General features: G+C 42.5%; 3 protein-coding genes and 1 pseudogene across 6 annotated transcripts; 2 read left to right on the top strand and 2 right to left on the bottom strand.

Moving 5' to 3' along the window:
* Positions 1 to 7,715: 7,715 nt before the first annotated feature.
* On the bottom strand, positions 7,716 to 8,285 carry LOC112661857 (60S ribosomal protein L35a-like). The gene is made up of 2 exons (XM_025449962.3): positions 8,175 to 8,285; positions 7,716 to 7,991 (listed from the first exon to the last, which is right to left on the bottom strand). Exons 1-2 carry the CDS (start codon positions 8,268 to 8,270, stop codon positions 7,746 to 7,748), a joined length of 342 nt encoding a protein of 113 aa, XP_025305747.3. The 5' UTR covers positions 8,271 to 8,285; the 3' UTR covers positions 7,716 to 7,745.
* A 9,918-nt stretch (positions 8,286 to 18,203) lies between these two features.
* Positions 18,204 to 18,316, bottom strand: LOC112661936 (U4 spliceosomal RNA; annotated as a pseudogene).
* A 14,929-nt stretch (positions 18,317 to 33,245) lies between these two features.
* BRWD1 (bromodomain and WD repeat domain containing 1) lies at positions 33,246 to 154,265 on the top strand. Of its 2 annotated transcripts, none has more exons than XM_035709422.2 (42): positions 33,246 to 33,407; positions 33,525 to 33,583; positions 33,744 to 33,773; positions 33,925 to 33,984; positions 53,106 to 53,256; positions 55,311 to 55,409; positions 55,777 to 55,937; positions 57,047 to 57,268; positions 68,307 to 68,407; positions 69,991 to 70,061; positions 71,645 to 71,745; positions 72,676 to 72,716; positions 73,845 to 73,943; positions 76,087 to 76,237; positions 76,493 to 76,627; positions 80,948 to 81,076; positions 81,544 to 81,769; positions 86,938 to 87,123; positions 88,405 to 88,588; positions 92,497 to 92,590; positions 97,080 to 97,184; positions 105,573 to 105,664; positions 107,309 to 107,498; positions 109,318 to 109,443; positions 109,541 to 109,648; positions 111,673 to 111,797; positions 112,438 to 112,520; positions 116,334 to 116,445; positions 117,095 to 117,156; positions 117,858 to 118,013; positions 118,239 to 118,359; positions 119,293 to 119,418; positions 120,874 to 120,946; positions 122,071 to 122,112; positions 124,334 to 124,480; positions 125,089 to 125,241; positions 128,154 to 128,320; positions 132,922 to 133,151; positions 135,464 to 135,628; positions 137,949 to 138,860; positions 139,847 to 140,767; positions 150,786 to 154,265. In XM_035709422.2, the coding sequence occupies exons 1-42, from the start codon at positions 33,359 to 33,361 to the stop codon at positions 151,172 to 151,174; spliced, it is 6,954 nt and encodes a 2,317-aa protein (XP_035565315.1). In that variant the 5' UTR covers positions 33,246 to 33,358; the 3' UTR covers positions 151,175 to 154,265. The 2 variants fall into 2 exon arrangements, with proteins under 2 accessions (XP_035565315.1, XP_025305556.1); XM_025449771.3 differs by having other exon boundaries at positions 33,247 to 33,407; positions 97,053 to 97,184.
* Positions 154,266 to 154,535: 270 nt separating this feature from the next.
* On the top strand, positions 154,536 to 166,041 carry PSMG1 (proteasome assembly chaperone 1). Of its 3 annotated transcripts, none has more exons than XM_025449772.3 (7): positions 154,536 to 154,728; positions 156,210 to 156,316; positions 157,720 to 157,871; positions 159,831 to 159,893; positions 162,168 to 162,366; positions 163,575 to 163,711; positions 165,827 to 166,041. In XM_025449772.3, the coding sequence occupies exons 1-7, from the start codon at positions 154,595 to 154,597 to the stop codon at positions 165,899 to 165,901; spliced, it is 867 nt and encodes a 288-aa protein (XP_025305557.1). In that variant the 5' UTR covers positions 154,536 to 154,594; the 3' UTR covers positions 165,902 to 166,041. The 3 variants fall into 3 exon arrangements, with proteins under 3 accessions (XP_025305557.1, XP_025305558.1, XP_025305559.1); XM_025449773.3 differs by having other exon boundaries at positions 154,598 to 154,738; XM_025449774.3 differs by lacking the exon at positions 154,536 to 154,728 and adding an exon at positions 154,919 to 155,059.
* Positions 166,042 to 237,914: the final 71,873 nt, after the last annotated feature.

The raw sequence follows: 237,914 nt of genomic DNA, 5'->3' as shown, positions 1-237,914 counted from the left end.
AGCACCCTGTGGCATATTTTCTAAGCTCATTACCTACAAAAAGTGAATCTCTAAACTGGTTCTGAGCAATAAGAACTGAATGATAATGCTTGAATGGACATCAATTTAGACAAAAGGACAGGGAAGATAGCTTTTTAATAATGATGCAAGCAAATAAGTTTTCAATTTGTTAACTTTACGTAAAACCAGTGCAGAACCTTTCACTCCCTTGGCTTATCAGAGGTTGAGTCTGACCTTTCAAATGTGGGTTAATCAGAGGGCTAACAGTCCTAGAACCTGGTGCCTAGTACCAAGACTCCTGCTAATCATGAAGGCCCTGGAGAAAATCTGTTGTAGTCTTGTTTGGGAAGTGTGTGTAAAAATATTTGTGGGGGACGCCTGGGTGGCTCAGTGGTTGAGGGTCTGCCTTTGGCTCAGGGCGTGATCCTGGAGTCCCAGGATCGAGTCCCATGTCGGACTCCCTGCATGGAGCCTGCTTCTCCCTCTGCCTGTGTCTCTGCCTCTCTCTCTCTCTCTCTCTCTCTCTCTCTGTTACTATCATAAATAAATAAAAACTTTAGGGATCCCTGGGTGGCGCAGCGGTTTGGCGCCTGCCTTTGGCTCAGGGCGCGATCCTGGAGACCCGGGATCGAGTCCCACGTCGGGCTCCCTGCATGGACCCTGCTTCTCCCTCTGCCTGTGTCTCTGCCTCTCTCTCTCTCTCTCTCTCTCTCTCTCTCTCTCTCTGTGTGTGTGTAACTATCATAAATTTAAAAAATAAAAAATAAAAAAAATAAAAACTTAAAAAAAAATAAAAATGTTTGTGGGCATAGGGACGAAAATTAGGGGGACTGAGCTGGTACAGGGAGGAGAAATGTGTATTATGTATGTAATTGAAGTAGAGCAATTCATACTCGCTGGGGGAAAAAATTCGGGAAATACAAAGCCAAAGACATCCATAATTCATTTACTAGACAACCAGCTGAGCCACCCAGGCATCCCTAGAAGTAGTTATTTTAGTTATGTTGAAATTTTCATGTGTCCTTGGGTTTTCTTTATTTGTAAAATGGTTTAATACTTGCTAAATAATTCATGTGGCTATGCCATAATTTGAACATTACAGGTGGAGTTTTTTCCCCTTAGGGATAACTTTACCTATACTCGAAAGCAGTACAGTATTCTGAACCCCCATGTACCAGTCAACCTATCCCAACAGCCATCAAACCATTGCCAATCCTTCCTGCTCAGCTGGGAGCCTGCTTTTCACTCCCCCTCTGCACGTTTGTGCGCTCACTCGTGCCCTCTCTGTCTCATATAAGTAAATAAAATCTAAAAAACAAAAAACCATTGCCAATTTTGGCCGTCCATATTATTTTGAAGCAAATAAGGATGGATAGTTTTAAAAATAATATCTATAAATAGGAAAACAAAATACACGGGAAGCAAAAATCTACATCACTTAATAAAAGCTCCAAAAAGTTTATATTTGAAGTTTACATATTGTCAGGGTTGGATGCAGATTGATTTGAACCAGAAGCTACTTAAAAAAAATCTAGTGTGGCCAGTTCCTCCTTTAGAATCAACACATTACTTTCCAGTTGCTGATTCCACATTGATTTTTTTTTTAAAGTAGGTGTTTTGTGGTTCCCTGAGGGTGTGGAAATGTAAAGTGATGTGATTAGTGATGGGCACTGGGGAGGAAGGAAAGCACAGCACAGGGATGCAAAAGATAGTCCCTACGTGGTACAAATGCAGACTCAAGTTAGGGACTGTAACAGCAGACCTGAGTTAAGGACCTCACAGCACACCTGAGTTAGGGACCATCACAGCAGACCTTAGTTAGGGACTCAGAGCAGACCCGAGTTAGGGACCATCACAGCAGACCTGAGTTAGGGACCGTCGCAGCATCTGCTGTTCCCACTCAGCACGTCCTTTTGCGGATGAATGTAATCCCAAAAAGGAAGATCTGGAAATAGGACTTTCCTGAAGTGCTACTAATGCCTTTCTCGGAAGTGAGGAGCTACAGCAGTGTCTAGCACATGGTGCCCAATAAATGGCTGATGCTCTTCCTCAGTGATTTTCCCGGGTTGCGATAACTAGATTCCTGGTGGATTTTTCCCCCTTTACAACAACATAGGTTGTTGAGTAAAGCCTTAGAAAATACACTTAAGGAGCGCTTGGGCGGCTCAGTGGGTTAAACATCTGCCTTTGACCCAGGTGTGATCCCAGGGTCCTGGGATCGAGCTCCATGTGGGGCTCCCTGCTGCAGGTGGAGTCCGCTTCTCCCTCTCCCTCTGTCTGCCACTCCCCCTGCTTGTATTATCTCAAATAAATAAAATCTTAAAAAAAAACATTTGATTAACTTTTGAGCATTGAACATGAGCGCTCCTTCTGTGGTCTGGCTGTGTTATCCTACTAGAATATGGCTGTGAGTCCATCCATGTGTCTTAAATTTTTTTTTAATTTTTATTTATTTATGATAGTCACAGAGAGAGAGAGAGAGAGAGAGAGAGAGGCAGAGACACAGGCAGAGGGAGAAGCAGGCTCCATGCACCGGGAGCCCGACGTGGGATTCGATCCCGGGTCTTCAGGATCGCGCCCTGGGCCAAAGGCAGGCGCCAAACCGCTGCGCCACCCAGGGATCCCATCCATGTGTCTTTATACCCTTAACTGTAAGGATTACTGCTGCAGTTCAGGTGTAATTTATAACTCAGTTATGTTAATATTAAATTTTACCTCTGAAAGGACTTTACGTTAAATGCAGAAAATTCAAGTTGAAAAATGTATAGAGACTAATGATAAATTCAAGTAACGTATGAAGAATTTTAAATACACTAATCTGTTATGCATGAGTCAGAGAGAGGAAGCGTTGCAAAGCTTGCATGCTTGGATGTGTCTGTAAGGATGTGGCTGCATATTAAAATGTGCAAGATGATCAAATGTGCTGATTTGGGTTTTCACACAGAAAAATATTTTTAAAGGAATCTTAACTGTTGTAGCATAATTTCTCACTCTTGGCTTCACTTCTGCTTATCTCACTTATCTTTGAAACCAAAGTGAACTAAATATTAAGTTCAACAAATTTAATTGAACTCATACAAGTAAAGTGGCCTCTTAGAAATCAGAGTAAATGGATTCTGGGTGCTTGGAGCACACTGATCTTCCGAATTTCTGAGACTCAAAATGGGTCTTGAGTCAGTATGAAAATGAGCATTTTTCTCATAAAGGACAATATAAGATTTGACTGTAGGACGTAAAGATCTGAATAAATAAGAAAGCAGACTTCCTAAGAAAAGTCAATGCTTAAGGGTGTCAGTTCTTTTTACCTAAATAAATGTAATGCAATTCTAATCAGAATCCCAGTAGAATTTTCATCAGGAATTGGAAAACTGATTTTAAAGACCATCAGGGGTGGGGAGGCCCCCCGGGCGGCTCAGTGGTTGAGCATCTGTCTTCGGCTCGGGTCGTGATCCAGAGTTCTGGGATCGAGTCCTGCATCAGCTTCTCCACAGGGAGCTTGCTTCTCCCTCTATGTCTCTGCCTCCCTCTCTCTGTCTCTCATGAATGAGTAAATAAAATCTTTAAAAAGAATAAATAAAGACCATCAGGGGCATACCTGGCTGGCTCAGTCAGTAGAGCATGCAATTCTTCATCTTGGGGTTGTAAATTCAAGTGCCATGTTGGGTGCAGAGATTACTTAAAAATAAAATCTTTTTTTTTTTTTAAGAAACTTTTAAAAACAATGAAGACCATCAGAAAAATTATGAGACTAGATAATAATTTTTTAATAAAAGAATATAAGAGAAGCCTTGTCCCACCAGGTGTCAAAGTTCCTATAAAACTATGGTAATAAAAAAAAGTATTGTAATAAAAACAATATGAGTTTGGAACAGAAACAGACACAAAGAACAATGGAACAGAATACACAAAATAGATTTAATACGGTAGAGTGGCATTCTAAATCACTCTAAATCAATGGAAAAGACCATTCAAAAAAGAGTCTCAGGGATCCCTGGGTGGCGCAGCGGTTTAGCACCTGCCTTTGGTCCAGGGCGCGATCCTGGAGACCCGGGATCGAATCCCACGTCGGGCTCCCAGTGCATGGAGCCTGCTTCTCCCTCTGCCTGTGTCTCTGCCTCTCTCTCTCTCTATGTGTGACTATCATTAAAAAAAAAAAAAAAAAAAAAGTCTCAGCCCAATCAGGTATCCATTTAGGAAAATATAAATTAGATCTCTACCTTGTACCACACGTGGAGATACATTCCAATAGATTTAAAAGACCCAATACAGAAAAATTCTGAAAGTACTAGAAGGAAGTATAGAAGTGTTGTATAATTATGAAACAGAGCTTCCATTCTCTGCAAGTAATAAATCCAGAACTCACAAAGGAAAAGGCTGAATGAATATTTGATCTCATAACATTTTTAGGTTGTTTTTTTTTTTTTTTAGTTTTTTTATTTAAACAAATACCTGAGAAATATTCAGATTGGGAGAAAATATTTGCAATGCATCTAACAAAGAATGAACATCCAAATCCTAGTCAATATTCAATAGAAGTCGGAGCAAATGGCATGAAGAGACAATTCAGAAGAAATATATATTTTTAAAATAGCTATAAAATGTACCATTTCGGCCATTTTTAAGCATACAAGTCAGTGGCAGTAAGTACATCCCCATTGCTGTGTGAACATCACCACCATCTCTCCAGAACATACTCACTTTCCTAAATTGAAACTGTGTCCCCCACTTGACGGGATGAGCACTGGGTGTTATTCTGTATGTTGGTAAATTGAACACCAATAAAAAAATTAATTAAAAAATTTAAAAAAAAAGAAACTCTGTCCCCATGAAACACTGACTCGCCATCCTCTCCTCCCGGAGCCCCTGGCACCCACCATACTACCCTCCATCTCTATGCACCTGACTGCTCTAGGGACCTCGTATAAGTGGAATGACAATATCTGTCCTTTTGTGACTGGCTGAGTGCACTGAGTACATCTCCAGATTTCACCCACGTCGTAGCAGGTGTCAGAATGTCTTTCCTTTTCAAGGCTGAATGATATCCCGCTGCATGTGTAGGTGGACACTTGGGTTGTTCCCATCTCTCGTCCACTGTGAATTACTCTGCTATGAACACGAGTGTAAAACTACGTGTTTCTGTCCCTGCTTTCAATTCTTTTTTTTTTTTTTTTTTTTTTTTTTTTATGATAGTCACAGAGAGAGAGAGAGGCAGAGACACAGGCAGAGGGAGAAGCAGGCTCCATGCACCGGGAGCCTGACGTGGGATTCGATCCCGGGTCTCCAGGATCGCGCCCTGGGCCAAAGGCAGGCGCCAAACCGCTGCGCCACCCAGGGATCCCCCCTGCTTTCAATTCTTTTAGGCACATACCCAACGGTGGAATTGCTGGATCATATAGTAATTCTATGTTTAGTTTTTTGAGGCGTTGTCATACATTTCTGCAGTGGCTGCACCATTTTACATTTTACATTCCCACCAGCTGTGTCCCAGGGGTTCCAATTTCTCTACACTTCTGTCAACATCGGTTATTTTCTTTAAAAAAAAAAATAGTTTTGGGATCCCTGGGTGGCTCAGCGGTTTGGTGCTTGCCTTTGACCCAGGGCGCGATCCTGGAGTCCCGGGATTGAGTCCCGCATCGGGCTCCCGGCATGGAGCCTGCTTCTCCCTCTGCCTGTGTCTCTGCCTCTCTCTCTCTCTCTCTGTGTGTGTCTATCATAAATAAAAATCTTTTAAAACATTAAAAAATAAAATAAAAATTTTTAAAATAGTTTTAACTGCATTTGAGAGGAGTGCAAATAAAAAGAGGTGCCATTTCTGCCTATTGGATTGGTAAAAATGTAAAGAAATGATAATATTTCATGTCGGTAAGGACGAGGATTAAAAGGCATGCTTATCCATTTGCTGCGTGGACATGTCAACTGGAAATGACCTTTTTAGAGGGCAATTTGGTAGTACTTATCAAAAATTTAAGTGAACATATCCTTTGTGATAGTTAATTTTACATGCTAATGTGGCTGGTTCATGGTGACATCTGTTGTCAAGCATTATTTATCCCAGATATTTCTGTGAAGGTGTTTGGGATAAGATGAACATTTAAATTTGTGGACTTAGAGTAAAGCGACTTGTCCCCCATAATGTGGGTGGGCCTCATCCAATCAGTTGAAGACTTGGATTGAACAAAGAGACTGACCTTTCTGAAGCAAAGAGGGAATTCCATAGCAGACGGCCTTCAGACTTGAACTGCAGGTTTCGGACCCACCAGCCTCCATAAATCACATGAGCCAATTTCTTAAAATAAACCTCTATATATTACATATCCTATTCTCTTTCCCTGGAAAACCCTGATCAATACATGCTTTGACCTAATAATTTATTTTCTAAGAGTCTATGCATTAGAAGATTACAATTGTGTAAGGATGTATGTGCAAGCATATTCCATGTAATATAATTTGTAAGTGCCCCATGTCCAACAATAGATTATATTACATCATCATCGACCCTTACTACCAAACAGCACTAAAAAGACGCTGGACTTGTATATGTTTCCATGGAAGAAAACCCAGAACACATGGGTAAGTAAGAAATGCTGGTTGCAGAACAACATGCACAACATAATTCCGTTGTCTTGATGTATTTGCTGAGCTCGAGAGAAGGGCACTTGGAAAATGTTGACCGTGGCTCCCCCGAGGGATTGCGATTCAAAGAGAAGAGCCACAGTTCAAGAGGGCATTTGACTTTTAATTATGTCTGTATGATCTGAAATTGTTAAAATAAGCATATCGTAATTTCGTTTAAAAAAATTGCAACCAAGGAGAGGAAAAGAAGTCCAGGTCAGGGTTTTTCAGTTCAGGGCTGAGCTAAAAATTGTCCAAAAAAATGGTTAAGCGACCGAGGTTCCCATTTGGGGGCAAATCAGACACATCCGTCCTGGGATCTGGAGGTCCTGACCCGAATTGGAGCTTTTTAGGACCTTCTCTGGGGTGTTTTCAACTCCCAGCCTTTCCCCCACTCCGCGATGGCCAAGAATGAGAGTAGCCAGGTTGAAGGCAGCAGAGTCCCGGGCCCAGGACGGGCCCTGCGCCCCCGGTGATGGGAGATCCCGTGTTCCAGCAACAGCCCCGACACCCCGCTACGCTGAGGAAGTTTCTGAAAAAGATCTTACCGTCAGCTCTTGACGGGCCGGGCCTGCGGGGGGAAGGGGACCAGCGTGCTGCAGAAGGGTTTGCAGGACAACCAAACGTGCCACGTTGTGGACATCTGAGCCCTCAGCTCCGTCCCGGTTCCGTTGGGATGGCAGGTCTGGGTAGAAGTCCCCAAGTATCTGTGACCACGTTGAGGACGATGAGCTGGGGAGAATTCAAGGAGAAGGGGCTTGACCAGAATCCATCCCAGGCCCTTCCAGTCCCGAGCTCTCCCTCTCTCCTCCACCCTGGTCTGAATCCCACCCCACTCCCCAAGAAAAACCCCTTTCACAGAGAACGACAGCCTCCATTTATTTATTTTTTTTCAAGAGAACAAATCTGGGGGATCCCTGGGTGGCTCAGTGGTTGAGCGCCTGCCTTCAGCCCAGGGTGTGATCCTGGAGTCCTGGGATCGAGTCCCGCATCGGGCTCCCTGCATGGAGCCTGCTTCTCCCTCTGCCTGTGGCTCTGCCTCTGTGTGTGTCTCTCATGAATAAATAAATAAAATCTTTAAAAAAAGGAGAGAGAACAAATGTACACTTTTATTTATTTGCTTTTCACTAAGTTTAAATCCTTGAGGGGTACAGCATCACACGGATTCTGTGGCCAATGGCTTTCGCAGGGAGGTCACTTCGGAATTTGGCACGAACCACGCCACTGTTTCCATGAGCACGAGTTACTTTTCCCCAGATCACTCTGGTTTTGCTTGGTTTGCCACCAGGAGTTTCTGTGTTGTTCTTTGCTTTGTACACACAAGCACATCGCTTGCCGAGATAGAATTCAGTTTCATCTCGAGCATAAACACCTTCGATCTTTTTTTTTTTTTTTAAGATTTTATTTTATTCATTCATGAGAGACACAGGGAGAGAGAGAAGCAGAGGGAGAAGCAGGCTCCATGCAGGGAGCCCGATGTGGGACTCGATCCCAGGACTCCAGGATCACACCCTGGGCTGAAGGCAGGTGCTCAACCGCTGAGCCACCTGGGGATCCCCAACCCCTTCGATCTTAAGTAGAGCTGTGAGCTCCTTTTGATTCCGGAGACTCCGTTTACAGCTGGCAAGAATGGCCTTGGACCAAAGCCTTCCAGACATAATCAGTCGTTTTAGGAGTCCTGTTCCCAGCAGGCCTCCACAAGACACCCCCCATTTGGATGGCTCTAACCGTGTGAAAGGGCTTGATGAGGATAAGGTGAGGCATTTGAATCTCCAAAGATAATTTAGAAAACAAAACAAAACTCCAGCCGGTGCTGTAGGGGAGATACTTTAGAACAGAGGTCCGTTTTCACTTAGTTTGTGACCGGTTTGGGAACTTTTAGCTGATTTATTCCCAACTGTGCCAGGAAGCAGGCATGGAAACCGATGCATCAGTGGGAGGGTCGTTGATAGGACAACAGTGTGGGATCAGTGTGGGAAGGGAGAGTCTGTACATTTGTTCTTTCGCGTGTAGGTACCAGGACGGTCTGTGTGCGTGGCCCAGGCACTAGAGATACTGCAGGGAACAAACATCCTGCCCCCTCGGACCTTACATCCTACTCTGGAGGCAACCAAGAGACAAATTAAAATATGCACGGATATAATTTCAGGAAGTTGTGTTATGAAGATATGAAGAAAGCTTAAAAAAAAGAAAGGTGAGAAACTGGAGCAGTATTATCTCGGAGAGTGTGTTTAGGGAACACTGTTTTGGGGCAGTGTCATTTCAGAACAGGAAAAGGAGCCAACCTTACAAAACACTGCAGGGAGAGCGTTCTGATCAGAGGAAGTGGCAAGTGCAAAGGCCCTGCGGTAGAAGTGAGCTGGGGTTTGGTCAAGGAAGTGAGACAGACTAAACAGGGTTAGGGAGAGAAGTAGGGGTCAAGGAGAAAGATGGGGGTAGGAACCAGGCTGTAAAGAGTTTGGATTTTATTCTGGATGTGATGGGAAGGCATTGGAGGGTTTTCAACAGGGGATCAATGTGCCCTGGTTTACGTTGTTAAAAGCTAACCCTACCTGCTAGAACAAATTGCCACAGCTTTGAGGGCTTACAACAACACACGCTTATTATCTTAATCTGATGGTCGTGGGGTGGGCATTAGTCTGGAGGTCAGATGTCCAAGATGAACGTCACTGGGCTGAAGTCAGAGTTGGGCCTTTCCTTCTGGGTTCCTGCTGAGTCTCCGCTAGGGCCTCCACCTCCGGGCACCTCCGGAGCAGGGAGCCCCACGCAGGGCTCGATCCTGAGACCCTGAGATCATGACCTGAGCCGAAGGCAGATGCTTCAGCGACAGAGCTACCCAGGTGCTCCAAAAGTTGAGAAATTTTAGGGAGAACCTAATACCCACCATGCAGATTTTACAATTTATATTTTCACTAAATTTGCTTTACTCCATATTGTTCTGTCCCTCTTCCCACTCCATCTATCCATCAGTTCGTCTTCCTTTTTTCATTTATTGCAAAGGAACTTGCAGACATCAGTACACTTCCCCCTAATGCTACAGCATGGACGTTAATAGTTAGAGCTCAATATTTGCTTATGGTTCTATTTTTTTCTTTTGAGGTAAAATTTGCATCTGATGAAATTTACAGATCGCAAGTGTACTGTTTGATGAGCCACACCTGCGTAACCCATGCCCCATCAAGACTTGGAGACTCATCGTCACCCCATAGATGCCTTCGTGCCCCTTCTTCTCCTTTCCTGCCCCCACCCATAGCCTTGCCTTTTCCACCGTGGCTCAGTTGCGCCTATTCTAGAACTTCCTAAAAATGGAATCACATGATATTTACTCTGGAATCAGGCTTCTTTCACTCCAAATCATGTTTTTGAGATTCATCCATGTTATTGTGTGATCAGTTGTTCATTCCTTGGTATTGCTGAGTAGGAATCGAACGTCTGAATATACCATGATTTGTTTATCCATTCTCCTATTGGTGGGAAGCTGGGATGGTCCTATTTTTGGCATTATGAATAAAGCTGCCATGAACATTCTGGTACAAAGGGGTTTTTTATGTGTATGTGTTTTCATCTCTTTTGGATAAACATAGCACAATTTTGAGTTTCTGTAGCACTGGACAAAATTGGAGATGATATATTTTTAGAAAGGTAAAAATTTGGCTCTTATTAGTAGGAAAACTGTATGTTTCAGTCAGATAGATAATCAAGAAAAGTTATCTTGTTCAAAGCCAGACCAGCATGAACACACATGTATTGAGTTATGGATCAGGGATTGTCCAGAGCTTTCTAACAAACTCTTAGCGGTGAGAATACCCACCTCCTGACTGAAAGAAACACGTCTTGTTTTCAACTTCTTTATCCTCTGAGGTTAGAACAGCACCAGCACATAATGGACACTCAACAAATACTTGCTAAATGAATCAAATGAAAGATTTGTGCACTGGTTACTCAAGCAGTTTTGGGAGAGACATGACCTAAATTGCGTATTTTAGGGACACCTGCCCAAACATGCTTTTCAATCTCCAAGGCCCCGGAGAATGACTACAATATTATAGTATGCCGCTGATCTAACCATTCTAGACATTTTAAGAAACAACTGAGGAATTCAGCAGTACCTATTAAATTAAAATGTAGTATTTCCCATGTCCTAGCAATGCCATTTTTAGTGCTTACCCCAGAGAAACTCAAGAGAGCACCAAGAGGAAAAGATGAAGGTGATCCTAGCAGAATTGTTTGCAATGGTGCAAATTGGTAAGAGCCCAGTGTCTCCCAGTAGGGGATTGGTTAAATCAACTACGTCAAATCCTGCTTTGTAGGCCCAAGACCTCCTTTACATGGACCTTTATTTTTTTATTTTTTAAAAGATTTATTTATTTATTCATGAGAGACAGAGAGAGAGAGGCAGAGACACAGGCAGAGGGAGAAGCAGGCAACCCTCAGGGAGCCCAGTGTGGGACTCGATCCCAGGACCCTGGGATCATGACCCAAGTCAAAGGTAGACACTCAACCACCAAGCCACCCAGGTGGCCCAACATGGACCTTTAATATATATATATATATATATATATTTTTATGATAGTCACACAGAGAGAGAGAGAGAGAGAGAGGCAGAGACACAGGCAGAGGGAGAAGCAGGCTCCATGCACCCAGAGCCCGACATGGGATTCGATCCCGGGTCTCCAGGATCGCGCCCTGGGCCAAAGGCAGGCGCCAAACTGCTGCACCACCCAGGGATCCCATGGACCTTTAATATTAACATGAAAATAAAAACCTTTGTGAGGGAAGGAGGGATGAACAGTCAGAGCACAGAGGATTGTTAGGGCAGTGAAACTAGTCTATGATGGGTAGTATATGTCATAATATATAAATATTTGTGGAAACCCACAGATTGTGAAACACCAAGGGAGACCCCTAATATCAACCACGGACTTTGGGTGACTGTGATGTGTCAATGAAGACTCATGGGCTATAATAAAAGTGCCACTCTGGTGGGGGATGCTGATAGTAGGGGAGGCTGTAGCTTTCTGGGAAAGGGGAGATATGGGAAATCTCTACCACTTCTGCTTAATTTTGCTGTGAACAGAAAACCGCTCTAAAAAATTGAAATCTTTTAAGAGAGATTTTTTTCTTAACCTCAAAAATTGTCTTCTCATACTCAAGTAAATTCCACCAAGAACTGTGTGTGCCTTTCTCATAAATATATCAAGAGATTGTGACAAATGGAACATATTATATATGTAAAGTTTGTGGAAGAAATCTTGACTTAAAAATTATGCAACTAGCTGTTTAGTTTCACAAATATGCAATAATTTTCCTTGTGAATGCACATAATGCCACTGAACTGCACACCCAAAATAGTTAAGATGGTAAACTTTGTGTTAGGTGAGTTTGACCACCATGAAAAACAAAACAAGTTGCTCTGGAGTGAGATGGGGCAACCTGACTGGGTCACTTGTTCCCCAGGAAAGCTAATAAAAAACACATGATACTTCCCACTTTGGTGAAGTTCACCCTCCACACTTTATCACAGAAATCTTCACAGCAGCATTCCTTGTTCATAGCAGTAAAAACTAGAAGCAGATGTCCATCCACAAGAGAATGGACTACTTTATGGATATCTATCCAAGGGCATATTAAACAGTACTTAAAAATGAGTGAGAGGGGCGCCTGGGTGCCTTTGCCTCAGGTTGTGATCCTGGGATCGAGTCCCGCACTGAGCTTCCCTCAGGGAACCTGCTTCTCCCTCTGCCTATGGCTCTGCCTCTCTCTGTGTGTCTCTCATGAATAAATAAATAAAATCTTTTTTAAAAAAATGAGTGAGCCACAGCCATTACAACAACAGGGATGCACCTAAGACAGTACTGTAATGAGTGAAAAAATGTTGACAAAGATAGTTGAGCTTTCCTTTATTTGCTTCCAACCGCCTACCCAGACCATTACCTGTGCTTCTTTGCTCTGCCCTGTGTCCACAAATTCTCAGTCTGTGGATTATAGCATAGGTGCCTTTTCTGCAGCTGGATTTCCGCTAGCTTCCTCCAATGGGACTGGCAGCAGGACATCACAGGGCACGAAGAGAGACAGTTGGAGTATTTCTCTCAGTGCTTCTGGCAGTGGCTGTGATAACTTCTACAGCTCCAGCTCCTCATCCAGTTGTCTGGCTCTCACTGGATCTGGTGAGAGGTTTGCTCCCTTGCCCCAAAAGATCTAGAGGGTAATGGCTTTCCACTGATGCTGGTCTCTGGGAGCCCCAATATCCTTTGTTGGTTCCTTCAGTTTTGCTCACAACTTGGAGTTCCTTCAATACAATCTCCTCATTTGAACCACAGAGTGGACTTTAGTTTTCTGGAGAGATCCAAGCTGATATAATAAATACATGGGTATGATCCCATTTTTACAAAATTCAAGACCAAGGAAATTAAACTGTATTTTATTGAAGGAATCCTATATGTCTAGTAAACCTATATATAAAGAACAAAGCAAGTGTCTGATAAACATATGGTTCAGGTCAATGAGTCCTCCTGGGGGCCAATCCAGGAATAAGACATTGTATACAAAGTGTACAATGTTCTAATTCTTTGGAAGGTGTGTTCAGAGGAGTTGATTTTAATATGGGGCTTCATAACTTACATCTATATTACATATATTCTTTTATGCAAATCAAATTTAAAAGTCAGGAAAGTATAGTGGAACAAATCTGCTAAAACATAAGAAAAAGAAAAAAATCTCACAAACAGAAGACTGAAATCGACATTATAACCTAATGTCATGCAGTAAAGTGTCACAGTCCAGAGGCAGGAGAAAAATCCTTTGGCTAATCTCTAGGCTATTAAATTTCCCCAAATTTCCAACTCCTTACTATTTTTTAAAAACCATGTTTACTGTATCATTTTCATACAATAAAATTCACTTATTTTTAGCAATTGGTTTGATGAGTTTTGACGAACACATGCAGTCAGATAATCACTGAAGACACGGAATATTTCAAAAAGTCCCCTCATGCTACTTTGTAGATGACCGCTCCTCCCACCCTCAGCTCCTGGAAACCTCTGATCTGTTCTCTGTCTCTATAGTTCTGCCTTTGTAAAAAAGTCATATTCTATATATGGAATCATTAAATATGTAGCCTGTTGAGTTTGGCTTCTTTCACTTTGTGTTCTTGAGGCTCATCCAAGTTGTTGAGTGTCTCACCTATTCATTCCTTTTTTTTTAAAGAGTTATTTATTCATTTATTTGAGAGAGAGAGAGAGAGAGAATGAACAAGAGGAGGAGCAGAGGGAGAGGAGGAGAGAGAGAATCTCAAGCAGACTCCCCACCGAGCAGAGAGCCCAACAGGGGCTCGATCCCAGGACCCCGAGGTCATGACCTGAGCTAAAACCAAGAGTAAGATGCTCAACTACTGAGCCACCCAGGAGCCCCTCACCAGTTTGTTCCTCTTTACCACTGAGTACATTATATGGCTGTACTCCATTCACAAGTTGAAGGGCCTTTTTGTTGGTTGTTTCCAGTTTTTAAAGATTTCATCACTAAGACTCTTATAAATACTCACACATAGGTTTTTGAGAGAAGATACATTTTCATGTTTTCAAACTAAGCATGACAAAGATGGGCCAATGGTCCCCAAGACATTGGTGGTACCCAATATGACCCTCAAGCTTGATGACTCACTGGAAGGACCCACAGGATTCAGAAAAGCTGCTATACTCATGGTTGGATTTTATTACAGCAAAACATGGATGAAAACCAGCAACAGAAAAGGCATATGGGGCAGAGTCTGGGGGAAACCAGGCTCCAGCTTCCAGTTGTCCTTTCCCAGACTCTCCAGGGGAGTCTCACAGGTAGCCCTTAATTCTTCCAGCACTGCTGTGTGACAACATGTGCAAAGTATTGCCAACCAGGGAAGCTCACTTAAGCCTGGATGTCCAGGGTATTTTATTGGGGGTCAATCATGTAGACATGTGGTGCCCATGTGACTCTCCTCAGCCTCTCAGACCCTAGTCTCCCAGAAGTCAAACTAATACAATTTGGCTAAAGCCTGAAGCACACAAGAGAGAGTGTTCATCATAAATCACATTATTAGCATAAACTCTCTGGTGTGGTCCACAGCCAACACACACAAAGACATTATTATCAAGCAGGATATTCCAAAGACTCAGAGGTTATCTCCCAAGAGCTGGAACAAGGTGTTCTAAACACCTTGGAATATGCTAATATTGAGCAGCTCAGGCCTGAATTGACCCCTTTCTGAATATAATGCATATTTGTGTGAGAAATTGCCAAGTTGTATTTCACAATGGCTGTATCATTTGGTATTCCCACCATCAATATATGAGAATTCCAGTTGTTCTACACACTTGCTGTCATTTTCTATAATTAGTTTTTTTTTTTAATTCAGTCCTACTACTTATGAGTGTAGTGGTATCCCCCTGTGGTTTTAGTTTGAATTTTCTTTTTCTTTTCTTTTTTTTTTTAGTTTGAATTTTCTTTTTTTTTTAATTTTTTTAATTTATTATTTATGATAGTCACACAGAGAGAGAGAGAGAGAGAGAGGCAGAGAGAGACACAGGGAGAAGCAGGCTCCATGCACCGGGAGCTCGACGTGGGATTCGATCCCGGGGCTCCAAGATCGCGCCCTGGGCCAAAGGTAGGCGCCAAACCGCTGCGCCACCCAGGGATCCCTAGTTTGAATTTTCTTAATGATCAGTGATGTTGAACATCTCTTTATATGTACTTCTTTGTCATTCTTGGTGAAGTATCGAATTACCCTTTCATCTATTTAAACAATTGGTTATTTGTTTACTTATCATTGAGTTTCAGGTGTTCTTTATATATTCAGGATACAAGTCCTGTATCAGACATGTGTTTCACAAGTATTTCATCTCAGTCTGTGGCTTGTCTTTTCATTTGATTAACAGTGTATTTCAAAGAGCAGAGATTTTAAATTTTTTGTAAAATCTGGGGTGGGCAGACATTGAGATGGCCCCAGTGATCACAGTCATGCTGTTGTGCAATCCTCCGTCCCTGAGGGTGGGCAGGATCTGTTACTTGTTTCTATTTTTAAGATTTATTTATTTATTTGAGAGAGAGAGAAAGAGAGAGTGAGCAGGGAAGGAGTGAAGAGAGAGAGACAAGCAGACTCCCCTGCTGAGTGGGAAATCCAATGCAGGGCTTGATCCCAAGACCCTGAGATTAAGACCTGAGCTGAAACCCAAGAGTTGGGTGCTTAACCAACTGAGCCACCCAGGAGCCCCCTGTTACTTATTTCTGACCAATAAAATGCAGCAAAGAGATGGGATAGCACTTTGGGATTATGTTACAAAGATTGTCATTTCTGTCTTGCTAGTAGAACTTATTGCCTTCTTGGCATGTACAATTTGGTGAAGCAAGCAGCTGTGCTGAAGACCCACATGTGAAGAAACTGAGGACAGCCTTGGGCCAAGAGCAGCTAGGGACTGAAACTCTCAGTCAAAGAGCCCTCCAGGAACCGACTCTGCCAGAAAACCACATGGGCCTGGAATGGATTCTTCCCCAGTTATTCCTTCAGATGAGACTTCAGCCCTGGCCAATACTTTGATTGGAGCCTTGAAAGAGAGAATGACTCTGAGACAGGATCTAGCTAAGCCAGAGCTGGGTTTCTGATGTACAGACACTGGTGTCTCACTGGTGAGATAATAAATATGCATTGTTTTAAGCCACTAAGTTTTGGATAATTTGTTATGTAGCAATAAATAATAAAAAGCTTGATGTATCAGCTTCTTTTTATGGATAATACTTTTTGTTTTGTATTTATGAAATATTTGCCTAACTGTAGAATATAAAGATTTCCTCTCAGAAGATTTATAGGTTTAGGTTTCTATACAGGTCTTATTTCCATTCTGTGTTAGTTTTTATTTATGATACGAGGTATTTTAATATAGTGATATCCAACTGCTGAAGCACTGTTTTTTTTTTTTGTTTTTTTAATAAGAAGGTTTTTTTTTTTTTTAATTTTTATGATAGTCACAGAGAGAGAGAGAGAGAGGCAGAGACATAGGCAGAGGGAGAAGCAGGCTCCATACACCGGGAGCCCGATGTGGGATTCGATCCTGGGTCTCCAGGATCACGCCCTGGGCCAAAGGCAGGCGCCAAACCGCTACGCCACCCAGGGATCCCTGAAGCACTGGTTTTGAAGACTATCCTTGCTCCATTGAATTTCTTTTGCATCTTTGTCAAAAGCCATTTGGCTATATTTGTAATGCATGTTTCTAGACTCTACTGTTTCATTGATCTCTGTGTCTATTCTTTCACCAGTACCAGACTCTCTCAATTACTACAATTTATTTCGAGTTTTGAAATCAGGTGATATAAATCCTCCATCTTCCTTTTCTTCCTTCTTTTTTAAGATTTTATTTTGAAGTAATTTTTACATCCAACGTGGGGCTGGAATTTACAACCTTGAGATTGAGAGTCTAATGCTCCACCACCTGAGCCAGCCAGGAGCCCCCAACTTATTTCTTTTTTCAAAATTGTTTTGGTTATTTTAGTTCCCTTGCTTTTACATATACATTTTAGAATCAATTTGTCAGTATCTACAAAAAAGCCCACTGGATTATTGTAAAATATGCGTAACATAAATTTTACTATTTAAGCCATTTTCAAGTGTACAGCTCAGTGGTGTTAAATGCTTTCCTAATGTTGTACAACCACCAACAGAGTCCATCTCCATAATTTTTTAATTAAAAAATCCCAAAACTTTATACCTATTAAACAGTAACTTCCCTTCCCCCTTACTCCCAGCCCCTGACAACCATCATTCTACTTTCTGTCTCTGTGATTTTGACTACTCTAAGTGCCTTACATAATTGAAGTCATGCAGTTTGTCCTTCTGCACCTGGCTTATTTCACTTAGCACAATGTCTGCAAGATTCATCCCTATTGTAGCATGTGTCAGAAATTTCCTTTCATTTTAAGGCTGAATAGTATTCCACATTTGGTTTATCCCTTCATCTGCTCATGGACACTGAGGTTGCTTTCATTTTTTCACTATTGTAAATAGTGCTGCTAGGAACATCAGTGCACAAATATCTTTTCAAATCCCTGCTTTCAATTATTTGGGGTATATACCTAGTAGTGGAGTTGCTGGATCATATGGCAATGCTATGTTTAATTTTTTGAGGACCCTACTACTGTTTTCCACAGCTGCACCAATTTACATTCCCACCAACAATCGCAAGGGTTCTAATTTCTCCCCATCCTCATAAATACTTGATATTTATGATTTTTTTAATAGTAGACATCCTAATGGATACGGGGTAGTTATTTTACATAGTTTTTTTAAAGTAGGCTCTGCACCCAACATGGGGCTTGAACTCATGACCCTGAGATCAAGGGTCTCATGCTCTACAGACTGAGCCAGCCAGATGCCCCAATTTCATTGTTTTGGTTTGTGTTTCCCCAATGATCACTGATGTCGAGTGATCTTTTCATGTGTTCATTGACCATTTGTGTATCTTCTTTGGGAAAATGTCTAAGTCCTTTGCCCATTTTTGAATGGGGTTGTTTGTTGTTTATTGTTGAGTTCTAGGAATTCTCTCTACTGTATTTTGGATATTAATCCTTTATCAGATATATGATTTTCAAAACTTTCTCCCATTCTCCCACCGGGATTTTCAATTAGCAATAATCGCGCCTCGGATAAACCTCATTGGCTACGATACTGCCACTGCGCAAAGCTCCCACTGGGATTTTGATTAAGCAAAATGTGGGCCAGGCTGGGAGAAGATTGTTGTCTCAGTCCATTTAGGTGGCTATAACAAAAATATCATAGACTGGGTGGCTTATGCACACACACACACACACATACACACACATATATATACACACACAAATATATCTATATATCTATATATATTATATATATATGGCATCTGGGGTTTTGTCAGTTAAGTGTCTGCATGATCCCAGGGTCCTGGAATGGAGCCCGAGACCCTCATCAGGCTCCCTGCTCAGCAGGAAGCCTGCTTCTCCCTCTGCCTGCTGCTCCCCCTGCTTGTACTCTCGTGCTCTCTCAAATAGATAAATAAAAATACATGTATATATATGCTATACTGCGGCTCCTGCCTGGCTCAGTTGGTAGAGCATGTGACTCTTGATCTCAGGGTTGTGAGTTTGAACCCCATGTTGAGTGTAAAGATTACTTAAAAATAAAATCTTTAAATATATATAAATATATAAATATATATATGTATGTATGTATGTATTTAGGCTATACATGACAATTTAAGGCAATTGGAGAAATTTGAATATACCCTGCTTGGTAGATAGCCTTGAAAGGTTGTTTGTTTTCCTGGGTGTGGTCATGGTATTGTGATTATGTAGGACAATGTCCTTATCCTTTATCAGTACATATTGGATTATTTGTGGTGTTAAATCATAATGTGTGTGATTTAATCTCAAATGGTTCAGTAAAATAAATGCATAAAATATGCAAATGCAGCAAAAAAGCTAACAATTGATGAACTACATGAAGGATATATCAGATTTTTTTGTACTGTTCTTTCAACTTTTCTGTAGGCTTGAGAATGTTCAAAATAAAAAGTTGTGAGGGGAAAAAAAAATCAATACAGAAGAAGAGGAGGAGCATCTGGGTGGCTCAGTGGTTGAACGTCTGTCTGCCTTCGGCTCAGGGCGTGATCCCGGGGTCCTGGGATTGAGTCCTGCTTCAGGGCTTCCCGCAGGGAGTCTGCTTATCCCTCTGTCTGTGTCTCTGCCTCTCTCTCTGCATCTCTCATGAATAAATAAATAAATAATCTTTTTTTAAAAAAGAAAAAAAGAGAAGAGAAACATTACTTGGTTAATAAAACACAGTTATTCTTGTGCTTTGGCACTGCTATATTTGGCACTGCATTTATATGGAATCTTGAAATAAATATTTTTAAAATGTGGATAATTTTGCTGAGGCATCTAAATTTAGATTACAGGGTAGCCACGGAGAAATATTTGCCCCTTGAATCAGACGTTGAAAAGGTAGAGTTTTGTTTGGCAGGGCGTGCCTTACCTACTACTGGCCAGAAGAAAATGTTTTTCCTACGCTAATCATATTTGAATCTTACAGTACAACTATCCAAGATACCCTCCTTGCTTACAGAACAGGAGTTAGGACGAAGTTGTCACTTTCTGGGAATGTTGGAAGAGGCAGAGGCCATATAGACAGTGAGAGGCTAGCTTGGTCCTGGGGACACGGAAAGGATCTAACTTGTATATACTTAGTTGTATGTGGAGAAGCAGAATGTGGAATGGGGAGTATGAACGGAGTCAAAAGAAAGGGCTTCGAAGAGACACAAAACGTTTTATGGCTGAGAGGGGTTCAAAAATAACATGTCCACTTATCAAAAAAAAAAAAAAAAAAAAAAAAAAAAAAACATGTCCACTTATCGTTGAGGATTCTGAAGACAGAAAAGTTCAAAGAAGAAAACAAATGACCCTAGGGGCGCCTTGGGTGACTCAGTCGGTTGAATGCTGGACTCTTGATTTCAGCTCAGATCATGATCTCAGGGTTGTGAGTTCCAGCCCTGTGCTGGGCTCTGTGCTGGGTGTGGAGACTATTAAAAACAAAAAACAAAAAACAGGGGCACCTGGGTGGCTCAATGGGTTAAGCATCTGCCTTTGGCCCAGGTTGTGATCCCAGAATCCTGGGATGGAGCCCTGCATCAGAGTCCCTGCTCAGAGGGGAGCCTGCCCCTCCCTCCGCTCTGCCATTCCCAGTTCATTCTCTCTCTCTCTCTCTCTCTCTGTCAAATAAATAAATAAAATCTTGAATAAAAGAAAAAAAAAAGAAAAATGAAATATCCTGCCGCACGGGTTAGCATGTGGGTCTTTATATGCCTCCCAGCTGTTTTTTGTGCATTAATAACAGTGATGATGACGTCGAACAAACGTGTCTGGTGCACTTGCTGTGTGCCAGGTACTGTTTTAAGCAGTAACCCACGTTTTCTTGGTTGCTGCTCATGGAGACTGGGAGAACCTAAGAACGATCGCTCTCCTCTCTTACCTACAACCAGTCACGGGTTCACCTGACTTGCCCAAACGACTCCCATGAGGTGGGGTCACAGTCAAGTCCCTGTCCTCTGACCACACAGACATTTGTGTAGAAAATCTTCTGAATGTTTTGTAAAAGGGAAACATCCATTGAATATTGTTTTATAAGATTTTTTTTTTAAAGTCAACGTAAGGGAAGATGAAATTTAAGTACAGTCAGTGTATTTATGCTGTAGGGCTTTTTGTTCTACAGAAATGGATACAAAATTTATGACGTTATCACCTCAAGTTTGCATGTAACAATCCTTTTATCATTTCAAAGAGCTAATTATCTTTATGAGTAACCCAATTAAACCAAAAGCACATTCTCTGAACATCTCAGTTTGTAATGGGATCAATGAACAAATTCAACAAAAAAAATTTAAGGTCTTATATTCTAGGCATGCTGCCTAGGACATGTATTATTTCCCTTAATTCTTATGCAAATCCATGTGTAATTATTATCATTTTAATTTTTTAGATGAAGTGAACTGATTTTCCTCAAGGTACCCCAGCTAATAAGGGTACAGTCATGTGGTAGCTTTGTAATGTGCCAACTTGCTGAGCTGAATTGCATTTTCTAGAATTCTCCTCCTGTGCGTATCAGTTAGACCGGGCTACAAAAGACATTTTGTACCAGGTTGCTTTCTTCTTATAAGAACCTTTGTGATTCCATTGGGCCTACGTGAATGGTCAGGAAAGACTCCTCATCTCGAGATCTTTAACTAGAGCACATCTGCAACATCCCTTTCGTCAGGTAACATGATAGATTCACTAATTCTGAGGGCTAGGATGTGGCGAGATATTATTCTAACACATACCACAAGCACCATGAAGTTTTTTTCTTTTGTCTCTTTCTTCTTAATATAAGCTTTTAAAAAAAGATTTTATTTATTTATTCATGAGACAGAGAGAGAGACAGAGACAGAGACACAGGCAGAGGGAGAAGCAGGCTCCCTGCAGGGAGCCCGACGTGGGACTCGATCCCAGGTCTCTAGGATCACACCCTGGGCTGAAGGCGGCGCTAAACCGCTGAGCCATCCAGGCATCCCCTTAATATAAGCTTTTTATTGAAGTATATGCCATAAGCATATGGCTCAATGAATTTTTCACCAAGTGAATACATCTCAGATTAAGAAAGAGAACATACCCGAATTCCAGAAGCATCCCCCAGTCACTATCCCCGCCCTAAGGGTAACTAACCACTATCCTAACTTTTTTTTTTTTTTTAAGATTTTATTTGCTTATTTGAGAGAGAGAGAAAGCATAAGCAGGAGGGGTGGGGGAAGAGGGAGAGGGAGAAGCAGACTCCCTGCTGAGCAGGGAGACTTATGTGGGGCTGGATCCCAGGACCCTGGGATCATGACCTGAGCTGAAGGCAGACTCTTAACCAACTGAGCCACCCAGGTGCCCCTAACCACTACCCTAACTTCTAATGCCACAGGCTGTTTGCCTGGTTTTGAACTGCATGTCAATGAAACAATACAGTACGCGCCCTTTTGTGTCTGACTTCTTTGCTCAATCCTTATGTTTATGAGTCACTTATGTTGTACCTTCATTCCTATTCCCTATAGTTTACCATTATTATGAGTGAATTTCAATTCACTTAATCATTCTGCAGTTGATGGGCATTTGGTTGTTTCCAGTTTGAGGCTATCATGGGTAGTTCTGCTATGGTCGTACTTGCTCGTGTCTTTTGATGAACACATGTATTCATGTTTGTGGTGTTCAACTGAGAAGGGTGACGGCTTGCTCACTGGGCACATACACGTTCAGCTTTGGCAGGAAGTTTGGAAGCCACAGTCCTGCTCCACACAAATCCCTTCCACTTTCTCTCTCTTTTTTTAAGATTTTATTTTTAAGTAATCTCTATACCCAGCATGGGGCTCGAACTCACAACCCCAAGGTCCAGAGTCGTGTACTCTACTGAGTGAGCCAGCCAGGTGCCCCATGGATGCCTCCCATTCTTAAGCCATTCCTGAGCCTGGCCCTCATTCCCAGCCTCTCTGTTACTCTGTACCACCCCCTACCCCCCCTTTTGTATGTGTGTATTGTATGTAGCAATACACACATACCCCAGGAGCAGGTGACTAGGTGAAGTCCGGTACTGGGATGAGGCTGAGGATCAGAAGAATACGTCTGCCTCATACATGCCTTGGTTGAATTTTAAGACGATGTACTTGTTTTTTTTTTTTTTTTTTTTTTTTAAATTTTTATTTACTTATGATAGGCACACAGTGAGAGAGAGAGGCAGAGACACAGGCAGAGGGAGAAGCAGGCTCCATGCACCGGGAGCCCGACGTGGGATTCGATCCTGAATCTTCAGGATCGCGCCCTGGGCCAAAGGCAGGCGCCAAACCGCTGCGCCACCCAGGGATCCCAAGACGATGTACTTGTAATGACCCTTGGGTCAAAATGAAGTGTTAAATAAAGGCCTGTACCAAAACGTCTGCATCACAGGAGGTATTCAGAAAATTACTGTGGTGCTTTGTATTTGGTGGCAGGACAATAAAGCCTCTAGAAATGTCAGGTGGAAGAGAGGACCAGGAAAGTTAAAAAAAACAAAAAACAAAAAACAAAAAACCCAGGAGACTGGCAAACAAAACAAAACAAAACAACGCTTCTTCCATCCAGTGAAGATTTTGCTTCACTGGTGGTAGGTTGTATATTCTGCAACCACAGGTTCTTGTGGGAGTGAAGAAAGCTCTGGAAAGCCATGCTTGACTGGGCTCAAACAGGCAGGTTATGTGTCTCCTGCTTTATGCACCTGTCAGTTTATTTCTGGGTTCTTTGTTGTTGGGTAAACTTTTTACCTACAGGTCAAACCATCTCCATCTTTTTTTTTTTTTTTTTGTTTATGATAGTCACAGAGAGAGAGAGAGAGAGAGAGGCAGAGAGAGAAGCAGGCTCCATGCACCGGGAGCCCGACGTGGGATTCGATGCCGGGTCTCCAGGATCGTGCCCTGGGCCAAAGGCAGGCGCCAAACCACTGCGCCACCCAGGGATCCCAAACCATTTCCATCTTAATGAGACTACCATGCAGTTACAGTACTTAGGGAGTTACAAGATTTTGAGAGAATTCTAAGTAGTGGGCTGGTCATTAGTCTTTTTTTTTCTTTTCTTTAAATAAAGATAAAAGAGAAAGCTATAGAATGTATATCCCAGCAAGTCCAAAGTTACTGATTAGAAAGCATTAGCCATTTGGGACCAAGATCTGGTTCAAGGGAAACTACATATTTTATTTATCTTGTCATCATGAAATCGAATTCCTGGATTATTTACTGCAAAGTGCAAGATGTTCTCCTGTCATATTCTGCTCTCTGCAAAGCCTTTATAATTAAATTCTGTGGAGTGTGTGACCTTTGCGAAGTTAGATTTTGGCATAGCTTGTTTTATGGGCTTTGCTGCAGGAAATTGTATCTTTAGCCGCTGTTGTCATGGAAAATGAAGCTACTCACAAAAGCTGTAACGAACATATATCCACTTTGGGATCATTCTTGCACTATCTGTGATTGCGTTGATTTTGTGTGATGTCCTCTGTGTAAGTCGTATGAATACGTGACCTGGTCAGGGTGCTGGTTCCTGCTGTCTTAAAGGCCAGTAGGGAACTAACCCATGTCTAACTCACTCAAAGCCCAGTACTTCCAGAGTCCAGGCTGGGTCCTATAAGAAGGAAGGTTCATCACGTCTTCTGCTCTCTTGTAGCTGGGAAGATCTGCTGGGAGCAGGAGCCAGGGCTCTGGGAGTCCCAGGCTTGGCAGGGATGGGTCTCTCCAAGGTTCGAGTACACATTCTTGCTGTTGCAACTCCTTTCCCCAGCTTTGCGTAGGCACTTCTGGGTGGCTTTGTGTTAGTCTTCCAAGACTGGCGGCCCATACTAATAGACCATCAGGGGATGAGGTCAGGGTCAATCAAGTATCGCTTGCACCCAATGTCCTCCTTCCCTGGAGACCTCGAGGGAGGAAGTGGCTGGCTCAAGGCAAGATCTGGGATTCTGGGTTCTTAAACATCATCTGAACTTCATCTCATTACCGATATCCATATCTTAAACCTTTGGTGGCTTTTTTTTATTCTTTTAAACATTTTTTAAAATTTTTTATTTATTTATGATAGTCACAGAGAGAGAGAGAGAGGCAGAGACATAGGCAGAGGGAGAAGCAGGCTCCATGCACCGGGAGCCCGATGTGGGATTTGATCCCGGGTCTCCAGGATCGCGCCCTGGGCCAAAGGCAGGCGCCAAACCGCTGCACCACCCAGGGATCCCGGTGGCTTTTATTTTTTAAATTGATTGTGTTAAATTGTGCGCTGGTGTACTTTTCTTTTTTTTCCCTGCTCTAGGTCAGACTTGCCCATAAATAAAAAAAGAGCGGGATCCCTGGGTGGCGCAGCGGTTTGGCGCCTGCCTTTGGCCCAGGGCGCGATCCTGGAGACCCGGGATCAAATCCCACATCGGGCTCCCGGTGCATGGAGCCTGCTTCTCCCTCTGCCTGTGTCTCTGCCTCTCTCTCTCTCTGTAACTATCATAAATAAATAAAAAAAAAAAAAAATAAAAAAATAAAAATAAAAAAATAAAAATTAAAAAATAAATAAATAAAAAAAGAGGGACCAGGAAGCTCTGTCAGCTTGCAAACAGGGGAGTTACTTCTGCAAAGAGGTGTCAAATGTCATGTCAGAAAATGGGAAGGCCTTGAGGTGGCACTTAGCTATTGCGTAACCGTAACCGGTCACCGGGGAATATTCCCCAGTGAGATGACCCAGTGACCTTGGAGCCCTACCTTTTTCCCCAGCCCCACCCTCTTGGACTTTCCTTCCATCCTTTGTTCTGTCTTGTAGACTTCCTCTTGGGCCTGCTGGGTTTCCCCCCTAATCCCAGCAGCTCCCAAGACTCACCTCCCCATCAGGCAAGGCCAGTTTTCTTTGCCTCCTCCTCTTTGTGATCAAGGCTGTTTGCTGGAGGGGGAGGTGAGAGAGCCAGGGAAGTAAGCTCTCCCCTGCGGGGGGCTTGGGCGGGCCACCCAGGGCCTGGGGTCACTGTGTGGCCAGGGTGGAGGCAGAGGCCGCTGCAGGTCCATGGGAAAGGCTCAACAGGATGTCCCACCCCCATAGCGGTCTGGCAGTCTCCCTAAAGCAGCCTCCTTTCCTGCTCCAGAACGCGCTCTTTCCACCCGCCCTTCCTCTCTCCAGGCTCTGATTACTTAGCTCTGCCTTTGAGAGGATGCAGGAGGCCCTTCTTCCGTGGGGCCACTGTGGGGAGTGGGAGGAGGTTGTGGAGAGGAAGAAAGCATTCCTGGTCTTGCAAGCTCTTGTTTCGGCTGGCCCCATCTCCAGGTATGTCATGAGCCAGCAGGTTGTTGTGGGCTCTCCTCGGACTAAATCACCACGCCATCAAAAAAATGTATAAGTGAAGATTGAGAGCATAACCGTCTCGTATTTGAGGGACTGTTTAGTTGATCAATTAAAAAAAAAATCCTACAAATGTTTAGCATTCACCTACCATACATTAGGCTTCGGTGTAGCTCAGAGAGCAAAACAGACAACAAATCTCTGCCTGCCTTCATAAAGTGGGAGGAGACAGGCAATAAACACACATGACGAGCACATTTTACAGCTGGTTAGAAGGTCAAAAGTGCTGTGGAGAAAAAGGAAGCAGGCAGGACAGAAGGGAAGTGAGTGCACAGGGTGAGGGTAAGTTGTAACGCATTTAGGGTAGTCAGGGAAGGTCTCACTGAAAATGTAACATTTGAGCCAAGACTTGTCCGAGGTGAGGAACTGAGCTGTGTAGTGTTCTGGGGGAAGAATGTTCCTGGCAGAAAGAACAGCAAGTACAAAGGCCCTGAGGCAGTGTGACGTGCCTGGAATGTCTGAGGACGGACCTTCAGGGCGGCCAACGTGGCTGGAGCCGAGTGAGAAGAGGGAACAGTAGTGGGACGAGGAGTCACAGAAGCACCAGACAGGCCAGATCATGGAGGCCTTGTAGGATTCCGGCTTCTCCCCTGGGTCAGATGGGGGCCATCAGAAGGTTTTGAGAAAGGAGGACAGATCTGCTTTAAGTTTTAACAGGACCCCGCGGGCTGCCTGTTGAAAATCGGCTTTTCTGGGACAGACAGAGAAGCAGAAAGACACTTGGGAGGTTGTTGGGCTCATCTAGGTGAGAAGGGCTTTATATCCTAGCTAGATTTTGAAGGTGGTCTCATCAGGGCTCACTGGTGGGTTGCGTGTGTGATTAAGAGGTAATTCTAGGACTTTGGAAAAGACTATTAACAAGGACCATAGGGCAGCCCGGGTGGCTCAGCGGTTTAGCGCCTGCCTTCAGCCCAGGGCGTGATCCTGGAGATCCAGGATCGAGTCCCACGTCGGGCTCCCTGCAGGGAGCCTGCTTCTCCCTCTGCCTGTGTCTCTGCCTCTCTCTCTCTCTCTGTCTCTCATGAACAAATAAATAAATAAAAATTAAAAAAAATAAAAAATAAAATAACAAGGACCATAATGACTTGGGAAAGGTTTTGTGAAGCAAAGAGTTAGGGATCTAGGTCGATCCTCCCAAGCTGGAGGACCAAGGTGTACAGAGACAAGGAAGAAATAGGGGAGCAGAGGGAGAGAGAACTGGAGGGGATGCTTCAGACAGTTCCACTGCAGGCACCGTCACGGAGAGCGCAGGTACCTACCAGAGGTCTGGAAGGCAAGAGAACGCGTAATCCGTGGGGGGAAAGGGAGGAGAGTTAATGAAGCTGCTGTTTACAAGGGGGTGGGCACGCCGGGCTCCCTCCCACGGCTCCCATCTGACTCGGAAGAGATAGAGGTCCTAAAACCCAGAGGGGTTTCCTGTAAGGAGAGAGGGCTGTCCCAGACGAGCTGTGGCTTTGGTTAGAGAACCCACAGCCACCACCGACCTGCGGCTTGGCAGGAAAGGCACCGGGAAGATAGAGACCCACCCTTACCTCCCCTCCGCCCACTCCTCGGTCTCCCATGGGGGCCTCCTACTGCCTGAGCCGGAGGACAGGAGAGCTCCACGCCTGGAGCAGTCACCTTTCCCGCAGATGCCCCCGGGGGTAAAAGGGTGGAAAGCAGAGCATCCCACACAGCTTTAAAAGGGAGCCTGGAGTTTGGGCTTAGGGGATAGGGAACGAGATGGGCTCGAATGGAGAATATGTTAAGCTGTATTTAAGGAAGTGTAAAAGTAGTGATAGGATTCGTTGGGTAGGGAGTCAAGGAGACCTTGGAGGAGACTCGTTGGTGGCTGAGGGAATGGAGGAAAAAAAATTTTTTTCTTACGTCATAGTATCATGTTGAGAGCTGGGCGTCATTCCAAGAGCTTTGTAGGCATTTTCTCGGAAATGTTCACAAACGACTCGGATCCTAGCTATCTTGTGGCATTAAATAATATATGCAAATGGGCTCGTGCAGGGGGCAGGAGATGGAAACACCACATGTTACCTACTGTTGTTAATCCCTATTTTAAAGATGATCAAACCTCAAACACGAACACTGAGCCAGGGTGTTTGCTCAGCTAGTAAGTGGCTTTCAAAGACGGACACGTTCTGATCCCAGCTCCCACGTGCCCAAGGTCCCTCTCGTCCAATCACACCGTGTTCTCTCCAACACCCTGAGAAACATTTCAAAAGAACTGGCAAGACTTGGACACAGACACGGGCCAATGCCTGCAACGTGGGAGCACGTAGGGATGGAAGCCAGGGACCAGGGAGAGGCAGATGCCAGGGAGGGGAGGGATGAATGTGGAAGCAATTTGCTGAAGGAGGCAGGGACAAGTAGCATTCTGGGGGACAGCTGGTTGGTTTGGATTTAAAGGGAAGAAGAGGTCCCGAGGGAAAGATGACCCTGGAGGAAGTGGAGGAGGAACCTCAGGAATCACATGCAAGGTCTACTCGTTGACTGAGGGCTTATCCACACCCAGATACCTTCTTTGTTTTAGCTAGTTTTTTTGTTTGTTTGTTCCCCCCCCCCCTCCCCAAGTCTTCTGGAGACCTCTCAAGATATTAACTCCTTCACTTCCAGGGGATTTAGCTCCCAGAAGCCCAGAAAACAGTGTTTACCCCATCTGCCTGTCTGAGAGAAGGCCTTCGATACAATTTTTGTCGAATGGAAGAAATGATGCAGGTTTTTGCGTGCACTTGACTTCACCTCCTTGTCCTGATTTAGTTTGGTGGTATCACTCTTCTGTAGGTCCGACACCCTCTACTTTATTATGCTGCTATGGTGTGTGTACTAACAGTGCCTGCTGGCTGAAAGGAAATTCGGTCAAGGTATATTTGCACCAACGCACTGAGACTAGGACTGGAATTATGTATACAGTTTTCTTTGCAGTGTCTAGGGCTCACACGTTTCACGGTTTCACTCTTTCAATCTTGCCCCTAAGTCTAGTTTGCTCCCCATTTTCCAGCTGTGCTTTTCACACTTAATGCTTTGGGGGGCTCCTAAGTGGTAACTGGGAAGGTCCACTGGATTATTATTTTTTTCCCCTTTTTTAAGAGTTTACATCCATAGGCAAGTTCTGGAAATTTTCTAAACCTGTTTCCTCCTGCTTAAAATGAGGACAAGAGAGTTCATCAGAGTTGCCTGTGATAAAGGAGATGGTGCACATAGTTGTGCATTTCCAATCTCCGCTCTGCCGCACCCTCTGTGTGGTGTTGTGTGAGTCCCCTCCTCTTCAGGCTCTGATTCCTCCTTTGTGAAATGTGGCAAGGGGAGAAAGAGTTCTGCCGAGCGTGGGTTGGGTCTAAGGTAGCTGGGTCCCAGGCGGGCTTGCAGCCTTGGCTATGGGTCCTCAGGCCCTTCTGTCTCCCTCAGCTGGGAAGTGAGTATATATATATTTTAAAGATTTTTATTTATTCATGAGAGACACACACACACACACACAGAGAGAGAGAGAGAGAGAGAGAGAGAGAGAGACAGGCAGAGGGAGAAGCAGGCTCCATGCAGGAAGCCTGATGTGGGACTCGATCCCAGGACTCGATCCCGGGACTCCAGGATCACACCCCGGGCTGAAGGCGGTGCTAAACCACTGAACCATCTGGGCTGCCCAGGAAGTGAGTATATTAATGGCATCTGACTAAGATCAGTGATGCTTATCCAGGAGGGGGGTTGCCTGCCAAGGACTAACAACACATCCTAGTTCTCTCATACTGGAAATAGGTGACAACATTACAGATGACGTCATCAGCCATTAAGCTCTTCTGGCCTTTGCTTATCTATCAACTTTTCTAGAATTTAGCTTTCCATATAGCTTTCCCGTGATGCGACTCCAGTTATTTCCATTTACCCAAGAGCAAATCTTAGTGTTTGCGTTTGGAATGGTTTGGGTTCAGCATGGGGTGAATGTATACATAATTTATGCTTTGCTTGGAGACTCTTGGCAGGTCCTCCACTGTGGACCTGCTGATGGAGAGTATATTCTCTTTTCCAGGTGGCAGAAGTGGGATCAAATCTGGGTCTCTGTCACTTGAGAGTTGAATGGGGAAGATATTCCACCTCTTGTCAGAATCTTTGTGTCTCTTTCAAATCCACAAGCAGTACTTGTCAGGGACATCAGAGGAGGTTGCAAAGGGATTAATTAGCAGGGCTTTTGCAAAGGAAAACTGTCCTCAACCCTGATGCCTCATGATGGTTACCAGGCTGCTCACAGGGGAATTATAGTCTTGGACGATGACCAGTACTTGAGAGATGAATTCTTATGTTTTGGGGGCTTTTACTTTTATGACGTTGTAACAAAGTAAAATATGCCGGGCACCTGACAGGCTCAGTCAGCGGATTGTAGGGCTCTTGATCCCGGGCTTCTGAGTCCTGGGGTTGTCTGCCCACATTGGGTGCAGAGATTGCTTAAAGAGAAAATCTTTCAAAAACAAAACCAAAACCAACCAACCAAAAAAACCTCCAAAGTGAAGTATGCAACTCTTGGGTCTGTCTCTGAGAATGTTAGTCTTCCTTTCATGTCTTTTTTTTTTTTTTAAGACTTTATTTATTTGAGTGAGTGAGAGCATGAGTGGTGGGGAGGGGCAGAGGGAGAGGGAGAAGCACACTCTCTGCTGATGCAGGGCTTGATCCCAGGACCTTGAGATAACCAGCTGAGCTGAAGGCAGACACTGATTGAGCTGCCCTGATGCCTTTTTTTTTTTTTAAGAGTTATTTATGAGAGAGAGAGAGAGAGAGCGCGTGCCACAGGTAGAGGGAGAAGCCGGCTGCATGCAGGGAGCCCAACGTGATATTCGATCCCAAGTCTCCAGGACCACACCCTGGGTTAAAGGCAGCGCTAAACCGCTGAGCCACCCAGGCTGCCCCACCCTTCTTCATGTCTTTATCACTTACTAACTCGAGTAATCTTGTAGCATAGATCATACTGTCCCACAGGAATACACGCACCGTAACTTCAAATAATCAAGTTGTGCCAAGTAGTTACTCATTTTAACAAAGGAGTTACAGCCTGAATGTCCTATCTTAGTTGGTGGCACAACCTTGACCCACTCAGCCCCACGCTTGACTTTTTTTGACTCTTCTCATCCCACTTCAACCTCATTGTGCTGACCTAACCTCCAACCATTTCTTTTTTTATTTTTTTAAGGATTTTATTTATTCATGAGAGACACAGAGGCAGAGACATAGACAGAGGGAGTAACAGGCTCCCTGCGGGGAACCCAATGTGTGCTCCATCCTAGGACCCCAGGATCATGCCCTGGGCCCAAGGCAGATGCTCAACCGCTGAGCCACCCAGGTGTCCCCCTCCAACTATTTCTGATCCTGTCTTTGCCTCTTTGTCCTTATGTCCACTGCCTTAATGCATCTTCATTTCTTTCCTATTTAAAGGGTCATCTAAATGGTTTTCCTGCCTCCTGGTCCTAGTACTCTCAAATCAATCCTAAAATTAAAACAAGACTCTTCTCTGGGCTTATAGAACCTCTCATTTTTTTTTTTTTCCTTCTCAATTTTAACTCCTGACTTCATGGGTCTCCTCCACACCTCCAAAGTCACCTTAAGCAGTCATACGAAACTTGAGCTCCTTAAACTTGCAGTGTTACTCATGTCTTGGCCCTGGTTGTTCAGATGCCCGGAATCTCGTTCCACACAGAAGCTGGGAAGGCTCTTAACTCTCTTAACTCCCCCTCCCACAGGCAGGTTGATGTCCTTTCTGCCCTAAATTTTGTCACGATCTGCTTACATCTGTTTCTCCCAAAAGACACTGAAGTCCTTGATGGCAAGGATGTGGCTTGTTCTTTGTGTGTGTGTGTGGTTTTTTTTTTTTTTTTTTTTTTTTGGTCTCACTTGATAATGCGCTGGATTAACAGATGTAAGAATACATTACTGATGCACCTGTCTGAACACGTTTGGGTTGTTCATTGACAGACACGCAGAAGAACCTTTGCTATCTGGTGTAGATAATCATAAAAACTGGCACGGGGCGCAGTGCTTATCACTATACGCTGGGCACGCATTAACCCACGGGGCTGTAAATGCTCACAACGCTACGAAAGCAGGCACACACGCACAAAATTAAAAAAAAAAAAAAAAAAAGTAAAAGAAAGCAGACACACACAGGCATCTACGGTTTACAGGTGAGGGGACGCTTGGGCTCAGGCCCAGCGCCACAGGACCCAGGGTCGGGCCCACCTGAGCCCGCCCCGAAGCACCACGTTTGAGCTCCACCTGCAGCGGGGGCGATCCCACGGAGCAGGAGCTGGAAGGACCCCGGGGGGGGGGGGGCTTTGCTCTGCTCACTGCTGCTCTTTCAGGCTCAGGGTGGGATGCCCCTGCACGTGCAGGGGGTCAGCGGCCCAGCACAGCCGATCCGGAGGGGCCAGAAATCCTCGCCCGCCGCTCGGAGCGCTCCAGCACGGGGCGCCCCCTTCAGGGCTCCCCCAGGTTTGCAGCCTGTCCTCCCGGGAACGGGCTGCCCGCCCGCCCGCCCGCTGCCTGCAGGAGGTGCCCGCTCGCCCCCCACCCCCACCCCCACCCCCGTTTCCCGATCCGGCTACGCCGTCGCCGCTTCCAGGCTGCGTTGCATCCTCCCGGTCCCCTCTGCTGCTGCACGGCCGGGCTCCGGCGGGGGCTGCGGCGCGGTGTGCCTGCTCCGTCCTTCGGGGCGGCGGACGTCGGCCGTGCCCTCGGGGGCGCGGGGGCATCGGAGTGTCCGCGGGGGGCCGGCGAGCTGCTCCTCCGAGCGGGGGGCGACCCCGCCGCCCCGGCCGCGCGTCCCGGGCTGCCCCCGCCGGGCTCCGAACGAGGGGTGCGCGCGCGTGTGTTGGGGCGTCCCGGCCGCCCCCGCGCCCCGGGCCGCCCCCGCCCCCGCCCCCGCGCCCGCCGCCGCCGCCGCCGCACAATGGCCGGAGCCGCCTCACCGCGCGCAGGGATCCCGGCCACGCGCGCTCCCCGCCCCCCCCCGCCGCCGGCCCGGGCCTCGCCCCGCGCCCCGCGCCCCCCCGCCCCGCCGCGGCGCCCCTGACCCGGGCTCGGGGGACGCGCGGCCCCGCCGTGGGGGCGCCGGGGGCGCCGGGCGGCCGCCGCGCGGGGACTACTTTCGGGGCCGCGGAGGGACTACTTGGCGGAGGCGTCGGCGTGGCGGCGCGCACGGCATGGCGGCGGCGGCGGCGCGCCAGAGGTAGAGGGACGCCGGCCCGCTCAGGCCCCGGCGCGGCCTACACGCTCCGCTCGCCGCGCCCGCCCGCGCCCCCGCGCCCCCGCGCCCCCGCGCCCCGCCATGGCGGAGCCCCCGCCCGCCCGACGCCCGGTGCCCCTCATCGAGTCGGGTAAGCCGCGCCGCCCGCGCCCTCCCCGCGGCGCCCCCGGCCCGGCCCGGCCCGGCCCCGCCGCGCGCCCTCCCCGCCGCCGCGCCCGCTCCTCACCCGACCCCCGTCTCCCCGCAGAGCTCTACTTCCTCATCGCCCGGTACCTCTCGGCCGGCCCGTGTCGCAGAGCCGCCCAGGTGAGTGCGGGCCGTGCGGGCCCCGGGGCGGCGTCCAGGGCCCGGCCCCGCCGCCGCCGCCGCCGCCGCCGCCGCCGGGGGTCGCGGGGTGCAGGGCGCCGCCGGGGGGGGGGACCCGGGCGCCCCCCGCCCCCCTAACTGCGCGTCTCGTCGGCTGCAGGTGCTGGTGCAGGAGCTGGAGCAGTACCAGGTCTGTGCTTGGCGGCGCCGCCGTGCCCGCCGTGCCCCCTCCTCCCCACCCTGCCGGGGCCGCTCGCCCGGCCCCCCCCGCGCCCCCCACCCCCGCGCCCCCCGCCCGGCCCCGCGCGGTGGTCACTCGTGTGCGTCCCGTGCCTTTGCAGTTGCTGCCGAAGAGGTTGGACTGGGAGGGCAACGAGCACAACAGGAGCTACGAGGAATTGGTGAGATGTTTGACATTTGGCGTCCCCGCGCCCCCGCCCCCCCGCCCCCTTATCGGGGCTCCCGCTCGCGGGGCGTAGTGACCGACCGGTGCTCGGGGCGGGGTACGGCGGGTGGGAAGGGTGGGGGGTTGCGTCTGGCGACAGCAGGACGTCCGTCCGCGTTGGGGTTTGTTTTGTTTTGGGGCGGCCGGGTTTGTTTTGGGAGGAAACGGCCCGGGGCAGGGGGTAGGGGCAGGGGCTGGGGCGCGGGGCGCGGGGCGGGGGGCGGGGGCGACCCTGCGCCGCGGTTTGCGGTGGGGCGGGTCCCCAGGTGCGGCTGCCTAGGGTGAGAGCGGGCAGCGCGCGTGCGCGCGGGCGCGCGGGCGGGGGGGCGGCGCGCCAGCCACTCAGCGAGCCGCTCTCATCCTACTGTTGTCGTGCCCGACTTGTAACTCGACCTCTGATTGGTCCTCTCTGCCTCGCCCCGCCCAGCCCCTCTAACCACTTGTTCCCTAGGAATAGAATCGCTGGTGTCTGAAAGGTGGAGAAATACGTGAGCGTGTGTTGAGCGTGTTTTTTTTCTTTCTCCTGAGCAGCGAGCGTCCTAGAAACCTTGCTGCCGCGACCCTGTGCCGCTCCTCCAGGACTTTTGCCTCTCAAAGCTGCACAGCACTTGCGGAATGCCTTGCAAAGCTTAGCGTGATGGATCACTGTGTTGACCTTGCTTGTCCGTAGGGTAACACAGGCCCCAACCATGCGGTGTGTCTCACGTTAGAGCCCCGTCGGCGTAGATGGCAGGTCTCTTTTCGTGGCACTTTGTCAGCTTTCTGAGTCGCTCTCCGTGCACAATTCGGTTTCATCCACTGCTTTGCCCTATGATGTCAAACATTGTTTTAGGGAACTGTTTTTTTTTTGCCAGTTTGTGTTCCAGGAGGAAGGATTTTGGTTTTGCCGGGGGCTGTATCAGCATCTCGTAGAGCAAGACCACCGAGGACGGAACGAAACAAAAACTCGGTGATCTTTTACCACAGTTCTAATACCTGTAACAGAATTTGGTAGAAGGATAGGATCACCGCTCTTGAATTAAACGAAAGGACGGAAAGGAAACAAAGGGGATTTGTTCATCTGTATGTGAACAGTTAGGTATTATTGACAGAACCGGGGAGGGTTAGAGGATGCTGTTTTAGTCAAATTTAGTGTTTACTGATGTAGAGTTTTTGGAAGCAGACACTTAAACTGAATAGTATTTCCGATAAAGTGAGTTCTAGAAATCCTGCATCGCGGCAGAGTTGAATTTATTTTGATATTTGAGTCTAGGGAACGTTTGAAGGACTACTTGCTTTACTGCTGCTGTCGGTGAGAGAAAATAGTGTTCTCGGGGAAGCAGAAGAGCATTATTGACAATGCAGTTGTGCTGTGGAAGAGAAAATTGTGCAAATTTTGAGATGCTATAATTACTGGAAAACTTTGAACGTTACGTTTTTGGCTTTTCCGTTAGAATTGCTAAAACCTTATTTAAAAATTGTTTACGATTACCCCAAATCTCTGTGATACATTCCTGTGATGTGGCTGTGAGCGAGGTCCTTGCTCATCACTTGGCTCATTGGGTCTGGTGGGTATCCTCTTTGTCCTTTGCCCTCTCCCACCTGCACTCTCTCCTAGCAGGGAGTGACAGAGGATGAGCTTCTTGTTTACAGAGTTACTCTTTTGTCAGAGTATGCTGGTAGCTTCTAGTTCTCCAAACCCGATCTGCTTTTCTGTTTATTAAGTATTTCAGATATACACAAATGACGATACTGTAATGAAGCCTGTTGCCAATTTGCTAGCTTTACTTTGGCTTCTATTTGAAGTTTTTTTTTTTTTTTTAAATAAATTACCAGTGGAAATCTTCAAACCTAGAAAGATAGAGTAGTCATGAACCATTTACTAGGTACTCCTTATCAGCCTCAGTGATTGGCAAAGAATGTTGCATTTGTTAGCTCTCTCCCCTAAGCTGTATTGTTTTAAAGCAAATTCCAGACATTCCTTTATTATTGGTTAATATGCTGAAGTATTTTAAAGTAAGTCCTAGATGCTACATTTCCTCTAAATTCTGCAAAGTGCATCTCGAAAAGATGGAGCTATTTCTTGGGCCACCACAGTGCCAGGGTCACACTTAAAATCCAAAGAATAATATTCTTTGATATATATGTAGATTTACTTTTGTATATGTAGTCCATTCTCAGATTTTCATCTTGTTCCTTGGATTTCTTTAAATCTTTTTTTTTTTTTTAATTTTTATTTATTTATGATAGTCACACAGAGAGAGAGAGAGAGGCAGAGACCTAGGCAGAGGGAGAAGCAGGCTCCATGCACCGGGAGCCCAATGTGGGATTTGATCCCAGGTCTCCCGGATCGCGCCCTGGGCCAAAGGCAGGTGCTAAACCACTGCGCCACCCAGGGATCCCCGTTCCTTGGATTTCTTTTTATATTTAGTTTGAATTAGGCTTTAGGCACCATCCATGTGTTGTACTGAATTTATTTTCCTTTTTCTTTTTTTTTTTTTTAATCTTCTATAGTTTTTTCTCCTGTACCATTGATTTCCTAAAGACGCTTGAGTTGGTCAGCCTGTAGGGTGTTTCACGTTTGGGTTTTATCTGATAGTTTCCTTATGCTGTTTTCTTGTGATGTTTAATTTACTCCTTTTTCTCAATAGTCCTCATTCTTTGGATCAGAGCCATCTGGGGAGCTTTATAAAATCTGGATGCCTAGGCCATAACCCACACCAGTTAAATCAGAATTTCGGTGTTAGGATTGGACATTGCTATTTTTTGAAATCTTTCAGGTGATTCCAGTCTCACTGCTCACAAAGTTAGAGTTTATCTTAGACTTGGGACCCTGTTGTCATTCCAGCGTGTACTTTGGAAGTAAGAGTATTTTTGATACTTCTTAAAAGAATTGGGACTACTTATCTCTTAAGACCTAACCGTGCATTAGTAGTTGGACCTGTGAATTTGTAAAATGTAATTGGGGTGTTCATGGGGAGTGAGGAAGGACCTCACTTTTAAAGGAAGGACATGTTTAAATAAGGTGAATGTGATTGAGTACACTTAGTAATTGAGTAACACGCAATTTTGTAGGCCACAGTCTTTCTGAACCAGTAAATCAGGAAATCCTTACACTGGAGTTTGTTGTTAGTGGATTTAGTGTCATTATGCTTTTTCTTTAAATAATGTTTATTAGGGGGATCTCTGGGTGGCTCAGCGGTTTAGCGCCTGCCTTTGGCCCAGGGTGCGATCCCGGAGTCCCAGGATTGAGTCCCACGTCAGGCTCCCGGCATGGAACCTGCTTCTCCCTCCTCCTGTGTGTGTGTGTCTCTCTCTCTCTCTTTCTCTTTCTATCATAAATAAATAAATAAATCTTAAAAAAAATGTTTATTAGGCCTTTAAGGAAAAGGCTTAAAAGTTGTTTGTATTGAAATACAGTATGAGTTGTAAGTAGCCATTTTTCTTAAATCTTTAAGTTCAGTTATAAATCTTATAAATTCAGTAATATATCTAGAAACAAGTATATTTTATTTTTATTAGTGTTTAATTTGTAATGAAAATTTATTCTTTTAAAAAATTTTTAAAAAATTATTTATGAGACACACACACACACACACACAGAGGTAGAGACACCCGGCAGAGGGAGAAGCAGGCCTCATGTAGGGAACCTGATGCAGGACTGGATCCCTGGATCCCAGGATCACACCCTGGGCCAAAGGCAGGTGCCAAACTGCTGAGCCACCCAGGCGTCCTGAGAATTTAATCTTAAGGTATTTAACACCAAGTTAATTGTCTTAAATTTCCTTGAGCATTTCTACACCATAGTATTTTAGTATATGTGCTGTTGAAGTGAGCACCACACTATACTACAAATACGTGATTATTTCAGCTACCTCAATATTGCAAACTCTGTCAAATCTAAGTGTAATCTTTCTAAATTTAATACTTGCAAGTATATTTTAAATTTATTGTAATTATTTTTTACTCTTCTAAATATTAAAAGTAGTTTAGTCATTACAAAACCTGTTACTGTATCAGAATAACTGATTTGCACAAAGGTATCAATACATTTTTCTTTTCATCTCATTTGTCCGTCTCTTTCAGTTATGGATTAACTCTCCAAATCAAGGGGCTTGGGGCAGGGAGCTTCCTGCTGGATTAAGGAATCAGGTTATGGTAGAGTATACACCAAGACTTAGAATTTGGGTGTACTGTTAGACTCTACTTGAGGGCTGAGTTGAGCTTTTTTTATAGCAAGGCTACTTATGTACCTTTTTAAAACAAAAAACAACTTTGTACTGGATAATTGTATTGCGACTGACTCCACTGTTTTATTTACCTCGTGGGATCCTGACACAGCTAATCTCTTTCCTGTCTGGATTCTGGATTTCCTTTGTGGTTGACTATGGAGATGTATCATTCTATAGGCCTTTCATTGATAATTTGGGAACACTTAATGATTAAGGCAGTCTGATGACAAGTTACAGTCTAGCAATACAGTGGTAGAAAAATTAAAAACTTGGGTTTTTGTGCCAAGTATCTGGGCTATAATCCTGATTTGCGCTGCTTCTAGATGTTCTGATCTTTACCTGAGTTTCTTGATCTGTGTAACAAAGATAATAGTTGTATCAAAGGGTTGTTGTCAGCGCGGGGCGGCGGTGGGGGGGGGGGGATGGCTTACAGTACCTGGCACACAGTAATAATCAGCACTTAAAAGTAACAAAATGTTGGTAGGATGAAGAGTCCTAATTGCGTAGACTTTCCCTTCACTTAATTTGTATTTGTAGGGTTTAAATGAGAAAACAGAATGGTTTCTGTGAGCTTTTATGTCTGAGTATGATACCTGGTATTTACCCATTTACGGATGAACACAACATGGGATGGGGAACTAATGGTACCCTATAGCTGGGTGCTGAATAATGGTGGTGGTGGTCTATCTAGGAGTCACTCAGCCTTGACTGTGCTACTTTATTTAAGCTCTCCGTCCACCGTGGGGCTTGAACTGAGTATCCTGGATCAAGAGTATGCTTTATTTTTTATTTTTATTATTATTTTATTTATTTATTTATTTATTTATTTATTTTTATTTATTTATACATATATATATATATATATATATATATATATATATATATATATATATGCTTTAATGACTGAACCTGTCAGGCACCCCAACCATGCTGCTTTGAAAAGAGGATAGTTACTAAGTACTTTGCTTTCCGAGGTTCACCTAATCATAACAGTCGTTTGGATCTATGGGACAGAAGTCACATAGCTTTTTTCCTTTCACATTGTTTAAATCCTTAATTGATTTTTGCTGTTCTGTTGGTGTCTGAGAAAGATTGTTCTAATCTCCATCTGTGATGATAGTTAGCTTTTTTTCCCCCAGTTCTTTTTTTTTAATGTTAGTAGGTACGTTCAAATTGATAATTGTTATCCTATTGAATTGACTTTTTTTTTAAATGAAGACTTTTTTTTTTTTAATTTTTATTTATTTATGATAGTCACACACACAGAGAGAGAGGCAGAGACATAGGCAGAGGGAGAAGCAGGCTCCATGCACCGGGAGCCCGACGTGGGATTCGATCCCTGGTCTCCAGGATCGCGCCCTGGGCCAAAGGCAGGCGCTAAACCGCTGCGCCACCCAGGGATCCCTAATGAAGACTTTTTTAGAGCAGCTTTCGGTTCACAGCAAAATTGAGCAGAGGATAGAGATTTCCTATCTCCCCCTGTCCCTTGTAAGTGCACAGCCTCCCTCATTATCTCATCCCCCAGAATGGTACGTTTGCTGTGGTTGATGAACCTATATTGACCCAACATAATCACCCAAGTCCATAGTTTACGTTAAGGTCCTCTTATATTTACAGTGGGTACTCTTGGTATTGTGTATTTTGTGGTTTTAGACAAATGACACACATCTACTAATACAGTATTGTACAGAATAAGTTTATTGCCCTAAAAATCCTTTGTGCTCTGCCTAATTATGCTTCCCACGCTCTTTCCTAATCACTGATATTTTTACAGTTTCCATTGTTCTTGCCTTTTCCAGAAGTTGACCTTTTTTAAAAAAATTAGGAAATGTTCTTTCTCTCATAATAGCGTTTTGCCTCAAAGTCTGACTTGGCCTTCGTACAGCCAGCCCTGTTTTCTCTCTCAGTGATGGCAGAGTGTGTCTTTTTCTGTCCTTCTACTTTTATTAAAGCAAACATTTTCCGTGTTCTCACTTTCTAAGTATGTCTCCTGTAAACAGCATATAGTTTTATTATTCAGTCTTCTATTTGGAGTCTTTAAACTATTTATTTATTTATTTATTTATTTATTTTTTAATTTTTTTTATTTATTTATGATAGTCACAGAGAGAGAGAGAGAGGCAGAGACATAGGCAGAGGGAGAAGCAGGCTCCATGCACCGGGAGCCTGATGTGGGATTCGATCCCGGGTCTCCAGGATCGCGCCCTGGGCCAAAGGCAGGCGCCAAACCGCTGCGCCACCCAGGGATCCCTAAACTATTTATAATTTAAGTAAATTAATTAAATTGTGTAAAGTCTACCAGAAATCTTTTATATATGTTCCCATCTCTATTTCTTCTCTGTTTTGGATATTATACTATTTGTTCTTTATTGCTTTTTAGCTATATATCCTTTTATTTTTATTTTAGAGGTTATCTTAGAGGTTAAAATATGTTGACCATGTAACTTTACCATTTCCTAAATAAATAAAAACTGTTGTCACCCTCCTGTTCCTTGGGCTATTATCATATTTTACTTTTACATATGTTAAAATTTTTCCTGACATTACTGCTATTTTTTTTTACTGCTATTGTTTTAAAGTTAATTCTCATTTGCTTACCCACCGTCTGCCTTGTCTGGTATCTTCAGCTCCTTCCTGTCTTCCCATGTGTCTTATCTGTGATTATTTTTCTTCAGTCTGCACAACTTTGTTAATTCTTTTAATGAAGGTTTGTTGGCAATGACTTCGGTTTTCCTTTTTCTTGCTTTTTTTGGTTTAAAAACATTTTTGTTTTGTCTTTATATTTAAACATTGTTTTAAAGGTGAAATTTGGTTGGTGCTTTTTCCTTTCAGCGCATTAATATTGAAAAATTGGCAGTTTTATTATTTCTCCTTTCAAAATAATGTTTTTTTCTGGCTGCTGCTTAAGATTTTCATTTTGTCTTTGATTTTCAGCAGTTTTAACTGTGATGTAGTGTAGTAGTTACCTATTGCTGCATGACAGGTTACCCCAAACTTAGTGGGTAGAAACAATGCAGCTTTATTATTATCTCAAAGTTACTGTGAATCAGAAGTCCAGGCACAGCTGAACTGAGTTGTTTCAGTCTCTAGGCCAAATCTGGGGGTTTCATCTGAAGACTAGACTATAGAAGAGTCTGCAAGCTCACCTAATTTTTATTTTTAAAGTTAGAGAGAGAAAGAGAGACAGCACAAGTGGGGGGAGGAGGGTAGAAAGAGAAGCAGACTTCTTTCTGAGCAGGGAGCTCGATGTGGGAGTTGATCCCAGGACCCTGAGATTATGACCTTAGCCGAAGGCAGACGCTTAACCTACTGAGCCAGCCAGGCGCCCTTGCCTGGTTTTTTGGCTGGATTCAGTTCTCAGGGTTGTTGGACTTAGGAGTCTCAGTTCCTAGTTGTCTGTGGGCTGCGCTTTGTCTGTTCCTTGCCGCTTGTCCAGTTCAACAAGGCAGCTTGCATCATCAAAAGGTGAAAGCTGACTAGGCAGTAATTGTCTGCTGGTAAGACAGAAGTCAGTCTTTTTTTTTTTTTTTTTAAAGATTTAAAAAATTATTCATGAGAGACAGAGAGAGAGAGGGAGAGAGGCAGAGACACAGGCAGAAGGAGAAGCAGGCTCCATGCAGGGAGCCTGACATGGGACTAGATCCCGTGTGTCCAGGGTCATGCCCCGGGCTGAACGTGGCACTAAACCCGCTGGGCCACCGGGGCTGCCCCGTATCTATTTTTTTTAGGTAGGCTTTAGCATGGAGCCCAACATGGGGCCTGAATTCCTAGAGAGGTCTATATTTTATAGCCAAGTTGTCAGCTTCCCAAATCTTGACAGAGCTTCCTCTGTTTTATAGCCCAGTTGCCTGCTTTTGGGTTGCTGAGGAGATCTCTTTGCTCTTTAGTTGAGCCCTGGGCTTTCTATTCTTGGCCTTCAGAGGGCCTCTGGAGTGCACTTGAAATGGACTGGGTCTTCCCCAGCTGCTTTGCATCCTCCCATCCAAGTACTAACCAGGCCCGACCCTGCTTAGCTTCCGAGATCAGGCGCGTTCAGGGTGGTATGGCCATAGACAGCTGCTCTGTATCCTGTTTTTGGCCCTGTGCAGTTGGTGAAGGTCTGTGGGAAGAATTGGGGTGGTGTAGACTCTCTGACTGGGCCCTCAGGATTTGCATCAGGCATCAGACATGCCAGCCCACGGGTAGACTATGAAGTTTAAAAGTTTGACAGATTTTTCCTTATTCTCATCGGTGGTCAGTTTTTCCTCCCTCTCTGCTAGGGATGAAAGCAACTGTGAATCTTTCTCTGGTCACAGAAGGGCTTACCAGTTTCTGGGGTGTAGTTGATGTAGACTTGTTTTCTCAGCTCTGTGATGGGATTAAAAATTATTTTTAAGCTAGACCAACCTGTTCTCATTGTTAAAGTGAAGGCAGTAGCTTAACAGGTTATCTCCTTTTAATAGTTGAAATAAATGACTGCTTTCAGCTTTACAAAATTACGTGGAACATGTAACTGTCTGCAGTCCTGTGTGGGTACACTTAATTGTCTTTCCTGGCATATAGTGTTCATTGTCTTTCCTGGCTCTCAGTGTTCATTGAAAGAATTTATGTGGCTTAATGCTTAGTATATTTTCTGTTGAGAACCAATCACCAGCAGGTTGGTTATTAAATGATTTTTTTTCTGTGCTCTTTGATTTTTTAAAATCTCTCTGGGACATGTGTTTTATATGTAGGTCAGAGTAATGTTCTACACTGGAATGGCTGTGAGATACATGGAAGTTGTACACCCTCTCCCCTTTTTTTAAGTTCCACCATTTCATTAGGAGGGTATGAATTGTATGTGCAGTATTCAGAATTTGGCAGGGACTTTGACTTTGCTTATTATTTGTAATGGGATAGATGAGTGAGATTTGGATGTGAGACCTTAGCTGCTTAGAAAAAGTTCTTTGTTGATTTTAATCAGTCTGCATATATATATATTTAGTTTTAAAAACTTCTAGGAGCCATTTTGGCTCTAAACCTCTTCAGATACTCCTTGATTATTTTGTTACTTGCCATGTTAATTAGGATGCACTATAGCCAGGTGCAAGGATCCAGTGATGCTGGAGAGTTGTGAACTAGATATCCAGGGTTCTTATTTTTAGCTTTGCCGTTTATTAGCTCTTTAGTTCTGGGCAGGTTATTTTTAATGCCTGTGCCTGTGTTTTCTCATCTGTAAAATGCAGATGAATAGTTTGGGGGATATAGTAAGTTAGTGTTCTTAGAAGTTCTTAGAACAGTATCCGGTAGTAAGTAAGCACTGTGTGTTAGGTATTATCATTAATGTAGTGAAGAGTTAAATTAGTCAAAACCTTACAATAGTTAGAAGTGTAACTTGTACATTGTAACGGTGCAGTATTACCTATTCTTTTTGCAAACATGGAGTCTGAAGTCTTAGAATCTTGTCCAAGGTCCTGTAACTAGTTAGGTAGGGCTAACTGGACTGCTAAGCCACATTGCCTGGATGGCAATGGATCAGGTGACTCCACTGCCCCCTTCCTCTAGTATCTGTTAAACTATCATTGATGTATTTCGGGCTGGATTCCACATTGAGAAACTTTTGCTGGAGAAAGACCTTGTGGTAAAACCTTAATTTAAAGCTTTAAATTTTGACTGTATTAGGGCAGCCCTGCTGGTGCAGTGGTTTAGCGCCGCCTGCAGCCCGGGGTATGATCCTGGGGACCCTGGATTGAGTCCCACGTTGGGCTCCCTGCGTGGAGCCTGCTTCTCCCTCTGCCTATGCCTCTGCCTCCCTCTCTCTCCATGTCTCTATGAATAAATAAATCTTAAAAAAATTTTTTTTGACTGTATTAAATTTGTCTACATATGTATGTAAATGTTTGAGGATGTTGGTAGTGGTCTTTATGTGGGGGTGTAACTGAAGAGTGATGTAAAGGAGAGGCTCTGACTTGACAAAAGGTCGGAACTAGAACAGACCTGGCTGCTGTCCGCACCATCTGTAGTCGTGTACAGAAGGTGACCGAGGGCATTACACTGGGCTTCCAGTACGAGATGAGGTCTGTGTATGCTTGCTTCCCCATCAGTGCTGTTATTCTGGAGAATAGTTCTCCTGTTGAAATCTGAAATTTCTTGGGTGAAAAACATATCCACAGGGTTTGGGTGAGGCCAGGGGTTGCTTGTTCTGTATCTCAATCCCGGGAAGATGAAATGACACTGAACTTGTATCAAATTCAGCTGCTTCAATTCAGCAAGTCACAACTGATAAAAACAAGGATATCAGAAAATTTTGGGATAGCATTCAGGTTTCTGAAAAAGGAACAGTTCAGCAGGCTGATGGATAAGATTTATGTTCTCCAGCTACAGAAACAGCAAGATGCCAGATGATTTTTCAGTTATTTGTGATATTTTAAAGATGCAATAAAAACTGTACTGATTTGGGGCTTTTTCTTAAACCAGTAATCCTTTCCAACTGTCTGGCAATTAAACCATTCAGAAGTAAAGAAACCTAAGAAACCGAAAACCCTCACCCAGTAATTATATGCTTAAGACTTTTTTTATGGCTGTCAATAATGCATCTTTTCTGAATTGCCTTTTTACATCTCTTACCTGCTTTTTTACTACTGTCTTATTCTGTAAGAATTTTTTACATTTCTTTAGGTTGTTCTTTAGTTGGCCATGTGTTCTAGGTTCCTGTCCCAGCTTGCAGGCTGCTTTTTAGTTTTGTTGGGAGCTTTTGTTTTTTACAAAGGTTTAAGGTTTTTTCTTTGGTTATATTTGTTAATCTCCATTTTGTCTTTAAAGTTGTCCTTAAAGCCCTTTTGCACTCAAAGATTAGTATTATAAAGGTAGTATTATGTATCTATTCATCATTATTTTTTCCAGTCCATTTGTAGTTTCTTTGTAATATCTTCATGTTCCTTTGAGCACATGGTTGGTGTGAGGTACAAATCTTGCCTTTTCCAAATTGTCAGTTTGCAAGTACCATTTGAATCTTCTTTCTCTACAGGGACAGTGATCATCATCATGTACTACATTCTTGCTGACTTTTGTCTCCATTCCTGTAACATTCTTTACTACTTTAGTGATTAGGTTTTATAATAAATTTCTTACTAAAATGCTTTATCAAATTCCCTTTGCTCAGGATTTTAGCTCAGAAAGAAGGTGGTCCTTAAATACACAGTGTTAAACTTTTAGCCAATTAGAAAGGAGTTGATTCTGAACTATATACCTTGAATGAATTAGCTGTGCAACTATAGATGCTTTCTGGCTCTTTTTTCATTTGGGGGAATAATATTTTTATTCTGAATGATATAATCGTATTTCCTTAAGAATTATTTCGTATATTTCAGGACTCTGACTGAGAATCTGCATCAAGTGCAGGGCTTTTTGACTCTATGTAAGCTCTTATTTTGTTTGTATTCAGTTTTATGAATTTATTTTAAAGACATAGCTGATATGAATAGGTTTTATTCCGATAGGTCATTTATTTATTTATTTACTTTTAAAGATTTTATTTATTTATTCATGAGAGACAGAGAGAGAGGCAGAGACACAGGCAGAGGGAGAAGCAGGCTCCATGCAGGGAGCCCGACGATGGGACTCAATTCCGGGTCTCCAGGATCACCTCCTGGGCCAAAGACAGTGCGAAACTCCTGAGCCACCTGGGCTGCTCCGGGTTGGTGATTTAGAATATGGCATACTGGTTGATGAAATGATAAACTAAGGGGCTCCTGGGTGGCTCAGTTGGTTAAGCATCTGCCTTTGGGCAGAGTCCTGGGATCGAGCCCCAGGTGAGTCATCTGTGTTGGGCTCTCTGTTCAGCAGGGAGCTTGCTTCTCACTCTCCCTCTGCCTATTTGTGCATGTTCTCTCTCTCTCAAATAAAATCTTAAAAAAAAAAAAAAAAAAAAGGATAAACTAAGTCTGGCTAAAAGATGTTTTGCATTAGTACTGAAAGCTTTGATCTTTGCTATGTTCATGTGGCTAAAATTGTTACTTGACCTGTACTTTGCAACTTCATATATTCTGTAGGGGGTAGCATATTTAAAATTCATTTAAAAATTTAAGTGTCCTGTCTCTTCTCTTTATTTTAAAGATTTTATTTATTTATTTGACAGAGCGAGCACAAGCAGGGGGAGTGGCAGGCAGAGGGAGAAGGAGAAGCAGGCTTCTCACTGAGTGGGGAGCCTGATGGGAGCTCCATCCCAGGACCCTGGGATCATGACCTGAGCCAAAGGCAGACATTTCACCAACTGAGCCACCCAGTCACCCTGTCTCTTCTGTTTTAATATATATTGTGAAATATTAAAAAAACAACAACAGGTTTGACTTTTTGGGAAATATTTGTCTCTTCATTAAGTTCCATGTAGGATCCAGACTTTAATTAGTCTTCATATAGGTTTATTTTAATTATGTTCTGCTTAGAAAATTCAGTTACTTTCAGATGTTATAAGAAAATAATCTCAAGTTTAGTGGTTTCTTTTCAGAAGTCAGCCTACTTATGGGTAGCCCTTGAGTATTTTTTGCATTTTGTATTTTATTCCTTTCAGATGATCTTACTCCCTGTTGTGATGCTTAGTCAGAATTGCCTATCTAGAATATCAGAATCTTAGATTTTTCTTCTTCTGAGTAATTTGGAAAAGCTTTTACAATCTAAAATAGGATTCGTTGTTTTGCTAAGGGAAGAAGAAAATGATATTAATAGATTACATAGAAATACTAAGGATATGTGCTCATTTAGTATTGGCTTAGGCATTAATAGCATTTTCTAGGTAAGCTTCATTTTATGAGATGGCTAATGGATGACTTTGCTTCAGATTTTCAGATTGGTGGACAGTGCTTTAAAATTTGTGTGATTGTGTGGTACATGATAATAGAATTATGGGATACGTTTTTTACTTAGAAGCAGTCGCCTAAATAATAAAGATATATAATGATGTCTTTTAAGTCTGTAGGTGGAACTGATACAGTGATTTAATGGTATCATTAAGGACTTAATCTTTGTCTTTTTGATTGAGCCAAGATTGACATTTTGACTTTTTCCCCCTCAAAACGCTTAGTTTTATGGTTGCCATCATATTCTAGAAATGATGGGAGGGAAGGGTTCTTTTATTAGGGAGGAGAAATTTTTTTTTTAAAATATTCTATTTATTTATTCATGAGAGATAGAGAGAGAGAGAGAGGCAGAGACACAGGCAGAGGGAGAAGCAGGCTCCATGCAGGGAGCCCGACTTGGGACTCGATCCCAGGTCTCCAGGATCACACCCTGGGCTGAAGGTGGCACTAAACCGCTGAGCCACCTGGGCTTGCCCAGGGAGGAGAATTTTTCAGGAATGTTCCCCTGCTCCAGGAGATTCTTCTCTGTTTCATTGGCCAGGACTACATCACGTGGCCATCTAGTTATGAAGGAGTCTAGAGAAGTGAGGTGGTGTGAAGTAGGGGAGATAGTGGCTGTAGGGGAAGCTATAAAACTAGTTATCTTTCCTGAATTACAATCAGTGCTTTTGAATGAAGGGTCTTTGTGCCAATACTAGATCATTTCTCTCCTTAAGTCCTTTTGTATAAACTGAGAGTTAAGCTGTTTTCCCTTCTCACATCTTTAGCGATATTTTTATTGTGCCATTGATTACTAAATTTGAATTTATTTATAAAGCTTAGAAAAGAGGTCAAGAACTTCTGTGGCATCAGAGGCTGAGGGGAATTACTTAAGACACTAGTTTTTAAATTTTGTATCAAAGACCATGCTCTCTGTCACTTCTTGTTTCATTGTGCTGTGTACTCTAGGAGTTGTGATCTGTGGTAGTTTATGTGTTTTCCTTTGTAAGGTTTCTAGATGGAGTTTCATTGAGGGAAAGCTAAAAGTCAGATAGGTATGTATTTTTTTTTTTTTCAAAGATTTTATTTATTTATTCATGAGAGACACACACACAGAGAGGCAGAGGGAGAAGCGGGCTCCATGCAGGGAACCTGACTTGGGACTCAATCCCAGGACTCCAGGATCACGCCCTGGGACGGAGGGAGGCGCTAAACTGCTGAGCCACCCTGGGGCCCCCCAGATAGGTATGTATTAAAGATACTAAACATTTGTTCTAGATCCTGATTAGATTATAGGATCCCAAACTTTACAGAAAAACCTACTTTCTCCCATAACCTTCCAATTAGACACATTATCTAGACCCTACTACTACTTTGTACAGCTGCTACCCTAGTCTTGAAGAACCTCATACTCACAGTAGTATTTGGTGATAGAGTAATATAATGATCCTAGGATTGTGGCTGATAAACTTTCAGAGACTGACTGTGGCTTACAAAAAATAAGATGGTAGAGAGATTGGCTATGTGGTGTTGGAAGGGACTTATTAGTTCTGGCCTGATTCCTGAGGACATTGTATAACTTCCTTACTGAAGTTGTTGGTAGAGACCCTTACCAGTCTGTGTAGGACTTAAAAATACTGAAGGAACATTTTTTTATCATTAATTTGGTCAATATGGTACTAATTTTTAACAATAATATAAGAATTGGCTGCTTAACAGACCAAGCTTCCCAAGTACCTCTTGTTTTTGTTTAAGATTTTCTTTTAAAGCAATCTCTATACCCAGTGTTGGAGCTCAAATTCATAACTACTTTCTGTTCATTATTTTTGTTCCCTATATTGGGAGTAGAACCGTATTACTTTCAGAAATGCCTTGTTTTATACAAGATTAGGTTAACACCCCTTCCCCCCTTCCATCTTTTATGGTTGTGCTAGAATCCTCAGAAATGCAGTGAATCTGTAATTATCTTTACGGGATTATAGCTGCTGCATGGAATCCATGTTCCTACAACACCTGGACTTTGCCTAACTACACCTGCCTATGTTGAAGCCTGTTATTTTAGTAATCGGTTTTATTGCTTCTTTAAGTCAGGCAGCAAATAGAATCTATAAAGTTCCCCTTGTAGATCATTTAAGAGAGAAAATAAGACCATGTCTAGCACTGGGAAGCACTCTATTTAAAAATTTCTGTCTGTACCCTTTCTATCTAGAGAAGTTGTTTTTAGCTATGTCTGGTTAGCTTGTTTTCAGGAACAAGTCTTCACTGAGGAGACAGGCTTGGTTGTGTATCTCAAAACTTAAAGCCATTAAATATTATCTATCCATCTACCTGAATAGTAGAAATCTTAAAACTGTTAGAGTGATTTTCTGCCTTATAGAAGCCATGTTGCCATTGCCCAAAGTAATTTTCTCTTTCTTAAGCCTTTTAGATAACATTATTTAGGTCGATCAGTGTGAGTCCTTCAGTGGGGGTTTTGTTTTCAGATTTGCATTACTGACAAGTTCTTAGATCTGTGATTTTCTTGACCCTGTTGGAATTACCTTCTAGTTCCTTCTATCTTTCTCTTCCCTCCGATGATGAGCTAATTATCTACAACAGTTTTTGGACTTTTACATGCTGATACTTTGAAGCACAGAGTGCTAATTAGTATTAAAAAAAAAAAACCACTTTGATATCTTCCTGAGCTTTGATAGAGCCGTGGGCTTTCTGTCAGGGTAGGAAACAAAAGTTAGGTTGAAAAGTTGAAGATATTTTATTTAGCCCCTTCTGTCACTAGAACTTATGAACAAAAACTTAAACGTCCTATTTATTTGAAACAGAAAGAGAGAGCAGGGGGAAGGGAAAGGGGGGAAAATCTCAAGCTGACTCTGAGCTGAGCAGAGTCCTCCGGGGCGGGGGTGGGGGTGGGGTGGGGTGCTCATTCGGACTCTGAGATCACCTGAGCCAAAACCAAGAGTCAGACACTCAGCTGACTGAGCCACCTGGGTACCCATAACTTTATATTGAATCCAGGCTTATTTTATATTTGAATTGACGTATAAGAACCAAAAGTGTGATCTTGAACTATGTTTCAGATTTTCTTTGGAGCAGCTCTTTCTCAGGGAGCTTGAAAGTGTTTGGGGCATTGCTGGTGTCACGGCACAGGGAATACTCTTGGCATTGCTGGAAAGGAGCCAGCGGTACCATATGTCCTGCACATGCAGACAGTCTTGCACAGTGATGTTTTTTGTCTCAAATGTTGGTAGCATCATGATTGAGAGACCTTAATGCAGCATTAAAGTTTATGACATACATTCAAATCAGGTTAACATTAGGCATCTTTATGAGTTAAACTTACACAGTGTGTTGGGACACCTGGGTGGCTCAGCGGTTTAGCGCCTGCCTTCAGCCCAGGGTGTGATCCCGGGATCCCGGGACTCCAGGATCACACCCTAGGGGCTTGATTGAAGGCAGGGGCTAAACCGCTGAGTCATCCAGGCATCCCTACTTTTGGGATTTTAAAAAGAAAGATGTTTTAGAACATTTATATGCAAACATTTTTTAGGAAAGAGAGCTTTTTATTACTTTTACATATAGATAATTCAATAGTGGACACTTAACCCAGTTTGGTGGCCAGTTGTTTAGCCCTTTACCTTTTCCAGCTTGGCAATACAAGCCTCTGATTTTGGATCCAGCACATTGCCTCCCCAGTCATGGCAGATCTCATTAAATCTGTCATTGTCATTGGTCCTGATAGCTTCTACCAGCTTAGCCAGAGCTCCTTTGTCTTCTGAGTTAACCTATATGATGGTAACAGTGGAGCAGATCTTCCTGTGGACGCTATGCCCCAGCCTGGCCTTCCCCTTGATAATGCAGTAGAGACCCCCCCCACCCCCCAATCTTACGACACAGGACTGGAAAGAAGACAGCTTGCTCCGTGGGATCCATATCATGTGTAATCACTACCAGCAGAACCTTCTTGTTTTCCACCAAGGTGGTGACTTAACCCCAGCTCAGAGGACAGACAGCTCCACAGTGGGACATCCCCTTTGCTGGCAGCTTTCTTCTCAGACTGGGCCAACAATCTCTGCTTCTTCTCTTGCTTTGTCTCTGATCTGTATTTGTGGGCCAGCTTAAGCATTTGAGTAGGTGTTAGGTGGTTCAAGGCTGGGGAGAACTGGTTAATTGCAGGAGGCACTTGTAGGCATTTATAGAGAATAGCCTTTTGCTTCTGCAGCCAGATGTAGTGGGGCATGTGCATGTACAAACTTTTTATAGGAACTTGTGCTTTTGGTTTTCTTGAGTTCATACCTAGGAATAGAGTACCTGGATAATATGGTAGGTATATGTGTTGTTATTAAAGAAGCTGCCCAAATATGTTTTTCTTTTTTTTTTACTTTTATTCGTTTTTTATTTTTTATTTTTTTATTTTATTTTATTTTATTTTATTTTATTTTATTTTATTTTATTTTATTTTATTTTATTTTATTTTATTTTATTTTATTTTATTTTATTTTATTTATTTATTTATTTATTTATTTATTTATGATAGTCACACAGAGAGAGAGAGAGAGGCAGAGACATAGGCAGAGGGAGAAGCAGGCTCCATGCACTGGGAGCCTGACGTGGGATTTGATCCCGGGTCTCCAGGATCGCGCCCTGGGCCAAAGGCAGGCGCCAAACCGCTGCGCCACCCAGGGATCCCTACTTTTATTCGTTTTTTAAAGATTTTATTTATTTGCGGGAGTGCATGTGCACACACAAGCGCACAAGCTGGAGGGGGCAGAGGGAGAGGATGAAAAGCAGATTCCCCACTGAGCCCGACTTGATCCCAGTCCCCTTAGATCATGACCTGAGAAAGTCAGATGCTTTAACCGACTGAGCCACCCAGGGGGCCCTGCATTTATTCTATATAGAATTGACCCCTGGACCATAAGTTTTTGTTTCTTCATTTTCTTCTGGGATATCCTTTTGCTCTGTACAACTTCTTCTGGCTTAGGAACCATCAGGTCTTTTGCAGTAAGGATCTCTCATTGTGCCAGGGAGAGCTCACGTGGGTGAATCTGAGCACGAGCCCTATAAGTTCTGCACCACATCTTGGGGGTTTTGTTCACCTGGATCTGCTCAGTGACCAGAGAATCTGTATCTAGACTCTTCAGTTCAGCATTACCCTCTGCATTTTTAATCACATGCAGTAAAAATTCAGCACTCTTTTGGGGTCACTGATCCTTGTCCAGCTGCATTGTTTGGCCTCAGCATACCTACCATCTCCACTATTAGAGGTAGGGAATGGCAGACACGGCTTCTGATAAGCGACAGCCTGCAGATACATGATGGCTTTTCAGATATGTGTACCCTTGATGGTCTGGGCCATCAAGGTGTTTGATGTGTATTTTTATTTTTAAAAATTTTTATTTATTCATGAGAGACACAGAGATACAGAGACATATGCAGAGGGAGAAGCAGGCTGCCTCTGGGGAACTCAATCTGGGGCTTTATCTCAGGACTCTGGGATCACGATCTGAGCCAAAGGCAGGTTGGCTCAACTGCCAACAGTTGATGTTGGAGCATCAAGATGTTGAGCAGTTGATGCTCAACTACTGGGCCACCCAGGTGTCCCATCTGTGATCTGTCTTGAGAAAAATTTTTGTTCGTGGTTTGATGTATGGATCAAAGTTAATTAAAAGTTTTTTGACAATTAGATATCCAGTTCCAGCTCTGTTTTTTTTGAAAAGATTATTTTTTGTCCTTTGTGCATTTGTCAGAAATTGATTATCCTTGTTATATAATGATTCCTGAAGTCTGGTATTATTTTCATACCTCAACTTTATATTTTTTTAAAGGTGCTTTGTAGGCCACTTGCATTTAAATATGAATTCTAGAATAAAATTGTCAGTTTCTGCTTGGATTTTGATTGGGATGGCTTTGAACCTAAAGATCAGTTTGCTGTTTATTTAGATTTTCTTTAAATTATCTCAGCAGTAATTTGTAGTTTTCACTGTACATATTTTTACATGTTTTGTCAGACTTATTCGTGTTTAATATTTTTTGATACTATCGTGAATAATATTTTTAAAACTTGCTCTCCAATTTAGGTCTTGTCCAATAAACATGTGGCTCCTGATCATCTGTTGCAAATCTGCCAACGCATTGGTCCCATGTTGGATAAAGAAATTCCACCCAGTATTTCAAGAGTCACTTCTTTACTTGGTGCAGGAAGGCAGTCTTTGCTACGTACAGCAAAAGGTACCTTAATTTGAAGAAGTGTTCTGCTTTGTAGCTTAATAATAATTATAATTGTGAAGTAATGTAAGCATTGTGAAAGAAAGGCGATTTGTAACTATAAACCATGATGTGGACTATAAAATTCTCTGCATTTAGCATAGACATTGAATTTTACTACATAAGTGTTTAATGGGTCCTTCTGCATTAAAAAAATGATAAAGGTATAGTTGTTAAGCAAAAAAGCTTGGATTTATTCTGAGATGTGTTTGAGGTTTTATCGATGTGAGTTCTTAATTTTCCATTTTGTAGCTCACTTATAACTTCATTGAATGTAATTGTATGTGTCTAATAAACTCTTTAAATGATAGAAGTATTTTATTTGGTATTTAGATTCTGAAAGCCCTTTGTAATAAGGGGAAGTGATTTTCTAAATTTGGTAGCAGTTTGAAATCAAGCACCAAAAATGTACAATTGCATGGTTCTCTTTCATCAATTTAATTTTTTTGCAAAGTTATGTGGTAGCAAAATGTTTGGAATTGCTGTTCTTTTTCTGTTAGCTTGGTATAAATCACTTAGATTAAGTACATGTATGTGATATGATCTATGTATACAACGTGGCTTAACTGCTAATGGGCAAGAATGTTGGCTCTTCTGATCCTGAGTATACGTCAAGTTCATCCCCTGTGATTATCTTTACGATCTGTCGCTGAGGTGGTGCTGCCTCGTAGATGCACCACCAGCTGTAAAGCTTGACTGAGAAAGAACAACCCTCCTTCTTGGTTCTGTGCCAGACTGGTTTGTCAGCTTTAGTTATTTCTTAGTGCTCTGTGGCCCTGCCACATGGTGGCTTGGGTCAGGAAACTGTTCTTACTCTCCCTTCTCTGTGTCCCTATTCACCTTGTAATTATCCTATTTTAGGTTGTTATGTAGTAGTTGCCTGTGTGGCCTGTTTCCTCTGTTTTTCTTACTTGTGTCAAGCTCTGTGTCGTTTTGTGATGAGCACTGCTTTAGAACTGGCAGACCTTAGAAGAGACTTGAGCCAGCTGCCCTAGGGTAGGGGCCCATATTTCTGTTTTGTACTGGTGTCAAGAGAGGATGCCTTGTAACTGCTCTTTGGTCATGATAGTGGTAATGAATCCGTTCATGTAAAAAGTAATATGCGTGTTAGGTTGGGGCACCCGAGGCTCAGTAGAGGTTTATATGATGCCTTCCTTCCCTTCTTTCATTTGCGAAGAAGCTAATTTCTGGCACAGCATAATCTGTGTTCTGCTGCTATCTCCTATAGAGGGGGCAGATGTTTCTTCCTAGTGTATTTGCTGATAGGTCAAAGAGGGACGGGACGCTAGAATTAGAATTAGTGTTCACACTCACAGATCCTACGTATGTGCTCAGGGTATAAAGGCTTATCCGTGATCCTAAAACAAGAGGAAAGCCACTTAATTTTGTCAGTATTTCCTAAGGAGATTAAAGTCATGGTAATATTGGCCAAAATTAATTTTAAAACTCCGTTAACATTTTAAGGATTTTCATAGAAGTCAAATAAAATATTTCTTAAAAAATTTCCATTTTGGGAAAGTTGGATCCGTTGTGATTAAGCTCTCTTACCATTCATATTGTGTGGTGTAATTCTGCATTGACAAATAAAAACTTACTCGGCATTGACTAGGACTTGGGAGTCAAAAGATCTGGTTTTATGGTCCATCCGGACTTGGTCATTGGCAGTGGGTCTCTTGAAAGGTCCCAGAACCTTTGAGCCTCAGTTACCTCACTTGTGCGTTGGCGATCACACCTACCTCACAGGGTTGTTGTGAGGATTCAATGAGATGATGTACGTGGAAAGCACTTTGTACATTGTAAAGTGCTATACTCATGTTAGCTGTTGTTGTATCTGAGATGTCGTAATTTTTTTTCCCCTTCAGAAATAGTCTAATAAACCTCTAGGGCTTTTCTGTTAAAGTATATTAGTTGGTAAAACTTTGAATAAACAGTTTGTTACAATATACGTAAGTATTCTATAAAATCTTTCTTGGGGTTAACTTTCAAGATTTTATGTGTATCTAAAATTCGTTTTAAAGACTGCAGGCACACAGTTTGGAAGGGCTCTGCCTTTGCTGCTCTTCACAGAGGAAGACCTCCAGAAATGCCGGTGAATTACGGTTCCCCACCCAGTCTTGGTGAGTGAGTGTGGCTTGGCAGGTGACCGAAACTATGTTTTTAATTTCTTGACCCACTTTGTAATGGTTGTGTTAAAATTTAAAAGGAAATACTGGTAGTGTTGTTTCAATAGTAGTAAGTGTCAATTTCCAGATTTATTGTTTTCCTAAAGTTATTACTAAACGTAATAAAAATTAATGAAATTTAATCTTACCGTAATAAGAGGCCCATAGTGGTGATTATACTAGAACAGAGTTGGGGAGAAAAACTTGTGTCCTTAGGATTTCTTGAACATAGATTCTATGACCCTCTAGAAATTGTGGAGTTTTTCTTCGTTTTTCACACATTGACTCTTCCTTAACCATTTTCATTGTTTTTATTTCCTAGTGGAGATACATCGAGGAAAACAACTCACAGGGTGTTCCACTTTTAGCACAGCATTTCCAGGAACTATGTATCAGCATATAAAAATGCACAGAAGGATTCTCGGACATCTATCTGCTGTTTACTGTGTAGCATTTGATAGGACAGGACATAGAATCTTTACCGTGAGTTAACGTTTTAAACTAAATTTGGTATCATTTGGAGCACTTCAGTGTGTGTTCGAATCATTTAGGAGATCTCATAAAACATGGATTCTGTGGTTCCCATTCTTGGAGTTTTTGACTCCATAGATCTGGTGTGGGGCCCGTGAATTTGCATTTTTATTAAGTGGCCCAAGACATTCAGATGCAGATAGCCAGGTCTTGTGTGGTGTTTGTGAGACATTGACCTAGAGCAAAGGTTTGTGGGCATGAGCATCAAGTATCTAAAAATATACACACCTAAAAAAAAAAAAAAAAAAATACACACACCTAATACTTGCCTTCTAGCCCATTCTAGACTTCTTGATGAGGATAGTTTCTAGTATGTCTAGTAACCAAAGCTTCCATAAAAATCCAAATCCCTTTAGGTGATTCATATTCATATTGATTACTCATTGATTCAGGGAAATTAATTATTTGAATAGTGGAAGATTATAATTATTATAAAACATATTTGTAATCTAACATTTTAATTTTTTAAGGGAAAATTACCATGGGTCAGAAGTTTAATAAATTTCCTTTTTCAGGTGTGAGATTCAGAGCAGGTACTCACAAATTTGCCGAGTTAGATGGGTGCTGACTGGTGCTACAAATCTGAGGCTGTGTTTGGTTATTTAAAATTAGAGTGCTAGTCCTATTATTTTTTTAGTTTTTGAGATTACCACTTAACTCAGTCGGTGAACCATAGATCTGTCCTAATGCATATCAAATTATTTAGCTTGATGTGAGCTAAACTGACATTTAACCATTGTTAGTTGAAATAAGTGAGTCATAAACTTTCAGTTGGACTCATTACTTGGTGGGGAATTTTGGAAAAATAGTATTTTATGTCTGAGCCACAGAAATGAAAATTTCATAGTATCTTTATATAGATGTTATTTGATTTGAAGAAAAAAGCTATTGTTCCATAAGTGTTCTGACCATAAGAGTCCTAGTTTACAGTGTATTGTACAGTTGGAAAGAGAAGAGGAGTTATAGTTCCTTCATTTGAGTGACACATGAAATAGTATTTTTAAAAATGCTAGGAAAAACTTGCTGTGTTAACATTTGTTTTTGGGTGTATTTTTTCTCAGGGTTCAGATGATTGTTTGGTGAAGATTTGGTCAACACACAATGGCCGCCTATTATCCACACTAAGAGGTCATTCTGCAGAAATTTCAGATATGGCAGTAAACTATGAGAATACAATGATTGCTGCAGGGAGCTGTGATAAGATAATTAGAGTGTGGTGCTTGAGAACTTGTGCCCCAGTTGCTGTGCTCCAAGGACACACGGGGTCAATCACATCTTTACAGGTAAAATAGCCTTAGTGTGCGCATTTGTGTATGATCTCCTTTTCCTTTAAAACTTTCTCCTAAAAAAAAAAAAAAAGTAAAAATAAAAAAAAAATAAAACTCTTTCTCCTTAGAGATGAGAAATAATAAAATGCTTAGGAATTGTGTGATCTGTTTTAACCAAGAGAAGATGTAATTATTTATACCTCCATGAATCTTGGAAGGGTGAGGTAATGTTGTCCAGTGCAGTTAGGGCTTTACATGAAGACATGATGGATGACTTATTGCCTCCATTAGGCTTACAGTTGAGCCCCGGATAGTGTCAGTTATGAACAGGATAGGTTAATGATTTTTCTACTTTGTTTTAAAGTGGATTTCAGTAAGTTGGTTAAATTTGCTGAAGTATATTTAAAGAATCTTTTCACTTTATCATGGAGGATAATTTTGGCCCTACACAGAGTAGAAAAGTATAGTGAACCCTCAGGTGCCCATCAACCTGTGGCCAGTTTTTTGCTCCAACCTCTTTACTTTGTACCTAAAGCAAATTCTAGATTTCATATCATTTCTTTTGTAAGTATTTCAGTATATCTTTCTAAAAGATAAGATTTCTTTTTTTATTTTTATTTTTTAATTTTTATTTATTTTTTTATTTATGATAGTCACACACAGAGAGAGAGAGAGAGAGAGGCGCAGAGACACAGGCAGAGGGAGAAGCAGGCTCCATGCACCAGGAGCCCGATATGGGATTCGATCCCGGGTCTCCAGGATCGCGCCCTGGGCCAAAGGCAGGCGCTAAACCGCTGCGCCACCCAGGGATCCCTCTTTTTTTATTTTTTAAGATTTTATTTATTTGAGAGAAAGAGTTTGCTCGTGCATGCGTGAGCAGAGGGAGGAGCAGAAGGAGAGGGAAGCAGAGTCTCTACTGAGCAGGTAGCCTTATGCTGGGCTGGGTCCCAAGCCCCTGAGATCATGACCTGAGCTGAAGGCAGACGCTTAACTTGACTGAACGACCCAGGCGCCCCAAAGATTTCTTTTTAAAAAATACAACCAAAATGTTACCATCATACTTATCTTTTTTTCATGTTCAAATTTCCAGTTGTCTCTCATAAATAGCATTATTTTGTTTGAGGGACCAGAGAAAACTTACACTTTACAATCGGTTACTAAAAGAAGCTTAAAGCAAATTGTGTTCCCTTGTCCTTTTTTTTTTTAAAAAAGCTCCTTACAGGTTTTTTGTTAAAAGAATTGGGTGGTTTGTGTGTGGTGTTCCCATAGTTTGGATGTCACCGTTTGCATCCTTGTAGAGTGGATCACCACGTTCCTCTGTGTTTCCCGTAACTTAGTTGTTGGATCCAGAGCAGCAGTTGTGCTTAATGTGTATGTGAATCACTTGGAGGCCTTGTTTAAAATACAGATTGCTAGGCCCCACCACCAAAGATTCTGAAATGTCATAGGTAGGGCCCAAGAATTTGCATTTATAATAATTTTCCAGGTGCTGCTGCTACTCCAGGGACTGCACTTTCAGGATCATTGATCTAAAGGCTTGATCACCTTGAGACGTATTCTCTTCTAGGCATGAAATGTCTGGTGGTTTCTCTGTAGCAGTAACCGATGATACTGTCTTAGAGCCATTGGTTCATTCAGAACTGAAAATGGTGCTATTTGGTCAATTTTTAAAAAATTAACAGTTTGTTAGGAGATACTGATTTGTAAGGCCTTTTAAGACACCTTGCTGCCTCTGATTTGAATTTGGATAAAACTGTGGGGGCGGTTCCACTTTCAGGTGCTGATTGACCCAGGCAGGCTTCTATGTTAAGTGGTCCCTAGATTTGGTGGGAAGTTCTGTGACTAGAAACTTTTTGGGTCCATTTTGTTGAAGAGCAAAAACAATATAGTTTTGAATGAAAACACCATAATTGGGATGGTGTTTTATTTTGAAATTTTAAGTAAGATTTTGATGTGCCTGTTTATTTTTTGGCGAGGAGTTTTCTCAAAAGTTTTCATAGTTTGAACATTAATTCGAATCCTACTTGTGTGTACCACAGTTGACATTGTGTTATTTAATACGAATTTCTAGGCCAGTTTATTTTGTAGCAGAGGAGAAAACTTCTGACTTTGTGCTGGTGTCTGTCTTAAAACCGTTATGGAATCCCTCAGTGTGAAAGTGGAGCTCTAGTCTTTCCTGAAACCCATTCCTTTGGTAATGGGGCCCACCCAGTTGTACTTACTGAAAATATCTGAAAAGTCTCTTTGGGTAGTAGTAAGTTTTTAATAACATCAGAAAGTTAATCTGTGCTTGCCAATGATTACCAAAGTTCAAAGTCAAACAAGTACACAATTTTAGTTACTAATCTTTTTTATGTTCTTTGACCTGTTACTGGCATATAGAAACCATTTTTAATTTTAGTAAAGATTTTTCTTCCAGTTTCTATGAAGATATATAAGTAATATTGTTTACAGAAAAATTAGACAGTAGTTAATAGCAAGTAAGAAAATAAGCATCCGTGATCCTACCATTTAGGAATAGTCACTGTGAATATTTTTGTGTATACCTTTTTAAGGTGTAGCATTATACAGTGTCATTTGATATAATTTACATTCTCAAAAATGTTAGTATTATTACCACTGGAGGTAGAACCTTTTGTTTGAAAGAATAGCAATTGAGGATTCCATAGGAAGGAAAGATACTGTATAGCTGGCTTGGACTAGCTTTCCTTTTTAAAAACAACTCGAAAGCTGAACAAAGGTGAAAAAACACCTGAGGTACATATAATGAGAAATTAGGGTACTAAGATATGGTGGATAAGGAAAGCCTAGAGTGAGGAGCTGTGAATTGGAAGGCATTTGCCAATTCCAGAGGAGGTGGCCAAAAAGCTTAGTGGAATTTTTGACACACTTGTAGGGGTAGAGAGGGTATATCTTGGAAGTACCTACACATAAATTCAACTAATAGAGTAGAACAGAAAAATTTGCAGCAGAGAATTAACTGGAAGTTAGTAGAAAGGAAATTCTGGAGTTAAAATATAAAGCTGAATTTTAGAATTGAGTGGATGATTTTAACAGCAGATTAGAGATGACTAAAGACATTGGAGATATAATGAACTGGAAGTGAGGTCAGAAGAAAATAAATTAATTGAAAGCACAGCGGGAAGAGGTTGGACTCTCAGGCTCCTGCTGAAAAGATACTGCATGTCTGTACATACATATGTGCCACATGTGTGATTGTGTTTCCTGAACAAGAGGAGAGAATGAAGCAGAGATGTACTTGAAGTGGTAACAGTTGAGAGTTTTGCAAAATGTGCTAGAGAAATAGAGTCACCGATTGCAGAAACATCGAGGACCCTGAGCAGAATGAAGAAGAATACAGAAGACTGCAGCTGTTAAATATCACCCTACAGAGGAATCTTAAAGTAACCAGAAAAAAAAAAAAAAAAAAGCAATAAGACAGATGATTAGCTTCTCAGTAGGACAGTGGAAGTTAATAGACAAATATTCCTTCTAAGGTACTATAGGGCACCTGGCTGGCTCAGTCAGTAGAGCATGCAACTTATTCTTGGGGTTGTGTGATCAAGCCCCACATTGGGCATAGAGCTTACTTGATAAATATATTAAAAAACTAAAAATAATCTTATATTTGGGGTTATTTAAACAAAGTGCTAATAGAAAATGACTGTCAAGAATTCTGAACCTATTGAAAATATCAAAGTGCTTTAAACGTATTTTCAGACAATTCCCTAGCAATAGAACAGCCCCAAGGGGGAGTTCTAAATAGTATTCTTAAAGCTGAGATGGAAATTTGATCCCAGGCTTGGAGATACAAGAAAGAATGAAGAGTTAAAGACAAAAAAGTAGGTGGGCAAATGATAAAAAGCATTGATTGTATACAAGTATATAATAGCTATGGGTTTAAAAATACATAGAGAATCAAACTAACAAATAATAGTAACGAAAGCTTGTATATCAGAAGGTGGTAACTTCAGTATTTTAACATCTTTGCATTGTTTGAGAAGTGAAGTAGACTTTTATTTTTTTTTTATTTTTTTATTTTTTAAAATTAAAAAAAAATTTATTTATGATAGTCACACACAGAGAGAGGCAGAGACATAGGCAGAGGGAGAAGCAGGCTCCATGCACCGGGAGCCTGACGTGGGATTTGATCCTGGGTCTCCAGGATCGCGCCCTGGGCCAAAGGCAGGCGCCAAACCGCTGCGCCACCCAGGGATCCCCTGAAGTAGACTTTTAATAAGATGAAGATGCATTTTGTAATCTCCAAATTAACAACTAAGAGAAAAGCTACCAAGCTAATAGGGAAATACAGAAAAATTAAAAAAAAAAAAAAAAAAGGCAAGAGAAAGGTGGGAAGTCCTAGGATGCTACGAGGCTGTTACCAGATAACAGTATGTTTATGAACACTGTATTTCTAAGTGTGTTAGGTGGTTCTAGTGAGAGACAGATTTCAGACGACTAAGAAATGAAACCCCACCTTCACTGTAAGGCTATAGGGAGGCTGGAAGTAAAGGATGGAAGGCTTTTGCCAACATTAATCATAAGAAGACTGGTGTTGCATGCTAATACTAGATAATAGGGCCTCAAGGCAATTAATATTTTTAGAGGCAAAGCTGGACAATTTATAATAAAAGGTTTCATGAGACAGAAGAGTTCTAAATGTAGGAGTGTGGCATCAGTTTACATAAAGCAACAATAGAGTTTATGGGGGAAAAATGGGTCTCCATAATCACAGTGAAAGATGAACATACCTCTGTCTCCATAATTGAAAGAAGAATCTAAGCTCTTAAGAAATCTCGATTTGAACTACATCAATAATTTGACCTGGATGCTGGATTGAAATGTTGCATATAATATCTGCATTTTATTTCTTTATGACCATAAGTGGGGTGTTTATTATATATAACCACTGTCCCATTCTGACCCTTAAAGCAAGTTCTCAACAAATTTTAAAAGATTGAAATAATCCTAAGTATATATTTTCTGACAGTAGTGCAGTTAAGCCAGAGACTACAAACAGCCAGATTTAATAGGAAAATAATTCTCAAATTAATCATTATACTTTTAAATAAGCAATGTATCATAGGAGAAATCACAACAAAAATTTGAGAATACTTGAACTGATTAATAATGAAAATATTGGGTATTATATACTGTGGGATGTAGAGTTTGGTTGGCAGCCACCAGGATGGCACTCAGTGATTCTTGCCCCCTGGACTCACGTCCCCATATTGAATAGGGTTGACCTGTCTTATTCTCTTGACTCATTCATCTTGAGAGAAACCAGCTGTCATGCTGATAGGATCATCAAACAGTCCTATGGACTGTTTCATGGCATTCATAACAATTAACTGAAGTTTCCTGCCATTTTTGGAAGTAGGTCCTCCATCCCCCAGGTAAGTCCAGGCTGACATCTACTGCATCCTCATAAGACCCTGAGCCAGAACCAACCTAAATTGCTCCTGAATTCTTGACCTTTAGTGACTGGGGTATGAATATATATTATTTCTAGTAGCTACATTTTGGGGTAATATGTTACATGGCATTAGATTACCAAAGGGAGGGACTCCTGGGTGGCTTAGTGGTTGAGCATCTGCCTCTGTCTCAGGGTGTGATCCTAGGGACCCACATCGGACTCCCTACATGAAGCCTGCTTCTCACTTTGCCTGTGTCTGCCTCTCTCTCTCTGTCTCTCATGAATAAATAAAATCTAAAAAAAATTAAAAATAAATTAAAAAAAGATCACCAAAGTGCATGTATATTCGTCAGGAAGTTAGAAAAAAACAGGAAACTGTAGAGGATGAGGACCTTAGGAAGATATACAGAAATGAAGGCTTGAAAAAGTAAGCATAACAGTAGAGAGGATTAGCAAAGCCAAAATTTCTTTGAAAGAATAAAATGTTGGTTTAAGACAGATTGATCAAGGAAGAAAAAAATGTCAAAAATAACCATTATCAGCTTTGAAAAAGAGGCATTTCTATAGACCCTTTAGATATAAAAAGAGGATATTTTATTTATTTCTTTAAAAAGTTTTTTTGATGTCATCTCTACCCTCTGTGTGGGGCTCAAACTTGTGACCATGAGACTGAGAGTTGCTTGCTCTTCTGACTGAGCCAACCATTGGCAGGCTGGGTGGCTTAGCGGTTTAGCACCGCCTTTGGCCCAGGTCCTGATCCTGGAGCCCTGGGATCGAGTCCCGCGTTGGGCTCCCTGCGTGGAGCCTGCTTCTCCCTCTGCCTGTACCTTTGCCTCTCTCTCTCTCTCTGTGTCTCTCATGAATAAATAAATAAATAAATAAGATCTTAAAAAAAAAAAAAAAAGACTGAGCCAACCAGGCATTCCTAAAAAGAGGATATTTTAGATGGCTATGTAGGAAATTTGAAAATTAAGATGCTACAGATAAATATTCAAAACCCTTTCAAGACTGCCACAGAAAGGAAAATCTGAATAGATCTATATAATTATAAAGCTGTGTGGTTAAATTTTTTTATCCACCTATCAGTATTTCTGTAAAAAAATTTTAACTTGAATCTCATGAGGAAGCATGTCAGATAAATTCAAATTAAGAAACTGAAATAAGTCTCATATCCTTCAAAACTTTAGTTTCAAGAAAGGCAAAAAGAAAATGATATAAGGTAACTAAGAAAATGGTAGAAGTATAAATGCAACGTGAGAGCCTTGATTTTTGCCCTGGCTTTAGGAGTGAAGAAAACCTATAAAGCAAATTTGAGAAATGAGAAATTTCATTATGAACTATGTATTACATACTAGTATTATATTGATACTAAATTTCTTGAGTGTTGACAAGCTTGTTATAGTTCAGGAGTAGAAAGTGACTGTTCTTAGGAGACTCATGGTAAGGCTCTTAGGGCTGAAGTGTCATGATTCAGGTCCATGTGGTTCATGTCTATCCATTTATGCCAAGAAACAGGTGTGACACCATATTACATGTATGATATACTTTAAAAAGCCATGGGAATCCACTGAAAATACTTGGACAGGTTACAGTTTTTCTTCTAAAATAGTAACTCTGGGACCAGATAGTGGCAGTGGCTGCACTGCATGTAAATGTGCTAAATGCAACTGAATTGTACATGTTATTTATTTATTTATTTTTGGAGAGAAGGGGAGAGAGAATGAAAAGGGCAGAAGGAAACGGGAGAGAGAATTTTTTTTTTTACTTTTTTTTTTTTTAAGATTTTATTTATTTATTCATGAGAGACACAGAGAAAGAAGTAGAGACATAGAGGGGAAAAGCAGGCTCCTCACAGGGAGCCTGATGTGGGACTTGATCTAGGGACTGAAATCAATCCCTGAGCCAAAGGCAGACACCTACCTGCTGAGCCATCCAGGCATCCTGCGGAGAGGGAATCTTAAGCAGACTCCATGCTCCGTAGAGAGACTGATGTGTGGCTCCATCTCATGACACTGAGATCATGACTTTACCTGAAATCAAGTCAGATGCTTAACCAGCTGAGCCACCCAGGTGCCCTGTGAATTGTACGTTTTAAAATCGCTAAAATGATGAGTTTTATATTATACAAATTCCACCCCCCCGCTCTGTCTAGAATGCACATGTAATAAACACACAGGAAAGATTGCTAAATGCATTTTAGCAGTTAATAGGGCAGCTGTCTTTTTTTTTTTTTTTTAAAAGATTTTACTTGTTTACTCATGAGAGACACAGAGAGAGAAAGAGAGGCAGAGAGACAGGCAGAGGGAGAAGCAGGCTCCATGCAGGGAGCCCGACGTGGGCCTGGATCTTGGGACTTCAGGATCACGCCCGGGACTGAAGGCGGCGCTAAACCGCTGAGCCACCTGGGCTGCCCAGGCAGCTGTCTTTGAATAATGTATTCTTTAATAGCAAAAATAGAGGATAGCATACATTAGAAACTCCTTGTTTTGCCAGCAAACAAGTTATAAAAGTAGAAATTATGCTCCCAGGCATATGTTATATACTGAACAGTTACTCAAAATGTGTAGATTTCAAGAAAACTATTTTGACTTTGGAAGTAGCTATGTGAGCTTGTAGTACAGAATCATAAAGCCACCAGGGACTTTGAGGAAATATACTTCTTACTGTTTCCTTTATGCAGGACTTTCCTAACCCATCTTGGAAAAGTGAGACTCATATTTTATTATCCAGAAATACAGATATATGGTTACTGATCAGTAGTTTTGAGGATGATTAATGAAACATGGCTGGCTGTCAGTGACACTGCATTTGAGGAATGTTGCTGCTTAGAAACAGAGGGAAGGCTTGAAAGGTTAGAAACACCTGTTGGATGCCAAAAAAAAAAAGGAAAACTCAAGCTCGGAGGTCTCACTTGTGAATTCTATTAAACTTACTAGAACTGCTGAGATCTTAGTAAACTGAATAAAAATAGGACCTGTGTCTTTTTTTTTTTTTTTTTAAGATTTTATTTATTTATTCATGAGAGACACAGAGAGCGAGGCAGAGATACAGGCAGAGAGAGAAGCAGGCTCCATGCAGGGAGCCCGACGTGGGACTCGATCAGGATCATACACCGTGGGCTGAAGGTGGCGCTAAACCGCTGAGCCACCCAGGCTGCCCGGACATATGTCTTAAACCAGAACTTCACTATAAACCACCAATAATTGATTAGCAAATATAATGGATTAAGAAGAACATAATCCACAATAGCAACAGAAGCCTTCAAACACACTGGGAAATGGGAAAAGTCTATATGAAGAAAGGTCTTAGAAATAATGACAGAACCTGAAAATGTCTAGTATACTCCAGAATCAGAAGATTCAGGGCTGTAAAGATATTATATCTCTCCAAATCTTGGTATAAAGTTAGTGTGTCTATGTTTGAAATCTCAGGTGCTTTGTTTTAATGGACTTTAGCATGCCATTAAGTTCACTTAGAAGAAAATAAGCACAAATCTCCCGTGCCCCCATCCTAAACAAAACAAGCCTCATAACTTTTGCCATGCTAGATACTTAATAATACTTTAGAGGTGTTACAGAGAAAACAGTATGGTGTTGAGCTAGGGACAAAATAGAGAGCAGCACCACTTATATCTAAGAATTGGATTTAGTTAGAACATAGGTGACTTAAAGTGGTTACTTTTCCGCAGAAATTCAGGTTTAGAATTCTTAAAGTATTCTATGCAAATTTATAAATTTTACTGTGATGTTTTAATTAATGAGAATATTCGATTCTTAATATACCTTCACTTACTGCTTTTAATGGAATATTCTCCAAAACTCAGTTTTAGTCTGTATTCTGGAACATATCTGCTTAGATGTAAATGATCACTGTTAACGTGTTGGGAAAAAACGCCCCTTTTTTCCTGGGCTTGAGAAGAAGGAACCTGGAAGAAGCTTCTTTGAAGAAGTATTAGGTTCAAATCCTACCTCCCTTTCAGAGTGTATAATCTTGGGAAAAAGTCATAAAACAGATAATAAACTATATGTCTCTGGGACGTTTTAATGATAAATAATTATGTAAATAACCTGAAAAAAATTCTTCGCAGCTCTTTCCTTTCTGTTAGTGGCACTGGTCTTTGTTTGCTGAGCTCCTTTGTCTTGAATGCCTTATGAGTCAGAGAGTTGTGGTGTTGCTCATAGCTTTCCTCCCCATTCTGGGGGAAGGAAGGGACTACTTCCTTCCAGTTAAGGTTTTTAGATTAACTGGATGGATTCTTAGTTATTGTTCTTATCTGTTTCCTTTCAGTAACTATTGTATACTACTGTGTGACCGACACATTTGGGGTTTAGTTGAGAACTGCAGTTACTTCTTGCTCTCTACCCATTTAACCCATTCCTCCACCACTTCCAAAAATGAGCACTTGAGTCATCTAGATATTTCTGTTGATACCATATACCATATTCCCTCTCACTTTGGTACTTTTGTTCATATTCTTTTGCCTAGTTTGTTTTCTTTGTATTTTTCTCTTCATCCTTTAAGTCCTGTTAGATTCTGGTCCAAATTGGCCTTCTGTTTAGCTTGTTTATGTAACACAGTTGAACTTTGTTAAACATAGCCCTTCTGAAGTTACAGTTTATTTCTTGTGTTTTCTTAGAATACTTTTATAGTTTTCTTTTTATTTTATTTATTTATTTATTTTATTTATTTATTTATTTTAATATTTTATTTATTTATGACAGATACAGAGAGAGAGAGAGAGGCAGAGACACAGGCAGAGGGAGAAGCAGGCTCCATGCACCGGGAACCCGATGTGGGATTCGATCCCGGGTCTCCAGGATCACGCCCTGGGCCAAAGGCAGGCGCCAAACCGCTGTGCCACCCAGGGATCCCATAGTTTTCTTTTTAAAATAGTTTGTTGATGCACTTGAAATTTATCCTGGTGTACAGTCTGAAGAATAGCTTCCAGATTGCTGCATAGTTGGTAAAGCATTTATGTAGTGATCTATTGCTTCCCCAACCGATTTGAGATGGCACCTTTATCTTAACTCTCACATTAAAGTCTGTTTTGGACTTTATGATTTATTTTTCCATTGGTCACTGTATTAGTGTACCTACCATGTCCTATAATTTTAATTATTGAGGTTTTGTGACAGCTTTCATTTTAATAGGACCAAGTCTTCACTTTATTTTTTATTTTTTTATTTTTTATTTTATTTTATTTTTAAAATTTTTATTTACTTATGATAGTCACACAGAGAGACAGAGAGAGGCAGAGACATAGGCAGAGGGAGAAGCAGGCTCCATGCACCGGGAGCCCAACGAGGGATTCGATCCCGGGTCTCCAGGATCGCACCCTGGGCCAAAGGCAGGCGCTAAACCGCTGCGCCACCCAGGGTTCCCTTCACTTTATTTTTGTAGAAGTTTTTCTGGCTATTCTTGTTTATTAGTTTTGAAAGTAATCTTTTATTGAGATCACATTGCGTATATAAATTAGAGATAGACTAAAGATTATGATTTTCCAGTGTAATATAGTCATTTGTATTTTGTAATTCTTACGTTTTACTTGTGTCAGTTGAAATTAACTTTGAAAAACCATTAAACTACGACTTAATTAGAAGCCCAGGAACCTGAATTGTCTGTGTTATTGCTTTTTAGTTTAGCCCAATGGCCAAAGGCTCCCAAAGATACATGGTCTCTACTGGTGCTGATGGGACAGTTTGTTTCTGGCAGTGGGATTTAGAATCCCTGAAATTCAGGTAAGTGGCTGTAATTGTGTGATAAGTTTTCTTTCTTTAATGTTTAATTTAGTCTAATGAGATGAAATCTGATTATAAAGGGAAGTTTGGTAAAGTAGTTGCCTTTTTACTTTTTTAGTGTATAAGGCATTAATGTTTTATTCACTTTACAATATAATATTTATTATTTTTTTTTTCAATTTTTATTTATTTATGATAGAGAGAGAGAGAGAGGCAGAGACATAGGCAGAGGGATAAGCAGGCTCCATGCACCGGGATGCCCGATGTGGGATTCGATCCCAGGTCTCCAGGATCGTGCCCTGGGCCAAAGGCAGGCGCCAAACCGCTGCGCCACCCAGGGATCCCTAATATAATATTTATTTTTAAAGATTTATGTATTTTAGAGAGAGAATGTACAGGGGGAGGGGCAAAGGGAGAAGGAGAGAGAGAATCTCAACCAGACTCCCTGCTTAGTGCCGAGCCCAACTTGGGGCTTGATTTCACAACCTTGAGATCATGACCTGAGCTGAAATCAAGAGTTGGATGCTTAACCAACTGTGCTACCCAGGAGCCCCTACAATGTACTATTTAGAGGGGTATGTAAAAGAAGCATAGCAATTCTTAGTGTGTACATTTTGTGGAAAAATAAGGGAGATTGTATGTATGTGAAACATTTTAAAAAATGTTAGAAATGTATAATTAGATGCATACTCAAAAATTTAGGCCGGATTCCTTAAGAATCTGAAGACCGGTTATAGATCTGTGCTGTCCAGAATGGTACCCCCCAGCTCTGTGTGACGGTCGAGCACTGTACTGGGGGTAGTACAGTTGAGGAACTGCACTTCAGGTGTGGGTAGTACAGTTGAGGAACTGAATTATTAGTTTCATCTTAAAAACTGATACTTGATTCAGGTATCACAAAACCGTTAAGCATGTTTGATATAACTTGACTGTGTTGAATTTAGTTTTTCAACTGTGAGTTTTATGAAACCTGAATACAGATCAAGTATCTTTGATGAAAACTGTTCAAATTGAAATGTAGTATGTATCTTGTATATTCTATTCTGGAAGATTTCAAAGATATAATATGAAAAGAATCTAAAGTTCTCAATATTTTATTTTTATGTGGTATTTTGGATATATTAGCTTGAATGAAATAAAACTGATTTTATCTTTTTTACATTTAATGTGGCTACTATAAAAATTTGAGGTTACATGTGTGGCTCGCATTGTTTCTGTTGAGTAGTGCTGTTCCCTGGTGGTTGTGTACCCCGCCCTCGAGCCTGGATGGCAGATTTACTTGCATGAGCTTTAGTCTCCTCAGTAACAAGATATGGGAGTCAGTAGGTCTGCTCTGGCTGTGGGATAGGAGTCTTGTGGACACACAGATTGGACAGTGCCTTCCAGAGTCCATCCAGCTATAATACCATATGCACAAATACTTGTGGGGTACTTTATAAATAAGGTACTTTAATAAGGTACTTTATAAGGTATAATAATGTACTTTATAAAAAATATTTGAATATGCTAGATTAAAACCAACATTGTAAACTCTGTTAGTGTGGAACAAATGAGTTATAAAATAACATCTTCTTCTTTTAAAGCCCACGTCCCCTGAAGTTCACTGAAAAGCCTAGACCAGGTGTTCAGATGCTTTGTTCTTCTTTTAGTGTTGGTAAGATAACTTTAGTAATTTTTTTTCTTAGTTTTATGTAGCATTTGTTGAATGACCGCATTATTGCTAACAGTGTTTATCAGATGGATGGTAGATGACTTATGCCCATTTCATTAGGTTTAATCCAAGATGTTTATTTAATTAGTTTTTTCCTTGTCTTTTACTCCCCCATGCTACCATTCTCTGATTTTAATGGTAAACAGAGTCAGCTGGTGAAAGGAGGCTTAAGGTGTCCCAATGGGTCCCCTGTGTGAGATATACCAAAACCGTGGTTTTCTTGAACAGGCTGAACTGCAGATTTTTATAGTTTAAGTTTGTTTTCCACTCATTTTTGTGAAATTATTGTACATTTTCTTTTCTTGTATAGTGAACTTGTAATCTTTTTTAGGAGAAGTCCAGGACTTTCTCCCATAAAAGCCTGAAAACTTGAATAAGTCAATTTTGTATTCTGAAGCTAGTATATGAAGTTTAGAAAGCAGAGCCCCTTTTGTCAAACACCTTTGAGTAGCAGAACATATGGTTGCCACAATTAATAAAGTAGTAGGAGATAGTAGTGAACATGTCCAGATTGAATATTTTTTTAATTAAAGTCCCATCTGATGTATGTATTTTTTTTTTTTTTGTATGTTCTGTTCTGTTTTTTTTTTTTTTTTTTCCCTCCAAACACCATCAAACAGTTCTCCAGCACTGGCAGGGTGTCCTGCTGTTCATTTCTATTCTGATATCTACCTAAAGAACACCGTGAGATCCCACAGGTTAAGGGCTCAGATCCCTAAATGGGATCTAAAAGATCCCATTTCCCCCCTTCAGACCAGGTTGTCAACCGGGGTTCTGACTACCTGGCTAAAGATCAGAGGTCCCTACAACCTCCTTTGTGGGTTTGATTATTTTGCTAGAACAGCTCAACAGAACTTAAACATTTTACTAGATTTCCAGCTTATTATAAAAGTATATCATTGAGTAACAGCCACACGGATGTTAAAGTGTATGGGCGCTCTCTAGGCATGCTTCTCTTTCCAAATCTTTCTAGGTTCACCAACTTGGAAGCCCTGTCCTTTAAGGTTTTTATGGAGGCTCTGTTACATAGCAACAGTTGATTAAGTCACTGGTGATTGATTCCCCTCCCCTTTTCCCTCCAGAGGTCAGGGGAGCTGGACAGAAAGTGCCAATCTTCTGATCACGTGGTTGGTACTTCTGGCAGTCAGCATTCCCATTCTTAGGTGCACTCTCCAAGAGTCACTTCATTAATATAAACTCTGGTTTGGGCAAAATGGATTTGTGATGAATATCAAGATACTTGGATCAGTATTATTGTTTAGGAAGTCCCAAGGGTTTCAGGAGCTCTGTGCCAAAAAGGGATGAAGACCAAATACATATATTTTTTATTGTAAATTACAACACCACTTTGCATTATATTTATTTTAAAAGGTCTTTCTTTATACAATGAGTTAGAAAGTGGATCTTTTGAGATAAACTTAATTTTGGGATAAGAGATCTTGCTTAGTAAGTTGACATAGAAATTTGGTTTGTTTGGATATTGGTTAACAAACTGAGTTTTTAAATCTTAACATTTTTTATTTCAGGTGGTATGTTTTTAGCCACTGGTAGTACTGATCATGTTATCAGAATGTATTTTTTGGGTTTTGAAGCACCTGAAAAAATTGCAGAACTTGAAAGCCACACTGTAAGTATTTATGTTATAAAATTCTGCAGATTCCTATTGGTACATAGTTAAATATCGCTAACAAAATTGTTACTTAATCCGATTTTAAATGTAGGAGGGATTGCATATAAAGGTAAGGATATTGGGATCCCTGGGTGGCACAGTGGTTTAGTGCCTGCCTTTGGTCCAGGGCGCGATCCTGGAGTCCCGGGATCGAATCCCACGTTGGGCTCCCGGTGCATGGAGCCTGCTTCTCCCTCTGCCTGTGTCTCTGCCTCTCTCTCTCTCTGTGTGACTATCATAAAAAAAAATTAAATTAAATTAAATTAAAAAAAAAGGTAAGGATATTATTGACAACTAAGTATGTGACTGTGCTAATATTTTGTGGTTATTTCAGCCTTACTGTTGAAAGTCTTGATTATGACAGTTTATCTGGGTGGGTTTAGTTTCAAGGGGCCTATTCCCCTTAATCATGCTCATGAAATAAGAATGTTGTTTTATTAATGTATAGTAAGATAGATAACTCAGGATTTCTGGTCAGTGGTCAGGTCATCATTTTTCCTATAGGAAGTTCTATGAAGTTCTTTGATAAACAGATCCAGATCACTTTAAAAGAAAAAAAAATTTTCTATACCTAATCAGTCATCAAAGTGATGCCTTGTTTTCAGCTGCTTTGTTTTCATCACTTTCCACATTTGAATTCTCCTAGAGATGTAATTCATTTTAAGTATAGTTGTAAATTTAGAAGGAGGGTTTCCTTGTAGTCTCGTTGGGGTCCTTGGTTTTTTTGCTCTTAATGTAGGATACGCATGTGAGCGAAGGGGCTCAACACGAGTATGCATTCTTGTTTTAAACGAAATGTGCTTCTAGTTCTAAAATGTTTTCTTTTTGTTGTTTTGTTTATGAACAAGAGTGTGATCACTTTTGTGTTTGTTTTCTGTCCCCTTTTAGGATAAAGTTGATAGTATCCAATTTTGTAACAATGGTGATCGGTAAGTGTGTCTGTGAGTGTGTTTTTAGGCAAATACACTGTGCTTCATATTAGTGCAGCTGATATATCACTTTGTATATTGCAGGCAGTTAGTGCTAAGTGTTATCTGTATGAACGTGTCTGTAGCAGGGAGGGAAACACATGAAGCACATAGGTTTTTAGAATTGTAGCTTCCACTGGCTCCTGTGGCCAAAAGGAGCTCCTCTATTAGGTGTAAAGATGATGAAATTCCTAATGTTAGAATAATTAAAAAAAAAAAAAAATCTCTTCTAATAAACCACTGTGATGGGTCATGCAACAAAATTGTCACTTAAATTACTCCCTCCTGGTCCCTAATTTCAGGTGCCTTTCCTAAACTGCATTTTTTAAAAAATAAATTTATTTTTTATTGGTGTTCAATTTGCCAACATATAGAATAACACCCAGTGCTCATCCCATCAAGTGCCCCCATCAGTGTCCGTCACCCAGTCACCCCCACTCCGTGCCCACCTCCCCTTCCACCACCCCTCATTCGTTTCCCAGAGTTAGGAGTCTCTCATGTTCTGTCTCCCTTTCTGATATTTCCCACTCATTTTTTTCTCCTTTTCCCTTTATTCCCTTTCACTATTTTTTATATTCCCCAAATGAATGAGGCCATATCATGTTTGTCCTTCTCCGATTGACTTATTTCACTCAGCATAATACCCTCCTAAACTGCAGTTTTTAACATTTTCCTTTGTTAAAAGATGGATTTATTTTTACATGGTGGCCAACATGAATTAGAGTTTAAATTGAAGCAGCTTACAATGGAGTTTTTGCTCTAACTGATCTTCCTGCACATCTTTGATCCTTCCTATTTTTTTTCCCCCTCCAGATACTACTTGTACATTGTCTTCTTAAAACTCAATTTGTTTGATAAGCTGTCGATTGAGTTTGAAATGTGCTTTAACTCCATAGGACCAGGCAAATGAGAGCAAACTAGATTTTTTTCCCATTCAGATTTGTTCTAAATCCCTGTCTTTTGAATTAGCACCTATACATTTACTGGCAGTCAAGATAGCTACATGAGAAATGCTTTTGCTTGTGATTTTAACTGTAGTTCTTGGTGTCCTGTACATGAGTATAAGATCTTTCTCTGAATTTTTTTAAGGTTCTTAAGTGGTAGCAGAGATGGAACAGCAAGAATTTGGAGATTTGAGCAGTTGGAATGGAGAAGTATTTTATTGGATATGGCAACCAGAGTCTCAGGGTAAGTGGAGATGGTTTGTTGGAAGCAGGTGCATCATAATTACTTGGTTCTTCTCTTGGTTGACTGCTTTGTCAGGGGATTGGAGCCACCTTCTATTATGAAGAGCAGTGATCTAAATGAATGGCTACTTCCTGCATATCTGATACATAGATACATAAATCTCATATCCCTAGGAATTTTTCCTTACTGCCTGTCTAGGGTAGTGCCATATCAAAGCTCTTAACAGTTTTTTCTAAGAAATGTTTCACATTCAGTTGTTTGGAAATCCACATGTCTAGTTTATTTTTAATAATTATAGGGGAAATTAACTCCTATTCTCTGCTGTGACTCAAAGAGCTTTATTTGGCTTTAAAATAAATTTGATCTGCACATTTTTGTGAAATGATCTGTGGTTAGGGAAGTGAGAGAAGAGTGTATACTGGAAATCAGATAATCCTTGCTCACAAACAAATCATCTCTACGATTACTTGAAAATGTTCTGTCTGGATATTCAAAACCATCTTAATGTAAGAGTGAATACTCTCAGTCCTTGATTGGTTATAATAATAAAGGTTGTTTTCATTAGGATAATTCGAAATCTCACATTTACCTGTGAACAATTATTAAGCAAAATAGGAACATCATTGTAACAACTTCAGTACAAAAAAAATTCTTTTAAAGATTTTATTTATTTATTCATGAGAGACATAGAGGCAGAGACACAGGTGGAGGGAGAAGCAGGCTCCTTACAGGGAACCTGACATGGGACTTGATCCCTGAACTGGGATTACGCCCTGAGCCAAAGGCTCAACTGCTGAGCCACTCCACCCAGGTGTCCAAATACAAAAATTTTTAATGAGACTGGAAACTGCTCAGTTTTCTTGCTGCCATGGAGCGTGCTCTGCCTGTAATTTCCCCCAATGATGGGAATATTCTTTTCTCATTTAAAATTCTACATCTTTCTAATCTTGAGAACCACAGTTTTCTGTATGTAAGAATTGATGGGTGTATTTGTTTTAGGTTTCTAATCTTGAGTGATCAACTTGATGAAATGTAGTATGTCTATTGCTTCAAGGTTATTACACAGATTTTTAGTTTAAAGAGAAGCATGGAGGCTTAGCCTTTACTCTTTTTGCCTCTTTTGTTACGCTTTTCCCTGACCAGTCTGGTTAGAATTATTCTCTTGTTGGTGTTCCATTGTGCTTATATAGATAGGTATTACATGGCACTTATTCCATATTCTTACAGCTGTTTTCTTTAATTAAAATAGGTGTTTATTAGATGTTTATAATTTCTTAAGATGTATTATCTGACTGCAAAAGCAGCTAGGTTTTACCTTCTCTCTGTTACTGACTATATTTTACAGAGATACTTTCCCTATCTTGTTAATTAAGGCTGCAGAATATTGCAGACATTTGTATTCAAGGCCATTCTTGCCAAGAGACCCATAGTAACCATCTATAGGGAAGTGTAAAGAGATGAGTGCAGTTTTATTTATAGTTCAACAGATTGAATATCTGTGTGCTAGGCACTTTTCTAGACATTGGAGATGTGAAAATGCATTACCTTCTTTCTGTTGTCTTAAAATTTTCTTGTCATCTTCTCTGGAGAGAGAGATAACAAAATTATTGTTCTTAGGGCTTGGGGTCACGGGAAGGGAATAATAGAAAAGGAGTAGAGAGAAAAAGCTTTGCTTTTATGATCAGAAGTGGTGTCCTAACATCTGCTTTCATTTAGACTGAACAGTGTTTTCTCTTTCCTTTCCTTTTTTTTTTTTTTTTTTTTTAAGATTTTACTTATTTATTTAGAGCATATACAAGCAGGAGAAGGGGCGGGGGGCGGGGGCAGATAGCATCTCGAGCAGACTCCATGTTCAGTGCAGAGCTTGACACGGTGCTTGATCCCAGGACCGTGAGATTATGACCTGAGCCAAAATCAACAGCCAGATACTTAACCAGCTGAGCCACCCAGGTGCCCCTGAACTGTTTCTTACTCATCCCCTTCTCGTCCCAGTTGTGTCATAATCTGTTCATAGATAATCTGTTATGGGTCAGATGTACATTAGATATATGATTATGTATGGACATGAACTGGATCACTTCAGTTATTTTTGTACTGATTGTACTTTTCAAATGAATTTACACATTGTGTATGTTTTCCTTAGGGACTTATCTTTGGAAGAGGAAAGGTTTATGAAACCCAAAGTCACAATGATTGCTTGGAATCAGAATGATAGCATTGTCGTCACAGCTGTGAATGATCACGTCCTTAAAGTGTGGAATTCTTACACAGGACAACTGCTTCATAACTTACTGGTAGGTTTGTTTTTATATAATGTAACAAATCAATATTTTTTTGGAACTGTAATTTGATTTTTGAAGCTATAAAATATGTTAAAAGTTTTGTCCACTGATTATCAAATGAGTAGAAATTTATAGATATGCTGATGTTCAAATCACTATCATTAGTATATTTTTAAAAGTCCTTACACGCTATGACAATATGGGTTTTTAATTTTAAACTTAATGGCTTGCAAACCCTCTTTAACTATATGACTTTGTTGAATAAAGGGACATGCTGATGAAGTATTTGTTTTGGAGACACATCCCTTTGATTCCAGAATTATGTTATCTGCAGGACATGATGGCAGCATATTTATATGGGATATTACAAAAGGCACCAAGGTGAAACATTATTTTAATATGGTAAGTGAAGTGTATCTTAATGTACGCTTGCATTGGTTTCAAGTATTCGGATTATGAAGTTTAGCCAGAACCTAATCTGTATGTTTTGGCAGTTTATATAGGAATCAGGATACGTGAAGCCTAATAAATATCTGCCAGACATACATGTATAGATACTCATGAAATTCTCTCTGTAACTGAGTCACACTAGGGAAGGAATTTCAAATGATTTATTTAGCCCTCTGTATATATGTGAATGTGTTTGAATTTGTTTAAATTAGCAAAATCATGGTTATTATACATATTTTCACTAAATTTATTGAAATATTTGGTAATAAAACAATACTGAATGAAATTGTCTGGGAATCAAAAACATCATTGGGTTTTTCCAGCCAAACACATGTAATACTTTTTTTAAACACATGTAATACTCTAAAACTGAATTAGGATCCTATTGCATATTTTAAAAAATTTCTCATATATAATCACAAGCTTGTCACCAAAATCAGCAAATTTAACATTGTTAAAATAGCATTATATTATCCAGCTTTATATTCAAATTTTGTCAATTGTTCTCGTAATGTCCTTTTAGTTATATTTGGCCCTTTGAGCAGTATTTAATTAAGGATTATGCATTGTATTCGTTGGCATTATATTTCTAGGTTTCTTTAATCTTCAGAAATCCTTTTTTTTCTATTTCTCACTTTCTAACTTTTTTGAGGAGTGCAGACAAATAATGTTACAGAATACATATCTGTATTTTGTCTGCTGTTTTTTTTTTTTGTCTGCTGTTTTTTCATGATTTGATTGTTACACCTTTTTTTGCTGCTGATTATTTTAATTTTTTATAACTACTTACTTTTAGAGAGTGTGAGTAGGGTGGGGAGGGCCAGAGAGAAAGAGAATCTCAAGTAGGCTCCATGCCCACTGCAGAGCCAGACTCGGGGCTGGGTCTACATGACATCATGATCTGAGCTGAAATCAAGAGTCGAACACTTAACTGACTGAGCCACCCAGGGTGCCCTGATGGTGATAATTTTAAATATTTGGTAAGGTGGTATTTGCCAGGTTTCCTCACAATAAAATAGTTGTTTTCCCTCTTTGCAACTTTTTTGCCCCCTCTTTGTAACTATTAATTTTTTCATGAGGTATTTTGAGCTCTGTAAATGTCCTATTCCTCATTCAACTTTCACAGTATCCACTGAAGATTTTTAATGGCATCATTCTTTCCATATTTATTATTGGCATTCTCACATAGTTTTGTAATCTTTTTTTCATTTTTTTTTTTTTTTTAATTTTTATTTATTTATGATAGTCACAGAGAGAGAGAGAGAGGCAGAGACACAGGCAGAGGGAGAAGCAAGCTCCATGCACTGGGAGCCCGATGTGGGATTCGATCCCGGGTCTCCAGGATCGCGCCCTGGGCCAAAGGCAGGCGCCAAACCGCTGCGCCACCCAGGGATCCCTCTTTTTTTCATTTTATGTGAAGAATATTTTCCAGAATCTGAAATATATTTTTAAAAAATTGCAATTACATTTTTGACTGAAAATTCATCCTTTCTCAGGTTATATGGTTAACCTACTGTTGAGTGTTTAAATGGTTTCTGAAGTATGCACAGTGACATCACTTTGAATATCCAGGTACATGGATGGCTATTTATGTAGGTCTGTGATTATTTCCTTAAGTTAAATTCTGAGGGGAGTTACTGTATAAAAGAGTTTTTGTGTTGTCAAGACTATTGCTTGATATACATATGAGATGTTTTGTAAAATTACTGTAAAGTTTATTTTGTTCCAGTTCAAAGTGTAATTCATTTTAGAGGAAGTCTAATAGTAGGGTGTAGAGATGAATGTGGTTCTTAGACCTTTGATTGAAGGCCCTCTGAGTCCATGTGTTCCATGTTTTTTTTTTTTTTTTAAACCTTAAATTTTTTATTGCAGCATGCTTATTTTGGACAATTCTTGACAAACAGTTCAAAATGCAGTATTTATTACCATAAAATGCACTAAAATAACAAAAAACATTGCTGAATTGCACATGTGTAATTAGGCATCTCAGAAAGTTGCATCTCTGGGTTTAAATTATTGGAAAAATAAGTCTTTTTCAGCAATTTTTCTATGGTTTTAAATTTTATAGGTATCTCCATTTTCTTTTTTTTTTCCCATTTTCTTATTTGTTCTTTAAAACTCTTTAAGAACATTACATCCTCAATTTAACTTATCAAAACAGAAAACTACATTAATTCAGGCTTTCAGCAGAATATAACCTAAACAACTTCTGAACCAAAGCAGATTCAAGTGGACAATGGTGATCTTACTTCCAGTGAGACATACAAACTTTGCTGCATATACTGGGTTCTTTTTCAACTTCTTTTATTTTTAAAAAAGATTTTAAAATTTATTTGAGAGAGCATGTGAGCAGAGGCAAGGGGAAGAGAGAGAAGGAGAACCTTAAGCAGATTCCCACTGAATGCAGAGCCACATGTGAGGCTTGATGTAAGGCTCGATCTCATGACCCTGAGATCATGACCTGAACTGAAATCAGGAGTTGGAAGTGCCACACAGGCACCTGGACTGAGTTCTTCTTACCTTTATGGCTCAGCTGAGAGACTCCCAGTTTTCTGTTAGACAGATTTACATAGGGTTATAAATTACCACCATTATGTTATTATATTAAATACATAATAACCTTCAATGTGACATTGAATTGTTGTACAAGCACAGTTGTACATTGCATTTTGTCAGGAATCACTGTGGAGGACTCTTTAAACTATAGGGAGAAACCCAAGTCTGGCTTGCTCTGCAAGATCCTACTCAGGAAAACTTCCTTCTCTGCAGGTACCTTAGCAGAACTTTTGGTGCACTTAGGTGCACATGTATGACAGGAAATTAGCTGCCACCATCTTTGACTTGCCAGAGAAGGGCGGTTGCCTCTACTTTACCTGGACTGGAGGTTCCAGGCCAGGGGTGTGAAGTGGTGCCAGGGTACAAGTAGGGTTGTAGTGAAGGTCGCTTCTCAAAGGACTGTGTAGGTGAATTGGTGTTCCTTTGTTTTAAAAAAAATTGGAAGAAAATTATTCCGTTTATTCCTTTTTATGTTATGAGAGAATACAAATTTGTATACATATTATGTGTACGTGTAATAGGGTAGTGCCTTAATTATCCCAGTAACTAAATTTTCATGTATGTTAATCAGTACACATTTATGTGTGGTATAGTGGTAGTGGAGTGTTGATTTTTTTTTTTTTTAATTTTTATTTATGATAGTCACAGAGAGAGAGAGAGAGAGAGAGAGGCAGAGACATAGGCAGAGGGAGAAGCAGGCTCCATGTACCGGGAGCCCGACGTGGGACTCGATCCCGGGTCTCCAGGATTGTGCCCTGGGCCAAAGGCAGGCGCTAAACCGCTGCGCCACCCAGGGATCCCCTGGAGTGTTGATTTTTAAGCAATATTTGGGCATGGGATGAGTTTGTTTTGGCAGTTAGTGAGTTGGGTGATTGATTTTCCATCACTGATCAGACTTGCCCTAAAGTTCAGTTATTGGAGAGTTACAGGCTTAGACAACAAGCTGTTAATGAAACAATTCATTTATCTATAAATTGGTAGTGCTAAACTAATGTAATTTCAGTTGAAGAACAAGAATAAAAGTTGAAAAGCAGTCTATTAAGGCAACATTCATGCTGTAATTGGAGCATCCTTCCTAAACCTGTGGTAGTTTGAAATAAGGTAGGTGCAGGCATTTCCATGTGCTCTCTTGTGACTTGGCAGCATTCCTACTTTTGCATGGTGGTCAGTCATCTTAGTGGAAAGTTTATTTTTTTTTTATTTATTTTTTTAAAACATTTAAAAAAATTATTTATTTATTTATGATAGTCACAGAGAGAGAGAGGCGCAGAGACACAGGCAGAGGGAGAAGCAGGCTCCATGCACCGAGAGCCCGATGTGGGATTCGATCCCGGGTCTCCAGGATCGCACCCTGGGTCAAAGGCAGGCGCTAACCTGCTGCGCCACCCAGGGATCCCCCGGAAAGTTTAAATTCTAGAAAAGTACTGATTTTCACTCACGAATACCACACTTTGTTGATCTTGAGTCATTTATCTTGTTTATGAAATTGTCATTCATTTCTAAGAAGTAAAGGAAGACTTTACTTTGGATTGGCTTATGATCTTTCCTTCTATGATTTTGAGAAATCATTCTTAGACTAGCTATCAAGCCCCGCATTGAACATCTTGGGAAAAAAAAAGTGACGTAGCTGTAGCAGGTAATTGACATGAAAACGGTTGATAAAGCAAATGCACTTGTGTAGAATTGGTTATAACTTTTTTCCTCTGTGTTTCCTAGATTGAAGGGCAAGGACATGGAGCTGTCTTTGACTGTAAGTTTTCACAGGATGGACAGCATTTTGCCTGTACAGATTCTCATGGACACCTTCTGATATTTGGTTTTGGATGCAGCAAGCCATATGAAAAGGTCTTTTTTTTTTTCTTTTGTAATATTTTAACCACTTTAAAAAAATTGTAATTCTAGTGTAGTCAACATACAGTGTTATGTTAGCTTCATGTGTACAATATAGTGATTCTACAATTCTGTATATTACTCAGTGCTCGTCAAGAGAAGTGTACTCTTAATTCCATTCACCTATTTCACCCATCTCCCTGCCCACCTCCCCTCTGGTAACCATCTATTTTCTATATTAAAAGTTTGTTTTTTGGTTTGTCTGTAAAAGGTTATCTTTAGTGTTTTTTTTTATAAGTAGTTATTGTAAGTAGTTATTTATAAGTAGTTATTAAGGATGTTTTGGGGGAAAAAAGAGGTTTTGAAAATATGTTAGGTGTATTGAATTAGTTTCTTTTTCAAATTATACATAGCTACTTAATATTTGTATTCTTTAACTTTTATAAACCTCAAAATGTCTATCTGTAAACTTCTTTTTTCAGATTCCTGATCAGATGTTCTTCCATACTGACTATCGACCACTGATTAGAGATTCTAATAATTATGTCTTAGATGAGCAAACTCAGCAGGCTCCTCACCTTATGCCTCCACCATTCTTGGTAGATGTAGATGGAAATCCTCATCCAACTAAATATCAGAGATTAGTACCAGGCCGAGAAAATTCTGCAGATGAACATTTGGTTCCACAGCTAGGCTATGTGGCAACAAGTAAGTGTAAATTTTTTTTTTTTAATTTTTATTTGAAAAATGTAAAATATACAGAACTCACGAACTTCTAGATCACCAGTAATAGTTTGCAGTATTTGTTTTGTCATTCTATCTCTAGATACATACAGTTATTTTTAAGCACCTAAGTTCTGGACTGCATGTGTGTTCATTTATCCCTAGATAACTTCAATATGTATTTTCTAAGAACAAAGGTATTCTCTTATGTAACCATAAACAGTTACCAAATATGGCATTTAACACTGATGTAATACTGTTATGAAATCTATAGTCTGCAATCAAATGTTGTCTGTTATTCTAATGCCTGTTAAAACTTTTATTGTTCTCCCCTATGTGGATCTCAATTTGGGACTGCACATTAAAGTTAATTGTCATTGGTGAAGTTCAGGTTGTACTTTTTTTTTTTTTTTTTTTTTAAGTTTATTTTTAAGTAATCTCTACACTCAATGTGGGGCTCAAACTTATTACTCTTAAGATGAAGAATCTGACTGAGCCCCCAGGTGCCCCCAGGTTGTACATTTTTTGATAGAATACAGTGTGTAAATGATGATGTAGCTTACCTGCAGCATCACATCAGGATGCTTATGATTGTGTTTTATACAAATATTGATGATGTTATTGAAAAAATTTGGTTAAGGTGGTGCCTGCCAAGTTTCTGCACCATAGTTATTTTTCTCTTTGTAATTAGTAAAACATTTGTGGGGAGATACAACTTTACCTAAAAGTTTTAGAGTCCACTGATGATTTTTGCTTGATTCAGTTGTTCCAAAGATTGCAGCAAAATGGTTGTTTTCTAATTCTGTCATCATTGCATTTGCATTTTATTAGTCTGCCTTTTATATGTTTAGACAGTTCATTAAATTTTAATATGGACTTCGGGGTTGTTATATAATGGGTTATAATCCATAATGGTTATTATTTTGTTGCTAACACTGTTTTTAGATTTGAGTGTGAGAATCTTTTCAGGCTGAGTGTTCTCTTTACTGCATCCCTTGAACATTTCCTTACTTTCTGGCACAAGATGTTTGAGTCCTGTCTTGTACTTTGCCTGCCCTAGTCAAGGGCAGAGGTTTGGTTTTGTTTTGTTTTTGTATTTGTTCCTAGTAGTGCAGTGTTTCTCTGTACAGATGTTATTAAGCAAAGAAAAAAAATGCTTCTGTTTTGTTTGGATGAGGTTTGTTTTACTAAAAGTAAAATCACTGGGCAGCCCGGGTGGCTCAGTGGTTTAGGCCGCCTCCAGCCCAGGGCATGATCCTGGAGACCCAGGATCGAGTCCTGCTTTGGGCTCCCTGCATGGAGCCTGCTTCTCCCTCTGCCTGTGTCTCTGCCCCTCTCTCTCTTTGTCTCTCATGAATAAATAAAATCTTAAAAAAAAAAAAAAAAAAGTTAATCACCAGTTATATTTGAGGCTAAAACTTGATGTGTAAATCACTATATGTTTACTGTTTCAATTACATATTTTCTATTAGTTTAAGGTATAGTTTACATAAAACAAAATTCACCAAATTTAAGTTTTACAAGTCAAATTAGTTTGGCAGATGTTGAACAGTCATGTAACTACCACAATCCAGGTACAAAATGTTTCTAATACCCTCAAAAGTTCTTCTGGCTTTCTTGGAATGACTGTTCTATTTTGTCACTTTAATTTTGTATTTTTGAGGAACTTTGTATAAGTCGAATTGTACAATACTAAATCTTCTGTCTGGCTTCTTTAACTTAGCATGCTGCTTTTGAGATTCATTTTTGTTCTTGCACAGATCAGCTATTTGTTCCTGTTTGTTAATAGAGTAGTGTTGTATGCATATACTGTCATTTATTCATTCAGTAACAGTTGAAGGGCATTTGGCTTTTTTCCATTTTGGGGTTCCTCTTGGGAGTGCTGAAGTACCAAACTAACAACTGGGTTTATCTTAGGTCTTTCTTTGATTTTATTAATTTTTGCTTTATGTATTTTAAAGTTCTGTTATTAGGTGCAGACACATTTCAGATTGTTCTCTTGGTGAATTCTTTTATCGTTATGAATTGTTCCTTTTTTCCCCTAGTAGCATTTCTTCTTTTGAAGACTATTATTTTGTTTTCATATTAAAATACTAATCCAGCCAATTTTCTTTAGTATTGTCATGGTGTATCTTTTCAGTTTTTTTTTTTTTTTTCTTTTAAGATTTTATTTATTGATGAGAGACGGAGGCAGAGGGGAGAAGCAGGCTCCATGCAGGAAGCCTGATGTGGGACTTGATCCCGGGACTCCGGGATCACACCCTGGGCCGAAGGCAGGCGCTAAACTGCTGAGCCACCCAGGGATCCCCTCTTTTCAGTTTTTTTTTTTTTTTTTTAATTTTTATTTATTTACGATAGTTACACAGAGAGAGAGCTAGAGAGAGGCAGAGACATAGGCAGAGGGAGAAGCAGGCTCCATGCACTGGGAGCCCGACGTGGGATTCGATCCCGGGTCTCCAGGATCGCGCCCTGAGCCAAAAGCAGGTGCTAAACTGCTGCGCCACCCAGGGATCCCCTCTTTTCAGTTTTTATAACCAATTTATGTCTTTATATTCAAACAGATTTCTTGGGACACCTGGGTGACTCAATGGTAGAGTGTCTGCCTTCAGCTCAGAGCGTGATCTGGGGTCCTGGGATTGAGTCTCATGTTGGGTTCTCCACGGAGAGCCTGCTTCTCCCTCTACTTGTGTCTTTCCCTATCTCTGTATGTCTCATGAATAAATAAACAAAATCTTTTAAAAATCAAAAAAACAGATTTCTTATAGGCACCAATCCAATTTGAACCTGTTAATTGGAAAATGTAGGCCTTTTACATTTAATAAAATTATTAGTATGGTCAGGGTTAATTTTCTACCATTTTGCTATTCTTTTCTCTTTATCCTTTCTATTCTTTGTGCCTTTTCTTTTTTTCCTGCCTTGTTTGAAATTGATTACTTTTTAGTATCTCATACTATCTCCACTAATATCTTACTAAAGATACCTGTTTATCTTAGTTACTTTTAATGGTTGCTGTAGGACAGGAATTGTTGAGTGTGGTTTGCAGACCTGTGGTTTTATCCATGATCTTTTTTATGAGGCCTTCAAAGTTGCAACTATTTCGTAATAATATTTACCTTTTTGTGTTGACAATTGCACTGATGGTATGGAATCAGCAGTGGGTAAAACTTCTGGCACCAGACCATGAACAGTCATTGTACTTTTCATTGCCTTAAACACACATTTTTAACTCTTCTGAGTTTAAGATTGGAAGTATGCATAGAACAAATCTTCTATATATTCTGAAGTATCTCTTTCTGGCTGGTGGGAACATGGACTATTTTTAGCTCTGTGAGAGCTCTGGGAATTTTTTGGGATACTGCCTTTTCATGTTTTTTCCACCTGCAGGGTGGAGTTTTACCCAGTGTGTGCATTGTATCATTATTTAGTCAAAGGATCAGTTCAGCATTACTGTGTATCTCTGAGCTTTCCATGCAATTCACTCTTCTCTGATGTTCAGCCCTGCATATTCTAGGCTTCCCTGCTGCTCCCAAGCTCTGACCTCTGTCTCCTCAACTCATTGAAACCTCTGGATGCTCTTTGGGTTTCCTCTCCTTATTTTGCAGCCTGGAAAGTGCCTCCAGCTGTTACCTGGGGCAATCAGAAGGCTAGACTCCGTTATTGGTCTTCCCTCAGGGATTACAGTGCTCTGTATCTGTTGTCCAGTGTCTGAAAACCAGGGTTATATATATATTTTATGCATGTATATAATTTTTCCAGGGTTGTGGTAGTTTATGGTGGGGAGGGCAGTTCCTATAGTACTTAAATCTTCATGGGTAGAACCCCACTTTATTTTTATTTTAACATTTTATTTCCGAGGCAGAATGAGAGAGAAAAGACTCCCGGTTGAGCAGGGAGCCCAACTTGGACCCATCTCAGGACCCTGGGATCATGATGTGAGCCAAAGGGCAGATGCTTAACTGACTGAGCCACTTGGGAACCCATAGAACCCAAGTTTAATATTTCAGTATTTGAATAGCATTATGCCAACTCGTTCTGATGATATTTGCCATGTTACATTAAGTGTTTTGTGCTATGAATGAAAAGTTCTATGTTCTGTAGACCTCGGGTTTTTACAGGGAGAGGGAGAGGACCAGGAGTCATCTTTTCTGTTGTTTTCCCTTTCATTCCATGTGGTGGTCTTAGGAATCTTTTACCATTCCCTGTTCTAATTAAAATCTTTTTATCATTTTAGATTAGGGCTCCACTTTTTGCTTTCTTAGCTCATTTTTTGAAAATATAGAAACAGTGATTTTAAGATACAGAATTAGGACATTTAGCTCATGTAAGTTCTTCATTGATGGTCATGGTGAAATGGAGATGTTATCCATGAGATACAAGGGAATTTAATTCAGATAGTAGGATGCAAGTATTTTTTTTTTTTCCTGAAATAGTATATGACATTTTTTAGTTTCTGGATCTGTTACTGTAGAGACTAGGTTATATTTTTCATTCTTTTTGCAAATACCCTATTAATTTCAATCTGTTAGGGTTCTACTTATAAGTGGGTGGGGGCTTGGTCTGTATTCTGTTCAAAGAAGATTGATTTTATGTGGGAGGATATGTTAGTGTTTAGATAAATTTCCAGACCCCACAACCATCTAACACTTTCTATCCATTAATACTAACTGAACCTGTTAGTTGAAAAATAAGGAAGCAAAGTGACTTTTTAAAAATTCTGATTTTGTACTTGAAGAATTATGGGTACTGGCTATGCTAAAAGCATACCTAAGGGATAGAGGAACTTAAGCTTAGTGGGCGAGGCACGTGTAGCTTCTCCCTCCCTCCCTCTACTGCACCTGCTTTCAGGAGCTACAGCCATAGTTTGTTGAAGAGTATTACTCTCTTAAGAAATTAAAAAAAAAAAAAAAGAGAGCAGAGAAGAAATGCCACTCTTTTTCTGTACGTCAGAAATAACACATTGTTACTCTGGTCTTGTCTGGAGACCTCAGGAAATCAGAGTTGAATGAAGTATGTCTTGTATAAGTTTGAGGGGACTGTTAGTGTGTAACAATAAAATGAAGCTTCCGCTGTCCGCGTGTTTCTACATGCTTACTTCAGGGGTTTAGGGTTCGAGAGTTTTCCTATTTGTGTTTATTATGATTTTGAATGTACAGGTGACGGAGAGGTGATTGAACAGATTATAAGCCTACAAACCAATGATAATGGTGAACGAAGCCCAGAGTCCAGTGTTCTTGATGGAATGATAAGACAGTTGCAGCAGCAGCAGGATCAGAGAATGGGAGCAGATCAGGATACTCTTCCCAGTGGACTTCCAAGTGGAGAAGAAACACCTCGAAGAGGTAAGATGTATGAGAAATATCTTGTCTTAATAAGGCTGAACTGAGAGTAAATGAAGTCACTGTCAGTTACGTGCAGTGTGAAAAATATGAAGTGTATTTTTACCACTTCAGTAGTCTGAGGGTGATTTCATTAGGTGTGAAGTTGGTGTGCTAGTAAACGAATGTTTGATTTTCAAGTACCTAGAGAGGCTGTTAAAACCTTTTTTGCTCTAAGATAAGAGTATTTATAAAATTGTATTAAATGAGTAAAGAACAAAGTGTGTTTGAATGTTTAAGGAAAACTACAGTTCTAGGTTTCCCTTTAAACATTTTTAATTAAAAAATATTAGTTGGTTAGAGCGCTAAATGTTTCTTATGGAATCAGAAGGCTTGAATGAATTTTCAGGATGAAGTTCCTGATCCTGGAATGTAGTATTCATTACATTAGTAGTGGAGATAATGTAGAGGAGCAGACAGTGGTTAAACAGATGGAAACTCAACGGGGGAAGATGAATGCCGTGGAAGGTTAGGGAAGCCGTGCTCCCTGCCATGTCATGCTGCACTGGTACTCCCAGAATTTTTTGTCATCCTACAAGCATGGATATAGCCCATAGTTTCTGTTTACACTAATAGGAGGAGCCCCTTTATCCAATGTTTTAAGAAAACAAGCACTTTACCTGGGATATCTGCTGCCACTTTGGGCTCCATAATTCATCCTGCTGACTTGCAGTCATGGGAGGCTGCCCTGCCTCCTTTGCCCCCCAGATCAGCTCTGCACAGGCTGGGTTCCTGGGGTCTGCGTTGCCCTGTCCTTCACTCTCTCAGCTCCAATTCAGGAGCTTGCCAGCATTTCCCTATCGCATTTTGTGAAGTTTTAATATCCACTTTGGGAGCTTGCCTGCCCCAGTGGCACAGATTATCTCTTAAAGTCACAAGTAATGTTGGTGTTTTAGCTCTTATTATGAAGCCACCATAGTTTGAAGAGACTATCTGCAATGCTAATTTTTCCAAAAAGAGGTGTTTTTAGTGTGCAGTTTTGAGGAAGGCAAGACCTTTAGGATTGCAAATAATAGCAGTATAATAGAAAATATCTGTACATTAAAAGATTTCAGGAAGTCTAGTAAAAATGGAAGTTGAAGTTAAAAGGTGTCCTGTATTTTGATCTCAGTTACATTATGATTCTTTTTTACAGAGTTGTTTTGATTGGTATTTTTGTTTTTTGTAGCTTATTAGGAATGTATATTCCTATTATATGTTCAATGCATATTTGTTTTGGAATCAATTTTGACAATTTTTCTTTAGGTTTTAGAAGGCTGAGCTTAGACATCCAGTCCCCTCCAAACATTGGTCTGCGTCGCAGTGGACAAGTTGAAGGTGTTCGTCAGATGCATCAAAATGCTCCACGTAGTCAGATTGCTACAGAACGTGACCTGCAGGCTTGGAAACGAAGAGTGGTTGTACCAGAGGTACCACTAGGCATATTTAGGTTTGTTTTAGGATATCTATTAATATTGTTTCTTTTTACAAAAATATATCTATATGGTTATTTTATGCATTTTTTACTCCCATTAGTGATATAAATAATCATATAAATATATTTTAGTAATGGGTTGGAATCTTTTAATTGTAGGAAAATGTCGAAATTGTTCTTTAAGTTTTTACTATGGTAAATTTTTGCTTAACCATTCTTGTTCCATCTTTACAAATACCTGCTTTTCTCCCTTCAGTGTTATTTTGAAGTAAATCCCAGGTGTATCATTTTGTTCATAAATATGTCTGTGTAATTCTAAAAGATAAGAAATTTTCAATATTACAAGCAGTCCTAATTTTATCATAACCTTAAAAAAATAATTCAGTAGAATCAAATACTCAGTCTGTGTTTAAATTTCCAATTGTTTCATGGCGTGTTTTCAGTTCTTTGCAAGACCATTTAAGTTACTTTGTGAAAAGGCACATAATATGTGTTGTCTCTTCATGAGGGAAGCAGGCGTTGGTGCTCACTGGCTGGGTCCATTAACTCATTAGGAGCCATGAAACAGTGATTGCTCAACTCTGAAGTCTTCATTTGTTACAGTGGGTGCTTCTAAAAAATTTACCCAAATGTACTCTTCACCTAGTGGTAAAGTTTGTATCAAAAAGACAAGATAGATGCTTATCTTGCTTTTATTCACCTTCAAAATGAAGATTTACTCCCTTTCACCCCCAGTAACGACCAGTTTGTGTTTGTGTTCTTCACTGTGTAAATCACACTGCCATGATTTAGCTTCTTTCTAATATCCTTACTGATTTTTAAGTTTTTCCGTCTCTGACCGGGAAGAGCCACTTGGAGGTGCCTCCTGAATCCTTTTGAAATGACAGGTAGTATCCTTCTATAGCGTCCCTGTTATCAAGCATGGCAAGGAGTTACAAGTTTATCTTCTAAATTTCTCATCCTGGATGTGGAATCATTCTTTTCTTTTAAGCAGCCTGGTTTTTCTTAAAGTGGGACATATTTCACAGTTATAGTCTGGGCAGTAGGGTCTTCTTGCTACTGAGTTGTAACCTGCTGATTTTTGAGGTAATGAAAGACAGGTAGCAAATGTTGTTTTTCATTGATATCTGAAATGTTCAGTATTCTATTAATGTCGCAATTAATTCTTTGAAGGTAATTTTGTAAAGGTATGTCCTTCATGTGTTGATGCAGAAGAGTTTCAGTAATTGGTGGAGGAATGTAGTACTTACATACTATGCAGTGAATTTAAGAATGTTTATAAATACACAAAGTAATGAAAAGCAAAATCTGGTATTGGGATGAGAAATACAGGAAATCACCATCCTATAGTGCTATGCTATGACTAAGCCTTAAAATTATGTCTGAGTTGCCTAGGCGTCAGAACTCAAAAGTGTCATTTTGGGATACTTTTTGTTGTTAAAACCAGGAGAAGTGGGACGCCTGGGTGGCTCAGCGGTTGAGTGTCTGCTCTTGGCCCAGGGCGTGATCCTGGAGTCCTGGAATCTAGTCTCACATTGGGCTCCCTGCATGGAGCCTGCTTCTTCCTCTGCCTATGTGTCTGCCTCTCTCTCTCTCTGTCTCTCATGAATAAATAAATAAAATCTTAAAAAAAAAAACAACCCAAAAAACAAGAGAAGCATACAAATAGCAGGAGTGAAAGACCTGGTGAATAGTTCCTTAAAGAAGTATTTATTCTCTTAACGTGGAAGAATGGAGATAGTTTTAGGCTGGAATCATGGTTCCCGGTTAATCACCAACTCTGGCTCCTCTGTTTCTGATCTCCATCTTAGAGTGTGGCTTCCAATCTTAAAGTCACCTCAAAGTCCAAGATTAGTTGGACTTGATACAGTGGCAATCATATATCTTCATTTGTGATGGAGGTTGAGATTTAGGCCAGAAAAAGGAAGAGAAACAGACAATAAGGACATTTCTTGTTGAGGGACTTCACTTAAGCAGCCTTAATGGTTGCATTTGACATTTTCTGCTCATAACTCATGGACCAGAATGTTGTTATATGGCCATACTTAGCTTGGTGATAGATTGTATTTAGAGCAGCAGAGAGCCTAGATAGAAACTGAGATTCTGTTTCAAAGGAAGAAAAGGAGAATGGAATTTTTGTGTCAACTAGCTGTCCGCTGTAATTTTTCCCAAAGAAGAGTGTAACTCTTTGCAGTACTGTATTCTAAAATACATATGGGATTTTGTAAAGGAGATGCTGAATGATCTGGTAACAATCAGTGCTCGCTCTCTCTCTCTCTCTCTCTCTTTTTTTTTAAGATTTTATTTATTTATTCGTGAGAGAGACAGAGAGAGAGAGGCAGAGACATAGGCAGAGGGAGAAGCAGGCTCCCTGCAGGGAACCCGATGCGGGACTCGATCCCCAGCCCCCAGGATCATGCCCTGAGCCAAAGGCAACCAACCGCTCAACCACTGAGCCACCCAGGGGTCCCTCAATCAGTGCTCTTGATGACAGTCCTTTAGTGGGAGCATTTGACATAACTGTTTACTTAAGCTGGTATTCGATGTGGATCAAGAGAAAATTAAAGTTTTCCAACTATGAAAGTAATATGTGTCCATTGTGAGAAATTTAGGTAATAAATGAAAGTGTGAGATGACCCCAAAGGACAGAATGCTAAATATACAGCACTGCTTCCCAGTAGACACAGTTCTGGTTGGGGCCGGATTTCAGGCATTTAGTTTGTCTTAATTCGGTTATAGTAGAGACTCTCTTCATTCTGTTCATGCTGATTCTTTATATTCTTCATATTATTTTATGTGATCTTTATAATATCCCTTAATTGACGGTCTCATTTAGCCATGGAATTGCAGAGTTGAAGATGATACTCATGAAGGCCTAGAATGTTCCTTTGCTTTATTATTGGTTGAGAATGAAGTGTATGTAGTGTTTCATTTTCAAAACAAAGAGAAGCGTACAGCTATGGGATAGAATTTCATCTGGCTACAAGTGAAAAACCTTATATAGTTCCTTAAATACACATAAAATTGGTGAAACTGACAACTCGTGAAGGGTTGAGTCTGATTTAGAGCTGCTCTGTGGATACAGTATTGCTCCACTGTATTCTGAGTGTGGGCTGGAGATGTACCGAGAGAAAAATGCAATTTCTGTAGAAATCCGTTTTTATCTCAGATGAAAGATAAAAGATATCTTAGGGCATTTGTGTGCATACTCTTTTGAGCATCCGTTTGTATCTTGAAGCATGGCCAATATGTCAGTTTTGAAAGTGGCCCAAGTGGGATTTTAAAGTGAACACAGAACACAAAGCTGTATGTTTTCAACAATGTTCAAATTGTAGAAAAAGGACAGTCACATGAATTTTCTAACCATAGAGAAGGAAAATTAACTTCAGTATCTTCCTCTTGGTGGAAGGTCCCTTGTGTTGAATGAAGTCAGTCACAATAACAATCTTTCTTTTGTATCATGTTAGTTGGAGATGTAAGTGATTAGAAGTATGAGTAACACTGCTATTCTGATTTTCTAAAAATTATAAAACATGAAGTTTGAATAAATTTAGAGGAGGATTCTCTTTTATTTCTTTAGAGAAAGGAATTACAATATTGGAAAATACATAGGGAGATTTTGAGTAGCCATTATGAAAGATCCTGTTTGCATTGGCTGTATTGGGTCAATGAAAATACAAACAAACAAATATTTCTGTATTAAATATGAAAAAAGGACCTCCTGTCTCTGAGATTATATTAAATTTCTAACATAAAACTAGAGCTTGACTTATTTTGTTATAACTTCAGGAACTTTCTGTATTAATTTAAAAAATATATAATTTTATTTTGCCCTAAGTCAAAATGATTAGTTTTTCCTCTTTATATTCTTCACTTTATGCATCAGTTCATTAACTCCTATAACTGGATACTTTTATTTGTAGGAAGTTGGAAGACTTCAGAATAGAGAAAGGTGAAGAGGAAAGAAATCTTTATATAATAGGAAGAAAAAGGAAGACTCTCCAGTTCACACAAAAGGTAACCTAAATTCTATTTGCTTAGGAATAATTAGAAATTAAACTGAATTTATGCTTCTTTTTGGTTCAGTAAGAATATTAGTAACTTTTGCCTGAGGTAGAATATTTCTTGCTCACAGTCTTCTGTTTGGGATTTAAAAGAAGAGTAGACATGAGGTTGTACAGCTGTTAGGAAAGAGTGGTCTGAAGCTTGAGGGAAGGAAGTAGCCCAATGCCTAACAATGCCAAAGGATTCTGGAAAATTACTGTCTGATGACCACTCAGGTCAAGAACTGGAATGTTACAGGCCCATCACAGGCATTTTAGGTGCATTTCCACTCACTGACTTCCACAACTAGCCAACCCTTTGACTTCTAAAACTGCTGGTTAGCTTTGTCTGTTTCAAGTTTATCCAGATATTCACATAAAAGAAAAATCTTAGGGGATCCCTGGGTGGCGCAGCGGTTTAGCGCCTGCCTTTGGTCCAGGGCGCGATCCTGGAGACCCGGGATCGAATCCCACGTCAGGCTCCCGGTGCATGGAGCCTGCTTCTCCCTCTGCCTGTGTCTCTGCCTCTCCTTCTGCCTGTGTCTCTGCCTCTCTCTCTCTCTGTGTGACTATCATAAATAAATTAAAAAAAAAAAATTAAAAAAAAAAAGAAAAATCTTAGACTTAAAATGGTTTGTGACCCTCCAAAGCTTCATCCTGCCAAAGGAAATCTTACTCCTTAATATTTAGTTTCTCTTTTGATTTTCATGAACATAACATGAACAGCATTAATTTGTGGAAGATGAGCAAAATGTTTCAAGATCACTGCTACAAAACTTGGTTGTAAAGTGATTGTGTTTCCAGGACTTGCTTTCAGTTGACCACTCAGTGTTGAAGGCATGTCCTGACAGATGGCCTGTGTGTGCTGGGCTGTCATGTGCCTTGTTTAAGCTTGATACTTGGTAATTTTGTATGTGATTTGGGCATTGAGAATGAAGTAAAAATAATTTTTATCTTTAGTTTAAAAGTGATTCAACTCATTTTGTCAAGTATTGAGAAGAAGAATATTGAGTATCTTTGCCCCGAGTTAGGATGTTTTCTCATGAAAAAAATTTGAAAGTTAAATTCACTAAAATAATTTTTAAGAAACGAATACATTTTTTCAATTAAGCTTTACTTTTGCTGGAATAATAAGTTTTGCAAGATTTTAAAAATTTGATTATATTGCTGTTCTTATGTATTCATAGTTCTAATTTGGGTATGTTTTTTGGTATGTTACAGTCTATATAAATTAAAATTCAAGGAATAGTTAGAAAGTTAAATGTGAAGTGCTTTAAAATTTTCAATTTAATCTTTAACTCAGAAATTATGATTCTTAATCCTATATTGAGTAAAAAGTCTAAGCTTTATACTTAACCTTCTCATGTGCAAAGCACAAGCACAGTAATACATGGTGTGTAAACAGTGGCAGTGTAGATCTATGGCATTATATTTTGTAGAGGAGCAAATCAGAAAAAAAGTTCAGAGTTTCCTGTAGGGTAGTGATGTTACAAAAACATCAAGAAACACTGATCTAAGTGGCATCCTGAAGTATGCAAATCTTTTTTATCTGGCTTAGTCGTTTGACTACATGAGATTTATCTGTGTTGCTGTGAGTAGGTGAAGTCCATCTGTTTGCATTGCTTGATGAACATGCCGCTATTCAGTCTGTTCTTGAAGGACATTTGGGTTGTTTTTATGTTTGATTATTAGTCATAATTCTGCTTTCGACATTTTGTATATATCTCTCGGCATCTGTGTGCATATTTCTTTTAAGTATATGCTTTGGAGTACAGTTTTTGGATCATTGGATATGTGTATATTCTGCTTGGTAGTTAATGCCTTGTGCCATTTCAGAATGATTGCACTTCTACCTATAGTGAGATAGGTGTTAAAATTTCATTATGTTTGTGGATTTCTATTTTTATGTGGTTTGCAGCTATATTATTTGGTACACATGCATTTAGAATTTCCTTTTTCCCTACTGAATTGAACCTTTTTTCAGTATGAATTTTCACTCATTTCTAGTAATGTTTTATTCTCTAAAATCTTCATATGGCTATGCTAGCTTTCCTTTGGCTAGCATTTGCATACTATATGTTTCCCTCCTCATGACACTGCAGTTACACATATATTAGATTTTTACTGCTGATTCCCTTTTGTTAGGCTGCTGTCCACTCTGAATTTTTTTTTTCTGACCTCTATTCCACTTCGTTAGTTCTGTTTAGCTGTGTGTAATCTGGTGTTAAATCTATTGTGTTCTTAGTTATTCTCTTTCTCAGTTCAGAATTTTTATTTAGTCCTTTTCTTTCGAGCTTCAAGTTGTCTGCCGAAGTTCTCATTATTTTAATTTCTTAAAAACCAGCCATACTTACTTTAAAAATCTGTGTCTGATAATGTCATTATTTGAATATCTTGTTCCCGTTTCCGTTGCTTATTGATTTTTTTCTCATTTTTTAGCATCACATTTTCTTTTTTAAAGATTTTATTTATTCATGAGAGAGAGAGAGAATGAGACACACAAACACAGACACAGGCAGAGGGAGAAGCAGGCTCCTCCATACAGGGAGCCCGACTCAGGACTTGATCCCAGGTCTGCAGGATCAGGCTCTGGGCTGAAGGCAGCGCTAAACCGCTGAGTCACCAGGCTGCCCTAGCTTCACATTTTCTTTGTTGCCTGTGGTTTTGACTGTGAATGTTAAATGTTAGAAATAACTTGAAGCCTAGGATGATATTTCTTCCCCTAGAGAGGATTTGCTTCTGGTAAACTCCTAAGGGCCACTGTCAAGCCTATGTTGCCTTAATCCAAACAGGATTTGTAGTTTCTTTGAATTAGTGTTCATCTGTAGTTTACCCAGAGGTCTAGGCAGTAGTACCCTTAGATCGAACAGCCAAAGCCTGGCGTGTTCTCCCACACATAGGAGGTTCTGAATTACAAGTTTCTATTAGCCTAACTCATGAATTTAGTCTGTCACTGTTTTGCTTACATCCTGAACCCTTCAGCTTCATCTTCCAGAGTGAAATTCTAGGGTTTTCTTTTATTGTTTGCACTCTTTTTACTATCTTGTGCCTGCATTTCTTAACTGACTGAGCCACTCAGGTGCCCTCAGTCCTACAGTTCTTTATAGGCTTCTTACGTAGAGAATGCCCTCAAACTTATTTTAAAACAATATGTATTTTGAGAGATTTTTCTTCTTCTTAAGGGTAGTTTGTCCATCTGTGTTTACAAATTAAGTCATGGAACTTATTAATAGGAGTTTTTGTTTTAACAAAAATCAGTGCTGACAAACTAAGGAAAGCATAAATCATTTTAAGATCAGCCAGTTGTGTATCAAAATAAGAGACCAGTGATTATCAAACATAAGACACAAAGGTGAAAATTAATTTGTGTATCAGTTCAAGGAATATGTACTTTTTTTTTTTAAATTTTTATTTATTTACTTATGATAGTCACAGAGAGAGAGAGAGGCAGAGACACAGGCAGAGGGAGAAGCAGGCTCCATGCACCGGGAGCCTGACGTGGGATTCGATCCCGGGTTTCCAGGATCGCGCCCTGGGCCAAAGGCAGGCGCCGAACCGCTGCGCCACCCAGGGATCCCGAATATGTACTTTCATTGAGTGATTTCACATACAGCTTCAGTGTTTGAGGAATAGCATGCTTCCCTCCACCCTTTATATAAATGCAGTCTAATTTATTTGGATGATTTTTAAAGATTATTTAATTATTTTGTTTTGATAAAATATATTTTAAAAATTAAAGTCAAGCTGAAAAATATTGAAAACAAATCCTCTAAAAATTTATAATCTGGAAGCAAGTGGGGTTAATATTTGAGGATTATTTTAGATATTTCTTGATACCTGTGTACACAAACAGTGATATGTTTCTAATGTTGGTAACAGCATCATAATATATGAATATATATTTTCACCTCTAAATTATATAATTACAAGCTATCCCTTTTTGGGGTTGTTGCTGTTATAGTATGAATGGCAAAACTACTGACAATTTAGTTTGGAAAATGCTGATATAATATGCCTCATTAGCCATGTCTTCTAAGTACCTTTTTTTTTTTTTTAAAGATTTTATTTATTTATTCATGAGACATGGTGGGAGAGAGAGAGAGAGTGAGAGAGTGAAAGAGAGAGAGGCTGAGACATAGGCAGAGGGAGAAGGAGTTTCCATGCAGGGAGCCTGATGTGGGAATTGATCCTGGGACTCTAGGATCACGCCCCGGGCAGAAGGCAGGAGCTAAACCCCTGAGCCACCCAGGGATCCCTTCTAAGTACCTTAAAAGTAAAAATACCAAGTTTATTTTAACTATAGGTGTGTATATATATTTGAATTATTGTTTTTTTATTTTTGACTTAAATGCCTTTTAGAATTTGAAAGAATGCCCATCTTGCTGACGATTGTACTTATTTGGGTGTTGATTTTCATTTGTATGTTTATGTTTCAGTCTGATTCGGTGGTTTTGCTGTCACAGTCTAGGCAGAGGTCATGCAGGCGCAAATACCCAAATTATGGAAGAAGAAATCTTGGCCGGCTTGAGTTATCTTCTGGAAATGAATCTTCAAGCTCTATAAGACATGTGAGTTTTATAACTATAAATGATATAAGGTAATGTTAAATAGCTTGTCTTAATTCTTTCCTTTGAATCTACCAAGAGACTAGAATGACTTTTAGCAGCTTTTTTGAGATACTTACAAGTATATAATCCAGTAGCTCTAGTATATTAACAGAATTGTGCCATCATCACTGCTATTTAATTTCAAAATATTTTTGTTGCCTTTAAAATGAAATCTAAACTCATTTGCAATTACTTCCTAGCCCACCTCACTCAGCTCCTGACAACCATTAATCCTTCTGTCTCTGTGGATTGATTGGCCTGTCCTGGGCATTTTATATAAATGGAATCATATGATTTTATGACTGGTTTCTTTTTGCTTGACACGTCTCCAAGCTTGATCATGTGTAGCATGTATCCAAACTTCTTTTTGACTATTAGGAATAATGCCGCTTACATACAGTGTTTTTTTTTTGAACATAAGCTTTTGTTTCATTTGGGCATCTATCTAGGAGTCAGTTTGCTGGGTCATGTGGTAACTCTGTTTAACCTTTGGTGGAATTGCTAAAATACTTTACAAAGCAGCTGCGTTATTTTATATTCCCTTCAGTATTGTTTGAGGATTCCAGTTGCACCACATCCTTGGCAGGACTTGGCATTGTCTGTACTTTTGATTTTAGCTGTCCCAGCAGCTGTGAAGGAGTAGCTCATTGGTTTCGACTTGCATTTTCCTAATGAATAATGCAAGTAATTAATAATGTGGAACATGTGCTTATTTCCTGTCTATCCTTGGAAAAATGTCTTTGCAAATCTGTTGCTCATTTTTCAATTTGGTTGTTTTTTGTTTTTTTTTATTACTGTGAGAATTCTTTATTCTGGATGCAAGTCCTTTGCAGATAGAAAATACGCATGTATTTTCTCCCATGCAGGGGGGCGGCATTTCATTTTGATGGTTTGTTTCCTTTGAAGCACAAAAGTTTTATAGTTTGATGAAGTCCAGTTGATTTCTTTTTTTTTTTTTTAAACTAAGTTGCTTCTGCTTTTGCTAGCAAATTTAAGCCTTTCTCTAACCCCTTTGCATGACCTTGAATAATCACACACAATTACTGGTCTTCATTTTGATTTTTGGGGGAAGCCAATATTTTTAAATTTTATTTATTTATCATGAGAGACACACACAGAGAAAGAGAGGTAGAGACATAGGCAGAGGGAGAAGCAGGCTCCATACAAGGAGCCTGATGTGCGACTCGATCCCGGGACTCCAGGACTACGCCCTAGACTGAAGGCAAGCGCTAAACCGCTGAGCCACCTGGGCATCTTTGAAGCCAGTATTTTTGTAAGGAGTCATTAATATTTAATAATAGAATGTTAATATTTTCTAATCAGTAATGTTTTGAGGTTTGAAATGTTCCATGTGGATGGACCGAGAATTCATTTAATTCTGTTACAAAGCATTAAAGTAGTAGCTGACATAGGGTTTGAGATTAAATCTAAATTTTTGCACTTGGACAAGTTGTTTAACCTTTTTGTGTCTCTGGCCAGATCTGTGAAAGCAGTCAGTGGTATAGCATATATTCCTCAGAGATGTGAGAACTCACTTGATTATAAATATAGTGTTTAAAACAATGCCTAATATCCAGTGATGCTAGCTGCTATTATCACTAGCTTTAGTGTAACTGATTTTATGTAATAAGACTGTTTTTGCATAATTTTCTTCTTAGAGTGAATTGAGCATATTTTAACCTTTTTTTAATAGTAGGGTAATTATGATAAGTGTTCCCACCCATCCTCAATGGTTTCTGGTTTATGCTTCCTGTGTTTTTTCTTTATACTTTCATCAGATACTTGTATATATTTTATTGTTTTTCCTTTTGTACACAAGATAAGAGCATACTATAGATGCTCTTTTGCCCTTTTTTCACTTGAAATATTCTTGAACTCACTCCCTATCAGTTCTTAAATATCTTCTCTGTGGTTTTTAAAGAGTTGCATCATATGTAATTGTGGGCTTGTAACAGTTTATTTAACCTCTTACTTACGGGTGTTTAGGACATTTCCAGGGTTGTCATTATAAGTAACGCCACAGGGTTTTGTCTGTGTATGTAGTTTTGTGCTGTCGGAGATGTAATTTGGGAGTCTGTTCCTGGGAGTGGGATTGCAGGGTCCAAAGTTAGATACCCATAAGTTGTATGACATAGTGATAAAAGAATTCCTGCTGAAGGAGGATTCCAACTTGGCATTCCTCCCAGTGGTGCCTGGGAGTGCGTATTTCTCTACTATTAGCCAACAGTGTGTGTTACACTTGATAATTTTTGCCAATTTAATGGGTGAGAGATGGTGTCTGTAGTATATATATATATATTTTTATATATATTTTGGCTGTTCTTTTAGTGTGATAAAGTATATACAACAAGATCTATCATTTTGACTGTTTTTCTGCATATGGTTCATTGGCATTAACTATACCTACAATGTGTGTAGCCGTCACCACTGTATGTTTCTGGCACTCTCTCTTCATCCCCAACAGACAGTCTGTACTCATCAAACACTGGCTCCCTAATCCCCTCTCCATCCCTCTTCTACTTTCTATCTCTGTAACTTTGCTATTCTAGGGACTCCTGGAAGTGAAGTCATGCGATATTTATCCTTTTGGTTTTGGTTTATTTCACGGAGTAGTTTTATTTTTACTTTCTCATATGTGTGAAATTGTTGAACATCTTTTCATGTATTCAGTGTTTTTTTTTTCTTCCATCTTTATGGACTGTGTATGTTTTTTGGTCATTTCTCTGTCATGTTTTTGGCCTCATCCCCCATATCCCTGCCTTAATTTTTTTCTTTTTTTGTGGGGGAGGGGCAGAAGGAGAGGGAGAGAGCGAATCTTAAGCAGGTTCCTTGCCCAGGGTTGAACCTGATGCGAGGCTCAATCTCACAACTCTGAGACTGTGACCTAAGAATCAAGAGTCAAGAGTTGAACTCTTAACTGACTGAGCCACCCAGGCACACCCCCCTGCCTTAATTTTTAAAAGTTCTTTATATACTAGGGATACGAGTTATTTATCTGTAGTTTATAAGGTGCTGAGTGTTTTCTGCCATTATGGCCTCTAAGTGGATATTACTTGGCATGGATGAAGGCTACTGATTTCAGTAGATTTAATTTTTTACACCTCCTGCTACGTTACTGAATTTTTGAGTTAATTTTATCATTGAATTCTCTCAGATTTTTTGAATACTTTCTCCTTATTCAGATACTTAGTTTTACTCCTAATTTTTGTACCTCTCATTGATATATCACATTGCATCACTCTGTGCTTCCCGCACAGTGTTGAATAGTAATGGAGGTGGTGGTCCATATTCCTTTTGGTGGACATGTGTCACCATTTTCACATTAAGTAATATGCTTTATTTTAGGTGTCTATAGTATACATCTTTTGCCAAGGGGTTATCAACTAATGCTTATGTTCTTTTTGAAATATCAGGATTGATTATAGATTTTTTTCCTTTTTAAATCCTCACTGGTTTCAATCATATGATTTTTCTCTTTGTATCTGTTAATTTGGTATGTTTTTAAGTAATGGGGTACTTTTTAAACTAATGCAAACCTAGATAAGGTAGAATGATAAATCCATTTGATCTTTAAAAATAAATCATAATTTTGTGGTTTGGTAATTGGTTTTATCTCCAGTGGTATGAATTCATTCACCTGTGTTGTTGCAGTAAGGGAGGGTGTGGGTGGAGATGGTGTGTGTGCGTGGTTGGGGGGGGGGTGCAGCAGGATAGAGATAGGGGTGTTGTGTATATGCATGTTGGTTCCATTCCATTTTGATTTGGAAAGCAGTAATGGTAGAAAAATCTTAAGGGCTTCCTAGTTAACCAGATTTCTAATTCTGGTTCCTGCACTTACCTTCCTGTGACCTCAAGCATGTTACTTTACTTTTCTTAACCTTGGGTGTCCCTATAGATGAAGAGCTAGTAATGTATAGGTAGGAATTTGGGAGACAATACAAAACTCATAGGCAGGGTGGATCTGAGTTTTGTGGAGTTTGAAGCTTGTGTAATTTTAGGGACTTTAAAAAAAATTTTTTTTTTTACAGAAAAGTGGCTCAAAGGGACACCTGGGTGGCTCAGTGGTTGAATGTCTGCCTTCGGCTTAGGGCATGATCCTGGGATCTGGGATTGAATCCCACATCGGGCTCTCCAAGGGGAGCTTGTTTCTCCCTCTGCCAATGTCTTTGCCTCTCTCTGTCTCTCTCTCACGAATGAATAAATAAAATGTTTTAAAAAAAAAAAAGGGTAGCTCAAAGTTTCAAGTAGATGCATGCTACTTGAAAGTAGCAAGTTAGAGATAGGCAAGTTAAAGCAGAAGTCTCTGGGGATCCCTGGGTGGCGCAGTGGTTTAGCGCCTGCCTTTGGCCCAGGGCGTGATCCTGGAGACCCGGGATCGAATCCCACGTTGGGCTCCCGGTGCATGGAGCCTGCTTCTCCCTCTGCCTATGTCTCTGCCTCTCTCTCTTTCTCTCTCAATCTGTGACTATGATAAATTAAAAAAAAAAAAAAAATTAAAAAAAAAAAAGCAGAAATCTCTGAAACTTAGTGTCATTAGTTTTGTTTTCTACCTCTGTTAGCAGAGATGTTTGGAGAATTGGGATAATACATATAAGACATTCATAGGGTGCAAGGCTTCTAGGTAGTAGCTTTTAAGAGTTTATTATTGTAATTTAAAAAAGTATTGAGTGAGAGAAGCAGACACCTATTTAGTAGTTCTGTTATTCTAGACCTAGGAATCTATACTCCTGGAAGAGCATTGGGCTCACATTTTGAGAAATGGTTTTTAGAATTTTTTTTTTTAAGATTTTATTTATTCATGAGAGACACACAGAGAGAGGCAGAGACAATAGGCAGAGGGAGAAGCAGGCTCCATACAAGGAGCCCGACGTGGGACTCGATCCCAGGACTTGATCCCGGGACTCCAGGACCACGGCCGAGACCAAAGGCAGGCACCAAACTGCTGAGCCACCAAAGGATCCCCCCGCCCCCCTTTAAAAAATTTTTATTTATTCACGAGAGACACAGAGGGAGAGAGAGGGGCAGAGACACAGGCAGAGGGAGAAACAGGCTCCATATAGGGAGCCCGATGTGGGACTCGATCCCGGGACTCCAGGATCACACCCTAGACTGAAGGCAGGTGCTAAACCGCTGAGCCAACCAGGGATCCCCAGTTTTTAGAATATGTTGACTTTACATTTTGCCTGTTCAAATAAAGTAAACAAAAGTAGATTTTTAAAAAAAGATTTTACTTATTTATTTGAGGTGGGGAGGGAGAGTGAGAGAGAGAAGCAGTCTCCCTGCTGAGCAGAGAACCTGAGACAGTGCTCAATCCCAGGACCCTGAGCTGAAGGTAGACGCTTAACTGACTGAGTCACCCACATACCCCCAAAAGTAGATATTAATTTGAAATTTTGTCTTTCTGAGTTTGGGTTCTCACTGATATTTTCATTATCCATTATCAAACCTCCTTATGTATGTATGTATTTTAAAGATTATTTGTTTATTATGAATGAATGAATGAGAGACAGAGGCAGAGGGAGAGGGAGAAGCAGGCTCCTTGGAGGGAGCCCAGTGTGGAACTTGATCCCAGGACCTCGGGATCATGGCCTGAGCTAAAGGCAGACGCTCAGCCACTGAGCCACCCAGGCATCCCTTCAAACCTCCTAATGTAAATACTGTTAAAGGAAATGGTCTTGTCTCAGTTTAAAAGTACCTGTCTGGGATCCGTGACCAGAACTTAAATAGATTGCAACCATTAGCGCTATGGAAATAAAAGAGTTGTTTGTTTCCTTCTCTTTCCTTTATTGGCCTCAAACAAAACAAAACAAAAAACCAAAAGATTGTTTTGGAGCAGTTTTAGGTTTACAGTGAATACAGAGAATTCCCATATACTCTATTCCCTATTGGTAACATCTTCTGTATATATTCTTTTCTCCTATTAGTAACACCTTGAATTAGTGTGGTACATTTGCTGCTGCTGGTGAACTGTATTGTCTAGTTTACATTAGGGATCACTGTGTGTTGTATAATTCCGTGGGTTTTGACATAAGCATGATCTACAGTAAGAGTCCCAGACAGGACAGTTTCACTGCCCTAAACCCCCACTGGGCTATATTTAATCATTTTTCTCTCCTTCCTCCTAAGTCACTGGCAACTACTGATCTTTTTTACTGTTTCCATAGACTTTTCCAGAGTGCCATATGTTGGATTATACAGTATGTAGCCTTTTCAGATTGGCTACTTTATAGTAATACTTAGGTTTCCTACAACTTTTTATGGCTTGATGTTTTCATGTAGTTTTAGAACTGAATATTCCATTGTCTGTATTTACCACATGTTATTCATTCACCTACTGAATGACATGTTGACTGCTTTTAAGTTTTGAGAGTTTTATGAATAAAGCTGAATAAACTTCCATGTGCAGGTTTTGTGTAGACATTATTTTTTTTAATGCATTTGGGTAAATACCAAGGAGCATATTTATTGGATCATATGATAAAGCTATGTACAGCTTTGTAAGAAACTTCCAGACTCATCCCAAGTGGCCATATTATATTTTGCATTTCCATAAACAATGAATGAGAGAGCTCTGTTTCTGTATGTTGTTAAGATGTCAGTTTTTCCCAGCTTCATCTGTAGATTCAACACCATTGCAGTCAAAATCCCAAGTTAATTCTGTGGCTGTTGGCAGAGTGATTCTAAAGTTTATTTGGAGAGGAAAAAGACCCAGAATAGCTAACAGGATACTGAAGAATGTAGTTGGAGTACTGACACTATCTGACATTAAGAATTAGTATAAATCTGTAGTTTTTAAGACAGTATGGTTTTGGTGAAAGCCTGGACAATAGATCAATGGAACAGAATAGGGAAATCAAGAAATAGACCAAGACATACACAGTCAAGTAGTGTTTGACAAAAGAATAAAGACAACTCAATGGATAAAGCATAGTTTTTTCCAACAAATGGTGTTGGAGTGACTAGATATCCCCATGTTAAAAAAAAAAAAATCTAGACACAGATTTTTTTTTTTTTACAAAAATTAACTCAAAATGGATCATAAACTTAATATAAAACACAAAACTAGGGCAGCCCAGGTGGCTCAGCGGTCTAGCGCTGCCTTCAGCCCAGGGCGTGATCCTGGAGACCTGGATCGAGTCCCACACCAGGCTCCCTGCATGGGGCCTGCTTCTCCCTCTGCCTGAGTCTCTGCCTCCCTCTGTCTCTCTGTCTCTCTCTCTCTCTGTCTCTGTCTCTTATGAATAAATAAAATCTTAAAAAATATATAAAAACACAAAACTAAAATTTCCGGAAGAAATTAAAATATAGGGGACCTTGGGTATGGCAGTGACTTTTTAGATAGAATACCAAAAGCACGAAAAACGTGCTTAAAGGAAAATGTGACAAGCTAGACTTTTTTTTTTAAATTTTTAAAAAATTTTTATTTATTTATGATAGTCACACAGAGAGAGAGAGAAGCAGAGACATAGGCAGAGGGAGAAGCAGGCTCCATGCACCGGGAGCCCGACGTGGGATTCGATCCCGGGTCTCCAGGATCACGCCCTGGGCCAAAGGCAGGCGCTAAACCACTGCACCACCCAGGGATCCCGACAAGCTAGACTTAATTGAAGTTAAAATCTACTCTGGGAAAGATATTGCTAAGAGAAAGGAAAGGCAAACGTATAGACGGAAAAAATATTTGTAGAGCTTCTATCTGATAAAGGACTTGTATTTAAAACATACCATGAATTCTTAAAAAAATACTCATGAGAGGGATCCCTGGGTGGCGCAGCGGTTTGGCGCCTGCCTTTGGCCCAGGGCGCAATCCTGGAGACCCGGGATCGAATCCCACATCGGGCTCCCAGTGCATGGAGCCTGCTTCTCCCTCTGCCTGTGTCTCTGTGCCTCTCTCTCTCTCTCTGTGGCTATCATAAATAAATAAAAATTAAAAAAAAAATACTCATGAGAAAACAAAAAATCCAGTTTAAAAATCAGGTGTGATCATATGGTGGAAAGATGTGCAACATCAGTCATGGGGTGTGAGAGTAGAATGTTGAGATCCCACTGCAGGCTTATTAATACGATGGCCTAAGTCCAAGAAAACACTGAGAACATTTACATTGACTTTTTATGAGCTTCACTCAGACAAGAACCGGCTGTATTAACAGTAGTAGTGTTAAGTCGTAGACTGTGGTGCCTTAACGCCTTGATAAGAAAAAATATAGTAAAGACATTCACTTTTTAAGTCCATCTAATTCTTTTTCTTGCCCGATGACCTAAGATGATTAGGACAAAGTGGAATTTTCTTGACTTGTGCTGCTTAATCTCCCAGATCAGGATTTTAATTTTATTTCCTTCTCTAACAAATAGACTTCCTGTGATCAGAGTGAAGGCTCTTGTTCCTCTGAAGAAGAAGAGTGGAGGAGTGATAGAAGAAGTGAGAGTGACAGCGAGAGTTCAAGGTATCTTCTTTTCCTTGTTCTCAGCTTCTCTGGGGTTCAGTCGTAGGCTTGGATGGAGTGGGACATGAATGACATTCAAGTTGTAAAAGCTCACATCTATGGGATCAACTGAGTTTTTAATAAATTTAAAAGGAGAAGAAAACTGGTTTAACAGCTATTTCTATTTAAAATAATTTGAATATTTTTGACTGTAAACATTTGAACCAGCAGGACATCAGGTGTGTGTATGCAAAATACCAGTCTAGTCTTGGGCTGCATTTATAGAGTAGTATTCAAAGTATCTGTCATAAGACAGTCATTATATTTATTATTTATTAGTTACTGCATCTTCTGACCTTTTGTTTAACTTTGGTATCCAAATATCATGGGACCAAGATGTTAACATCCATTCTTCCTCTTGGTAAATCAATGTCAACTTCACTTTGGCAGATGCTCAGGCCAGAAACCTGGACATATTTCTCTCTTTTTCTAACATAACTTTCACCATAGGAAGGTGCCTCTGCCAAATACGACTCAGAGTATTTTATTTGTTCCCATTGGTCCTGTGTTTGTCTAGACCACTGTACTATACTCTCTATTTCCTTTCTTGACCTTTTTTATTCCATTTTGATTAGGAGCTGGAGTGATTTTTTTAGAGCACTTGTTTATTATTTTAAAAGTTCATTTTTAATTGTGAAATAGACATAATAAAACTGTCTTAACCACTGTTAACTATATATTTCAGTAGTGTTAAGCACATTCATATTGTCGCACACCCAGTGTCCTGTGCTCGATGCAAAGCTGAAACTGTATACCCATTAAACAGTAATTGTCCACTTCACATTCCCGTCCCCTGGCAACCACTGTTCTGCTTTCTATCTCTATAATTACTGTCTTTTAATTCAGCTTCTCTTGAATTTTATTATACAAAATGGGTGCTCTTACAATTTTTCTAAAGAGCTCTTTTTATAATAAACAGCTCTTGGGAATGTGTGTGTTACTGTTTGTTTTTTTGAGCCTGAGAGGTATGCGGTTGGCCATTGATGACCCAGTAGAGCCCTTTGTCATCCTTTCCTGTATTTGCTAGTAGTGAGGAGGGGGCTTGTTTTCTGGATGTAGTTTTCTGTGGTTGGGCTAGGACCAGTTCCTCTCTTAGGTCTTCTATTGTATCGGGGACAGTCTCCCCCCTTGGCAAGAAGCTCTGGCCACTCAGTTTTCTATTTGTTGTGGCTGTTTTCCTTGGGCTTCTGTGTATTCATGGAAGGCTTTTCATTCCAGTTAACATTTCTAGTCTGTTCCTGAGCCACCTCTCACTTGGGGTGGGAAGAAGGGCCTACTCTTATGGTTCTGCGTGATCTCTCCTGTTTTCATAGCTACACTACCTCTTCTAAAAGGGAATCATGGTTGGCTCTAAATGTTGTCTTCCACGAGGTCTCCTCTATATTATATTTAAATTCTTCAGGCTCACATTCTCTCTTAATATCCATTGTCTTTCTCATGATCTCTGGTCTTCAGTATTCACTGATGTTGAAGGCAGATTGTTCAATTTAAGTCTTCCCAGGATCCGTCCTTCTCTCCTCTTACTCTCTTCTTAAAGGTTGTGTGAGATTTGCTATCAGGGCTTAGATTCTGGTTCCTTACACTTACACTGTTTTCTTTTCCCAGTGACTCATCATCTAGATACTCTGATTGGACTGCTGATGCAGGCATCAATCTGCAGCCGCCTTTACGGACATCTTCGCGTCGGCGAGTTACTCGCTTTTGCAGTAGTTCAGAGGATGAGATGTCTACTGAGAATTTATCTCCTCCAAAAAGGAGGCGAAAGAGAAAAAAAGAAAATAAGCCTAAAAAAGAGGTAAGAGAAGTATATTTTTAAAAACATCTATTTACAGGGCACCTGGTTGACTCCTTGGTTGAGCTGCTGCCTTCAGTTCAGGGTGTGACCCTGTGGTCCTGGGATCGAGTCCCACAAAAGGCTGCTTCTCCCTCTGCCTGTGTCTCTGCCTCTCTTTATTTACTTATAAATAAAGAAAATCTTTTAAAAAAAACAACAAAACATCTATTTACACTTTTTTTAAAATATATTTCTTAAAATTTTATTTATTTATTTATTTATTTATTTATTTATTTATTTATTTATTAATGATAGTCACACACAGAGAGAGAGAGAGGCAGAGACACAGGCAGAGGGAGAAGCAGGCTCCATGCACTGGGAGCCCGACGTGGGATTCGATCCCGGGTCTCCAGGATCACGCCCTGGGCCAAAGGCAGGCGCCAAACTGCTGCGCCACCCAGGGATCCCTATTTACACTTTTTATAAAGGTGTTTCTGTTAATATTTAGAAATTAAAAATCTTTGGGAAATTTGAGCTTTTATATTGTTAACACTGTTAAGTCATCAGGATTCAAATATAAAATGTGAATTTATGTTTCAAAAAACTGTATTATAAAGGCTTCTCTGTCAAGGCTGTCCCACAGTGGCCTTGTCACCAACTCCTTCCCCAGTTTGACACTTAAAGGGGAAGCTCTGTTTTGCTCGGAATCCCCCCATAACTCTTTATTTTCTCCTGTTAATTTCAACAGCAGAAATATGCCTTAAGGCATTTCAGGGCACTTCTTGTTCCATCTGTTACTACCATGTTTTCTAGATCCATCTGACATGTTCTGTTTCATTTGGCACATTCACACACTTGTAATTGTGCTGTCCCTATTCCTTATCATGTCGTGCAGGTGGTGGCCATGATTTAAAGAGGCCACGTCTTCGTACTTGTTATCTATTGCTGTGTAACAGATGACGCTGAAACTTTTAGCTGCTTAAAACAACAAACATGTATTCCTGTTTTGATTGATTGGGAATTTGAGGACTAATTCGTTAGGTGATTTTTGGCTCATAGGGTTGCAGTTAATCACAGTGGCTGGAGTTGGCAGTTGTCTGAGGTTTGACTGGAGCTGGCTGATACTCTTTGAAGCTTATTCATTGGGCAGTTGGCTGGTGGACTCAGTTCCTTACCAAATGGGCCCCTCTGTAGGGCTGCTTGGGTGTCTGAATGACAATGGTGGCTGATTTTCCATGGAACAAGTGGTCCAGACGTGTAAGCAAGGGGTGAGCCCTAATGCGTGTGACAGCCCAGTCTTCAAGCCTCTCATTGTCCCTTTGCTTTTATTCTATTTGTTAGAAGCAATTCCAGAACCACACTCAAATTGGAGGAGATGTGGGCTCCTACACCTCTTGAAGAGGAGAGGAAGAGGATCAGAGAGTTTGTGGTCATGTTTTAAAATCACCACTCTTAAAACTTCAAATCAAGAGGAGATTCCTTGTGAAAATTAGTCCATGGTGATATTCAGAATGGTGTCTCGGTAGAGCAGTCAGTCTGTTGAGGAGGATTTAGGTTGGAACTTAACTCCTTCCTATAGAATGTAAAGTGTTACAAAGAATCTATTAGAAATTCAGGAGATGCTAGAAAAGTGCTAGGTAAATCTACAATACTTTCACAAGTGATACATGTTACTGTGTATGTTAAGGAACAACATATGTATGCTGTTTAAAAACAAATCATTAGGTGATATTGCCCGTAAATAGTCATTCTCATCGGTGAAATTTCTTTTGCTTTTCAATTAAACAGTGTGTGCATGCCCTTTCTGTTGTATTAAATTTTGTTCTCTTCTCCTTGGCAGAACTTGCGGAGGATGACTCCAATGGAGCTTGCAAATATGGAACATTTATATGAATTTCATCCTCCAGTTTGGATAACTGACACCACCCTTCGGAAGTCTCCTTTTGTTCCTCAAATGGGTGATGAGGTGAGAGTAATAAAATTTAAAAACACAAATATGGACCATAAGACGAAATGTTTTATTCATAGGTTTTAATTTATTTTTAAATGTATACATTTTGCAGGTAATATATTTTCGACAGGGTCATGAAGCTTATATTGAGGCTGTCAGAAGAAATAACATTTATGAACTGAACCCTAACAAAGAGCCATGGAGAAAAATGGACCTTAGGGTAAGATGATAGTATTATTAAATCATTCAACATTTAGCACATGTATAAATATTTATAAATCCATTAAAAATAAACTACTGGAGACATTTCATTACTATCTTTCCATTGATTTCCTACTTTAAAACATTTCTGGTGTCACCTTCTAAGCCTTAAGATCCAGCAGGATGACGTTTGTCAGTGGGCAGTCTTTGTGTGCTGCTGACTGGCACATAAAATTGTAAGAGTGTAAGAGTCTTTTAGGAAGGCAGCTTGGCAGTTTATATCTTAATCTTAAAATGTGTATATCTAGGATACATTTTCAAAAGAAGTGCAGCTTTTCAGGAGAGGAAATACAAATTGGAAAAATGGTTGGACCCATACATAATAGACTAGATTGCTGAGAACGCTTGAGCTCTTCTGTACTTAACCAGTTTTATAAACTTTTTTTTAAAATAACATTGAAAGAAAGAAACTGCCACATTTCAGCAAGTAGCACAGGTTTTGGTTTGTTACCAGTTAATCACGGTGGTGACAGGGTACGCAAACAGCCCAGGCTTTCTGGAGGCTATCTTCATAATTGGAGCTGAAACTAAAAAATATTTATATGTTTTAATTCAGTGATTTTACTTCTAGTAATTTAGGAAATAATTGAAATGCATGTGAATTTATGAGTGATGCAATTTCATATCATTATGAAATTTAGTTTATAAAATTTAGTTTATAAAAACCAAAAATGAGAAAAAATCCAAATATCCTACTATATTGAGTGAATCAAATCATGGTACATTCGCAGAATTGACTGTGTAGAGCCCATTGTGTAATTGAGGCTTTTAGAATATTTGTTGAATGAATGACTATTAAATTTTTATAACTTAATTATGAAGAGGAAAAATGGGATGTGAGATGTTGTTGTTTGTGGTTATGAGAATAAAAATTTACAGACCTATGTAGTCAACCAAAATAAATATATCAAAATGTGGAATAGCATTGCAGTTGATTTTTTATTTTATTTTTTATACCTTTTTTTGATACTTTGAGTAACTGTTAGAAGATGAAAAATAGCTATGCTAGCAACTCCCCTTCGATTTAATGGCTCTTCTTGAACTTTTTCTTGAGATTGCTCTGATTTACGGACATCTCTCTCACTACAGAGTCTCTGGGTACATTTGATCCTTATTACTTGCAGATGCTCTGCTTGTGAATTTTCCTACAAGCTGTATGAATACAGTCGATCCTCATTATTTACAGATTCCCTATTTGTGAATTTTCCTACTTGGAAAATGAATCAATGCTCAGGATGCTTTCTGGTCATTTGCAAACATGCACAGAGTAGCAAAAAATTTGATTTGCTTGACCAGCATGTTTCCAGCTGAGATTGAGCAAGGTGATGCCTTCTTGTTTGAGTCCTTGAGGATCTCATAACTGAGGGTCCTTTTTGCCGACTGCCGATTGCAACAATAAAGAATTTTCACATCTCTACTTTTTTTTTGTTGGTGACTTGCTGTTTAAAAATAGCTGTCAAGTTTAGTGCTCAAAGTCCTCTGTTGTACTTCTCAGCACAAGGTGATGATATGCTTTACGGAGAAACTATGTGCCTTAGATAAACTTGTTTAGGCATGAGTTACACTGCTTTTGGCTGGGAGTTCAGAGCACTAATCAATCCATATATTAGATGAGATGTCCTTACACAGAAACACGCAATACAGGATTGTGTTTCTCTAGGAAGAGCACAGAGCCAGGAAGAAATTCGGGTTATTCACATAATTGTCTTTAGATTTGAGCTGGTTGATGACCTATATGTTCCTTCTTAACACTTGTGGTGTATTTTCTAAAGTGAGTATATTCCGTACGTTAGAAGCAGTATTAAATGGCTATCCTAAAAAAGACATGAAGATTAATGTTAACAAAAGTGATTGTAATTAATGTCAAATTGGAAGCCTAAATTTTGAGTTGACTTAAATGTAGCAATATAGAGAATTATAATTTTGAGGAATTGGTCTACTCTGACCATTTTAAACACATATTCTTTTAAAATATCGTTAAAGGATCAAGAATTGGTCAAAATAGTTGGAATACGATATGAGGTTGGGCCCCCTACACTCTGTTGCCTCAAACTAGCATTTATAGATCCTGCGACTGGAAGACTAATGGACAAATCGTTCTCTATTAGGTATGTGTTACTATTTTTTTGTGGAATTATTTAAATTTAAATTTTTCCTCTTGCTGGTGAGCATGACTTTTTCATAGCTGCAGCGTCCATAGTAGAGCATTGGGGACAGCATGCAGTGTGAGTTGAGGTTCTGGTAGATGGGCGCCCACTAGAAGTAAAAATCATGTGTTGTAGCAACAATTAAGCATTGGCCTATTTTATACCTTCCTCTATGCCACTTACATGTGTGGAGACCTGTTTTTGAGAAAATATTAAAATGAATAACTTGTTAAACCCGTGTTGTATATTATGGTAGCCCTTAGTCACATGTGGCTCTTGAGTGCTTGAAATGTGGTGGGTTTCAGTTGAGTGTGCTGTTAAATGTAACACTAGGTTTGGAAGCCTTGGTATGAAGAAAAAGAATGTGTAAAATATCTCATTATTATTTTGTATTGATAACATGGTGAAACAGTGTTTAGGGTACAAAAGGCTAAATGAAATACACTCTTAAAATTAATTTTACTAGTTTCTTTTTCCATTTTTTTAAGTATGGCTGGTTGAAAAATGAGGATTACAAATGCAGCTGTTTCTTTTGAACATTGCTGCTCTAGACTATAACCTGCTACTCAGGGCGTTTTAACAATCTTTTATTTCTTTTTAGATATCATGATATGCCAGATGTTATTGACTTTCTTGTATTGCGTCAATTTTATGATGAAGCAAGACAGAGGAATTGGCAGTCTTGTAAGTCCATCCTTCCTGAGTTTTATATGCCCTTAGAAAATCTTATCTCTCATATTGGTCTATTTTTCTGGTTTTGGTGCTGCTTATTATGGTAGATGGAAACATGCAAATTCTAGAAAGAAATGTAAGTGACCAAAAAGTGTATTTTGTTTAAGGCCTGGTACTTGTTTCTACTTAATAACCTCTTTAGCCAAGCAGTATTTCTTGTGTTCTTATAGTAGCTGACGTTTTGAAGGGATTCTTACTCATTGACTATATGCTAGAGTTGACTTTTTATTTCCTGTCAGACTTCCCTGTACTGCATTTTTTTCTATCTTTAATGTGACTAGTATAATTCACAAAATTATTCTAATGATATAAGACAATCAGAAAGTTGAAAAATAATGCAGATTTCACGCTGATAATATTCTGGTATACCAGAATATTTTACTTTAGTGTCGTATCAACCCAGACTTAAATACATTGACTTGAGGAAACCATTCTTCTAAAAAATAAAAGAAATTCATAGTACATTTCTACTTTATAACTCTGAGACATCTGACTGGACAGAAAAAATAAAATGACCTCAACATATGTGCTAGCTGAATGTGTTTTTTGTGGTGACCATTTGGGGTGGGTTGGTGGGCTCCCTTGCTTATTAAACTTTCATAGGCCAGTAATCTCCACAGGACAAAATTGATGACTGTAACCAGGCTAGGTAATACTAGTCAGCAACCGTAGAATCCCTTTCACAGGTATACATGTATTACTTTCAGTGTGGAATGCTATCTGGGGGGCTCATGTGTTGAGTTTGACTTGAATCACTGAGGATAGCTCATTCTCCTTTTATCAGTTTTGGCCTCTTATTAGAGATACTAAGTTTTATATCTGATGAATACATTGTAAATGATGTTAGGACCTCATTAATTTTCCTAGTTTTTGCTGCCTTTTTCTACATGTACTACAAATAGATAAATTATAGATAGAATTACCTGAGCCATCCCTATTTGAAACGAAAGATGGTCGGAGAGAGTGGCTACTCTTAGTGGACGATTTTTAGCGGTTAATGTCCACTCAAGTAGTCAGGATTATTTTGGGACTAGAGGTAAAGGAAATTTTTCTTGAAGAAAAACATCTAGCCAGACACAGAAACAATAGAAACCAAACTCAAGGCATCTGGAATGGTGGGAGTTAACAGGTCCTATAGCCAGATTCTGAAGAACATTCAGGTTTCCCATCTTTATGCCTGGGATCCTGAGATCAAGATCAAGCCTCACATGTAGATCCCTGCTCAGCAGGGAGCCTGCTTCTCTCTCTCCTTCTGCCCGTGATTTCTCTCTTTGTCAAATAAATAAAATATTAAAAAATAAAAAGTTTCCCATCTCTTGTTTATCCAGCCCCATGATGTATGAGTTGGAAGCTCTCTTTTTGTTCTACCAATATGTACATCCAAAAATTGTTTTAAAGTCAGTTCTTTGTAGCTCAGCTTTAGAGGTGGATTCCCACTTGACTCTTGTAATTTAGTGGTTTTGTTTTATTTTTGTGGTTGAGAAATTAATGTACCAGACCTTCTGATTCAGTTTTGTTCCCCTCTAAAATTTTACCTGTTTTCTTGAGGTTTGAGCAGTGTTATTAAAAGAAGTTGCTAAAAAAAAAAAAAAGTTGCTTGATTCTGATTTTTCTATGTTGAAAACTTTATTAAAGTTCTGTCCTACTCTTAAGTTTATCCTACTGTTATATGGGCAAAAACAGGGTTTTTTTTTTTTTTTTAATTCTTAAAAGTCGGGTTTTACTTTCTGAAAAGGTTTTTTTTTTTTTTTTTTTTTAAGATTTTTATTTATTCATGAGAGAGAGACAGAAAGAGAGGCAGAGACACAGGCAGAGGGAGAAGCAGATTCCTCACAGGGAGTCCAGTGTGGGACTGAATCCCTGAACCCCAGGATCATGACCTGAGCCAAAGGCAGACGCTTGACCACTGAGCCACTCAGGCGTCCCAAAGTGTTTTCTTTTTTAAAAATTTTATTTAAGTAATCTCTGTACCAAACATCGGACTCTAATTCACGACCCTGAGATCAAGAGTTGTGTGCTCCTCTGACTGAGCCAGCCACGTACTCCCAGAAAAGTGATTTCTTAAGGTTCCTTTTAATTAAAAGTGTTAACACTGAAGAAATGTTTTTATTTAAACTAAAAGCATCTTCTAGTTTTAGGTAAATAAGGAAGAAAAGTATTATAAAGTTAATTCCTGGTATCAAAGACTGGCTTTTTTATGTTAAATTAGGTGTTTTACTTATATAATGAGACAAAAACCAGAGTGTTACATCAGATTTTTAATATATGCCTTTCATTTAAAAAGTTAGAACTTTGATAGGATTTTTTTTCTAAAGTTGAAGTTCTGTTTTAGAATATTTATATTAATGAAATACTATCAAAAGTGGAAATTTATTTAGAGAGAGGGATTAGGGGGCTTATGGGTTTCTAGTGATTTTGGAAAATATGAAATATACATAAAAGTCATGTTTCCATGAATTTGAAAATATATTAAGAACCTCAAAACATGTTGCTCCAGGAGTTATGATACTCCTGGTTTTTTTAATTTTATTTTTTTTTATTTTTCAGTTTTACAGAATTCAGTATAAGCATACTTTAAGTTAATACTATTTGTGGGTATTTTATGGCATAAATATTCTCTTTCTTGGAGGTGAGATGTAGCTTTAATTTTGATTGATAACATTTCTGTAAAACTTTTCCTTGAAAAAAGAATTGCAAATCTACCAAGAAATTACTAATTCTGGATAAGGGACTTTTTTTGTTAGTGATTTTGTTTTGAGAATGGTGGAATGGATGGGAAGGAAAACATGGGCTTATTACAGCAGTCTGTGTTTCTTTTCTGTAACGGACCCCACATATACTGTATTCCTCTAGAAGAGTTCTTATTGTTAAAATACATTCAGAAAATGACTGAAGTTAGTTGGAGTACTCTTTACAGTTATTTTGGTTTGTTGAGGAGCCCTCCTAAGATCTACTTCCCCACTTCATATACCCTGCTGAGATAAAGAGCTATGCAGATGTTTCCTTTTTTTTTTTTTTTTTAAGGGAGGTGGGAGAGGCAGAAGGAGAGAACCGGGGGCTGGGGGGAGGGATGGAGTCCTAAGATGGCTCCATGTTCGATGTGGGACTTGATTTCACAACCCTGAGATTAATGACCTAAGCCAAAACCAAGAATCAGATGCCTAACCAACTGAGCCACCTGGGTGCCCCTAATGGTTTTAAATAACATGTAAGCAGTTTGAAGGATACCTCTTGAACTGATTTTTAATGTGAAGTCCTAAGATGTGACAATACTTATATAGGAACAACTTTAGAATAATCACGGATTAAATTCTAATCATATTTTTAATCATATTTTTATAATTTGTTTTATTCAGGAAACATTGCAGAGCTGTATGTATTTAATATACTTATTAAATATTAAACTATTGACAGTACATATAGTTATAAAAGGTTTTTGAGTTTTGTTAAACTTTTTTCTTTCATGTCGTATAATGTAATAGAACTTATTTTGGGGTAGGTGTTTGGATCCACCAGACAAGGTCGTCTAGTCATAACCATTTTAGTCTGTTACACTATATGGTTATATGCCTTCAGGAAATTGCTCAGTGTGACATTATATCTTTATACGTTTATCTCATCCCTGAAGATTGCTGGAAAGTGGGGAATGGTGGCTAAGTTTAAGATAAAGATGTAATTTCTCTTTTATCCAAATCAGTGGTATTTTATAAATTAAAAGTGTTAATTTTGGCAAATTGGTGTCTCAGTCTTGGTCATCTCTTACAGGTGACAGGTTTCGTTCTATCATTGATGATGCCTGGTGGTTTGGGACGGTGCTGAGTCAAGAGCCATATCAGCCACAGTACCCAGATAGTCATTTCCAGTGCTACATCGTTAGGTCTGTATGCAGTTGAAAATGAAGCCTCTACAAACATTGATTCATTGTGGTGGGTGGTTTTATGACCATGGTTAAGGACCATGATTTAGTCTGTCATTGAGTCCTGTCAGTCTTCCCCCTTACAGTGTCTCTAGTATGTCTCTGCTGCTTCCTATTTACTGGTACCCCTTAGGACAGACTCTGCTTGCTTCCCGGGACCATTTCTGTAGCCACCCAATATAGCAGTGTAATACTGCAGGATCCTTGTTCAGGGGCACACATTGTATCATTTCCTTTGTTTATAGAAGGCTTTGCTGCTTTTCTATTGGCTGTGGAATAAAGTCACATTCTAAACTGGTATTCAAAACTCTGCTGTGTCTTTGAGTTGTTTTTTTGCTTTTGTTTTCGTTTTTTAAATGCCTACCCTGGCTATAAGCCACAGAGGATTTCTGGTTTAATATATTTTCCTAAAAATCTTATTAGTAATATTTAAACTTTGATTGCTACAGTAAAATTTTCACATTTTATTTTTCTTTACTCTTGTAGTTGGTTACCTAGTTGTCAGCCACAAGTCGTGGTTTTTTTTTTTTTTTTTTTTTTTTTTTTTTTTTTTTTTTTTTTTGCCACAAGTCGTTTTTATGAGAGCTAACTAGACTTTGTTTTTTAACAGGTGGGACAATACTGAAATTGAAAAACTTAGCCCATGGGACATGGAACCAATTCCTGATAATGGTATATAATTTTTAAATAATATTTTACCTATGTTTTCTGTTTGAGAAATGTTTTCGAATTATTATGGTAATTGTGAGCTTTACTAAAACTCAAAAAAGAATTTTTTTTTTTAAAGATTTTTATTTACTCATGAGAGACAGAAGGCAGAGACATTAGCAAAGGGAGAAGCAGGCTTCCCGCAGGGCACCTGATGTGGGACTCGATCCTGGAACTCCAGGATCACGCCTTGAGCCAAAGGCCGGTTGTTGCTCAACTGCTGAGCCACCTAGGCGTCTCTCAAAAAAGAATTAATGGGTATCTGGCTCATTAATTATTATCGTAGGCTTCCAGCTTGATGCTGACTGCATCTTAGTAGCCCACTGTCGTTTCCCATGTAATCCTGGCTATTTCGTAGAATTTCTCTCAGTTTGGGCTTGACTTGTAATTTCATCCATATCCAGGGTTTGCATTTTTGGCACTAGTGTTAGAGAAGTGATATGTATACGTGGTCCTCCGTGCTTCCTGTCAGGAGCCACATGATACCCATATGTTCTATTCCTGAAGACATTAACTTTCATTCTGTGATTTAGGTGGTGTCTGCAGGTTTCTCCACTATAAAAGAGCTACTTTTTCCTTTGTAGTGTTTTTTTAATGAGTTTCGACAACTTAAATATGGTATATTTGTTTGATAATTTTTCTGTTCTTTTTAATGGAATTCATAGTTGATCCACCTGAAGAATTAGGAGCTAGTATTTCTGTCACTTCAGATGAGCTAGAGAAATTGCTCTACAAACCACAAGATGGTGAATGGGGTCAGAAATCGAGAGATGAAGAGTGTGAACGAATTATTAGTGGCATAGATCAACTTTTGAATCTTGGTAAGTTTTTGAGTGTGAATTTTCATGTTTAAGCTTTCCACTCCACATAAGTATTTTAAAATAGTGGCAAACTGGGGTTGTGTTCTTCACTACAATTTTTATTTGCTACCTTTTGGGTGGGCTTGCAGTGTTAATTGTAGCTCTATTTTTGAATCATTTGTAGAGAAATAATCTCTTAAAGGTAATGAATTGATTGATCAAAAATTCTTTTCTCTCCCTCCACAGACATAGCAGCAGCTTTTGCAGGTCCAGTTGATCTGTGTACATATCCGAAGTACTGTACTGTAGTAGCTTATCCAACTGATCTTTACACAATCCGAATGAGACTTGTTAATAGATTTTACAGGTCAGTAGAAACCTCTTTTAAAAATAGTTTGAAAAGGTATTTGATCGTCCTGACCAGAGTAAATGGAGGTGGTGGTTGATGGTGACAGGGGTGAAGTAGGGGGGCTGATGAGCATTATTTTCGGTTTCATTCTCTTTCATTATGGTAATTTGTGGTCTTATATATAAGACACTTAGATGTTGAAGAGAAAGCAAATTAAAAAAAAATGCCATGTTTCATTCTTCAATCTTTAGTAGTCTGTTTTTTTTTTTAAATGAATTTGTTAAGTAGTTAGATATCATATTTGTTTTTATTTGGGTGTTAACATTCTTACTTCCCTTGATTTAAAGATATAATTGGTTAAACATTGGCCTTTGAAAGATTAATTCCCCAGAGTCATCAGCTTTTTATCTTTGGCTTCTGGAGAACTGGTAATTATAAAATTTCCTATTCTCAGTGATTTTTTTTTTTTAAGTAATTGATGGTATTTTATTTTTTATAATTCATCTATTTCAAGAAATTACCAGTACAAAAAACTGGCTTCTTATATAGTTGGTGTAATATATCTCCATAGCCAAACCTGGGAATGTGCATTTGTTCAGAAATCACTTTGCCCGGTTACTCTCTCAGGATTAATGGTATTTAACACATGTTCTTAAATGTGTCTCAGTAGCTTCAATAGTATCTCTAGAGAAGGTAAAAGGGTGGGTTACTTTGTTAGTTTTCTGGATGTTATGATAAAATGAACTGTTAAGATTTTTGGTCTTTACATTCTCTGTGGTTTAGCTTCTGTGACATGATTGCTTATGACTATGACAGGTTGACAGCATTAGAAAGTGGTTTAGCTTGAGGGCTTATGATTTAATATATTAATATATGCTGGCTTAATTTTTAAAATTTGATTTCTGTCTTTTCATTTTCTAACGTGTAAAATGCCTACTTTTTATTTTGAAGGAGGCTATCCGCATTAGTTTGGGAAGTCAGATATATAGAACATAATGCCAGGACATTTAATGAACCTGAGAGTGTAATTGCAAGATCAGCTAAGAAGATAACTGACCAACTTTTAAAATTTATAAAGTAAGTTACCTCCTGTTACAGATGTGGTGGAAAAGTGACTTTGCATATTGCACCTCTTGCAACGAACCATTTTTTAATTTTTGCTCTCTGAATTATACCCTTTTAACATGCGTTAAGTGGCATTTCTTTTTTTTAAGTGGCATTTATTTACACACATATTGTAATCATAATTTTAGTAAAGGCATGAGAAATCAAGAATCTAGTTTTTTTCTGTTTTTTAAAACTTTGAACTAATTTTATACTACAGAAAGTTGCCCTGTATATACCCTTCACCGGTTTCCCCTTAGGTTAACTTTTTTCATACCTGTGGTATCCTCATGAAATGTTAAGAAATTATTCTTGGTGTCATACTAATGCCTGCAGTGGATTTCCTCAGTTCTTATGGCAGCATCCCTGCTGTATCTCAGGACCTAGTCCAGACCCCTGCTGCTTTCACTCATCTGGTGTCTTTGTGTCCTTTTATCTGTTATGTAGCCTTTCCCTTCGCTCCTGACCTCATCATTATTTCTCACCACTTATTTTGTGGAGAATATTGAGTTTGGGTTTGTGTGAGGTTTTGTCATGACTAGATTGGTTTTCGTCTCTTTGGGATTGTATCCCATGAGAGTGGTTGTATAAGGGTGACTCAGCATATGCTTCTTGCACTGGGAGATCAGTTTGCAGGAGTAGAATGGAAACTGACTTGGAAAGTGAGACTTGAGTTTTAACCTCATTTGTTTGATTGAACATTCTTTGTCACTTTGGACAACTTACTCAGCCTGTTTCTTTTAAACTTAGTATTTTGCTGCATGATCCTTTTTTTGTTTGTTTGTTTTCCAACGTTGCTGTATGATCCTAATGCCCTTCTACCATAGTCACACAAATTGTTGGAAAGAATTGTCTATTGGAGAAGATGGTTTATAAACTGTGCCATAATTTTCACCATCAGGCCACACACTGGGAAGTAACTGGTTCCAAGTTTTTCAACTGGGTTGAATCTGCTCCTGGCCCACAATTTTCATTTTTTCCACTTCAGAAAAATCACACACCCATTTTGATCTTCCTTATGCCTAGACATTCCTAAATTAGCATGCTTTCTTTTTTGGGTGCAGGGAAGATATAATTTGCTTTAATTTGTACTTTTCCCCTCTATTTTATCTCCATCAGCCATGTTCTTGGTACTAACTGTATGACTATGACTAGTGATGATGTGTAGGAAAACTCATCCCCGAGTTCACCCAATTGAGCTTATGCATGTATTATTTCTGGATTACCAGCTTAGTTTTATACATACTTAGTTGGGGGGGGGCGGCTTTCAGTATTCTAAGATGGTCAGTTGTTTCCACAGAGGGTAGATTAAAAAACCCTGGTATTCCTCTACTTGGAGAACCATCTATATCTTAACTTGCAGTTTGAATTTTTTACAACAGTAACTACATCTGCATACTCTTAAAAATATGAAAAATTGTTTTTTAGGAATCAAGACTGTACAAATATCTCAGAACTTTCCAACACTTCTGAAAATGATGAGCAAAATGCCGAGGATTTGGTATGAAGTTTGCCAATTTTATAATGATTTTTGTTAATTTTAAATAATAACTTAAAAATATTGAGTGAATTAGAAATACCAATTCTCACTATATTCCAGTGAACTATGAAAACTATTTTGATAAAAATATATTTCTTAATTGTCTAGACATTCAGTGAGGTAATTTGTTTTAACCAATAATTGATACCAAATAAAATACGTCTTTGCGAATAACATAGCTGCAGAATGTTCTCTACTTTTGCAAAAACCAACATCTGAGAGTTGGATTTAATCGTAATTAAAAAAAATTTTTTTTAAAGATTTTATTTACTCATGAGAGAGGCAGAGAGAGAGAGAGGCAGAGACACTCTGGCAGAGGGAGAAGCAGGCTCCATGTGGGGACCCCAATGTGGGACTCGGTCCCCAGACCTGGGATCACGCCCTGAGCTGAAGGCAGATGCTCAACCACTGAGCCACCCAGGCGCCCCTAACTGTAATTAAAAATTAATGAACTTTACCATGCTCCCAGTGCCTACAAGTTCTTCACTCAAGATTATTTTGAAGTTTAAGGCAAATATCAATGGTATAAATAATTTCACTTCATACAGAATCAGGCACTAAGTTGTAGGAGTTTTAGGAAGGATACTCTTTAAAAACACTAACCATTATCAGTGTAATTAATATCAATTTCTACAAGACCCCTAACTGTAATACACTGATTTTCAAGCTACTTTATATTGGAATAAAAATGGGTACACAAATATTTGATTTAGGGAATAAGAAAATGTATAGAGTAGGAAATTGAGGAAATGTAGGAGATGGTTTCTAGGGTTTTATGGATAGAAGTAAAACACAAATTTAAAGTCGCTTATGCATGTACTATATTTAAGTCATGTACAAAGCATTTTTTTATCACTATCTTTTGGAATTAATGCATGTTCTTAAGGAATGCAAAGGGTTATTAAGAATGGTTGGTTTGTTGGAGGCTGGGTTCCACAAAAATCATTTGATAGGGTCTGCCTTTTGAGATTTTTGTAAAATAAGTTAAAAACCCTGGTAAGACCTAATGTCTTTGATATGCATTTAGATTATTATATTTCTAATGAGAATGTTAACACTTAAGCTGCTCTGATTTTTATTCCTAGGATGATAGTGATCTTCCTAAAACATCTTCGGGAAGAAGGAGAGTAAGTTAATCTGCCTGATTAACCTTTGTCTTTTACTTATTATGTGTTTTGAAAGCAACCTAAAGGGGGTCCTGGGGTGGTGCATTTGGTTAAGTGTATGATTCTTGATTTTGGCTCACGTCATCTCATCAGGGTTGTAAGGTTGAGCCCTGCATTGAGCCCCCCTACGTCAGGCTTCGCTCTCAGTAAGGAGTCTGCTTGTCCCTCCCCCCTCCCCATATGGTATAATTAATAAATAAAGTCTTTAAAAAAAATAAAAGCAACCTAAGATCTTAGATGTTTCTCTGAAAAGTTATATTAGAATTGGGTATTGAGTGTTTTGTGAGAGAAATGGCAAATCACTAAAAGGTGGGTAGTTAGGGAAGGTTTAGTGGAAGAATTGGGACTTGAACTGAGTTCTCACAGGGAGCTGAGTAGGAAGGGGACATTCAGAAAGTAAGGAGCTATTAGGACCCAGGTCAGAAAGTAGGCATGTGTGGCATGTCCCCACACTAGTGATAGAGCATTGGCCTGGCTGGTTTAGGGGTGGAGTATGGGAGTGAGCAGAGTAGCAGCATCTGGCTGTTTGTTACTTTGGGAGCAGATGATGATGGTATTGAAAACCAAGGATTTCATTTAAATTTAGAGGATCAATTGTACAACCAAAATAGTTGAATAGATTTTGAAAGTTAACAGGATCAGTATTAAAGGAAGTGATTTAGGAGTCTGTTGCAAGAAGTAGGAGTATAGGATGTGGGAGCCTGGTCAAGGACAGTGCTTGTATGGAATGGAGAGGCAGGGAGAGGATAAGCTGTTATAAGGGGAACTTTGTAGGATTTGATGACTAAACCTTTTTTTTTTTTAATATTTATTTATTTATTTATTTATTTATTTATTTATTTATTTATTAATTAATTAATTATAGTCACAGAGAGAGAGAGAGAGGCAGAGACACAGGCAGAGGGAGAAGCAGGCTCCAGGCACCGGGAGCCCAATGTGGGATTCGATCCAGGGTCTCCAGGATCGCGCCCTGGGCCAAAGGCAGGCGCCAAACTGCTGCGCCACCCAGGGATCCCATGACTAAACCTTTTTAAAAAATGACTTGTTGAAAGGATGGAGTTAAAGAGAACAGTGTATGGATATGTGGTTAGAATTTTATCAGCAGGTCTTTTAAGTTCTAGTAATAAAAGTAAAGATTGTTGATGCTTAACATTTTGGGGTGCCTGAGTGGCTCAGTCGGTTAAGCATCCGACTCTTGATTTCGGCCCAGGTCTTGATCTCAGGGTCATGTGATTGAGCTCTGTGGCAGGCTCTGCCCTGAGCTGCAGATCCTGCTTAAAGATTCTCTCTCTACACTCCCCACCCCTGATCCACATGCATGCACATGCTCTCTCAAAAAAGAAAGGAATGCTTTACATTTTAAACGTCCAAATGCTGCTTAAATTTAAGCTTAATATGTTAATTTTCCAAATATGCTTGCCCCAAATAACATTGAAAAGTTAGACTTGAATTATTGTCATCCGATTGTCTCATGTCCCCTCTTCTCTCTTCAGGCCAGCAGCTTGAACCCTCTGTTGCTGACTCTTCTTCCTCATTCTTTTTTTTTTTTTTTTTTTAAGATTTATTTATTTATTTTAGAGAGAGAGCGTGATCACGAGTGGGAGGGATACAGGGAGAAAGAGAATCCCAAACAGACTCCACATACAGGGCTCAATCTCACAACCGTGAGATCACTAACTGAGCTAAAATCAAGAGTTGGGACGCTTAATCGACTGAGCCACCCAGGTGCCCCCTCTTCTTTCTCACTCTTAAAAGGACCTTTGTGATTAAATTGGGCCCATCCTGATAATCTAGAACAGTCTTCCCATGTCAAGATTCATGCCTTTAGTCAAGTCTGCCGTGTAAAGTGACAGTCATGAGTTCTTGGATTGGGATGCATGTATCTTTGGGGCCATTATTTAGCTTACCAAATTATTCCAGGTGATACTTCATATGTTGTGAACATTCTCTACACTTGAATGTAAAGTGATGGGGTCAACAATATTTCCAGAGTAATGGAAGTGGTGCTATTGGGTTTTTATAGAAAAGTGGGTTCCTTCCAAGTAGGTAGAAAATAAGAGTAGCCACATTGTTATAGTACAGAAGACAAGAACTCACTTGCATTTTTACCACTCTAATACGCCATACCACAGTGTTAAATTTCCAAGAATGAAAAAACTTAATATTATAAATGTGTTTTTAGGTCCGCGATTGGAAAAAAAGGAGCATCAAAGCAACCAACTATGTTGAAAGTAACTGGAAGAAACAGTGTAAGGAACTAGTGAACTTAATTTTTCAGTGTGAAGATTCTGAACCATTTAGACAACCTGTTGATTTGGTTGAATATCCAGTAAGTTGCCATTGTTTGAATGTTTGGGCCTTTTCTTATTTTGTATAGAGATTGGGGTGGAAGTATTTAAAGTAAGCTTTAATGAGTAAGATGTCTTAGCTTCATGTTAACTTTGTCTCTTACCACTAAGTGAAAGAGTTGTATTGCATATACATTTTCTTGAACTTACAGACACTCCTGTAACTTGGGCTGAGACTTAATCACTGCTACATCATAGTGGCAGGATCCTACAGGTTATCTATTATGTTGTAAGGCCAGTCCTAGGAAAACTGTAAATTGGATAAAAGCATCTGTATTCATTCTTCTAATATGAGAATGGAAAATTACCTTAAAAAAAGATTATAAAGCACAAATTTACTGTAGAAAGTTTGGAAATTACATAAAGAGTGTAAAGAAGGAAATAAAAACCATTCCATATCCCATGAAGTATATCATTTTGGTATATTAGGTTTTTATGTCTGGGTCTCTTTTTAAAAATTATTGATGAGTCTTCAGGTCTTCTAACCTTTTTCTCCTCTCTCATTTTGAATATTTTAGAGAACTGATGCACTTACATTTCTAAAAGTTGCAATTGTATCTTTGAGCTAATTATTGTTTTTAAAACCTAGGACTACCGAGATATTATAGATACTCCAATGGATTTTGGAACAGTAAGGGAAACTTTAGAAGCAGGAAATTATGACAGCCCTTTGGAATTTTGCAAAGACATCCGGTTGATATTTAGCAATGCAAAAGCATATACACCAAACAAAAGATCAAAGGTAATTTTAAAAGTTGTTGTCAAAGAAAAGTGTGCATAGTCTTTGTTGATGATCATTTTCCACTTGCTGATAAATGTTGGAACATTGCAGACAGGTGAGGATAGCGAAGCCACTGGTAAGAGCACTCTGCCACTGCCCAAATGTCTGCTGTTTGATACCATACAGCAATTAATGTTTTCCTTTCCTGAAGGCAACAAATGGGAATTGTTGGGACTGAGGCAGCCAGTGAACTTGATACACAGATGTAGAAATCTTGAAAAGTGGATTAGAAATTTACTGATAGAGGCTGGAAGAATATTAAAAGTGAGGAAAGGAAGATCTGAAGTGGGAGTAGGACTACTGACACCATACTCCATACTGCTATTTCGGATCCAAAGAGGAAACACAGGAGCTGTCTGATTTTTTGAGAACACTAGTAGAAAGTACATCCCTGAAGTATTGTTAAAATGTTAACACATTAGATAACTTTTTAGAACTTGTTGAAGCATAATAAGTATACGAAAGTGTACATTTTCACAAATATCACAAATCCTTGTAGCCAGTAGGTGTTGGGTAATTTAAAAAAAAAAATCAATGATTTGAGAAGATTTAAAGCAAAACGTATTATATACGTTTAGTATTATAGTACCTTGTCTATGATTATTGATTATCACTGTTTATTAACCATTTTGCCTTAATTTCACTCTTTATTATTTATTTCCAGACACTCCCGTGTTATTCTTACTTTGAGGACTCTTACTTTGCATTCAGTATGCAAAATTAACATCTATTTAAACATCAGTTTAACATCAAGTCTGACTTTTTTTTTTTTTAAGATTTTATATATTTATTTATGAGAGACACAGCGCAAGAGGCAGAGACATAGGCAGAGGGAGAAGTAGGCTCCATACAGGGAGCCTGATATGGGACTCGATCCTGGGACTCCAGGATCAGGCCCTGAGCTGAAGGCAGGTGCTTAACTGCTGAGCCACCCAGGCATCCCAAGTCTGACATTTTTCTAAGCTTGTGTTACTGTCAGTATTCATCATTAGTGAGACCCTTTCTTTCCAGAGAGAAAATAAATCTCAATCATACCTTTTCCCCCTTTATTTAAAATACATATTTGAGGATATTTTACAACTCACCCAATTAATTTATTGGAGTTTTGTGTATTATCAGAATTTCAAAGTCTTGGTTAAACATACGTAACATAAACTTTATTATTTTAACTACTTTTAAGGGTATAATTGATTGGCGTTAATTATATTCACAGTGTTATTCAACCATCGCTGCTGTTGCCAAAACTCTTTTGTCACCCCAGGCAGAAACAATAACCATTAAGCAGTGACTCCACACTCTCTCACTCCCCTCAGCCCCTGACAGTGTCTCCTCTCCTTAGTCTGAGTATATGTCTGTCTATTCTAGATATTTCATGTAAGTGGAGTCACAACATTTGTCCTTTTGTGTCTGGCTTCTTTTACTCAGCAGAATGTCTGAAAGGTTCATCCATGTTGTAATATCCATGAGAATTTTATTCCTTTTTATGCCTGAATGATATTCCATTGTGTGGGTGTATGACATTTTGTTTATCTGTTCATCTCCTGGCAGACAGTTGAATTGTTTCTGCTTTTTGGCTATTAGGAGTGATGCTGCCATGAATATGGATCCTGTCATCATCTGTGAATAGTGATAGTTTCACTTACAGCCTTACAGTCTGAATGATTTTAGCTTCTCATTTTGTTAAATTGTTCCAGCTAGAATTTAGAGTATAGTGGTGAAACCAGGCAATCTTGTCTCATTCCTGATCTCAGGGGAACTGATTTTCAGTCTCTCACCATTGTGTATGATGTTAATTGTGGGTTATTTTCATACATGCCCTTTTTTCATTTTAAGGAGCTATTCGTTTTAGCCCCCGTTTTTGTTAAATGTTTATGTTCAATTCAGATGTATTACTGGATTTTACATAAAACCCAGTGAGAAGGGCAGCCCCGGTGGTGCAGCGGTTTGGTGATAGATAGATCAGAGCTTTGAACATTAAACTTTTCACTTATTTTCCAAGAATGATTGTGAATGAGTTGAGAGTACTTCTTGTAAATACGTAGCTGTACCAAAGTTATTTACAGTAGCATTTAACATCACATTGCTGAATTCTCTGAAAGCTTTGCCACTATTTAATTATAAAAACTGTTAAAACACAATCTTAACATCTGTTAAAGTTCTAGGGTCTATTTCCTTCCTCTGGATGAAGATAGCTTTTGGTCTGTAAGTCATGTATAGATCCAGGTGGCGGGCAGCCCGGGTGGCTCAGCGGTTTGGTGCCGCCTTTCAGCCCAGGGCCAGATCCTGGAGACCTGGGATCGAGTCCCACATCGGGCTCCCTGCATGGAGCCTGCTTCTCCCTCTGCCTGTGTCTCTGCCTTTCTCTCTCCCTCTCTGTGTGTCTGTCATGAATTAAAAAAAAAAAAAAAAAGATCCAGGTGGCATACAAACTGCAAGTTGGAGACAAAGGCGAAAGCACCTTTTGTTTCTGCACCCCAACAAGACATGGTCTTTGCTGCCTAGATGGCAATCCTAAAACCAGCCAACTTCACATCCAACTTTAGGAGAAGGGGATATTCTTTTGGATTTGTACATGTAAATGTGAAAATGGGAAAAGCCAAATGAGAACATTTACATGTATATGTAAGTCTTAGCCTTCAGAGAGTGCTTGATTTAAAACTGCTTTCTTTTTGCCTGAGAGGTATATGTTGCTGCCTGTTCTTGCAGATGTTGCTGAAGGAAGGTGGGGGCAATGGATAAAATCTGTAACAGCTAGTGTCTGTAACACTGATGGAACAGATTACAAGTAGCCTACTTTATACATTTTTTTGTGTGTATGTGAAGTGTTTTAAAAGATACGTTGTAACTCTGCTTTTGTTTTCATATCCTTGCAGATTTACAGTATGACCTTGAGATTGTCTGCCTTATTTGAAGAAAAAATGAAGAAAATCTCCTCTGATTTTAAAATTGGCCAAAAATTCAATGAGAAACTCCGAAGAAGCCAGAGGTTCAAGAGACGACAGAATTGTAACCGTGTCAATCAGGCTAACAAAAGTATCAGGTGAATTAGTAGTTACTGCAGGCTTTGTATGCAGTTAGAAAAATTTCAGGTTGTGTTACTTCCTTAATTTTATTCTAAAACAATTAGGAGTACAGTATGTTCAGAAAGATTTTTTTTTTTTATGACTTGAAAGCACTGTGTACATATAGAGCTATTGTATACTTTATAATTGGGTAAATTTTAAAGCATTTAATGAAAATTAGAGATTTTCAAAATCTTAGGAATACAGTATTATTTATTACACAAGAAGCTCTTTTTTATTTTTATTTTTATTTTTTTAAGAAGCTCTTTTTTAATGCAGAGAGTAAAGTGGCCACTTTGGGCAACCACTGAGCATTTGATTACGTAAAGGAAATACCGATTCAACATTATGTACCCTATTTTTTCTGAGGACTAGTAAAAAAAATACAACATGCAGGGCTTATTTATCCTCTGTCAGGAGTTTAATATTTATGTTGTGTCTTCCTTGACTATGTAGCTTACATTAATATCAGATTTCGGGTATTTTAAAAAAGTGTTGGAGTGTGAAAATGGAGTAATCAATTTAGTCTGTGTCCAGGCTTGTTTTGAACCTGCACTGCACCCGTGCTGGGTGTCTTCCTGCCAGTTCGGGGATTCCACTCTGTATCTCCTTTCAAAACTATCTTCTTCAGATTACTGCTATTGAATTCTCACACAAAGTTTGTTCTTTTTTTTTTTTTTTTTTTATGATAGGCACACAGTGAGAGAGAGAGAGGCAGAGACACAGGCAGAGGGAGAAGCAGGCTCCATGCACCGGGAGCCTGACGTGGGATTCGATCCCGGGTCTCCAGGATCGCGCCCTGGGCCAAAGGCAGGCGCTAAACCTCTGCGCCACCCAGGGATCCCACAAAGTTTGTTCTTATTGAGCTCCCTCTCTTCCTTTTTTGTGCTGCTGCTCTTGTTGTCAGAGTACATCTTTATATGTTATGGTTTATCTGATTTTCTTTATAATTGGTTAAGAAAATAATTTAAAAAATCATTTATACTGTTAATTATATTTACCTATGTGATTACCTTTCCCAGTGGTTTTATTTTTTGTGTGGAGTGAGTTACCCTCTGGTGTCCTTTTTTTTCCAGCCTGACGCCCTTGGGGGTTTCTTGTTTCTCGTAAGGCGGGTGTGCTAGCAATTCATTCTGGTCGATTTTTGTGTGAGACTAGTTTTGCTGGGTTGTAGAACTACCCCTCCACCCCCACATTTTGAGTATTGCCTCCCACTGCCTGCCTGCTCACCTCCCGCTGTTTCCGATGAGAAGTTGGTGAGTTGTATTGCTGACATTCTCTCCCTTGTACATACAGAATGGCTTTTTCTCCTGCTTTCAAAATTCTCTGTCTGCGTTTTGCAACCGACTACGATGTGTGTAGGAATTTTTCCAACTCTGTAGAGGAATGTTTTTCATCAAATCTGGGTGGTTTTTAGCCATTACTCAAATATTTTCTGCTCCTTCCCTCTCATTTGGGGACTCCTGCTATACATCTGAAGCTTCCTTCATTTTTCCTTCTTTTTCTGTTCTTCAGCTGGGGTAATGCTTATTGACTGGTCAGGTCACAGCTTCCTGTACCAGCACACATCTGCTGCTGGACCAGTCTTCTGAATGTCTGTTTAAGCTACTGTACTTTTCAACTCCAGAATCTTTTTTTTTTTTTTTTTTTTTAATAATTTGTGTCTTCATTGATGTTCTCTGTCATCGTGCTTTCCTTTAATTCTGTAAACATCATTTGTTCTTCCAAATGGGTTTATAATAATTGATTTAAATATCCTTAGTTCAACATCTGTGTCCTTTCAGAGACATTTTCTGTTGCCTGCATTTTTACTTGTATATGGGTGGACTTCTTTAACTCTTGGTAGGTCTTCTATTATTTTGTTGGAAACAGGACGTACTTGCTAATACAACATGGCCATTTTGGACATACCATCTCTTCAGGTTTTCTCGCTGTTTGTTGACCTATTGTAGAAACTCTGGATTCTGATCCTTCTCCCTGTGATGGTGCTTGCTGCTGCTGGCTTTGTTTAGTGAGTCTCCTAAACCACTTTAGTAGTCTGTGTTTCCTACAGTGCTAAGCCACAGAAGTCTGCTTTTAAAAAATTTAAAATTTTTTTTGGCTTGTCTTCCCAGCTGTTTTCCCTGACTTAGCATAGCTCAGTGGTCAGAAGTTTGTGCTTAAACATTTTCAGTAAGCCTTCCACACTTTTTGAAGGTTTGTGTGGAGTGAGGCAGACTTCACTTTCCACTTACATTTTTCAGGCATGAGTCTCAAGGTCATCCTTGGATGACTAGATAACAGGACTCTCTCCACTCTTTGTTGAGTATGTGTAGAACCTTCCACATCCCCAGGAAGACACTGGAGCTTTTCAGAGACTCCTGTGACTGTCTCTCATTCTCTAGATGCCTTTAAATTTTTGACTGAACTCTGTTACTTTCACCGGTGTGGCAGCTTAGGCAGCTCTAGGATGGGCCTGGCTGGATTGCCAGCAGTGAGTGTAGTGCCCTTCGACAGGGCATGTCCCTATTTGGTGAAGCTCCCAAATCAGGCACCGGCTCCCTCCACTTCCTCATCCTGATACTCAAGGCTGGGCCACAGGTTTGGGGTGTGCGTGACTAGGAGGAGTCCAAAGGTAAAATGCCAAAAACTCTAAGTTTTTTCTTAGATTCAGAAGGTTTTCTTGAATAAACACTTTTTAATTTGTTAAGTGCCTGTGATTGTTTTCCACAGTTGTGAAATGACTTTTTTGGATGATTTTGCCAGTTTTATCTTTGCTTTTTTGGGTGAGAGGATCTGCCAAAGTCCTCCTTGCATCTTCATCTCCTTGTTTAGAATAACAGAGTTGCCCTGAAGCAAGTAAACATGTGCTCCTTGGGTAACTGAATTTGTCCTGTTTAGCTGCTTTATAGCCTGTAATTCAGGGACATATGTTACGAAGTACTATGTGAGTCCTCCCTCCCTCTTTTTTTTCAACTTTGAATTTTGAAATAATTTCAGAATTATAGATAACGTTGAATAATAGTCAGAAGAACTCCTTTATACTCCTTATCTGGACTCACCAATTTTTCATAGTATGTCACATTTGCTTTATCATTGCTTTATCTTTTTGCTAGGTGTTTTTCTTCTAAATCATTCAAAAGAATATTTCTGAGAAAACCTTTACAGATCCTAAATACTTAGTGTGGGTTTGCTTTTTAGGTTAGTAGGATTCTAACTACACCTTACTTACTGTATTACTATTATTTGACCCAATAATGTTCTTAGGACAAATTTTTTTTTTTCTAATCTAGACTCAAATGAGGATTTGACATTGCATATAGTTATTGTCTCTTTAGTCTGTTGTTAAAAAAAAATTAACTCATTTAATCATCACATAGTCCAATTTTCATTTTTTTAAGTAATCTCTATGCCATTGTGGGGTTCGAATTCACAGTGCTGAGATCAAAAGTGATAGGCTCCACCGGCTGAGCCAGCCAGGCGCCCACTCTTTAGACTTAAGACTTTTATTTTCAACTTTTGTCTTCTTAATTGACATTTTTGGAGAGTATGGGCCATTTATTTTATAAAATGGCCCTCAGTTTGGTTTTTCTGTTATCATACGAGTTTTTTCATTTAATTATTTTAAAAAACTCTTTCTTTGAACCAATGAAGAGTAACACTTCAGAAAGACCTAGGATAAAAAGGGAACATTCTTACTCTGGTGGTGTTTACCACTTTGTCTTCTGTTTGAAATGAAATATGATGAATATAAGCATGTAATTCTTTCTTCTTGTATTTATTGGTCTGCCCTCCAATTGTTAGTAATGGAAGTTAATATTTTGACATAATAAGCTTTGAAATTTCTTGATGATGATAAATAGTTACTGCTTTCAAGAATCTTGTGGTTATCTTTAAGCTCAGATGCCTTGGATACTCTTTAAAAGCTCCTTTATCTTGTTTTATTTATTTATTTATTTATTTATTTATCTATCTATCTATCTATCTATCTATCTATCTATCTATCTATCTTGTTTTAAATGAAAATACTCAACATGAATATTACCCAGATCTGTAATTTAAAACCTAAGACTGTCTTGTCCCAAACTTCTACTTTTTCTTCACGATCCATGGCTTTTGAGACCCAGCATGGTGAACTAGTTGGTACCTAGAAGTATACAGATTGGTCTTAATAAAAACTACTTTGTTGTGATCTCTTTTTTGCCTCTGTTCTTACTGTTTAGGTTTTATTGATATTTCCTCTTAATTTTATACTGTCTTTCGGAACATATAAATAGACCAGAGAGAAAATTGTGTCTTATTGAGACTCAGTTTTGTAATATAAATGAATGCCTATATATATGTTGGCTCCTTTTAGCATTTAATCCAGAGAACTTATTTTGTAACTTTACTACTTGGATAATTTGTTCATTACTCCAGTTTGGGGTAAAATTATGTCAGATTTAGAGTAAGAATATTAGTAGTAATCCATGTCAGAATAAGATGTTAACAACGAATGTTTTAATGTTTTGATCATAAAATTCTTGGGTTAAGTAATAGTATACTTAGGCATTCTCTGTTTAATTAAATTTTGTTTCCTTTGTTCATGTCTTTTGACCAGAAATATCAAGCAGAAGCGGTTAAAATCTCAGACAAAAGTAATTCCTGAATTGGTAGGTTCTCCTACTCAGTCTACCTCCAGTAGGGCTGCTTATTCTGCAAGCCACAAGACCAGTGCTAGTGTCTCTTCAGGTATGACGTCTGGGGACTCCTCAGATTCAGCAGGATCAGGATCATCAGAAAGAATGAGAAGTAGGCCTGTCACTCTAAACAATGGCTCTACATTATCTGGTGAGATGGGAACATTGTTATTTAACTGTGTAGCATTGCTAGTTACTGTGGGTTTAGAGGAGAAAGGAAATAAGACTAGCCCTGACAGCAATTTACAGTTCATTGGAAAAATCAAAAGTAACAAATAGGAGCAGTTACAGCATGTTTGATAAATGCTGGTCTTTGCAAATGGTACAGCCACATTCTCTGCATACTTGAATCTTCTATATTTTATTTTATTTGTAAAAGATTTTATTTATTTGGGGATCCCTGGGTGGCGCAGTGGTTTGGCGCCTGCCTTTGGCCCAGGGCGCCATCCTGGAGACCCGGAATCAAATCCCACATCGGGCTCCCAGTGCATGGAGCCTGCTTCTCCCTCTGCCTGTTTCTCTGCCTCTCTCTCTCTCTCTCTCTCTCTCTCTCTCTCTCTGTGACTGTCATTAAAAAAAAAAAAAAAAAAAAAAAAGATTTTATTTATTTGAGAGAGAGAACGAGAGAGCATAAGCAGGGGAAGCAGCAGAGGGAGAAGAAGAAACAAGTTTCCTGCTCAGCAGGGAGCCCAATGCAGGGCTCCATCCCAGGACCATGAGATCATGACCTGAGCCAAAAAGGTAGATAGATACTTAACTGACTAAGCCAACCAAGCGCCCCTAATCTTCTGCATTTTAAATAATGGGATAGAAATATCACACTTTGTATCCAAAATAGATGCTTTTGTTTTTCTTTTTTCTTTTAAAGATTTTATTTATTTATTCATGATAGACGTAGAGAGAGAGGCAGAGGGAGAATCAGGCTCCATGCCGGGAGCCTGATGCAGGACTGGATCCTGGGACTCCAGGATCACGCCCTGGGCTAAAGACAGGCGCTAAACCGCTGAGCCACCCAGGGATCCCGCATTTGTTTTTCTTTAAATTAAAAAAAAAAAAAAAAAAAAGGGCATGGTAATCATGTGAGCTTAAAACTGGATGGCCTAGTGAATTCTAAACTGTTTATTGTCTTGGCTATTTGGTAGTATAACTAAAGCTGATCCTAACCCTTTGTTAGCATTGTAGGAATGAGGCTGTGGTGTATATTTACTTCTCTGTTACTCAAGAGTGATTTTGGCGACTTGTGATGATAGTGTAAAAATTACTATAATTTAAAATAATAGAATCAGGGACATCTGGGTGGGCTCAGTGGTTGAGCGTCTGCCTTCAGCTCAGGGTGTGATCCTGGGGTCACAGGAATAAGTCCCACATCGGCCTCCCTGCTCCATGGGAGCCTGCTTCTCTCTCTGCCTATGTCTCTGCCTCTCTCTCTCTGTGTCTCTCATGAATAAATAAATAAACTATTTAATAAAAAACTAAAATAATAGGACCAGAGAGTTAGAGTGCAGCCACATATTAGAGTGGCAAGCCTTGCAGAAGAGTTTGGGTTACTTAATTGGGTCCCTTGATGAGTAAGGGAATCACATGATGAATTCTATTTCTAGAGGCTCAGTCACTTTGGCAATAATATGCAGGGAAGGGGAAGAATCTGGAAACTGGATCAACCTGCTGGGGAGTAGAGTGGAATAGTAGAATAGGAGCAGTCAAAGTGACAAATGGCAGAGCCGTTTCAGGAAGAAACACAACTTGGTGATTGGTGTCCTAATGCAGCCACTCTCTTTAATGTGGAGTTGGGTTGTATTTGTGGAGTAAAATTTTATCTTTAACAGCATGCTCCCACTCACTTTTATGAAACTCTCTGTGATACGTGTAAGAATGCAGTAGACAAAAGAGCAGGAAACATTCCTGTGCAGTGTTCACGCTGGAGCATGCGCTCATTCAGTGAAGGTAGTAGGGAGAAGTGACCTGTACTATTTAAATTATTTATCTTGTTTTTTTCTATCCCTCCCCTGTCCCCCCTTCTGGTGGAACATGCCAAAATGACCTCTTGAGCTGAAAACGTGTGTGGTACTACTACTGTGCTGTTATAGGCATTACTAGCAAAAGGCCTGAAAGCCTGTCTGCTGACATGGGACTCAGCGGCTGTCTATCCTACAGGAAATACCAATCTCATAGGATAGAAGTGGATGGGGAAGCTAGTTACATTTTTAAATAGAAGTTTATGAAATATATAAACTATTTTCTGAATCCAATATAGGATTAATATGTTACTTTCAGAAAGAAGAGAGCAAGCTTGATTTGGAGTGCTGATTTGGTACTTTTTAATGCCACAATTTTATGAGCTATTCTTTGAAACACTTTTTTTTAAAATATCACTTCTGAGTATTTTGAGAATCTGCTTGTAGTCAGTTGTGTGTGTAAAGACAAAATATGTGTGATGAACTGTTGATGCTTTATTTTTCTTAGAAAGTGAAATGGAAGATTCCTTAGGTACCTCTTCATCATCAGCTTCAAATAGTTCAGAGGAAAGCAAAGAGAGTTCAAGACCTCGTGAATCTTCTTTACGTAGTGGGCTGGCCAGAAGCAGCAATCTCAGGGTGACCAGAACCAGAGCTGCTCAAAGAAAAACTGGTAAGAGACTCAGTGGTTGGTACTTTGGAGGAATGTGTATCAAGGGAATCCATAAGCTAAGCATGGAATGGTTTATTGTTTTAGTACATCTACTATGTATGGTTAAATGTTCTTTTTAGTTTTTATAAAAATAGATATAATTGACATATATTTCAGGGGTAGAACAAAACGATTTGATATTTGTATACAGTGCAAAATGATAACAATAAGTACAGTTACCATCAGTTACTATATATAAAGTTTTTCTTTGTTTCTTGTGATTAGGACTTTTAAGATTTACCCCTAGCAACTTTCAAATATGCTTAACTACAGTCATCATGCTATACCTTACATCCCTGTGACTTATAACTAGAAATTTGTACCTTTTGACCCTCTTTACCTCCCCTTCCCCCACCAGTCTGTTCTATCAGTGAACTTGGTTTTTTTGTGTGGTAGGTTCCACATGTAAGTGAAAATCCTACAGTATTTGTCTTTCTCTGTTGACTCATTTCGCTCACCATAACACCTTCAAGGTCCATCCATGTTGTCACAAATAACAAGGTTCCATTCCTTTTTATGGCTAATATTCCATTGTATGTGTATACTGCATCTTCTTTTCCATTCATTCATCGATGGACATTTAGGGTATTTTCATGTCTTGGCTTTTGTAAATGATGTTGCAATGAAATTGGGGTGCAGATATCTTTTTAAATTAGTGAGTGCTTAGGGGCAGCCTGGGTGGCTCAGCGGTTTAGTGCTGCCTTTGGCCCAGGACCTGATCCTGGAGACGCAGGATTAAGTCCCACATTGGGCTCCCTGCATGGAGCCTGCTTCTTTCTCGGCCTGTGTCTCTGCCCCTCTCTCTCTCTCTCTCTCTCTCTCTCTCTGTTTCTCTCTCTCTGTCTCTCATAAATAAATGAATAAAATCTTAAAAAAAAATTAGTGCTTAATTTTCTTTGGGTAAATACCCAGAAGTGCAGTTGCTGGATTGATCGTAGGATAGCTCTATTTTTAACTTTTTGCGGAACCTCCATACTGTTTTCCACAGTGGCTGCACCAGCTTGCATTCCCACCCACAGTGCATGAGGGTTCCCCTTTCTCTACATCTTCGCCAACATTTCTTCTTGTCTTTTTGATGACAGCCATTCTAACAGGTGTGAGGTGGTATCACACCGTATCACACTGTGGTTTTTGATCTGCATTTCCCTTATTGATGATGTTGAACATCCTTTCACATTCTTGTTGACCATTTGTGTGCCGTATTTTGAAAAATGTCTCCTGAGATCCTCTGCATTTTTAAATCTGATTATTTTTCCTAGTGAATTGTATGAGTTCTTTATTTTGACTAATTAACCCCTTATCACATATATGATTTGTGCATATCAGTAGGTTGCCTTTTTATTTTGTTGATGATTTCTTTTGCTGTGCCGAAGCTTTTAGTTTGATGTAGTCCCACTTGTTTGTTTATTTTTCGTTTTATTGCCTTTACTTTTGTCCCAAAAAAAAAAAAAAAAAAAAAAAAAAACATTGGCAAGATAATGCGTTTCATCTAGGAGGTTTCTGGTTTTAGATCTTACATTCAAGTTTTAAATCCATTTTGTGTTAATTTTTGTGTATGTGAATGATAGTACTCTCTTTTCATTCTTTTGCATGTTGGCTGTCTGGTTTTCCCAGCACTGTTTATTGAAGAGACTATACTTTCTCCATTGTATATTCTTGCTTTTTCTGTTGTAAATTAATTGACCATATATGTGTGGGTTTGTTCTGAGAGCTCTCTTTTCTTCCATCCTTTCCATCCTTTGGGCTTTCTTTTTCTTTTCTTTCCTTTTTTTTAAAATTTTTTTTTTTTGAAAAAGAGAACGCTTGAGCTATGGTAGGGAGAAGGGGAGAGAGAATCTTACGTAGGCTCCACGCCCAGCACACAACAGGGCTTGATCTCACAACCTTGAGATCATGACCTCAGCCAAAATCAAGAATCGGATACTTAACTTGAAACACCCAGAACACCCCCATCCTTAGGGCTTTTTAGATTTAGAAGGGAAATCTGTTTTGGCATTAAGAGAGAGAGAGGGATCCCTGGGTGGCGCAGCGGTTTGGCGCCTGCCTTTGGCCCAGGGCGCGATCCTGGAGACCCGGGATCGAATCCCACGTCGGGCTCCCAGTGCATGGAGCCTGCTTCTCCCTCTGCCTATGTCTCTGCCTCTCTCTCTCTCTGTGACTATCATAAAAAAAAAATAAAAAAAAAATAAGAGAGAGAGAAAAACAGTTCTAAAAGAATCAATTAATTAAACATGTTGAAATAAGGAAGAGCTTTTTAATCTTATTGCTACTTTATTTCTAGGTCCAGTTTCTTTAGAAAATGGTTGTGGCAAAAAAGCCACTCGAAAGAGAGTCTATTTAAGTGACTCGGATAACAATTCATTGGAGACTGGTGAAAGTCTGAAAGCCAGGGCTGGAAATAACCGGAAAGTGCTCCGGAAGTGTGCTGCTGTGGCTGCCAATAAGATAAAACTAATGAGTGATGTGGAAGAGAACTCCAGCTCTGAAAGTGTCTGTTCTGGACGTAAGCTGCCTCACCGTAATGCTTCTGCTGTGGCTAGAAAAAAGTTATTACACAATTCTGAAGATGATCAGAGCTTAAAGTCAGAGATTGAAGAAGAGGATCTGAAAGATGGAAATCAGCCATCACCACTGGCTGGTTCTCATGCTGCCCAGAATACTGTGAATGAGTCTGAAAATGGGGATTCAGAGTCAGAAAGTGATTTGCGAGTAGCCCGCAAAAATTGGCATGCCAATGGTTATAAGTCACATACTCCAGCAACTTCTAAAACAAAATTTCTTAAAATAGAGTCCTCTGAGGAAGATTCTAAAAGTCATGATTCAGATAATGTACATAACAGAACTGCTGGTCCATCCACATCTGGGCAGAAACTTAAGGCTGAGAGTGCCTCAGAGGAAGAAGAGGAAGCAGATTCTGAACCAAGAAAGTATGCCGGTAGGAAATACAACACAGGCCGCAAGAATCTTGCTTTCCTTAAAAAAGCAAAGATTTTCAGTGACTCGGAGGACTCCGAATCTGAAGAGCAAGATAGAGAAGATGGCAGCTGTCACAGAATGGAAGCGACCTTGATTAGAGGGGGTTCGAAGTGTGAACCCACTGCTGGGTCCCATTGCTTCTCAGATCACGTATCTGAGACTGATTTGGATTCAGATGATGACAAAACAAAAGAAAAACCAAACAATTTTATGAAAGGTAATTCAAAACATGTAACCTTGGTTCACTGACATGTTCTCACTGTTTTTCTCTCCTCATAGCATACACTGTTTTTCCCCATGAAACTTTTGTTTGCCAGTTTTCTGTCCACCCTGTGCATTCTCAGTCTTTTCTGTGCATCCTTGATCTGTGTGCATGTGTACCTGGTTGTTAAGTATGTTTAGTTTTATTCACATAACAGGCAATCTTGGCCAAACAGCTCTTATCTAGTAAGATCTCACGTCTTGTAGCAGGTGTGGGTTTCAGAAAAGCAGAGGCAAAGTACCTTTACAAGCTGTGGTGGTACCAGTTTCGGAAGAGGAAAGAAAAGGGTAGGACTGTCTGCCTGAGAGGGATGTCTGAGTAAGAATAGCAGCTCGCCAGCAGAGTGGCCACCGAGCTGCTCTGTAGGGCAGGAAGCTGTTCCCCGTGCTTGCACATACTAGCTAGTTCAGTCTTCATATCTTTTCTGAGATAGGTGTTAGGTTAGTATTATTGTCCACTTTACTCATCATAACTCTGGGGCAGAGGAGTGAAGATCACTTGATTATTTAAGACTGTGTCTTGGTAGGTGAAGCTGATGAAAACTATGGAAGAGCAGGAGGCAGCTGAAACTAAGATTAAAGGTGTTGGTGCGATTGGAACTTGAGAAGTGAACACAAGTTTCAGAGAGGTGGAGAGTGATTAGTTAGCATACCTTACTGCCTAGGTGAAGAGAGTTTAGTCTGTATTCATGTTATTCATATAGATATTTGTTCAAGTGTCCTGTGTGTGTCAATAGCAGGACCTGGGCGGGGGGGTTACTGATGGGCAGTGACTGGTGCTGAGGTGGCACAGAGTTCACTGCTCTGAGGCATTATGAGCCCCAGCATTCACTGCCATCCTCCTTCCAGGAAGAATTCTGGACTGTTTAACATGTTGAGCGTTTAATTCCTTTACACATACTCTTGGAGATTAAAGAAATACTTCTAATTTTTAATTTCTAGATTCTACATCACAGGACCATGGTCAGAGCAGAAAAGTTTCCAGGAAAAGGGTCTGTTCCAGTGACTCAGACAGCAACTCAAAGGTGGTTAAGAGGTCATCAAAAGCCAGAATGGGTCTCCTCAGGACTCCTCGAAGATGTGCAACTACTGCTGCCAGTAAGATTAAGCTCATGAGTGACGTGGAAGATGGCTGCTTAGAAAGCATGTGTACTAGAAGCAAAAATGGAAGGAAAAAACCCCTCCATTCTGCAGGTGCCACAGCAAAGAAGACGGTGAGTGATTCTGAGGGAGACGTAAACTGTGAAGTGCCAAATGAGAAGTGTGCCTGCGAAGGGAGGCCACCTGAAGCGGACTCGGAAGGCAGTGCGAAGAGTATTCGTCCGTCTGTAAATGGAGACTCGGACTCCGAAGGTCTGCTGAGCCCCGACCATAAGAAGAGGCACAGCAAGAGTCTCAGAACAAATGTTGGACCTTCTGACACAAAGAATTCCTCGATTGGGTCTTCAGAGGAAGAGTCAAAAAGCCATATTCCAGGGGGTGAGATGGATAGAAAATGTCCTTCAGAATCTGCTTTGGTGCAGAAAGCTACCGCAGAGAATACGTTCGAGGAGGACCTGAATTACGGGCTGCGCAGGTGGAACGGCAGGAGGCTCAGGACCTACGGGAAGGCCCCGTTCAGCAAGACCAAAGTGCTGCGGGCGTCGCAGGCCGCTGAGGCGGAGGTGAGGAGGAAGCGGCTGCATCCTGAGCCCGAGGAGGGCGTGCGGGCTGAAACAGCAGGTGCTTCCCAGCTTGGGCCTGACCCTGGCCCCAAATCCGACTCTGAGTTGGTGTCTGTGACTGAATCAGACGTGGACTGTGCCAAGGATGCGAAAACCAAAAAGAGGAAAACGAGAGGAAAAGCAAAAGCGGTGAGAAAAGGTAAAGCTTGTACAACCGCAGCATCTAGAGGTGCGAGGCGACAGAGACAGAGCAAACGGCCTAGGCTAAGTGTGGACGATAACGACTGGGAGGACTTGGACTATGCAAAATCAAAAAGAGGTCTTCGACGTTCAAAAATAAAAACGAGAAATCAGGGCAGAAGGACCGTGAGATACCATGATGGGGATGACGACAGAAGCTTAGAAAATGTGTTAGATTTTGATGATTGCACCTTATGACCTTGAGAGAAAACCAGTTCATTGAAAGAGGAAATGGACTGGAATTTATGGTGAAAGTGGGCTGTTGAAATTATTTTTTGTCCTACAATTCAGGGAATATATTTATATTTTTCTATGAAAAGTTATGAATGTGACTAAATCATGACTGTTATTTTTATTTGCACTTGCTTGCCTTTGTAGCAGCGCTCAGCACAGGTGCCAAAATATGCTTCATTTTGGGGGCAGATCTACTTTGACAGTATTTAACTACAGATAGCAAGAATTTGAAATCTGTTCAACACTAGACATCCTGGTTATCAAAACCGATAAGCATTACTTTCATGGTAGCAAGTGTCATGCAGTTACTTTCTGAATGCTTCAAGAGGTGGTAGTTTCTAACCCCTGTCCTGTTGTAGTAAAACAATTTCACGTGACCTATGTTTACAGATTCTTCATGAATATTATGTGCATACTGACATTACAATCATGGGAGGTGTAACCATGATTAGTAGGCGAGGTACCTACCACTTTTTTTTTCCTTTTTCTTTTTTTCTTTCCCTGGCTACTTGAGCAGAATGCATTATACCAGATTTGGTCATTTTCATTGAAATGGTTTCTTTCCAAATGCTGTTGGGTCTTTTCTCTCTTTTTCTTTATTTTTAAGGAAAATATCATCACTTTTATTTTATAAACTTGAATTTATAAAGTGCTGGTAAATTATTTTTTAAAATGTTTTGATTGTATATTTTAAACCTGTAAGGCCCCGACCATAGTCCTAGCATTTTCTTTTAAATTGTGCACTAACAGAATACTATATAATTTGTCTTTCCAAGATCTCCTGGTTTCTATGTAAGGGATTTAACCAAAATCTTGGTCTTCCATAGTCTTACTCTGTGAAATAGAGGAGTTTGTGTGCCTTAGATTTAGGAAAAGTGTGTTCTTTAATAGAGTGTGCAGGGCCAAGAGAGTATTTAAATTATATGTAGTTTCCCCCCATTTCCATTGAGATTAGAGTTGAGTTCTGTTAAGAGTGCAATCGCAAATCTCCTCTATATAGGAAAATAGTTCAATGTCATTCTCCGTCTCTTTGTTTTAGCTTACTGCTGCCATGTGCAATCCCAGGCATTCTTTGCGGGGGCAACTAAGTGTATCTTTACTAGTGACCTCTAGTTTAAATCTTAAGAAACTGTCATGTGTTGTGGGAAAATAATTTTGGAATCCATTTAAAATGAAACTTCTATCACATCAAATAAGTACACTTATTTTCGAGCCAAATATTTTTGCGTGATAGGTTGTGCTACTCCATACAGTGTAGGTGGCCATTCCTAGCTTGTTTGTGCCTGAAGATGGACTTGATTCAAATGGTTTACATATTTTGTAGCTGAGGAGTATGTTACAGTACTCCCACCTTTGTTATTTATTGGCCCTGTGTTTGGTTTCAGACAAAATTAACCCTTTTCTCCTGTGTATCCTGAAGGTGTCAGGTATGGAAAAGCATCAGACTCTGGTGTCAGTGTTAGAGAATGTTCTCAAGTGTTGTTACTTTGCAGTTATCTATTCCATTCTACATGGCAGGAGGTACTTCTGTACTTCAATGTAAGGGGAAGGCTGTTTTTGGACATAACCAATTGAGATAGATGGGAGAGACCTACCCTTCCCTTGGTTGTTTAGAGAGCTATCACCACTTCAAAACTATGATGCTCTTCTTATAAAGCTCGTGTTAAGTGTATAGTAAAAAGAGTGATTCAGGAGAATTGTCCTTGACTATTGACCTGAAAACATTAATGGAATGTTCTTTACTTCCCTAGTTTTAAGCAATGGTGATAGATAGCCTATCCATTAATTTATTTAAACTCTTCTAAAGCTTCTCTGTTTTATATCTATTCTCAGGGTTATAACTCCATGTTTACCATCATCTGCAAAAAGGTACCAAAAAAATCCATAAATAAAATGTAGAATATGTTCATAAATACATAAATTCTTTAGGTAAAATGAGACTTTGATCATTTAGGCTTCATCAGTAGAACTATTCTTATCTTTTGGACTGAATTAACTGGTCATAGATTGGCCAGTCAGCCAATTATTAATTTTTCTTTTTGTCCAAAATGGTTAGACCGTTGTGTACAGAAGGCTGTATTTTGGGTTTCATCTGGGTAAAAAAAACAAGAATTTGGCCTCGTGAGTTTGAAGGCATGGTTGGCAATGGTAGCTTCTCATGTTCTGAAGTAAAACTAAGGGATTATAGTGAGAATCATTTTTATGGGTTTTTTTGGTCATGGTGCTATTCCTAAGGTTAACTTTGAATATGTGACACACACTCCTAAGTACTTTAAGGAAAATTAATAAATAATTAATAGTTCAAAAATGTTTACATTGAGCACTAGAACATGTTTGACTTTTTTTCTACTTCTCTTTATGCGAAATGCGCAGGGATTTAATGCACGGATGTACTTTAATGTGTTTGGGATCAGTTTGTATTTTCTTGTGAAAAGAGACAAAAGCTTGCAGATTGAATGTGAACTGATCTGGAAGTAAGTGCTATAGCTTTTCATTGCACTTGAAGTCACTTGATGGTATATATGAACAACAAGAAAAAACTGCTGTGGTTATGTATGTCCAAAGTCCTATGATTTTATTCATTTATGGTTGAAAAAAGGGCTGAGGTGTTTAGATTTGAGTTTTGATTCCTTTGAAAGACTATTAAGAAAAAAAGGTGTCAAACATTTAAAAAATAGGTGAGGTTTAAAAGAGCTTTTTTTTTTTTTTTTTTTTCCATATCAGACTTAACTTTGAAAGGGCATACCCGCAATGTATAGTAACTTCTGAATAAAAGTGAAGGTATACCATTTTCACATCATTGTTAGGGTGGTCATTCTCCCTTTTTTATTTTAGGGGAAAATCTCTGATTAAATCCTTTCTCAGTGTAATGATTTCTTGGAAAGAATGATAAAGCATTTACTCACAGCTTCTATGTTACAACACAGAAGTTTCATCTAAGTGGTAGAGTGTTGTATCTAAAATGCAAATTAATTTTATAGCATGAAAATTGGGAGAAAGAACTTAGATTTGGGGAAAAGGCACTTCAAAACCTAGAATTGCAAATAAAAAAGGAGGTATGAAACAAGCCAGTAAAAATGCCACCTTGCAGGTATTGCTGTCCAAAAATAATAAAACATGTCACTAAATCTTCACACTATTGGTTGATGACATCTTAGGTAAAAATTCTTAGAACAGCATTGGGTTCATACTACATTCCCTGTCCCTCTTCTAGCCTTTTTTTCTTTAGAATAATCAGAATGTAGAATTTATTAACTTTAGTGTTTTGTTTTAAAAACTACATTGAAAGGACTTCAGTCTCTTGTCAGACACATTGAATTTGTGCCACCTGGAAAAAAAAATGAGAGGTTTGTGTATTAGTAGAATGTGAGAACATTGCTCAAGGTGCTTACAGTATTTTTGGTTTTCCTTTTTACTCAAACTGTATTGATTTTGTTTTTTTTTTTTGAGTAACTTTTAAATGGCTAGAAAAGGTCTGTTTGCCTTGCCCTTTATAGCTGAAATACCAGCTCCATCCTTTTCATCCATGTTAAGTCAGCATATTTCCTTTATTCGGCATCTTGGAGTTGTCTACAAACACTTAAGTGTCTTATGTTGTATGGAAATTGTGGTTGAGTTGTCTTCTGGTATGATGTAGTGCGACACAGCACCCTCCCTGCAGAAGAACTTTCCATTAATGATTCTGTAAGTCCATCTCAACTTCTGCTGTGGATAACAGGATGTAATAAAGCAGAAACCATAAGAAATTTGCAATGTCACTGTTTAAAGACTGTCTCTGATTGTAGTATTTGGGAACAAAGACCAAACCAAGTAAGACATGTCAACGCTAGGGAGAAAATGGAATATTGTGGAAAAATCTAGTCCAACTAGATTAGTAAGTGCTAATGCCACTTGGTAGCTCAAAAATTGTGAATTAATGGAGAGGATTAAAATGTAAAGACTATAATGGTGAGGGCTGTGTTGTCTTTTCTCACTTTTTAAATGAGATTGTAGCTTTTTTCTTAAATTATAGATGTTGCCTGAGAGTATGTGGGAATTCTCAAAGTTGGGAGATTTTCACTAGTCTCTAATAATGTGCCAACCTGTTTCCTTACTACACTGTGAATATGGTAGAAAAATACCAATTCTTTACTTGGTGTCTCCTCAAGGACCACTTGTACGGATCTGATGTAGGGAGGTTGGATGGGGGCAGTTAAAACACTTGGGTCTTACAAATCTGCAGGCTCGTCTTTAGCAGCATGTAAGTAACTGTGGGATATATATTTGTCATAGATATCTATAGTTTCATTGAATTTAATTATCAGTGTTTCAGCATGTTTTCTGGTCACGCTTTAGTTTTTAAGTTAATTTTAAGGTAAGTTTTGTCATTCATTAAACCTTTCATGGGAATCTGGACTCCTAAAGAGGCGTTCTGACTTCCCTAAGTGAAACGAGACAACCAGTTACAGTTTGCATGGACGGCAGCAGCCTGGTCTACAGGAATGTTCTTTAGAAGTTATTACCTCTTTTTTTTTTTTACCTCTTTTGATCAGTGGTTAAACAGTCTCATTTTTAATATATTGAAGGTAATTTTCTAGGTGTTGATTTAGTCTTAGTCGTCAGCCTTTGCACACATTCAGTTCACCTGTGAAATTCTGTTTCACTGGCGCGGGACAAAAAGGCAAATCTTTGATTCCCCACTTCTGCACAAGATCTCTCAAACTTTTCTAAATTAACTCATTGCCACGTCTGACTCTCTGTTGTCATCTACGGATCAATTTTATTTTTAAAGTCAATTACTAACTAAAATAGAGTATAATAAATTTAGTTTTGTTACCCTAACATTTTTTTAAAACTATTTCAAGCCTTCTAGCTGATTAATTCTATAAAGTCTGCAATAGGCAAATCGATTTCCTTTGCAACTCCTCTTTACTCTTAAACAGCTCTATCTTACCTCAAGCCTTTGTCCATTTGTGATTTCTTTATCATGCACGCAGAATGTAGGGCCACACTGTGTCATATGGGCGAAGGGGACTGAAGGGAGTTGAAAGATGGGCCTGAAAGGGGGTTGTCCTTGGATTACCTGTGCCCTGATGCTTTTCATTAGGGAAGTAATAAAGTAGATTGATAACCAGTGTTTATTCTGATACCTTATTCTGCCCAATGGTTTGAAATGCTCTGAGATCTCTCAGAAACTTCATTAAACTCAGAAACCAATATTGCACTGTATTTTAACTAAAATTTAAATTTAGAAAGTTTATTAAACAGATACAAGATTACTGGATTCACACTTCATAAAGGTTTTATCAGATTTTTAGAAAAAAAAATTGCAGTGGCCATCACAAGTCTCTGAGAATAAGAATGGCCATTAACAACTTTCCTGGAGATGAGCGACGGCTGTAGAGTGATGAGCTATTAGCTGTTGAAGCAAAGCACAAGTTCTATGGTGCCCATCACTGAGTGTGTGGGAAGACTTAATGGATGAATTTAAGTTCATCCATTCAGCCATAAAAGTGACCAAGCTAGTGAGGAACAAGTCTTGATTATGGAATTATTTCAGACCATCTCCTGACCTGAGGTGGCTATTACTGTAGAAGCTGACTTCTCAGTGTTAACTCCAGTGTTCAACTCCCCCAGAAAAGAGAAAAGCATCGGGGAATTAACAGAAAACCTGTTAGCCTACAGTTACCCTCTAAAGAGACTTCCTAGCGTATGGAATCTTTTTGGAAACTTGTGCTTTTGGAGGGATGAATATCAGTGATAATGCTGTTTACTTCCTGAGTTTTGATCATTTCATTGCTTATCAGTGAAGGGCAGAGAAGGAAGAAGTTATCTTAAACCAGCTCCGAAAAGCCTTACTTGAGAGAGGGCACTATGATTTGCAACTAAAAGGTTTCCCCTCTGTGGATTTATCACCAACCACAGCAGCCAGTGATGTCAGTATTTCAAAAGTATGTGAAATAGGCCAGTACATTTTCATTTTGATTCAGACATGCTTTCACCTTTTGCCATTCTCAGATTTGTTTTTAATATGCCAATGGAAAAAAATAATATGCCAGTGAAAATTCTGATGAGATTAAAAATTCTCATGCTCCTACAGCAATGATGGGAAGTTTATTTTGGATTTAGGAGAACAATTTTGTATTAAGTGTAATTGGAATATGATAAGTCCTTAAAATATAAAAACTAAAGATAATTGCTCTGAGTCAAAACTGTAATGTCTGCATCCAAGTTTCTCTTCACCACAGACTGTCTTAGAACACACAGTGATACAATTTAAAGTGGTCATCTAGGTAAACTGTGATGGAGTACTACGACCCATGCAAAGTTTTACTCTGTGAAGGAGGTTGCCACCATACCCAAGTAGGGAATTATTTATAGGGAAGCAGCAATGCCTCAAGCTCTCGTTGCTCCCAACCCCGTGACTGACCAAGACCATCTGGGACAGTAGGACTTGGGGGATTGTACTGACTTGTTAGTATTAAGTGACGCTATCACAAATGTATTGTTAGAGCAGTATCCTCCAGAAGTTTTAAGCTTGTGCCCTAACACATAAATTGGACTTCTCTCTAACCCTGAATGATCCTGTATATATTTCTAAAAACTGTAGTTTGCTCAAGAGGAATAAAGGCACTTTATAATTTACCAAGTTCTCAGTAATAAAATTAACGCTGACTTATATGTATGCATTATTATTATTTTTTTTAATTTCCCACACTGTCACTCTTCTGTCTTCCTCAGATTGCTTTTGTCCTTATCCTGTGACATTCCCATTTGAGGTCTGAGCCTAGACTTAGAGCTTCATCAGGTTGCGTGGCTGTGCACAACAGAATTGACTCGCCTATCTCCCCGCCCTTGACCTAGTTCAGATATTTGAAGTTCAGATTTTCTTAAAGGACTTTAAAAAGCCTACTTAGATTTTCTTCTGTAGAATCTTAACTGTTTTCCCTTATTTTGGATTACAAATAAGCATTTATTAAAATGAGTTAGGGTTAGTATTTACTGGGTTCCTAAATTGTGTTAGTACATCAAAAAGGAGTTAGTTGCTGCCACTTACGTCCTTTTGATCCACAGAAGTGTTTACTTGTGATAGGATTTTATCTCTAACTGGGTATGTTGTTGGGAATGAACTTGGTTATCTACTTCTAGTGTGGTTGCAGCATGCAAGTGGATGTAGTTGAGAGATGCTGGTGTATCCTCGTCCTTCGTAAGTCACATTTCACTTTAATTTTGTTATGTATTTACAAGAACTTTTGTCTGTCATAGCATATTATTTCACATTCCAGTATTTGCCTAACATTGATTTAATGTGCTAAACTGTCGCTTTGGATCTAGAGTTACTTTGCAGAGACCTTAGTTCGTGATTTAAACATTCCTGAGCAAAGGCCCTTCGAGGTAAAACTCCGTGGGCTGCTGTACTCATGGTCTCTGCTGCTTGTGCAAGTGACCGCGCGGAGCCCAGCCAGGCGGGGGAGGCTGTGCTGCCCAGCAGTGTGTGATGATGAGCTTAGCCTGTGAAAATGCCATTTTTGCAGTGCCTGATGACCTACGTTGAACAAGACGTGTTCCCCTTAGAAATAGAATTTCACTGGAGAAGTATAGAAGTCACTTAATTGGCAGAAGGGATTGATGTGCTTGTGGGGGGTTGCTTTTAGTACTTAGTTCCTGACCTCCTTTGGGAGAACTCTTAACAGGTCTTGGAGAAAGCAGAGGCACATCTTTGAAGTACGTTTCATAGACTTAAAAAATCTGAAGGGCTTTCCCTTTCGAGAGCAGAAGACTTTTTCTCAAGTCTCAATTAATGAACATGTCAATTGACGGAAGCCCATTTTCACCTGTACTCATTTGTGCTTGCTTGGTGGCAGAAGGGCAAACCTCTCTGTTCTTAAAGGAAAAACTAGGAAGGTTGGTGGTGGTTGGGAGCTTCACTGCGATAGAATAATAGCATCACTTGAGAGCTGACACAAAGGGTCCTTATTTTCTCATCCTTAGTGGTGAAAGGGCACAAGTGGCAGAGTCCAGATGTGGAGTGTGGGTATCTGAGAGGTCTTATCCTTAGCCTGTTTTTACCAATGGCTGAATGTCTACAAACGAGGTGGGGTCCCACAGACCCACCTCCCACCCCTCCCAACCCTCAGCTTGTGTACCTTTAAAACCATTTTACATAGTTTGACTTAATGTCCCCAAGGCTAGGTTGCCAACAGATAAAGGTGCATTTTTATCAAGAAATACAGGTTTTGCCTGCTACCTAGAAGTAGGGCATTCCTGTGAAACTTCATAAGCCAAAATGGCATAAAGCAAAGATGCAACTACCATTAATGTATATGGAAAAAAAAATTGGAAGGCATTTGCAGACCCTGAAAAATCACCTCTCTGGTTGCTCTGATACCTTAGGACACATCTTCACTAACGGATGCACAAAATCAGAGTGGAGGAAGCCCAGATGCTCAGATAGTTCAAGAGCTCTGGTGGCAGGGGGAGGAGCTTGGTGGGCTGCTCTTTGTTCAGGTGTGTGCTGCCTCTGTAGAGGCTCCCTGAAAAACGAACACCAAATGCCATATTGCCCCCACCTTTTTTTTTTTTTTTTAATGGAAAAGCTCTTCAATTTCTTTTGTGGCTAGCAAAACCAAGTAGGTCTTTTGTAAAAGCGAAGAGCTTAATGTGAACTTTCAAAAAGCAGAGAACACCCGCACTTTTGCCCTAGAAGCGTATTAATTGATCCTGTATTTGAAGTTTGAAAATCTGGCTTTGAGACATTGGCAGAAATAAAAATGATTCGAGCCCACCTAAGCTGTTAAACGTGGAGGGGTGGGCGCATCGTCATGTGGCACATCATGTGGCTCCTCACTCAGCACAGCTAGCGTGGATCCCAAGCCACACTTGGGAAAATTGCCTCTCCTTAGTGGCTTTCGTCCTGTCCTTTGTCTGGTGGATCCCTCCAAGGTTCCTAGCTCAGCAACAATAACACTTCTCAATGGAAGCTTTCTTGCCCCATGACTGTTCGGTTTTTGAAGTGCGTTTCTCAAGCTCCATACCGCCCTCCCCCCCCCCCCCTTTTAGTTTTTACAGCAAGTAAAGTTAATATGTGTGGACTTTGTTTTAGAATCTTTATCCTGATCCCTCGATGCCTGGCATATACCCAGCTCAGAAAATATTTGAATAGTAAGGAAACCAGGATTTAATAATTTGTTTTGAACAATGGATCTAGGACTAAAACCGTATTTTAGATAAACTAATAGGCAGTTCCTTTTTATCTACTGCTTCATGTGTGTTTTGACTAAAGGCTGATGGAATGAAAACTTCAGGGACCTTCTTGAAGCAGAGCTGATGCCGCGTCCGCATAGTCATAATGGCATTGCCTTCTCTTTGAGGTTCTAGGAAAATTATCTCAGAACTCCTGTTGAATATCCTAAAGTAGTTCAACAGAGAATATCTGAAATGATACCAAGAATTTAGTGCTTTATGATTCTCAAGGAACATTCTCACAAACCTGATACTGTTGAGACAGTTGTCCTTCCAGATTAGAAAGTATACCAGGTGGCATAACTACCCGAGACTTCCTTTTGTTGATCAGGAAATAGGAGGTTCAATGTCAAGAACATGTAGTATCACTCACTGATGAGAATCACTTGAGTTTTTTTACTTATTTAGCAATGTGAGTAGTTTTAAAATTTACCATTTAGGAATGTGTTATTGAGGAATTGTAGTAAAATCTTGTGTTAACAAGGTTTTTGCATTTACATGAACTTTCACTCATTTTTCAGAATCTGTTCCTAGAGACAGAGAACCCAATACAAAAATGAGAACATGCATGCATAATCAGAAGGCTGCAGTGCAAATGCCTAGTGAGACTCTGAAAGCAAACATGGTGCCTGAGAAAGTTCTCCGCAGATGTGCCGCTGTGGCTGCAAATAAAATAAAAATAATGAGTAATCTAAAGGAAACGATTTCAGGACCAGAAAATGTCTGGATTAGGAAGAGCAGCAGAAAGCTGCCCCATCGAAATGCTTCTGCTGCGGCTAAGAAAAAATTACTGAGTGTTTATAAAGAGGATGATACAACCAGAAATTCTGACAGTGAAAAAGAGCTAGAAGACACTAATAGCAAAATGCCTTTTTTAAGGCGGTTCAGATCCTGGAAAGAAACCGCATAATAGTGACCATGGAAATGTGGAAGTGGGATTTGAAAGCAATCGGGCCACAAGAAAACTGGCGGTTGCATTCTGCTCTGAGCGCCAAAGTTAATCCCTGGTTGGCACCTTTTCCAGGGATTTTCTAAAAGCCATAACCCAGCAGGTCACAGTGGGAGGAAGCCTTCCTTCCAGGGAGCCTTTGTACAGGAACCCACTACAGAGAATCTGAGGGGGGAACAGATGTTGAAGCCTGTAGTGCAGAGGTGGAAAGAAGAGACAAGTGGCCTGTCCTAAGGCTGTTCCTTTCCAGAAAGGAAGGGCGTTGAGGAAAGCTCTTGATTCCTTAGAGGAAGAAAATAATGGGAAATGCACAGGGTCTGTAGCAAAAACTTCAAGGACTGAAAAAAAATGTCAACATCACAACCTAATGCTAATTTTGAGGGTTCTGCATCAGAGAATAAAAATTCAGACCAGCATGGCTACGGTGTCATTACTGAGAAGTAAGAGGGAAAACTCTAAGTAGGCACATTTCCAGAGGAAGTGCCATTGAGCCTATTTGACCAAGCAAACACTTTAAATATTAAAGACCCAATCCCTATAGTTCACAACTTCAAAAGCCAAAAAGCAAACTAGAAGGACCCGGGGATTCATTGATGGGGATGGTGATAAGTGAGCTCTGAAGTAGAGTGGGAAACAGGCAATTAGTGAAAACCCATTAATGTCTTATTTTGTCTATAATATTGGAATTCATACTGAATGGTGACCTCTTGATACGAGTAATTCAGGGAATATATATTTTTCTATGAAGGCAATGAATGTGACTATCACAACTTCTTTTCCTCATTTTTACTTGCACATAACAGCATTTACGGAGATGCCGAAACGTGCCTCATGATAGGCAAGGTCTTAGGTTTAATCAGTTAGAAAAGGTACAGATGAAGATCAAAACAGTCATATTTTTGGATGATAACAGTGACATCCTCTTACATTTCTCTATAGCACCTTAAAAATTAGTACTTTATGAACACTTTTAGCAAATTAATTACAGTCTCATCACAACAAACTTATGGCAGCATGTATTGGCTCTTCCATTGTGGCCTTTGCTAGGATTAGAAAATCTGATCTTGATACTGTAAAGAATTCTTTGCAATGAGGTTTAATTTGTTAACAGGTATTTGTTGAAGTTAAGATCGCCAGATTAAATGAATGCACTGTTAAATCTTTTTTTAACACAGTAACATGCTATTGAAAAAGTGAATTGTTAGAAGCAAGTTGTTTTCCCATTTAAAATTATCTGTGAATATTAATATATGATTTGCATGTGTAAATCAAAAAAGTAAAATATAGAAACCTAAGAGTTTCTATTCTTTTTTCATTAAAAGACTAATGTAATGCATATATTTTGGTTATACAGATAGACCCAAGTGTCTAGATTACTTGAGAAATTTGTGGTTGCATGTCTGCTTAAAAAAAGGCATTTTGTCGTTTTCGTTTTTTTTTTTCTTCCCCTTAGCATAAGCCGGAATATTTCTAACCTACAGAGTCTGTGTCCTTTGCTCTGTTAATATATACTTTCATCTGAAATACCGATACCAGTATCTTGTTACTACAGGTGAGGAAAGGAAGAATTCCTAATAAACTAATATTTTTAGGCGCATGGGGTTTGATTTTTGATTGCTAATGAAATGTTTAAATCGATTTCCTCTCCCATATTTACCCTTAATTTTACAGAAATTTCTCACTGGGGATGTTCTATCCTCAACAAATACCATAAAATGAATATATTTAAATATCAGCTAAGACTCTTTTATGCAAAATTTTGTCAGTTTCTGTGTAATCAAATAATTTATTTTGAATTTACAGTGTTCTGTGATGGGGTTAATTTCCAGAAGATGTCACCAGCCTTCTTTCATAACAGAATCTCTGCTGGTATAGTGTTTAAATTGAACATCACTTTGCCTTTTTTTTTTCCTTAAGTGCTTTGCCTAAACTTACTGTAACTGCATGAAATAGCATTTGTTGAAAACTTAACATTATTGTAAAACTCTGAAGTGTACACAAAGTTCAAATCACGGCCAAATGTATTATGATTACCCTGCTCATAATTTTAATCAGCTTTCTAGAAATGATTTCTTCATAATGTAATTGTGAAATCAAATCGCGGTAAATTTTACTGATAAATATGACAAGTTAGTTACTCGACAAAAGGACTAAGACAACGTGATAGCCAAACATCCTTTTTATTCTGCAATTCAGGCATCCTATAAAATAGAAAATAACCCAGGAGTCTCCATGCAGCTTAGAAACATCACCCTGGTAATCTTGCTAACAGCTAGCTACACACCAGGTTTCCTAAGCTCTCACCGGATAGCAATTTGGTCATGTACTGTTGATGCTTACATGTTCAAATTCTGCTTCAAAACCCGAATCTTTATTTTGCAGTAATATGTAAAATCGCTAAGGCGGATTTAATGTAAATGTTCTTGTTGATACTATTTCTCCACGTCTCAAAGCAAGGTACTTGTAGCAGCTTTCGGAGATTCTTCTGAATACCTCAAGCAGCCCTGCCTGACCCCAGACGAGCACTCGGCAGGTCGGGGCAGTGCTGCACAGTTTTGCGCAGTGATGCAGTGTTGCACAGTGTTGCACGGTGCTGCGCAGTGCTGCACGGTGTTTGCACGGTGCTCCGCAGTGCTGCACGGTGTTGCACGGTGCTGCACAGTGTTGCACGGTGCTGCGCGGTGCTGCCCTGTGTGGCGCAGTGCTGCACAGTGTCCTCTGTTTTCGGTGCAAAGCCAACGGGAAGGGATTTTTACGTTTCACGGCCAGAAGTTCTGGACGCGGCCCTTGGCTCGGGCGGGCGCGGCCGCCGCCCCGCACACTCCGCCTCCCAGCGCGCTCTAAAGAACAGGCCGATTCGAGAACTGCATTCTTTGCTCATTAACGAGGAGAAGGCGGAAATAAATTTTGTATCGAAACGGCCACGTTTTAAAAAAAAAAAAAACAACTATTTTTGCATTCTCACGAACTCTTCCGGATCGGCTTGACAATCATCCGCTTTTGAAATGTGAAATTCTTATTGCCGCAGTAAAAGTCGCATTTTATACCACCACGAAGCGCTGTGTTTCTTCCCGCCCTCGCACCCCCCGCCCCCCCGGCATCCCGCAACGTAGAAGGGGCGCGGACACCAGCTGGAGGCCGGGAGGGGCGGGAGGGGCCGCGCGCCGAGGCACCTGCGGGGTTAGGGACGCCCCGCCCCCCATCCCCCCCCCCACCCGCTCGCCTCTCTAGCCCGTAGTCATCCCACCTCTCGGTGTCCCCGCGGGCTTACGGCCCGGTGCGCGTGCGCGCCCGGGGGGGCGTGGCGAGGCCCGGCCGGGGGGCGGGGCGCATGCGCCGTGCTGGGGCGCCGCGGCCCGGCCGGCAGGCGGTGAGGGAGGCATGGCGGCCACGTTCTTCGGCGAGGTGGTGAAGGCGCCGTGCCGAGCCGGGACTGAGGACCAGGAGGAGGAAGAGGAGGGCAGGAGGGAGACGGCGGAGGACAGGGAGGTCCGGCGGCAGCTGGCGCGGAAGCGGTGAGGCCGGGTCGGTGGCTCGGAGCCGCGGGCCCCCCCTTCCCGGGCGGCCGTCGCGGGCGTGGCCGTCGGCCTCGTAGCGTCCGCGTCGGGATCCGTAGCAGGTGGACCCGCTCTCTGAGGCGGTGGGAGAGGACCGTAGGTGACCCCTGACCCCGGCCGGGTCACGTGCGTCGGGCAGGTGTGGCAGAACGCGCCGCCCGGGACGCTGCAGGCATCTTGGTGCGAATGTGCTCTTAGGACCCCGGACACTCACGTCTTAGACCCCGTGGCCGGGGGTGTCCACCGGGACGTTGGACAGCGACTTCGTGGAAGTCGGAGGCCTGACCTGGTGCGCGCATCGCGGGGAGAGCAGCGCCTCCTCCTCACCCCGGCTGAGGCTCCTGGACCCCAATGGAAGGCGTTCCACGCTCTGCATGGCTCTCACTTAACCCGGGTGCCCATTACCTGCGCTCTGCAGATGCATCTTCCTTTATTTTATTTTTCAAAGATTTTACTTATTTATTCATGAGAGACACAGGCAGAGGGAGAAGCAGGCTCCACGCAGGGAGCCTGACGTGGGACTCGATCCAGGGTCCCCAGGATCACGCCCTGGGCTGAAGGCAGGTGCTCAACTGCTGAGCCACCTGGGCGTCCCGATGGATGTTCTTTTAGAGGCACCGTCAGGTGCAAGTTCAGTATTTGGCTGTTAGAAAGGAGGCGCTTGCTCTTTCTTTCTTTCTTTTTTTTTTTTTTAAGATTTTATTTACTTATTCATGAGAGACACAGAGAGAGAGGCAGAGACACAGGCAGAGGGAGAAGCAGGCTCCACGCAGGGAGCCCAAAGTGGGACTCGATCCCGGGGTCTCCAGGATCACACCCTGGGCCCAAGGCAGGTGCTCAACCACTGAGCCACCTGGACGTCCCGATGGATGTTCTTTTAGAGGTGCGGTCAGGTGCAAGCAAGTTCAGTATTTGGCTGGTAGAAAGGAGGTGTTTGCTCTTTCTTTCTTTCTTTTTTTTTTTTTTTTAAGATTTTATTTACTTATTCATGAGAGACACAGAGAGAGAGAGGCAGCGACACAGGGAGAAGCAGGCTCCAAGCAGGGAGCCCGACGTGGACTCCATCCCGGGTCTCTAGGATCAGGCCCTGGGCTGAAGGCGGCGCTAAACCGCTGAGCCCCACCCGGGCTGCCCCGCACTTGCTGTTGCTTACTGCCCGCTGTACCCACCTGTCCCGCCTTTCGGGGATGCTAAGATGGTTCAGTGAGTCGTGTGGACCTCGTTTGTGGAGTCCTCCATGAACTTTGCATTCAGACGGGAATAGCGTTGCCCGAATCTGTTGTTTCCTTAGGTGATAATTACATTCTTTCTGAAATTAAAGGCTGCTTATTGTTTATTACAAAGTCATGCCTCTAGTGTCCTTTCTCTCATAATAGAGCACTAATTGGATCTAAGTTGCTTTGTTTTTTTTTTTTTTTGTCTTTTGTTTCTTGTGTTAGGGAGGTGCGGCTCTTTCGAAGACAGACAAAAACATCTTTGGAAGTTTCTCTGCTGGAAAAATATCCTTGCTCCAAGTTCATCATTGCTATAGGAAATAATGCAGTAGGTGAGTAGACGTGTGTTAGATTGGACTTCTGTTGAAAGAACAAAAGCTGTGAGAGGTGGGTGGGAGGGATGGGGTGACTGGGTGGTGAGCATTAAGGAGGATGCTTGATGTGATGAGCACTGCGTGTTCTGTGCTGCTGATGAATCACTGACCTCTACCCCTGAAACTAATAATACAGTATATGTTAACTAAATTGAATTTATTTTATTTATTTTTTAAAAAAGATTTTATTTATTCATGATAGAGAGAGAGAGGCAGAGACACAAGCAGAGGGAGAAGGAGGCTCCATGCGGGGAGCCCGAAGTGGGACTCAACCCTGGGTCTCCAGGATCATGCCCTGGGCTGCAGGCGGTGCTAAACCGCTGAGCCACCCAGGGATTCCCCAACTAAATTGAATTTAAATAAAAAACTTAAAAAGGAAAAAAAAAGAACACAATCCAAAGTTACTTATTTCTTTACATCATAAAATATTTCAAATGTCTGTTACTTTTTTTAGAAAAAGTTAAAGCAGAAAATTGACTTAGAAAAGGCTACAGTTTTTGAGTAAACTTTGAGTAATATCTGTGCCTCCTCATGTGATACCATCTTTTTAATAAACCTAAAAAATAAGATTTAAAGAAAGTGTTCTTTGGTTCAGGAAGTTGTAAATCCTGGGAACTGGGTTTACGGTTTGTTCCCGTATCCACGTTTCCTCCGGCTTCTGGGCCTGTTTGGGCCAGACTTCAAGGGACAGAGGGGGGGTGTGTGTACATGGCCCCCTTCGAGCCATGGTTCTTAAATGGTCTTGAATTAACAGGCTCCTTTGAGAACATGATGAGAGCTCTAAAAATAACAGTGATGGTTTCTAACGTTTTTGAACACTTCAGTGTGAAGGTCTGCACATACATGACTGACTCCATTTGATAGATTAATGTCAGAATAGTGCAGAGCTCAGCTGAACAGTGTACACGTGCAAGTGCACAAACCTTTGTCATTTTACAGCTAAAATGTACAGCCTGTCATTTCACAGGCTCTGGGGGTGGGCATTTGGGATCTCTGGTGAAGTAGATCTCTTCCCCGGTCAGGTAGCCCTAGTGCTTGCAGGACATAGTAAGTACCTGGTAAGTAACTACTGACTCGTTTATATGAAGTTCTACCTCCTAAAATTTTCCAGCCCAGTGTAAACTTCATGAAACTGTGGTAAAGCATGTCAGTAAATCTGTGTTGTCAGGTCCTCCTCTGAAACCATCTGTACTTAGGGCATGGCCTTTAATTTCTTGAGACCTCAGTTTCCTTTTCTGCTAAGTGGTGCTGTAAGGTCAGTGGTCTTACAGACTCTCCTAGAATAACTTGAAATTATTTTTGGTTATAGAGCATGCAACTTGCAGAACCAGGCACTAACTTATGTGAATTGTTTTTCACAGCATTTTTGTCATCCTTTGTTATGAACTCAGGAGCCTGGGAAGAAGTTGGTTGTGCTAAACTCTGGAATGAATGGTGTAGAACAACAGACACTACACATCTGTCCCCTGCAAAGTCCTTCTGTATGTTTTATCATCTAAAATCGAATCCCTCGGTATGTGGGACTTGGATGCTTCAGGGGGAGCCATTTAGGCGTCATTCATGTGTTCGTTTGAATTTCATGTTCCTGTATATCTGCTTTTGGGCTGAGGAATTCTGCCTGTAGGCAGTGCTAGTGCCCTGTATTATTTGTATAAATATTAACATGGCATACACAGTGTTGGTAAAGCTCCTAGGAAGTTCTGATAGAACTTTGTTAGAAAAAAGCCATAGATTGTGGACATTCAAATTTTGCTGTCATTCAAAAAATTATTTCACGTGGTAACTCTGACTGTGCAAAAATGTGTTCACTCTGTGAAAGCTGGAAGTTTGGTATGCCCAGTATTTAGCAAATGCCTGGTACGTCCTAGAAACTCAGTTAATGTTTGTTGAACAAAAGAATGCTCTGTGCATTCTAAGCATAATTCTCTTGACAGTTGAGCTTTTACCCTACCTCATTTGTCCTGATTTTTAAGTCCTAAGAGTCATTCCATAGCCAGTGCTGAGTGATTTCCTTGTGTCCTGTGCATTCGAATCTTAATCTTGGGTCCATTCAGAGAACACAACATAGTGGGTGATGTGAGAGTCAGGCAGATGAGGTGACCTGGCAGGTGACGTGTCTCTCCATCTGCTTGTCTGACAGAGAACTATTCTGTACTTGCTGAGCACTTGAACAAGGGCCAGGGCAGGGGTTCAAACGATGGAAGAAGCCACTAATTCCCTAATGTTATAATTTGGCTTATTTTAACTAGGTAAGGACCAAATATTAGCCTTGTAAACTCTACGGTCTTATTTTGTAATACTTACAGATTTTATTTTTTATTTTATTTTATTTTATTTTTTTCAGTTTGTTTTTTTAACATGTAATCCAAAGTTATTTAACTTTCCATAAGGATTTTTATGTACATCCAGCATTTATAGGAAATAATAATGAAACTAAGCATGTTTTTGATCTGGTCTTTTTTTTTTTTTTTTTTAATTTTTATTCATGATAGTCACAGAGAGAGAGAGAGAGAGAGGCAGAGACATAGGCAGAGGGAGAAGCAGGCTCCATGCACCGGGAGCCCGACGTGGGATTCGATCCTGGGTCTCCAGGATTGCGCCCTGGGCCAAAGGCAGGCGCCAAACCGCTGCGCCACCCAGGGATCCCTGATCTGGTCTTTAATTGGAAAGGTTGCACTTTAGAATAGATTGTGAAGGTCCAGTAAGGAATTTTGGTCACCTCGTCTAGTACCATTTATTAGGTATGTTTTGATTATGCAGAACCTGCTTGTGTAGTCTTTACATATCTAGTCTTTTTCTTTTCCCCCCACACCCGTGTACCTTTTTTCCCTTCTGTGATCCCCTTGGGTAATTGTTAGCATTTCTGGCAGTGTTTTAGTAGAAGACATTGAGTTCTCTGGGTAGTATCATTCCAGGAGCATTGATAATCAGGAATCCATCCTTTAATGGCATTGTGGCATTACAGATTATTTCATTTTGAGCATATAGGTTGGAACTTGGTTTCTAAAATAATACTATCTTCACAGGCATCAGTACCATTTTAGAATGCCATTTAGACTGAGTTGCTGTCAGATTGGCATTCACTAGCATTTGTGTAATACTTAGTTTTACAGTATTTATGTTTATTTTGCATTTGGTCTTCACAGTGTATGACACCCAGAAGGGCAGCAGGCCTGGTATGATTCCTGTGTCATAAAGAAGACTCTGGTAGCTTTTACTGGTAGTATCTTAAGTGCCTCCTCTGCAAACTCTTGTGGTCACTCCATTCCTGTGTACTTCGTTCTGCTGTTAACTGCCAGTAGTGGCTTCATTTTTAAATTTTAAAAATAAAGAAATAAGCCAATAGCAAATTCAGAAAACAAATGTTATCTAAAGGTTATTTTAGAATTCAAATGATATGTATATGGTGGTAACGTGGAGTATGTATAAAATTCATTTGACCTGACAAAAAACTTGGAATATGATTTTCTAGGTTGTCCTCTGTCAGTGCAATTGCTACGTTGCTGAAGATCAGCAGTATCAGTGGCTAGAAAAGGTAAGAAGGGAATGAAGACTGGTGGGCTGCTTTTTTTTAAGGGTTTGGTATCTTAACACTTGAGCCTACACAGTCAAATATGGAAGCAGGAAAGTCTTTGTTTTTTTCTTAAAAATATTGTAGTAATTTGTTACAGAATATCAAGAATAGAAACAGATTTAACAAATTAATCAATGTGCTAAAGACTTAGGTCATAGAAGCCTAAAACAGTTGAATTCTTCCTATCTCCCGTATTGTTACATTTGAAAGAAAAACAGGCTACTCACATGAAACAGAACAAGGGCATGGCTAGTGGTGCAAAATGGCCTGACAATGTGGACTGGTGGCTTGACCATGCAGTCTGGTGGGAAATGTGGACTGGAGAGATGCTGGCTGGGGATGTGTGCTGGGGATACAAACTGGAGAGATGGGCACTGGGGGTACAGGCTGGAGAGATGCAGGCTGGGGATGGAGGCTGGAGAGATGCAGGCTGGAAAGATGTGGGCTGGGGATGTGGGCTGGGGATATAGGCTGGAGAGATGCGCACTGGGAGTATAGGCTAGAGAGATGTGGGCTGGAGAGATGTGGGCTGGGGATGACTCTGGGCTTTGAGGCAGGAAACAGACGGGAGCTGGATTCAGAGGGTTGGCACAGAGCTGCTACTTGTTCCAAATTCCAAAATATTACATCAGTTTGTCTTAGGATGGTTTAATTGAGTCTTCATTTTATGGGAAAACTGTGCATGTTACATGCCCAATAAAACATACTTTTCAGTGAAGAATTTAGGAGTTTTAGAGAATAATCATAATTTTGGCAGGTGCGTATTATTTATAAATGAAGTAGGTCTTATATATGTATATCTCAGCAACATTTCAGCTTAAATTTTAGGTATATTTCTTAGGTATTAAAATTAAATTCACTGGAAATAAAAAATTTGGCGTACACTTGTTTTAAACCAGATTGGCATACTTGAAAACATTTTTAAAAAGTTACTAAATACGCTTTATTAAATGAGGAATTATTCAAGAAGGTCTGTGATCCTTTTCACAATCACATGTGATTTTGTGTTATGTAGTGGTGTCTATTTTTCTGAGGAGAGTCCGTAGCTTTCCTGAGTTCTCAGAAGAGGAGGAAACTGCTTTGTTAATTTGTGTTTTTTATTTTAAGTAGGATGACTGTTCCATCAAAACTGTTATTTTTGTACTCTGGGACAAGTTTTCTCTTCCAGACTTTAAAAACTTTTTAATCAGTATTTTTTTTTCCTTAGGGACACTCTTTGTTTCCCTTGATGTTTGGTTTCTATCAGCCACAAAATCCTCAATACCACATACAGTCTAACGGAATGGTCAAGTGTGGATTCAGACTATAGGTGTTGTAGGGAGAATGATAAATTAGGGCTTGTGAGTAATGTTGTATTTTTTAGATGGGATGTACCTGCTGAAGTTAACTATTTTGTGTTTATTTACAAAGCTGTGAGCTAATGAAATTAGTCTTACAAATCATTAATGATGTGTAAAATCTTTAGTTCTGTTGTTACTGGAAACAGCCCTTCTTTTCTTCTTTTTCTTCTTTTTCTTCTTTTCATAAAATACTTCCCAACAAGGTGGAATGGCCTAAAGTCTACTTTTTTCTTAAAAAAAAAAAAAAGAAAAAAAAAAGCTTTTTTTTGTTTACATCACCATAGATTTTAAAAGCTGAAAAGGGTCCTTGGAACTTCATGAAATACACACTTAGGAGGAAATAAAGGTCTAGAGTGATTGAAACTTGCCTATAAGTGAAATAACTTTAAAAGTGCATTTAAGAATTAAGGCACTGATACAACACCATTATGAATATACTTTGCGGCTTAGAAGCATCTTCATTAAAGTGTTCTTGAACACATGAGTACATGGATTAGGGAAGGGGGGATCACTTCATTTTGCCAATACACTGCTGGTCTGAATGTGCTTGAGAGTGAAGCAGTGTTCTAAGAAATAATCTGTACTAGAATAGGTCTCTTCATCAAGCAGCTGGTTTACCCTAGAAGCCAGTCCTGGTGTTATCACAGGACTACTGCTTAGGTGGGTAGTATTGTCCTCAGCTGAGGAATGTGACTTAGAAAGGTCACCATACTGGAAGGTGACAAAACCAAGATCAAACCCCGGTGAGGGGACAGCAAAGCCTGTGTTCTGTTTTTCATTGGACACCTCCACCTGGATACTGCTGTGAATGGTGTTAGGTAAAGAGCTAGAGGAATGTTTCTATTCTGTAACAGAATTATGTGTATGTTTTAATTTGAGGTCAATTTTGCCTTAGGTCTTTGGTTCTTGTCCAAAGAAGAATATGCAAGTAATTATTCTCACGTGTCGACATGTTACTGACTATAAAACTTCAGAATCTACCAGCAGCCTTCATTCTCCTTTCCTGAAAGCCCTAAAAACACAGAATTTCAAAGAGCCTCCATGCTGTCCACTGCTTGAACAACCAAATATTGTACATGATCTTCCTGCAGCAGGTGGTATCAAAATTTGCAACATTTACATTATATCTTGTTGCTTTGTTGGTTATTGGTTATTACTTTGACTATTAAGGTCTTTTTAAGGTAGTTCATTCATGATGATTGATACCAGTGTATTGCTATTAATCTTTAATGTCTATTGTTCCTAGTATGTTGTGTTTGGTTTGAGGTTTTTTTTTTGTTTTTTTAAAAGATTTTATTTATTTATTCATGAGAGAGACAGAGAGAGACTGAGACACAGGCAGAGGGAGAAGGAGGTTCCCTGTGGGGAGCCCGATGTGGGACTCGATTCTGGGATCCCAGGATCAGGACCTGAGCCAAAGGCCGATTCTCAACCACTGAGCCACCCAGGTGCCTCTGGTTTGAGTTTTAACATTGTTCAGACACACAGTTATGATGTGAGAGTAGGTCAGGGTTCTTTTTTTTTTTTTAGATTTTTATTTATTTATTCATGAGAGACACAGAGAGGCAGAGACACAGGCAGAGGGAGGAGCAGGCTCCATGGAGGGAGCCCAATGCAGGACTTAATCCTTGGACCAGGATCACGCCCTGAGTCAAGGCAGGCATTTAACCACTTAACCGCTGAGCCACCTGGGCTGCCCTAGGGCAGAGTTCTTAACGGTTAGGTTGGAGAGTTGCACTGGTTCTTTTTGATTTGTGATAACTAATCATGTGAGCCAATGTTAAATGTAAATCATTGGTGCATGAAAAGTGGATAAAATATGTTTTCATTGTCAAAATAAGTTACTGAATCTTGATAGTTTCTTTACTATTTTTTTATTCCTGTTGCTAATTATCCTCTAGCATCACATCGAAATGAAATTGTCACTTACTTTTTGATAGCTAATATGTTATATAATTGTTATTTGTTAATAAGTATTTTTTCCCCTTAAATGTTGTTTATTGGAATAAATGGCTAATTTATATTATTATATTCAGTAAAGTTTTAATCTTGTACTTACTTAAGCTGTGTCTCAGTATATTCAGGAAATGCAAAATAATATTTTCAGAGCGAGAAATTACTTAGGGAAAATAAATTGGCTTTGAAAGAAAATACGCATTTATAAATGGTTTGATATATCAGGGAACACTTTGAAGGAGGCAACAGAGACAACTGATTTTAAAAGTATCCTTTATTGTTTAGAGGTGTTTAGTTTAAAATCACCTAGTAAAGACTGAAGTGGGCTTTTCTTTGTGTTACTTAGTTCTGAGTTACTGCCAAGTGTGGAAGATCCCTGCAGTTCTGTACTTGTGTTACACTGATGTGATGAAGTTAGACCTGATCACAGTGGAAGCTTTCAGGCCTATCCTTTCTTCCAGAAGCTTGAAAGGTTTGGTTAAGGTAAGGTTTCAGCTCATTGACTAACAGCTGAGTTAGAATGAATTTAATAACAAATGGTAAATTTATGGTACCGATTTAAAAGTTAAGCAACACTTAGAGATCTTTTTTTCTTAAAGCGTTCTGGTCTGGCACTTTGAATTAGATTGTCACCCTCTCTTTTATATATACTTCTGTAACTGGAGAAATGTTTTGTTCATGCTTTTTCATGGTAGATCAGTGCAGTGCATTGATATAAATCCCAGACGGCTCTGTAGAAAGATGCTTTGACTGTTTAGGAAGTTTCTGTAACTAATTCATTTGGAAGGTTGTAATACTTAAGAAGGCATTTTTGAGCACAGCATGGATCAAATTATGAACAATTATTCACTTAATTTTGCATGGGACTGGCTGTGTGAAGGCGAGATAAACCTGTTTCCTTCTGTCCATTTGTATGTGTCCGTGAGCTCTTTCCCCAGAAAAATTCATATTGAGACATGTACACAAGAAGTTTTGCCTGTACTTCCAGATAGTTAGGAACTCCCGTCCTTTCCCTAAGAGACTTTCTGAAAGTGCATGGATCCTGGGTGAGAACTTGTCTTGTACAGGGAAGAGACTACACCAGCGTTCCCCAGAGGGAGTCCTCTTTTAGTCTGGAATGGCCATTGGTGTTAAGACACCTTTTCTGGCAAGGTCTGTTGGACTTAGCTTATTTCACAGACCTCATTAAATTTGTTTGCTTGCTAGATGATCAGCTCCGGGGGATGGAACCGCCTTTTTCCATTTTGGTATCCCCAGGTCATCATGTACCTGGCATATAGGGGAATGCATGCCCAGCCATTTGTTGAATTAGTAAAAATTAAAACTAAGGTTGTATAATTCAAGCATAATTTCAAATTAGCTGGAGTCATGGATAATCTTTCTGACAAATTGAGTTATTTTATAGTTAGCGTTGCTTTCAGAGTATGTTTGGTTTGCTAATAGTTTGGTTTGCTTCTGTGGCTCACGGTCTGGCTCTTCCCACTGCATCGTGAGAGCAGGGCCTGTGGCTGTTTTGTTCTTGGTGTGGCGCGGTGCTCCGCACGCAGGTGCCCCAGAAGCACTGGCACTTGTTGGGAGAATTGTAAATCATCATGTGGAGTTTAAGTCCACTTTAGTCTTTTAGGAGTATTCCTTTTATTTATTTTTCTTTTTTTAAAAATATCATTCATTCGTGAGAGGCAGAGAGGCAGGTAGAGGGAGAGGCAGGCTCCCTGCGGGGAGCCCAATGCAGGACTTGATCCCTGGGCCCGGGATCACGCCCTGAGCTGAAGGCAGATGCTCAACTGCTGAGCCACCCAGTCCCTAGGAGTATTGTTTGAAGAGGGCTTAGAGATAACTCCTTTTAATCTATTCATTTCTCCCTGGAAACAATTATTTGCGGAGGGTGCAGTGGCCATTTGAAGAGTGCAGTTGTCTCTCAAACGTGAGCAGACACGGTCGTCCTGAGTTCACTCCTAGTCTCTTGATCTGAGGGTGGCATGCAGTCAGTGACATGGAATTTTCTTGAGTGCCTCCAGAGCCATTTTAGTACCGCAGCCTGGAGGTGGTGCAGGCCACTTACTGTGCCTGCCAGATGGAGGAGAGCACGCAGTTGCATGCCTGCCAGAGCAGGGTGAGGTTCATATGAGGAGAGGTGGCAGTTGAGCTGGATCTGAAAGATGGATCCTCATGGGCAGAAGTGGGCAGAGGGGAGGGAGCGGGGAGTGCAGGAATGGGCAGGGGCAGAGCGCCTCTGAGGAGAGCGAGTGCGGAACTGGGTTCAGAGGGGCTCAGAGGGGCGGGAGGGCTCCTGTGGGAGAGAGGCTGGGCTGGAGTGTCGCTTCCCGCCAGAGGTCTGGGACCTCTGGGACGGCGGCGTGGAGGCTGTGAGACACCACCAGAGAGTTTTGGGCAAGGGGAGGACAGGCTTTGATGTTTCATCTACTTCAACACTTTGGGGTGCTGAGATGCTCAGATGTGTTACCTCCTGAAAGAGGAGAATCAGGGCAGGGCCTGGTCCCTTTTCCGGTGCCATTCTTTGTTTACGTCCCGACAGGGTAGGGATTCTGACTGAATTCTCCATCTCACTGTACTGACGATTTTTTTCTTTTCTTCCAGAATATTCCCCAGAGCACAGAAATATTGAAGAAATTGATGACAACAAATGAGATTCAGAGTAACATTTACACATGATTCCAAAGATTGCTTTGTATCAAGTGTGTTATTACCTATGCATTCCTTCAAGGGAAGCAGCAGTATGGTTTTGTTGGTTACTTTTTTTTCAGGGGGGTACTTTGGAGGTGTTCAAACAGAATAAACTTATTTTAAATTCATTGTAGTTTTAGTTCCTTTTTTATGGTGGTGCCCTGGACAACTGGAATAATCCAGATGCTTTTCTTTATCCACTAGGTGGGAGTATTGTTTAATTTGAATATTTTACACTAATGTAGTTAAATTTTTACGAAGCTGCAGATAACAGGTTTTGGTAATATGTACGTGTAGTTTCTTTAGTGATAGTTTTGTGTTATCTGAAAATAGACTTGGTGATTCTTTTTTTTTTTTTTTTTTTTTTTATTTATGATAGTCACAGAGGGAGAGAGAGAGAGAGAGAGGCAGAGACACAGGCAGAGGGAGAAGCAGGCTCCATGCACCGGGAGCCTGATGTGGGATTCGATCCCGGGTCTCCAGGATCGCGCCCTGGGCCAAAGGCAGGCGCTAAACTGCTGCGCCACCCAGGGATCCCGACTTGGTGATTCTTAATATGTGAAAAGTTCTGATTTTATGGATTTTTCAGGGTTTTTTTATGGGTAAAATTGATCAGGTAACAAAGTTCTATATTTGCTCAACCTGAAACAAAAAGAAATGTGTATTTCATTGGTTTTCAATAATATCTGCCAGGCAGGCTCTTTGCACAGACTTTTCTGGGCCCTGGTGCCGGGTTAACTGTATTGGTGGTACCAGCTGGGCTGTGGCGGGCTGTGGTCTCTAGAATGATGTGAATCATGGGTCTGAGGTAGCCTCACTACCACAGAAAAACACACACTGAAAAGTATCAGTGAAAATAAATCTTACAGTGGTGAAGTTGAAAAATGCTGCTTGTGTCTTTTTCTTTTATTAAAATTATGGGATCCTTTGTATATTACAGATTTTTATTGTTTTTATTTTATTTTTATTTAAATTCCAGCTAGTTGACATACAACATACTCAGTAATGGTCTCAGGGGCTGAGTTGAGTGCTTCATCACATCACAAGGGCCCTCCTTACTGCCCATCCCCCATCCAGCCCATCCCCCGCCCACCTGTATATTACAGATGTGGACAACGTACTGGTATCTTCTAGATTCAGTCTACTTACTGTTCTTGACGGTGTTTGGAGGTGGGGTAACGACACCCTGCCCTCCCTTTGCTGAGTGCCAGAAGCCTTGTGCACGGTGCATGTGAAACATGTGAAACACATGCCCTGATGATAGAAATTGAAGCCGTCTTTTTTTATATATATAAATTTATTTTTATTGGTGTTCAGTTTGCCAACATATAGAATAACACCCAGTGCTCATCCCATCAAGTGCCCCCCTCAGTGCCCGTCACCCAGTCACCCCCACCCCCCGCCCACCTCCCCTTCCACCACTCCTAGTTTGTTTCCCAGTTAGGAGTCTCTCATGTTCTGCCTCCCTTTCTGATATTTCCCACTCATTTTTTCTCCTTTCCCCTTTATTCCCTTTCACTATTTTTTATATCCTCAAATGAATGAGGCCATATAATGTTTGTCCTTCTCCGATTGACTTATTTCACTCAGCATAAGACCCTCTAGTTCCATCCATGTTGAAGCAAATGGTGGGTATTTGTCATTTCTAATGGAAATTGAAGCATTCTTGTTGCAGAAGTGTTTGCGTCCGTTCAGAAAATGTGTTTGCAGAGCCCTGTGTGACTTCGGGCTCCAATCTGGAGCTAGAGTCTTGTGCTAAGGGTTCATGTGGCCCAGAGAAAGAGCAACCTTGGAAGTGAGCAAATGTCAGGCCGACCCGTACAGGCTGGGTGGCTGTGGGGTCCCAGTCTCATCTGTAAACTGCAGGTAGGAAAAGGAAAATTAACGAATTACTATTAAGCGTGCAGTAAATGTTTCTTCCCCTCAGGTTCTGTTTCTCATCTGCTTAGTGAGGAAGAATCTGTCTGCTTATGTTGTTGGGGGTGTTAAGTATAAAGCCGTACAAATGCTTTTGATGAGTGGGAGAGCTGTCCTTCCGCGTACACACCCCCGTGTCCACCCACCCCAAAGATCCCACCTTCACAGTGTAGCCAGAAAGGAGTGAGGGGCAGACACTGCCCTCTGTTGCTTCTCAACAGTCCACACTAAATTCAGGAACCACGGTTCTTGGCAATATCAAGGCCAGGAGTGGAGTCGGGGGGAGATAGTTAGTGGTTGGTTTATCAGTGTGGCGGGTTGGTTGAGTGTGTTACATGTCCCTTTGCCCTGAGATTCTTGTAGAGTAACATCAGTCATTACTTAGCGGTATAGAATCTCATTACATTCATGCAAATAAGTCACTAATTTGAACAATGGTGGTTTCTGGAGACAAGTCATCGGGATGGACACAAATGGCTACGAACAATGCTGACTTCTCTCTTTAATGTCAGTAAACACTCCTTTGTGAACTGTACTCAGGTCTGGAGATCTTAAATTTGGGCCGGGAAGAGGGGAAGACAGGAGGAGGATGTGTCAGAGGGACGGCAAGACAGTTCCCTGAGGTTGCCTGGAGTCCCGATGCTTCAGGGAGGAGGGATGGGGCGGTCGGCACAGGTGCCACCATGCTGGGGCTCTCTAGAAGAGCTCAGGTGAGGCCTGGGCAGGAGCCTATAGTAATGGGAGGACCTGGTGGCTTGCCCTACCCGCCCCTTCTGTGTAGCTTCTCGATTTAATTACCTGACTTTAGACTCTTGGTGCCGGGTATCCAGTCTGTGGTCCACCCCTCACTTTAAACACCCCCCCCCCCCGCCCCGGGACCTCTCTGAAGGTGACAAATAGCAGCAGCCCCTTTCTGGTGGCCTGCTTAAAGAGCTCTAATGCTGCTTGATGGCCACACAGGGAAGCCTTGTCTCCCTGTTCTCTGCAAATTCTCTTTTGTCTCATGAAATCCCAGGCAATATCACTCTTCATTAGTGTTTGGACAAAGGAAAGGAGGGGATGAAGCTCAGATCATTTTGACTGTTGTTAATGCATCTCTCAAAGATGAGTCCGAGTTGCCTACCAGTGTACCTGTGCCGTCTGGTTTCGCTATAACGTGTGAATGTCAGTTTCACATATTCAGGAAAAGGGACAGAAGTGTGAACTAGCCCCCACTGTCCCTCTCCAGCCTTGTTGCCGTTTGGAGATGCTGTTTGTCCCCTTCAACCCAGACCGCATCCTGGAAACGAGGTCCTGCAGTTGACCACAGAGAAGGAGCCTGCACTGTGCTTGACGTTGCCTAGACAGGTTTACGGTTGTCATTTCACACCATCCTTGAAACAGGCTGAGGAAGAGCCTGTTTTACAAACGAGGGCATTAAGGCCCACGGAACTTGACTCCTACAGGGTCAGACCCCGGTGAGGGGTGGATTTCAGCCCAGCTCTGCTGTACCATCCTCAGCATTCCCTACAAAACTGCCCACCTGAGGCTGCAGATGTAGGGTTCCAGGACCTCACCATCTGGCTGGAACCATCCACAAGATGGGAAACCCTGTGACCAAAGATGGCTCAGTCTCCCAGGGACAGGCCTGATCTGAGACAAGCAAGTTCCCCACCTCAGTAGCTCCACATCTCAAGTCCCAGCTGGTGGTCCTGGGCATAGAACAGCAGCCTTTGGCCAGAGCAGACTGAGGTTGGGTGTTGCTGCTGAGCTGGGGTCTCTCCCATCACAGGCTCCTGGGGACAGTGTGCACCTGGCTCCAGACCTGGCTCTCCTGATGCTCGTTCCCCTGGTCCGAGTTCAAAAGGCTCTGTCTAGAACCAGTTTCCTGCTGTGACAGTTGGGAGAGCTGTGTGCAGGACTCTAGGCAGACCAGGGTCTACCTGGTAGAAGTCCTGCTGGAAAGGAAGTCACAGGGCGTATGGGCCATTGCACAGAAATATGCCAGGCAAAGGATCTCTGCGGGCATTTCGTTAAGGGTCACATACCAGAAACCCGAGAACTGGCAGCAGAATTGTGCTCTAGATGCAGAATGGTATTTGGAAGTGTCTTCTGGGAGTGTCAACTTCTCTGGCTGAGCCTGCTGAGGCCCGGCCAGGAGCTGCTGAAGCGCCAGGGCGGCCGTCCCAGGGCATGTCCACCCGCCACACGGAGTCAGAATCCAGACAGCATTACCCACTAGGCCTGGCCCACAGACCCGACAGCGGACGCTTGATGCCAGCCGGCCCAGCCAAGACAAGCCTGGTCCCAGCTGGTTTCTGGGCTTGTCCCAGAAGAGGCTAGGTTTCTCTCTCCAGTCCCAGAATGCCTCCAGCTTCAAGAGATAGGGGCCTGGGCAGAGGCCCCAGGACGAACGGATGCCCCAGCCTGTCCGTGAGCTGCAGGCCTGTGGCAGGGTCCACAGGCACCCCCAAGGCCTCGTGGCTGGACTCAGTTCCACATGGTAGCGTTGCTCTGTGAGGGCTCTGAACCCTGGGGGTCTCCTTTGGGTCAAACGTGGGGCCTTTGATGTTTATAACAAAACAACCTGTATTCTGGATTGCCATGTGGCTGCCAGACTGTGAGCATTGCTGGCGATTACTCAGAAATTCCGCCTCATGTGCTCAAAAGGCCAGAGTGCTGGATTTAAACCACATATTAATAACTTGGCCGTCTGCTCAATCTCATAATATTAAATGTGAGATTGTTCGTGTATTCATGTCTACACATTGTGAAACCATTATTAAACATGACCCATACCAAAATAGCTTGGAGTGTATTTATTTCAAAGGGAACAGAGTGATTTACGTTGAATCCTCATAGCTGCAGTGAACTTTAAAGGTATCTTGAGGAAGGGATAAAAGGCCATGTAATTATTACTGCAAGTTCACAGAAATCTTTGGACTTTTAAGATACGAAGTCTTTCTTATTTAAAATTTTTTAGATGTTATAATCACAAAAGCATTTCTGCTTTTGACTCATGATCTGCTTAGGTTCTTGATGAAATCTTTATTCTGTTTCCCTCCCTAGGATACTGTGTTTCCAGCAAGAGACATGCTTGCTTCTGCCCTGTTCTAGAACCTTCTTTCAGTGCTGCTGTGCAAGGAGCTGGAGCCCAGCTTCCCATCTCTGATGCCCTGGCCTCCGGCAGTCCTGGAACGACAGTCTGGGTGGGTCCAGTTGCTCCTAGGTGCCCGCTCATCTGTTCTCATGTCTGCAGAAGGCTTGGTTTCAGGGCCACACTGGTTGTCTCGTTAACCTCGGCGCCCCCTGTGTCCCCCCTCCGCCTTCCTCTCCCCACACCGCCAAAGGACACTCACCACATGACCAGGGAATCCTGCCATTCCTGGTTGTCAGATAAACTCCAACCATCTGACCCCCATTCAGGCTCCCGTTGGGGCCAGATTAATTCATCATTCCCACTTTCCCAATCTTACCTCCCTACTTTCCCATCTTTCCCAATCTTACCTCCCCACTTTTTCAAAAATTCGGCCACGTGCTGCCTTTCCCAAAAGCTGTTCCCACCTGCTCAGCCAGTGGCCGTCTGTTGTGCCTCTGGACCCACATGGAGCCGGATGGCCCATGTGCCTGCCCCTCTGGCAGCTGAGCCGTCTGTGAGGATGGGCTCTAAGGGTCGGGACAATGCTCTGTCAGGATTTTCCGTACCCCGCACAGCTACGAATTCTTGGCCCCGAAGCCAGAAGCCAGCATCATAGTGGAGACAGGACAAAAGTGAGGGTGTTCCCACTACTGGGAAGTGGAATCTTAGTCACAGCAGTTCAGGATTATCCTGAGTTTCTCAGTGAGTAGCAATTCGAGCAAAATACCAGAACACACACCACGGAGGAAGAGGAAGGTTATTACATATATATCTGGGTATATATATATGTGAGTAGTGAGTGCAGCCCATGCCCAAGCCTCAGTGGCCATACAGAGCTTTTCTTTTCTGTAGTGGGACTTCCATTTCTTTTTCTTTTCTTTTCTTTTTTTTTTCCTTCCTTCCTTCCTTCCTTCCTTCCTTCCTTCCTTCCTTCCTTCCTTCCTTCCTTCCTTCCTTCCTTCCTTTCCCTTCCTTCCTTTTCCTTCCTTCCTTCCTTCCTTCCTTCCTTCCTTCCTTCCTTCCTTCCTTCCTTCCTTCCTTCCTTCCTTCCTTCCTTCCTCTTTCTTTTAAAGATCTTATTAATTTATTCATGAGGGAGACACAGAGAGTGGCAGAGATACAGAGGGAGAAGTAGGCTCCCTGTGGGGAGCCCGATGAGGGACTTGATCCCGGGACCCCAGGATCACACCCTGGGCTGAAGGCAGATGCCCATCCACTGAGCCACCCAGGTGTCCCTAGGACTTCCATTTCTCCTGAGGGTCCACATTCCCCCAGTGACAGGAACTAGATCTTCCTCAGTTCAGAGAGAGCCCTTTCCTGGGTGCGACTCCACATCGAGCACCAACCCCGGTCTCAGGGGAGGCGTCACCCTGAACAGGCCTGTCCCAGCTTCTGCTGGCGTCTGTGGACCTGGCTGCTTCTTGACCCATGTTCCCTATTCTCTGGGGTAACCCCAAAGATGTGCCCTGCTTCAGGGGTTCCCGGGGACAGTGAGCTGTTTCAGGGCAGCTTCCCGACACCACAGAGGGGCATCTCTTCTGCCCCCACATTGAGGGGCCCACTGTTTCTTCTGTGGTTTGTGTCTGGTACAATTCAGGGGCTGGCCATTTTGCTGGGCCCTACCTGGGGAAGGCTCCAGGTACCCCGTGACCCAGGCATTCTGCGGCGCCAGCCTCTGCCCGCCACTGGCTGGGGAAGTCCCACACATGCAGAGACCCCCAACAATATCTACACTTCCCTACCGTCCTCATCCAGTTCCCCACAGTCTCATCTTTGGGGCCCAGAAGGAGCAGCTCCAGACAGATCTTATATCCCCACTTTTCTCTTTAGGCCAACACCTCACATTCTGAGACTGGAAAAGTGCAGAGTTTGGTTCCAGGACTCTGAGCTCTGCAGGGTCATCCACTCCCTGTGGCGTGAAGCACGGGGTGCAGGGACCATAAGGAAACAGACTCTAGTCACACTGCAAAAACCCAGACAAAAAGACGCTGGAAGAGTATTTGCCCAAATTTTAGGCATGATTGTTTTTAGATGGTGGGGGTTTGGTGGTTTTCTGCTTTTTACTTAAAAAAAATTTTTTTTCCCAACACTGAACATGAGTCACTTTTATAACTTGGGGGAAAATAACCCCCAAACCAGTGAATTTTAAAAAGGATCTGCACTGTTTTACTTTTCACTATGTCATTTCAGAGTGTGCCTTCAGGTATGCCCATCAAATCTTTTGTTTAATCTTCACAAGGACCCATGTTAAAACACGAATTCTCAGCCTGACTATTCATCCCCCTCCGAAAGCCATTCAGCACACTGCTTATTTCCCAGTAGTGGGGACGGGGTGATGGGCAGGGTAGACACAGTGTCTGTTGTTGCAGAGTTTGTGTTTGGCGAGGAACCCGCCTGAGGGCTACCTGGATCCAACCCCCACAGTCCCAGACAAGGGACACGATGACAGCCCCATTTACAGATGCCATCCCCATGAGGCTGGTTTTGTCCAGGCTGTTCCTGTCACAGTGGCAGAAAGGTACAGCCAGTCCTCATTATTTGCAGATTCCGTGTTCACAAATTCTATTCACTAAGATTTATTTGTAAGTCCCAAGAGTGACTGGAGACATGTGTTTTCAGCTGAGGTTGAACAAAGCCATACCTTGCCTTCTTGTCTTCATACAGAGATGATGGGAGGATGGAGACAGGAGCAGACAGTACAGTTGTATCCAGAAAGCTCTGGCTCTTGGGCTGGTTGGCTGGTGTTGAAGCCCAGATCTGGTGTGTGGAAGTGGTTTGGCCTCAGACAAGTCACTTAGCACTTCCAAATCTTGGTTGTCTCTCCTAAAGTAGAGAAAATAGAATCTACCTGGATGCGTTGTTTTTAGAGTTGAAGATTATAATCTCCGTGAGACATGTGTATGCTGTGCATATGTTCCTATCTTCCCTAGGAGCAGTACCTGTGAAATCAGTGTTCATGGAGACTTTATAACTACCACGAATAATGAGAATCAACTCCATTTGGCTTGAGGTCTCCAGCCAAACAGGGTCCTCTTGGCTAGACATCTTTCAAGGTGACTCTTCTGTCCCCTGAGGACTGGAACAGATCGTGTGGGGCAGGAGGAGGAGAGGTGTTGAGTATCTTTGTTGGCTCAGACTGCTGTAACAAAATACCATAGCCTGGGTGGCTTAAACAACAGAAATTTATTCTTACAGTCCTGGGGACTGGGAAATCCAAGGTCAAGATGCCACCTGATTCAGTTTCTGGTGAGGACTCTTTCTGGCTTGTAGATGGCCATTTCTCCTTGTATCCTCAAATGGTAGAGAGAGAAAGGAAGCAAGCTCTTTCATGTCTCTTCTTATAGAGGACACCAATCTCATCAAGAGGGCTCCACCTTCATGACCTTGTGACCTTATTGCCCCTCAAAGACCCCATCTGCAAATACCATCACACTGAGGAGCAGGGCTTTAAAGTATGAATTTGGGGTGGTGGTCGTGGTTGGAAGAACAGTATTCAGTTGATAGCAAACACAGAACAATTGCTCTGTGGGACAGGCCTGAATAAGGAATTATATAGAGAAATCTGGGTGGTCAGGGAAGGATAATTCTGTGCTCTGCACTGGTGGAGGGCGTGGGGAGGGCGTGGGGTAGATGGGAAGAAAATGCTGAGGGAGGCGGGAGGCTGCTGAGGATGCCTGTTTCCATGGGGTGGAGAGCATTCCTTAGCCTACCAAGCCAGCAACACATCGCATGAGGGTAGATCTAATTATATTTCTAACTTCTTCCCTGGTTTAAAAATTAACTTATTTTTTTTAGACATTGTTTTATTTTTCATTTTTATTACCATTTCCCCCTCTGACTTGTGGATGATTTAGAGCTTACAAGTACAGTTCTTGGGATGTGGCCTTTGCATTTGCGTCACAGCTGACAACCACTATCTTAATCCCTTCATTCCCTTTTTTCTTTTTTTTTTTTTAAGATTGTATTTATTATGGGAGACACAGAGAGAGGCAGAGACACAGGCAGAGGAAGAAGCAGGCTCCTTGCAGGGAGCCTGATATGGGACCTGATCCCTGGACCCAGGATCATGCCCTGAGCTAAAGGCAGATGTTCAACTGCTGAGCCACCCAGGCTCCCCTTAATCCCTTCATTTCCAATGAGAGATATGTTTTCTCATCTTCAATCTTAGCTGAGTGGATTATTTAATAGATTTCTTTCTCTCTCTCTCTCTCTCTCTCTCTCTCTCTCTCCCTCCCTACTTCCCTCTCCCTCTCCCTCTCCTCTCCTCTCCTCTTCTCTTTTCTTTTTTTTCCTTTCCTTTTCTTTTTCTCTCCCTTCTTCCTTTCCCTACCAGGCTGGTCTGGGAGTCCACTGCAAAATATCCAGGCTGATCTGCAGCTATGCTGGCCACAACAGAGGAGACCTAAATCCATGTCCCTTCTTTGGTGTTATGGGCTGTATTGGATCTGCCCCCCCACCCCCCCACCCCCCACCCCCGCCTCCTCAAATTCATTCTTTGAAGATGCCAATATGATTGTGTTTGGAAATTGGGCTTTCAAGGACAATTAAGGTTAAATGAGTGGGTAAGGGTGGAACCCAAATCCACTAAGATTAGTGTCCTTATAAGAAGAAGAGAAGACAACAGAACTTTTTTCTCTACACATGGGCACAAGAGAAAAGGCCAGGTAAGGATGCAGGGAGGAAGTCTTACCAGAAACTCATTCTACAAACACCTTGATCTTGGATTTTTAGTCTCCTGAACTCTGAGAAAATACATGTCTGTTGTTTAAGCCTCACAGCCTGTGGTATTTCATAATGACAGCCCAGGCTGACTAACATAACTGGTAATGAGCAATGGAATCAGGGTCACTCCACTCTTGTGCCCTGGAACAGCCTTGTGTCCTATCTCTTCAGCCTCCTCTTAGCCCTTACAATTGTTGTTTTATTTTATTTTATTATTTTTTTAGATTTTATTTATCTATTCATGAGAGACACAGAGACACAGGCAGAGGGAAAAGCAGGCTCCCTGTGGGGAGCCTCAATGTGGGCCTGGGGCCATGATGTGAGCGAAAGGCAGACTCTCAACCACTGGGCCACCCAGATGTCCCACCCTAATGCCTTTCTAATGGGACCCAGAGATACCAACTTGAGAAGAATTCACCCATGAAAACTGCTACTACATTGGGTAGAATGGTGAGTGTGTGCCTTCTTGCCCATCACCCACCTTGGGTGGGGAACATCTGAAACCTTAACAATTATACACAACAGATTTGATTCAGGGAGTTGACAGAGCAACTAGAAATTTAAGGATGAGGTTTTGGAAGTGAAAGAAGAACATGCATGATAAATTCTCCATATGTTTTCTTGGTTGATGGCTAAACTTTGTAGGCACATGAGAATCAAAGGAAATGGAGCAAAAATAGCATGAGAGACTGGTAAATTTACTGTGCTTTTGAAAATATCCCTCCATCTACACACAGCTTAGCCAGTAGAGGTGGAAGACTTATTGGCTTGAAGTATCTTAGCATAATCTCTGCCTAAATCATTGCCTGACTGCAAAATTATGCAGGTGAAAGGAAAACCCCTAAAAGCCAGAATTAAAAAAATAAAAATAATAAGCAGAGATATCAGTGGTTATCCATTGAAAGTGAGAGAGATTTACAGGTTGAGTCATGGCAAGTTAATTGTCTATTAAAACCAACAACTCTCAGAATGAAGCAGAATCCAGAATTGCTACAACATATTGCCTACCATGTCTGATTTTAAATAAAAGACTGGCAAACATGCAAAGAAAAGATAAAGTATTTCCTAAACTGAGAGAGGGGAGGTGAAGGGAAGTCAGTCAAAATAACTGACTCTGAAGGTTTCAGACATTACACCAAGCAGATAAAGATTTCAAAGTAGCTATTAAAAATACTTGCAAAGAGTTAAAGGAAAATATACTAACAATGAATAAAATAGGAATCTCAACAGAAATGGAAAAAATCAAATGGAAATTCTAGAGCTTAAAAGTACACTAACTGAAATAAAACATTAATGGCATGACTCAGATGTCAGAAGAAAGAATAACTGAATTTTTAAAAATATTTTTATTTTTTTGCAAGAGAGAGAACACAAACAGAGGAGCGGGAGAGGGAGAAGCAGATTCCCTGTGGATCAAGGAGCCCAATGTGGGGCTCTATCCCAGCACCCTGAGATCATGACCTGAGTTGAAGGCAGAGGCTTAACCAACTAAGTCACCCAGGTAACCCAGAATAATTGAATTTGATAGAATAATAGCAATTATCTAAAGAACAAAGAGAAAAACACCTCATAGTCAAACTGCTGAAAGCCAAAGTTAAAGAAAACATTTTTAAAGGAAGAAAAGAAAAATGTTATATCATATACAGGAAACAGTGAACAATATGAGTTATTGCTTACTTTTCACAGAAACATTAGAAGCCAAAAGACATCGAAAGCCCAAGAGACTTTGTGAATTTACTGCAGTTTCTGTAAAAGAACAGTGGCTTCCTATTCTGTTTAATGGCTTCCTGTTCCATTTAATGACATATTCAAAGTGCTGAAAGGGGGGAAAAACTATAACCAGTGAAGGTCTCCTTCAAAACTGAGGACAAAAACAAAAACAAAACAAAACAAAAAACAAAACTGAGGACAAAAATAGGGCAGCCCAGGTGGCTCAGCGGCCTAGTGCCGCCTTCAGCCCAGGGCATGATCCTGGAGACCCAGGATTGAGTCCCACATCGGGCTCCCTGCATGGAGCCTGCTCCTCCCTCTGCCTGTGTCTCTGCCCCTTCTCTCTCTCTCTCTCCCTGTGTCTCTCACGAATAAATAAAATCTTTAAAAAAAAATGAGAACAAAAATAAAGCCACTTTTAGATTTTTTTTAAAAGGGAAAACAAAATAATTTGTCGCTAGCAGACCTGTTCTAAAAGAACTGCTAAGGAGAAATGATATCAGATAGTAGCTTGGATAATAATTAAGATACATAAGAAGGATTGAAGAAAACCCTAAATGGAATCATATGAAGATATAAGGAATATATATATGTATAATATATATTATATATAAACATATATGTATATAAATATATAAGATATGTATAAATATATATGTAAAATTTATATATACACATAATTTTTTTTTCTGCTATACTACTAATTTTTTTAAAGATTATATTTTTTTTTATTTTTTTATTTTATTATTTTATTTTATTTTTTATTTTTTTTAATTTATTTTTTATTGGTGTTCAATTTACTAACATACAGAATAACACCCAGTGCCCGTCACCCATTCACTCCCACCCCCCGCCCTCCTCCCCTTCTACCACCCCCAGTTCGTTTCCCAGAGTCAGCAGTCTTTACGTTCTGTCTCCCTTTCTGATATTTCCCACACATTTCTTCTCCCTTCCCTTATATTCCCTTTCACTATTATTTATATTCCCCAAATGAATGAGAACATATAATGTTTGTCCTTCTCTGACTGACTTACTTCACTCAGCATAATACCCTCCAGTTCCATCCACGTTGAAGCAAATGGTGGGTATTTGTCATTTCTAATAGCTGAGTAATATTCCATTGTATACATAAACCACATCTTCTTTATCCATTCATCTTTCGTTGGACACCGAGGCTCCTTCCACAGTTTGGCTATCGTGGCCATTGCTGCTATAAACATCGGGGTGCAGGTGTCCCGGCGTTTCATTGCATTTGTATCTTTGGGGTAAATCCCCAACAGTGCAATTGCTGGGTCGTAGGGCAGGTATATTTTTAACTGTTTGAGGAACCTCCATACAGTTTTCCAGAGTGGCTGCACCAGTTCACATTCCCACCAACAGTGTAAGAGGGTTCCCTTTTCTCCGCATCCTCTCCAACATTTGTTGTTTCCTGCCTTGTTAATTTTCCCCATTCTCACTGGTGTGAGGTGGTATCTCATTGTAGTTTTGATTTGTATTTCCCTGATGGCAAGTGATGCAGAACATTTTCTCATATGCATGTTGGCCATGTCTATGTCTTCCTCTGTGAGATTTCTGTTCATGTCTTTTGCCCATTTCATGATTGGATTGTTTGTTTCTTTGGTGTTGAGTTTAATAAGTTCTTTATAGATCTTGGAAACTAGCCCTTTATCTGATACGTCATTTGCAAATATCTTCTCCCATTCTGTAGGTTGTCTTTGAGTTTTGTTGACTGTATCCTTTGCTGTGCAAAAGCTTCTTATCTTGATGAAGTCCCAATAGTTCATTTTTGCTTTTGTTTCTTTTGCTTTTGTGGATGTATCTTGCAAGAAGTTACTATGGCCGAGTTCAAAAAGGGTGTTGCCTGTGTTCTTCTCTAGGATTTTGATGGAATCTTGTCTCACATTTAGATCTTTCATCCATTTTGAGTTTATCTTTGTGTATGGTGAAAGAGAGTGGTCTAGTTTCATTCTTCTGCATGTGGATGTCCAATTTTCCCAGCACCATTTATTGAAGAGACTGTCTTTCTTCCAATGGATAGTCTTTCCTCCTTTATCGAATATTAGTTGACCATAAAGTTCAGGGTCCACTTCTGGATTCTCTATTCTGTTCCACTGATCTATGTGTCTGTTTTTGTGCCAGTACCACACTGTCTTGATGACCACAGCTTTGTAGTACAACCTGAAATCTGGCATTGTGATGCCCCCAGATATGGTTTTCTTTTTTAAAATTCCCCTGGCTATTCGGGGTCTTTTCTGATTCCACACAAATCTTAAAATAATTTGTTCTAACTCTCTGAAGAAAGTCCATGGTATTTTGATAGGGATTGCATTAAACGTGTATATTGCCCTGGGTAACATTGACATTTTCACAATATTAATTCTGCCAATCCATGAGCATGGAATATTTTTCCATCTCTTTGTATACACATAATTTTTAATAAAAATACATTAATCTATAAAGTTAAAATTATACTTCTGTATTGTTTGGCTTTAATGTATAGAGATTATATATATGACAACAATAGCACCAAAAATAGCACAAAAGAATGGAGTTAGACAAATACAAAGTTCCAATATTTTATTGGAAGTAAGTCAGTGTTAATTTAAAATAGATTGTGGTTAATAAAAGATGTACACTGTAATACTTAGGTAAAATACTAAAAATAATGTAAATAAATATAGTTTAAAAGTCAATACAGGAATTAAGATGAAATACTAAAACATTCATTAACATGAAAGTACAAGGATAACAGATTAAAATAATAGAAAATGGGACAAATAGGAAAAGTTAGCAAAATGGTAGACTTATATTAAGGGGAATGAACTAAAAATTCCAATCAAAATTCCAGCAAACCGTTTGGACAAAAGTGAGATACGTTGTCTATAAGAGATCAGTTTAAGTTCAAAGTACAGATAGATTAAAGTAAAAAGATGGGAAAATAGGTATGATGCCAACATATAGACAGTAATCAGGAAGGAGCTGGGATGATTTTTATTAATATCAGACAAAATAGACTTTAAAAAATACATACTACTAGAGACAAAGTTTCATAATAAAAGGGTCAATACAACAGAAATAAGTTAAATTTTATAAAATTTATTATTTGTACCTAATGAGAGAGCTCCAAAATGAAGTAAAAACATACATAATGAGGAATATAGTTGAAGATTTCAATATCTTTCTCTCAGTAATTGCTAGAACAAGTAGGCATAAGTTGAGCAAAAATATAGAAAACTTGAACAGCACTACCAACCCACTTGACCTAATTGACATCGATAGAATACTGCACTTGACAACAGCAGGATATTTATTCTTTTCAGATGTCTGAGAAATGTTCATGAAATAAGCCATCTACTGAATGATAAAACAGGTGTCAATACATTAAAAAATATTTCTACCACACATAGAATGCTATTAGATGACAATGAAAATAACTTAGAAATTTCTAACAGACAAAAGCTGAGAAATTCTAAAATATGGAGAAATTAACACATTTCTAAATAAGTCATGACTCAAAAAGAAAATCACAAGGGAAATTAGAATATATATCAGGTGTAGTGAAAATGAGAACACAACATATTCAAATTTGTGGGATGTTGCTGAAGAAGTGATTAGAAAGAAATTTATAGATTTAAACACGTATGTTAATACAAGAAGACAGGTCTAAAGTCAGTGAACTGAACTAAGCTTCCAATTTAGGAAGCTAAAGAAGGGGAGGAACTTAAATTCAAAGTTAGTAGAAAGAAGGCAATACTATGAGTGTGGAAATCAATAAAATAGAAAAGAAAATGAATGGAACTAAAAGCTAGTCCTTTGCAAAGATCAATAAAATTGATAAACCATCTAGATTGAAAAAAGACACAAATTACCAGTTAGAAAAGAAAGAGGGGACATCACTACAGATCTTACAAACACTAAGTGGATAATAAAGATATATTACTAGCAACCTGCTCTCAAGTTTAAAACATGTTAATGAAAGAAAACCTAAATAAAATGGAGAGGGCTGAAATACCCAGTATTATTAAGATGGCAGTTAACCCCAAATTTGTCTATAGACTCAACACAAGTCCAATAAAAATCCCAGCAGGATTTAAAAAATTTTTCTTATTGGAGTTCAATTTGCCAACATATAAGACCCAATGGTTGGGATCCCTGGGTGGCTCAGTGGTTGAGCATCTGCCTTCAGCCCAGGGAGTGATCCTGGAGTCCCGGGGTCGAGTGCCACGTCGGGCTCCCTGCATGGAGCCTGCTTCTCCCTCTGCTTTTCTCTCTCTCTATTATTCATGAATAAATAATAAATAAAATCTTTAAAAAAAAGACCCAATGGTCATCCCGCCAACTACCCCCCCTCAGTGCCCGTCACCCAGTCACCCCATCCCTCCCACCCAACTCCCCTTCCACTACCCCTTGTTCATTTCCCAGAGTTAGGAGTCTCTCATGTTCTGTCTCCCTCTCTGATATTTCCCACTTGTTTTCTCTCCTTCCCCCTATATTCCCTTTCACTATTTTTTATATTCCCCGAATGAATGAGACCATATAATGTTTGTCCTTCTCTGATTGACTTATTTCACTCAGCATAATACTCTCCAGTTCTATCCATGTTGAAGCAAATGGTGGGTATTCGTTGTTTCTAATGGCTGAGGAATATTCCATTGTATACATAGACCACATCTTCTTTATCCATTCATTTTTCGATGGACACCGAGGCTCCTTCCACAGTTGACTATTGTGGCCATTGCTGCTAGAAACATTGGGGTGCAGGTGTCCTGCCGTTTCACTGCATCAGTATCTTTGGGGTAAATCCCCAGCAGTGCAATTGCTGGGTCGTAGGGCAGGTCTATTTTTAACTCTTTGAGGAACCTCCACACAGTTTTCCAGAGTGGCTGCACCAGTTCACATTCCCACCAACAGTGTAAGAGGGTTCCCCTTTCTCTGCATCCTCTCCAACATTTGTGGTTTCCTGCCTTGTTAATTTTCCCCATTCTCACTGGTGTGAGGTGGGATCTCATTGTGGTTTTGATTTGTATTTCCCTGATGGCAAGTGATGCGGAACATTTTCTCACGTGCATGTTGGCCATGTCTATGTCTTCCTCTGTGAGATTTCTCTTCATGTCTTTTGCCCATTTCATGATTGGATTGTTTGTTTCTTTGGTGTTGAGTTTAATAAGTTCTTTATAGATCTTGGAAACTAGCCCTTTATCTGATACGTCATTTGCAAATATCTTCTTCCCATTCTGTAGGTTGTCTTTGAGTTTTGTTGACTGTATCCTTTGCTGTGCAGAAGCTTCTTATCTTGATGAAGTCCCAATAGTTCATTTTATCTTTTGTTTCTTTTGCCTTCGTGGATGTATCTTGCAAGAAGTTATTGTGGCCAAGTTCAAAAAGGGTGTTGCCTGTGTTCTCCTCTAGGATTTTGATGGACTCTTGTCTCACATTTAGATCTTTCATCCATTTTGAGTTTATCTTTGTGTATGGTGAAAGAGAGTGGTCTAGTTTCATTCTTCTGCATGTGGATGTCCTATTTTCCCAGCACCATCTATTGAAGAGACTGTCTTTCTTCCAATGGATAGTCTTTCCTCCTTTATCGAATATTAGTTGACCATAAAGTTCAGGGTCCACTTCTGGGTTCTCTATTCTGTTCCATTGATCTATGTGTCTGTTTTTGTGCCAGTACCACACTGTCTTGATGACCACAGCTTTGTAGTACAACCTGAAATCTGGCATTGTGATGCCCCCAGATATGGTTTTCTTTTTTAAAATTCCCCTGGCTATTCGGGGTCTTTTCTGATTCCACACAAATCTTAAAATAATTTGTTCTAACTCTCTGAAGAAAGTCCATGGTATTTTGATAGGGATTGCATTTAACGTATACATTGCCCTGGGTAACATTGACATTTTCACAATATTAATCCTGCCAATCCATGAGCATGGAATATTTTTCCATCTCTTGTGTCTTCCTCAATTTCTTTCAGAAGTGTTCTATAGTTTTTAGGGTATAGATCCTTTACCTCTTTGGTTAGGTTTATTCCTAGGTATTTTATGCTTTTGGGTGCAATTGTAAATGAGATTGACTCCTTAATTTCTCTTTCTTCAGTATCATTGTTAGTGTATAGAAATGCCATTGATTTCTGGGCATTGATTTTGTATCCTGCCACGCTACCAAATTGCTGTATGAGTTCTAGCAATCTTGGGGTGGAGGCTTTTGGGTTTTCTATGTACAGTATCATGTCATCTGCGAAGAGGGAGAGTTTGACTTCTTCTTTGCCAATTTGAATGCCTTTTATTTCTTTTTGTTGCCTGATTGCTGGGGCGAGCACTTCTAGTACTATGTTGAATAGCAGTGGTGAGAGTGGACATCCCTGTTGTGTTCCTGATCTTAGGGGAAAGGCTCCCAGTGCTTCCCCATTGAGAATGATATTTGCTGTGGGCTTTTCGTAGATGGCTTTTAAGATACTGAGGAATGTTCCCTCTATCCCTACACTCTGAAGAGTTTTGATCAGGAATGGATGCTGTGTTTCGTCAAATGCTTTCTCTGCATCTATGGAGAGGATCACATGGTTCTTGTTTTTTCTCTTGTTGATATGATCTATCACGCTGATTGCTTTACGAGTGTTGAACCAGCCTTGCATCCCGGGGATAAATCCCACTTGGTCATGGTGAATAATCTTCTTAATGTACTGTTGGATCCTATTGGCTAGTATCTTGTTGAGAATTTTTGCATCTGTGCTCATCAGGGATATTGGTCTCTACTTCTCCTTTTTGGTGGGGTCTTTGTCTGGTTTTGGAATTAAGGTGATGCTGGCCTCATAGAACGAGTTTGAGAATATTCCATCCCTTTCTATCTTTTGGAACAGCTTTAGTAGAATAGATATTGTTTCTTCTTTAAACGTTTGATAGAATTCCCCTGGGAAGCCATGTGGTCCTGGACTTTTGTGTCTTGGGAGGTTTTTGATGACTGCTTCAATTTCCTCCCTGGTTATTGGCCTGTTCAGGTTTTCTATTTCTTCCTGTTCCAGTTTTGGTAGTTTGTGGTTTCCCAGAAATGCCTAATTGCCTAGACTAGATTGCCTAATTTATTGGCATATATAGCTGCTCATAATAGGTTTTTAAATCATTTGTATTTCCTTGGTATTGATTGTGATCTCTCCTTTTTCATTCATGATTTTGTTAATTTGAGTCTTTTCTCTTTTCTTTTTAATAAGGCTGGCTAGGCAGCCCCGGTGGCGCAGCGGTTTAGCGCCGCCTGCAGCCCAGGGCGTGATCCTGGAGACCCTGGATCGAGTCCCACATCAGGCTCTCTGTATGATGCCTGCTTCTCCCTCTGCCTGTGTCTCTGCCTCTCTCTCTCTGTCTCTATGAATAAATAATTAAATTAAAAAAATAAGGCTGGCTAATGGTTTATCTATCTTATTAATTCTTTCAAAGAACCAACTCCTGGCTTTGTTGATCTGTTCTGCAATTCTTCTGGTCTCTATTTCATTGAATTCTGCTTGCATCTTTATTAACTCTCTTCTTCTGCTTGGTGTAGGTTTTATTTGTTGTTCTTTATCCAGTTCCTTTAGATGCGAGGTTAGCTTGTGTATTTGAGTTTTTTCCAATTTTTGAGGGATGCTTGTATTGCTATGTATTTCCCTCTTAGGACAGCTTTTGCTGTATCCCAAATATTTTGAACAGTTGTATCTTCATTCTCATTAGTTTCCATGAATCTTTTTAATTCTTCTCTAATTTCCTAGTTGACCCTTTCATCTTTTAGCAGGATGGTCATTTACCTCCACGTCTTTGAGTTTCTTCCAAATCTCTTCTTGTGATTGAGTTCTAGTTTCAAAGCATTATGGTCTGAAAATATGCAGGGGACAATCCAAATCTTTTGGTATTGGTTGAGACCTGATTTGTGACCCAGTATGTGGTCTATTCTGGAGAAAGTTCCATGTGCACTTGAGAAGAATGTGTATTCAGTTCAGTTTGGATGGAAAGTTCTGTGTATATCTGTGAAATCCATTTGGTTCACTGTATCATTTAAAGCTCTCATTTTGGGATGCCTGGGTAGCTCAGGAGTTTGGATGCCTGCCTTCAGCTCAGGTTGTGATCCCGGGATCCGGGATCAAGTCCTGCATCAGGCTCCCTGCGAGGAGCCTGTTTTTCCCTCTGCCTATGTTTCTGCCTCTCAGTCTTTGTCTCTCATGAATAAATAAATAAATCTTAAAAAAAGCTCTTGTTTCTTTGGTGATGTTGTGCTTAGAAGATCTGTCATTTGCAGAAAGTGCTGTTTTGCAGTCTCCTCCTATTAGTGTATTATTATCTAAGTATGTCTTTACTAGGGTTATTAATTGATTGATATACTTGGCAGCTCCCACATTAGAGGCATAAATATTCATGATTGTTAGGTCCTCTTGTTGGATAGATCCTTTAAGTATGATATAGTGTCCCTCTTCATCTCCCTACAGTCTTTGGGATACACTTTATCTGAAATGAGGATTGCTACACCAGCTTTCTTTTGAGGACCATTTGAATGGTAAATTGTTCTTCAACCTTTCATTTTCAGGCTGGAGGTGTCCTTAGGTCTCAAATGAGTCTCTTGTAGACAGCAAATAGATGGGTCTTGCTTTTTTATCCAGTCTGAAACCCTGCATCTTTTGATGGGATCATTTAGCCCATTCACGTTCAGAGTTACTATTGAAAGATATGAATTTAGTGTTCTTGTAATACCTAATCAGTCCCTGTTTTTGTGGGTTATTTCTTTGGGCTTCCTTTCTTTTAGAGGGTCCCCCTTAATATTTCTTGCAGAGCCAGTTTGGTGGTCACCTATTCTTTCAGTTTCTGCCTATCTTGGAAGCTCTTTATCTCTCCTTCTATTCTGAATGAGAGCCTTGCTGGATAAAGTATTCTTGACTGCATGTTCTTCTCATTTAGGACCCTTTCTGGTCTGCCAGGTCTCTGTGGAGAGGTCTACTAAGAAATCTAATATTTCTCCCTATATAAGTTAGGGATCTCTTGTCTCTCACTGCTTTAAGGATTTTCTCCTTATCTTTGGAATTTTCAAGTTTCACTATTAAATGTCAAGGTGTGGAACGGTTTTTATTGATTTTTTTTTGGGGGGGGAACCTCTGTCTCCTGGATCTAACTGCCTGTTTCCCTCCCCTAATTAGGGAAGTTCTCAGTTATGATTTGTTCAAATATGCTTTCTGGTCCTCTGTCCCTCTTGGCACTTTCTGGAACCCCAATTATATATAGATTTTTCCTTCTGAGGCTATCATTTATTTCCCTTAACCTTTCCTCATGGTATTTTAATTGTTTTTCTCTTTTTTCCTCAGCTTCCTTCCTTGCCATCAACTTGTCTTCTATGTTGCTCACTCTTTCTTCCACCTCGTTAACCCTGGTCATTAGGACCTCAAGTTTGGATTGCACCTCTTTTAATTGATTTTTAATTTTGGCCTGATTAGATCTAAATTCTGCAGTCATGAAATCTCTTGAATCCTTTATGCTTTTTTTCCAGAGCTACCAGTAGCTTTATCATTGTGCTTCTGAATTGGCTTTCTGACATCGAATTGTAATCCAAATTCTTTAACTCTGTGGCAGAGAGTACTGTTTCTGTTTCTGTTTCTTTCTTTTGTGGTGAGTTCTTCTTTCTAGTCATTTTTCTCAGTGCAAAATGGCTGTATGAGCAGGCTGAGTCAAGAATATCAACTATGACCTAAGTAAATTTCACCCTAGATGATTCTGATGAGGTCAGAGATCAGAAATTGAAAACAAAGATCAGAACGAAATAAAACAAAAGGACCACTAAAGTGAAAAGCAAATTTTAAAACAAAGTAGTAAAAAATAAAAGGTCAAGAATCCCAAAGAAGAAGAAAAAAAAAGAGAGAAAAAAAAAGAAGAGAAAAAAGCAAAAATAAAGGGAGAAAAAAGAAAAAAAAAAAGGAGAAGAAAAAAACGTGTGTGTGTGTGTGGGAGGACTAGGGGATGGTGGTGGTGATGAGCTTGTAGTGGAGGGAGAATGTAGTCTACCGGAGGGGTTCTAGAGGGTGATCCTCTTGGTTCTGAGTATATTAAGTTCTGTATGTTAGAAAATGCTCAGTCCCAAATTTATATAAACCAGACATACTTGTAGAAGACCCCACTATTGACCACCAAAACATAAATGAGATAAAAGAGGAGGGCAGAATGGGAATGAGGAGTCTCACAGAATGAACCAGCACGGCATACCACTTGGTTCTGGGTGCATGCGGTCATGTTTTAGAAGGTATTAACTTCCACCATTGTAGAACAAATTGAGGCAGAGAAAACAAAAAACACAAAACAAAATAAAACAAAAAAAAAACCGTATCTTGTATATCTCCCAAAATTAAGTTGAGTATGTTGAAGGGAATCTAGAAGTGGAAAATATATCTACGACCTGTAATTATAGAAATATGAAAGTAAAAAGGCAAGAATCTTAAAAATGAAGAGGTGGTAAAATATTGTATTTAAGTTGGGAAAAGAGAAAATAATTGGAAATTTAGTCTGATATAAAAAAGAGTTGTACTGGAAAAAGGAAAAAAAATAGGAGGGGTGCCTTCTGGTTCTATGCACTGTAAGACCCTCGACTTCCCTGGAGCTTTCCAGCGCTGCTACCCCCAGAACTTGCTCTTCCCCTGTCCTTCCAGCTGGTCTCTGGGGGGAGGGGCTCCTGTGCTGACTCCCAGGTGTGTGCACCTGGGGGAGCTGCCCATCCCCCCGTAGGGTGCCGGGCTCAGTGGGAGCTGTTGACCCCCGGCAGCCCCGCCCCTCCCAGGCACAGGGTGACACCAGGAGGGACAACAGCACTGGCGGCGGCCAGGTCCCCAGGCCTGGAGCCAGCTCCCCCAGTAACCACCTGCAGCTCCCAGTTCGCACTGGCCTGGATGCTCCGGGGGCGGGGGCGCTGACCTGCACAGCTTGGGGGCACCTGGCGGCAGGAGCGTCCTCGCTGTCCTGTGCTCTCCCTGCCTCTGCCCGTCCTGGGGGGACCACAGGATGGGGGGCCGTGTCCCCGGCCTCTGGGATCCGGGGCCTGCGCTGCTGGACTCGCGCTCCAGAAGGCAGCAGGGTGCAGCCCCCTCCCCCGAGCCCCGCTGACCCACTGGCTTCTCCCCAAGGCCCCGTGGGGTGCGCGCTCCAGCCCTTTCCCGAGATTGGCCGCGGTGTGGGTGCGCTCTCCCCTGCGCGCCCCTCCTCTCCTGGTGATCCCGGGAGCCTGGGGGCTCCACCATCCCCCTGTGATCCTGCCCGAGTTCCCTGCGCCTTTCCCTAGGGAAGAATCCGGGGCGGATTGTTAAAGTTCCTGCTTCTCCGGGGCGGGGCTCTCCTGTCCTGAGGCTCCCAATGCCCCCCTTAGCCCGGCTCCTCGCGGGGGCCCCTTCCCCACTGGATTCTTTTTTATTTTATTTTATTTTTTCTGCCTTCCTACCTTGTTAGAAGCAAAAACCCTTCCTCTGTAGCGTTCTGGCTGTCCTCTCTTTAAATCTCAGGTCAAATTCATGGGTGTTCAGGATGGTTTGAAAGTTATCCAGGTGAGTTAGTGGGGCCAGGTGAGGTGAGGCCCCCACTCCTCTGCCTTCTTGCTGCGCCTCAACCCAGTAGAATTTTATGTAGAGGACACAACCTGATTCTAAAGTTTACATGGAGAAGCAAAGAATAACCAAAACAATCATGAAAGAGAAGAAAGAAATTTGGAAGACTTAAGTGACCTGATTTCAAAATTTAGTATAAAGCTGTGGTAATTAAGAAAGCATGGGATCAGCATAAGGATAAACATTTAGCTCAAAGGAACAGAATAGAAAGTTTGAAACTAGAGACCAAAGGTGCCAAGGTAATTCACAGAATTATATGAAGGATTTTTACAACTTAATAAGAAAAATAACTCAATAAAAAAAAAGGACAAGTGTAATCAGAGATGTTCACAAAAGAAGATGTATGAATGGCCAATAAATACATGGGAGGATGGGCAACATTACTGGTCTTTGGGAAAATGCAAAATAAGGCCACAAATGAGAAACTACCATAAACCTAGTAAAATAACAAATTTTTAAAAATGAATTAAAATACTAAGTGTTTACATACTAAATGAATACTAAAAATGAATTAAAATACTAAGGCAGGAATGTGGAGCAATTGAAACCCTCAAACACTGCTGGTGGGAATGCAAAATGGTTGGATAAACAGTTTTTCACTTTCTTTCTTTTTTTTTAATTGTATTTATTTATTCACGAGAGACACACACACAGAGAGAGGGAGATCAGCAGAGACACAGGCAGAGGGAGAAGCAGGCTCCATGCAGGAAGCTGGTCATGGGACTCAATCCCGGGACTCCAGGATCATGCCCTGGGCCGAAGGCAGGCGCTAAACAGCTGAGCCACCCAGGGATCCCCCAGTTGTTTTTACTTTCTTATGTAGTTAAATATGCCAAAAACATTAAACTTATCATATGACCCTACAGTTCCACTACTGAGTATCTCCCCAAGAGTAGGGAAAATACACATCCGCAAAAAGACTTGTATGTGAATGTTCATTATTCATAACAGCTGAAAAGTGAAAACACCCCAAATGTCCCCTGGCTGGTGCATGAACAAAAAAATGTCACTATAATGTGTAATATTATAACATGTGGTCATAACGTATCCATAGATGGAATTATACTGAACAATTGAAAGAGAATAAATTGTTGATACATGCAGCAATATGAATGAATCTAGAAAGTATGATGCTGGGGCACCTGGGTGGCTCAATCAGTGAAGCATTTGATTCTTGATTTTGACTCAGGTCATAATCTGAAGGCTGTGAGATCGAGCCCAGAGTTGGTCTCTGTGCTCAGTGTGGAGTCTCCTTGAGATTCTCTCTCCTTCTCCCACTGCCCCACCCGCCCCTGCTCAACTTCGTGTGCTCTCTTTTTCTCTCTCAAATAAATAAATAAATCTTAAAGAAGGTAAAAAACTAAAAAGGATGATACTGAGTGAAAGAAACCGTACATAAAAGGTTACACATTGTCCAAATAGATCTGTATTAAATTCTAGAAAGGCAAAAAAAAAAAAAAAAAAAAATTCTAGAAAGGCCAAACTTTGGAAGTGGAAGGCAGAGCAGTGGTTACCTGGGGCAGATTAGGGATCTGGACCTAAGTCAAAAGCACATGAAAGAAATGTTTAGGGTAATAAAAGTGTTCTAAAACTTGATTGTGTTAATTATTTGACAGTAAGGTGTATGCTTATGGAACTATATGCTTAAAGTGGGTAATTTTTCTTAGTATGTAAATTATACTTCAAAAAAGCCATTAAAAAATAATGCATCCTGACCTGTCATGATTTATGTAACAGATCCTGTACTTTTCTGGCCATCTTACCTCGGAGTTTTAACACAAGACAGGTTTATGTCTCGCTCACATTTCATCCTGTGTGGGTTCGGGCGGGGAGGGAGTACTCTGCTCCATGCAGTCACTCAGGGATCAGGCTCCTTCCATTTTCTGCCTCCTCCTTTCTCTGGATCCTCAGGGTCCCTAGCTAAGATACTGTCTCGAACCCTGCTATGTGCTGAACTGTGTCCTTCCAAAACTCATGTGTTGAAGACTTGACCCCCAGTACTTTAGAATGTGACTGTATTTGGAGATAACGTCTATAACGAGGTGGTAAAGTTAAAACAGGGTCACTAGGGTGGCCCTGATCCAATCTGGCCAGTGTCCTTAAGAGAAGACATCAGGACACACACAGAGGGACGGTCATGTGAGGACATGGGGAGAAGATGGTGCCTGCATGCCACGGAGAGAAGCCTTAGAAGAAACCAGCCCTGCTGACTCTTTGACCTTGGACCTCTTTGCTGCAGAACTGGAGAACACAGACTTTTGTTGTTCAAGCCACCAGCCTGCAGTGTTTTGTGACAGCAGCCTGAGCAGAGCAAGACCCCACCCACCCTCTCATTCTCTACCACACTTTCTTTTCCTTGATGACTCCATCGGTACCTTGCATTGTCTGTTTACTTGTTTGTTGCCAGCTCCCTTCCCCACCCACTCTGCCCTGAAGAAGGTTCTGGAAGAGAGGAGACAATGCTCCCACCCCCCTCAGCCTCTGCACACTCAGCTAGGTTTGCAACATGCATTGATAAGTGGGAAGGGAGCCTGTTGCTTTGTGACTGATAACTAGATTCTTCCAAAACAAATGAAATCTTATAATTACTCTGCCCCAGAGCCAGTCCCAGAAGGCCGAACGGGCTCTGGGGGTGAAGTAGGAGGCAGGCTAGCAGGCTCTCCCTGGAGGCTGTTACAGTGAGTGCAGTTGTCTTCAGTAATACCAAGCTTGTGTGCTCTTACAGACCATGGCCACAAGCTGAAGAGCAGATGGTGGCAGTTGGAACATCAAAGTTCTAAGTGTGTGAGGGTGTGTGTGTGTGTGTGTGTGTGGTGGGCATATGAGATGTGAAACCAGGAAGAGAGAAACAAAAAACTGTTTAGGCGTGCTTACCAACGAATCAAAAAAAGGCTCTACTGTACCTTGGGTTTTTGTCCAATCAGGATTGCTTGATTTATAAAAGTCTAAAAGTAAATATTTTGGGATGTCTGGGTGGCTCAGTGGTTGAGCGTCTGTCTTTGGCTCACGGCACGATACCAGGATCCTGGGATCGAGTCCCACATCAGGCTCCCCGCATGGAGGCTGTTTCTCCCTCTGCCTGTGTCTCTGCCTCTCTCTCTGTGAGTCTCATGAGTAAATAAATAAAATCTTAAAAATAAATAAATAAAAATAAAAGTAAATATTTTGTCCTAACTCTAATCCCAGCCACAGAAGCCAGGATTTCATGGGGATGCTGCCCTGCATGAGCTGCCTAAAGTAATGGATGTGGGGCTCTTGCTTGGAATTAGGCCGACCTTCCCGATGAACCATGTGGATCTAAGCAGAGGTCTCAAAGGCAAAGACAACCTACAAGAATGGGAGAAGGTATTTGCAAATGATATATCAGATAAAGGGCTAGTTTCCAAGATCTATAAAGAGCTTATGAAACTCAACAACAAAGAAACAAACAATCCAATCATGAAATGGGCAAAAGACATGAAGAGAAATCTCACAGAGGAAGACATAGACATGGCCAACAGGCACATGAGAAAATGCTCCGCATCACTGGCCATCAGCGAAATACAAATCAAAACCACAATGAGATACCACTTCACACCAGTGAGAATGGGGAAAATTAACAAGACAGGAAACCACAAATGTTGGAGAGGATGTGGAGAAAGGGGAGCCCTCCTGCACTGTTGGTGGGAGTGTGAACTGGTGCAGCCACTCTGGAAAACTGTGTGGAGGTTCCTCAAAGAGTTAAAAATAGACCTGCCCTACGACCCAGCAATTGTACTGCTGGGGATTTACCCCAAAGATACAGATGCAGTGAAATGCCGGGACACCTGCACCCCAATGTTTCTAGCAGCAATGGCCACAATAGCCAAACTGTGGAAGGAGCCTCGGTGTCCATCGACAGATGATGGATAGAGAAGCTGTGGTCTGTGTACACAATGGAATATTCCTCAGCCATTAGAAACAACGAATACCCACCATTTGCTTCGACGTGGATGGAACTGAGGGTATCATGCTGAGTGAAGTAAGTCAGTCAGAGAAGGACAAATATTATATGGTCTCATTCATTTGGGGAATATAGAAAATAGTGAAAGGGATTAAAGGGGAAAGGAGAAAATGAGTGGGAAATATCAGAGAGGGAGACAGAACATGAGAGACTCCTAACCCTGGGAAACGAACAAGGGGTAGTGGAAAGGGAGGTGGGCGGGGGGTTGGGGTGACTGGGTGACAAGCACTGAGGGGGGCACTTGATGAGATGAGCACTGGGTATTATACTATATGTTGGCAAATTGAACTCCAATAAAAAAATATACAAAAAAAAAAAGAGGCCTCAAAGGCTGAGCTCTCCACCATGGTGGTAGCTGCCAGTCCCATGGGGCTCTTTGCACTTAAATTACCTAGAATGGAGTTCAAGGTTCAGTTCCTCAGTTGCTCTGGCCACATTTCAAGGGCTCAGGAGCCTCGCGTGGCTATTGGACAGTGGAAATACAGAGCACTTCTAGGATTAGAGAAAGTTCTATTGGCTTCAGGATAGAGAACAGGCAGGGCTGGGAGAAATCACTCTGGGGCCATGGAAAGGGTTGGGGGGGGGGCGGTCTTGGGCCTCGAAAGATCCCCAACGGGGTTGCCGGGCATTCAGGAATGTTGGTTGGTTGCTTACTTTGCCCTCAGCCAGGAGGGAAAGGTTTGCTTTAGCTGAGCTCTAGGTGTTTCAGACATATTTCCTCATTTTTGGGATTGAGAAAGCTGCAGAGTAGAGAAGTAGCTTCCCCATCACAGCTGATAAGGGACAGAGTCCAGATTTGAACTTGGATGTAGTTAGTCTCAAGCAGAAACTTTTTTTTCCCTCTGTGTCTTTCTGCCTTCTCAGCTACCTGGGCTCTGGGGAGATGCAGAGGAGAAGGGGATGATGGCCCTCACCCTCTGCACTTACTTCCCTCTCTCAGGGTACCCAACAGACTCCTGAGGCTCCTTCCTAAGGTCGAGGGGTCCATGCTGCTCTCCAAGGGTCCTCACTGTGAAGACTGAGTGCACCCATGCTTCTCCAGGCAGGTGCCTAGAGGCAAAGTGCCGATAACACAATTAGACACGTTGATGTTGGTATTAACTAAACATGTTGGTATCGCAGCTCCTCTGGAGGAAGGACGGTGCCCCCTGAACCCGGGATTACCCAAGTGCCTCTCGTGGGCCCTGGGGGGTTAGTGTTTGGGGCCAACAGATGAGGCTTTGATGTCACGGAATTGCAGGGAGAGCTTAGGTCCCGGTTTTTCTGCCCATGAAATGAGAACAGAACCAAGTCATGAAGCGGTCCAATTGACAAATTATTTGTGAAGTTGTCTTATGTTTTAATCACCGTATAAATTCAGTGTGTTAGGGTATTTGTTATATGAATATTTATTTACAAAGCACCCTCTTTTTTACATAAGTAGGGATTTTAAATCTAGCTTTTATTATTATTATTTAAAGATTTTATTTATTTTATTTATTCATGAGAGAATAAATCGCCAAATCCCAAAACTGGATTTTAAAAAGCCAATTTTTTACCTTTTAAGTGAGGTATTTATTCCATTTACACTTAGTGTAATTGTTATATTTGTATTATTTCTACCATCTTATTGTATGCCATCAATGTTCCACTTTTTGCTTTTTGGGGGAATCTAATGAGTTTTTCCTTACATGGTCCTATTCTCCCCCTCCATTCTCTGGTTTGTAAATTATACTATTTGTTCTTTTTCTATTAGTGGTTACTTAAGAATCTACAACATGCAAAGTTAAGTTATTGTTTAAAGTTAATGAAAACCTTTATTCCTCTCCTAGATGATACATGAATCTTAGAAAATATTCAGTCTGTCCATTCTCTACCGGACTTACATGATTAATCGACTGGGATTTTAGGTGCAGATCTGTACAGATGAAAAAACCCAGCGGTCATTGTTAAGATTAGCATTTTCTGTAACTGTTGTTCACCGAAATCCGTACACTCATTTACCACCTTCTTTGTCCTTCCTTCCTGGCCATATTGTTTAGACTCTTTTTCTGAAGTCACATTCCTTCTGTGTGAAGTATTTTCCTAAGAATTCCATTTCATAAAGACGTACTAGGGAAGGAAAACTGTTCTAATCAGCTCTGTTCCTGCCAAGAAGGGTTTCAGCTTCATGTGGGGAAAGGTTTCTGTGTAACTCCCTCCTCTCTGCTTTTATGGGCTTATTGCTTTTGGATATCCTTTGTTTTCATTTTAATGGGTTCTTGAAAGGGAGGAAAATAAGCACATGCCCAATTGACCATCTTGTTCTGTACAGAACTGCCTGTTTTAGTTTCCCATAAATATTTTGAATGTTACTGTCATAGGGAGATTTACATCCAATAAAAGACACACCACTTCAGTTGACACATAGATGTCATTCAATAAAATTTTGTCGAATGAAGAAATCAATGAAGCAAAGTCTCCTAATAACCTTCTGGAAAAAACCTTGCCATTGAACAATTTCCCCAAAATTCCCTTCTGAATTTTAAGAAGAAAATGATTAAGATAATATGCAGTGTTGGCTGTAATTTCGCACTATTTTTATTTATTTATTTGTTGTTGGTCTTCTTCTTTTTTTTTTTTTCTTTGATAGAGAGAGGGTGTGAGCTGGTGGGAGAGGTGCAGAGGGAGAGGGAGAAAGAAAATCCTAAGCAGGCTCCATGCCCAGCACAGAGCCAGACACGGGGCTCCATCTCATGACCCTGGGATCGTGACTGGAGCGGAAATCACGAGACGGATGCTTAACCGACTGAGCCACCCAGGTGTCCCCTGTGATTTCCCGCTATTTTTAATTAAAATTTATCAAACAGCTGTCTTTCATGTGCTGTAATGTCTATTTTACTTAAGTGTCTGTGTATAGTAAGAAAATACTTTATTGGGGCTACGTAACTCACAGAGTGTTTCCACACACGGCTTCCACATGCTTTCCGCAACAGCCTAGCGAGACAGCAGCGGCTCGTAATTCTACCTACAGGTGATTCACAGAGCCAGGCCTTTCGATTTCCAGCCCAAAGCCTTTGCACGGTGTTGCTGTTCCCTGGTCCAGTGTCCTTATGTCCCTCTATCAGGACTATGGGCTAATTTCGCTGTATAAGTGATGTCGGACGGTCTCTATTGCTGAGTATCTTCTGCTGTGACGTTGCCCTGGTCACGTCTGTTCATTGGTTGCAGGGGTCCTGGTCACGAACGCAAACCTGTTCCATTGTGCCATGGCTCCAGAAAGGAGGCTGTACCGATCTAGGTGATGATTCATTTTCCAAGAACACACCGGCAAAGGCTGAGAGCCACCCGTCCTTCGCCTGTACAACATCTGCCACCTTGAAAAGGCGAGGACCACGGCTGATATTTGGAAGCAAGAAAGTTCAGAGGAATGGTTTTAGGGGTAGTTTCCATGAAATGGACATGGCTCTTGCGCATGGCTTTTCTCAGCATGCTCTCTGCCCTAGGACATCCTTCTCCGTGTGAAGCTCGGGTGACCTGACTGTCCCCGTCTCTCCCTCCTGCTCCCCTGGGCAGACTGCCCTCTGGTGCCAACACCTTCTTTTGTCCTGCGTTCTCTCTCAAAGAGGATATATGTAGGCTTCTGGAGAACACTTACCATACTTTCATCAAAATATTTTCATCAGACAATCACGTGACTTAGTGAGATGGGGTGACAAAGGACTTCTGATTTCTCCCCTTTCACCCCTCGGAGCAGTGAGGTTCTCAATCTTTGCTGCCTGTGAGCATCCTCCAGGGAACTTTTCAAATGCTCAGTGTCCAAGCCACACCGTTTCATGGGGGCCGGTGGTGTCGACACCTCCCAGGTAGCGCCAGCATGCAGCCAAGTTTGAGAGCCCGTGGCCCTCAGGCCTGCATCGCCGGGGAACTCGTTAGACAAACACATTCTCGGGCTCACCTGGACCCACTGAGTCAGACCCCCAGGGCGGGGCCCAGCAGTGTGTTTTAACGCGCTCTCCAGATGATGCTCATCCTCGCTCTTGGTCTGGAAACCACTGCAGAGCGTCTCAAACCCTAATGCAAACCACATGGGGATCTTGGCAAAACACACATGCAGACTCAGTGGGTCAGGGTGGGTCGGGGTGGGTCAGGACGGGCGGTGATCCTGCGTCTCTCACACGCTCCCAGGCGACGAGGCTGCTACTTTTGGGAGGACCGAGGGCACAGGGTTCCTGCAATTCTTGGCTTATAGTAGATGCTCAATAAGACCAGTCGAATTGGATAAATATTTAGTGAACGTGGGATTACAGGAAGCATGGGACCGTGCCCGTGATTGCACGTCGTAATCAGGGTAAAAAACACCTACGGTGAACTTGCCTTGATAGAAAGTCGTAAGAATCATCGGAAATGTTTGGAACAGCTGTCTCTCATTGCTACAAAAAGACATAAAAAAATTGTAGCAGGTAAGTTACGTGGGTTGGAAGGAATGAACACTTTCTCTCTCTTGGGCATTTGCAGTTCACTGATTCTTGGAGAGAACGTTAAAAAAATTGTTGTGGAAGTGAGGCCTTCTGGACAGCATCGGCTGTTCTTACTGTCCTTACTGTCCTTACTCCTAAGACCCCTTGGGGACCCCGCCGTGAAAGTTGGAGGCTGTTCTTGGGTCAACTTTCTCCTCGCTGAGAAGTGGCCCCGGATCTGGGTGCTTCCTTCCAGAGTGCCCGGGAGTTAGAGGCGGCCTAGAGCGCGGGGTCCTATCTTGATGCTCCGGGGTCCCCGGGGGGAGGGGGGGCAGGTTGTCCTTATCCAGATGTCAACTTACAGAAATAGGTCAGTGAAGATCTGTCACTAGGGGGCAGTATTGCCCCATGAAGACTCTTGGCTGCGGCCTGTGACCCTGGCTCCCAACCTGCGCTTTCTAAATAAACCTGTATCCTTCGATGATCCTCCGTGTTATTCCTCCTCCCAGGGCCTGTGGGCGATTTAAAACATTCCCGAGAAATCTGCAAGCGTCAGACCTTCTAACATGTCTGCTGGGCTGTTTGGAAATACAGGTTTTAAGGAATTTATTTCTCTTGCCCTTTTTTAGGCAACCCTCGCTGGTTGTCAGCGGGGAGAAGCCCCGACCCTCCGGCCCAGTGCTGGTGGCGCACATCGTGTCTGACCACAGGCCCCAGCGTCACAGGCCCCACCGGGGAGTGCACGCGGCCAGCGCCCTGCGCTCGGCCTCTTCATCCCCCCCCCCCAAGGTTGTTGCCGCCTCCACAGACTTGTCTCCAGAATAACATACAGTTGCAATCAGGTCTTTTCACATTGGCCTCTTCCACTTTGTGATACTCATTTAAGGTTTTCAAGGTTTATAGCTGCCTCCTTTTGTGCTGAATAACGAGTTGTCATATTTATCTGGAAGTCTGGAGTGGGGTGGTTGGAGGCTCAGGGGCTCAGAGGCTCAGGGGTCAGGGGTTTGAGGACTCGGGCTCAGGGGGTTGGGGGCTCAGGGGCTGGGGGGTTCAGAGGGTCGAGGGCTCACAGGCTCAGGGGGCCGGGGGCTCAGGGGGTCAGGGGGCCAGGGGCTCAGAGGGTTGGGGGTTCAGGGGCTTAGAGGGTCAGGGGCTCAGAGGCTCAGGGTGTCGGGGGCTTGGGGGCTCACGGGTTCGGGGTATCAGGGGCTCAGGGGCTGGAGGTTCAGGGGCTCAGTTTCAGGGACTCAGGGGGTCAGGGGGCTGGGGCCTCAGGGGGTCTAGGGCTCAGGGCGTCAGGGGGTCGGAGGCTCAGGGGCTCAGGGGGTCCGGGGGTTGGGGGCTCGGGGGTCAGGGGCTCAGGGGGTTGGGGGCTCAGGGGGTCAGGGGGTCGGGGGCTCAGGGGCCACCTGCCTCAGCCTCTGGGACCTGCCGAGGCAGCTGTCTGGGCCCCGGGAAGCACCCCCAGCCCGAGGCAGGGGCAGAGGGACGGGGAGGGGGGCCGGGTGCCGCCGGCCAGGGCTGTCCCCCTTTGTGCAGGAAAGCAGAGGGGCTTGTAGAAGACCCCGGGCCGTGGGGCACGCTGGGTGGCACGGGGACAGTCAGCCTGGCAGTGGAGTGAAGCGCGGGAGAGGCGAGCTCCCTGGGAGGCGGCCACCGGGCTGGGTGCTGCGGGGGGCTCAGGGCGAAGGCCACCTGCGCGGGGCGGAGAGGCGGGGGCGCCGCTGGGACAGGGACCTGGCCAGCGGGGAGGGTTTGGCGTAGGCCTGGAAGGGTGGGGAGGGTTCTTTGGAAGTAGCCGTTTTACACTGAATTCTACCCCTGAAACTAATAACAAAATTATAACACAGTAAAAAAGGATAAAGCAGCCGTTTGGTTTATCAGCGCGGCCAGGGGTCGTGTTCCACGGCCGCCCCGTCTGGGTGACGCAGGCTTCCCTCGCAGCTAGGCGCGGAGGGCCCCAGGGTGGCTTCCCAGTTGTGTCCTCTGGGGGATCGGGCCCCGTCCTGTTTTCCTCTCCCAGGCAGGTGGCAGGTGGAGGGTGGCAGGTGGCCAGGGCGGTGCTGATGTCCTCGGAGCCAAGGGGCCCGCGATAGGGAGAGATGGTTTGGGTGACGGTGGACGCGGCACCCCTACGGTTTCTGGAGAGGAAAGGAAGCCTTTCTTGTTTCAGCAGGTGCTCGAGCCGCTACAGCTCTGCGAAAGCCCCGAGCCTCTCTTGTAATTAATAATCAAGTTTTTAGTGTCTCCCGAAAGGTACTTTAATCATACTTACCTAAATCAATGTGTGCACAGCCTTGCGTTGCTAAAGAACCATTTATAGCTCCCTTTTTTCTTTTTTTTTAATATTTTATTTATTCATGAGACACAGAGAGAGAGAGAGAGGCAGAGACACAGGCAGAGGGAGAAGCAGGCTCCATGCAGGGGGCCCGACAGGGGACTCGATCCCGGGACCCCAGGATCACGCCCTGGGCTGAAGGCGGCGCTAAGCCGCTGAGCCCCCGGGGCTGCCCTATAGCTCCCTTTTAAAAAAGAGGGTCTTCTGCATTGTGACTGGGTGCTGGTCGGTGTGGGGAGTCAGCCTGTCGGGCAGGTGTGGCGGCAGGTGAGGGGATGCTCTCCCCTGGGACCCTTCCCCCAGGTAGGCTTCGGCGTCCCTGGGAGGGGATGCTACGGCAGAGAGAGAAAACCTGGGCTCAGGTCTGGGCTTTTGGTTTTCTAGAGGCCGACCTCGGTGGCTCTGAGAGAGCGGGACGGCGAGTGGGGATGCAGGTGGGAGGGAGGCACCTGCCGAGGGCCGAGGGGGCCGAGGGGGCCGAGGGAGCCAGGGTGAGGTCCCCGCCGTACCGCGCGGCAGCAGGGACAGATGACCTTGGGCTCCTCCCCAACACCTAGGAGCAGGTCCCCTGGGAGCCATTGGCACCCCGGGGGCAGCGAGGGGGCCCGGGTTTGACTGGGTTCCAGTTTCTGCCGTTGCCAGGGTGACGGCTCCCGGTGGAAATCGTGCGGAGCAGCGAAGGGTCTCACGGCCCACGCGTGTGATCGCTGGGCGGCGAGTTGTCTCCGCTACACGACTACACCAGCATTTAGGGTCCGTTCTGGGCCTGGCCATGCACCGGGCACCACAGGTTCAGAAAATGCTGCAGATACAGCAATGCGGACACACCTGTCTCTTCTTCTCAGGTTTCTGTTCCCTGCCCTAGACGCCGGGCCGAGGAGGCCACGTTGGAGGGCCCCAGTGCGACGTGGTGGTTCTGAGAAATACCGGTGTATTTATTATATTATCACAGGTGCAGCATCTTTAGGACCAAAGGATGGAGTTCCTTTGCTGGTGGCGATTTTCCAAAGCATCTTTTTTTTTTTTCTTTTTTTTTGCTAGCAACTACTCACTTTGCATAGGGTGCTTGGTCCAGGGTGGCCGGTGCCCTGACTATCTGCCGAAGCAAAAAGCCTCCCTGCATGTCTTTGGGATTTCCCAAAGATTTAGCTTCTGTGTGAGAGGGAGGTGACTTTGAGCGAATGGATCCTACTGACACGATCACAATTTTCTGTTTGGAAGCAACCACACAGCAGCAAAGTGACCTCTGAGGGCAGACCTCCGACGCCACAAAAAGTCGTGCCCTGTACGAGAGAGGCGGAAACGGAGTGGGATACGCTGTATCATTGCCTACACGCGGATGAGGCTAATGTTGCACCAAAAAAGGAGCTTTCCGTGAGATTTTATTGCTTATCTTAGAGCCATAATAAGAATCGTATATTAAGGGGTGAAAACAATTTGCTGAAATCCCACTTCTTCCCCTTAAAAAGCCACTGATTAGCAAAACTGTGAACACATAGCTTTTCGAGCCAGTCAGCAGCAAAATAGTTTATATAAACCAAGTCACCATGACCGTGAAGAAAACATTGCCCCCGGATGGGATGCTTGGCCATCATAACGTGAGCTATCTTAGGAGACACTTGGATGGGATTTTGCTTGGGGAAGGTCTCTTGTGACCCGGCATAAGTCCTGACACCACTCAGAAGCTGTAAAGGGAAATACTGATCCATTTCACTTCACACAAATGGAAAGCTTCTGCATGTCAAGAATGCCATAAACAAATTTAAAATCTTGACCGCAAAATAACCATCCAATTAAAATATGCAGCCAATCTTCAACCTAGCAATTTCCCACTGCTAAGAAAAATATTTGCAGTCGCGGTGGAAGCTGGTAGCTAGTTGCCCTCTGAATCTACGTCCTTTCTCTTACTCTCATGGAATTCTTTAAAAAAATTTTCTTTTTGCTTTTTATTTTTTAGGATTTTATTTGTTTATTCATGAGAGACAGAGGCAAAGACACAGGCAGAGGGAGAGGCAGGCTCCCTGCGGAGAGCCCGACACAGGACTCGATCCCAGGACCCCAGGATCACACCCTGGGCCTAAGGCAGATGCTCAACCACTGAGCCACCCAGGCGTCCCCTGTCATGGAATTTTTTTTTTTTTTAAGATTTTATTTATTTATTCACGAGAGAGACACACAGAGAGAGAGGCAGAGACATAGGCAGAGGGAGAAGCAGGCTCCATGCAGGGAGCCCGACACGGGACTTGATCCTGGGACTCCAGGATCACAGCCTGGGCCGAAGGCGGTGCTAAACCACTGGGCCACCCAGCTGCCCCTGTCATGGAATTCTAAGGGTCCCCCCTGACAGCACCCTGGGTGGTGCCCCGCTCTTGGTTCCTGCTGTTACGTAGCCTCCTTCCCTGGGGTGTGGGCAAATGCACACCCAAACACAATGAGATACCACCCCATTCCCCTTAAAATAGTTACCATTAAAAAAAACCCATAGTAATAAATGTTGGTGAAGATGTGGGGAAATTGGATCCATCCTGAACTGTTGGTGGGAACATAAAGTAGCGCAGCCACCGTGAAGACAATATGGCAGTTGCTCAAAAAAATAAAAAAATGAACATAGAGTTACCATATGATCCAGCCATTCCACTTCTGAGAATATACCCAAAAGGATTAAAAAGAGGGTGTTAGGAGCACCTGGGTGGCTCAGTGGTTGAGCGTCTGCCTTTGGCCCAGGGTGTGATCCCGGAGTCCTGGGATCGAGTCCCACATAGGGCTCCCTGCATGGAGCCTGCTTCTCCCTCTGCCTGTGTCTCTGCCTCTGTGTGTGTGTGTGTCTCATGAATAAATAAATAAATCTTTTTTTTAAAGGTGGGTGTTATTTATTTTTAAAATTATGTATACTTTTTTTTAAATTTATTTTTTATTGGTGTTCAATTTGCCAACATATAGCATAACCCCCAGTGCTCATCCCGTCAAGTGCCCCCCTCAGTGCCCGTCACCCAGTCTCCCCCACCCCCCGCCCACATCCCCTTCCACCACCCCTAGTTCGTTTCCCAGAGTTAGGAGTCTCTCATGTTCTGTCTTCCTGATATTTCCCACTCATTTTTTCTCCTTTCCCCTTTATTCCCTTTCACTATTTTTTATATTCCCCAAATGAATGAGACCATATAATGTTTGCTAAAGGTGGGTATTAAAGAGAGATTTGTCAACCCAGGTTCATAGGAGTGTTAGTCCTAATAGTTAAAAGGTGGAAGCCATCCAAGTGTTGACCAGCAGATGAGTGGATAAGTAAAGTGTAGACTGTGCAGAAAACGGACTAGTATTCAGCCATAAAAAAGGACATTGTAACTGCTGCTACCGCACGGATGAACCTCGAGGACATTGCGCTCGGTGCAATCAGCCCGTCAAAAGGACCGACGCTGTCCGATCCCACTCACATGAGGTCCCCGGAGGAGTCAGCTTCCGAGACACACGATGGGCCAGGGGCAGGGGGAGGGGAGTCAGGGTTGCCTGGGACAGAGTTTCAGTTTTGAAGGACGAAGAGTCCTGGAGACGGATGGAGGTGGCGGCTGCGCAACAGTGGGAATGTACACGAGAAATGGTCAGGATGGTGAATTTTGCTATGTGTATTTTTTTTATTAAAGATTTTATTTATTTATTCATGAGAGACACAGAGACCCAGAGAGGGAGGCAGAGACCCAGGCAGAGGGAGAAGCAGGCTCCCTGCGGGGAGCCCGACGCGGGACTCGATCCCGGGACCCCGGGGTCATGCCCTGAGCCAAAGGGAGACACTCAACCTCTGAGCCACCCAGGTGTCCTGGTTTTGTTTTCTGCTCTAAAGCTTTTTGTCCCCCTCCCCAAAGGATAATATTAAATCCTTCCAAAGCAGAACAGCCAAGGTAAATTTTGAAATTTAGTTGGACTGTATTTGAACGATTCGGATCTCAGTAAGTAACACAGTTCTTAAAAGAGCCTTTGGGGTTTCCGAAACACCAAACAGAGCCACAATCTAGAAGGCGTTTGGCAAACAGAATTCCTCATCTGTAGAGACGGCGTCTTCTACGTTTTTTGTGCCCCCCCAACTCCCCCCCCCCCGCATCCTGGAGTCTATGCTTACTCCGTCCACGGTGGGCAGAAACCGATCGTGGCTAAACGTCGACGTTAACAGATCATGTGATCAATTCATTTCGGCTGTGGTGCCCTTTTAATCATCAACCTCACAGCTGAACGTGATTAAATTACCCAATTACGCAAAAGGAATGTTGAACAAGACATCAGCCTCAGGGGGAAAAGGAATATGCAGAAATGCCTTTTCATCTCCGCGAATAGCCCCACAGAAAAAGATCTGGATGCGGATGCCCTTAGAAATCCCAACAGGTGGCGGGGTAGGTGAAGGAGACCCGGGTCAGCTGGGGAACAGGGCGGCTCCCCCCGGGGGTGAGGGACCTGTCAAACGGGGGGGGGGGGGGTTTGAGGGTCAAAGGATGCATTTAAGCCCCAGGAAAACGCAGGCTCTCCTTTGGCAAGTGCGTCGTGCGGTTTTGCTCCCTTCAATGCAGGCAAAATGCACTTATGTCATAACAGAGTTCCTAGGATTTTTCATTCTAAATTAAAAAAAAAAATATATTTTATTTATTTATTCATGAGAGACACAGAGAGAGAGGCAGAGACACAGGCAGAGGGAGAAGCAGACTCCCTGCGGGGACCCTGATGCAGGACTCGATCCAGGGACCCCGGGGTCATGCCCTGGGCCGAAGGCAGACACCCAACCACTGAGCCACCCAGACGCCCCTTTATTCTAAATTTTTAGCTAACACATCATTTATTTAAAAGCAGCACTAATTTGCCCCACAGCTGAACACTTAAGGCGGGGTTCCTCAGCCTCACGCTGCTGACATTGTGGCCCCATAATCCTTCACTGTGAGGGGTCGCCCTGCGCCCTGGAGGCCTGGCCTCCACCCACGGGGTGCCCGCACCCCAGTTATGCCAACCCCAGAATGCCTCCGGACATTGCCACATGTCCTCCGGGGGCCAGATCTTCCCCGGTTGAGAACCATGGCCTAGAGGGCGAGGCTGGAGTGGGGGGCAGGGTGGAGGGCCCCTTGCACACCTGGGAGCCCCCCTCCCTGGCCCCAGTGGTGGTGACGTTCCTCCAACCCGCCCCCCCCCCCCCGGGGCTCTGACCTTCCCCTGCAAGGGTCGGTCCCCCCCAGGGCGGGCAGGGGGTCCATGTGTCTGGGCATGTAGCAGGGACAGGCCACGGAGCCATCGAGGTGCTGAGGGCTGCAGAGGCCCGCTGAGCAGACTGTGGATTGCATCTCGGGGGCCCCGGGACGGGGGTCCGGGGGCGCCAGGCGCGCCAGCACGCAGAACAGCAGTCTGCTGGGCGGGTCTGACTTCAGCTTGCAGTTTCTGACCGCCGATGAAGTTTAGCATATTTTCAGATGTTTTACTCCTATGATTAGACGAAAATTAAGGACAGTTGCACATGTACGTGCGTGCACGGGTGTAAAGGAGGTGTTGTATAAAAAGCGGGGAGTAGCAACAGCCCCGGGGGCAGAGAGCTCCCAGCCTGCAGGTGGCCCGGCCGCTCCCTCCAGCTCCAGGTCCTGGAGGAGGACGCGGCCCTTCCTCCCGCACCTCCTCCTCTCCGGGGGCCCTGCGTGATGCCAACCACTGGCGGGTGTCCCCCACCCCCCCAACCTGAGCTTGGGAAATCGTGCCACCGAGGAGCCTCTAGGTGGCAGTGGGTCCCAGAGATTTGGAAAGCGAGGCAGGCCCAGGCCCAGCAGCCCGGGGGTGACCGGACTTTGACCTGCTTTGCAAACAGAGTCCCGCCCTGCACCTGGTTCAGAAATGCTTCGGGAGGGTTCTGCGGGCAGGGGTGGTGAGAGACTCCTCCCTGACACATGCACGTGTGTGTGTGTGTGTGTGTGTGTGTGTGTCTGTCTGTCGGAGGGGACGAGAGCATGGTGTGCTCCCCATGAGAGGAGGTCCTTGCTAGAGATTAAGAAGTTGTGTCCACAATCTCTTAGAAGACAACAGTTGACCCGCAGGACACACACACACACACACACACACACACACACACACGTTTTCAAGTACAAAATTCAGAAGTCACAAAGAGACACACAGTGTAAAGCAAGGGTCCCTTTCACTTTGTCTCCAGCTTCTACTTGTCCCTTTGCTGCAGTGGAGGTAATTTAAGCACAGTGACAGGGGGATGACTGTAGTGCGTGTGCACACGTGTGTATGTGTGTGCGTGTTTGTTAGCCTGTGAGGCTTCCCCTCGGGGCCCGACCGCCACTCCCACACCTGCTCACTCTCATGAACACTCCCAGCTGCTGCCTCCCAGGCTCCCTTCGGGGCTATGGGCTCCTGGCACTATAGATGGTTTCCCGCTTCCACAGCAGGGTGGGGAACTTTCTGGAAGGTTCCTCCCTGCCCGGCACTGAGGCACATACATTGGTTGCCTTGGCATCGATTCTAGGTTGGCTATTTCCAGATTTGGGCGGGGTGGGGGGCTGTCCAGAAGGGGTTCCCCCTCCCTCGAAAATGCAATTGTTGTTTCTTTGCACTATTGTTTCCTTTTCCTTTGTGGAAGCTTTTTTTTTTTTCTTTAAATGGGGGAAGAGCATACTCAGAAAAAGAATCAGCATCTATTTTTACTCCTAAATTATTTGAGAAACAAAAGGTGGAATGTCTTTAATTAGAGCTCCATTGTATCATTTTCAGTGTTTCCCAGCAGGATGAGGGCGGCCTGTGGGGGCAGGGCTCTGGGCTCCCAGCTCGGGTGTGGACCAGCAGACCTTGGGGTTGGGCACACTCTTCCTGGAACGCAGATCGTCTGCGTGCGTGTGTGTGCATACGGGTGTGCATGTGCGTGCAGGCGTATTTTGGGGGGAATGACTGGGAAAGCGGTCATGGCCAGTGAGGTCGGGGAAGAGGCTTCACCCATCCTGCAGCCTCCCCCACGTGCACTTCTGTACATCGCGAGCCGGGAAGCCAGGCCTGTTGAACCTTCCACGCAGTTCTGGGGTTACCTGGCATCTTTTGGCTAAATTTGGGCGAGTCTTCTGTGCCTCTGATCTTTAATTTTGACGGGTTGGCTGCCTGGAGTTCATGGAGAAATGTTAGCAGGTGCTCCTTTTGCCAGAAATAAGCTGGTTCCACTTTCCTAGGGTGAGACATGCAAGGGTCCCCGAGGATGACTGCGTCTTGGCACCAGTGAGACCCACTGCATGGGAGGGAGGGCTGGGCCCCGGCTCTTCTCAGGCCTCACGTCATGGTCTCTGACAAGACTGATGGCTCCTGATGGCCTCTGAGCATCTCTGCGTGGCCCGAGTAACCCCCTGAACTGCCCCGCACCTCCGAGGCCTCTTCTTTGTTATATACAACTGATGGATAACTGAACACTGCATCTGAAACCAGTGATGAACTGTGTGTCACTAATTGAATTTAAATAAAAAAAATGCAAAAAAAACCCCCCAAAATAAATAACTGAATCAATCAATCAACCAATCAATCAAATGAGGATGATGGTGACCCTCGGGGATTGCTCGTTTCCACCTGTCCTGCTACTGCGTGGAGGAGGGGGGCGGTGGCCGGACCCAGCCACGTGGCCGTTGCCAGGAGCCACACACCCTCAGCTCCTTTGCCCTGCGGGGTCCCCCTGGGGGAGCCCCGCTCTGGCCTTCCATGGAAATCCGAGGTGACCCGCGCTGGCGAGCCAGGCCTGTCTGAGTCACGAGGCAGCTTCCCCCACTGGGTACTGAGTCATTTTTAACGAGCCCTCCTCCTGCCTGGCAAACTCTGGTCATCATCCCGCGTTCATGGGAGTGAGCAGGTCGGGAGTGGGGGCCGGGCCCGGAGGGGAGGCCCACAGGCTAACTCAACCCGACAGCAGATATTCAACCCATTTTTTTCCAGAAAGTTTTCCACTTTTATTGAGACATGTCTGACATGTTACATTTTATAAGTCTTAGCCTTTTGATCGCATATATTTGTTATTTTTTATTTCAATTCAATTAATTAACATACAGTGTATCATGAGCTTCAGAGGTAGAGTTCAGTGAAAAATATTAAACTCTTTTAAAAAAAATTTAAATTCAAGTAATTAACATAGAAGTATCGCTGGTTTCAGAGGTGGAGGTCTGTGATTCATCCGTATTATATAACACCCAGTGCTCATCACATCATGTGCCCTCCTTCATGCCCGTCACCCAGTTACCCCCTTCCCACACCCACCTCCCCTCCAGCCACCCTCAGTTTGTTTCCTATGATTTTTCTTAAGATTTTATTTATTTATTCATGAGAGACACAGAGAGGCAGAGACACAGGTAGAGGGAGAAGCAGGCTCCCTGTGAGGAACCCGATGTGGGACTGGAACCTGGGACCCCGGGGTCACGCCCTGAGCTGAAGGCAGATGCTCAACCACTGAGCCGCCCAGGCATCCCTGTTTCCTATGATTAAGAGTCTCCTAGGGTTTGTCTCCCTCTCTGATTTCATCTTCTTTTAAAATATTCAATTCTTATCAATCACTCTCTGACTTCAGAATCTCTCCCTGTGTTGGTTTGATTTTTCTCCTCGAATCCTCATTTATTGACCTCTCCTGCTCCATCGTCCAGCAGTAGCTTGCTTCCCGTTGGGGCAGCACAGGCTTCTTCAGGTCACCTTCTCGTATCACATGATGTGCTGGAACAAGCTCCCAGACTTGGAGCCAGGTCTCCGGATCTGAGCTCTGAGCCTTCAGGGACTGGCAGGGATCCTTCCCCCCTCCACCCCTTTCAGGGGTTTGGAAGCAAAACTAAAATCAGTCGAGTCTGCCCAAGACTGAGAAGACCGGCCACGTTTCCTGCGAAGCCAACATTGCTATTCCGTCTCAGCCGTGAGCTCATGGTTTCTCTGCTGCTAGATTCTCAAGATGTTTCCAGCTGGCCTTGCTTCTAAACGGCGCTGTAGCTTACAACTTCTTGGTTGTCCTTAACTAACGTTAGTTTTTAAGATTTTATTTATTTATTCATGAGAGAGAGAGAGAGAGAGGCAGAGACACAGGCAGAGGGAGAAGCAGGCCCCTGCAGGGAGCCCGATGTGGGACCGGATCCTGGGTCTCCAGGGTCAGGCCCTGGGCTGAAGGCGGCGCTAAACCGCTGAGCCACCTGGGCTGCCCCTAACGTTAGTTTTTAGAGTGGTTTCAGCTTTGCAGAAAAGTGAGCAGAACTTGCAGACAGAGTTTCCAATGCCTTTTCGCTCCGCCCAACCGTGACCCTTTTGCTAACATCTAGTCCACGTGTGCTGCACCTGCTACAACTGATGAGCCAATGTCAGTAGACACGGGATCATTAGCCCACGTTCCCCACGTTCATTAGGGTCTGCTCTTTGGGTTGAACTTTCTATGTTTTTTTTTTTTTTTTTTTTATTTATTTATGATAGTCACAGAGAGAGAGAGGCAGAGACATAGGCAGAGGGAGAAGCAGGCTCCATGCACCGGGAGCCCGACGTGGGATTCGATCCCGGGTCTCCAGGATCGTGCCCTGGGCCAAAGGCAGGCGCCAAACCACTGCGCCACCCAGGGTTCCCTTTCTATGGGTTTTGAAAAGCATGCCTTGACGTATGTCCGCCTTGATGGTTCACCGCCCTACGGAGCTGCTGCACTAGCGTTTTCCACCCACTTCGCTTCTCCTTACCCGTGACTTCGCTGGATCCTCGCAAAGGGTGTGAAGACCTTTACAATCGTCACTACACGCTGCCAGCCTGCTTGACATGCCCGGTTCTTTTGTAGCACCACACAGAATGTCGAACTCTCTCCGTTTCCCTAACCCCTTAATATTGGGTTTTATTGTTTTGATTTTTGTTCCTAGCTTGAGATAAAACACTTTACTTCGGAATCGCTCCTTATCATCAAAGCAATTAGTGCTTATTTAAAAATCCCAGCAATCCTTGCCCTTTATTCATTGAACACCTGTTTCTTAAGTGCCTGTGGGGCTGCAGGGGAGAAGCAGGTGGACATGGCTCGTTGCCTCTGAGGACTTCGCAGGTGGGTGGGGAGGACAGACAATGAACAAGTAAGCCCTTGAGGGGAAGCTAAGGAAGCCAGTGATAGATGCCCACAGGTGTGAGCTGAGGGGATGGACCTGGATTTGCAAAAGTCTGAATTGGAAGCTCCTCTGGAGCTTCAGAAACACCTGGGTGTTTTGGGTGGGGGCATTTGGGACCAGCTGAATGAAGGCCGAGGCCTGGGGCTGGTGAAAGCTCCCTGACAGCTCAGTTTCTCCAGAGCCGGGAATCTCTGGGTGGACAGGTAAGACCTGGGGGGTGACTTCGGTTTCAGATAGGGCAGCAGGGAAGTCCTCTCCAATAACAGGCACCAGCTCAAGAACCTGAGTGCAGCAGGGAGGGAGCCAACGGGACACCGGGGAAGGGCTCCGCAGGCCGGAGGAACAGCCTCTGCAAAGCTCTGAGGCAGGGGTGTCTTTCTCCGTCTCTGAGTCTTGGGAGCCCTCCCTGTCCACGCTGGTGGCCCCCCTCCGGATGTGGGCTGCCGAGTTCAGGCCACTGGTGGGCAGAGGAAATGGTAAGCTCCCCACCTGTTCGTGGGCCACTGAACGCAGACCTTCCTCTCTGGTCGCACACGTGTGCACAGCTGGTCCGGGCATCCTGCCCAGGCTGCACCTCACGAGAGCAGGAGCCCTGGAGCAGGGTGGTTTGGGGTTTTGTCTCTAGTTTACAGGTGAGGGCCCTCACGGGGCTGTAGGAGGGGGTCCTGCTGGACTCTGAGCCAGGATGGACTTTGGAGGCCAGGCTGCCCCCAGTCCCCACCCCCTCCCCGCCACAGGCTCCACTGCAACTGATTTCCGCAAGCTCCTGCTTTTGGATATAAAGCTGGTTCCATTTTCAAATTCTAAACACTGTGATGATGAAATTCTGTACACAGAGAACACGTCTGTTTCTGGAAGTGGAAGTTTTGGAAGGGGAATTGGCACATCTAAGAGTACGGATACTCCTTTTTTTTTTTTTTTTTGAGTATGGATACTCCTAAGGCTCGGATTAAAACACAATCACGAAAAAACAAAACAAACAAACAAAAAAAACACAATCACGTCTTAGGAGGTGCTCAAGGGGACGACTTTGCCATCCTCCAGTGCCCGTGGTGAACTGTCCCTTGGGGGGTGGTCCCCTGGGGTGAGGAAGCAGGTGGCCCTGGGGATTGGCCTGACCACTGCGGACCATGCCAGCCCCGCGTCCACGGTCCTCAGCCGTCCCCCAGGAGGGGGCCGCCCCCTGCCCTGATAAAGGTTTAAGAGGTCCCCCCCAGGGCTCCAGACCATTGGCTCACAGCCTTCTACATGCAGCTGGGGCAAAAGCTCTGCATCCTAATTTGACCCCTTTGCCTGTCACCCCACGCTTATCAAGTCTGCTCCTGGGCATCATCTCACCCCACCCCAGCCCCCCGTGGTCTCACTGTCCCCTTCTGCTGCCACCCCCCTCCCTGTTTCATCTGCAGATCATTTTCAGTTTTTTTTTTAAGTTTTATTTACTTTATTTTGTTTTTGTTTTTATTGAAGTTCGATTTGCCAGCATATAGTATAACTCCTCGGCGTCCATCACCCAGTTACGACATGGACGGAACTGGAGGGTGTCATGCTGGGTGAAGTAAGTCAATCGGAGAAGGACAATCATCATGTGGTCTCACTCATACGGGGAATATAAGAAATAGTGAAAAGGATTATAGGGGAAAGGAGGGGAACTGAGTGGGGAAAATCAGAGAGGGTGATAAACCATGAGCAACTACTAACTCTGGGAAACAAAGGGCTGTGGAAGGGGAGGGGGGTGGGGGGATGGGGTAAATGGGTGCAAGTCATTTTCAAAATAGGTGCTGCTGGCACTCCACCAAATCTCTTTAGTGGGCTGAGAAGACATCCTGCTGACAGCAACCTGGTCCCTGTCATCGTCTGTCATCTGTCTCCATCCCAGGCCGCCTTTAGCCAGGGATGCACCACCAGGGAGCCGGTTGGAGCTGGATCCCAGCTGCCCACGGCCTCCCCTGCCTGGTCCTCCTCCCTCCTGCTCCCTCCCCTGCACACAGCCTCTACGAGAACCCCTGTCTCAGGCTCTGCTTCTGGGAACTTCACTCGAGGCGCTGAGACACTAGTATTTTGGACTCACTGCTAAATCTGACAACAGGTTTTTTTTTTGTTGTTGTTTTTTCTTTTGCTTAGCTTCTCTACTGATCTCTACGTATTCGATCTTTCTGCTTTCCTCTGGATTCATTTTTTTTTTCTTCTTGCCAGAGTAAACCCTGCAAGAATTTTCTCAAAGAAGGCTTTGTGAAATACATTCTTTGAACCCGTGTTTATGCAAGAATAGTGTCACTTTCTTCTGTTGAGCCGGTGATTTAATTAGATACACGGTTTTCAGGTTAAGCACGCGTTCCCTTCACAGGGGTTAAGCTGTTCCCCCACTGTTTTCTTCCCCCCATTACCCTCGAGAGGCCCCATTAAAGTCTCATCTTTGCCCTTTCGTAGGTGTTGTGGGTTGAACTGCGTCCACCTAAAAAGATCCGTTCGGGTCCTCACTCCTGGTACCTGTGAGTGTGGCTTTAGTTGGGAATAGATGGCTGCAGGCGTGGGTCATTAACTGAGCCCAGGCTGGGGTAAGGTGGGCCCGTAGTGCCCCCTGAGGGGGTCCTTATCACAGGAGGAGGAGAGACACAGACCCACGGAGTGAAGAGTGGCATGGGGACCGGGACAACAGGCAGGGCTGGGGTGAGGCTTCGAGAAGCCAAAGAAGGCCCAAGATGCCGGCAAACCAGAGGCTGGGGGAGGCCGAGGATGGTCTCCACTGGGCTTCTGGAGACAGCATGTCTCTGCTCGCCCTCTGACCTTGGTCTTGGGCTTCTAGAACAAGGAGAGGGGAAAGTCCTATTGTTTAAAGCCACCCTGGGGATCCCTGGGTGGCGCAGCGGTTTGGCGCCTGCCTTTGGCCCAGGGCGCGATCCTGGAGACCCGGATCGAATCCCACGTCGGGTTCCCGGTGCATGGAGCCTGCTTCTCCCTCTGCCTGTGTCTCTGCCTCTCTCTCTCTCTCTATGACTACCATAAATAAATAAAAATTAAAAAAAAATAAAGCCACCCTGTTTGTGGGATGTTGTTGAGGCATCTCAGTGTACGAATGCAGGGGGTGACCCGCTCTTCCTTCTGGAAGGACGTGAAAGCTGACCTTCTTCTTAAGTCTTGGCTTCTTACTACTGTCTGACTGGGGGCTGGGACCCAAGGCCAGGCTGACGGCAGCAGTGTGCAGTAAGCTGTAGGCACACAGAAGCTTCTGTCGCAAGGGGCTCATCTGGCTCTCCCCCCACCTCCAGCACCTTCCCACATCCTTCCAGGTGCTTCCCTTTTCAGGGAAGGCAGCCTCCCACCCACGAGCAGCCCTGGGGAGAGGCTTTGGGCTGCAGGGTGGTGGCTGTCACTCCTGTGCACTCTATTTCCAGCGTCCCCAAGGACCCGGAGGTCCTGAGCTGAGCGATGCAAGTGCAAAGCTGGGGGGTGCCTGGGGTCTGGGAGGGGTCCGCCCTGGTTGCTGCTGAGGGGAGAAAGCACCTGCCAGCCCTGTTGAGCCCCCTGGCTGGCTCACCCCCTGCTCCCCACCACCCCTCCCCGGGGCCTGCTCCCCTTGGTTCACCCACAGCTACTCTGTCCGCATCCATGAGGCTCTTTGACCCACCAGCTTCTTCTGTCACCTGATCTACCTCAGTGGATGGTTCCAGAAAGGAGCCTGGCAGCCCGATGGCTCTCTGCTTCGTGTGGACGGCACGGAGCTCTTGGAACAAACCAGGACCCTGGGCTCATGGGCTCTGGTGTCCTGAGATGAGATGTCCTGGACGAGTGCCTGGTGACGCCGGGAGGCAGGTGTTCCGTGGCGGCGATGACGGAGGGGAGGGGAGTGGGACACGTACCTGCGGTGATGCGACTGCCATCGGGGTGGCGACGGGGTGAGGGGCGTCCTCTGGTCCCTGTTGCCCGCGACTCTGGTTCTGTCCCCACAGCAGGGGGCTGGGAAGGGCCGGTAGTGCGGGCTGCGCACTGCGTTTCCCCTCCGACTCCCAGAGTCTCCACACATTTGAGGTCGTGTGGCCCCGGGGTCCAGGAGGGGCCATTGCCTTCCCTGCGAGGATGCGGGAAGTGGAGGCAGGGAGGCCTTCTCGCTCCAGGGGCGTCTGAGGCTGGCAAGGCCGAACCTCAGGGCGGCCTGGGGCTGGCCGACAGGAGCACAAGCCCCTTGGGTGGCACGGTGTGCGGCCCAGGATTCTGGAACGTTCTGATTCTCTGGGGGAGGGTGTGGCCAGCTGAAATTGACAGCTGGTCCCTACACCGTGTTCATCCAAGTGGGTGCTTCAAGATGTTGGGGTGGTGCCACCCAGACACTTGGCGCCGTGGGGCGCTGTGCCAGAGGCGAGGAGGGCGACCTGTGTTCATGTGGACCGGGGACCTGTCCCTGCAGCCTCTGTGAGGCAGGCCAGGCACCCGGGATGCAACACTCAACGAGCCCCCCGCCCCGTCAGGACTGTCAGCCTGCACGTCCCCCTGTCCCAGCCCAGTGGAGGGTCTGTGTGGGGGGGCCGTGGCTGCGCACCACGGGGGGCCCAGAGCTTGAAGACACTTAGCTCTGCTTCTTTGTGACTTGCTCTCCGACAGCACTTTGCGCAGCCCGCCTGTCCCCCGACGTGTGTCAGAAGGCGGAGGCTACGCGTCCTTCTCTCTGTGTCTTTATCATCTGCGTCCTTACAGTCTCTAAATCTCCACATCTGGGATCTGCAGGGCAGGCGGGCAGACTGGAGGCCCCAGGAAGAGATGACAGCTGGAGTCCCAAGGCCGTGGAGAGGCACAGCAGCACCCCCCACCCCCCTGGACCTCCGTCTTTTTCACTTGAGGCCTTCACCTGATTGGGCGAGGCCCACCCGCACTGCGGGGGGAAGTCGGCTTTCCTGGAAGCCTACTGAGGTAAATGTTGGTCACATCTAACAGATACCTTCCCGGCCACACCTGGCGGGTGTTTGACAGCATGACGGGGGCACTTCGGCCCGGCCGGGTTAGCACATGGACAGGACCATCGCAACCAGCAACCACTAAGGAAGTTGGATGCAGCAGGTGTACGACCGGGCTGTGGGTGCACGGGGGCCCGAAGACTCGTTTCTCTGAGGATTGGGAAGAACGCCTCCGGAAGGGGAGCTGAGGCCTGCGGGAGGGTGTCTCATCAGGCCTGCAAGGTGGTGGGTGGCAAAGAGGCTCCAGGCCTCTACTCATGCCAACTGCGCCTTCAGCGTAGGCCGCCCAGGAGCTGCGGGTGGGAAGGACCCTGGGGCTCCCGTGGGTGAGGGCCCACAGGTCCATGTGCAGCTGTGCCATGCACACAGAATCCGTGGCGACCCCGCTATGGGGCTCTCGAGACTGGAGGGTGGACGTTCTAGAATCCTAAGCCCGGGGTGAGCTCACTGCAGAGGCACCGACACGTTTCTCAGGGACACACAGGGCGCGCTCCAGCTGGAGACAAAGTCAGCGTGAGGCTGGTGGAAAGCTGTCCCCTGTCCCCCGTCCCCTGTCCCCCATGCTGGGGCATGCTGAGTTCTCGACAGTGCTCCTGCCTCCTTGGAGGCCAGGACGCACTCCTCTTGGCGGGGTGGCGGGGTGGCGGGGTGGTGGGGTGGGGATGATACTTGGGTTGATGGGTAGCACGTTAGTCGGAACGGGGGGCTCATTCCTGCTGCACTGTCTTCCTGAGCAAGTCACCAGAGGGACCGTCTCCAGCTGCCCAGATCCAGAGACAGGAAGCGTTGTCCAGGGGCGGAGTGTGGTGCAGGTTTATTGTCCCCCGGGGGGCTGGTTGTAGGTTCGCATGTACGTGCATCGAAAATATTCTGGTTTTCTGTGTAGGTTCCCACTGTGTTATTTGGAGGCTGTTCAATATTTTCACATCATGGTTTCATTTTTTCCCCATCTCACCCCTTGTTTTCCTAAAGGGCCCAGAGCTCCCCCAACGGTAAGGTATCACATATGTCTCTTTGAGAGGATAAGACACTCACCGAACACTTAACCCCTGAGTGGAGGTGGCCTCACAGCATGAGGATCAACAGGGGAAGCCCCTCCAGGAGGCCCAGACGCACGGCCTTTGGAGTGTGCGTTCCCGCGCTGGGGGCCATGGGGAGATGTGCCTCCCAGCACCCAGGGGACTGCTGGGTGGGGAGGGCGTGGAAAGGACCACATGGCTAAGCCAGCCTGCTGTGTCTCGAATTCAGACTCCACTCAGGCGCGTCCAATGTCTGCACCAGGGTTCCAAATTTGACGGCTTAAAAACCCCACCCGAAGGGTCTTCAGGTTTTATCACGAGGTCTACAGATTAGCTGGGGGATTGCAGTTTCCATGTGGAAAGGGACAGTTGTTTGCGAGAGACAACCCAGTGTCAGCGGATCCGAGTCACGAGTCTGTCCTGGGTTAAGAGAGGCAGGTGGTCGGGTGGGCAGTAGACAGACCGCTGCAGACAGAGGAATGTCCACCCTGCTCTGGAAACTTCTTAAATCTGTGATGACCCTTAACAGCCCCCAGAGGAGAAAGCAGTGTGCTCTTTAGAACGATGTCAGGTGATCTTTGAATGAACATTTTCATTTTTGGTGGAATGTGGCTCAATGCAGAGAATGTTTCCAGGACATTTCCCCAGGAGAGGGATCCATTGGTTCCGAGCCACCCCGGGTAGACTCCACTGGTCCTTCCCGCCCCTGTAGTAGCATGTCTGGGGGTAGGTAGGGGTGGGACTCTGGTACCACCTATTATCATTGACTCAGATTGTTCAAGTAGGTAAATTATGACCATTTCCAGGAGAACTGCACCTTTACTTACTTAGAAACCTAACATTAAAAAAAAAAAAAAAAAAAGAAACCTAATGTAGCCCAGAATGGATTCTTGTGTCCAGCTCAAACCCCTAATCCACTGCCCAGGAGAGACCTAGTTTGCATCTTTGGAAAAAAGGAAGTCACTCCAAACTCCTCTTCCAAGTGACACCCCACCTGGAAATCCCTTGGATTTATAAAGCACTCCCTGTATCTGTGTCTCCTCCTTTCCTTGCTAAACTCCTTGGTTGTCCTCCAGCAGCCCCCAGAGCACGTGGCACCATCTTGGTTGTGTTGCCTGGACACCCTCGTGGGCCATCACTACCGTAAAAGGTGTCCAGGTGGGGAGAGAATATTCCAAACCGGTGTCTCTTTGGAGATCTTTATTGTGTGTGCTTTTTTCCCCTATTGTTAAGCACCAAGTGAGTCCTTAAAGGCAGAGGTCTTTTCTACTGTCTGTAATTTTTTTTTTTTTAAGATTTTATTTATTTGACACGGAGAGAGCGCACAAGCAGAGGGAGTGGTGGGCAGATGGGGATGGAGAAGCAGTTCTCCGCAGAGCTGGGAGCCCGACGTGGGGCTCGATCCCAGGACCCCGGGATCATGACCCGAGCCGAAGGCAGATGCTCAACCACTGAGCCACCCGGGTGTCCCTACTGTTTGTATTTTTACTTGGAAGTTTGTCAATGAAAAAAAAAAAGTTTGTCAATGCTCATAGGTTATTTACACACATTGGATGAAGGATACAGGTTGTGGACAATAATAATAATATGAAATCATCTTTACATCATGGAAATTGGCAAATGCTGCAATCAAGATTTTGAGTTTCCGGGCAGCCCAGGTGGCTCAGCGGTTTAGCGCCGCCTGCAGCCCAGGGTGTGATCCTGGAGACCCGGGATCGAGTCCCACGTCGGGCTCCCTGCATGGAGCCTGCTTCTCCCTCTGCCTGTGTCTCTGCCTCTCTCTCTCTCTCTCTCTTTCTCTCTCTCTCTCTGTGTCTCTCATGAATAAATAAATAAAATATTTTAAAAAAAACTTCTTTAAAAAAAAGAAGATTTTGAGTTTCCCCTCTTAGGGCTGGTTTGCAGGCACCCACTGCTCGAGGATGACAAAGGGCTCCAGTCATTCATTCCTGGAAAAAAAATGAGGAAGACACATTGGGATTTTTTCCCCCACCCATTGTGCAGGGGGTAAAATTCAATGATGCCTTTTGGCTTTCTGAAATATATATATTGTTTTCTCAAGAAAGAATAAAACCTAACTCCCAGCCAAAGATGGGAAACTGAAAATAATCACAATATTCCCAGGCAGGCGCGCAGTCAGGTGTAGGCAAGCCATCCTCCCCTTTTCTTGTGAAAGCGTTAGTTTAGCCGGGATCTTCTGCGGAGAGGGTCGCAGGCTTTGCAGAATGTTAAACCACAGGTTTTACTCTCATCATTTTCGACATTTATTTACTTTATGGGAACTGCGGGGCGGGAATGTGACATCCAGTTAATATTCGAGTCTGGTTTTCTGCAAATAACTTGCCATTTGGGAAGATGGTATATACCGTGTTAATCTCGGCTGCTGGGCTGAATTTGCCAGGGAAGTTTTAAGTTGGCCAAGCCCAGGATTGGGCACGGCGTTTCTGAAGGAATAATTCGTTTTCAGGGTGTTCTTGGGTTCTGAAATACCAGCATGCCAACGCGAAACGATTCCCTCGGGGAGAACTTTCCTCCTGAAGAGTCTCCAACGCCCCGCGCTGCTGAGCCCCGCCGATATGCAAAGCATTGAAAGTCTTCATTTTTTTTCCCTTCAAAATATATTTAACTTCAGTAAACCTTAAGCCAAGCCTCTTGCAGATGGCAGACAGCTTAATTGCTGTGGTAAAATCGTCTGACGTTTTTTTGGAAAACCTTGGGTGCTATAATAACCCATCGAACCCAGAGAAAATAGAATCCTACCCACACAAAGGCATGCATATGGCCCAGCCCCTCAACCGAGCCATGGAAGTTTCTTCCCAGGGTGTTCCTTTTTCTCCCCCCTTCCCTTTTCAGCCTTTCTTGCACAGCTTGCGAGTGTCCAGAGTGTACGAGCTGGATGGCAAATCCAGAGAGCCCGGGATGAAATGAATCAGCGTTCCTGTTTCCTCCCCCGGCCCATCTGTCTTCCTGGAGTGTCGGATGGTGGATGGCCAAGACCGCCTGACCGTATTCGTATATTAGCTTGATTTCTTTTTCTTTCTTTCTTTTTTTTTTAAATTTCTTTTTCTTTACTGACTTATTTTTTAAGAATCCTGTGGGCGCTGTGTGCCCACAGGCAGCTCACGTGCTCCATCGGCCTTCGGGTGGGCGCTGGTTGGCAAGTTGCTCTATCTTTCGCAAGTGCCACCCGTAGGCCGGGCCTGCCCGGGCTCTGTTTTCTTGGGCGATGACTTCTCTTTCTCTGTATCAATAAAGGATATTTTCTGAGCGGATGATTTCCTTTTTAAAAAATTTTAAATTCAAATTGCCTATATGTAGTATAACACCCGGTGCTCATTGAGCAAATGATTTCTGATGCAACATAGAAGCCACAATCTGGGGGCTGTAAACAAGTATCCGGCCTACAAACTGCACTTGGTCATCACGGCGAAGCGTGCTACCGTCCTAACGTCAAGGTTAAAAACAGACCCCGGTGGAGAGCGTCTTTGTTTACTACGACGACCGAGGCCTGTGAGGTTGGATTACTCTTTTTTTCTCAGCTGTGTTTATAAACACTGGTAAACAGGCTGTAGCATGAACAGCCAACCCTTGTTTGTACTTCCAATGGATTTATTTTAAGTGGTTCCGCTGATGTGCGTCACTGTGTGCATTGGGTTCTTGGCTTGGACCAGAACTGACCTTCCTCAGCCTCTTTAGGGTTGTGTGTCCAGGGTGACCGGGCAGCCGTACGTGTGCTGCACTGTCTTGCATGCATGTGGCAGGAGGGAGAGACAGGTGGGAGGTGGCCCCTGGTGGGCACGGTGGCACCTGGAGCTGGGCCCAGAGGAGGAGCCGAGGAGGGAAAGAGAGGATGCAAGTGGCCACACTTGGGCGTTTGGATGGGCTTGTTCACAGGACAGGTGAGCCGCCCCTGGCGGGGCCCCAAGCATGTGGGTGGGGGACAGAGGCTTGCGGGGGTTCCCGACAGCAGGGGAGGATGGGCTCTGAGAAAGTGTGTGGCTCCAGCTGGTATCCCGGGAGGGGTTTATTAGTAGCCTTCTCACCCAGCTCATGGTCCCAGAGCAGTTGGCATGTGACACCCCACGGCCACTAGGTCACTGGGCAGTCCAATAGACCTGTGGGCCTGGTGGGCCTGAGCCTTGCGGATGCCTGTCTTTGACCAGGTCCCAGTCTCCCAACTGCCCTGGAGAGAACCGGTTCTGGCTCATTCTTGACTTGGAGATAAAAGCACTGAGGCTAGCAGAGTGTACTGGATCTGCTCTGCTTCCCTCGGCATCTGGGTACCAGGATTCCAAGGGGAAACCGAGTCTCCCACAGGCCTCTCAGCTCAGAAGCCAGGTCACTCGGCGGGGGGTGGGGGTGGGGTCAGTGTTACCAGATGCCCTTCATCTCAGTAAATATTTCTGGGTGGTTTTCTCTCTCATAAGCACCGTCCTGCTCAGACGATTGCTTCTCACAAGACACATGGGTATTGGTGATCTGCTGCCTTCGCTTTACTTTCTCCAGGAAAAGTCACGATGGTAGGAGAGAAACTTCCTGTGTCTGAGTGGGAAGGGATTTGCTGTCATTAGGAAGCTTTGGGTGGCGGGCCACAGAGAATCCGAGTAAAAAGTAAAAAAAAAAGAAATCCTACTAAATAGTAAAAAAACCCCAAATCCACGTTGTCAGGCCCACTGGCAGTACTTTCAAAGTTCAGTGGCTCAGGGATGTCATCGGGGGCCCCCGTCCTCTTTGGGGGTGAACTCCTTAGGCTTGTCCTCTCCTGGTCATAAAGTGGCTGCTGCTGCACCAGCCATCACCTCAACACACAGACCCGTTTCTCCTTAGCTGACTTTCTTTATCAAGGAGGAAATCCTTTCTAGACAATCTGCTCTTCCCCAGATTTCTTTCAGCCCACCCACGTGCTCAGCCAACCCACACACCCCCTCACCGGGGTCCTCGGTCCCCTGCACGCTGTTCGCAGGCCAGGGGGCCCTTGTCCAGGCTCATCTAGGTCCCCGTCTCCGTGGCCCCTCCCCTTCCTCCTCCTCCTCTTCTGAGCTGAAGGCTTGCAGCCCCCCTCCTCTGGGCCTGGGACGTACTAGGCTCCCAGATATCTTCCTGGACAAGCGTCAGGTTTGCACTTGCTCCTGCTCTTCCTTCTCCTGTCTCCTGTCCAGATGACGATCCAGGCGCTGGGGACTCTGGCATTCTCACCCAAACGTCCCAAGACTGTTCTCCCCAGGGGTCTGCCTTCCTGATGGCAAAGCCGAAGCAGGTGTGTCCCCGAGGCACCCGGGGGGTGGCTGCGGACCGGCCACTTGTGAGGCCACGGGATGATTGTCTACAGGTCCCCATGAGCTTCGGGGGGTGGGACCCACCTGAGGAGGGGGTGGGGCAACGGGGTGGGTGGTGGGCTGGTGGGTAGGAGTCTGCACCTCCCGAGCCACCAGGTTCCAGAACTCCCGGGAGCCTGAGGTCATTAAATCCAACCCGGCTCTCCAGGCTGTTATTGGGTATGGGTATCAAGGTGAAGGCCAGAATGTAATTTAGTGGTTTGTCCACTTAATTTATGACCTTAAAATATTTCTTTTTTTAAATAATTATCTTTATTTTAAAAAATTTTTAGATTTTATTTATTCATGAGAGAGAGAGAGAGAGAGAGAGAGAGAGAGGCAGAGACACAGGCAGAGGGAGAAGCAGGCTCTGTGCAGGGAGCCCGACGTGGGACTTGATCCCGGGTCTCTAGGATCACGCCCTGGGCCAAAGGTAGACACTCAACCACTGAGCCACCCAGGTGTCTCCCTTAAAATATTTCAACGTGTGGTTTGTAGGCCTTGGTTTCCATTCTCACCGCGGGCCCCACCAACGTCAGCGGTGGCCTGCTCGGAATGGTGTTCTCGGCCTTGGCCATTGACAGAGCGGCTTTAGTTGATATGATCCAGTTCGATTGTTCTTATTTAACTTTCAAAGCCAGTGCAAGGGCTCAGTGGTTGAGCATCTGCCTTTGACTCAGGGTGTGACCCCGGGGTCCCGGGATCGAGTCCCGCATCGGGCTCCCTGCATGGAGCCTGCTTCTCCCTCTGCCTGTGTCTCTGCCTCTCTCTCTCTGTGTCTCTCATGAATAAATACATAAAATCCACCCCCCCCTTTAAAAAAAAAAAAAAAAGCAAGCAAGTGCAGGCCGGGGTACTCCTGTGTCCAACACTAGGGTGTTCCCGTGTGGCCGACCCGTCCTCGCTCATCCTAAGTAGCACAGTGGCTTTCTTTTCCCGATAGATAGAGTCTAGCAGCTGCCATTCCCCATGTGCTTCCAAAAGGCCCTTGAGAAATGCCACGTCCTCAGAGATACGGGGCGGTCAGCGAGGCAATCGCTCTACGTTGTCTGTGCTCGGAGCTGTGCCAGGTGCTGCCGCAGACGGATTATAGGACACGCTTCCTGCTCTCCGAGTAGTGAGAAGAACTGAGGGAGAAATACAGAATGAGAGAACACATACTTAAAAAAAAAAAAAAAACAATCCCTTATTTCTCAACTATTTTATTTAAAATATGTAGTAGGTAATGCATTCACATGGTTTGAAATCAACAGGCCGCAAAGGCCCTCCCCAGCACGAATATCCTAACCACCCCGCTCCCTGCTCTGTAGGCACTCAGCCTTACTGCCTCCTTCCAGTGATGTCTGATGTGTGCACGAGTCAGTACACATACACGCGTGTTGCACGCGTGCGCACGTATCTCTCCCGCTCCTTTTTATACAACAGGGTAGTGCAGTATGTCCTTTTTATAAATCATAGACTATCTTTAATTTTTGTTTTCATGTATTTATTTTTAAAGGCTTTATGTATTTGAGAGAAAGAGAGATAGTGAGAGAGCGAGCTTGAGCAGGGGGGAGGGGCAGAGGGAGAGGCAGATGCCCTGCTGAGTGCGGAGGCTCGGTGGCCTCCATCCCAGGACCTCGGGATCATGACCTGAGTCCAAGGCAGATGCTTCACCCACTGAGCCACCCAGGTTCCCCATTATTTTTTATTTTTTTATTTTTATTTTTTTAAATTATTTATTTATTTATGATAGTCACACACACACAGAGAGAGAGAGAGAGAGAGAGGCAGAGACACAGGCAGAGGGAGAAGCAGGCTCCATGCACCGGGAGCCCGACGTGGGATTCGATCCCGGGTGTCCAGGATCGTGCCCTGGGCCAAAGGCAGGCGCTAAACCGCTGCACCACCCAGGGATCCCCCCATTATTTTTTAAATCACTTCTTTCTTCTTCTTTCTTTCTTTTCTTTCTTTCTTTCTTTCTTTCTTTCTTTCTTTCTTTCTTTCTTTTTCTTTCTTTCTTTCTTCTTTCTTCTTTCTTTCTTTCTTCTTTCTTTCTTTCTTTTTCTTTTCTTTTCCTTCCTTCCTTCCTTCCTTCCTTCCTTCCTTCCTTCCTTCCTTCCTTCCTTCCTTTCTCCTTTCTTTCTTTCTTTCTTTCTTTCTTTCTTTCTTTCTTTCTTTCTTTTTCTTCTTTCTTTCTTTCTTTCTTTCTTTCTTTCGAGACAGGGAGAGAGAGCATGTGGGCACATGACAGGGGGTAATGGGGGAAGGGCAGAGGGAGAGAGAGCATCTTACACAGGCTCCACGTCCAGCACGCAACCCAACACAGGGCTCCATCTCACGGCCCTGAGATCATGACCTGAGCTGAAATCAAGAGTTGGGTGTTTAACTGACTGCACCTGGGCGCCCCAAATCATAGACTATTTTTTAGAGCAGTTTCAGGTTCACAACAAAATTGAGCAAAACATTTAGTGGCTTCCTGTCTGCCCCCTGCCCCCGTCACTCACAGCCTCCCCACCATCAGCATCCCCCCCTTTCTCATTGCAGGGTGTCTATCAGACCCTAGAAACCTACCCTTACCCATCATTATCACCCCCGTTCCTAGGCCATGGAAGGCCCCACTCTTGCTGGTGCGTGTTCTGTGGGTTTGGGCAAACGTATAATGAGGTATCTGTCATGGTAGTAGCCTACAGAATAATTTCACTGTCCTAAAACTCCTCCTAAGGGCACACATTTTGATGCTATTTTGTGTGGCAGATCTAGAGCAGGGGTTGGCAAGCTTCTGCAAAAAGCCAGAGAGTAACTATCTTAGGCTCTGAGGGCACACAGTTTCTATCAACTCAACCCTGCTATTGTAGAAAGAAAATGGCCACAGGCGATACGTTAGCAAATGAGCATGGGTGTGTTCCAAGAAAACTTTATTAGGAACACCGAAATTTGAATTTTCTATGATTTAAGCCAGTCACGAAATACTGTTTTTCTTTTGATTTTTCTCCCCAGCTGTTTCAACATGTGACAACTCCAAGAAGTGATAAGAGTGAAAAGAGAAGGCCTTGACCCAGTTGAGGGCATCAGAGAAGCCTTCTGGGAGGAAATAGCACTGAGGTGAGATAGAACAATACATATAAAAAAAAAGGAACAACTAAGCTAACTGGCCATACAAAAACAGGTGGCGAGCTGACTCCTGGGGTAGAGCACTGTCTCCTGAATTGTTTAGTAGAACAAAGCTACTTCATGGGCTATTAGTGGGCGTGCAGAAAAATGAATTTGGGAACTACTATAGACCTTGTATCTTTATTAGAGGGTCAGTTCATATTAGCATATTAAAGGCTCTGGGAAGTTCAGCAAAAAAAAAAAAAAGTATGCAACACATTTATGCTGTTTAGCACCATATTTCCCAAACTGGTCATGGGTATCTCTCTCTGCATGCTCCTTCCTTTCCTCCTCCTCCTCCACCTCCTCCTCCTCCTCATCATCATCATCACGGAGTATGTGTTCACTCCTTGTAGAACTGATATTCAGAAGATCTCCGATTGGGAAGTGCTGGTTCTAAAGCTGTTGAGAACATAGTTTGGAAGCAGGGCAAGGAGTCCAAGGAAGGTTTTGGAAGAGCTGGAATTTCAGTCTGCCCACCTTTCTTGAGTTCACCTTCAGATGGAAGGGTTCTCTGGGGGGAAAGCTGTTGCCGATGAGGCTTCAGGATCTCTGACACACCCCTGAGCACAACACACTTTTCCTCCCTCTTCTCTGAGCCTGGTCCTCTGTCTCAGTTGGCAGCACCTGCGTTCCCCAGCTGTGTGGACACAGGATTTGTACTTGACCCCCTCTATACTCTCCACACCTAAGTCATCAGCAAGCGTTCTCAAGTCTACCTTCAAACAGTCATCTCTCACCACCCACCCCAGTTCGCCTGACCCACCTACTGTATTTGGCACACACCTCTCAGCTCTTCCTGGGCCAATGGTCTTCATGGTGGGGAGGAGAGGAAACCACTAAACTTTTTATTTCTATTTGCTGGTTTTCCATCTCCCTTTCTATTAATATTGTATGCCTTGTACATTCTCTGATGTACATAATATATGACTAAGATGGAACATGTTAGAATTTATAAATAATACATGTGTATGCGTGCGTGCGTGCATGCCTGTGTATATGGAGGGAGTGCTACAGAATTTAGGTTGATTTTGCATGAAATCTATCACACACACGTAGAATGAAATCCAACTCTCCTCCTCGAAGAACAGCTAAAAAGTGAAGAAAATAGGAATGGTATTTGAAGACATTGGAGAGTTCATACAGCAGTGAAGAATTTTAGGGCCAACGTGTGGGAGAGGGATGGAATACAGGAAGGCAAGCCAGCCCGTGTGACCACTTCTCCCTACGTGTCTTTTTTTTTTTTTTTTTGCAGAAGAAAGGGGCTGAAAGAGTGAGAAGTTAACAGAGCTGTTGATAGATAATGAGGATGGGGCGACAAACATGAGCCCCCCGGGCCCGTGAGGAGCTAGAGGCCCCAGACATCCCCACAGTCCTGGAGTATTTGGTGTGGGAAACCACACGGGGCTACGGTCTAAGAGTAAGTGTGACAATCAATGGACTGGTCTGTGCAAGAAATGAAGCCCAGTTTTGAGTCATTTCAATCCCGCATCAGATTAAGGAGATTAGGGATTATCAGTGCCCATAGCGGCCCACCATCAGTAAGTGCACTTTTTGCAACAAGGGGGCGCTCCTCTAGATCTCTGTGTTTTGCATACCCAACACTGGCATTCAGTGAAATTCATCTAGTGCAGGGGAGCCCCCATGGCCCAGCGGTTTAGCGCTTCCTTCAGCCCAGGGTGTGATCCTGGAGACCCAGGATTGAGTCCCACATCAGGCTCTCTGCCTGGAGCCTGCTTCTCCCTCTGCCTGTGTCTGTGCCTCTCTCTCTGTCTGTCATGAATAAACAAATAAATAAATCTTTAAAAAAATTCATCTAGTGCATGAATGAGGAGGCAAGATAGCAATACTTAGGGAGAGAGAGAAGGAAAAAAGAGGTAAGAGAAACGTGCCAACAGGGAATCCAAAACAGTGGGCTTAAGATAACTATGCTTGATATACTCAAGGAAGCAAATATCAGTAGAAGATTTTGGCAGAGAGTTAAAAGCTGTAAGAGAGACTCAAAATCTTGGAAATGAAAAATACAATAACAAATGATAACCCCATGGCTCCCTCCACAGGTTAGACACAGCTGGGGAGAAAATTAGTGAATTGGAACAAAGGAAATATCTAGAAAGACATTCAGAGAAGAAAGCAGAAAACAGCTGGAGATGTAAGGGTGTGGAGGAAAGGTCTAACACTCAAATATTGGAAGTTCCAGAAGCAAAGAAGAGAGAAAACGAAGCAGAAGTAAAACTTGCATAGATAATGACTGAAAGAAAGGTTTCTGAAACAGGTAGCAGAGCACATCCTCCACAGGGACTCGGAGCCCCAAGTAGAATAGATACGGAGAGAGCCACATCTAAGTGCATCGTGGTGGAACTGCCGGCCACCAGAGACAAAGGGAAACCTCAGAGGGATGGAATCCAAATCCCCTACAACAGCCGACAAGGACTCCATGAGCCGGTTCTGCCTCGGCTTCCAAGGCCCTGCACCTGGTTATCCTGGCATTCTATCCTCTCAGTTTCAGCGAGAAATCATTGACCTGGAACACGGTACTAGTCCAAGGTGTGCAGCATCGTGATTTGATATTTGCATATGTTGCAAAATATAATAAGTCTAGTTAACACCCATCACCCCACGGAGTCCTCATTTATTTTTCTTGCGATGAAAACTTTTGACATTTGCTCTCTTAGCAGCTTTCAAATATATAATCCAGTATTATTGACTATGGCCACCATGCGGTACATTATGTCCCCAGGACTTACTTACCTTAGGAGCTGGAAGTTTGTACCTCTTGATGCCCTCCTCCCATTTCACCAGCCCCCAATCCCTTGCTTTTGGTAACCACCACATCTGTTCTCTGTATCTCTGAGTTTGGATCTTTTCAATTCCATAAGTTCCATAAATATATGAAATCTGTCTTTGTCTGACTTATTTCGATTCACAGCATGTCCTTGATGCTCATCAATGTCACATATCATAAGATTTCCTTCTTTCTTATGACTGAATAATATTTCATTATATATATATCATATATTCTTTTTTTAATATCATATATTCTTTACCCATGCCTCCACCGATGGGCACTCAGACTGCTTCCATGCCCTGGCTATTGTAAATCATGTAAATAATACTGGAACGAGCACTGCAGGTATCTTCCCGAGCTGGCGATTTGGGTATATAACCAGAAGTAGACTTGCCAGACCATGGAGAGGGCTCTCTTTGCTTCACATGCTCACGGACACTTGAGAGATTTTTTTTTTTTTTTTTTTTTTTGTTGTTGTTGTTGTTGCTGGCCATCCCAACAGGTGTGAGGTCACTCTAGCTTTCTTGATCAGGTGTTCCCGAAACACAACGAGCTTGACCCCAAGTATGGACCCCTTTCCTTCTGCCTAGAAAGTTCTTTCCAGCTATTTGTTTGGCTTCTTCCCTCACTGCACTCAAGTCTCTGCTCAGAATCACCTCCTAAGGGAGGCTTTCTCTGACTGCTCTCAGAGTCTCTTGGCCCCCCGCCGTCCACGGTCCTCTACTTCCATGGTGTTACTTTTCTTCACTACCTGACTTGATATTACATGGGTGCTGTGTGTTCTTTGGTCTCTGTCACTAGAATGGGAGCTCCATGAGAGCAGGACCTTGTCTCGTTCACTGCTGCATGGAATAGACTTAGTTCTTGGCCCAGCACTTGGCCCAGAGTAAGTCTCGATTAGTACTGTTTGATGCATTAATGAATGAAGGAATGAATGAATGAGTGAAGGCGTGGTACTTGCTACGTGCTGTAGGCATAGGAAAGAAATCCAAGACGTCTTCTACACAGGGAATGGGCATTTTGTTCTGATGAATCAGGGGTGCTTCTTCAGGGTGGGCCACCTCCTCATCAGGTGGTGTCAATCCCCAGGATACCCAAGAAAATATTTTTTTATGGGCAGCAGAAGCCTGTGGTTCCGTTCTCTACAGAGGCAAACCAGTAAAACACAAATCCTCAGAGCCTTCTGGAAAAGTCAAGCTCCTTTTCAGAAAGCCGCCGTTTGCTCTGGCTGGGATTATGTGTTTCATGATTTTTTAGTCTAACTTGGGAAACTTTATGACAGCCAATTAATCTATTTTAAAAGACCCAGTCAATGCGGTTGAGACTCTTTTCCTGAGATAATTGAGATGAAGCTTGAAAGAGATTTAAAAAAATTTTTTAAAGCCTTTTTATTTATTGAACAGCTAAAGGCAAAGCCATCTGTTACCATAATGATTGTCTTTGGGGGAAGGCTGTAAAGATGCCAACAAGTAAATATCCCCGTAAAATGTCCACCCAGATCCTACGGAGCTGTTCCTTCTCTCCCTCTCTGTCTTTTTTGGCTACCCTTGGCTAAGTGAGGAATAAGTGGCTCCAAGTGTTCACTGGTGTCACTGGATGAGGTCAGAGGGCGAGCAGCACTCAGGGTTCATGGTGCGAATATCTGATTTGTTAGATGCAAGCTTCCTGCAGACAGAGATGGGAGGCCTCGGGTGCTGAGGCCAAATTTCCTCTTGGGATGACTTATGACCCAGTCCCTTCCTGGGGTAACGGATGCACGATGCCTTCCCATGCAGTGCTGGGTCAGTTTACACCAAGAATAATGCAGCAGGGCCCGCCGCCAGAAAACCCAAGGCCGCTTTTGGGCTGACATGTGTGCTGTTGGGCTCTCATCAGTGACTCTGGTGCCTGCCACGCACGAGGACGTTCCAGATTTCTGAGACCTAAGTGGGGAGCATGAGAGTGGGGGTAGGATAACACGGGTCTCTGCCTAGGCTTTCTAGAGCCTCCACGCCAAACCGTGATTTAGCAATCAGATGCCTCGCTATGCACGGTGCCGGCCTCCTGCGAGCCCTCCCTGAGAGGCTCTCCTTTCATCCGCACGGGTGACCTGAAAGCCTGGTCTGTCACTCTGTCCCCTTTGATCTTTCTTGCAGATTTCAGATGGAGACAGGTTTTGTAGGGAGGATCATTTTCACCCCGCAAATAGGTGTGCAGGAGATTTGATGGCGGTGTGATGTCAGAAACGCTCTAATTCCCGAGCCCTGGGGTTAGGTGAATGTGGAAAATCTCCAGACGGTGCTGGATTAGATTTTCACCCCAGTTACGCGGGGCCGTCCCCGGGCGCTTAGCGGGGACCCCGTAATTAGGGGCGAGATGGCCAGTTGTCACCGACAGCTCTGCTCCCCGGCGTCATGACCAGCTGGCCCCGGTGCAAGGAGGCTGACGCTGGGGCTTCTGATGGGAAACAGCTGCGGATGGGACCGTGTGATGGCAGGAAATCTCCTTACCAGGCCCGGCTCCTGCCTGGGAGGGCGCGGGGGGGGGGGTGGAGGTGGGGGGGCTTTATCTCGGGTTTGTCTTGAAATGAGAGCGATTCTTTCATCAGAGCTTTGAAAGGCTGACAATGACCTGCAGTTTGTTATTGTTCAAGAGGTCGCGTCAGCGGTTTTGGGGTGTTTGACGCTTCCTCAGTCAGGAAATGAGAAGCTGGCACAGGAAGAGCTGCCTCTGCTTTGGGACGAGCGTTGTCCCGACTGTGGGGCTGTGGGTTCCATCCTCGGACCCCAGCCGGGGCCGCGTGTTCGGCACCGGCAGGCATGAGGCCTGCAGACGGGCCCGGGTCGCTTTTGCAAGACGGGGAAAGAGCACATGCATGCGGATTGCTGCAAACTGGGGCCTCGTGAATCTTGTGGGGTCCCCCCACAGTTTACTTCCTTGCCCCACTGTTTTTCTCACTTCCCTAATAGCTTGTCCAGGCAGTAGGAAAAGGAACACGCCGTTTCTTGCCAAAGGCCATCTTTTGGAGAAAGCACATCTGGCTTTCCCAAGGGCCAGGAGTCCCGGCCTCGGTGGGGACGCTGCACGGATCCAGGGAGCTTTTGAATCAGACAGTTCAGGCAGAGAAAACGGATGCTGGAGAGGCTGGGGGGGACAGGCCTGAGTTCCCTGAGAGGGCCGCAGAGCTGGCTGGAGCCCAAGACAGGAACAGGGGCAGGAGGACAAGGGGGGTGGGTGGAGATGCGGAAAGCAGGAAAGATTTCAGTGGCCTTGATGTTACTGTGGGCAGCAGGCTCGGGGGAGGGTCCACCTCTTCCCACTGCTCCAGTGACTGGGCCACCGGATCTACAACCAGGGGTTCTCTTGCTTTTTGGAGCATGGTTCCCTTGGGGACCCACGTGTTGACCTGACTCTTAAGAAAAACTCCATTTCAGGGGCACCTGGGTGGCTCAGTGGTTGAGCATCTGCCTTTGGCTCAGGGCATGATCCTGGGATCCTGGGATCGAATCCTGCATCCTGCTTCTCCCTCTGCCTGTGTCTCTGCCTCTCTGTGTGTCTCTCATGAATAAATAAATAAAATCTTAAAAAAAAAGAAACTGCCTTTCACAGCCCAAGGCTTCTCTGGGGAGAATGGGAGCAGCCCCACAGCTTGTGAACATGCCCTACGGCTTCACAGGCTCCCATTTCCTGGTCTGTACAGTGCCCGTGATCTGCCTCAATTTACCAGCCTCCCCTCTTCCTCATCTTCCCTCCATGGCTCCCGTGCTCCAGCTAACTAGGTGCCTGGTGTGTTCTGGACACATCTGGTCCCTACAGCTGACTTTTCATTGTCCGGAATGCCCTCACTTCCTTCCTCACTCGGTAGTGCTGAGCGCATTCACTGGGCACAGTCCAAACACCAGCGTCTGCCCGCTGTGTGGGAGCCAAAGCTCAGCCCTCCAGCCACCAGAGAGCGCATGGTCTTGTGCACGGTCTTCCCTTCTGTTCGGAAAGCACTTACAAGCCAGCCTTGATCTATGCATCTACCTGGTGTCCAGGTGCTGCCCACCACCCTGAGGCCAGCAAGACCTTCTTCTCACCTTTGCCTCCAAACAAGTAGAAACAAGAGGTATTTGATACATGCCAGCTGGAGAAATGAATGGGTGTTGTGGTGGATTCCTCTTTCAGATTTTTTTTTTTTTTAAGAAACCAAGAGTTCATTTTCAAAAAAGAGTAGGTAGGTAAAGACTGTGCCGAAAAAAGACATATCTAGGAGGTTCAGTTGTCACATCACAAATAGCAAGTGACCCATATGCTGCCTGGAGAAATGGTATTTTGTTTGAGAACTCTGAGTCCAGAGAAGCCTATGATTAAAGCCTACAATTCACTCATCACCATCCATCCATCTACCCATCCACTGTCCATCCATTCATCTATCCGTCATCCATCCATCCATTCATCCATCCACCCATCATCCATCCATCCAATCGCCCATCCATTGTCCATCCATCCACCCGTCATCTACTCATCATCCCTTCCTCCCTTCCTCCCTCCCTCCATGTATTTGCCTCCCTTTATTTCCCCAAGTACTGGTGAGGATATGAAGACAAATAAAACAAGTTTCCAGGCTTGAGAAGCACATAGATTTTTTTTTTTTCTCAGAGATAATCATGGCTATGTGACTGTTTGCTAAGAAGAGATTCAAAACACTATTTGAGAGTAGGGAACGGATAATGGAAATCAGAGTACCCCTGGATGGAATGTCACACCACCATGAAAATGATGACTGCAGAGAGTAGGCCATCATATAAACGGCGGTATGACATAACATGAGGTGACAAAGTGTAGATGGCATTCGATACAGGTGTGTTTAAGGAATAGAAGTCTGGAAGGAAAACAAAGAAATCTGAAACAGTGACTTGAGTCGTGGGAATATGGGTGACACCTTCTATTGCCCAGCCATTTCCTGAGGTTTCGGGAGTGAGCCCCTTCTCTTTGTACCGTCCCTACTGGAGGAGTAGGATGCCTGTGCAGATTTTCTTCCACATTGTCCAGTGTTCTTTGACCACTTGAATCCGTATCAGTAGAGTGCGCTTCCTAGAACAGGAAAGATATGCTGTCTTTCTGTGGTTGGAAAAAGATGTGTGTGTGTGTGTGTGTGTGTGTAATAAATATATAAAATAACATATTTTAAACACCCCCCCATACATACATACGCACATAGATGTATAAACATGTATATACAAACTCTTTTAACTTTTTTCCAGACGTTTTCTGTCTTGTTTCCAACCAGATTAAACCTGGGTGGGCTTTGCTGCTGGGTCTCCGCAGACCCCTGTGGGGAGCCTGGACAGGAGCCCAAACACTTGAAGCCAGTCGCTGGAAAGCGAGCGTCTCCTCACTCTATGGCCACACTGAAGAACCAGCCGTCAAGTTTCTTCCTTGGGGAGAAATTATTAAAGGGCCTGTTTATAAGCATTAATGTGAACGCGCCTATTTCCACCGAGCGAACTGAGCTTTCCTTGGCTGACATTAGCTCCTGGTGTTTATCTGGGCTTCAGATCCTTTGCAATTTAATATTCCATGTCACAGTTTCCCCGTGGGCACGTTTCCCTGTGTGCCTCTTGAACGCTCATTTCGTCCACTGTCACTCCCTGACCGGTGGTCCTGTGCATTGCATTACCTCTCCCCTTCCACTCCTGGAGTTTCTACTGTAATGGATGGGACGCGTTTTTGTTGTCAGCCTCCCACAGAGTAGGATTTTGAAGGCTCTAGACGTGCTCCAGGGGCATTTGTAAGTGGTTCCACTGCTTGGAAGAGACAGTGACTTCTCTGGAAACCGAGGTCTGAAGTTAGCTTTTTGCAGCTGCCTCAAATCTCAATACCTTCAGATCTGGCCCAGAAGAGCTCCGGGGGTGGCTCTTCTGGAACCCCTCCAGCTGCAAAACCACCAGTGGGGGAAGGCTCTTGGGTCCCATGCAGGGGCCAGGCCTGGGGAAGCATTCCACCTCTGGGTCGGGCCCACCTCCAGTCTTTCCCTGGGCTGGTGTCAACACCCGGCACGGGGCACCACTCGGTCCTCCAGTCCTCCTCACTCGGGCTGCAAAGAGCGGTCAGTGCTTTATATGAATGATCTCCTTTAATCGGAGAAATCAGAGTAATTGCCTCGGACCACACAGGAGGGTGCAGAGCTGGGCCTGCCAGGTCTGTGTGGCTCCCCGAATTTCACTACCAACCCCCATGCCCATGAATGCCTGCTACACGGTGCAAGCGACTCCCGTACCCTGAGTTAATACACTGCTGGCTTTATTTAGAGATAAATGCCAAGGAAGAAAATGCACAGTGGAAAATTGCGTGCCAGAGAAGCTCTGGATGAAAAAGGCGCCCAGCTTTGGGATTGAAAAGGAGAATCAGGACATGGGAATAGCACATGAGCCTCTCCCCGCAGGGAGGGAGAAGTTTGGGGAAACTTCAAAAGGGATTTTATTTTATTTTTTATTTTTAAAAAGATTTTATTTATTCATGAGAGACACACACACAGAGGCAGCAGAGACACAGGCGGAGGGAGAGGCAGGGTCCCCGTGGGGAGCCCGACATGGGACTTGATCCCAGGACCCCGGGATCACGACCTGAGCCAAAGGCAGATGCTCACCTACTGAGCCACTCAGGTGCCCCAAAAGGGGACAGATTTTATTTTATTTATTTTATTTTTTTAAATAATAAATTTATTTTTTATTGGTGTTCAATTTACCAACATACAGAATAACACCCAGTGCTCATCCCGTCAAGTGCCCCCTTCAGTGCCCGTCACCCATTCACCCCCACCCCCCGCCCTCCTCCCCTTCCACCACCCCTAGTTCATTTCCCAGAGTTAGGAGTCTTTACGTTCTGTCTCCCTTTCTGATATTTCCCACACATTTCTTCTCCCTTCCCTTATATTCCCTTTCACTATTATTTATATTAAGGGGGCAGATTATAAAGATGAGTTACTTTAAGCTCATGAGGACTTGATGACGGAGGGCCATTTTGGGGTTCCACGTGGCTTTGTGCGCCCACCCCCTTGTGGGCTGTGTGCTGATGGCATTATGGCTCTCACCGGTGAAGGCGCCCGGGACATTCCTACCTGCTGTCACCCTGGGGCTGCGTGTACAGCAGCCCTTACGGGGCTTCTGTCCACCTCCCTTGAGCAAGGGAAGAAAGCCATGCTGCCATTCGCACCGGATGACACTGCATTTTTTGGGGGTGTTTATGATTTTGCTGCTCTATTATTGAATCATGCTGGGATGTTACAATGGAACAGACCAGAAGTGGTCTCCTTTATATGCATGATTCATGGTTCACACCCAAAGCTTTCAGAGGTTCAAAATCCCTTTGGGGGGACGCCTGAGTGACTCAGTGGTTGGGCACCTGCCTTCGGCCCAGGGCGTGATCCTTGGAGACCCGGGATCAAGTCCCACACTGGGCTTCCCGCATGGGGCCTGCTTCTCCCTCTGCCTGTGTCTCTGCCTCTCTCTGTGTGTCTCTCATGAATAAATAAATAAAATCTTTAAAAAGACCCGAAAAACCCCTTTGGGGCAGAGAAAGCATAGAACTGTGAGTAACCAGTGAGTTCGGCTACCCCGTGCTCTCTGCTGCTCAGTATACCTTGGTGGCCAGGAGGCCCTGGGGCCACGCCCTGGGACCCCCATCCTGCCCTCCGTGTCATGTGTTACCTGGTGCGGACCCTCCCTTTCAGAGCCCCACGCACATTCTGTGAGTGTTTTGGAAAGGAAAACAATGACAAGCCATCGCTTTCCAAATCTCACAGCGAACGTGATTTGTCACACAATAGAGCCAGCCTCTTCTACTTCACTTTTCATGTCCTCATACTCAGACTGACGTACTTCTAATACCAGGAAAAGGGGAACTCATGTTCCCTGGTATCCCCAAAGGGGAAGTGAAACAAACGAGCAAAACAATTCCATTCAACCTCCCCCCCCCCCCCCCCGCCCAGGAACTGCTTATAGAAATATGACTTGTCCCTACGATGAACAGCCTCCTAAATTGAGGTCAGTGCTCAGCGGGAGACTCTGGAAAGGCTTTTTAAGAATGAAATGAGGAAATGAGGAGTCATCCCGGGTTCCCTGGGCGTAGGGTTCACCTCGTTCTTTGTGTTGAACATGACCCCCTGCCAAACGGATTCTCCACACAAGGCCTGTGGTTCACGGTTGGAAAGGTGCCCCCTGGCCAGCTGACTTTATTTTATTTTATTCTATTTTTAAGTTTTTATTGAAATTCCAGTTAGTTAACAGTCAGTGTAGTATTAGTTGTAGGTGTTGTGGGCGCCCAATATAGTGACTCAACACTTCCATACATCACCCAGGGCTCATCACAAGTGTCCTCTTCATCCCGGTCATCGGTTTCCCCCATCCTCCCCCCACCCACCTGCCCTCATAACCAGCAGTTAAGAGTCTGTTTCTACGGCCTCTCTCTCTCTTCTTTTCCCCTTTGCCAACTGACTCTAAAAAGAAGCTGAAGAAGGATGCCTGGATGGCTCAGTGGTTGAGCGTCTGCCTTTGGTCCAGGGTGTGATCCTGGGGTCCTGGGATCCAGTCCCGCATCGGGCTCTCCACAGGGAGCCTGCTTCTCCCTCTGCCTGTGTCTCTACCTCTCTCTCTAGGTCTCATGAATAAATAAATAAATCTTAAAAAAAAGACACTGAGGAAATTTCACTACTAGTATTTACCCAAAGGATGCAAAAATATGCCTTCGAAGGAGTACATGCACCCTGAAGTTTATAGCAGCATTATCAACAATAGCCAAGTGATGGAGAGAGCCCAAATGCCCATCGCCTGACGAGTGGATAGAGAAGGCGTGGTATATATGTCCATATGAAATATATATGTGTATATGAAATATATGCAATGAAATACTGCTCAGCCATCAAAAAGGATGAGATCTTGCCATTTGCAACGGCACGGGTGGAGCTAGAGGGTATTATGCTAAGTGAAACAGAGAAATTCAAATACCATATGATCTCACTCAACATATGGAATTTAAGAAACAAAATGGAGGAACGTTCGAGAGGGGGTAAAAGAGAGAGGGGAACAAACCATGAGAGACTTAATGATAGAGGACAAACAGGGTTGCTGAAGGGAGCTGGGTGGGGGTGGGCAGTGAGGAGAGCACTTGCTGTGATGAGCCCTCGTGTGTAAGTGATGAATCCCTGGACTCTACCCCTGAGCCAGTGTCTTTTTTTTTTTTAATGATTTTATTTATTTATTCATGAGAGACCCAGAGAGAGAGAGAGAGAGAGAGAGGCAGAGACACAGGCAGAGAAAGAAGCAGGGTCCCTGCGAGGAACCCGATGTAGGACTCGATCCCAGGACCCTGCGGTCATGACCTGAGCCGAAGGCAGATGCTCAACCATTGAGCCACCCGGTGCCCCTGAGCCAATATTGAACTATATGTCAACTAATTAGAATTTAAATACAAAAATAAAGAAAAAGAAGCCCAGGGAAGTTCTCTTGTGAGCGGTCTGCCTTGTAGACGCCTTTTGATGAGGCCCGGCTTTGCTTATCCGTTTGGATTCAGGACAGGCCGCCTGCTCTATCACTCTGGCTCGTCCGCAGGGGGCCTGCCCTTCCCACCGGCCCCACCCGCGCTGGGGCCCCACTCCCCTGGGGAACGGGAGCTCCTGAGAGCGGGCTGGCCCATTGCACACGTGTCGGGGAGGAGAGGGGGACGAGGACAGGGATGTCGGGGCCCGCTCTTCCTCCCTTGAGAGCTCCCGAAGGTTTTCTCAGGGTTCCCTGCAAGGTGGGTGAATTCACTTGCTTGGGGCAGGGTGGGGGGTGGGGGTGGGAGAAGCAGCTCGGCTGCACCTGTCTGGCGGCCCCTTGCCCTGTCCTGCCTCATTTGGCCTTGGGTGCCTGCGTGTGTGTGTGTGTGGGGGGGGCACAGAGAGTGGGAACGTCTGTGAGGGACACTGTCCACCCAGGGCTGCTGCGCAGTCACCAGGACCTCCCGGTGACAGGCAAGTGTCAGCCTGGGCTGTGTGTGTCCTGCCAGGCGGGGGGCATGGGGAGGGAGCACCTGTGGGCCTTCCCCTCTGCCCAGAGATGGGCCATTCTCAAGGGGTTCGAGGGTCTGTGGACTCACCCCCCGGGACACCTGCACCTCCATTTGTACTGACCTCGACTCCAAGACAGATCGAGCATCTCCGCCCGTGGTGGGGCGAGTGGCACACAGCAGCCAGAGCCTTTCCTGTCACATCATCTTGACCGAGAGCCCAGGAAACTTTGTATTGTGTCACTCTTCTTCCAGATTTCTAGAACCAAGGGCTGACGCTTGTCCCTCCTTCCTAGTGTCATCGGGGTTCTTGGACGCCCAGCTGGCTCCTGGTACCCAGTGTGTTAAAGGAGCACACCTCCTCTTATGCCGGAAACTTCAGAACTGTTTCCATAGCTCAGTGTGTTCCAGTGACATTGGTTTTCTTTGCAACCCCACGTATTTATTTTATTTTATTTTATTTTATTTTATTTTATTTTATTTTATATTTTATTTTATTTATTTATTTTATTTTATTTATTTTATATTTTATTATTTTATTTTATTTATTTTATTTTATTTTATTATTTTATAAGCACTCTTCTGGGAAGGGGTTCTGCAGGCTTCACCATATGGTCACACAGATCGGGACCTCAGACACAGATGGTCTTTCCCCTTTCTTTGGCCTCAGCACCCAACTCGTCACTCTGCTCACAGAAACTCTGGGGGTGATGGAGAATCAGCACTAAGTTGGGGTTGCCATGCACCCCACCCCCGGGGCCAGGCTGGCAATACCCCTGTGGCGGGGAGGGTCAGAGGCTGGGTCAGCGTGGGGGCCAGGTGCCCTGGGACTAAATGAAAGTCTAGCCAGGGATCTGGTGTTTCTTTGATTTCCCCTCAAAGGTCCTGCTTCGAACTCAGACCCCTCTGGCG

This window comes from Canis lupus, chromosome 31, assembly GCF_003254725.2.
Source record: "Canis lupus dingo isolate Sandy chromosome 31, ASM325472v2, whole genome shotgun sequence".
In the NCBI taxonomy this organism is placed as follows: Eukaryota; Metazoa; Chordata; class Mammalia; order Carnivora; family Canidae; genus Canis; species Canis lupus.
This window is presented reverse-complemented; position numbering and strand designations above follow the sequence as displayed.

Coding starts and splice junctions, on each gene's coding strand:
- LOC112661857 (XM_025449962.3), bottom strand. CDS start 8,270: ATGTCTGGAAGGCTTTGGTCCAAGGCCATTCTTGCCAGCTGTAAACGG. Junction 7,992..8,174: donor CTCTACTTAAGATCGAAGGG/GTTGGGGATCCC, acceptor AAAAAAAAAAAG/ATCGAAGGTGTTTATGCTCG.
- BRWD1 (XM_025449771.3), top strand. CDS start 33,359: ATGGCGGAGCCCCCGCCCGCCCGACGCCCGGTGCCCCTCATCGAGTCG. Junction 87,124..88,404: donor AGAAGAAACACCTCGAAGAG/GTAAGATGTATG, acceptor ATTTTTCTTTAG/GTTTTAGAAGGCTGAGCTTA. Junction 118,014..118,238: donor AGATCAACTTTTGAATCTTG/GTAAGTTTTTGA, acceptor CTCCCTCCACAG/ACATAGCAGCAGCTTTTGCA.
- PSMG1 (XM_025449772.3), top strand. CDS start 154,595: ATGGCGGCCACGTTCTTCGGCGAGGTGGTGAAGGCGCCGTGCCGAGCC. Junction 157,872..159,830: donor ATCTAAAATCGAATCCCTCG/GTATGTGGGACT, acceptor ATGATTTTCTAG/GTTGTCCTCTGTCAGTGCAA. Junction 163,712..165,826: donor GCTTGAAAGGTTTGGTTAAG/GTAAGGTTTCAG, acceptor CTTTTCTTCCAG/AATATTCCCCAGAGCACAGA.